Raw genomic sequence first — 227,523 nt, 5'->3', positions numbered from 1 at the left:
TCACAAAGGATAAGATTAGACAAAAACCAAGTAACTCAACCATTCCACTAGAGACCAAATAATCCTAAGCAGTCCATTAACCATGAAGCCATTACAGCATGAGTTTATAGAAAAGACCTCAAGTTATCAAGAAGTGGTCTAAAATGTGCTGGTGCTTATAGGTTTAAGCTTTAGTAAAATGGAAATTTCCTTAAGTGAAACATTCCTGATAATTTTAATAATGTTATCTTAATCCTATCCTATATAATAAAGAGATAATATGCAAATTGACCATCATTCCAACACAAGATGGCTGTCCCCATGTGGACACAAGATGGCCAGCAGGGGAGGGCAGATGGGGGTGATCAGGCCTGCAGGGAGGACAGTTGGGGGGACCCAGGCCAGCAGGAGAGAGCAATTAGGGGCAACCAGGCTGGCAGGGGAGGGCAGTTAGGGGCAACCAAGCCTGCAGGGGAGGGCAGTTGGGGGTGACCAGGCCCGCAGGAGGGCAGTTAGGGGCAACCAGGCCTCCAGAGGAGGGCAGTTGGGAGCAAACAGGCCTGCAGGGGAGGGCAGTTAGGGGCAATCGGGCTGGCAAGGGAGGGAAGTTAGGGGTGACTGGGCCAGCAGGGGATGGCAGTTGGGGGCAACCAGGCCTGTAGGGAAGGATAGGGGAAACCAGGCCTGCAGGGGAAGGCAGTTGGGGGCGACCAGGCCAGCAGGGGAGGGCAGTTAGTGGTGACTGGGCCAGCAGGGGGGCAGTTATGGCAACCAGGCCGGCAGGGGAGGGCAGTTAGGGGTAACCGGGCTGGCAGGGGAGCAGTTAGGTGTTGATCAGGCTGGCAGGGGAGTGGTTAGGGGGTGATCAGGCTGACAGGCAGAAGTGGTTAGGGGCAATCAGGCAGGCAGGCAGGCGAGCAGTTGGGAACCAGCAGTCCTGGATTGTGAGAGGGATGTCCCAGCTTGGAGAGGGTGCAGGTTGAGCTGAGGGACAACCCCCTCCTGTGCACAAATTTCATGCAATGGGCCTCTGGTGTAATTCATAAAATTCATAATGAATTGCATGTAGTTCAAGTTGTACCTGGATCTATGTAAGTTAATACTACCTGTGCTGATTGAGTCCAGTGATTCCTTGTCTGGTTTTCTACAGATGTCACATCTTTTTCCTTATCACTTTGGAAAATGAAATGGTTGATGACATCAAATGTGACATGGATTAGAAGCTTATATTTGCAAATACCCTTTTGGACAATGGGGACAAAAAGTGTTATATTGTCCATAATGCAAAATTTCTTGAGGGTAGGAATTTGCCTTTTTTGCCAGTAGAATAACAAATTTCTAGCTGCTATTAAAATATCTTCTGCACAAAAGAAAAAGAAAATCCTTCCACAGGATGTCAGTTGGGAGAAGGCTGCCATGGAGACTTTCATTATTTTATGAAACTTTTTCTCAGGACTCAACTTCTCTAAAAACACTCAATTGTGGCAGAATGCATGTGCTAAATTTTAAATGTATATTTTTGCTGCCTGCTGCCTCTTCTGGCTTTGTAGAGCCAGAATAAAAAATCTAAAATAGTAACATTCTGTGTTTCTAGCAGATGGCTGCATTCTGTAAACTCCTCCCTTGTGCCCATGAGATCAGGGGCAATTTTGGTAGCTTCATAATCATGGAGACATAGATTTTGGGAGATGGTTAGAGAAAGAGGCATATATTAGCAAAGTTTTCAGAAGGGGAAAAAGGCAGAGTTCAGAAATGACCCACTCAACTGTTTGACGTTATTCCCCAGCAGAATATTAGAATGGGTCATTACATGGTTTGTGAAGCCATGGAAAAGAATGTGGCAGTTGGGGGTGACCAGGCCTGCAGGGTACTAATGTGTTTGGCAAATAATTATGCCGAGTTTCTCTCGCTTCACTTATTTCAGAGCTTGATTAAATTTATATGTCAAATTAGTGAGATAGGCACAGTGTTGTTCTGCAAAGCACATGCCTGTGTCTCATATATTTATATAGTTAAGATGGAAAAAAATTGGATTGATTAAAGCTGACATTTGAATATGGCAGTTGAATAACCATATGACAAGAATCTAAAAGATCAATGTCAATAGTCTTGCAAAAGAGGAACAAAATTGGAGGATTCACACGTCCCAATAAAGATACTGCAATACTAGCATAAAGATAGACTATAAAGCAATGGACTAGAATTGTGAGTCCAGAAATAAATCCTCACATTTATAATCAACTGATCTTTGACAAGGCTGCCAAAGCAATCCAATAGGGGAAACAGTAGTCTTTTGGTATAACTGGGCCCATGTATATCCTCATGCAAAAGATTGAAGTTGGACCCCTGCCTCACACCAGCCCTAGCTGGTCTGGTTCAGTGGATAGAGCTTCAGCCTGAGGCCTGAAGGGTCCCGGGTTCAATTCCGGTCAAGAGCACATGCCTGGGTTGCAGGCTCGATCCCCCTTAGGGGGCGTGCAGGAGGCAGCCGATCATTGATTCTCATCATTGATGTTTCTATCTCTTTCTCCCTCTCCCTTCCTCTCTGAAATCAATAAAAAATATATATTATTTAAAAACTGAAAATAGCCCTGAGTGGTTTGGCTCCATGGATGGAGTGTTGCCTGCGGACTGAAGAGTCCCGGGTTCGGTTCCGGTCAGGGGCGTGTGCCTTGGTTGCGGGCACGTCCCTGGTGGGGGGTGTGCAGGAGGCAGCTGATGGATGTTTCTCTCTCATTGATGTTTCTAACTCTCTATCCCTCTCCCTTCCTCTCTGTAAAAAAATCAATAAAATATTAAAAAAAAAAAAAAACTGAAAATATATGAAAGGCCTAAATATAAGAGCTAAAACCATAAAGCTTATAAAAGAAAACATAAATATTCATGACCTTGGATTAGGTGATGGTTTCTTAGATATAAGAACAAACAACAAGATAAAAATAAACTGGACAAAAAGAAAAAAATGAATTGTACATCATCAAAATTTAAAAATTTTGTGGTTCCAAGGAAAGAAAGTGAAAAGAATCCTGGCTGGTTTTTCTCAGTGGTTACAGCATCAGTCTGACTGAAGGGTCATGGGTTCCATTTTCTTTCGGTCAAGGGCACATACCTTGGTTGCAGGCTTGATTCCCAGCCCTGGTTAGGGTGCGTGCGGGAGACAACCAATTGATGTGTGTGTCTCACATTGATATTTCTCTCTCTGTGTCTCTTCCACTCTCTAAAAATCAATGGAAAAAATATTCTCAGGTGAGGATTAACAAAAAGAAGAAGAAGAAGAAGGTGAAAAGACAGCCTACAGAAAGGAAGAAAATATTTGCAAATATATATATCTAATAAGAGACTTATCTACAACATACAAATTATAATCTATACTAATAGAGGAATATGCAAATTGTCCAGGATGCCATCATAGTAATGACCGAACAGCAGGCTGTGTGGGGTGACCAGGTTGGCAGGGGCGTTAGTGAGGGATAACCAAACAACTGAACAGCAGGCTGCGTGGTGTGACCAGGTCGGCAGGGGGGGGGGGCAGTTGGGGGCGACCAGGCTGGTGGGGGGGGTACTTGGGGGTGACCAGGCCAGTAGGCAGAGGCAGTTAGGAGTGATCAGGCTGGCAGGGGGGTGGGCATTAGGGGTGATCAGGCAGGTGAGCAGTTAGGAGCCAGCAGTCCCGGATTGTGAGAGGGATGTCTGACTGCCGGTTTAGGCCTGATCCCTGGGATCGGGCCTAAACCAGCAGTCGGACATCCCCCAAGGGGTCCTGGATTGGAGAGGGTGCAGGCTGGGCCGAGGGGCTTCCCCTCCCATGCATGAATTTCATGCACTGGGCCTCTAGTTCAATAATAAAAAGACAGCCCTGCTGGTGTGGCTCAGTTGGTTGGGCTTCATCCCATGCACCAAGATATTGCCAGATTGTTTCCAGGTTGTGGCTTTATCCCCACGAGGTGTGCTCTCTCATCAATGTTTCTCTCTTACCCTCTCCCTTCCTCTCTCTCTAAAAAATAAAAACAAAACAAATAAAATAAATAAATAAATAAATAAATAAAAAATAAAAACATTTTTTGAAAATAAAATAAGAATTCAACTCATTTATGGAATACTTCTGCACGGTTGGTGGGAAGTAAGATGGGGCAGATGCTGTGGAAAACCGTATGGCAGTTCTTCAAAAACTTAAAAATAGAATTCTTCAAAAATTAAAAATAGAATTGCCATATAATCCAGTAATTCCACTTCTGGGTATATATCCAGAAGAATTTATTTAATATATCTTTTATTGATTTCAGAGAGAAAGGGAGAGGGAGAGAGAGAGAAACATCAATGATGAGAGATAATCACTGATTGGCTGCCTCCCCTACTGGGGATCAAGCCCACAACCCAGGCATGAGTCCTTAACTGGAATTGATTCAGGGAATCCTTCAGTCCATAGGCCAACACTCTATCCACTGAGCCAAACCAGATAAGGCTACCCAGAAGAACTTAAAGCAGGGTCTTTTAGAGATATTTACACCCATGTTCATAGAAATACTATTCACAGTAACCAAAGGTGGAAACAACTTAAATGTCCATGGACACATGAATGAAAAACATGCAACAATATGAATGAACCTTGAAGACATTATGCTAAGTGAAATAAGCCAGGCGCAAAAGGACAAATACTATACTATTTGATCATCAAATACTATATGATTCCAGAGCCTGAAGGGCTGGGAGAATGTTGACAGCTAAGGGGTATGGGGTTTGGTTTTGTAGTAATGAAAATGTTCTAAAATTACTTGTGTTGATGGATGCACTATTTTTTTAATATACTAAAAGTCATTGAATTATACATTTCAGATGTGTGAATTGTATGGCATGTAAATTTTATCTCAGTATAACTTTAAAATAATAGATAAGTGGTGAACACACAATATAATGACATATTATTATAAAAGTAGGGGGTGGCGTCCCTCAGCCCGGGCTGTGCCCTTTCACAGTCCAGGAGTCCTCAGGGGATATCCGACTGCTGCAGAGGTGGGAGAGGCTCCCACCACCTGCCGCTGCACTAGCCAGCTGTGAGCCTGGCTTCTGGCTGAACAGTGCTCCCCCTGTAGGAGCGTCCTGACCACCAGGGGGCAGCTCCTGCGTTGAGCACCTGTCTCCTGGTGGTCAGTGTGCATCATAGCGACCAGTCGTTCCGCAGTTCGTTTGATTTGCATATTAGCCTTTTATTATATATGATTGTATACCTAAAACCTATGTAATGTTATTAACCAATGTCACCCAATATATCCAATAAACAAATTTCTTTTTATAAAGGCCCTGGCTGGGTAGTTCAGTTGGTTATAGTGTCATCCTAATATGCCAATGTTTTGAGTTCAGTCTCTGGTAAGGGCACATACAAGAAGCAAACAATGAATGCACAACTAAGTGGAAAAACAAATTGACATTTCCTTTTTTCCCTCTCTCCCTCCCTCCCTCTAAAATCAAGTTTTTTAATAGTAAATTTAAAAATATATTTTTACTAGTGGCCTGGTGCACAAAATTCGTGCATGGGGGAGTTCCCTCAGCCCAGCCTGCACCCTCTCCAATCAGAGACCCCTTGGTTCTGCCTTCACAGTTCACCCAGATTTGGTTCTGATTGATTGGTTTCTATGCCAGTCAGTGTCAAAAGCTCTACCTCTTAGGCAGCCATTGGCTCCTCACACTTCACCCTGATTTGGTTCTGATTGGTCGGTTTCTACACCAGTCAGCATCACTGAGCCTATCAACAGGCCTGATCAGGGAGGCAGGGCTGTTCAGCAGCCCCAGCAGAGGCCAGAGAGAAAGAGAGGCACGGCTGCTGGCCAGGCCCAGAGCAAAAGAGAGGCAAGTGCTCATCAACAGCTGCCATGTCGGCTATGGATCACACCCTGCTTCTCTCTCCCTGGGCCTCTCTTCGGGCCTGATTCTCAGCTCCCTCGGCAGTCAGTGCTGGGTCAGGGCACCTGCAGCAGCAGCAGTCAGTGCTGGTCACCACGGCAACCCAGCACTGACTTGCAGTTGGTCAAGCCTTCGGTCGTTTTGGATGTTATGGACCCTGGGCTTTTATATATTAGGATTGTCAGAAAGGAAGGGAGAGGGAGAGATAGAAACATCAATGATGAGAATCATTGATTGGTTGCCTCCTGCATGCCCTTTATTGGGGATCGAGCCAACAACCCAGGCATGTACCCTGACTGGGCATGGAACCGTGACCTCCTAGTTCACAGGTTGACACTCAACCACTAAGCCACACTGGCTGGGCTAAAATCAATTTTAAAAATTTTAAATAAAAGATCAGTGTCAGACTTGAGGAAAACCTTCCATGCCATGCCATGCATGGGCTTTTGTCAGCGGTCCAGTCCTTTTCAACATGCAAAGACAAAGGCACAAAAGTGATATTTATTAATTTTTTTACGTAACATTAAGTCCTAAAAGTTGTTAATATAGTCCCTTCATGAAGTACAGAGACTAACTTTAATAGTTCGAGTTCAGCCAAAACCGGTTTGGCTCAGTGGATAGAGCGTCGGCCTGCGGACTGAGGGGTCCCGGGTTCGATTCCGGTCAAGGGCATGTACCTGGGTTGCGGGCACATCCCCAGTGGGGGGTGTGCAGGAGGCAGCTGATCGATGTTTCTCTCTCATCGATGTTTCTAGCTCTCTATCCCTCTCCCTTCCTCTCTGTAAAATATCAATAAAAAAAAATATGTTTAAAAAAAAAATAGTTCGAGTTCAATCAGTAATGCCTAAATTTATGGGGCATTTACTAATTGCTAAGCACTGTTTTGTATACTTGACCATTGTTCATTCTAATACAACAACCTTAGGAGGCAGTTTTATTATTATCAACATTTTACAGGTAAGAGGATTAAGGCTAAATGATTTTTTCCCAAGATTAGTCATGTAGCTAGTTAGTGGTAGAGCATGGATTCAAACCTAATATTCTGATAGCCCATACTCTCCAACAATCTAGATTTTTAGCAAAAATAAACTCCTTTATTTAGGGTAAAAAGAGAGATGGCAAGCAAGAGATACCTGTGTATTTTAAGGTATCACAAGTTTGACCCAGCAGATGTGGCTCAGCGGTTGAGCATAGTCTCATGAACCAAGAGGTCAGGGTTTGATTCCTGGTCAGGGCACATGCCTGGGTTGCAGGCTCGATTCCCGGTAGGGGGCGTGCAAGAGACAGCCAACAAATGGTGTTTCTCATTAGTGTTTTCCATCTCCCTTCCTCTCTCTTTAAATATCAATAAAAACATTTTTAAAAAAAGATATAACAAGTTTAAAGACCATCACCTTTTTAAAAAATATATATTTTGTTGATTTTTTACAGAGAGGAAGGGAGAGGGAGAGATAGTTTGAAACATCAATGAGAGAGAAACATCAATCAGCTGCCTCCTGCACATCCCCTGCCGGGATGTGCCCGCAACCAAGGTACTTGCCCTTGCCTGGGACCCTTGAGTCTGCAGGCCGATGCTCTATCCAACTGAGTCAAACCAGTTAGGACAAGACCATCACCTTTTAAGAAAGACATTGATAAAAGTATTTGCTCCTAAGATGCAAAATGGTTAGAGGTTCAGGGCAACTTATTTTCATGAGCAATTGTAGGAATTGAGGCTTTAACCTAGAGAAAAGGAAAGAAAAAGTAGCTCTCTTCAAATATTTTGTATATATCGTCAGATTGCTAAGGATCTGTTCTTGAAAGTCTCACTGTTACCAGTATTTTTCTAGAGGAAATAATTAGATAGTTTAATGTAGAACTTAAGAGCATGTACTTTGGAAACGGATCGGGTGGGTTCAGATCCTGGTTCTGCTACTTAACCAAGCACACGAACCTGGGCAATTCACATAACTCTTCTGTGTCCTTTTCCTTAATTGCAGAATAAGGGTTATGATGATAATGATAACAGTATCAAAGTCATAGGTTGGTGTGAGGATTAAGTAAGTGCCTGACACATGCTAAACATATAAGATTTTTTTTTTATTCTGCCTATCTCCATTTCTCAAACTTAACACCATAGAATTATATTTTTATATTTTTAATTTTTTTTTAATTATTGATGTTAGAAAGAGAGAGAGCAACATCGATTTGTTGTTCCACTTGTTTATGCATTCTTTGGTTGTTTCTTGTATGTGCCCTGACCTGGGATTGAACCCCCAACCAGAGCACATTATATAAGATTAACAATGAGTGGAAGTGATAGGTTGACTGATTCCAGATTATTTTAATTAGGAAGACTATTCTAATAATTATAATTATCCAAATGAAAAACAGGAGATCCCCAAAGCTAATGCATTCCCTAGCTGTTGGTTGCTAGGCAAAATCTCAAATGACCATTTTTCACTTCGTTAGTCACATGCCACACCTTACAGGTGAGGAAACCTGGGAAATATGATCGCTTTTCATAAGGAAGAAGGTAGAAGCACACTGGGGGTACCCAGCAGTCGCTGCACAGGCTTAAGCAAAGTCTTTGACCATTTTTTGTTAGAAATCTTTCAGAATTTCTAAATTACAACAGAGGTTTACCTAGGTGATCTAGAATTCCTGCTTGTTAATTCATGATATAATTGCTAGTTTCTCCAAGTAAATATAATAGCATTTTACAAAAATTTTTGTATTTGTCTTTGGTTTGGGGAATACCACAGGATCTGCAGAATTTTTATTATTCTTTTTTTAAAATATATTTTATTGATTTTTTACAGAGAGGAAGGGAGAGGGATAGAGAGTTAGAAACATCGATGAGATCAGCTGCCTCCTGCACACCTCCTACTGGGGATGTGACCGAAACCAAGGTACATGCCCTTGACCGGAATCGAACCTGGGACTTTTCAGTCTGCAGACCGACGCTCTATCCACTGAGCCAAACCGGTTAGGGCTATTATTCTTATTTTTAAGCCTCATCTGAGGATATTTTTTCCATTGACTTTTAGAGAGAGTGGAAGAAAGAGGGAAAGACAGAAATATTCATGTGAGAGAAACACATGATTGGTGATTGGTTGCCTCCTGCAGGCGCCCCAACCAGAGCCTGGGCTGGGGAGGAGCCTGCTACAGAAGTACATGCCCTTGACTGGAATGGAACCCAGGATCCTTGGGTCCTCAGGCTGACACTCCATCCACTGAACTAAACTGGCTAGGGCTCTGCGGAATTTTTAAACATGACGGGAGATGGTTGTTAAGAAAGATGAAATAAATGAGAACAATCTCTATTATCTCCGTTGACACTATTTATGTTTTGTTTTTGGTTCTTCTCTAGTTGCCTGGGTTCCAAGAATAATACCTGTGTTGGGGGACAGGGGGTGATAAGTCTTCAAAATATTCCATTAATGTTGCATTGACCTATATGTTATCATAGATGCAAAAAGACAATAGACAGGCTCAAAATAAAGATTGACTTTTGTCAGAGAAGAGACCAGCCTAGGACATTACTACCCACCATAAACTGCTTTTTAGTTTAAAAAGTTTTTTTTAAAAAAAATGTATTTTATGGTTTTTTTACAGAGAGGAAGGGAGAGGGATAGAGTTAGAAACATCAATCAGCTGCCTCCTGCACACCCCCTGCTGGGGATGTGCCCCCAACCAAAGTACATCTTCTTGACTGGAATGGAATCTGGGACCCCTCAGTCTGCAGGCCTCCACTGAACCAAACCAGTCAGGGCTAGTTTAAAAAGTTTTAATTTCAGACTATCCTTTGAGGTTATTTTAGGTCTCTGAGTTTGCAAGGCTGCCACGCAGGCCTTCCCTGAGCTCCTCAGGTTAGCATGTGTCTCCTTTTCCTCCACAGAATGAAGTTATTAGTGCTATTGTTTAGCCTAATGGTGGTTTAAAATAGTCATGTGGCCTATTAAAACTACTTTATCAGACCTAACCGGTTTGGCTCAGTGGATAGAGCGTGGGCCTGCGGACTGAAGGGTCCCAGGTTCGATTCCGGTCAAGGGCATGTACCTTGGTTGCGGGCACATCCCAGGTGGGGAGTGTGCAGGAGGCAGCTGATAGATGTTTCTCTCTCATTGATGTTTCTCTCACTCTCCCTCTCCCTTCGTCTCTGTAAAAAATAAAATATATATTTTTAAAAAAACTACTTTATCAGAAAGTGACACTGCTTCGATGCGGAAATAATTTTACACTCCTAACAAATGAATAACAAAAGCATTTTTCCTTATTACCTCAACCCTGGGAACCAATCCAACAAAAAGGGTTGGAAAGAATGCACTAGTAATATTGATTGACGTACTTGACAACCAACCTACAACGGAAGGTTAGCGCGCCTGCGCAAGTAGTTATCCAATCAGTACCGAGTGGCCGAGGCTTGTGGAAACGGACTCCGCAGGGTTGGCGGTCTTCGGAAGGAGCAAAGATGGCGGCCTGAGGCGTTCCGCGGCGAGCCGGCCTTTGGGCCGGGTGGGCCGGCTTCTGGCTGGTCGAGTGCTTCTGCGAGGTAAGCCGAGAAGGCCAGCGATGGGGGACAAGCAGGAAGTGGCGCGGGTACAGGAGCGCACGGAGCCTGACCGCAGCCGGCACGGGCGTCGGCCAGGCGTGGGTTTTCTCCCGAGCTGCTCAGGGCGACTGCACCCGCCTTCCAGGTGTGTCGCATCACCACTCGGTCCTCGACCCGCCGCCGTTCACCTCAGTACCATGCCTTTGGCTGCCCGGCATGGTTGCGCTTACGCAGATATATGTCTGGCAGCCGCTGCGTTGGCCATCGACTTATCTTTCGAAGAACATGTCTTTTCTTTTATTTATTTACTTATAGTTCCCCCCGTCACGGTATCGTATATTGATTGACGTACGTTACAACCAACCTACAACGGAAGGTTAGCGCGCCTGCGCAAGTCGTAATCCAATCAGTACCGAGTGCGGAGGCTTGTGGAAACGGACTCGGCAGGGTTGGCGGACTTCTGAAGGAGCAAAGATGGCGGCCTGAGGCGTTCGGCGGCGAGCCGGCCTTTGGGCCGGGTGGACCGGCTTCTGGCGGGTCCAGTGCTTCTGCTGGCTCATGCGAGGTAAGCCGAGAAGGCCAGCGATGGGGGACAAGCAGGAAGTGGCGCGGGTACAGGAGCGCATGGAGTCTGCCCGCAGCCGGCACGGGCGTCGGCCAGGCGTGGGTTTCCTCCCGAGCTGCCCAGGGCGACTGCACCCGCCTTCCAGGTGTGTCACATCACCACTCGGTCCTCGACCTGCCGCCGTTCACCTCAGTACCATGCCTTTGGCTGCCCGGCATGGTTGCGCTTAACGCAGATGTGTGTCTGGCAGCCGCTGCGTTGGCCATCGACTTATCTTTCGAAGAATATGCCCTTTTTAATTTATTTATAGTCCCCCCCCTCACGGCTTCGTAGTCACTGTTTTGCCTGAGGCCCCGGCGTGCATCCAGGCCTGTTGCGGCTCTGAGTATTTTGTGTGTCTGGTCCGTTGACCTTGAGATTTGGTCTAACAAGTTGCCCCTAGGATTTTAACCGGAGTCTGTGGTGCACGTCCCCTGGCCACCCTCACTACGTCCATTCGTTCCCACTGCCACCTCAAACTTTAAAGAACCGAGGAAGCAGCTTTATCCTTGTGTGACCTGATGATTCCCTAAGGGCGCATTCATCTCGGCCGACTCTACATCTCAGTGGAATTCTCGTTGTTTTCAGTGTACAATTTTTACCTTTTTTTTTTTTTTTGTAGAAAGAATGAGTTTGGGAATTATTAGTGTAATTTGTGTCATGTGGTGGGGTTGCAAAGTATAATACGATCAGGCCTTTGTATTCGATTCTTGTTTAACATTATGGGGTATCCATTTGGATTGTTATAACCCTTCAGTCAGTCTTTGAGTTAAATTCTTGGAAGAGTTCCTGTTATTAGGTTTATGAATTGGTGAAGCTCGTTTAAAAGTGGCATGTTAGTTGGGTCCAGTTCAAATGGCATGTCATAATACAAAAGTGAATGTTTCTGGTATGATCTTTGCTGGCCCTGGCTTTAGCAGAGCTGAAGCTATCAGGTAAAGGACTTTTAAATAAGATCCTTCTTTTGCTTTTGTCCGGAGTAGGTTTTGTTTTGTTTTTTTTCATTTCATCTAGAAGAAGAAAAGATGCGGAGCAGAGGAAAGGAAGAACATTCTTCCTCTCTACCTTTCTGAGGGGAGTGGTCATCTGTACTAAAGCAAAGGTCTTTTGTAGGGAGAAGAGAGTCTATAGCATCATCTTTAAAGGGGACATTGTTCCGTAATAACTGCTCCAAGAGTTTTGCATATTTATCAAATTAATGCCAGTGCAGGTAGACAGTAGTAACTTCTTTCTGATGATTCCTTCTGAATAATTTTTGATAGTGACGATGTTTTTTAGAAAAGCTTGATTCATTTGAGTAATTTTGCACAAGAATGCATATAGCACAAGTGAGGGCTGTATCCTTACTGTAATTTTCTTTTTATTTTTTCTTACCACAGGAAGAACATTTTCCTTGACTTTTAGGTGCTTTTATATTCATCTTGAAAGAAAAGAAAAAATTCTGAACTCAGGATTTGGCAAGTGAGTAATAGTGGCTTATGCTTCCAATACTGTTTAAGCACATTGAAAATAGCTAAATAGAAGTGGAACAAGAAACCATTGGCTCCAACAGAAGATGAACATAAAAAGTGACCATAAATAATTGATATTCAAGCTCAGCCTTTTATCAGAAATGGTGATGTATTAAGGAAAAAAGAAAAGAGACTTAATCATTTGCCCCAACCAATCATTTTACTGGGTAAAAAATAATGATTTAATTATATTGAAAGAGTTCAGCTGATAAAATATAAATGTTATTAGGCAAATTTTAGAATATATTCACTTAAGTTTTAATTATAGATAAGTATTGATACTGTAATTAATTTCTAAAGCTTCTTTATTTCCCTAGTGTGAGTCTATTCTGTGCCAAGTGTTGATATCTTCTGAATTTACTGCAGAAGTACGTTTGTTGCTCAAAGAGCAAAAGGCAATATGTACTCTCAGTCGATAATACCTTATCTGTAAAATAGGGTTCTTACCTACTGTATTAGTTTCCTAGTGTTGCCATAACAAAGTACCACAAACAGTGACTTAGAACAACAGAAATTTATTACCTCACAGTTTTGGAAATCAGACACTAGGAAAGGATCTGTTCCAGGTCTTCTAGCTTTTGGTAGTTCCTTGGTTTGTGGCATTATAACTCCACGTGTGTGGTTTGTTTGTTTGTTTTTTAATCCTCACCCAAGAATATTTTTTCCAATTTTTTTTTTTTGTGTGTGTGTGTTTTATTTTTTTTAGAGATACTTGAAGGGAGGGAGGGGAGGAAAACATTGATGTGAGAGACTGACATACATGCCCTGACTAGGGCCAGGGATTGGGCCAGGGATCGAGCCTGCAACTGAGATACGTGCCCTTGACCAGGAATCGAACTTGTGTACCCTTCGGTCCTAGCCTCAATGCTCCAACCATTGAGCACCCGGCCAGGGCTATAATTCTAGTCTTCACATAGTATTCTTGCTGTGTGTGTCTCTGTATCTTAAATTCTCCGTTTTATAAGGACCTCATCTTAACTAATTACATGTGCAATGGTTATTTCCAAATAAGGTCACATTTGAGGTTCTGGGGCCTAAGATTTCAACATGAATTTGGGGAGAACACAGTTTAGCTCATAGCATCTACTTGGTCATATGCCTTGATTGTGTTGTGTGAAATCATTCAATGTACAACTGCTTTAAGGATTAAAATTTTGTAAACCACTTTCATAAGGTACTTAGAGTAGTCAAAATCATAGAGACAGAAAGTAGAATGGTGGTTGCCAGGGGATGCAGGGAGGGAAATAGGGAGTTATTAAATGGGTAACGGAGTTTCAGTTTTGTGAGATGAAAAGAGTTCTGGAGATGGATGGTGGTGATGGCTTCACAACAACATGAATTTACTTAATAACACTGAACTCTTAAAACAGGTTAAGATGATAAATTTTATGTTACATGTATTTACCATAATTTTAAAATATTGAAAAAAAAGGTAAGTAAAAAAATTCTCAACTGTATGTTTCAGTATTAAGAAAAGGAATAGCCGTAACCGGTTTGGCTCAGTGGATAGAGCGTCTGCCTGTGGACTGAAGGGTCCCAGGTTAGATTCCGGTCAAGGACATGTACCTTGGTTGCAGGCACATCCCCAGTGGGAGGTGTGCAGGAGACAGCTGATCGATGTTTCTCTGTCATCGATGTTTCTAACTCTATCCCTCTCCCTTCCTCCCTGTAAAAAATCAATAAAATATATTTTTTTAAAAAAGAAAAGGAATAAAAGTTTATGGGGCAAAATGCCCTTTAGGTGATATCTTTATCATATGTCTTTAGAGGGGAGGCTTTATTGCTTGGATTTAGAACCTTAAGTACATGTCGACAGAAATAGCAACTTGATATTGGTATAGCACAATATTGATTTACATACCCACCTAAGGAAACTGATGTAAATGTAGGTGCTTCTGTACTCACAAGGGAGCTTTAATTCTGGATACGGAATGATCTCGTATACGTTAAAGGGGAAAAACAAAGGTGCAGAACCAAGTGTATAGTGTGCTTTCATTTGTGGGGAAGAAATAAATTTACTTATACAGATGTTATGTAACTGTAGACAGGCGTCCTCAAACTACGGCCCGCGGGCCACATGCGGCCCGCCGAGGACATTTATCCGGCCTGCCGGGTGTCGCTGCCTGTCCTGCTTAGCAGCCGACTTGTCCTGGGCCCGCAGTGCGCACAGGAATTTGTTCATAGTTTTTTTTTTAAACTAGAGTCCGGCCCTCCAACGGTCTGAGGGACAGTGAACTGGCCCCCTGTTTAAAAAGTTTGAGGACCCCTGCCGTAGAATATCTCTAAAAGGATATGCAAGAAATACTATATACCACCCCCTGGCAATGGGTAAAGAGACACCTGGTTGGTAGTGTTGCTCTTACATATGTCAAGGGCAAAGTAGATATATAGTCCTTAGTTCATCCTAACTTGATGCCTGTGTTGGTGGCCAATAGAAACAACAGAAATTTATTCTCACCATTTTAGAAATCAGACATCCAGCTTTTTCATGCTTGGGGCACATAAACTAACAGCTGTATACCCTATTTCACCTTTTCCTATCATGTGCGTTTGTCATCTTTCAAGGAAATAATTTAAAATATCCAAAGAAAGAAGCACTCTATAAATATTTGATAAATGAAAGAAGTTTTTGCCTTACGCAGTAATTTTACATTAGTAGAATCTATCCATATCTGAGAACAGAAACTGTCCAACAAGCCCAATACTTTTTTTTTAATAAGACACTTAAAAATGGAATTTGAATGACAATGATATGCATTGTGTTTTGTGAGATGTTCTAAATTTACTATTTACATAGAAAAGTAAGAAAGGTTTACTTGAGTCCCATGTCCTTAGAGGAAGCAAAGTGTATTAGTTATTTATTGATGCATAACAAATTCCCCAAAATTTAGTGGATTAAAACAACATTATACATTTATTATCTCAAAAATTTATGTTGGTCAAAAATTAGGGAGCAGCTTAGTTGGGGGTTTCTGTCTTAGGGTGTCTTACAAGGTTGCAGTCTAGATACTGGCTGGGGTGGCAGTCATCAGATCTAATTCTATGGTGGCTCCTTCACATGGCTGGCAAATTCATGTTGGAGATGGAAAACCTCAGTTCTTTCCAGTGTCAGGTCAGCCTCTTCCAGGGTTGCTTGAGTGCCATCGTAATACAACATATGGCTTCTCCATCTGTGACCTTGCCTCAGAAGTACTCACTATCACTTCCTCCTCCTCATTCTGTTGGTTACTATTTTATCACCAACTAGTATTCTTTGATACAATTCTGATACCATTTGGAGTTAATGCAGACCCCACAAGTCTAAAGGGCATGGTCCCCAACAAGACTGCCCTTGCTTTATTTGTTTTATTTATTTATTCCTCACCGGAGAGTATGTTTTTCATTGATTCTAGAGGGGTGGGGGAGAGGGAGAGAGAAACATTGATAGGTTGCCTCCTGAACTCACCTGGACCGGGACTGCAGCCTAGGTATGTGCCTGACCAGGTATCATACCTGAGACTGAGCCATACTAGACAGGGCTGCCCTCAATTTTATTTATTTATTTATTTATTTACTTACTTACTTACTTACTTACTTACTTACTTACTAGAGGCCTGGTGCACGAAATTCATGCACTGGGACGGGGGGAAGGGTGGTCCCTCAGCCCCACCTGCACCCTCTCGCAGTCTGGGAACCCTCGCTCCTTACTGCCCTCCTGTTCGCTTCTCCTTATTGCTCAGCTGCTGCTCCTTAGCGCTGCCACAGAGGCGGGAGAGGCTCCCGCCACTGCGGCTGCGCTCCCAGCCGTGAGTTTGGCTTCTGGCTAACCAGCGCAGCTCCTGTGTTGAGTGTCTGCCCCCTGGTGGTCAGTGCGATCATAGTGACCAGTCATTCTGGTCATTCCACCTTAACAGTCGCTTGGGCTTTTATTATATAGATTTATTTACTAGAGGCCCAATGCACGAAATTCGCGCAAGAGTAGGCCTTCCTTCCCCCAGGTGACAGCACTGCCTGTCCTCTGGCACCCGGGACCAGGCTTCCCTCGCAGCCCCAGCTTCATCCGTAAAGGAGGTCCGGTCTAGTTAGCATATTATGCTTTTATTATTGTAAGAGACACATTATTATAGATTATTTATTTTAAAACTAGAGGCCTGGTGCACAAAATCGTGCATGGGGGGGGGTCATCCCTCAGCCTGGCCTGAACCCTCTCGCAATCCAGGACCCCTTGGGGGGTGTCCAACATCCCTTTCACAATCCAGGACCTCTGACTCCTAACTGCTTGCCTGCCTGATAGCTCCTAACCACTCTGTCTGCCTGATGCCCCTAACTGCTCACCTGCCTGCCTGATCGCCCCTAACCACTTGCCTTACTGCCTCATTGCCCGTAACCCCTCTGCCTCATTACCCCTAACCACTCACCTGCCTGCCTCATTACCCCAAACCACTCACCTGCCTGCCTGATCGCCCCTAACTGCCTGTGCCTCAGCCCCCGCCGCGGTGGCTTCATCCGGAAAGTCGTTCAGCTGTCTGGTCTAATTAGCATATTACCCTTTTATTATTATAGATAGGTTTTTATTGATTTTTTTTTTTTTTAGAGAGAGAGAGGAAGGGAGAAGGATAGAAAGATAGACACATCAATGAAAGACAAACGTCATCGATTGGCTGCCTTGCTTCCTGTATGTCCCCTATTGGAGATCGAACCTGCAACCCTAGGCACGTGCTCTGACCGGGAGTTGAACTGGTGACCTCTTGGTTCCTGGGTTGACACTCAACTGCTGAGCCACACTGGCTGGGCTGCCCTCCCTTTATTTTTATTTTTAAATACATTTTTATTGATTTCAGAGAGGGAGGAGAGATAGAAACATCAATGATAGAGATTCACTGATTGGCTGTCTCCTGAACACCCCACATTAGGGATTGAGCCCACAGCCCGGGCATGTGCCTTGACCAGGAATTGAACCATTACCTCCTGGTTCATATGTCAACGCTCAAGCACTGAGTCTCTCAACCACTGAGTCACGTCAGCAGGGCACTGTCCTCCTTTTAATTGCCAGTTATACCTTGGAGGATTTCCAGGCCACCTGAATTTCTGTTCAACTCTGCAGATTTTGGGGTTACCATGACCCTGTCAAAACCAACTTTTGGTTTTGTTGAATTTCTCTTTTTTTTTCTATTTTATTTAACTCTGCTCTAATTTTCCCCCTGCTTGCTAGCTTTCCATTTAGTTTATTCTTTTTCTAGTTACTTAAGGTATAAAGTTAGGCTGTTATTTTGAGATCTCTTTTTTTTTCCTCCATTGATTTTTAGAGTGGAAGGGGGGGTGAGAGAGAGAGAGAAACATCAATGTAAGAGACACATTGATTGGTTGCCTTCTGCGCACGCCCCAACCAGGGTCAGGGATCGAGGTACATGCTCTTGACCAGAATCGAACCTGGGACTTTTCATTCCTCGGGCTGAAGCTCTGTCCACTGAGGCAAACCAGCTAGGGTTGTTCCACTTATTTATGCATTCATTGGTTGAATCTGGTATGTGCCCTGACCATGGATTGAACCTGCAACCTTGGCATATGGGAACAACATTCTAACCAACTGAGTTATTCAGCCAGGGCAACCTATGTCTATTTAAATTTCAACCCATGTTGGGTCAGTGTATTTAAGAGCCCTGATATTCTCATTCATTCAACAACTTTTTATTTAGTGCTTACCATGGGTCACACCCTATACTTAGGATTCTTCAGTGACAAAACAAGTTTCTTTCTGTTGGAGCTTACATTTTAGACAACACAGTAAATGAGAAACATAGTAAGTACCTTATATAACAGATTTGCTAGTGTTCCATGCTATAGATAAAAGGAAAAGTAGAGCTAGAGTAAAGGGAAGTGGTGGGAGTATATCTGTGGGTAGGATGGGGGGAACAATGTAATCTTAAATAGGAACTCAAAATAGACCTCATTGGGAAAATAGTATTGGAGCACAGGTGAGGACATTATAGCAGATAACTGGGGAAAGAGTCTTCTTACCAAGACAATAGCTGATACAAAAGATATAAAGTAGAAATGTTCTTTAAAGAATCTAGAGAGGTTTCTTATTAAGAAAAGGTACTCCTTTTGAAGGCTTGTTTGGTTTATATATTCTGGAAAGAACTAGCTTATATCATCTTTTCCCCTCAACATTAGTGCCAGTTATCTTGCCATTAGAATTAAACTGCCTAACTCTAGTGACTGGTACAAGCTTTGAATCAGTCTGAATAAGCTTATGTAAGGAAACTGGGGTCCCCAGTGTACGAAGTCGTCACCTTGAAAGGAAGTGTGGGCCGCTAGGCTGCGGTGGGTACAGGGGCTGGTTTCGGCCCATCCTCCATGCGCCCGCCCCGGCCCCTGGTCCCCTGTCTGCCAGCAGCCCTGCTCGCGCCGCCGCTCCCACGTGCTGATGGTGCAGAGCAATTGGGGCTGGTGCCATCAGGGGGTGTGAGCAGTGGCTGTTGCCCCAATCACCCCTCAGGAGCAGAGGGAGGTGGAGAAGACCTTGGGGGTGATTGGGGCCGGTGGGCTCATTGCATGGGAGCAAAGAATTTTTAGTAACCACCAGAGGCTCACCCCCATGACAGCAACAGGCACCCTGCCTTGGTCTGGCGCCCCTGCTCACCTCCACCATCCTGCCACGGCCAATGCCTGCCATGTTCCATGCTCTGCCACCTGCTGCCGATGCCCACCATGTTCCATGCACCCCCTGGTGGTCAGCGCACGTCATAGTGATCGGTTGTTCCACCGTTTGGTCTATTTACATACTAGGGTTTTATATATATAGACTAGAGTCCTGGTGCACAAAATTTGTGCACGGGGCGGGGGCGGTCCCTCAGCCTGGCCTGCACCCTCTCACAGTCCAGGAGCCCTCGGTGGATGTCCGACTGCTGGCTTAGGCCCGATACCCATGAGGAGCGGGCCTAAGCTGTCAGTCAGACATCCTTAGCACAGCTGTGGTGGTGGGAAAGGCTCCCCCCACCACTGCTGCGCTTGCCAGCCGTGAGCCCAGCTTCTGGTTGAGCAGCACTCCCCTTGTGGGAGTGCACTGACCACCAGGAGGCAGCTCCTGCATTGAGCATCTGCCCCCTGGTGGTCAGTGCACGTCATACTGACTGGTGGTTCCACCGTTCAGTTGATTTGCATATTAGCCTTTTATTATATAGGCTAGCCCTGTTGCCAGTAGGGTTCTAAAGGCCTGCCTGTGCCAAAACCGGTTTGGCTCAGTGGATAGAGCGTCAGCCTGCGGACTGAAAGGTCCCAGGTTCGATTCCGGTCAAGGGCACGTAACTTGGTTGCGGGCACGTAACTTGGTTGCGGGCACATCCCCAATAGGAGGTGTGCAGGAGGCAGCTGATCGATGTTTCTCTCTCATCGATGTTTCTAACTCTCTGTCCCTCTTCCTTCCTCTCTGTAAAAAATCAATAAAATATATATTTAAAAAAAAAAATAAAGGCCTGCCTGTGGCCCTAACCGGTTTGGCTCAGTGGATAGAGCATCTGCCTGTGGACTGAAAGGTCCCAGGTTCGATTCTGGTCAAGGGTATGTACCTTGGTTGTGGGCACATCCCCAGTAGGAGGTGTGCAGGAGGCAGCTGATGGATGTTTCTCTCTCATCGATGTTTCCAACTCTCTATCCCTCTCCCTTTCTCTGTGTAAAAAATCAATAAAATATATATTTTAAAAAAATAATAAAAAATAAAGGCCTGCCTGTGTATCGGCTATATTTTTTCCTTCTGCTACTTTGGCAACAAATGCAAATTCCGCAGTTCTCTTCCTTCAGATGTGATTCTGAATTAATTTACATTTGCCTGTCATAGGTTTTGAATCAGAACTGTCTTCAACCAAAAGAGGTTATTCAAATTCAGTTTAGAGTTGAGGTGTTATATATACAGGGTATCCCCCCAAAAATATATACACAAAATGTCTGTAGATTCTATTACATTTTGAAAATGAAATGTATTTTAATGAACACTGCCTTTATAATTATTCAAAGTGTGCATACATTTTTTTGGGGACACCCTGTATATGACATACTACAAATAGAGGGCCAGTCCTATCAGGGTAGCTAATAAATTTTTTTAAATGGAGGGCTAAGAAGACTCATTGCTATTGGCCATTTTTGTAAGCCAAAGTACTTTAAGCTCTTGATATGTATCTGACTTATTTATGTATTTATTTTAATCCTATCTTGATGATATACTTATTGGTTAAAAAAAGGGAAAGTATGGGGAGTAGAGAAACAAACATTGATGTGAAAGAGAACTTTGATTGGTTGCATTCTGTCTGCCCTGACTGGGAATTGAGCCTGCAACTTTTTGATATACGAACCACACTCTAGTAGTCCAAGCCACACTGGCCTGGGCTGACATTTTTATTATAAAGTATACATAAAATACAATTTATCATTTTAATCATTTTTAAATGTACAATTCAGTGGCATATAAGTGCATTCACACTGTTGTGCAGCCATTACCACCATCTATTTCTAGAACTTACTCATTATCCCAAACATCAGTACCTATTAATCAATAATTCCTCATTCCACGTCTCCCAGCCCCTAGTAACCTCTATTCCACTCTCTGTCTATATGTATTTGCATATTCTAGGTACCTCATGTAAGTGGAATTATACAAATATTTGTTCTTTTTTGTCTGACATTTGCAGAGATTTGCAATTTAATGAGTTATGTTTAGCAGCAATGAACTGCTAATGGTTTTACATGCTTGCATGTGGTGATCATGATACATACAGTACATATTATTTTATGTAGTTATATATTATAACATTTTTATTGTTCAAGTTGGTCTTATATAGTACAAGATATTAAAAAATAAGATGATTCATATGATTTTGAGAATTGAGTATTTAGACATCAAATTTGGAGTACAATACTGCTTTTAAACACAAATGTTTTATTTAAAATCATTTTATGGCTGTAAAAACTTGGAGTATATTACTCTACTTGCATAAGAGGAATTAATGTGTTTATCTCATTTTATATAAGTTTTTGTATAAATCTTGCTTTTTTGTATCATATTTTTTTCTGGCTACTGCTTCTGCTTTTCTGGTGATGATACTGAATTTGGTGTTATGGTTGGACATTTTCTTTTAGACTGTATAATTCAAAATATTGTTTTCTCTGTGTTAAATACTATTTTTAAAAGTTACCTTATACAGAAGTGCCTGTCTTAATCTTTCTCTTTTTATTTTGTATTTCTAGGTATTTCTGTGTTGTCTTCTGGAGTGGGGAGTCCTGCTTCTTCTATCCAACCACTTCCGTAATCTTGAAATGTGGATATCCCTCCTCTACACTTGACCTCCATGATTTGGATTGCAAAAGACTGCTTTTCTTTTTCTTCCCACCTCAAATTTAACACAGAAGTTCCTAGGATGCAGTCATCCTGCACACTTCTCCAGGAAGAAAGAAGCAACTGACATGTTTCTTCTGCCAATTGCTTCTTGTGAAGAAATTATTTTGCAAGCTGAAGGGTGATGTTTAATTTGAAACTGGTGCTTAGATGGTGGTATTTGTGAATTCTTTACCTTTTATTCCCAGGAAGAAGACTATGTAAATAGCAAGTGCAGGTGTGACATCAGGGTTTGTTTGGTTTTTTTAATGTCTTCCCATTGTAGCCACTATCAAAAACAGTTGAGACTGCAGCAGTAAATTTCAGATGAGTTGTACTTTGAAATGAAAGAGATGCTAATATATATATATATATATATATATATATATATATATATATATATCCTGGCTCATCCTATGACATAGATGAACTGGATAAGAACAAAGGTCCAGCTTTACAGTGAAACCTTCGATGTGATAAAGAAGCATAAAAATAATATCCACAAAGTTAATTTCATATATGAATAAGCCATCACAGTCTTTGTATAAATAATATATTTTAACATGTAAATCCACTTTTTTTTTTATGAGAAGAGGGATTTTTCTCTAAGAGAAGGAGCCTGTTCTTTCTCAGAAGTCTTTGGACATTTGGTATTTTTTAAAAATTTCTTTTCTTCTAAGGAAGGACCATATTGTGCTAACCCAATGAATGCATGCTTGGGTTTAGTGAAGGTTGGTAAAGGAAACAAAAGCTTTGAGTCCAGTGTTGGAACCCTTTTCACCTCCCTGGGATGAGAGGCTGCTATATTACAAATTATTTCATTCTTTTTTGTGGAGTTTTATATAGCACTTGGGACTTTTTCCCTATTGCTAAGGCTGGAAGAAAAGTGACTTAAATAGATTTTCTGTTCAGAAGATGTGATGGACCCTACAGTATGACCTGCCTTCAACTTTGGACATGGAGGAATGGGGGGGAAGGAGATAAGAAAATTTTCATATAACTCCCTTGTCCTAAGAAAATGAAGCAAAAACCTTATACATCCACCTGGCTTTATGGCGTTTTACATTCTATAGCTCTATTTTTTGTAGAAGTATAAATAACTTCCCTTTATTGCTTTTTCTAGATGATAGCTGTAATGTTAGGCTGAAAATACTGGGACTCAGGTAACTTTCCCCATTTTCATCAGAGAATGGGCCTCAGAAGCAATGTTCCCAAACATGTGTTTGGATCAGTATAAATTTAAAAGAAATTCAGGTCTGAAAAAAACCTCAAACAAGAAAAATAGTTCCAATAAGAAATATGGATCTTCCTTTTCCTTAAAACTTACACTATATGATGAATAGACTAGTATAAAGCTGTTCTTGCTTCAAAATCAGCAGAGGACCAGTGTATGAATTGTCAGGTCTTGACATGAGAAGAATGAAACCATTATGGGTCTTTGTTATTTGAGGAAGAATTTAAAGCCTCTTAGGAACAAATCATCCTAGATCATGTCTGTGATTTAGGGACTGCTTGGCAGGGCCATACATGCTGTTATGCTGAAAACGGGCAGATTTACCAAAATTTGAGAGTGTTAGGACTGGCCCAGAATGGAAATGTTGAGCACTCTTGATAATTAGTTTAATTGGTCAACCAATCTGAATTGGCATGAGAAAACTTTTTAAGTAAAAATAATTATATAGATAAAATGTAATTTTCCTTAATTGAGGGCAATTACTGAGTGGTAAAGCATAGAAGTAACTTTGGATCAAGGTAGTTTAAAATTTTCTCTATGTAACTTCCCAGCCACTTCCTGATTCCTAATATTTTGGAATTATTAATGGCAAAATGGAATTTACATATTTGGGTCCTGTTGGTATATTGAAAATATCAAGTGGAGAATTTGTATCTTCAGTTGTCTATTACCCATCTCTCTGGTGTCCTTTTGGCAACTTTTTAGGTGGAATTATTTGGCTAGAAATAAGGAACCCTGTACTATCAACCAGTGAAAATATCTCTGGCCCACTTGTTTAAAATATGTATCAGACTCAACTTAGTTGCTTTATGTTTTTTTCATTTCATAGCTAAGGAAACTACTGTTTAATGTTCTTTCAAGTTGTTTCTGCATCTTGTCAGCAGATAGCATTTAACAAAACGCGTATATTCCAGTTGTATTTGCCCAGTGTTTATTTAATCCATCTACATTGTTTTTTTCCTGGTTTGGTCCCCTTCTTGATGACAAAAGTTTTCATTTTCGGCAGGACTATGCCTCAGTCGATAGCTGTGCCTGCCTGCTTCCTTTCCTTTGTACATCCATTTTAGCTGGCAGTTGTTGTTTTTTGTATTTTTGGGTGTGTGTGTGTGTTTTTTTTTTTTAGTTTAAAACGGGATATGTGCAATAGAAATATATATATATGTATATTTTAATACTTGTGGACAAATGTTACAAGTTGTTTCAGAACAACAAAATCACCAATGTCTTCCATTTTGAGATGTGTATAGTTTTGTAAGCATTAGTGCTTGGTAGCATATTGTAGTGCCATGTTAGGGGTTAGTGCATGAGCCTAGTAACAATTTAAACTTCAGGATTAATTATTATAATAACCAATAGTGTAAAAAGTGAAAAATTTAGAACTTTTCTTTCATAAGTTTCTGTATCCATGATATTCTCCCTGGGGAGAGGAGATTAGGCCAAAAAGACTCATTTATGAATAGTAATGTGGGGTCACAATGTGAAATACTGTGTTTGAGGATATTTAAGCTTTTCATGAGGTAGCTAGAAACCAGTTGCCTTTGTGTCTTATGAAACCTCAAATCAAAATGTGGCCCCATTTCATGATTCTGCTTTGCTCGGTTTTAGGTGAGATTGTTCTTACACTTTTTTCACAATTTATGTTTTTTAGGTTTATGATTTTTCCATTCCTTTTGCATCAGGAAATTATTTTGCACGTCTTACTGAGATGCTTTGTTCGTTGCTTGAGTACTTTTCTAATCTGCAGCCTACTTAAACTTCCTGTCTGCAGCATGCCATGTGTCAGTAGTTTAGAGTGTCCTAGATTAATTTGCCATGGGCTTTTCCTATTTCCAACTTTCCTGAATTGTGTATTGTTGAGATTCTAGACCTTTTCATGGAATTGGAAATGTAGCCAATAGAGCCTACCTAAGTTGCCATGTAATAACTAACTTTTGCTTGGTTATAGTAAGCCTCCTCAGACAGCTTTCACTTTTCTACTTTCCTTGTAGACATAAAAGTTATTTTTGTTCTGAAAGCATAAGATAGCGTCTTGTAGAAAAGAAATTCCTACCTCTAAAAGCTGCCTTGAGAACTTGGAAATGGCAGTTTTCTGAGGTAATTTTTAAATCTCTCAGGAGAGTCCAGGATTTATTCACAGGTTCTACAGTTAGCATGATAGGAAATGCAAAACTAGTTTAACGTGCTGTCTGATGTGGAAGCAAGCTTAGACAAATAGACTCTTCTGCAGCAGATCTCCAGGGACCCAGGTTTAGATGCTCATAGTGTACTTTAAGTAGTTGTACTCTCGGCTCAAGTAGTTTAGTGCCTGCGAGAATCCATTTCTGAAAAGTATTTAAATACTTTTTTAATACCTCTGAAAAGGTAATGAATGCAAAATAGCACAGTATATAGGAAAGGATATTTCCTATTGCAAAAAAAAAAACCAACAAAAAGCCATAAAACAAACTAATAATTTCAAGAGGTAGAATTTTAGCAATAACAATTTTAGCATGTATAGTAAGTTAGATTAGCAAGGTTGTACAGTAGAATAAGTATTACTAGAGTTTGTGAGGCTCTGTGGTCAAGAGTTGTATAAAAGGAAAAATATGCTAGGTAAAGAGCATACAGAAGGTACTTTTAAAAACTATGAGTGTATATGAATATATCAGCGAGAAATAGCAACTTTTATGTAAATTAAAGGTTAAAGATCCTATTTGTTTTCTATAACAGAGGGTTGAGCCATTGAATGAACTATGTCTACTGCTCAACCTGGAAACACATGTACTCTTACTGATGAAGAAATCCCACTGAAGCTCTCATGTGGGGATCTTGCTTATGATGTTTTTTGTTGTTATGCTTTTTTATTTTTGCTTAAATAAGAACAATGCAACAACATTCCATACTCCCTCTTTCTACCTTTGGGGATTGATACAGATTTGCTGGGGCCAAAACCTAACATGTCGACTTATTGCTGATGGTTAATTGACAGTGTTAGGGACAAAAAAACCTCCATTGCTACCAAAGGGTTGCAAGCTTCAGACATCTAACTGTGTAACTGCTGCTACCCACATAACTGTTTAGGATTCATTCAGTGCTTAACAGACAAGGATTCTTGCACTTAACAAACAAATTGATGGTAAACAAGATGTACTGATTTCAACTAGAAAATTTTAAACCATGGTAACAAAGCTAATGTTATACTTGTATCATGTAATTTAAGTTCCAGTTCTTTCTTCGGAGTCCTCAACTAGCTGGTTAACAGAGTTTAATAATGGCCAGATCTTGCAGTTGAGCATCATTCACGAGCTTTTTGTGCAATTGGGCCAATTCATCTTTAAATTCTTTCGCTTCATTGGCAACATGCTGTTCTTTATTTATCTTTAAGCATGCCATATCCTGTATGAACTGGACACGTGCACCTTTAATATTTTGCAGGCTCTGGTTTAGGATATTTCTAGCTTTTGGGGAACACTTTTGTGGCTTGAGAAACGACTTCTTCAGTTTTTGCTCTTCTAACTTGATGTTCTGCAGAGCTCTCTCCAGCTTTGAAACAAAGTCTCTAATTGCTCTTCGTATTTATCATAAAGCTTCTCCATTGGCTCCTGCCACTTCCTGTAACCGTCTCCATGCTTCTGGGTAATGGTTTCCAGGCGAGCATTGGCTTCCATGATGAGTTTTCTTCTCTTTGTAAGTAGAGGCCTTTCCATGCCACCTTTATATTTGTCCAGCATTTTCGCTATTGCCTCCCCCACTGCTCTGTCATGTGGGTTTAAAGGAGGATTGTCTCCACCCTCGTTATCAACTACTGGACTGTCTCCTGGGGGAAGTTCCTTGGCCTCATGTGTTTCTTTGCCTCCAAAGTAATGGTTTTTCTTGGCCTGATCCTCCAACGGGGCATGGAACTCTTTGTTCGTGGCCTCCTTCCAAGGCTGTGCCATCACGCTTTGTCCTGGGGTAGTCACGGACCTCCTGAGCCTTCACACCTGCTCCCCATTCCCCATGCTGGGGCCCTGCCTGTTGGCCTAGTCAGGATAGCCTTCCTTGCCTGTGGGCCAGGAAGGCTTATGATGGTTTTTTTTAGCATCACACTAATAGCATACTTTTTGCTTTGTCACCTTATCTTTCTCCATTAGTTTCCTGGGTGCATTTTTAACAAGGAAAAGTTTGTTGTGTATATGTATTTAGGGTTAATAAGAACATGGATAGCTGGTAACCTCATGCCTATGGTTAGTTAAGGGAGTTAAGATTTAAAGGTATAAAGCAAAAGGATTAAAGGAAATAGCCAGAGACAGTATGTTGGGTTTTTTTTTTTTAAACCTTATCTAAAGTAGATATGCTAGGCCAATAGTCTGTGACTGCTTACTTTAACAAGAACCCAGCAAACTAGTTTCTTGATGAGGAATCATGCAGCTCACATCAGGATAGAAGAGTAGAATGAAGGTGACTTCTTGCTCCCTTTTACCTCATGTCATCTTGGCCATTTAGCACTTTGAAGATCCCTGAAAAGATGTGGTCTATGTTCCCTTGTTTTCCAAAGGGAAAAATAACTAAAAGATAAGTTGAGAAGATCAACAAATACAGTGCCTCTTGAATATTTAATTCTTACATGGCAACTCCAAAGGATAGGGAGGCTATACTAAATTTATTATAGCTACTTTTTAAATGTCCCATCAGTTGGTGTTAAAGACATTGGAATAACCAAGCAATATTCAGACATCTGCATGATCATGAGACACTAGGTGTATTACTGTGATGTCAGCAGGTTAGTTACTTAGAACAGTGGTCGGCAAACTGCGGCTTGTGAGCCGCCATGGTTTGCCGCTCTGTTGACTAATGAGTTTGCCAACCACTGACTTAGAACAATTAAAGATTACCCTTAACAGCCACATTAATAGTTCCAAATGCTAAAATGTGCTACAAGTTTATGTAGTTTCAAAGTATGCATTTAATTAGTTTTCAGTGTTGTGATCTCATGTTTACTTTTAGTGTACCTGTGATATGCAAAATATGAAGAAACCCTTGGCCTCCAGGAGTTTACATTATCATGGTGCTGCTGATGCAAGCAAATTACTTCTAGTTTATTCAGAACATTGCTTGGCTATTTAGTCATACCATATTTGGAAGGATCCCTTGATCAACAGTTTTCAAAAGCAGAGGGCTATGCTAAATTTCAGGGCATTGATTTTGAGTTTACATTATATTAGCTCTGCTATTATTAAACTCCTTTTCCCCTGGGAGCTGTGCAGGTAATGCTCTTAATGTGAATCAGAAAGAAAAAAATAAAATTCTAAGAGCATTTTCACCATCCCTAAACCACTATGCTCCTTTATTCTATAGCAGTCAACAAATGGCCAAGAAAACTGCTCCAGAAGACTGTACATTTCTAAACTCTTTTCCCAGAGGCTTTGCATCATATTCTACCCAGAAGGACCAGGTTTGCAATTAAGCCTTTATAACTGAATAGTAGTCCTAATTTTAACTTGAGTGTGTGACTTTTGTACCTGGATTCTGAAGTAGCATTGTGATAGATGTGGAGCATCTGCCTGCATTTCTAAGCAATCACTTTACCCCCATTTTTGGTTGAAACTTTGCATGTATCTTTGCTATTTCTTCTAAATCAAGGGGTTTAACTCTGCATGTTTATTAAAACTGAGTCTGGATGAAAGTGCAAGCAATAGTGGCAGACCCATAACTGATTTTAGAGTACTAATATTTTAATGCATGATTGAAAATGTCTAGTATTAAGTGGTTAGTAGTAATTATATATATATATGCATTTATTAATGAAGCAATAGAGACTTAAACCAATAGCTTGAATTTATTGTTTGGATTATTAGTTTACATTTTCTAACTAAAGATGATCTTACTTCCATTGAAAATGGAAGCTAAACAATAAACAGGGGCAACCATAAGACATACTGTCAGGAATAGAGCATAACAGTGCTCATCACCCTTTAACCTCTTGCCTGATTCCATTAGTCCCCAAGCATGTTTAAAAACAATACAAAAGGCACAAACTAAGCATGTGGAATAAATAAATAAGCTGCTATGGTTATAATCAGAAAAGGTGCAGAGTTTCAAAAAGGATAGGGAATAGTGTGGAGTTAAAAACAAGTAGATACAGGGTTTGTCTGGTAAAGTTTATGTGGCTTAAATCTGCATCTCATTACTAGTATCTGGCAGTGAATAGAGGCAATTGCACATATTTTAAATGTTTCAGGATTTTCAGATAACTAGGCAACTCTTCTGGGTTGTACTGGTATTGATTTGTCATAAAGGATCCCAGCAGCAAAAGAAAACTTTATTTTGTGGAAATAGTCCTGAAAATATTAACATATCTGTGGTTTGGTTTCTCTTTCTTTACTGAATTACATTATTTTGTTATTTTTTTAATAGGCAGAGTTTTTTTTTTTCTTGATGTTTTGGTCAGGCTGCATAATTTGCCTAAAGCTTTTGATGCCAAGTAAACAGGAGCAAGTTTTTACTTTTATGTTTATTGTAGTAGCTTAAAATTTTTAGACAGTTCCTAACTTTGGAATAATCCTTATAAGTCCAAGTGGTTATAATGAATAATGTAAATGGGAGAAATTATATCTTAAGAGGCCTAAATAGGATTAGACCAGATAGACACTTTGCTATGGGATTTCCCTCCAGATACCTTTGGAAATGTTTAAATGTAATGGTAACTTTTCAGTAATTTACAACGGAATTAGAGTATGGTCATCACAGTGTTTGGTTTCCACTCAAATATAGGAAGTAAGATGTCATCCCATATGTAAATTTTCTCTTTGCCACTTACTAATAACATGCCTATCAACCAGTGAAGATTTATGGACAGTTTCTCTAATCTCTGTTCCCATTATTCCACTAAGGCATATTAAAAGTTATTAGAAAAATATCATAGATTTCTCCAGGAACCCATACTCCTAAGCCTCCCTTTTAAGTCAGAATAGATATTTTAGGGTTACTAACAGTTTCCAAAAAGATTTTGTCTTGTGGTGATGGTCTGCCATGCCATCAATTCAAATATATTTTTCTCCCAGGGACAAAAAAGATATTCTGGCAATACATTATCATCAGTCTTTAAACAATAGTAATCATCTTGGCGCTTACCTTAAAATCACCCATCACTAAGAATCACATTAGAGTACCCTTTACATAGGGTTTTATGTGCTACCTGTCCTTTTAAGTACAGTTGTTGCTCATTGTTTTTACTTGCTATTCTGTATCTTCATTGCACCAGTGATACAGGCGATAATGTTAAAAGAATTTCATTGAATGTTTAAAGTATTACAAAAGCAGCTTGCTTTTTTAATCTATGCATCTTTGGAATTTTAGAAAAGATTTATTGTTTTCTAAAGATTTTATGTAAAACGGAACTGCTTTAAGAATTGGAAACTCTGCACCTGTGTGTGTGTATATATATATATATTTTTGGCAATAAAGCAGCATGGGCTGAGAATATACTGAAATTTCACTGTGTTGTTCCTTGGAATGGGTAATTTCTAATAAACAATGCAGTAAATTAGGAGGATGGGAAAAGGAACCTATACATAGACCTGTGCTAAGGTAGACTCCAGATACCCGAGTTGCGGTTTTTGTTGTCCAAGTGAACAGGCAGCCATTTGAAGAAAGAGACATCGTATTTACCTATTTTCAAATTGAAAGAGAACGTTTATTTAGAAAGTTACAGAGGGTAGTACAAGTGAGCCAGCTGAGCAGCGTAGGCTCAGGAAACATTCCAAAGGCAGTAGAAGAAGGGCCCTTGGAGTTCAGAAGAAAGATAAAGGTAACATGCCTGGGGGAAAGAAGAGGGGTAAGGGAAAGACATGGGCATGCTCCTGAGAATGAGAGCACGCCAAGAGGCATCCCCTTTAAATTTATACCAATTCCCTTTTACTTTTGGGGACAACCTTACTCTATGTCTGTGAGCCAGTTTCTGGTAAGGAAATAGTGACCTACGTATAATAACTATAATAACGACACAACTATTGCAGGGAATCCTTCCTATCTGAAATAGATAAAGCATTTAAGATCCTTTTATATTTAATTAAATGTTGGCTAAGTTAAATACAGAGATTTTAATACTATAATAAAGAACAGATGCTTCCCCTTAAAGATGAAAGGAGTTTTTTCAAGTAAAAAATTAGGCCTTAACAGACTTCCTTGGGATTGAATATTGTAAATGCAGAGGAACAACAGCTGTGTGGTTTTTATGGTGTGACTAATGCAATAAATCAAGAGATTTTATTTAACATACACTTACTGAAACACTCCACTCCCAAGTACTATGCTAGATCTTGGGCTTAAAATAATTAATATGGCCCAGCTGGCATGGCTCAGTGGTTGAGGATCAACCTATGAACCAGGACAGTGGTCGGCAAACTCATTAGTCAACAGAGCCAAATATCAACAATACAATTGAAATTTCTTTTGAGAGCCAAATTTTTTAAACTACTTCTAACGCCACTTCTTCAAAATAGACTTGCCCAGGCCCTGGTATTTTGTGGAAGAGCCACACTCAAGGGGCCAAAGAGCCGCATGTGGCTCGTGAGCCACAGGTTGCCGACCATGGATTTAGGTCAAAGCACATGTCCAGGTTGTAGGCTGGATCCCCAATGTGGTTTGAGCAGGAGGCAGTTGATCAGTGATTCTCATCACTGATGGGTCTATCTCCTTATCTGAAATCAATTAAAAAAAAAAGATGGTTTTTAATTAAGGAACTCTTAAGTTTACAACTCAGCCCAGCCAGTGTTGTTCAGTGGTTGAGCATAGACCCATTAACCAATAGGCCGCTGGTTTGATTCCTACTCAGGGTACATGACCAGGTTCTGAGCTCAATCCCCAGTAGGGGGTGTGGGGTGTGCAGGAGGCAGCTGATGGATGTTTCTATCCTCTATTCCCTCTAAAATCAATAAAAAACGGTTTTTCAAAAGTTGACAACTCAGGGGACCTTCAATATGCAATTTTACTCTTATAATTACATGGAATTTTGAAACTACTTTTATTCAACATATAGACAGTGCTAATTGGTATCAAATTTTAGTATAGTAGACTTAGACTATCTTAATAGCCACACTATCAACACTTATACCACCTAAAGCATGTTTAAAAAGTCAACTACTGCCCTAGCTGGTTTGGCTCAGTGGATAGAGCGTCAGCCTATGAACTAAAAGGTCCTAGGTTCGATTCCAGTCAAGGGCACATGCCTGGGGTTGTGAGCTCAATCCCCAGTAGGGGGTGTGCAGGAGGCAGCCAATCCATGATTCTCATTATTGACCTTTCTATCTCTCTCTCTACCTCCCTTCCTCTCTGAAATCAATAATTATATATATATATAAAGTCAACTACTTGTATCAACTAGTATATTTATGGAAGGTGTAATATCAAAATTATAAGTACACAAGCTCTTTGTCACACTTTAGGAGTCACTGTTACATAAATATCAATATCGATATGCAAAGATATATACAAGGATCCAAGATAAGAATGGTTAAATTCTGATATATTCACATAATAAAATCATATGCAAATGTTAAAACCCAATGAAATCATTTGTTTATGGGCTGGTATGGAAGTTGTCCATGACATTTATGGTGTGAAAGGTAAGTTGCAGAATGTTAAAAATATAGTTGTCTTTATGTCTGTACATCAAGCATGTCAAACTTGCAGCCCATGGGCCACATGCGCCCCACAACGAATATTTTTGTGGCCCAACCAATATGGCATGTAAGAAATGTTTTAATAAAAATTTTGTAACTTAATTTTTACAATATCCTGTTATGAATAATTATCAACAAACTACAATGTTCACTAATAACTGGTTATAATCATACTGCATTCATTTTCCTTACGTGCCTTAGACACAGGCACACCATTTCTCTCCATTAATACTAGCAGCGAGTATTTTAGCAGTTGATTGCCATGTCATTAGTCTTCTTTGATATACGCAACAGGAAATACTTCGCTTTAGGAGAACAAGAAAAATAGGTTGATTTGCGTTACGCTTATTAATTTGTGCAGTTATTCACCATCTGGTAAGTTAATGTTCAAGAAAAAAATATCAATTTTTATTAAAATGTTCTATTTTATGTTAACAATTACTCTTTTAGCCCTTTATATTCAGCATTTCTCTATCAAACCTACGTTTCTATGAAAATTGAACTTGTGTTTTTTTGTGGCCCACTGCTTTAAGCTATAATGAAAGCTCAGTAAGAAGTGAAAACACGGAATTTATTTACACTTTTTTTAAAAATATATTTTTAGATTGAGAAACAAAGATGGGGGCATAGGTAAACACCTAAACTGCCTCGCACAACAATTTCAAAACTACAACTAAAAGACAAAACGGACACCATCCAGAACCACAGGAAAGCTGGCTGAGTGCAAATTCTACAACTAGAAGAAAAGAGAAAAGCACAATGAGACTCGAGAGGAGCTGCAAAAGGCTGAGGTATGGAGACACGTGTGAGCAGAGAGGACTGGTGGCTGAGTGCGTGGCTGGCTTTCTCAAGCGGGAGGAAAACGGAAGCTCCTGACTGCACTGAACTCCAGTTCCGGGTGAGACTGGGAACCCAGACTCATTCGGGGGGAATCTGGACTGTCAGGAAAAGAGAAAAGCACACTGAGACTCAGGAGCTGTGGAAGGCAGAGGTCCAGAGGCGCGCACGCGCAGAGAGGACTGACTGCTGAGTGCGCAGCTGGCTTTTTCAAGCGGGAGGGAGATGGAAGCTCCCAACTGCGCTGAACTCCAGTTCCGGGCGAGACTCAGGGAACCCAGACTCATTCAGGGAGAAACTGGATTGTCTGGCAGCAGGCGAAACTCAAGGGCGGCTTTCTCTCAGAGGTGCTTGCAGCGATTACCGAGGGACACTGAGACCCAGGTGCCTCATAGGCAGGGTTGACGGGAAGCCAAGGCTATCTGCTCAGCCCTGAGACTCCGCCCCATCCAAGCTGAGCACAGAGGCTTTTGCAATTTTGCAAGTCTTGTCTCATAAGGGTGTCTCCAGCACAGAAATTCTTCCAGCATAGACACAGCTGATCCTCACAGCCAATTGGCCTGGAGGTCAATTCCTCCCAGTGATACCAACAACAATCAAGACTTAACTACAACAAGGCTGTGCACACAGTCCACAAAGGGGTGCACCAAGAGTGTCCACCTCAGGTAACTGGGGAGGCTGAGCCACTGGGCCCTTAGGACACCTAGCACACAAGCTACTCTACCAACTCAGGGAAGCAGCAAAAATGTGGAGACAAAGAAACATCCCAAATGAAAGAACTGGAGGAAAGCAAACTACTGGATATAGAGTTCAAAACAATGGTTATAAGGTTTTTCAAGAATTTCCTAGAAAAGGCCGATAAATTTAACGAGACCCTCGAGGATATGAAAAAGGACCAACTAGAAATTAAACATACACTGACTGAAATAAAAAATATTATACAGAGACCTAACAGCAGACTAGAGGACCGCAAGAATCAAGTCAAAGATTTGAAATACAAAGAAGCAAAAAACACTCAACTGGAAAAGCAAAAAAAAAAAAGAATCCAAAAATTTGAAGATAGTGTAAGGATCCTCTGGGACAACCTCAAGCATACCAACATCCGAATTATGGGGGTGCCAGAAGAAGAGAGAGAGCAAGATACTGAAAACCTATTTGAAGAAATAATGACTGAAAACTTCCCCCACCTGGTGAAAGAAATAAGACTTACAACTCCAGGAAGCACACAGAACCCCAAACAAAAGGAATCCAAAGAGGACCACACCAAGACACATCATAATTAAAATGCCAAGAGCAAGAGAAAAACAGTTACCTACAAGGGAGCACCCATGATTGTCAGCTAATTTCTCAACAGAAACTATGCAGGCCAGACGGGAGTGGCAAGAAATATTCAAAGTGATGAATAGCAAGAACCTACAACCAAGATTATCCAGCAAAGCTATCATTCAGAATTGAAGGTCAGATAAAGAGCTTCACAGATAAGGAGCTAAAGGAGTTCATCACCGCCAAACCAGTATTATATGAAATGTTGAAAGGTATTCTTTAAGAGGAAGAAGAAAAAGGTAAAGATAAAAATTGTGAACAACAAATACATATCAACAAGTGAATCTAAAAATCAAGTGAATAAAAAATCTGATGAACAGAATAAACTAGTGAATATAATAGAATCAGGGGCATAGAAAGGGAGTGTACTGACAATTCTCGGGGGGAAAGGGGTGTGGGGGGTGCGGGAAGAGACCACAAAAATCTTACACCTTATGGATGAGGACACCTTATGGTGGGGAGGGTAGGGTGGGAACCGGGTGACAGGGAGTTATGGGGGGGAAAAAGAGGAACAATTGTAATAATCTGAACAATAAAGATTTATTAAATTTTAAAAAATCAAAATACATTAAAAAAATAATATATTTTTATTGATTTCAGAGAGGAAGAGGGAAAGAGATAGAAACATCAATGATGAGAGAGAATCATTGATTGGCTGCCTCCTGCACTCCCCACACTGGGGATTGAGCCCGAAACCTGGGCATGTGCCCTTGACTAGAATCGAACCCAGGACCCCTCAGGCCACAGGGCAACACTCTATCCACTGAGCCAAACCAGCTAGGGCTACTTACACATTTTAATAAAACACAGGGCTGACTATAACCTTGAGAAAATGCAGAATATAAAACCTTTATTGCTTAACTGAAATGTTAATTCTTGGTTACAACTATTCATATAACTGCTCCATGTAGGAATCACAGTAGTCAACATTAAGTACAACTTTATTACCATATATTTCTTAAGATCATTCATGGCACATTGCCCCTTAATCCCTAAATATGCAGTTAAAGGTGTTTTCAGAAATGACTATGAAACTGATAAGAGAGCTAAAATAATTTCAGAAGTCAAAGAGATATGAATCTTGGCCAGCGAGCTCCTTAATTTCTCATCTATAAACAGCTTCACAAATCATTTGGAAAGTCAGCCTAGATGTAAACATAATAAACCACATTTCCTGTCCATTCCTGAAGTTGATCTTTCTCAAGAAATGATTCAACAGCTGTCTTTGAAGATGGCAGTAAGGCCTGACCCTGATACTCAAGCTCCGGTTCTAGATCAGTTTTCTGTGTTGGACTGGTCAGGAGTCACTTCCTTCAGCATCGTCATCAGTGAACTTAAGTGATTATGCGTTAGTATTATCTTCTCTTTTAGCTGGGAAGAGAAAAAAATATATATATCAGGGCATCTACCTCTCAATTTGTTGATTCTAGACGTCACTTCAAATTCATGCTAGTGATTGGGAGCTGGCAATGTCTCAACACAATACATTTGTTCTCTTTCTAAAAGAAGTTTATGTAACAGAGTACACAATAAGATCCTCAGATATAAGATTTCACATGAAAAGAGACTAGTCATTGTTACTTCTATCTTCCTCCTTCCTACCTCTATCACCAGGTTTAAACTCCAAAAATTGGGAAGGAAGACAAAATGCTTTTCTTTAATATTCTAATGGTCTTCAGAAGTAGCTCTATTTGTCAGGTTTAGACGAGATATTTTTTGCAATTCGATAATTTTCAATAGTTCTTTCACCGTAGAATAGTTGTATTTAGAACCAAATTTAGTGTTCTTCAGCATACAACATGTACTTAGACTCATAAATAAAAATATCATGGAATACAGAAAAATGGATTAACAGTTTTCTGTTGAAGTCATGGGTAACAACAAAAAAATCTTATTTCCATAATTTGCACAGTACACTAAATCTATTTTTTATGATTCAAGATATAAGCATATACAAAATTTATCAGAAAATTTTGCTTAAACAGATAACTCTTACTGGGGTGCTCCTGGACATAATCATTTTTCTTTTGCTTTAAAGAGATTTCCCTCACCCCTGCCAGTCCCCCAACCCCCCTGTCCACCATGCATATCACTCTGGGTGTCATGGTCTTTTATTTTTTTGTAAGTTTCATTTGTATAACTAAATGCCCATGATAGTAGCTTCAGATTGGAAAGAGCAAAATAAAATAACACAAAATCAAAAAAAAAAAAAAGATTTCTGTCCTTGTCTATCTATATTCCAGTATTTTTACTATGATGTGCTAAGGTATGTAGATCTCTCTGCATTTATCCTTGCTGACCTTGTTGAAGTTTCAAATATGTAGATTAATGCTTTCCATCAAACTTGAAAAATTTTAACCATATCTCCTTGAACATTTTTTCTACTTCTTTCTCTCCTTTTTTGTACTCCCATCACTAAATCATATTTAGGTGTGCTTGATGTGTCCTGTAAGTCTCTTAGGCTCAGTTCATTTTTCTTTCTTTTTTCTCTCTTCTTTAGATTGCATAAGGTTATCAATCCATATCTCTAAGTTTGCTGCTTCTTTCTTTGGCCAGTTCAAATCCATTGCGCTCCTCTAGTGAATCTCATTTCAGTGTTTATACTTTTCAACTCACAGGATTTTTATTTAATTATAATTTCTCTCTCTTTGGGGGATAACCTCTATTTGAAGAGACACTGTCATCATGCCTTTCCTTTCCTTCTTTAAGCATGTTTTTCTTTAGTTTTGGACATATTTATATTAGCGGCTTTGTAGGCTTTGTCTTCTAATATTTGGGTCCTTTAAAAGGCAATGTCTGATATCTACATTTTTGTTGTTGTTAATTATCACCCAAGGATATTTTTCCGTTGATTTTTAGAGAGTGGAAGGGAGAGACAGAGAAAGAAACATCAATGTGAGACATATTAATTGGTTGCCTCCCACACAGCCCCGACCAGAGCTGGGAATCGAGCCTGTAACCAAGGCACATGCCTTTGAGCAGAATCTAACCTAGAACTCTTCAGTCCACAGGGTAATGCTCTATTCACTGAGCCAAACCGGCTAGGGCTCTGATGTCTGCTTTTTATCCAGTGTATGGATAATACTTTTATGTCTAATTTTTTATTGAAAATGGACAATTTATTTATTGATTTATTTTATTTTATTTTATTTTATTTTATTTTTTTTTATATTTTATTGATATTTTACAGAGAGGAAGGGAGAGGGATAGAGAGCTAGAAACATCGATGAGAGAGAAACATCGATCAGCTGCCTCCTGCACACCTCCCACTGGGGATGTGCCCGCAACCAAGTTACGTGCCCTTGACCGGAATCGAACCCGGGACCCTTCAGTCCGCAGGCCGACGCTCTATCCACTGAGCCAAACCGGTTTTGGCGATTTATTGATTTATTTTAATGGACAGGTTAGATAATATATTGTAGCAACTCTGGATACTACACAGGACACACATTCCTTTCTATAGTGGTGGTTTGCTCATCTGTTTAGAAAGTTGGCTAGACTATTTTATTGATGCCTGTTTCCCCCACAGTGTGCAGCCTGTAACTCCTCAGAGAACATAGCCTTGGGATGACTGGTTTTAGCAAGGCTGTCCCTTTCCATGATCTCTGTGTAGGCTGTCTGCCTCCATTAGCATCACACCCAGCTATTAACCTCCACTAACTGCTGGCTGATTGCTCTATTGTTTTCAACAATGCCCTGGGACATAAATTGCTCCATAGTCTAATTCAATTAAATTCAGACACTTAGTAGGGATAACCTTTATTAAAGCCAGTTCCAACTCCAGGAGGCCTGCTCTTAGCTATTTCCCTGATTCTCTCATAAACTAGTCTAAGGTTTAGCTTCTTGCTCTCATAGAACTACCAGCTTCCTTTTAAGCAAAAATCTCCATTGTTTTGGGCAGTACCCTTAGAGTTAAACATCCCCACACATTTTCAAATAGCCAGCTCTTCCCAGACAAAAAAAAATATGAAGGAATTCATCACCACCAAACCAGTATTACAAAAAATATTAAAGGGACTTCTTCGAGGGGTAAGGGGGGATCAATAATAAAATGGCAATAACTACATACACATACCAATAATTACTTTAAATGTAAATGGTTGCCCTAACCGGTTTGGCTCAGTGGATAGAGCGTCAGCCTGTGGACTGAAGGGTCCCAGGTTCGATTCCAATCAAGGGCATATACCTGGGTTGCGGGCACATCCCCAGTAGGGGGCGTGCAGGAGGCAGCTGATAGATGTCTCTCTCTCATGGATGTTTCTAACTCTCTATCCCTCTCTCTTCCTCTCTGTAAAAAAATCAATAAAATATATTTTAAAAAAAATAAATGTAAATGGTTAACTGCTTCAATCAAAAAACAGATGGCTAGCCCTAGCCGGTTTGGCTCAGCCTGCGGACTGAAGGGTCCTGGGTTCGATTCCGGTCAAGGGCATGTACCTTGGTTGCGGGCACATCCCCAGTGGGAGATGTGCAGGAGGCAGCTGATCGATGTTTCTCTCTCATCGATGTTTCTAGCTCTCTATCCCTCTCCCTTACTCTGTAAAATATCAATAAAATGTATTTAAAAAAAAACAAACACAAAAAAACAGATGGCTGAATGGATAAGAAAACAAGGCCTGCCCTGGCCGAATGGCTCAGTTGATTGGAGTGTTGCCCCATGCACCAAAAGGTGGCAGGTTTGATTCCCCGTTAGGGCACATACCCAGGTCGCAGGTTCGATCCCAGGTTGGGGTGTGTACAGGGGGACTGATTGATGTGTTCCTTGCATATCAATGTTTCTCTCTCTCTCTCTCTCTCTTTTCTTCTCTCTCTAAAATCAATAAAAACATATCCTTGGGTATTAAAAAAAAGGAAGAAGAACTTTTAATTGCCCTGGTCCGTGTGGCTCGGTTTGTTGGATTGTCATCCTGTGCACCAGAAGGTCCCAGGTTCGATTCCCGGTCAGGGCGTGTGGGAGGCAGCCAATTGATGTATCTCTTGCACATCCATGTCTTTCTTCCCCTTCCTTCCTCTTCAGAAAAAAAAAATCCATTAAAGAAATTGTTGGAGTATCATATCATTTCATCATTCCCAAGGTCATTGGTACAAATTATCAGGAGTTGTCTAGATAAAGGATACACAACAATCATGAAATGTTACCTCTGCAATCTTTTCTGGTAGAGGCATGTTGTGAATATCCATCTCAGATGCATTTACTATGGCTTTTGTTTTTAAGAGATAGCTAGATAGAAAATCGAAAATATTAGTATTAGACCACAGTTAAGATAATCAGTGAAGCAAACTTGCTCTCTAAAGCAGTATGTGTCAAGCAAAGACAGCCTTCTTACTGACTTCCATTTCAAGATTCACAATGTATTTTGTAGAAAAAACAAATTTTCAATTAACAAATCATCAGAGAGACACTGTCCTTATCCCACCCCTTGCCAGTCAGGAATATATGAGATAAAATTAACCCAGGAGAAACTAGAAAAATAATCAGGGTCATAGGAATAATCCTGATGAGTATAAGCTTCACACTCCACCATTAGATCATGTAGCACAGCTAGAAGAAAAAGAATCACATTATGAAAAATAACTACTTGTTTGCTACCCAGAAGCTATTCCTCAGTTCTCTGGTGTTAACAAAATTTTGTTTAGGGCAGCAGTGTGCCCGGTCCTAGGAGATGAACCATACTATTCTAAGCCAGTTGTGGCAATCTTATTCCCTACTGTCACATATCTTGCTGTCCTAGCTTAAGTGATCATGTGACATAATGCTAATGAAAGACCATTCCTTGTATTCCCATACTTCCCATATCCTTTTCCGTCCAGGTGGAGATGATACTGTCTATGAATGCAATGCTTATAATCGCAGCAGCCATTTTGCATCCAAGAAGAAAGGGCCAAGAGAACCAGAGATGATGACCCAGAGTCCTGTCATGGCCAAGCCACTGGAAAACTCCTGGAGTGGCCAACTGTCCCCACCCCTTACTTGTTAAAGCCACTATAGTCAGGTTTTCTGTGACTGGCAACCAAATTCATCCTGATACAAACAGATACAGATTTATTATCTTTCCAGACTCATGCTACCGATACTTTCCTAATTTCTAGTTAATAAAAAAGAATATACTGACCTTTGAGTCCAACTCATTTTACAGATTAAGAAATGAAATAGAATCCCATAGTGCTTTTAAAAATTTATATTAAAATTTGTTGTTACTTAAAGTTTATTTCCCCTAAACAAAACTCAATTACAGCTCTGCTGAAACAATTACTTATAACCATTTCTTAAAACTCTTTGAGTTTACTAATAGCACACATTTAGTTATCCCCCTCTTTAAACTTAATTCTAAATAGAAATTATGTAAGAAACTAGAAATTGAAGTACATCTCAAGTGTATATTTCCTTTTGAAAATCTGCATTGAAGAACAAATGGTATATCTAGTGCACACTGAACAACCTCATGGTAAAGATGGGCTTTATTTAAGTTTTATTGCTTAGTCATCCATAACTCAGCTAGAGATACCTATCTAAGCATATTAAAAGAGAAAAGGGAAACTTCATGTTTCCTTTATGAAAGGAAAATGAGCTTTAGATTTAAGACACGGATTCAAATCTCAGCTCCTCTATCGCTCTGAGACTCAGTTTTCTTATTTTATGAACTTAGTGAGGTAAGCATAACGCCTGGCAAAATTAGGTCATCAATGGCAATTTTTGTTCTTTTTTTTAAAATACATTTTATTGATTTTTTAGAGAGAGGAAGGGAGAGGGATAGAGAGGTAGAAACATCGATGAGAGAGAAACATCGATCAGCTGCCTCCCACACACTTCCTACTGGGGATGTGCCTGCAACCAAGGTACATGCCTTTGACCGGAATCGAACATGGGACCTTTCAGTCCACACGCCGACGCTCTATCCACTGAGCCAAACCAGTCAGGGCTGTTCTTTTGTTTTTTTTCTTTTTTTTTTTTTTTCTTTTTTTTAAATATATTTTATTGATTTTTTACAGAGAGGAAGGAAGAGTGATAGATAGTCAGAAACATCGATGAGAGAGAAACATCGACCAGCTGCCTCCTGCACACCTCCCACTGGGGATGTGCCCGCAACCAAGTTACATGCCCTTGACCGGAATCGAACCTGGGACCTTTCAGTCCACAGGCTGATGCTCTATCCACTGAGCCAAACCGGTTCTGGCTGTTCTTTTGTTTTTAATGATCAAGAAAAGACATTTTTTTAACCTATTAATTTTGAGAGAAACATCAATTTGTTGTTCCACCTATTTATATATTCACTGATGGATTCTTTGTTGTTGTTTTTTTTAAAATAGATTTTTATTGATTTCAGAGAGGAAGGGAGAAAGAGAGAGAGAGAGAGACACACACAAACCCGAAACCTGGGTATGTGCCCTGACCAGGAATAGAAACCTTTTGGTGTACTGGACGACGCTCCAACTGACTGAGCCACATAGGCCAGGGCTTTTTTTTTTTTTTTTTTTTTTAATTGATCACAGAGAGAAGAAGGGAGGGAAAGAGAGAGAGCTAAAATCTTTTTTATATGAGACAGTGTCTGACTTGAACATCTTCTTTGGTATGAACATTTTGCCTTTTCTGGAAAATCTTATAAAATTTATTTGATAATATCTTTGTTGCTCTGGCTGGTGTGGCTCAGTTAGGAGTCCTCCTGTGCACGGAAGGGTTGCGGGTTCGATTCCCGATCAAGACACATGCCTGGGTTGCAGGCTCCATCCCTGGTAGGGGGCATGCGGGAAGCAGCCAACTGATGTTTTCCTCTCACATCAATGTTTCTCTCTAAAAAGCAATTTCAAAAAAAGACTAAATCTACTCACCATTCCATTTTGTCACTGGAAAGGCAGAAGTGACCTTTCAATGCAGCCAGCGCAGCATGGGTAGAATACAGATGGAAACCAATGGGAATCCCACAGGAACTACAGAATAAAAGGTTGTAAGTGCTGGAGGGGGGAAAAAACAGAATATGGGTAAGAAAGAAAATCTGCAAACAAATACAAAATAACCAGCATCTGGATGCATTCCTAAGAACTATGCTATAATAGGAATGTCACATTCAAAAAAGGTTAACTCAGATTTTAATATAATTACACCCTAGATTACAGATAACCTTGTGTATTCTGGCCACAAAAGAAATCATGGATGCAGAAATGTCAATTCAACAGAGAAAAGTTATTTACATGGATGCAGAAATGTCAATTCAACAGAGAAAAGCAGAAAGAGAGCTAACTAATCAGATTAACATTTAAACATATAAAACTACATAAGACTATTTAATTTAGCTACCATTACATAATCAAGTTGACCTGGGCTTACTAAATAATTTATTAATAGAATTCAAATCAGGACTTTTATTGTGAAGATAAAAAACTTTAAGAAAAGGAATCCACCTGGTTGATATGGCTCAGTGGCTGAGTGCACCATGCACCAAGAGGTCCCCAGTTCTATCCCCAGACAGGGCATATGCCTGGGTTTTGGGCTTGATCCCCAGAAGGGCTTACAGGAGGCAGCCAATTGATGTTTCTCTCTCATCAATGTTTCTCTCTATCCCTCACCCTCTAATAAAATAAATAAAAGAAAAGAAATCCTATTACCCTTAGCAAGCCATCAATTTTCTTTTCATCCTCTGAAATATTACTGGATGAAGAATCGGGAAATATTGATTTTAGTTCTAGTTACTAATATACCACTTGGATAAGTCACTTACCTTATTTGCTGGTATATAAGAACATCCAGCCCTAGCTAGTTTTGCTCAGTGGATAGAGCGTCAGCCTGCGAATGAAGGGTCCCAGGTTCGATTTCAGCCAAGGGCACATGCCTGGATTGCAGGCTCGATCCCCAGGAGGGGGCATGCAGGAGGCAGCCAATCAATGATTCTCATCATTGATGTTTCTATCTCTCTCTTCTCCCTTCCTCTCTAAAATCAATAAAGAAATATATTTTTTAAAAGACATATATAGGTCATTAAAAAAAAAAAAAAGAACATCCAAATATTACAAAAAAATGTTTTAGGAAAAAATAAACTTTAATAATGCATGTACTGAGAGCAATTTTATTTTTTTGTTTTTTATATATGTTTTTTATTGATTTCAGAGAACAAGGGAGAGGGAGAGAGAAATAGAAGTATCAATGATGAGAGAGAATCATTGATTGGCTGCCTCCTGAATACCCCTACTGGGGGCAAGCCCACAACCCAGGCATGTGCCCTGATTGGGAATTGAACCCTGACCTCCTGGTTCATATAGGTCCATGCTCAACCCAAGCCACGCCAGACAGGCACTGAAAGCAATTTTAAAGTGGCTTGGTAAGGGAAAGAGAAATTGTATAAACATAATACATTATGCAGTAAAATTCTATAGAGTATAAAAAGTCACATGGCTATAAAAAAAAACATTCTAAAAAACAGACACTAAAGAAGACCAAGCAACAAAATATACTAAATTTATTGGTAAATGAAGTCCCATATCACACATGTAGTACTGCATTTTTTGTGACTACAGTAACCAAAGAGCAAGTCATAAATAAAGTTTCAATAATTTGTAATTCCTATGTAGGAATTAATTACATCAGACAAAGCACAGTACCTAAAAATGTCTCATGGAAACTAATATATGGCCAGAGCAAAATGTAAAGAAATCCCAAAAATCTTATGCATGCTATATAAAACAAATTATTTCATTGACTATTAATCTCACAAATGAAGGTTTGATGACCATGCCAAGTAAAGAACTTGAAGGCAGAGGGAATACACAATGAATAGGTTGTGGAAGAAGGTAGTTATAAATACCAGCTATGACCATGTGACCAGTTACAGAACTAAGAACTACAAATGTCATGAGTATTTCCTCTTCATTTTGTTATGTTTGTGTGTACTAGTATATGTATGTATTATTCCCTTTTTCTTTTTAAGATTTTATTTTATTTTATTTTTTTGTGAATCCTTACCCTTTCCACTGATTTTTAGAGAGAGTGGAAGGTTAGGGAGAGACAGAGAGAGAGAGAAGCATTGATGTGAGACACATTGATTGGTTGCCTCCCACACCCGCCTTGACCAGGGCTGGGGATCAAGCCTGCAACGGAGGTACATGCCCTTGACCAGAATCGAACCTGGGACCCTTCAGTTTGCAGGCCAACGCTCTATCCACTGAGTCAAATTGGGCAGGGCAAGATTTTTAAAACTGATTTTTAGAGAGAGAGGAAGGGAGAGAGAGAGAGAAAAACATCGATTTGAGAGTAGAACATTGATCAGCTGCCTCCTGCAGGCCCCCCATAGGGGAGGGGACCAGCTGCAAACCAGATATCTGCCCTGACTGGGAATCAAAAAGGCAACTTTAGCCCTGGTTGGTTTGACTCAGTGGATGGAGCATTGGCCTGCGGACTGAAGGGTCCTGGGTTCGATTCCAGCCAAGGGCACATGCCTGGGTTTTGGGCTCGATCCCCAGTGGAGGGCATGCGGGAGGCAGCTTATCAGTGATTCTCTCTCATCATTGATGTTTCTATCTATCTCATCCTCTCCCTTCTTCTCTGAAATCAATAAAATATATATTTTTTTAAAAAGGCAACTTTACGCTGAAACCGGTTTGGCTCAATGGATAGAGCGTCGGCCTGCGGACTCAAGGGTCCCGGGTTCGATTCCGGTCAAGGGCATGTACCTTGGTTGCGGGCACATCCCCAGTAGGAGGTGTGCAGGAGGCAGCTGATCGATGTTTCTCTCTCATCGATGTTTCTGGTTCCCTATCCCTCTCCCTTCCTCTCTGTAAAGTATCAATAAAATATATTAAAAAAAAAGAAAAAAAAAAAAGGCAACTTTACCATGCATGGATGACAGCCAACCAACTGAGCCACACCAACCAGGCTCTTTCTTCTCTTAGCAAATATGTTTTCTTTCCTTTATCATGCAACATAAGATATATTGTCTTTATATCACAGTATTGATAATTTACACCAAAGTATTCAAGTTATGAGAAAACAAAGAGGAAAGTAAACATCAATTACGGACTTCACCTCCTTTTCTGGAGAGGGGTTAGTGCATTTTCAGGTATATTGTAAAATAGTCGAACCATGTTACACAGAATTATGACCTCAGTATTGTCTTTATTTGGAGATTAACTATATCAAGTTAACAGGTGATGGTTAAATTTTTCGTGTCCGCCCAGCTGGTGTGGCACAGTGGTTTAGCTTCGACTTATAAACCAGGAAGTCACAGTTCGATTCTAGTCAGGGCATATGCCTGGGTTGCATATCCCCAGTAGGGGTGTGCAGGAGGCAGCCAATCAATGATTCTCTCTCATCATTGATGTTTCTATCTCTCTGAAATCAATAAAAATACATTTCTAAAAACAAAATAAAAATATATTTTAAGAAATATTTTTTGCGTGTCAACTGAGTCACAGGTGCCATTATTTTGTCAAACATTTTTTTTTTTGTCATACAACGATTAATATTTATTTAGGTCATATTTCCATTTGGTCTAGATTTAATCAGACCTGCTTCAGGAAGGATTTTATTCTGAACTTGCTGATCACCTATACATTAGTAGGTACTTGGCTAACTGAATCTGGCCTCTAATTCAGCTGAACTCATGGCTGTGCTTTACTTGTCACCACTTCTTTTCTTTTTTTTTTTTTTTTAATAAATCTTTATTCAGATTATTACAATTATTGCTCCTTTTTCCCCCCATAGCTCCCCTCCACCCATTTCCCACCCCACCTTCTGCCCTTACCTCCCCCCCACTGTCCTCATCCATAGGTGTATGGTTTTTGTCCAGTCTCTTCATGAACCCCCCCATACCCCTTTCCCCCTGAGAATTATCAGTCCACTCCCTTTCTATGCCCCTGATTCTATTATATTCACCAGATTATTCTGTTCCTCAGGTTTTTAATTCACTTGATTTTTAGGTTCACTTGTTGATGGATATGTATTTGTTGTTCATAATTTTTATCTTTACTTTTTTCTTCTTCCTATTCTTTAAGAATACCTTTCAGCATTTCATATAATACTGATTTGGTGGTGATGAACTCCTTCAGCTTTTTCTTATCTGTGAAGCTCTTTATCAGCCCTTCAATTCTGAATGATAGCTTTGCTGGGTAGAGTAATCTTGGTTGTAGGTTCTTGCTATTCATCACATTGAAAATTTCTTGCCACTCCCGTCTGGCCTGCATAGTTTCTGTTGAGAATTCAGCTGACAGTCGTATGGGTGCTCCCTTGTAGGTAATTAACTGTTTTTCTCTTGCTGCTTTTAATATTCTCTCTTTGGCTTTTGCTCTTGGCATTTTAATTATGATGTGTCTTGGTGTGGTCCTCTTTAGATTCCTTTTGTTTGGGGTTCTGTGTGCTTCCTGGACTTGTAAGTCTATTTCTTTCACCAGGTGGGGGAAGTTTTCTGTCATTATTTCTTCAAATAGGTTTTCAGTATCTTGCTCTCTCTCTTCTTCTGGCACCCCCATAATTCTGATGTTGGTACGCTTGAAGTTGTCCCAGAGTCTTCTTACATTATCTTCAACTTTTTGGATTTTTTTTTTTTTGCTTTTTGCTTTTTCGGTTGAGTGTTTTTTGCTTCTTTGTATTTCAATTCTTTGACTTGATTTTTGTGTTCCTCTTGTCTGTTTTTGGGTCTCTGTATAATATTTTTTATTTCAGTCAGTGTATGTTTAATTTCTAGTTGGTCCTTCTTCATATCTTCGAGGGTCTCGTTATATTTATCGGCCTTTTCTAGGATATTCTTAAAAAGCCTTATGCCGAAACCGGTTTGGCTCAGTGGATAGAGCGTCGGCCTGCAGACTGCAGGGTCCCAGGTTCAATTCCGGTCAAGGGCATGTACCTGGGTTGCGGGCACATCCCCAGTAGGGGTCGTGCAGGAGGCAGCTGATTGATGTCTCTCTCTCATCGATGTTTCTAACTTTCTATCCTTCTCTCTTCCTCTCTGTAAAAAATCAATAAAATATATTTTTTAAAAAAGCCTTATAACCGTGGTTTTGAATTCTATATCCAGTCGTTTGTTTTCCTCCATTTCTTTCATTTGTGATCTGATTCTTTGACGCCGCATTTTCACTGCTTCCCTGAGTTGGTAAGGTAGATTTGTGTGCTAGGTTTCCAATATGGCCCAGTGGGTCTGCCTCCCCAGTTAACCTGAGGTGGACACTCTTGGTGCACCCCTTTGTGGACTGTGTGTACAGCCTTGTTGTAATTAAGTCTTTATTGTTGTTGGTATCACTGGGAAGAATTGACCTCCAGGCCAGTTGGCTGTAAGGATCAGCTGTGTCTATGCTGGGAGAAGTTCGGTGCTGGAGACAGCCTTATAGGATTAGACTTGCCAAATTGCAATAGCCTCTGTGCTCAGCTTGGATGGGGTGGAGTCTCAGTCTTGGCTTCCAGTCAGCCTTGCCCTTGTGCGCACATGCGCGCCTTAAGACCTCTGCCTTCCCAGCTCGAGTCTCCGCCCGAGAGTCCAGACTCCCCCCACAAGAGCGTGGGTCCCCAGGGGCTTGCCTGGAACTGGGGTTCACTGCAGTCAGAGCTGGGGCTCAGTGCAGTCAGGAGCCTCTGATTCCCTTCCACTAGGGAAAGCCTGTGGCAACCTCCGCAGCCTTTGTGCGCACTGGCACGTGCACGCTTTCAGTCCTCCGCCTTCCCCGGCTCCCGAGTCTCCGCCCGAGAGTCCAGATTCCCCCCACAAGAGCGTGGGTCCCCAGGGGCTCGCCTAGAACTGGGGTTCACTGCAGTCAGAACTGGGGCTCAGTGCAGTCAGGAACCTCTGACTCCCACTAGGGAAAGCCTGTGGCAACCTTCGCAGCCTTTGTGCACACTGGCACGCGCGCGCTTTCAGTCCTCCGCCTTCCCCGGCTCCCGAGTCTCCGCCCGAGTGTCCAGACTCACCCCGTAAGAGCGTGGGTCCCCAGGGGCTCGCCCGGAACTGGGGTTCAGTGCAGTTAGAACTGGGGTTCAGTGCGGTCGGGGGCTTCCTTCCCCCTTCCGCCAGAGAAAGTCAGCCAGGCTCTCAGCCGCCCTTCCCTCTACGCGCACAAAGACCCTTTGCCGTACCTCCAATTCTCTGTGAGCTTTTCTCTTTCCTTCTAATTGTAGAATTTTCACTCAGCCAGCTTTCCTGTGTTTCTGGATGGTGTCTGTTCTGTCTTTTAGTTGTAGTTTTGAAATTGTTGTGCGAGGCAGCAGTTTAGGTGTTTACCTATGCCGCCATCTTGGTTTCTCACCTTTGTCAAACATTTTTATGAATGTGTTTGTGAGGGTGCTTCTGAATGAGATTAACACTTCAATCAGTAGACTGAGTAAAACAGATTCCTCTGACTAATGTGGGTGGCCCTCATCTAATTAGTGCCTGACTAGAAGAAAATAACTGACCCTTTCATGAGTAGGAGGGAACACCTGCCTTGGCTGCCTTGAACTGTAGCATTGGTCTTTCATCCTGCCTTTGGACTTGAACTGAAATGTAGGCTCTTTCTTGGGTCTAAAAGCCTGCTGGGTTTTGGACTGGAACTTATACCTTTGGCTTTCCTGGTTCTCATGAGACAGGCTAGTAAGCTAGGACAAGTGGAATAACTGAGACCAATAGTTAAACAAGCAGTTTGAGTTATTTAGTAAATCACAAAATCCAAGGACACTTAAGAATACTGTATAGTTTACACTTCTCCCCAACTAGAGGGTAAATAACTTAAATCACTCTACTCAGGGAGATAGATAGCAGAAATCCAATTAGTGCCATTTGCCAACCACAAGGACAGATGAAGTTAAGGGAATAAATCTCATTTGGGCACATCAGCATTAAACTGATGAATATTCTGTTGAGATTCTCCCCTAAACTCCTAGCCTTTAAAAAACGTTTCTGTGCTCACTTCGGCAGCACATATACTAAAATTGGAACGATACAGAGAAAATTAGCATGGCCCCTGCACAAGGATCACACGCAAATTCGTGAAACATTTCATATTAAAAAAAAAAAAAAAAGTTCCTGCTCGCTCTAGCTGGTTTGGCTCAGTGGATAGAGCGTCAGCCTGCAAACTGCAGGGTTCCAGGTTCAATTCTGGTCAAGGGCACATGCCTGGGTTCAGGCTCAATCCCCAGTAAGGAGTAGGCAGCCAATCAATGCTTCTCTCTCATCATTGATGTTTTTATCTCTCTTTCCCTCACCCTTCCTCTCTGAAATCAATCCTCCTACCTAAAAAAGGCTAATATGCAAATCAACTGAACGGCCAAACGACCAGTCGCTATGACATGCACTGACCACCAGGGGGCAGACGCTCAATGCAGGAGCTGCCCCCTGTGGTCAGTGTGCCAGAAGCCAGGCTCACGGCTGGCAAGTACAGCGGTGGTGGTGGGAGCCTCTCCCACCTCTGTGGCAGTGCTAAGGATGTCTGACTACATGCGGGAAGCGGGCCTGAGCCGTCAATTGGACATCCCCTGAGGGCTCCCAGACTGCGAGAGGGCACAGGCCAGGCTGAGGGCTCCCCCCACCCCCAGTACACGAATTTCATGCACTGGGCCTCTAGTAAAGATATACTTACAAAACAAAACGTTCCTGCTCTCTCCCTCCAGGAAGGAGCATGCCAGCACCTCTCCCTTCCCCTTTTTTACCCACAGGCATGTGTCTCCTAAACTCTAAGGGATTCCCCTCCCACTCCCCTGCCAAGGTCTGCAACCAGACACAATGCACAGGGGTAGCTGGTCCCAGGCTAACCCCCTGATCCTGTCTCCAAGGCCCCCTTTTCTCTGACTTCTTAGTGAGCCAAGGTAACCCAGTCTAGGCTCATTTTCCCACCTAATTCCTCTCCTGTAGCTTCTATTCTAGGCCCGTCCATGTTTCCCTGTCCCCAGCTTTTAATAAACATCCTCTAAAAATCACCTGGACAAGTATTGTGAAATCTTTCCTGCACCAAGTCAAGAATCCACACACTACCAGCTGGCTCTAGGTACAACCACTCAGGGCCAGGTCCCCTTTTCTGGTAACACTCAGGCCTGTGAACTTGGACTAAACCAATGGCTCTTGCTTGCCAACTACAGCTCTTGGGACTTCTCATCCTAACTGCATGAACCAATAACTAGTAATGAATTTCTTCCTGCCATGTCCCATGGCTCCCCTTATTCCAAAAACACCCAACACATGGTTCTTTCCTTCCAGTGTTTTATAAACCATCTAGATCAGTACTGTTCAATAGAAATATGTGAGCCACATAAGTAATTTTATAAATGTTTTTTAATATGTTTTTATTGATTTTTAGAGAGAGAACGGAGAGGGATAGAGAGATAGAAACATCGATGAGAGAGAAACATCATTGATCGGCTGCCTCCTGCATGCCTCCTATTGCGGATGGAGCCTGCAACACAGGCATGTGCCTCTTGGTTCCTGGGTCAATGCTCAACCACTGAGCCATACCAGCCGGGTGCCAAATAAGTAATTTTAAATTCTCTTAGTCTTGTTTAAAAAATTTTTAAAGAAAAACATGAAATTAATTTTAACATATTTTATGCTATCCAATATATCAAAAATATAACTTTAACATTTAATCAATATTTCTAAGTTATTAAATTTTTTTGTACCAAATGTTTAAAATCTAGTATGTATTTTGCCCTCACAGCATATCTCAAGTCGAAATGGCCACAGTGCTCAATAGCTATGTGGCTAGTGGTTACAGCATTGGAGAGCATGGGTCTAGATGCATTATTCTTCTTTCTAAGATGATATTCAGAGAGCTTCTGCCTCTGATCCCACATGATCCAATTCCAAACAGGCTACCACTCCTTCCCTCCATTCCCTTTGGGTAGGAAGAGGACACTCCAGTAAGGATAAGGAGTGTCTTTCAATTGGGAAAGAGGAGCAACAGACCTCTTCCTGGTTACTAACTAAAGCAACTAAAGAATTCCTATACCTTAGCCCAGCTGGTTTGGCTCAGTGGTTGAGTGCTGACCCATGAACCAAGAGGTCACTAATTCAGTTCCTGGTCAGGGCACGACTGGGTTGTGGGCTCAATCACCAGTAGGGGGCGTGCAGGAGGTAGCCAATTGATGTTTCTCTCACCGATGTTTCTTTCTATCCCTCTCCCTTCTTTTCTCTCTAAAAATCAATAAACATATATTTTTTAAAAAGACTATGAATACATTTTACCAAAAAAAAAGAATTCCTATAATTTAACCCTGAAACTGAATCAAACTGGTCAGAATGAATTGTCTTGCTGTTAACGCCAACACTCCCAAGTTGAGGAGCCTTGTTACACTAAATCCACTGAGTACTGTTGTTACTTATAAATTATAACTGGCAAGATGCAAAGTTTACTAGGTGGTATAGTACTAACGCATTATCCTCAATGAGTACATTCCAAGACCCCCAGTGGATGCCTGAAACCATGGATAGTCAATCCTAATCCCTATACATATATTATGTTTTTTCCTATATAAACATAGACTTTCGGCAGATCTGAATAGCCAGCATGACTACCTTTGCACTTTGGGCCCATTATTAAGTAAAATCAGAGTTACTTGAACACAAGCACAGACATTGTGACAGTTGATCTGATAATCAAGCCAGCTAGTAAATAACTACACATGAGCGAGATTTCATCGCACTATTTATAATGAAGCACAGTTTAAAACCTATAAATTGAATTTTTCATTTAATATTTTCAGACTGTAGTTGACCTCGGGTAACTGAAACCATGAAAAACAAAACCATGGATAAAGGGTACAGACTACTGTATTCAAGTAGGTAACATTCAAACGTGTCTTCCTCCTAGTTTCCTGGGTTACAGCAGAATTAGTCCTGCTATTGCTTATTACAAATGCCAGGTTACATGCAAACTTAAAAGTCCTAGTTATCTCAAAGGATTGTGGTTTGTAGTAAGTTATTATCACTATACACCAAAATATAATTTTCTTGCCCTGGCTGGTTTGGTTCAGTGGATAAAGCATCGGCCCAAGGGCTGAAGGGTCGCGGGTTGGATTCCGGTCAAGGGCGGGTACTTTGGTTGCAGGTTCCCGGGTGCGAGCCGGGAGGCAACCAATTGATGTGTCTCTCTCACATGGATGTTTCTGTCTTTCCCTCTCCCTTACACTCTCTCTAAAAATCAATGGAGCCCTAACCAGTTTGGCTCAGTGGATAGAGTGTCGGCCTGCGGACTGAAGGGTCCCAGGTTCGATTCCGGTCAAGGGCATGTACCTTGGTTGCGAGCACATCCCCAGTAGGGGGCGTGCAGGAGGCAGCTGATCGATGGCTCTCTCTCATCGATGTTTCTAGCTCTCTATCCCTCTCTCTTCCTCTCTGTAAAAAATCAATAAAATATATTTTTAAAAAAAATCAATGGAAAAATATCCTCGGGTGAGGATTAACAAAAACAAACAAACAACATAATTTTCTCCTTTTTCCTCTACTAGACACACCTTCTTAGCCTCACTTCACTTGCACAAGCCACTAGGGATACGTAGCCCTCAAAGAGATCTTAAAATCTATCCACAAATACAACTTTTCCACCAATTATTGCATCAAGTTCGTAGAAGACTGAAACAGGTAAAAGGAACATACTTCCAATACATTGTATGGATGGAATAAACTTTTCTTCCAGCAAGATCGCTCCTCAGTATCATTAAGTCAGGGACCGGAGACCGACCAGGAATCTTAGTACGTACCTGCCTTTGAGTAAACCTTCAATGCCAACAAGGAAGGGAGCTTCCAAAACAACGTTATTTGTAACTCCTATGAAGAATAAAAAAAAAAAAAAAAGCGATCAGAACCAGTACCTGTGCGGCCTTGAAGGGAAAACCTACTCCTCCAGACAAGCTCATCATGTCCACAATAATCAGGAAAAGTTTCCCACAATTTCCAGATATTAATTCCGTTTTCTTCCCCAACCGGCTCTCTGCCACCCCGGGAGAGAGCGGGAACACCTTCCTGCGCCTCCCCATCTTGGGCCCCCTCTGCCTTCCCCAGACGCCGCCCGCACTCACTGGAGAATACTACGGCCCCGAGGGACCGCGAGAGGTTCCAGGCGAGGTGCACTGAGTCGGCAAGCACGACGTGGCATCGCGCACACTGGAACACCGCGCACCTCTCGGGCCGCAGCCAGGCCGGCAGCCGCGGGCCGGATGGCGGCTCCTCCGTCCACAGCTCTGCGGAGCCGAGCGGCGAGGACCCCTTCACCACCTGTGTGTCCCACTCCATGGACGTCGTAAAAGAGGATCTGTCAATTGTCTTAGTGCCATCACAAGAGTCAGCCTCCCGCAGCTTTGCATAACGAGAGCGATGCCGCCGCGGCCGAGCAGCCATCTTTCCGCGGCCGCCGCCGGAATTTCGAACGCGCACCAGGCCCCGCCCAAAGCACGGGTCCTGCGTCTTCATTGGACACCGCGAGCCGGTCCTGAAGCGCAGGCACTGCCTGGACACGCCCTTCGGCTCCTAAGCATTTTGGTGAGGGGTGTGATAGAATGTGCGTTTGATGAGAGGATCAGCCTTTCTATTGGTCAATTCCAGAAAACCCCGCCTTCACTACATTTTTAACCAATGGAAGCGCAGCATTCTTAATTTAAACTGTGTATAAAGCTTGAGTGGGTCAACGATTATAGTGCGCCTGAGTTTTGAACCGCGCACGGGAGGTTGTAGCGTACTTCTCCTGGTTGCCTGGATTGCTGGTCGGGATGACCGTCCCCTCCCTCGAGGAGCTGGACTCCTTCAAGTACAGTGACCTGCAGAACTTGGCCAAGAGTCTGGGCCTCCGGGCTAACCTGAGGGTAAGGAGCCGGCAGTACCGAACGGTAGCGGGTCGGGTAGGCTGAGCGGCCTTGCGGAGAAGCGGTGGGAAGGGACCGAGCGGGCCCCTGGAGGTGAGGGAGTAGGTATGGTTCTCGAGTATCCCTTCAACTGCAAAAGTTGGGCGGAAAGGGAACCATATTCTTCACCTGATTTTGAGGCTGACTTTTCTAGGGGCTCCCATAGGCCTCGACTTCAAAAGGATTTGTTTGGTTTGGTTTTATTGGAAGTACCCTGTGATACTTCCCAGGGCATCAATTACGAAATGCAGACCCAGAAAGCTCAAGGAGCTCTCTAATGCGCATTAATTATTAGGCAGTCGCGGAAATACTGCCTTGGCTTTTGGAAAATTCAACATAGTAGCACTTGTATAATTTGTAATAGCACCCAGAATCTCTTAATACTTTATTGGGGGACGTGGAAGTAAGGGTGGTTTTTAAGGGACCATCCCAATGGACACATTTTTATAACTCAGCCTTGACCTGGAATGATCGTTCATTTATTGATCACTATTGTGGTAGTGTTTCCAAACCAGTAAGGTCTTTGACTCCGAGGCTGCAAAATGTTGGAGGGAAATGTGGAGATTCAGTTTGGGATTGGGTTTCTATATTAGATTCTAGTGGCATTTTCTTATATAATGCTAATGTGTACTCTGGAGATTTGTTCTTATGGCTTTTAAATGGTTTAAACAAAATAATCAGTGCTCAGGTATCTGTTGTGGCCGAATAATAAAGGAGGGTCTTTGGAGATATTTCTGAGCTATGATGTTTAATGGTTCCCTAATACTTCATAAACAAAGCCGAATACCTTAGCTTAAATTCCTTAGGCTTTTTGCAATCTGGCTAGAATCTTTTATCCAAGACTGTATCCAAACTTGGTACCTTTGTCCATCATATTGCCTTTGCTAATTTTGACCCTTCGGCCTCAGATCACCTCCTTCCTTTTGTCTTCTTTATCTGCATGAATCATTTCCATTTATTCTTCTTTTCCCCTTTTTATTTAATTTGTTGGGGTGACATTGCTTAATAAAATTAAATAGTCTTCAGGTGTACCATTCTGTAATACATCATCTGTATATTGTGTGTTCACCACCCCAAATTAAGTCTCCTTTCATCACCACTTACCTCCTCATACCCTCTTCTATCTCCCCCATCCCTCCTTTTCCCTCTGGTAATCACCATAATATTGTCTGTCTGAGTTTTGTTTTCTTTTGGTTTTTGCTTAATCCCTTCACCTTTTCCACCCAGCCCTGCAACCCCCCTTCTCTCTATCACAGTCCCACTGAACTGTCATCACTGACTTGATGCCCCATCCCCTCTTCTTCATTTCCTTAGCCGCAGGTCCACCACCCCAGTAACCCCAGGAGCCCTCTGTGCTTTTAAACAGTTTAAGTGCTGACTTCGAGAGCTTGCAGGCTTCCACCTTGTACTCTGTGTGTTTTCTTCTCTACTAAAAGTTAAGTTCCTTGAACTGGGATCTTTTCATCCTTCTACCTGGGAAGCCTTCACAGTACTACTAAGTCAGCACATTTTATATAGGAGATGCTGAGTATTTATTCAGACTATTATTTACGCCTACTTTTTGGCAGTGCACCACAGGATAGCAAGAGACTTACAGAAGAGGTTTCTACCTGAGTTCAGTGCTCTGACTAACAGTAAGGCCCCACAACCACTTGGGTCTCTAAAGAGCTATTGCAAGTTTAGATCTTTTTCTGAAAGTCCCACCGATCATTGTCTCTTGAGGCACCTGATCTGAGGTAGTTAAATAATCATCTGTTTTCATAGAGGTGGAGTAATACAGTATTTGTTACTGTAGACCCCATTGCCTGCCTAGCGCACAATATCTGGCACATAGTAGGTGTCAAATATTTGTTGAGAGGTACAATTCTCAGGCAAATTTGATCGTACAAGGCTTTATTATAGCCAATTATAAAAAGACACCTTTGACATGGATAAAATTAAATATGGACTAGGTATTAAATTCTAGATATTGTTAATTTTATTTGGTATGATAATGGTATTGTGGCTATGTTTCTCTGTTATTTTTTTTACTAGTAAGTTCTTATCTCTTGGTAATACCAAGTATTTACAGGTTAAATGTTATGATGCCTTGGATTTGCTATAAAATACTTGGGGGTTGAAACATGGGGGTCCATTACACTAGTCTCTACTTTTGTATGTATTTGAAATTTTCCATAATTAAAGTATTTTAAATTATTTATAGTTGGTACAGCCCAGGAGCTCCTTAAATCAATTGCCTTTTTTTTTTTCTCAAATATTTCTTTATTGATTTCAGAGAGGAAGGTAGAGGGATAGAGAGATAGAAACATCAATGATGAGAGAGAATCATTGATCGGCTGCCTCCTGCACGTCCCCTATTGGGGATCGAGCCCACAACCCGGACATATGCCCCTGGCTGGAATCAAACTCGGGACCCCCCAGTCCGCAGGTCGACGCTCTATCCACTGAGCCAAACCAGCTAGGGCTCAATTGCCTTTTTAAATTCCAAGTACATAGCAAAAATGAATAAATTGCTTCAAGAAATTATCAAGATTTAGTTATTTTTAAAAATGTAACAGAGTTACACCAGTCTGATAACATTCAGTTACCTGCTGAAGTCTCTACCCTAATGGGCAAGCCCAGCTGTGTTCTCTCACAACATCCTAAGCTTCCTCATGCTGGCACTGACCCCACTGCGTTTTCATTGCCTTTCCTTGTCTGACTTCACTCTGCTGTGAAATCTGTGAGGGCAGGGACCAGTTCTGTTTCAGTCTTCATTTTATTCCCAGAGCCCGCCCCTCAAAGAACATTTGATGAATGCAAGAACAGAAAGAAATGTTCAATGTATCTGTCTTGCTTATTTGGTTTTTGGCTCTACTGTTAAGATCTTTAACTTTCCTACAGGCAGACAAGCTGCTAAAAGCCTTGAAAGCCCACCTGAAACGGGAAGCAAGAAAAGAAAATGGAAATCAGGTAAGTAAGGTTTTTCATCACCTGTTTAGCAAAACAATCGTTTAGATAATGAATAATAAACACAATTAGTGATGTCTTTTAAGACGTACTGTTTATTACCAAAAAGATCATGATTGGTTATGGTGAGTCCTCTCATAAAATCTATTGGTTATAAATGGTGAAAGTGTCTTGCAGCAAGTAATATGTTGAATAAGATGTTCTTGTACAATTGCAAAAGTTTAACTACTCAGTTGCCAAAAGTTGTAAGAGATAACTTGATATGAGTAGGGAAGGAACTAGATTCAAAGTCAGAAAAACCCAGGTTAAGTAGCAGCTTTGTCATTTTCTTGTGTATTACCTGAGAAAACTCAAATTCCTTGATTCTTAGTTTCCTATTCTGATTGAAAGAGACTTGTAGCAAATTGTAAAGCACTGCTGATGGCAGAGGTTGTCATGGCTGCTTAAATCTACACCACAGGTTTCTGAGAGGGCATGCCGCCTAAAAGGATCAATGAAGGCTTCATTAGGGCCAGGTTTCTTAACTTGAAATAGGGAAAGTGTTGAAAGGCCTTACCGAACTGGGCCTTGGAGAGCATCTGTTATATATCTGGAAATGAAGATAAATATAAACATGAACTGAAAATCTAACTTCCTTCTCTGTCTGTTTAGTCTCTCTGTGTTCCAAGTTATAAACATTTAAAATTCATTAGATTCCAGGTTTTAATTAACTAAAAATATACAACAAAAAAGAATTAATAGTTTTTACATCAACTAAATAATTTTATTTGTGTGTGTGTTTTTTTAAATGATTAAGAATACATGATTATAGTGCTATCTGAACCTGATTTACTTTGGATAGTAATTGATAAACTAAATTTAAAATGATCTATCATATTTTAAATTCAACATCTCAGGAGCCATTCTTTTTTTTAAAATATATTTTATTGATTTTTTTACAGAGAGGAAAGGAGAGGGAGAGAGAGTTAGAAACATCGATGAGAGAGAAACATCAATCAGCCGCCTCTTGCACACCCCCCACTGGGGATGTGCCTGCAACCAAGGTACATGCCCTTGACTGGAATCGAACCTGGGACCCTTGAGTCCGCAGGCCCACACTCTATCCACTGAGCCAAACAGGTCAGGGCAGGAGCCATTCTTTTTGAAAAAGTTTCACAAGAGCAGGATGCTAGTCAACATTCAGTCAGATAGAGAATTGCTAAGTGGTGAATTTATCAATCGTGAGCTTGGATTGGTGGAAAAAACCTGATGGACAAAAAGTTTATCTAAGACTACAGGAGTTAGCACAATCCAAATGCATGGCAAAGAGATCATTAATGTGCCCTAGGATAGACAAATGAGTAAGCATCCAGACACCCAAATCATTACCTGGGGAATGCCCAGGTGTGGATCATATCTGAGTGAGAGTGACATCAGACCTTCAGGAAGCCTTATTCTCCCACTAGAAGTCAGCCTTAACTATGAATTGGAGCAGGTGCCTCTTTGGTCTTTTTTTTATTTTATTTCAGAGAGGAACGGAGAGGAAGAGAGAGAGAGAAACATCAATGATGAGAGAGAATCATTGATCGGCTGCCTCCTGCATGCCCCCTACTGGAGATTGTGCCCGCAACCCAGGCATGTGCCCTGACCGGGAATTGGACCATAACCTCCTGGTTCATAGGTCTATGCTCAACCACTGAGCCATGCCTGCCAGGCCTTGGATTTAGACAAGTCTGTTATAGTTAAGCATGGAGCATTCAGGAATGAACACATCTTCGCTATCACTGTTGGCCTCCCGTCTAACATACCATGGTTAAGGTGTGTAGAGTTAAAGCAAGACATCTCTGAGAGTTGTGCTAACCGGCTTCTATACTGCGAGCACCTATACTGCGAGGTGCTACTATGGGGGCTGGACTAGGGGGTGGGGTGAATAACCACTTTAAAAGTATCTGTATATTCCAGTAATATACGGTGTAACCCGAAGGTACCACTTTTAGAGTGGAATGTTTTTTCTTTTTCTTTTCACTGTCTTCCCCACGACTGTTCAGGTAGTTGGGAAGTCATATCCAGATAGTATCTTTCTACTCTCATGTAAATATCCCTGCTCCTTTGACATTATACTCACCTATTCTCATTTCTTGTCTGTTGGCCTTCCTGTTGCTTTCTGATGTTCACTGTCTTCTTGTTTTCCCCATGTTCTGACCTTATTTTGGGTGAATTCAAAGGTTCATCTGGATGTCTCTTATACCCTTGTCTCCTGGTTCCTTAACTCCTCTGACTTTCGTTTCTGCTATTCATCAGCCGCCCATTTCATTGAGCATATTCTGGACTTTATATAAACCCTTGGAACTATACTAGTTGGTAATATTTCGCCTCTTGACTAAAACCTTCCACTCTCTAAGCCTCCTTTTTCTTTCACTCCCAACACATTTACTTTATTTATTTATATATTTTTTATTGATTTCAAAGAGGAAAGGAGAGGGAAAGAGAGAGAACATCAATGATGAGCGGGAATCATTGATCAGATGCCTCCCGCACACCCCGCACTGGGGATTGAGCCCGCAACCCAGACATGTGCCCTTGACCTGGGACGCTCTATCCACTGAGCCAAACCAGCTAGAGCCCAACACATTTACTTTATACTGTGGTTCTCAATTCAGGTTGTGTGGGAAAATCATTTAGCGAGAATTATTTTTAAAAATACTGGTATATGGGCTCACCAAAACCCAGGCCAACTAAATCGTTCTCAGAGGGTGGGGTCCAGGTATTATAGTGAAATGGACTGAAAAGTCAGGCTACAAAACAGTCTATCCCCTACTTGCATGTGCAGAGTACCAGGTGTCTGCTACCGGCTAAAATATTAGGTTTCTCTGTAAGGAAAGTAGATGGTTATCAAGCAAAGGGCTTCTGGCAATCAAGGATCCCCAGCACGATAGCCTCCTCCTAGGAACCTACTAGATCAGATTCCACCAGATAACAGGCACACACATTCAAACTCTTAATGAGGTTTTTGCTCTGAAATATGAATAAAAGACCAACAATCATAGACATTTAAGGAAAGCCTGTAGTCAGAGTTTAAGGAAAAGAAAAAAATGACCCTAGGCTCTGGCTGGGTAGCTCCATTGGTTAGAGCATCATCCCCAAACACCAAAGTTGTAGGTTTCATCCCCCAGTCAGGGCACATACAAGAATCAACCAATAGCCCTGACTGGTTTGGCTCGGTGGATAGAGCGTCGGCCTGTGGACTGAAGGGTCCCAGGTTCGATTCCGGTTGAGGGCATGTACCTTGGTTGCAGGCACATCCCTGGTGGGAGGTGTGCAGGAGGCAGCTGATCGATGTTTCTCTCTCATCGATGTTTCTAACTCTCTATCCCTCTCCCTTCCTCTCTGTAAAAAAATCAATAAAATATATTTAAAAAAAAAAAAAAAAAAAGAATCAACCAATAGCCCAGCTGGGGTTGCTCAGTGGATGCACATCAATCTATGAACCAGAAGGTCACAGGTTGATTTCCGGTCAGGGCACATGCCTGTGTTTCCAGCTCAATCCCTACTTAGTAGGGGGCATGTAGGAGGCAGCCAATCAGTGATTCTCTCTCATCATTGGTGTTTCTATCTCTCTCCCCTTCTCCCTTCCTCTCTGAAATCAATAAAAAAAAATATTTTAAAAAGTGAACCAATGAATCAATAAGTGGAATAACAAACCGATGTTTCTCTCTCTCTCAAATCAATTAAAAAAAAAATTACCCTAAACGAAACAAAGATGATACAGAAAACAAATTTTTTTTGTTTTAAAAAGCCTTACAATAACTTATTTATCAATAACTTTTAGAATCAAGCTACACAGAAAAGGCACCGATGATTCAGTTAAGATTACATAATAGGCTGTAAATGTTATCAACTTGGATGCTTAAAGAGAATAGATGACAGAAATTGAGAAGTGAAGGGAAGTGTAAGGATGCTAATATCTGCAGTTTACAAGCTAGATGTATATAGTTGTGGAACAAGATTTAAGGTCTTTAGTATATTTAAAGATGCAAAGCTATCTAATTGAGTGATTAAAGTGGTATGATTCTGTTAGGAAGAACATGGGGAAGTGAGTGATACAAATGAGATAAATTGTAGCACATGATAGGCACTAAATATAGCTATGTAAGTGAAAAAAAAAAAGAAAATATAAGTGAATATCTCATCAGCAAATCACTGGTGATATATAAGTAGCCACCTGAAATTAAGCTTGAGAAATAGGAAAGGTAGGCAGAGAACCAACTGCTTTTCATTATAATCTCTTTAGTATTTTTTTTTAGCTATATGTACATGTTTTTAATTAGTTTATTTTAAAAAATTAGAACTTATGAATAAAAAAATTAGAAAAGCACCAAAAACAAATCAGACCTTTCCTTTATAGTCTACAGGTAAAAAAGCCTCCCCTCAGGTGAGTATTTTCTAGTGCTTTTATCTTTTGATCTTTTACATTTAAATCTTTAATACATTCAGATTTCATTTTGGTGTGAGAGAATGATCAAGGTTCATTATCCCTCCCCCCCCCAAAAAAAAATATTAAAAACAATTTTCTCAGCATCATGTGTTGAATAATGAATCCAACCTTCCCTGACAAATATGAAGTGTAACCATTATCACACAATGATTTAGTATATAAACAGGTCTGTTTGAGATGTTCTGGTAACCTGTACTGTACTGTTTTGACAATGTAGCTCTTTACTTTTAGTTTATGGTAGTGAAGTGCTGTTCTTATGTTACTCCTTATTTTCACCTTTGACAAGCTGCTTTGGGCTCTCTAAGCCCTTGTTTCCCCATCTGTGAACTGTGGATAATATTATTACCTATCTCCTAGGCTTTGAGAAATAAATGAGATAATCTAGGTAAACAGTCCAATAAAGTTGTGATATTAGCTGTAATTATTATTAGTTATAGGGTACTTCCTGGCACATGGCATATATTCAATAAATTCATGCTTTTTTTTTTAACGGAATGCCAGGCATCCATTATACATATTTTTTATAATGTGTTTTTATTGATTTCAGAGAAGAAGGGAGAGGGAGAGAGAGATAGAAACATCAATGACAAGAGAGAATCATTGATTGGCTGCCTCCTGCATGCCCCCTACTGGGGATCAAGCTCGCAACCCAGGGATGTGCCCTGTGACCTCCTGGTTCCCAGGTCGACGCTCAACCACTGAGCCATGCTGGTTGGACGTAATATATGTTTTTTATTCAGTTTAAATGCTCATTCTTTCTGAGTAATATGCCTCTATAGGACATGGTAGATTAATATCTCTCTCTTTCAGGATGAAAGTCAAACTTCTGCATCCTCTTGTGATGAGACCGAGATGCAGATCAGCAGTCAGAAACATGCTGAGTTGGAACCAGCTGGCCATGTCACCAAGAAAAGGAGAAAGCGCAGGACTGTCCACAGCAGTCCTGACTTCCAGGTAAATGGAGGTGTGCAAACTAAAAATAAGCCACCACCTGTGCCAAAATTGGCATATTCTTGGGGAATTTTTTGTTAATTCTCTTATGCTATCGGTAGTGGTAAACACTGTTGTAAGCTCCATGAATACACAGCCCCACGCCTAGGCTGCTCAACACCTTGCGCGGGCGCTTGCACTCAGGAAGCACTTGTTAAGTCTAAGCAGGGAGTAAATATTTGTTGAAGAAATACAAACCTTCAGTAAGCGTTTCTTAAGTGAGGTGTAGTAAATAAGAAGGAAAGAAACAAACATTAAATATGATTTTTTCCCCCTCTCCTAGTCTGTCTTAGACCAGGTGGTCACACTATTCTTAGTCTTATAGCAGCAAGGTCAGGTGTTTGCAGGGGCTTCCCTCACTTGCTTTGAGAGGACTCTGATTATATTATCCTTTCATTCAAACATAATTTTTACAAGGCTTAGTCCTAGTATTTATTTGCCAGCTTTGTACAGTCCCTTATTTGTTAGCCTGTCGGGGTCTCTTAGTGTTAGTTTCTCATCCCTGAAAGAGTTAATCTTGCCATTTATGACTTCCAATGGTCCCTAGTATCTCCTAGTCCCAGATTCACACTCTAGTGATACTTGATGGGGCAGAGAACCAAACCTGTGACTCGAAATCTTATTCTACTTTTTTTTAACACCTTTCCCCCCTCAGCTTGGTACTCATCTTTTTTTTTTTTTAAGTATTCACTTATTTTTTTATTCATTTTTAGAGATAGTAGAAGAGAGAGGGGGAAAGACAGAGAGAAACACATGGATTGGTTGCCTCCTGCACATGCCCTGACCAGGGCCCAGGCCGGGGAGGAGCCTGCAACCGTGGTACATGCCCTTAACAGTAATTGAACCTGGGACTCTTCAGTCCACAGGCTGACACTCTTATCTACTGAGCCAAACTGGCTAAGGCTTGGTACTCATCTTTTGAAGGTAGTGATTACTTCTTTTTTTAAATATCTGACTATAAGCAATATTTTTAATTTTTTTAATGGCATATCTTTAAATTGAGACATCATTGGCATATACGATTACTTTATTTTCAGGTGTACAATTGAATGATTCGATGGATTTTTGTATATATTGGGAGATGAGCATCCTAATTCTAGTTCATGTCCATCACCATATATATTTACAAAAACATTTTTCTTTTAAGATGTATGTACCCTCTTAGCAATGTTCAAATGTGATGACTTCTTATTTATTATTTAAATCATTTATTTCCTTTTTCAATTTGTAGCAGGATCATTCAGAGATAAAAACAAGTGATCCCACTGAGTTCCAGAATCAAGTAAAACAGGAAAACCAGGCTCTCAGACCTGTTGCAGAAGTTCCATCTCCACCAGATGAGAGACAAGGAAACGAGAATGCAGTGTCCTCGGGAAATAGAGGAATAAATGGTATGCCAAGTAACTGAAAAAATCCAGAACTGCTAGGGCAGCATGTGCCTTAGATTCCTATGATTGCTGTAATGAAGTGCTACAAATTGGGTGGCTTAAAAATAACACATTCATTCTCTTACAGTTCTGGAGGCTGGAAGTCTGAATGGTCAGTAGGGCCATTCTCCTTCTAGAGTCTAGACCAGGGGTGGGCAAACTTTTTGACTCGAGGGCCACAATGGGTTCTTAAACTGGACCAGAGGGCCGGAACAAAAGCATGGATGGAGTGTTTGTGTGAACTAATATAAATTCAAAGTAAAGGAGCTGAGGGTAGAGCAAGAGAACCCTCTGCTCTTTCGGCTCCGCAGGCCGGATAGAACAGCCGAATGGGCCGGATCCGGCCCGCGGGCCGTAGTTTGCCCACGGCTGGTCTAGACCCTGGATAGAATCCGGCCTGGCCTAGTCTAACTTTTAGTGGTGGCAATTGATCCTGTGTTTCTTGGCTTGCAGCTGCATTAGTCTGTTTTATGGCATTCTCTCTGTCTTAAAAGGACACTAGTCTTGCCCTAGCCAATTTGGATCAGTGGACAGAGCATCAGCCCACAGACTGGGAGGGTCCCGTGTTCGATTCTGGTCAAGGGCACATACCTCTGTTGCAGGCTCAATTCCCGGCCCTGGTTGGGGCGTGTGCAGGAGGCAACCAATCAATGTGTCTCCCTGATATCGATGTTTCTCTCTCTCTCTCTCCCTCCCTTCCACTCTCTCTAAAAATCAATGGGGAAAATATCCTCAGGTGAGGATTTAAAAAAGGACACCAGTGCTGTTAGATTAGGGTTTTCACCCTAATGACGTCATCTTGATTTGATGACATCTACCAAGAATCTATCTATAATAATAAAAGCATAATATGCTAATTAGACCCAACGTCCTTCCTGACGACCTTCCAGAAGAAGCCGGGGCTGCGAGGGAAGCCCAGGTCCCGGGTGCCGGAGGGAAGCCGGTGCCAGCAGCCAGAGGAAGGAAGGCCTGCTCTTGCACAAATTTTGTGCGTCGGGCCTCTAGTTTACAAATAAGGTTATATCACAGTTACTGGAGGTTAAGACCCTAGCACAGGGATCCTCAAACTTATTAAACAGGGGGCCAGTTCACTGTCCCTCAGACGGTTGGAGGGCCGGACTATAGTTTAAAAAAAAACTATGAACAAATTCCTATGTGCACTGCGGGCCCGGGACAAGTCGGTTGCTAAGCAGGACAGGCAGCAGCACCCGGCAGGCCAGATAAATGTCCTCGGCGGGCCGCATGTGGCCCACGGGCCATAGTTTGAGGACCCCTGCCCTAGCATATCTTTTGGGGGGGATACAGTTCAACCCATAACACCATTTTATAGCACTTACAAGGGTTTGACAATTAAAGTAAAAGTTTGAACCAAGTATAGTAGGCCATCAGATCATCTTTATTAATTTGAGAAAGCAGAATAAGAGTGGTAGCTGCGAAGTTTAGGGAATTGATCTCTACTTAGTGATGAGGAGAGCCTGCATTTTGTCCATTAGTTCCTGCTGGCTTACTCCCAAGACTGGTGCAAAGACCTGTTTGCTTATTCAATCAGGATAATTAAAAGGGAGCTACAAAGTCTACCTTCCCAGTGGTGTGGCCTTTTTTTAATGATGATTTATATATATAAAACCCTAATATGCAAATAGACCGAACAGCGGTACAACCGAACAGTTGGTTGCTATGACGTGCGCTGACCACCAGGGGGCGCACATGGAACATGGCAGGTGTCGGCAGCAGGCGGCAGAGCATGGAACATGGCGGGCACCGGCCATGGCAGGATGGTAGAACAGGTGATTGGGGGCGCCAAACCAAGGCGCAGCACCAGTCGCTATCATCAGGGTGAGCCTCTGGTGGTTACGGAAAATTCTTTGCTCCCATGTGCTGTGGTCCTGCCTGGTGCTCCCACCTGCTGCCAACGCCGGCCACAATCACAACTGCTGCTGGCACCGGAGCTGCCACTTGTTCCTGCTGTCGGTGTCTGGAGCTGGCCCTGATCACTCGGGGCCATCAGCAGGTGTGAGCAGCAGCTGCTGGCCCCAATCACCCCTGAAGGCTTCTCCACCTCGCCCTGCTCCTCGGGCGATTGGGACAGCAGCCGCCGCTTGCACCTGCTGCTCATGCCAGCCCCAATCACTCCGTGCCTTCAGTGGGTGCAAGCGGGACTGGGGCCATCAGTGTGTGGGAGTGGCAGCCGGCGGGAGTGGGGCTGCCTGCAGATGGGACTGGGGACCGTGGCAGGAGGGGTTGGGTGGGGGCATGGAGGATGGGCTGAGAACCGCCCCTGCGCCTACCGCAGCCTCGCAGCCCACAGTTCCTTTCAAGGTACATGAATTCGTGCACTGGGCCCCTAGTGTTTGTATATTCTTCTTAGATTCCAACTTCCTAAAAACCTTTTCCCTAAACTTCTCAACTAAAAGTTTGTTTCAATAAGATCAGAAAACTTCAATTCCTGTATACCTAACAGGACTTCTGCTTTCTGATTTTCTTCCTCAAGCCTGCCAATTGCAACAGTCAGTGTTTTCACCCCAGCCAATCTGCCTGGTCCAGTGTCCAACAAGCAGTTAAATGCAGAATTTCTAATGCTGAGCCTCCCCATTTCCCCCATAATTTTGCATATCTTACTAAATATAGTTCCAGGAGGTCGAGGTTCTGATTCAGTAGGTCTAAGCTGAGTCTGGGTGTCTGTAGTTTTCAATAAGCACCCCAGGTTTGACACTTCCCCTGTGTGATTTTTTTAATCCTGATCTGAGGATATTTTTTCCTTTTTTTTTAGAAAAAGAAAATGAAAGGGAGGGTGAGAGAGAGAGAAACATGAATGTGAGGGAGGCACATCAATTGGTTGCCTCCCACATGCACCCCAGCCAGGGGCCAGGAATCAAGTCTGTAATAGAGGTATGTGCCCTTGACTGGAATCAAACCCTCGACCCTTTAAACAGTGGGCCGAGGCTCTAACCACTGAGCAAAATCCACTAGAGCTCCTTTGTCTTTTTTTTTTTTTTTTTTTTAATATATTTTATTGATTTTTTACAGAGAGGAAGGGAGAGGGATAGAGAGTTAGAAACATCGATGAGAGAGAAACATCGATCAGCTGCCTCCTGCACACCTCCTACTGGGAATGTGCCCACAACCAAGGTACATGCCCTTGACTGGAATCGAAGCTGGAACCCTTCAGTCCACAGTCCGACGCTAGCCACTGAGCCAAACCGGTCAGGGCACATACCCATTTTAAAACCATGATTTAGAGACAGTTGTTGGAAAGTATGACAAAGAGCCAGAAGTGGGGGTAGAATTACAAATGTCTGCTATTCCACCAGTTACTTTATCCAGAAGATGTAGCTTTAGGACTAAGTTTCAATGCCATAGAAAAACAGTGTGGACCCATTAAGTCAGGTTTGACTAATGAAACACAAGCTGTTTGAAGGAGAAAAATTTGATCATGTAGTTAGTTTCTGGTGAGAGAATTTTTTTTTAAACTTTTTATTTTGACATAATTTCAGACTTAAAGTTGTAAGAATAATATCACAAATTCCTATGTCTTTTTCACCTAGATTTCCCAAATGTTAACACTTTATTACATTATTTCCTCTCTGTTTATATTTATGTATATATATATGTGTGATATACATTTTTTTCCCTGAACTGTTTGAGAGTAAGTTGCAGATATGTGCTCCTTTACCCTAAATCAGTGGTTCCCAACATGGGGCACACGCCCCACAGGGGGGCAATTTGATTTTTAAGATTTTTAAGGGGGGGCAATTCAAGAATGAGTTATTAATGAATTTTTTGCATTTCTTATGGTTCTAGGGGCCTCATATACAGTATTCTATCTAATAAAAGTAATATGCAAATTGACCGTCACTCCAACACATAAGATGACCGCCAAAAGATGGCCTGCAGGGGAGGACAGTTGGGGGGACCCAGGCCAGCAGGGGAGGGCAGTTATGGATGACCAGGCGGGTAGGGGAGGGCAGTTGGGGGGGACCAAGCCTGCAGGGGAGGGCAGTTGGGGGTGACCAGGACAGCAGGGGAGGGCAGTTGGGGGGGACCAGGTCTGCAGGGGAGGGTAGTTAGAGGCGACCAGGACAGCAGAGGAGGGTAGTTAGGGGCAATCAGGCTGGCAAGGGAGCAGTTAGGCATAGATCAGGCTGGCAGGGGAGTGGTTAGGGGGTGATCAGGCTGGCAGGCAGAAGCGGTAAGGGGCGATCAGGCTGGCAGGCAGAAGCGGTAAGGGGCAATCAGGCAGGCAGGCAGGCAGGCGAGCGGTTGGGAGCCAATAGTTCTGGATTGGGCCTAAGTGGGCAGTTGGGCATCCCTCAAGGGTCCCAGATTGGAGAGGGTGCAGGCTGGGTTGAGGGACAGACCCCACTCCCTGTGCACGAATTTCGTGCACCAGGCCTCTAGTCCTATATAATAAAGAGCTGATATGCAAATAGTCATCATGCCATGACGCTGTAATGACTGATCAACACGGACCTGAGGCTGCGTGGTGCCAGGGCCAGGGACCTGAGGCCATGTCCCATGCTCCGGTGCCGGGGCCGAGGACCTGAGCCTGCACCCCCCGCCCAGGCACTGGGGCCAGGGTACTTGAGGCCACGCCCCCTGAGACCACGCCCTCTGCCCCAGCGCCGGGGCCCAGGGACCTGAGGCCCCATCCCCTGCCTCGGCGCCAGGACAGGAGGCTGCTTCCCCCACCCGGCGGGGCTTGATGGGGCTGGGGCCAGCTGGACACTTCTATTATAGAGAAAGGTCAAATAGCAATATTAAAATATTTCCTCTAATTAATCCCTTTTAATGTGCATGAATTTTGTGCACCAGGCCACTAGTATAAATATTTATTGTGACATATTTATGTATTTCAGTTCTCTATTATATGTTTTGAAATTTTATTTGCTGTTTTTTTCATATCACTTCATATTATTTTTTTTTTAAACAATTTCTTAGTGATTTCTTCCTCAGTACTTCAACTGTCCTTTCATTCTTTTATTTCTTTCTTTCTTGGATGCCATGTTCTTTGGAAGCTGTTCAGACCAAGTTAATGGCCTTTTAGGCTTCCTTCATGTGAATAGGAGTTCACTTTTTGAATAATAAGAATTATATGTCATGGGGAGGTGGGCATCAGTATTTTAGAGATGCTTAGGTGGGATATGGCCAAAAAAAGCTTGGGAACCACTGCCCTAAATACTTCAGTGTGTGTTTCTTAAAACACAGGACTTTCTCTCACAAATGTACAGAGTACAAAAGGTTCATTAACTTGGCTTTATATTCCATGTTGCAACTAATATTTAGAACTCCACTACTTGTCAAGTTATGGTATAGTATCAAAAAAGAATATCACAATTATCTGAAAATATTATTAAAATACTCTTCCCTTTCAATCACACATCTGTGTGTGGCAAGATTTGTTTTTATATATACACTGAGTGGCCAGATTATTATGATCTCTGAACGCATAATAATCTGGCCACTCAGTGTGTGTGTGTGTGTGTGTGTGTGTGTGTGTGTGTGTATGTATTAGAGGCCCAGTGCATGAATTCGTGCATGGGTGGGGTCCCACCAGCCTGGCCAGGGGGAGGGGACATGGGTGGTTGGCTGGCCTGCCTGCTGGTCGAGCTCCTGGTCGAGGGGACAATTTGCATATTAGCCTTTTATTATATAGCGTTCAGAGATCATAATAATCTGGCCATTCAGTGTGTGTATCAACCAAAACAACATGTTGTAACACATTATCTACAGAAGTAGATAAGAGAATCCAGCTGCCTTTTATAAGTCAAACATTAAATAAATTTTTTTAAAAAGCCACTCATTATTTTTGTGTTAGAAATGTATTTTTCCAGTAATTCCATCCACTTATTCCAATAATTCCATCAGTTATGTCTCTAAAAACAGAGGAAAATCTCAGCTCATCCTTTGCATTTCATTGTCATGTTTCTTTAGCCTACTTTAATATGGAATACTTTCTTGGTCTTCCTTTGTCTTTCAGGATGTTGACATGTTTTAGTATAGGCAAGTTTTTTTGGGGGGTCCTCTGACTTGGTTTGTCTAATGTGCTGATGATTAGATTCAGATCATGCACTTTTGGCCAAGGGATGTGTCCTCAGCACCCCAGAAGGCACAGGTGTTGGTTTTTCCTGTAATTAGTCATGCTACATTCCATCACCTGGTTATGGTGGTATCTGCTACGTTGTTTCTCTGTAAAGTTACTATTTTTCCATTTGTAATTAATAAATACCTTGTGAGGAGTGACACTGACTCTAAATCTCCTGTTTTTCACAGAATTTTTCTCTCTGTTTTTTGTTTTGTTTTGTTTTTAATCCTCACCCAAGGACATGCTTAAAGAAAGGAAGGGAGATAGAGAAAAACATCATTTGGTTGCCTTCCATACGTTCCCCAACCAGGGATTGAAACCTGCAACCCAGATGTGTTTCCTGACCACAACTTTTTGGTGTATGGGACGACACTCTAACTAACTGAGCCACTCCGGCCGGCTCTCTCTGGTTTTAGAGTCAGGGTCCAAGCAGAAGCACCTGGAGCCCCAACTGCTCTATGGAATATTCTTTGCCTTGTTTAATGGATATATTAGGGAACCTTAAAGATGATGACTTTATAAGTAGCGTTACTTGAAAAACCACTTACATATTTTTAGTACATTACCTCGAGTTGAAAAAGAAATCAGAAAGTAGAAACTTATTTTAAGTGGGGGAAAATAGTAGATCTTGTATACACCATGATTTCAACTGGATTTAAAGAACAAAAATGAAACAAGTATAGGCATACCTTTCTTTATTGTGCCTTGCTTTATTGTCTCTACAGATGTTGCATTTTTTTTTACAAATTTAAGGCAAAAAATTACTGCTTGTTTTATTGCAGTGGTCTGGAACAGAACCCTCAATATCTCTGAGATGTTCCTGTACAGAAGCAAAGGACCTGAGGAAACATGCCAGAATGCTAATGATGTGTCTTAGGCTGGTGGGGTTGTGTGCTTTTTATCATTCTAGTTATAACAACATGTTTATAGCAAAAGTTATGAAAAGGTGTTTTTAAATTTTTGATATAACTCCTATATAGGAAGCAAAATTTCCGCCTAGTTCAGGCATATGAGCTAAATTTTAGAGATGCTGTAAGTCATTGTGCTCCTGGTGTGCCATTTCTCCAACCACCTTGGCAGAGCCTATCACATGAATACGCTCATGACATTTCTAAAAGGCAAGAATTTATTGAAATCTTTTCGTTGGTTCTGTATCTTTGTATTCAGGTAATGAAGATTCAAAGGTACCTTCAGAAAGAAAGAAGTCTGTCTACACAGATGGGTTTTCCAAATCTGGAAAAAATAAAAGAATTGCAATCACTACTCCAAGTAAGTTTTGCCAGCTAATGTTGGAGAGTCAGTGTACTGACTGTCACAGCTAAAAGCTGGGATGCCGGAACTGGACTGGCATCTGCATCCTCCCATTTTCTAGCTGGGAGACTTTGGGCAGCTTACTTATCCTCAGTAAACCACTTTTTCAGTTGAACGTTGGAATGGTTGTACTGCCTATTTCATCAGGTTGATATATAGATTAATTGAGCCTATTTTTTACTTCTGATTACCTAGCACAGCAACTAACATGTAGTAGGTATTCACTAAATATCAGAGAATGCATGTCTGTAAAGTACTTGGCATAGTGTCCACTTTGTAATAAATTACTTAAAAAAAAAAAGTCTAAGGCAGTGGTTGCCAACCTTTTGGACCTCACGGACCACCAGTGGTCCGCAGACCACTGGTTGGCGACTGCTGTTCCAAAGGTTTCCTTAAACCAGTGGTCACCAACCTTTCGGACCTCACGGACCACCGGTTGGTGACCGCTGGTCTAAGGGGCTCCATTTTGGGACATGTAATTCATCTTCCCTATTTCTTATTCAGAATATATATTGAGAATATATACTTAGTTAGAATAGTACAGAGGAGAGGTCAGCAGACTACTGCTCACCTGGCCTGTCTTCTAGCCCTTGAGCTAAGAATGGTTTTGACACTTATAAAGGGTTCTATGAAAAAAAGAAGTAAATGAGATAGACCATACCATTTGTGGTCACAAAGCCTACTTACTGTCTACCCTTTACAGAAAAAGTGTGCCAATGCTTAGCATAGAGCTTTCTAAGCATTTTAAAACATCAAATTTATGATTAAAATAAGGCCATTTGATTAATTGGTGAGGGGAGAGGACAAACATGTTATTCTTTTCTTATCCCCTAGACAAAATCAAGATGTCAGTTAGCAGTGGCACAATGGAGAGATGGTGAATATTGAATTGTTTTTAAGATAGATATGCTTTGCCCCTGAGTTTCCAAAAACTAAATGTTCTAAATGTTTCGAAATTAAAGTTTTGGCAAAGATGATATTGAAAGTGAATGTTAGGAATACAGATGAGAGAATAAATGTTTATAGGAAAACAAAGGGAAGGTAAATAAATGGATTTTGTTTGTTATTAATTTTCATATTTTGTGGAATGTTCTAGACTTTAAGAAGCTTCATGAGGCCCATTTTAAGGAAATGGAGTCCATTGATCAATATATTAAGAGAAAAAAGAAAAATTTTGAACAACACAATTCACTTAATGAACTGAAGGTAATTACGTTCTTAATGGGACTAAAATATTTTATTTTAATCTTGGTACCATATATACACCATGCTTAATACAACCAGCTTTCAATGGATTTGTGGAATGGATTTGTTTGAGTTTAATGCATCTTTATTATCTTAAATTGCTTTCCCCTACCATGAGAATTTTCAAAACCCTTCAAATAAACACTGAGTCCTCACTATACAGAATGAATTCCAAAGTGGAAATAAGTTATCCTGTTTTCCACATTCCGACATTGTGCCTATCACCTTTGTTGAGGATGGACTGCTATAATTATAGCCGAAGCCATCTTCTTTCCCTATCTCTCACCTAAAGGAGAAACGGTGGCTAGCAGTGGCTACTTAAAGGCTCTCAGTGATTACTGAGCTCCCCAGTGGGCCTTCAGTCCAGGTCCTACTGGACTCAGGGCCCCTTCAAGTACGAAAAGGTGATGAAGTCAAGCCCCGAGGTTGAGTTACTGGAGTAGGGAGCTGATAACATCCTTGAAAGTTGAGGCTATTATCTTATGTGGTATCTGGTGTTCAAAGGAGGCTAGGGAAACATTTATTTTAGAATTTTTTAAAAATTTCTTTATTGATTAAGGTATCACATATTTGTGCTGATCCCCCCATTCCCCTCCTGAAGCCTTCCCCACGCATGCCCCCACACCCCTGTTGTCCGTGACCACTAGTTAGGCTTATATGCATGCATACAAGTCCTTTGGTTTATTTCTCCCCCTTACCCCCACCCTCCCCTACCTTCCCTGAGGTTTGACAGTCTGATCGATGCTTCCCTATCTCCAGGTCTGTTTTTGTTCATCAGTTTATGCTGTTCATTATTTCCCCTAGATGAGTGAGATCATGTGAACCCCTGTGTTCCTTCTTAGCTTGGTATTTCTTTTTTTTACAGCAGACCTTTTAGCATTTCTTGCATCACTGGTTTGGTGGTAATAAATTCCCTTAGTCCTTTTTTGTCTGTGAAGCTCCTGATTTCACCTTCAATTTTGATTGATAGTCTTGCTGGGTACAGTATTCTTGGATTCAGACCCTTCCTTTGCATGACTTTGTATATTTCATTCCATTCCCTTCTGGCCTGATGAGTTTCTGTTGAGAAATTAGTTGCTAGTCTGATGGAGGCTCCTTTGTAGGTAACTTTCTGTCTCTCTCTTGCTGCTTTTAAGATTCCTACTTTGTCGTTGGTGTTTGCCAATTTAATTATAATGTGCCTTGGCGTCGGTCTTTTGGGGTTCATTTTGCTTGGGACTCTGTGAGCTTCTTGGATTTGTGTGGGTTTTTCCTTCCCTATATCAGGGAAGTTTTCTGTCATTATTTCTTCAAACAAGTTTTCTATTCCTTGCTCCATTTCCTCACCTTCTGAAACCCCTATTATGAGGATGTTGTTTTGTTTCGTGTTGTCCCAAAGTTCCCTTAGGCTCTCCTCCTGCTTTTTAATTTTTTTGTTCTAGAAGCTGCTCTACTTGAGTATTTTTTCCTACCTTGTCTTCTAGCTCACTGATGCAGTCCTCTGCTTCTTCTACTCTACTCTTGATGCTTTCTATTGAGTTCTTTACAGCAGCGATGTCATTTTTCATTTCTTCTTGGTTCTTCTTCATTTCCTCTTGGTTCTTGCTCATATTGTCGAATTTGTCTTCCATTCTTTTCAGCCACCTTATGACCATTTCTCTGAATTCTTTCTCTGGCAGGTTGCTTGCCTCCGTTTCATTTACTTCCTTTTCTGGCAATGCCTGCTTTTCTTTCATATGCGCCCTGTTTCTTTGTCTCCCATGGTCTTTCTTCTCTGGGTATCTGGTTATGTAGTTCTCTCTCTCCTGTGTTGATTTAAAGGCACAAAATACAACACAACCAAGTACCACACACAAGGCACTGAACAGAAATGTATTCACAATATTAATAACCCCAAATAAAGGTGATCACCAGAGAAAGGCAAATTAGGGGATATGAGAGAAAGAAGAAAAGAGGGAAAAAAAAAAAAAGGAGTGTCAAAATGAAATTGGGGAAAGGAAAAAAAGTAAGAGAGATAAGAAAGAGAATAAGAAGAAAAGGGGAACCACTGTATATATGGGGGGGGGGGGAGCTCCAATAGAAGAGCCACTAATCCCAGCAAATGCCAACAACAAGTACCTGGAGATGAATACAAACTACAAAAACAATATCAAGCGAGGCAAGGAAAAACAGATGTAAAAAACAAACAAAAACAAAGCAAACAAGAAAACAAAACAAAAGCCTTGACTGGTTTGGCTCAGTGGATAGAGCGTCGGCCTGCGGACTGAAGGGTCCCGGGTTCGGTTCCAGTTGGGGGCATGTGCCTTGGTTACGGGCACATCTCCAGTGGGGGGTGTGCAGGAGGCGGCTGATTGATATTTCTCTCTCATCGATCTTTCTGACTATCTCTCCCTCTCCTTTCCTCTCTTGTAAAAAATCAATAAAATATTTTTTTAAAAAGAAAACAAAAAAGAATAAGCAAAAGAATCTCAAAAACAAGCATGAAAAAGCGATATAATCAACATTCGAGCAAACAACAACAAAAGGACACGAGAGAAAAACAATTTTTGGATAGTGAAGACAGAGAAGAGAGAGGTGTGTATGAACTCGGAGCAGGGGATTGGAAATTAGATATATAAGTAGGGTGAAATTTTAACAGGGTAAAAGGAAAGAATAGGGAAATTCTAAGGCAGGAAAATGGTAAGAGAAACAGTACAACAATAGGGCAAAAGTTAGGAAGAGAGTGATGGCATAAAGATAGAGTTGAGATAGAGTGGAATGATGCTAAAGGAAAGATGAAAATAGAATGTAGAACACTAATCTCAAAGTCAAATAAAGAGAAAATGAAATGACACTTTTTTTGAAAAAAGGTAAAATAGTAGTAGTAATAATACTGATTGAAAATAAAAAATATAATAATTAAAAAGGTAAAATCAAGTGAGGAAAAAAATTAGTTTCTAAAGTAAAAGATGAAAAAGAAAAAAAATAATAAAAAAAATAAAACGAGAGGATCCAAGATGGCGGTGTAGGTAAACACCTAAACTGCTGCCTCGCACAACAATTTCAAAACTACAACTAAAAGACAAAACGTCTATCACCCAGAACCACGGGAAAGCTGGCTGAGTGGAAGTTCTACAACTAGAAGGAAAGCGAAAACAGCATTGAGAGGTGCACAAGCGTTGAAAAGCTGAGTTATGGAGGCGTGCGAATCGGGCTGGCGGCGGGCGATTGGGAGCGCTGCTCTTTTCAACCCGAAGGGAGGCAAGCTCCCGATTACTCCCAACTCCAGTTTCTGGGGAGACGCGGGGACCCAAACTCCTACTGGGAGAAGCTGGACTGTCTGCCATCGGGTCGGAAAGTGAGGGAGGCTTGCTTGCAGGGCTGTGCGCAGGAAAAATTGTTTATTGCACTAGAGCGCGGGACACAGGGACGCGGTCGGAGACGCTGAGCCGGCTAACTGGCAGCCATCGCTGTTTGCCATGCCCTAGCTTAGTGATGCCCTGAGACCCCACCCCGCACAATCTACAAACCCACCCAAGCTCCAAGCAGCGGCTTTAGCATATGAATGACCTGCCCTATCGCAGCTTAACCTAGCAAACTTGCAGCCCGGATCAGACAGCTCCAAAACTTCCAAACCCCAAGCAAAGAGGAGAAAACTGTAGTTCTCGCTGTAGTTCCTGCTGGGTGGCCTCAGACCTGCATCCCATTGGAGATCCAGAAGCCAGTGTACTTAGTGGTCAGTGTGAGACACCAGATTTCAACTCCTCACATCCATAAGTGACACATTCAAGAGGCAGACTCAGTGAGCACCAAAGCCCCACTGAAACAAGTCCTGCACCATAAGTGTGTCTCCAGTGCAGCAGTTCTTCCATTATAGACACAGAAGGTCTTCACAGCCAATTGGCCTGGAGGTCAATTCCTCCCAGTGTACCAACAGCAATCAAGGCTTAACTACACCAAGACTTTGCACTCAGCCCACAAAGGGGTGTACCAAAGGCGTCCACCTCAGGTGATTGGGGAGGCTGAGCTACTGGCCCCTATAGGTCACCTACCACACAAAGCCACTCCATCAACACAGGGAAGGAGCAAAATGCGGAGACAAACATGTCACGAATGAAAGAAATAGAGGAAAGGAAACTACTGGAAGACGTAGAGTTCAGAACCACATTTATAAGGTTACTCAAGAATCTTCTAAAAACCACCAAGAAACTTGATGAGACCTCCGAGGAGCTTAGTGAGACCTTCAAGGACCTTAATGAGAATGCCAAAAAAAGGGAAAAGGACCAGTCAGAAAATAAGCATACGCTGTCGAAAATAAAGAATATACAGAAACTCAACTGTAGATCAACGTACCCCAAGAATCAAACCAAAGATCTGAAATGTGAGAAAACAAAAAACACCCAACCAGAAAAACAAAAAGAATCCAAAAATATGAAGATAGTGTAAGGAGCCTCTGGGACAACTTTAAGCGTACCAACATCCGAATTTTTGGGGTGCCAGAAGAAGACAGAGAGCAAAATATTAAAAACCTATTAGAAGAAATAATGACAGAAAACTTTCCCTACCTGGTGAAAGAAATAGACTTACAAGTTCAAGAAGCGCACAGAACCCCGTACAAGAGGAATCCAAAGAGGACCACACCAAGACACATCATAATTGAAATGCCAAGGGCAAAAGACAAAGAGAGAATCTTGAAAGCAGCAAGAGAAAAACAGTTAGCCGAAACCGGTTTGGCTCAGTGGATAGAGCGTCGGCCTGCGGACTGAAAGGTCCTGGGTTCGATTCCGGTCAAGGGCATGTACCTTGGTTGCGGGCACATCCCCAGTGGGAGGTGTGCAGGAGGCAGCTGATCGATGTTTCTCTCTCATCGATGTTTCTAGCTCTCTATCCCTCTCCCTTCCTCTTTGTGAAATATCAATAAAATATATTTAAAAAAAAAAAAAAGAGAAAAACAGTTAGTTACCTACAAGGGAGCACCCATACGACTGTCAGCTGATTTCTCGGCAGAAACTATGCAGGTCAGAAGGGAGTGGCAAGAAATATTTAAAGTGATGAACAGCAAGAACCTACAACCAAGATTACTCTACCCAGCAAAGCTATCATTCATAATTGAAGGGCAGATAAAGAGCTTCACAGACAAGAAAAAGCTAAAGGAGTTCATCACCACCAAACCAGGATTACATGAAATGCTGAAGGGTATTCTTTAAGAAGAGGAAGAAGAAGAAAAAGGTAAAGATAAAAATTATGAACAACAAAATGACAACAAATACATACCTACCAACAAGTGAATCTAAAAATCAAGTGAATAAAAAATCTGAAGAACAGAATGGACTGGTGAATATAATAGAATCAGGGACATAGAAAGGGAGTGGACTGACAATTCTCGGGGAAGGGGGTGTGAGGGGTGCGGGAAGAGATTGGACAAAAATCTTACACCTATGGATGAAGACAGTGGCAGGGGATAAGGGCATGGGGTGGGGTGGGGAATCAGGTGGAGGGGAGCTATGGGGCAAAAAAAGAGGAACACCTGTAATAATCTGAACAATAAAGATTTATTTAAAAAAATAAAAAAATTTTAAAAAAAGAAAATGTGCAGTAGTGAAGGTCATTCACTTCCTCTATTGTTCTGTTTGGCACACCTGTTTCCCAGTCAGGACAGTATTGTAGTTCCACTGCTCCTCAGTGTTGTAAGCCAGTCCTGATTTTTTTTTTTTTTAATATATTTCTTTATTGACTTCAGAGAGGAAGAGAGAGTGATAGATAGAAACAGCAATGATGAGAGAGAATCATTGATTGGCTGCCTCCTGCACACCCCCTACTGGGGATTGTGCCCACAACCAGGGTACATGCCCTTGGCCGGAATCGAACCTAGGACCCTTCAGTCTGCAGGCTGACGCTCTATCCATTGAGCCAAACCGGCTAGGGCCAGTCCTGATTTTTAAGCAGGTGGTGTGTCTTACTTTCTTGTATTCCTTAATTTGTGATTTCACAGGAGTCAATTTGTGATTCAGCCCCTGGGTGGCAGTGTTTTGGGTTGACTTCCAGTTCTATGGGTCCTTTCTAGCCTCTACTTTAGATCCTGTTTTCCCTATGGCACTCAATACCGGTTTGTGGGAGTGGGCTGCCTGAGAGCTGTTTCTCTGACGGTCACTCCCCGCTCTGATCCCCAGGTTCCAGAAACACAACTTTCCCCTGCAGTCTCCTAGAGTGTCCCCATCTGGGTGATCCTATATATTGGGCTCTGTAATCAGAATCAAGGATTCAAAGAGGAGAAAGTGCGAGTGTGCGAACTCCAGGTTTGCTCCTAAGCCTGCGCAATCCGCTTCCCCCTTGTGTCCAAACAGCTGGCACACTCCCAGAGTTTTTAGGCTGTCCTTCTGTGTCAGATCAAAATGGGTTGCTTTTTAGAGTTCCCTTCTGTTAGCAGCTCTGAGGACCCCCTTCCACATTCACGGATCACGCCAGCCCCAACGGCCACGGATTTTTCTAGGCTCAGACTTCCCCCAGTCCTCCAGCTTCTGCAGTGCGCGCGTTTCTCTGTCCTGCCGGGACCAGAGACGTCACCTTATCCCAGGCGAAATCTGACCTTTCTGTGGTGAAGTGTAGAGCTCCTCTGAATCCACGTGTTTGCGCCAATTGGGGACCGGTGTTCTGGGGTTTGCAGCTGTTCGGTGGGTGCCGCAGTTGTAGATTTTCAGGTTTCCAATAACATCCACTTTCCCCTTCAAGATGGCGTGGTCTCCGCGTCCGAGCTGGTGGCTCCAAGAGGGAAACCAGCAGCAGTGGGCGCTGCCCAGTCAGGGGAACCCCGGCCAGCAGTCCCACACCTTCTCCTGTAGTATAGCTGTCCCTTAACTCTCCAACAGACACTCCCCATGCGACCCTCAGCTGTTCTTTCTATCTGCTCCAGGACAAGGCTTGGGGCATGTCTTTCTATTCCGCCGCCATTTTTTTTCTCCAGAAATCTGCCTATTTTAGAATTTTTAATAAAACTTAACCACCTGCCTTATTTCTCCAAAAGTATTTGAGGCAGTTTGTGGTATTACAACACAAAACAGTGTAAAGTCGATTTAAAAAGGGCAGAAGCCCTAGTCAGTTTAGCTCAGTGGATAGAGCATCGGCCTATGGACTGAAGAGTCCTGGGTTCCATTCTGGTCAAGGGCACATGCCCGGGTTTCAGGCTCGATCCCCAGTAAGGGGTGTGTAGGAGGCAGCCAATCAATGATTCTCTCTCATCATTGATGTTTCTATCTCTCTCTCCCACTCCCTTCCTTTCTGAAATTACATATATATATATATATATATATATATATATATATATATATATATATATATATATATATATATATATAATAAGGCAGAAAATGAGCACTGTTAGCAGGTACATTGTCTATTATATCAGTCACTTGGCCGAGTTTTTAGTTTTCTGCCAACAGGGAAATGTACTGGATGATAAATTTTAAATAGTAAAACACACACACACACATATATACACACACACCCCATAAGCTTCTTCATGAAATACTTAATCTTGGGTAATAAACATTCATTTGAACAAGATTCATAAAACCACTGTTATACAGTCAAAGACACTGTTTATCAGTCTTCAAGCAAACATTCACAAAGCCAAGTCATGGCATTAAACATCTCCATTCCTTTGTACTGATTAATAATGTGGGTGGAGAATCCAAAGAGGGGATATTTAGTATGTCCGCAATACTTTCATTAATATTAGAAAGGGCTATCACTACATTCACAGTTGAATATAAATGAGTATCTTATTTTTTAGTGAGAGCCTCATCTGAGTGAGTTTAGTTCTAAAATCCTTCCCCACCCCCATGATTTAAGGAATTGACCTATCAGATGAGTTATTTAGTATGACCTATTTGGAGACCGGAGAATAGAAATAATTACATGACTTTGACATAGCTGATATGAAGTTTGGAGATTGGTCATCTAGGTAGTGACAGTAATAAATGAGCAAAGATCCTAGAGAGAATCATCCTAGCTGTGATCAATCTTTCCCTGACTTTCATGATTAGACAAGGGACACCTATTGGATTTGGTTGCCAAATGGCCCTCTGCAAAGATCAGAAAACTTGTGCCATGAGATACCTGTTTACTTTGTTAACAGTGGTAATGATAAAATTTTAAAATCTTTGATACTATGAAAAAAATCTCAATTGACTCTCTGATCATTCTGTTACATGTTTATGTTGTATACTTTCTATACTAATAAAAGGGTAATAAGACGAGTCATCTTCCGGACATACATCTGGATGTCCTTCTGGACAAAGGCCATGGTGGCGGGGGCTGAGACAGAGGCAGTTAGGGGCGACCCTGCCAGCAGGGGGGGAGGGGGCAGTTGGGGGCGACCAGGTTGGCACGGGGGGGGCATTAGGGGTGACAGGGCTGGCAGGGTAGGGCAGTTGGGGGCGACCAGGCCAGCAAGGGAGGGCAGTTGGGGGCAACCAGGCCAGCAAGGGAGGGCAGTTAGAGGCGACCAGGCCTGCAGGGGAAGGCAGTTGGGGGTGACTGGGCCTGCAAGGGAGGGAGGGCAATTGGGGGGGCCTCCCAGCTGGTGGCACTGCAGCAGGTGGGCAGGGCCTCCCTCTGCGGGGCGATCTATCTGGGGACCCCGTGATCGATTGCTCCATAGAGGGAGGCCCAGGCCACTGCCCCGCGACGCTGTGGCGGGTGTGCAGGGCCGACCAGCTATCACCCCACAGAGGGAGGCCCAGTCCAGCCAAGCGATCACACCCACACCTGTCGCCTGCAGAGGGAGGTGACCAGTGGTGGGGGGTAGGGGGACAGCACCACACAGATGGCAAGCATGGGCAGTGGCAGCAGCGGGAGTGGGTCCAGCTGCTGGCAGCTGGGAAAAGGAAATCCCCAATAGGCCAGGCCTAGTGACCCTACCCTTGAGGTCCCAGATTGCGAGAGGGCACAGGCCGGGCTGAGCATCACCCCTCCCCCACTCCCTGTGCAGGAATTTGTGTACTGGGCCTCTAGTATGTTATAATTGGCTGTTTTCTTTTAATTTGCTTATTTAAATTTTTTTGCATATTTATAAGCAATGATATATATTATCTACAATAATAAAATGGTAATATGCTAATTAGACCAGACAGCTGGACGACCTTCCAGATGTCATTCTGGATGTCCTTCCAGACGCAGCCACAATGGGGCCGAGGCAGAGGCAGTTAGGGGTGATCAGGCAGGCAGGCAGGCAGGCAGGCAAGCAGTTAGGAGCCAGTGGTCCCGGATTGCGAGAGGGTGCAGGCTGGGCTGAGGGACCCTCCCCATCCCCATGCACGATTTCATGCACAGGGTCTCTAGTATGTTATAAATATTTGCCCACAGTTTATCTTTTAACTATATTAATAGTGTCTTTTACCTTGTGGGAGGTGTTTTGTTTTATTTTTAGTTAAATCTATCCAACTTTTCATTTTAAGGCTCTGAGTTGTTTTCATGCACTACCTGTCCCAGGATCATAAAAATATGCTCTTATATTTTATATTTACTGTTTTGTTATTTTTCCCTATGTTTAATCTTTAACCCATGTTTTTATTTTTGTGTATTATGTGATTGAGTTATTTGCTTTGTTAAAACGATTTTTATTGCTGCTTGGCTGGTGTGACTCAGTGGTTGAGCATCAACACATGAACCATGAGGTCATGGTTTGATTCCTGGTCAGGGCACATGCCCAGGTTGTAGGCTTAATCTCCAGTAGAAGGCATGCAGGAGGCACCCAATCAGTGATTCTCATCATTGATGTTTTTATCTCTCTCTCCCTTCTCTCTGAAATCAATAAAAACATATAAAAGAACATTATAGAGGGTGGGATAAATAGGGATGGAATTATTTGTAGATTCCATATACTAATTATGTAATGAATTCTCTGAGTTTGTATTTAATAAACTCCATATCATGCTGTCAAAGTTACCATATGCCCGAGAAAACCTATTTATTCTTTCTTTCTGGCCACAGGGTCTGTTTAAGCCACATTCTTTCTCTAGTTAGAAAATACCTGGGTAGTTGGGACTTGGGAAGGGCTTTCTGTAACACATTACTCAGCACAACCAGAAGTTACTATTAAATCTGTCACCATAGCAACATAGATATAGGGAACTGCCCAGCCTGCCAGGCAGGTAGGATAGGATGAAGTAATGCAGAGGAAGGGATGGTAGGTGGGGTTAAAAATGGAGATGATGGGGGCGGGAGATGAAAGGGGTGTGGGGGGAAATAAATGGGAGTGCTCTTCTGCACTTTGCCAAGGACACAATACTATCTAAGAGGTCAGGCTTTAATGATGTGTTTTCCTTCCTCAGAAGCGGTCCATAACTAAGGAAGTGGTGGCAACTCCAGTGGGTCTCCAAGGAAGATTCTCTATGGCTTGTACTCCCTCAAGCCAGCAGCACTCACAAGGCCGGGCCCAGGGTGCTGCAGATCTGAGCACCTTGTATATGAAGGGGTCGGTCAAGCGTTCCACTCTCTCAGCAACTAAAATGAATGTCAGGTAAAGAACTCCAAAATGTGATGGAGGACAAGGTCTCAAAACTTTACAGCTTCTAATACATTTCAGTTGGACTACATGAAATGTTTTCACGTTGATAAAAAAAGAACTAACACTGGCCAGTTGGTTCAGTTCATTGGAGTGTTGTCCCCTACACTAAAAAAGGTTGCATGTTCAATTCCTGGTCAGGGCACATACCAGAGGCAACAGATCGATGTTTCTCTCTCACTCTCTCTCTCCGTGACCCTCTCTAAAATCAATGGACCCATATATCTTCAAGTGAAGAATAATGAAAAAAAAAAAAAATGAAAAAGAGGATCAGAACAGAGAGAAAGATCAGCAAATGGCTTTTTTATAAGTCCTAATATTTTTCTTTAAATTTATATTTCATTTTCTTGTTTTAGCCAACTTACCTAAGCTCACATTTGATTTACTAGTATAAGTAAAGATAGAAAATAAGATATATATGAACATTTTTTATTTTAATTTATACCTGCAAAAATGTGTAAAGAGAAATTTTTTTATTGACTTAAACACACAGTTGCAGCTAAATTCCTATAGAAAATCTCTCAATGCAGTGAATTAAAAAATGGACTTGTCCTAAAGTAGAAATACTCTAACCCATTGGGCATTGCAGTATCATAGCTATCTCATGCCCACTGATCCCTGTTTTGTTTGCTTGTACATTTCCTGACATCAGGGTGCCCCTCAACTACTACTGTCCCCACAGATGAAGATCTTCATGCTTTTTTTTTCAGAGAGGAAGGGAGAGGGGGTAAGAGAGAGGAGAGGGAGAGAAACATCAATGATGAGAGAGAATCACTGTTCGGCTGCCTCCTGGGGATCAATCCCAGAACCTGAGCATGTGCCCTTGACCGGAATCAAACCCGGGACCCTTTATTCTGCAGGCTGACACTCTATCCACTGAACCAAACTGGCTAGGGCATTTTCCTTTCTTTTAATACCAAAATTTTATTCTCTCCTTTTTTAAGAGTATCTGCAGCATCTAATAGAGTTGATGCATGGTAACATGTCCCCAACATGTGCAATTATCTGACATTGTTTTTATCCTCACCTATAGATAGGTTTATTGATTTTTTTTTTTTTTTTTTTTTTTTTTTTTTTTTGAGAGAGAAAGGAAGGGGGAAAGAGAACATCCATGTGAGAGAGAAACATTAATTGGTTGCCTCCTGTACTCGCCCCGACCAGGGATGGAACCTACAATCTGGTCATGTGCCCTGACTGTGAGGTGAACCTGCAACCTGTTGGTGTACAGGACAATGCTCCAACCAGCTGAGCCACCAGCCAGAGCTGATATAGTTTTTAAACCTTAAAAATGCCCTTCAGTTTAGATGAGTTAGCTTGGAATATGAGGTACCTATACTTGGCAGTTCTGATTGTATTTAACGCTATTTAAGAACACCATGGTCAGTGGCTAGCCTTTGTTTCATTGCAATCTGCACAATAGCCTGGATCTACAGCATCTATCCTAGCACAGCCAATTTTCCTGTTAGAGAGTCTTTGGGTGTTGATGCAGGATCACCATCAAATTATAAGTCCAAAAGTCCCCTGTTAATACCCCATCACCAACCCTATATGTATTTATATCTGTCATTAGAAGATATTCATTGAATGTAAGACACTGAGAACTCACCATTATTTTATGAACCTGTAAGAAAAGTCATTGCCAACTATGACATATTATCATTGTAAAACACATCCCAATTTCAGTTATGTTAAAATGTGGGAAAACTATGCATCAGAGAATCAATGAAATACATTGTGGCAGTTTGATATGATTAAAAGATGGGTTTATGTACCACCCAAATGAATAATATTATTTTAGGAAGATGTAAGGTCTGTTCCCATTTGGCAGAGCAGTCTCCTATTCCCTCTAACTTGCCATCATCAGGAAGAGGAAAAATAAGGGAAGCTTCTTTGAGTACCTCCTAATCTGTAACTTGAGGTCTGCAAGCATCTCCTTGGAGCTCTGGCTTATACTGTCATTGGCCAATGCTGAGTGAAAAGAGAATACAAGCCATCTACACTAATAAAAGAGAAAGATGCAAATTGACCGTACCTCCACGATGCCCACCAGCCAGTCAGGAGTGAGTATGCAAATTAACCCAACAGAGATGGGTTAATTTGCATACACAGGGGCTGAGCGGTCTGGGTTCCGGGAACATCCTCGGGACCCAGGCCGCTCCTAGCCTGTAGGCCCATGTGTAGGCCCTGAGCGGCCGAGGTCCCAGAACGCCCCCAGCCACTCCGGGCCTATGGGCACAGGCATCAAGCGGCTGGGGGAGGGGCGGCTGCTTGAGCGTGTGCCGGCGCCAAGCGGCGGCCTGGTCCACACTCCCAGATCCCCAGCTCGGCGCCCACAACAAAGGGCTGCCGGCCTTGGGGGCATGCCACCAGCGGCAGCCACCGTGCAGCTCAGGTCTGCACACCCCCAAGCCCGGCGCTCACAACGCGGGTCTGCCAGCCTTGGGGATGTGCCCCCCTGGGCCACGGGGACATGCCCCTAGCCCAGTGGACACAATGCAGGGGGCCCTCTGCGCATGAGCTGCAGAGAAAACACCTTTTCTTTTTTTAAAAAATATATTTTATTGATTTTCTTACAGAGAAGAGGGGAGAGGGATAGACAGTCGGAAACACTGATGAAAGAGAAACATCAATCAGCTGCCTCCTGCACACTACCCACTGGGGATATGCCCCCAACCAAGGTACATGCCCTTAACAGGAATCAAACCTAGGACCCTTAGTCTGCAGGCCGACACTCTATCCACTGAGCCAAACCAGTTCGAGCGTAAACACCTTTTCTGACCGCTCATTGGCTAGGCTCCTGGTACACCACTCACAGTGTTCTTTGTAACTTGGGTAATAAGAATCCAAGAAGGTGATCTAGGGTTTTCCACTACACTCCTGGAGGAAAAACGAAGGTCTGCTGCTGGAGGGCTAAAAAATGTCATATCCTGCCCTAGCCGGTTTGGCTCAGTGGATAGAGCCTCAGCCTGCCGACCGTAGGGTCTGGGTTCTGATCAAGGGCATGTACCTAGGTTACAGGCTCCTCCCTGGCCGGGGCCCAGATCAGGGCTCATGCAGGAGGCAACCAATCAAAGGGTCTCTCTCACATTGATGTTTCTCTCTGTCTTTCCCTCTCTCTTCCACATTCTCTAAAAATCAATGGAAACATCCTCAGGTGAGGATAAAAAAAAAAAAAAAGAAAGAAATGTCATATCCTATGAAAGAGACATCTTGAAAATGCCTAAAGAAAGTTGTCATTTTTTCATGGTGAAGGGACTGGAGTCCGTGTTGATGAAAACACTTTGGCAGCTGCGGTAGCTGGCAGTGGCTGCAGCAGCAGGGTGATGGGGCTGGTGCCTTTCCCTGATCAGCCCTGTCGCTTCCCGCTGTGGAGCGGGCCTAAGCTGTCAGTAGGACATCCCCTTAAGGCTCCCAGTCTGTGAGAGGGGGCAGGCTGGGCTGAGGGACGCCCCCCACCCCCGTGCACGAATTTTGTGCACCGGGCCCCTAGTCCTATATAATAAAAGCATAGTATGCAAATTGTCCCCTCCATTGGGATTTCGACCAGGGGGCAGAGCCGGCCAGGGGAAGGGAGGGAGGCCCCAGCCAGTGGAGGTGGCAGGTGACTGGGGGAAGGGAGGGAGGCCTTGGCCAGCCGTTGCCAGCTGCTAGGGATCCTACCAGTGCACAAATTTCATGCACTGGGCCTCTAGTGTTTTATAAATAACAAAAGTTGATAAATGATTTGCTTTAGCATAAGTGTTTTAAGAGCATCTCTATTCTGCAAAGGAGGTTCATTTGTGTAACAGTATTTACACAAATGAACGGCTGCCTCCTGGGGATCAAGTTGGTGCATGGGGGCCCTTTCACTGCTTGGTGATGGACAAGTGGCTTTGTTTATAAGCTTGACACAGTTACTCTTAACACTACTCATGTCTTGTACTCCACTGTCCTATTTAGGTTTTCAGCTGCTACTAAAGATAATGAATACAAGCGTTCACTGACTAAGACTCCAGCCAGAAAGTCTCCACATGTGTCCATATCTGGAAATACCCCAAAAGGCCAGGCTGTGCTTCAGACAAACAAGTTAAAGACCACAAAGGGGGATTCTGCTATAGGTAAAAAAATATATTGGTTCATCTTTAAGCCTTGTAACTTCCTGAAATTAAGTTTTTCTGTTTCCTTAGGCCTCTCCATATGTGTAAAATCAAAAGCAAACATTTCAGCATAGCATATTTTTTCATTGTATATTGGTGAGGGAAATGCTAGAATCACAAAACAAAAAACTAGTATCTGCCTGAGGACTCCATCCCATCCAAGAGGAGTCCTAAGATGTCACCCTCCCTGAAGAGCATTCAGCCCCTTCTCAGACCCAGGGATGAGGAGGACCATGACTGCCTCCAGTGGCCTGCAGGACTCTGAAACAAACAGGATCCCAGAGTTCATAGAATCAGTGCCACACTATTGACTAGTGCAGTGGTCGGCAAACTGCAGCTCACGAGCCGCGGTTTGCCGCTCTGTTGACTAATGAGTTTGCCGACCACTGGGATAGGGGCTTAATCACAAGGAACAACAACAGCCTGTAATTATTGGAATCAAGAGTGTAGGTCAGTGGTTGGCAAACTCATTAGTCAACAGAGCGGCAAACCACGGCTCGCGAGCCGCAGTTTGCCGACCACTGGACTAGTGGGTTGGGTGAGCCAGAATAAGCCATGTAGCTACCCTTGTTATTAATAACAAACAAAGCCATGAATCTTTTCCATTTATGTGATTTAGGTTCCTTGCAGGCTTTATGTCCGTATTAATGAAAATGTTACTATTAGTAATATATCATTTTTAAGAAGGGTGAATCATATCAGGGAAATTCTTTAAACAGGATTCTAAACTCCCAGCTGATCATAGGAAATCTCATAATGTTTAGACTATTTGGGGAGAAGCTAACAGGGGAAACAAATCTCAGTGATTAACTTTCTTTAGTTATTCTTTTCTCCTCTCTTTTAACCTTACATTTGTCTTGGACTTTTCATATAGATTATATTTTTAAGATTGAGAAGTGATACTTTAGTAAAAAAACTGTAACATATCTTTTCTTTTTCTCTCTCTAATCAAGCCTTTGGGTTTTGTGTTGGCTTTTTTAGTTATTACCCCATTCAAGTTTTCAGCTGAAGCAGCACAGACTCCAGTCTTCAACAAGAAACCAGTGTTTGATCTCAAAGCAAGTTTGTCTCGTCCCCTCAACTATGAGCCACACAAAGGTATGTGGGATGTTTTGTGGTACAAGACACGCCAAGACCTAAGATCAACCCATTTGCCACTGAGGATGTGACTCAGATGGAAACCTTACTTGACCGCCTAGAATTCCTGCCCCCACTCCTCATGATTAAAAAGAATGTCCATTAAGCAAATATTAAATATCTGATTCACTTACATTTTTGTTAATCAAAGACATAATTTCTAATCAATGTTACTACAAAGAATTAAAATATCAGCCAAAATCAAGAAACTTAGAAGTGAGCCTGTGGGTTAATGAATGTTTTCTTTACAGCTTTAAAAGGATCCCAGGCTGCTGGGAACCACAGGTCCAACAACTGGGATGTTCATTGCCCAGATGTCATTGAGCATATATTAAAGTTATTCTTACACCTATAAAAAATATCAATACTTAATGTGATCTCTCTTTTGTGCTTTTGGAATTACTTTTTTTAAAAGCTTCCTACAATAATCATGTTTATGTAATAGCTAGAGGCCCGGTGCATGAGATTCGTGCACTGCGGCGGGTGGGGGGGGGGCCCTCCCTCAGCCCAGCCTGCGCTCTCTCACAGTCTGGGAGCCCTCGAGGGATATCCGACCGACGGCTTAGGCCCACTCCCTAAGCCAGCAGTCAGACATCCTTCACTGCTCCGGATGCAGGAGAGGCTCCCGCCACCGCCACTGCGCTTGCCAGGCATGAGCCCGGTTTCTGGCTGTGCGGCACTTCCCCTGTGGGAGTGCACTGACCACCAGGGGCAGCTCCTGTGTTGAGTGTCTGCCCCCTGGTGGTCAGTATGTGTCATAGCGACCAGTCGTTCTGCCCTTTGGTCAATTTGCATAGTAGTCTTTTATTATATAGGATTATATAGGATGTTTATCTTTATTTTTATTTTTAAATATATTTTTATTGATTTCAGAGAGGAAGGGAGAGGGATAGAGAAATAGAAACATCAATAATGAGAGACTCATTGATCAGCTGCCTCCTGCACGCCCCCTATTGGGGATCAAGCCTGCAGCCTGGGCATATGCCCTGACCGGGAATCGAACCAGGGACCCTTCAGTCTGTAGTCCAGTGCTCTATCCACTGAGCAAAACCGGCTAGGATGTTTATCTTTAAATTACGAATGTCAATGAAACATATAATATAACATAAATCTTATGTAGTTGTGGTAAAAATACATCTACTTCTCTCACACACCCATTTTTCCTTTCCAAGTTTTCCCATCTGTGGCAATGGCACCTTTTTCTGTTGAGTTATCTACTTAGTCGTCAGGGCAGAAACCTAGGAGTCCTCTTTGGCTCCTCACTTTCTATTAGACATCATCTCCAGCCCATCAGCTAGTCCTTTTACCACCTCTACCTTTGAAAAAGATCTTTAATCAGACCACTTTCACCCTTCCATTGTGACTCCCTTTGGTCCAGGTCATCATCATCTTTACCTGGGCTTCTAGAATGACCTCTTTGCCCCACTACAACCTTAAAAACAAACAGCACATCACTGCCTTGCTCAGAATCTCCTGAGGTTTCCCATCTCTTTCCCAACTTCAGTCACTACCTCCTTGCTTCCCTGACTTTGGGACAAACACATTGGTGTTTCAGTTCCTCAGACACACCTAGCTCATCCCCCCCCACCTCCAGGTCTTTGCATTGTATCCCTCTGATCCACCTGGAATGTTGTTGCCACAAACCTTTGCACAGCTTTCTCCCTCATTTTATTGGGACCTCCACTCAGCTATCACCAATTCCGGCCTTTCCTCCACTCCCTGCCTCCCAATCTTTACTCCTTAGCCTGGTGCACATTTCTTCACAGCATGAGTCACCACCTGATGTTATGTTACTTTAGTGTCATCTACTTCTACCACTGGCATGTAAGCCCAAGAAAGCAAGGATTTTGACTGCTTGGTTTCACTGCTTATGTCCCCAGCTCCTACAACAGTCCCTGGCACATGCAAGGTGCGCTCTAAAGTGTTTGCTGTGGGAATGAATATAACCACCAACTTTGGCTGACAGTAGAAAACCTGGATTAAAGCTTCATCTGTGCTTATTATTTTTATATCCTAGGCAAGTCAATTAGTTCCTTTATGGAAGGGAAAATAAGTACTACTTCAGTAGTTATTGATTAAATGGTAATTATGGGTGTGAACATTTTTATGAAATGGTAAACATGCAAATGATAATCACTGGTACTCAGACATAGGTCACAAACTATAAAAATAAAGCTATACCTAAACATCTGGAATTTGTTCTAAAACCAACATAATATTCCCACTTGTTCTATTCCAAATACAGTTTACGAGGTAACAGTAATAAACTGCACAGGTGAAGTACCACTTTTTTTTAAATACCAATTTAATATCTATATGTATATATAAGACTAATATGCTAAGTGTCCGACCGTCCCAGTAATGATGTCACATAGCAACTCCCAGCTTCCTCTCCTTAGCGACAACTAGCCTCCTTGGATTTTCTCCAGTCCAGGAACCCAACTTGCTTTATAGCCAAGTGCAAACATTTCACACTTTAACCAAATGTCTGAAGCGTTTTCCCGTGCCTCATCTCATTTGATCCTCACAGAAGTCCTGGAGTAGGTAGATAGGAGACTCGGTTGAATCATATTTTCTTTTCATTAGCCGGAAAATTTCTAGATTTAGAAAGCTTAGAAGCTTGACCCCACTGAAAATAAGTAAGAAATGGTGGACCTTAAAAATCACTTCAGGTTTTCTCACTGTGCAGAATATAGTCAAACACTGCTGCAGTTAAATATTTTACCCTTTATTCTCCCTGCGTGGTCTATAATAATAATCTGCTTTGTGTTGATATTTGCTGCTATGTTGCTCACAATTACCTGAAAGAGAAGTTGGGGTGCTTTACTAGGCTGGAAAAAGTTTAGCTAAATCAGAAAGCAGGTCTAATTAAGCAAGTTTATTCTATATATATAAAAGGCTAAGTTGATTTGCTCATGCAAAATATGTATAAAGCTCTCGCTGGCACCAATCACACGCATGTATTTCGATCTGTCATTGTCAATCGTGAATTTGGTTGACACTTCTATTAAAGAGAAAGGGCAAATAGTGATATTAAAATATTTCTTTTAATTAATTTCCTTTCAATGTGCACGAGATCGTGCACCAGGCCACTAATACTTAACATAATACTTATGCAACCTTGAAATAAACTGCTTGGTTGTAATGGTTCCTTTTATTTATTTATTTTTATTATTATTATTATTTTTTAATATATTTTATTGATTTTTTACAGAGGGGAAGGGAGAGGGATAGAGAGTTAGAAACATCGATCAGCTGCCTCCTGCACACTCCCTGCTGGGGATGTGCCCGCAACCAAGGTACATGCCCTTGACTGGAATCGAACCTGGGACCCTTGAGTCCACAGGCCAACGCTCTATCCACTGAGCCAAACCGGTTAGGGCGTAATGGTTCCTTTTAATGTGCTATGTAATGGGAGTTGTTTTTTGTTTTTAGTGATAAGTTTTTCTTTTTTATTATTATTAATGTATTTTTATTGATTTCAGAGAGGAAGGGGGAGAGAGAGAGAAAAATATCACTGATAAGAGAGAAACATTAAGGTTTTCTCTTTGGCTTTCCAAGGATTAAAAAATAGAACACATGCCCAGCCAGTGTGGCACAGTAATTGAGCGTCTACCTATGAACCAGGAGATCACAGTTTGAGTCCAGGTCAGGGCAGATGCCCAGGTTGTGAGCTCGATCCCCAGTAGGGGGCATGCAGGAAGCAGCTGATCAATGATTCTCATCATTTATGTTTCTCTCCCTTCCTCTCTGAAATAAGTAAAAATATTATTTAAAAATAGAACATGTTATTTAGAGAAAAAATGCAATTTATATCTATGGAATATGAAATTGAAATAAAAGACTTACACTGGCAAATGTCTATTAAAACAAAATATAAATGTTGATAGCAAGCAAATAGCCACAGATAAATAAACTTAAGACTATAAATACAAAAGTCTTCATTGATCTATCTTTGTCTCTGTCCTAAACTAGGAAAACTGAAACCATGGGGACAATCTAAAGAAAATAAATCTCTGAATGAGCATGTAAGCAGAGTTAGCTTCCACAAGAAAACTTACAAACAACCTCGTCTTCAGACCAGGTGAGCACATAATTATCCAGTTCTATAAGTCTTTTAATTTTGAAAGACTGTATATAAAAGCAGGACCTCTGAGGGATAGAGAGTCGCAGCAAGTAGTGTCTAAGAGGCTAGAAGTGGAATCACATATAGAACTTTCTGAAAGTTCTAATTGTGGATTCTAATTCAGTAGGTTCAAGGTGGGGCCCAAGCATCTGCATTATTTCCAAAGCGCTACAGGTCATTCACAAGAGGACCGATTCAGAGCACTGCTTTTATATGATATGTCTGCCCAAACTGTGCACCTGATATCCCTCCAGATACCAGTGCCCAGGGCACCTAGTTATGCAGATTGATGTAAATTTTTTACTTTCAGGGAAACCAGGCTTACTAGGGTTCAAGGCCCTACACAGGGGGGAAACCCAGGATGGTCCTTAGAGGCTTTCATCTGTATGAAAACCAATTTAAAGCCAGAGCTTGCCCTGGGCTGCAGCTGGTCCTGGTTGAGTCGACCTCCTGCATGAAACCCTCCTGAAACAGTTACCTGTCATTTGACTTGCCTACATCCACCTGCCACCAAAATCTCGAATAACTATATTTGCTATTAAGATCATTAACATGATCCTGGGATTTCCTTCCCCACCCCCATCCCTTTCATAAAAACATAGTTGTTTAAGTCAGTGGTTCCTAGTTCCAACGTTTTCACTAGACTATGTAATTTTGAGCTTGACCTTTGGACTTCCAAAAGTAGACATTTATCAACTAAAACTACAGGGGTTGGGTTCAGGTACCAGGGTACCTTCAGGTTGCAGTTCTGTGCTTGACTTTAGAATTTATAGCCCTTGAACACTGCAATGATTTTCATCACAGACCACCAGATAAGACTGCAACGTGCCTATAACTATGTTTTGCACAAGTATGCTAGATATCTTTTTAAGTTTGGATATTAGTCTAACAAGTGCTTCCAAGTGGTCTGTTGTGGAGCTTCACTAGAGCCTAATATGTACCTGTCCCTCTTAGGGAGGAGCAACGGAAGAAACACGAGCAAGAACGAAAGGAGAAGAAAGCAAAGGTTTTGGGAACTCGAAGGGGCCTTATTATGGCTGCAGAGTAATAGTTTAACATTCTGTAAATATTACTTTATTCTGAACCTTTTTTTGTAAATATTTTTATACTGTCCTTCCTACTTTAGTCAAAAGATCTTTTTCTGCTCTTAACTTTGTTTCTAAGTCCCTGTACAACTCAATATTTTAATGAGATCTATCCTATACTTTTTCCCCCCATCCTATAGATTCTTTTTTTTTTTCCCATCCTATTCTTGACCTAGATTTTTAATGTCAATTTCCCCCTCCTGGCTCTAATATTAACAGAATTGCAATCCTCTTCTAGGCAAGAGCATTTACCTAGAGGTAGCTTATTATAACACAAGCTTTAGTAGAAATTGACCAGTAATAACGTATGGGTAGGGTAAGCTGGGAGAAGTCCCCTTTTCATCCTCCAGAGTCTCTAGTCATCTTAATAAAACAAGGGGCCATATGGGTTGGTTATGACATCAAAATTTTATCCATGTGAAGTGTTTTTTTTTCAAACTTACGCATCTTTTGTTCAACTCACTTCATGTAATTGTCATCTCACTCAATATCTTAAAAACAAAAACTCTATAGCTCATTCTAGCCTTGCTTATTTAACAATATACAAGGCCATGTTGAAATTTCAGGATTGCTGCTTTAAGGATTACTGTGCTGTTAAACTTAAATTTTATTCAACTTATGGAAAGACTAGAGTTTCTTAGCATCATATCCATGTTTGTTGCACCTAAGTGGAACTTCTGAGTTTTGTACTGCTTCAGATTTTCATAAATAAAGTTTTTTCTCTCAGGGGTAGATTCATTCTTTGTAAACATAATTGGCTTCCAAGATTTAGTTGACCAAATAAGATGTACTCCTCAAGCATCCTCTCCTGACCACCCACTCCCACCCCAAGAAGAAATGCCCATGTCCTTCTTTTGTATTTTCACATATACCAGTGGTCAGCAAACTCATTAGTCAACAGAGCCAAATATCAACAGTACAACGATTGAAATTTCTTTTGAGAGCCGAAAACCGACTTCTGCTCATGGGCCATGAAGTTTCAATTGCACTGTACATACGCGCCCACACGTGGTATTTTGTGGAAGAGCCACACTCAAGGGGCCAAAGAGCTGCATGTGGCTTGCGAGTCGCAGTTTGCCGACCACTGACATATATGAACCCACCGAACAGGACATATTCCTGGGAACTTAATAAACTTAGATTTTGCTATCAAGAGGCAGATATCAGATCAATCAAGAAACCTTGTGGTAACTGTCAAATACATTGCTGCTGAGAAAGTAAAATTATACAACCACCTTGAAAAACAGTTTAGTAATTTCTTTAAAAATTTAAACATATGTCTACCATATAACCCAGCAATTCTACACCCAGGTATTTCACCAAGAGAAATGAAAACACATGTCCACACAAATTTATAGCAATATTATTCAAAGTAACCACAAAGTGAAGCTGTCCATCAATGGATGAATGGGTTTTAAAATATTCTCATGCACTATAAAGGAATGAAGTAATATACACACACACACACACACACACACACACACACATACATATACATATATATATATATATATATATATATATATATATATATATATATATATATATTTTTTTTTTTTTTTTATTGATTTCGGAGAGGAAAGGAGAAGGAGAGAAACATCAATGAGAAAGAATCATTTATCGGCTGCCTCCTGCACGCCCCCTACTGGGGATCAAGCTCGCAACCTGGGCATGTGCCCTTGACTGGAATCGAACCCGGGACCCTTCAGTCTGCAGGCCGATGCTCTATTCACTGAGCAAAACCAGCTAGGGTGGAATCAAGTACTTTTAACATGCTACAACATGGATGAACCTCAAAGACATTATGCTAAGTGAAAAGAAGCCAGACACAAAAGATCACACATTATGTGATTCTATTTAAGTGAAATATCCAAAGATAAACCTATTGAGAAAATAGATTAGATTAGTAGTGACCAGGGCAGGGGTGGGCAAACTTTTTGACTCGAGGGCCACAATGGGTTCTTAAACTGGACCAGAGGGCCGGAACAAAAGCATGGATGGAGTGTTTGTGTGAACTAATATAAATTCAAAGTAAAGGAGTGGAGGGGAGAGCAAGAGAACCCTCCGCTCTTTTGGCTCCGCGGGCCGGATAGAACAGCCGAACGGGCCGGATCCGGCCCGCGGGCCGTAGTTTGCCCATGGCTGGACCAGGGGCTGGAGAGTGACTGCAAAGGTGCACTGAGGTTTCTTTTTCAGCTGATGGAAATTTTCTAAAGTTAGTTTGTTGTAAAAACTGCACAATTCTGTAAACAAACAATCATTGATTTGTACATTTAAAACAGGCAAACTCTGTGGCCCTGGCCAGGTAGCTCAGTTGGTTACAGCATCTTCCTCATACGCCAAGGTTGTAGGGTCTATCTCTGGTCAGGTCACATACAAGAGTTAACCTATGAATGCATAAATAAGTAGAACAACAGATTGATTTTTTCCTCTCAAAATCAATAAGAAAAAATTTTTTAGTATTTAAGTATAAATAAAAGAATTAAATATATATATATAAAACAAAAAATATTTTAGATAGATAGATAAAATAGACAGCCCTAGCCGGTTTGGCTCAGTGGCTAGAACCTCAGCCTGCGGACTGAAGAGTCCCAGGTTCAATTCGGTGAAGGGCACATGTCTGGGCTGTGGGTCGATGCCCAGTAGGGGGCATGCAGGAGGCAGCCAATCAGTGATTCTCATTATTGATGTTTCTATTTCCCTCTCCTCCTCCTCTCTGAAATCAATAAAAATATATTTTAAAAAATAAACATCAACTTTGTTATGTAAACTATACCTCAATAAAAGCTATTAAAAACAAAAGATAATTACATGAAAATACACAAAATAGATTGTAGGCCAAGATGATGGAAAAGCTATTAGCCTTTATATATTATATTCTCTTATTTATTTTAAACTTGGCTTTCTTAGGGTACTCTGGCTATAGTATTATAGCTTCCTTTCTCTAAGATGACAAGAATTTATCAATTTAAACACTGTTAATGAGGTTCTTTTTTTTTTTGTATATGCAATTTCTGTAATACTTTAAATGGGGAAGTTTCTCTAGTGGTTACATTAAAAGTCACTATAAAATAAGAACTGGTAAAGATCATGCAGCTTTAGAGGACCAGCTGCTCTCTGCATACATGTTATGGACTACATTTGTGTCATCCCAAAATTCTTATGTTGAAACCCCAATTTCCAACATGATGGTACTTGGAGGTGGGACCTTTTGGAGGCAATTAGGTCTTGAGGATTAAGGCCTTGTGTTGGGATTAGTGTCTTTGTAAAGAACGGAAGGAGACCACGTGAGGATACAGCTAAGAAGGCAACTGTCTATAAGCCAAGAAATGGACACTCACCTATACCAAATATGCAAGTATTTTGATCTTGGACTTCTCAGCCCTCAGAACTGTGAGAAGTAAATGTATGTTGTTTAAGCCACCTGGTCTATAGTAATTTGTTATAGCAGCCCAAACAGACTAAGCATGTTTAGGTATGTCTTTTCTCAGGGACTTCAATAGCACCTTTATCTTAATACTAGAGGACTGGTGCATGAAATTCATGCATTGGGGGGTGGGGGATGTGTCCCTCAGCCCAGCTTGAACCCTCTCCAATCTGGGACCCCTTGGGGGATGTCTGACTGCTGGTTTAGGACAGTGGTTGGCAAACTTATTAGTCAACAGAGCCAAATATCAACAGTACAACAATTGAAATTTCTTTTGAGAGCCAAATTATTTTAACTTAAACTTCTAACGCCACTTCTTCAAAATAGACTCGCCCAGGCCGTGGTATTTTGTGGAAGAGCCACACTCAAGGGGCCAAAGAGCCGCATGTGGCTCGCAAGCCGCAGTTTGCCAACCACGGGTTTAGGACATCCCTCTCACAATCCGGGACTGCTGGCTCCTAACTGCTTGCCTGCCTGATGGCCCCTAACTGCTTTTGCCTGCCAACCTGATTGCTCCCTAACCGCTCCCCTGCTGGCCCAATTGACACATAACTGCTCCCCTGCTGGCCCGATCGTCCCCAACTGCCCTGCCCTGCAGGCCTGATCGTCCCCAACTACCCTCCCCTGCTGGCCTGGTCGCCCCCAACTGCCCTCCCCTGCAGGCCTGAGCTTGCCCCCAACTGCCCTCACCTGCAGGCCTGATCTTGCCCCCAACTGCCCTCCCCTGCCAGCCATCTTGTGGTGACCATCTTGTGGTGGCCATCTTTGTGGCGGCCATCTTGTGACATTGCGTGAGGGCGTCGAGCGACACCACCTAGGTTTTTTATTATATAGGATTCTTCAGTGGTCTTCCTCAAAGATGGATTAGAAAACAGAAGAAACCTATAAGGAACAGAGTGGTAGAAGGCCATCAACAGTCATCTGAGACTCCTTGTTTTGGAAACCATGCAGGAATAGTCTCTATCAGAAATTGTTCTAACCAAAAACAGTTATTTATATAGTATCTCTGCATCAGTATAGTAACTGCATTCTCTGAGTTAAGGTACAGTTTAGAACTTGGTTTCCCTCTATATGGTCCCTCTTGGGAGCAGCATTTAGCTTTCTCTTAGGGAATATATACCAGCCACTGATTGGATGCCATTAAAGAAATACTTTATTTTGTCTCTGTATCAGCATGGATACTACACTTCTACTACATGATCTCTATCTAAAAAGTCTTGGGTTAAGCACTGGAGAATTTTCATAGGCAAATTCTTCTGTGTGGGCTGGATCAGCAAACACTCCAATAAAATCTATTTCCAGGAAGAATGGACCATCCACTTTATCAGCCAGGGTGAATCCAATAGAGGAGATCTAAATTTAAAATAGAGAAATTGATCAAAATCGCATACTGATGTTCCTGGAGTTTTAAAATTCCATGAGGTGATTACTATAGCTGAGTCTTTATACTACACTATCAGCCCTTAGCAAGTATGCCATAGTTTTCCTATGCTATAGTAAATTATAAGAGGAAATACAGGGCTACTTTTCTTTCCACACTCTACTTCCTTTCCTCTTCCTTCAGTGTAGTGCCACTAAGACTAGTGAGGACAAAATGGGTATCTAATGGAGGTTCTTGAAGCTCTCCTGAACTCAATACTGTTCTCTTATTTTAAAGCTAAAATAAAATGTAGGCATGCTCAAGAGAAGACCATGATGAAATTCACCAGGATAGGGATTTGGCTCAAAGGATAGGTCTGTGTAAACATCTGTCTGGGTATTACAGGGGGGGCCTTGAGTAGGAATTTCCATCTTTCATTTGCCAGCCTTCCAAAATGGACTGAATTCATCCTCACCAGAATTCTGATTCACTAAAGAGAATACAGTTCTGAATGAAAGGCAAATGTTACCTTGTCAAGTAGAAGCTGAAACTGGGCATCCCGGATTCTTCCTTGATTAGAGAAGAAAAATTTGGAGAAAGGAATCTGAAAAAAGAAAACCATTTACTTCATAACTGAAATACAAGTAACTGAAGCATTTGTATGTAATTATAATGATCTACACTAATAAAAGAGAAACATGCAAATTAACCATCACTCCGCTACACCCACCAGCCAATCAGAGCGAGTATGCAAATTAACCCAACAAAGATGGAGGTTAATTTGCATATGCAGAAGGGGTGAAGACTGAAGACAGCATAGAAGGAAGAGGGAGGGAAAGTGGAAAGTGAGGCGGAGGTGTTGGCGGGAGGGAAAGCGCAGGGGGTCGGTGGCTGCGGGAGGGAAAGTGCAGGGCTGGGGGGGCGGCGGGAGGAAAAGTGCAGGGCAGCGGGAGGGAAGTCATGGGGCAGCAGCAACGATGGGAGGGAAACCAGGGAAACCACGGAGTGGGGGGCAGAGGCGGCGGGAGGGTAAGGGAAAGCACGGGGTGACGGTGGGAGGGAAAGCGCGGGGAGCAGGAAGGGTGGCGGTGGTGGGAGGGAAGCCCGCTGGAAGCCCTGTTCTTGCAGGAATCTTCCTGCAATGGGCCTCTAGTAAAAGAATAATAGTTTAAATTTAAGTATAAAATTATTTCATAGATGCAGTTATGACAAGTGGCTAGTCATCTAGATCACAGATATATAACTAAGAAAATGATTAAATAACCTAATAGAAATATGGGGGTGAAGAGGCACACTTGTAAACTGTTAGTAGGAGTGGAAATTATTAAAACTCTTATTAGAGGGCAGTTGGCAATTGTGGTAGGCAGGATTCTAAGATGGCCCCCAAGACTTCCAACTTCTAGTGTACACACACCTTCTTTGAGGTATTTGAACACTAATCTCAATGTTGCTATGAAGGAACTCTGCAGAAATAAGGTCCTAAATCAGTTGACTTTTTTAAAGCTTATTATCTGTAGGCCTGACTAAATCACTTGAACCCGTAAAAGGGACTGACTGGTAAAAGATTAGAAGCATGAAGGGATTCAATGGAGTGGGGGGATTCTACACTGATGGCTTTGAAGATGGAGGCAGCCACCTGGCAAGGAGTGCGGCAGCTTCTAGGAGCTGAGAGTGGCCCCTCACTGACAGCCAATAAAGGAAGGACAGCAGCCCTGCAATGACAGGAACTGAATTAGCTAACAACCAGAAGGAGCTTGGAAGATTCTTGCCCAGAGCCTTTAGAAAGGAATATAGCCCAGCTAACTCCTTGAGTACAACCTTATAGGGCCCTGAGCATTGACTGAACCCAGATCTACTGTCTCAACTTATGACCCACAGAACTATGAGCTAATAAATGTGTTTTTGAAGCTGCTAAGTTTATGGAATGTTTTTTTATGTAGCAATAGAAAACCAATAGCACTAAAAAATTTTAAATGTCATAACTGACCTACCAATTTCACATTTAGGAATTCATATTTCAGACAAATTCTGATAAATACAGAAAGATATAGTTTTTTCTAATAGCAAAAAAAAAAAAAGAGAAGACCTTCACAATATATTACTAGTCAAAAAGTAAGATATAGACAAATCTACAGGCTTTTTAAGTTAATTTTTAAAACACCTCAAGAACTGTGATAAAATATTCATTGTAGCAATTGGTAACAACCCAAGTGACTATCAATACAGGACTCATTCAGTCAACTATAGGATATCCACATAACAAAATACAAAAAAACACACACAAAAAGAATTAAAAATATTCCATGTAGTGATATGGAAGGTCTTCAGGATCTAAATATTAAAAATATAAACAGAACATGCACAAATTATGCAATTTTTATTTTTTCAGTTTAAAAAAAGGAGAAAAATTATATTCCTATTTTCTTATATTTGCATAAACTACAAAACGCCTGGCTGGTGTGGCTCTGTGATTAAGCATGGACTTATGAACCAGGAGGTCACGGTTTAATTCTGGTCAGGGCACATGCCGGAGTTGTGGGCTCGATCTCCAGTGTGGAGCGTGCAGGAGGCAGCCAATCAATGATTCTCATCATTAATGTTTCTATCTCTCCCTCTCCCTTCCTCTCTAAAATCAATAAATATATATATTTTAAAAATTACTGAATTAGCCCTGACTGGTTGCTCAGTGGTTAGAGCATTGGCCCTCAGATGGAAGGTTCTCGGATTCAATTCCCAATCAAGGGCACCTACCTCAGTTGCAGGTTCAATCCCCAGCCCGTGAGGGCAGGTGTGGGAGGCAACCAATCAATGATCAATGTATCTCACGTCGATGTTTCTCTCTCTCTCTCCCTCTCCCCCATAGCCTCCCACCATTCCACTCTCTCTAAAAATCAATGGAAAAAATATCATCAGGTGAGGATTAAAAAAAAAAAAGAAAGTGACTGGGTTAGAGGGTGCAACTCTAGCTAGAGGGACAGGAAGGCCTCTGTGAGGCAATTTTCGAGCTGAGAGGTGAATGATAGGAAAGAAGCTGGGGAAGATATGAGGGGAAGAGCATACCAGGAGATACACCACAAAGTACAAAGGATCCCAGATAGAAATGAGCTTGTTGCCCTAACCGGTTTGGCTCAGTGGATAGAGCGTCGGCCTGCAGACTCAAGGGTCCCAGGTTCGATTCCGGTCAAGAGCATGTACCTTGGTTGCAGGCACATCCCCAGTAGGGAGTGTGCAGGAGGCAGCTGATTGATGTTTTTCTCTCATCAATGTTTCTGACTCTCTCTCCCTCTCCCTTCCTCTCTGTAAAAAATCAATAAAATATATTTTTTTTTTAAAAAAAAAGAAAGAAACATCTACTTAGGCTTAAACCAGAGATGCACCCATAACTTAGCATGTACCAGGCCATATCCTTATCAAAAATATTTCCTGGTTAGTAGGCTAACATATATGTTAATCAAAGAAAAAGTCAATTGTGTAAATCTTGCTCCTTGGTCCTTTCCCTTCTTACCCTTCCCACACCTTCCAAAGGGGACTAATAAGAAAAAGAAAAACTACAATGTAACCATGATCTCAAAAGATGTACAGTAAAGACCTGGGCTGTTACCTTGACCTCCTGCCAGTAGGGCCCACCACGGGTGAACATGAAGTAACTGTACATCTGATTGTTCTTCTGAATTATATCTGTGTCCTCCCTGATATTCACCATCCAAGGCCGACCATCTCCACGGACACGGAGATACAGGGTATTGAACTGAGACCAATCATAAGACTTCTTTCTATCAAAAGCACCCTAAGGTACAGAAAGGAAAGTTAATTTCACCTCATTTTTCATTATTAGCAAAATGTGAGTTAGCACTTTTTATAACAACAAAGGGATCCACTAATCATTTTTCTTTTTCAGATTCAATTCCCTCACAAGGGAGTAGATAAATCTAGTGATTCCTACTTTAGTATAAAATACTGACACAGTATGTTTCTAAGGTAATGTTCAAGACATGAATGGCCCAGGACAGTGTTTCCATGGGGCAGGCACTCACTTGTATCACTGAATGGAAAATAATTACTATTATGTACTTTCTTTCCCTGGTCCTATGGAGCAACGACTCCTGAGTGGGCCATTTAATGACAATTGCCTTCCAATAAATTAGAAAACTATGAAAGAGCTCAAGTTTTAAAATTTATATTTTATAACAATAGCTACCATCTATTGAAAAACTTAAACACTTTGCCCTGGCTGGTTTGACCTGCAGACTGAAGGGTCCCAGGTTCAATTCCAGTCAAGGGTACATGCCCAGGTTCGGGCTCGATCCCCAGTGGGGGCGTGTAGGAGGCAGCCGATCAATGATTCTCATCATTGATGTTTCTATCTCACCCTCTCCCTTCCTCTCTGAAATCAATTTTTTAAAAATTTTTAAAAAAAGAAAAACTTAAACACTTTGCTTGCATTAATTTAATCCTAACACCCCTATGAGGTAGGTACTATCTTTATACTCCACTTTACATATAAATAAACTGAACACTCTAATAAATGATAAATACAGTACTGTTAATAACTCAAAAATCTTTTTTTTTAAATATGTTTTTACTGATTTCAGAGAGAAGTGAGAAATAGAAACATCAATGATGAGAGGGAATCATTGATCAGCTACCTCCTGCATGCCCCCTACTGGGGATCAAGCCCACAACCTGGGCATGTGCCCTGACAGGGAATTGAACCAGTGACCTCTTGGTTCATGGGTTGACGCTCAACCACTGAGCCACACTGGCTGGGCCAAAATCTGTGTTCTTAACAATCTATATCAGCAGTCACCAACCTTCCACGGACCACGGGTTGGCGACCGCTGATCTATATTGTCTCTCTCTTTCAAAGTGGAACTTAGTGCTAATTTCCAAAGGTGCTTATTTACAACAATCTCAGAGGCAATCTGATGTTAAGAATACCAGTGTGCAGGTATGAGCTATTATTTAGTAGCTATATAACTCTAGACAAGTTACTAGATCTCCGCAAGCCTCAGTTTCCTCATCTGTAAAACTGGAATGATCAGCCCTAGCCAGTTTGGCTTAGTAGAACGAACATCGGCCTATGGACCAAAGGCTCCAGAGTTCGATTCTGGTCAAGGGCACATACTGGGTTGTAGGCTCCTCCCTGGCCTGGGCCTTGGTCAGGGCTCGTACAGAAGGCAACCAATCAATGTTTCACTCACATTGATGTTTCTGTCTTTCCTCTCTTTCTTCCACTTTCCTTAAAATTCAATGCAAAAATATCCATTAAAAAAACACACAAATAAAACTGGAATGATCATACGTTACAATATTACTGTGAGAAATAAAAGGAACAATGTATATGAACTAATCTGCACAAGGAATGTCAGGTACACTTAATAAATGTTATCATGCCCAGCAGTTGAGTGTCTACCCAGGAAGCAAGAGGTTGCCAGTTCGATTCCCGATCAGGGCACATGCCCAGGTTGTGGGCTTGATCCCCGATGGGGGCCATGCAGAAGGCAGCCAATCAATGATGTTCTTCTCTCTAGGATGTTTCTTTCTCTCTATCCCTCTTCCTTTCTCTCTCACTAAAAAAAATCAATAAAAACATATTTTTTAAATGTTATGAACATTTTCTATTACCCCACAATACATATTTAACCATAGAATTATTTGCTGCTGTGGACTATCAATTCCATTTTGAGGATTTTCAGGGCCTGAAAAAAAAATCTTGGTGTGCACAAGTTGGTGTGCATAATTTGTTGCCTCTGGAAGAATACCTACCTTTCTTTTTCATCATTATCTGGAGAGATGGAGCTTAATACTACTCCTAACATTTGTCTTTCTCCTTAAAGCACAATATCCAAGCAAACATGCAGAGGCTGTGGCCAAGGTCAGACATGGGAATCTGTCCAGAGCAGCCCTGAAACAATACCTGGTCAGCAAATTTGCAAAAAGCCATAGGCCAGTGGAGAGATAAAAGAACTAACCTAAGTAACTTTAGAAAATAGTGTTCTGACTAGATACTATAAGGCTAAAGACAAAAGAAACTATACATAAACACTGTATTCTACTTGGTCGAGTTGTCTCACAGAGTTCTGGGTTAAAAATCCTAAGACTGCCGAAACCGGTTTGGCTCAGTGGATAGAGCGTCAGCCTGCAGACTGAAGGGTCCCGGGTTCGAGTCTGGTCAAGGGCATGTACCTTGGTTGCGGGCACATCCCCAGTGGGAGGTGTGCAGGAGGCAGCTGATCGATGTTTCTCTCTCGTTGATGTTTCTAGCTCTCTATCCCTCTCCCTTCCTCTCTGTAAAATATCAATAAAATATATTTTAAAAAAATCCTAAGACTGCCCAGCTGGTGTGGCTCAATGGTAGAGCATTGAACAATGAACCAAGAGACTGTAGGTTTCATTCCCAGTCAGGGCACATGCCTGGTTTCGGGCTCCATCCCCAGTAGGGGGTGTGTAGGAGGCAGCCAATCAGTGACTCTATCTCATCATTGATGTTTCGCTCTCTCTCTCCCTCCCCCTTCCTCTCTGAAATCAACAAAAAATAAAATTTTTAAAAATCCTGAAACTGCTTTACATGTATATTGGGGTTAAACTAGTAAGTAAATGGATGGTAAATGGTGGGGGATGGGTTTCTCACTGTTACTGAATGAAGTTACAGAAGCAAGAGGGGGAAGGCCAGACTGAACCACATGGTACTGAATTAAAGTGAGAGCATTAGTATGAGCTCATATTTAGATTAATATGGCCCTAGCTGGTTTGACTCAGTGGATAGAGCATCAGCCTGCAGACTTAAGGGTCCAGGGTTCGATTCCAGTCAAGGGCTCCTAGCCCTGGTCCAGGGCATAACGGTGGTAACCAATCAATGTGTCTCTCTCATATCGGTGTTTCTCTCCATCTCTCCCTCTCCCTTCAACTCTCTAAAAATAAATGGAAAAAATATTCTTGGGTGAGGATTTAAAATAATTAATATGAATACAGAAATTATAGACATGTATTTACACAAGTTGGTATGTATACATATACTTCCTAGCTATGTCCACTTAGATGTCCTAGATATAGTGTCATCCCAGTAACAACAAGCATACTCATTGCCCAGATCCTGGTTTCTAATAACATCCTCCATAAAAAAAGAAACCAGAGCTCTTTTGAGAAATGGCTTATTCTAGGGTTGGGACAAGGGAAACACAAGATAAGCCAGAACATCTTGTAGAGCCAAAATGTGCTAAAAATACACACACACACACACAAAAGGATGGGGCCCTGGCCGGTGTGGCTCAGTTGGCTGGGCGTCATCCTGTGCACCAGAATTGATGGTTCGATTCCCAGTCAGGGCACATGCCCAGGTTTCAGGTTCTATTGCCAATAGAGGGCACACAGGAGGCAGCCAATCGATGTTTTGTTCTCACATGGATCTTTCCCTCTCCCTTCCTCTCTGAAAATCAATAAAAGTATTTTTTCAAAAGGATGGAGGGAGATCAAAGGACAGGAGCCAACCTGAAAGAACTCCCAGTGGCCAAAGGTAGAACAATTTCAGCAACAAAATAAGTAACATATTGTTGGATTATAACCCAAAGTGTGAGTCCATACTAACAAATAAATAAATGTGGTAGAAGAAACAAATCTTTCTTTCTTAAGAATCCCAAGTAATTTATGTGTATAGTACACCTTTCAAGAGATATAATTTAACCCTACAATCTTCCCAACTTGAAAGTAGGCTACACTTACTGACTTGCTTCCAAAGAACATGGTATAGAAAGAAAAAAGCTCGACAGGCATAACTCAGTGGTAGAGCATCGACCTATGAACCAGGTCACAGTTCGATTCCTGGTCAGGGCATATGCCTGGGTTGGGTGGAGGAGGCAGCAGATCGATGTTGCGCTCTCACATCGATGTTTTTCTCCTTCCTCTCTCTATAAAAAATCAATAAACTATTCTTAAAAAAAAAAAGAAGAAGAAGAAGAAGAAGAAAACTGAACAATGGAGTAACCTGGCAAACACTACCTTGACCAAGTGATCAAAGTTAACACATCAGTGATGTCATGTTGCTAGCACATACCTTTCTTTTCTTTTTAAAGAAATTATATCTTTTTTTATTTATTGACTTGAGAGAAAGCAAAACATTGATTTTTGTTGCTCCACTTATCTATGCATTCATTGGTTGACTCCTGTTATGTGACCAGGGACCAAACCCAAAACTCTGGAATATTGGAACAATGCTCTAATCAACTGAGCTCTCTGACCAGGGCGCTGCATGTATCTTTCATACGATGTAATGAGAAGGGTACTTTAACTTGGTGGCATTCTTCCTAAAAACCCAGAACCCCAGTCTAACCAGGAGAAAAAAATCTAGATCCCCAGTCTAATCAGAAAATCCCAAATTGAGGGTCATTATATAAAACTAGAGGCCTGATGCATGAAATTCATGCAAGGGGCTCAGCCCTCGCAGCCCCGGCTGCCCCGGCTGGCTCTCACAGCCCCGGCTTCATTCGGAAGGTCGTCCAGAAGGTTGTCTGGTCAGTCATTCTGCTGTTAGACTTAATTAGCATATTAGTTCTTTATTATATAGGAGGATACCTAACCAGTATTTCTCAAATCCTCATGAAAAATAAGAAAAGACTAAGAAACTGTCACAGACCAAAGGAGACTAAGGAGACATGACTACTAGATGTAATGTAAAATCCTGGATGGGATCCTGGAACAGAAATAGAATATTAGTGGAAAAGCTAGTGTAATTCAAATAGAGTCTGGAATTAGTTAATAGTAATGCACCAATTCTTAGTTGTGACAATGTACTAAAGTAATGTAAGATGGTAACAATTGGAGAAGCTTGGTGAGGGCCATACAGGAACTCTCTGTACTACTTTGCAATTTTTCTGTAAAACTAAAACTACTCTAAAATTAAGTTTACTTTAATTAAAATAAATAAAAAGCTAGACTGATCCTACATCCACACTAAGGAACCCCTGGCCATTTAAGGGTCTGTGGTCTATGTTAGAGGAGATGCAAACCTCAGATCATTGTTCAATTGTCTAATCTCTCAGGGCTCCTTAACACGTTAAGCGCCATGTCAGTCACCGGTGACTGAAACGGAAGGAAGACAAAACAGGCTTGGCCCTTAACGTGTTAAACATAACAATGCACCACTCTGGACCAAAGTGATGCCCAGAAACAAGTAGTCCCTCCTCAGGAGCCACTTCCCCCTTGTGCTTCAGCTTTGTACTGGTGCCCAGTAGTTATACAACCCCATACAAGATGAGATGCCAGGTGTTTTCATTTACAGAAACTCTCAGCTACAGTTCATGCTACAATGTTCACCCCAGTTCACCAGAAAACTCAAACTGCTAGGCCTAACCTACCCTTGGAATCCTGGATATCATTGCACAGTATCCACTCTGACTTTTCTCCCCATCCTGAGGTGCCGCAGAGCTCAGAGTTCCATACAGGAGTGCACTCTGGTTATTCTTGCCCATTTTCAGGAACACTTCACTCCTGCCTCCAATTGTCTTATCCGAAGTCACTATCCACTTATCCAAATCTTCTTTTCCACGGAACTGCCAGACAACTCTGGCTTGTTCCATAATGACCTCCTGCAGAGGGCGGCCTTCAGGCCCTATCCAATGATTCACAATCTCATCCTTCAAACGCCAAAAATGTTCCTTGATTTCATCTTTAATTGCTTTATCAAAACTAACTTCAGGCTTCTCCTCAGGAGAAGTTATATCCAAAGCAACTTCTCTCTGGTGATCTCCTTGCAAACCCTCTGCAGAGTTCCTTTGAGTGGAAGCTTTGCCAGGAGTAGCCACTGGTTTCTGAAGACTCCTGGAACAATAGTCTGCAAAGCTGGTACTCAAAAATGGACAAGAGGCAACACTTGGCTTTAGGCATTTACTGAGAATATAAGTGCCATTCAGCAATTTGTGAACCAGAGCCATGGTAAGAAAAAGTCAAAATGTAAATTTCTCCCTGGACTACCAGAGAAAGAAGCTTCAGCTAATAGCCCAATTCCACCTATAATAGAAGAGACATTGAAGAGTTACAAGTGTAGCAAAAAATATATCACAATTTCAAATTCAACATAGATCATGTATTGTGAAATTCATGAATTTATTTTCTAACTCTATAAACATTTATCCAGGACATATGACGAGAATACTGTTTGCACTATACATAATGCATCCAGCTGCCTTGTGAAAAAAATACCAAAATAAATATAAACACAGAGCCCTTCATGGAGTTTGATTACTCAACCCCAAAACAATTCAAGTATGTGTTTCAAAAGATTGTGTTCATTTTAAAATAAATTTTTATGCTGATTTTGTGCTGGTTTTGTTTTGTTTTTTTGGCAACTCCACCAGGACTGGATTTTTTAAAAATATATTTTTTATTGATTTCAGAGAGGAAGGAAGAGAGAGAGAGACAGAGAGAGAGAGAGAGAGAGAGAAAGAGAGAGAGAGAGAGAGAGAGAGAAACATCCATGATGAGAGAGAATCATGGATAGGCTGCCTCCTGCAAGTCCCCCACTGGGGATCGAGCCCACAACCTGGGCATGTGCCCTTGACCAGAATTGAACGTGGGACCTTTCAGTTTGCTGGCCGACACTCTATCCACTGAGCCAAACTGGCTAGGGCAGGACTGGATTTTTAAAGAAATAATTGGTTTCTAGAATAAAGTATTCAACTCATTCACTCCAGGACCTAAGCTAATTGACATGTTAGTCTCTTTAACCCTTTCAGTTAGCACTTCATAAAAAGAGGGACTTACAGCCCTGGGCACGAGGCTCAGTTGGTTGGAGCATCATCCTGTATACTAAAAGGTTGCAGGTTCAATTCCTGGGTGGGGCACCTAGGGGAGGTAACCAATCAACGTTTCCTCTCTCTCTCTCTCTCTCTCTCTCTCTCTCTCTCTCAAAATCAGTGATGCCCTAGTCAGTTTGGCTCAGTGGATAGAGCATTGGCCTGGGGACTGAAGCGTCCCGGGTTCAATTCCGGACAACGGCACATGCCCGGGTTGCGGGCTCAATCCCTGGTGGGGGGCGTGCAGGAGGCAGCTGATACATGATTCTCTCTCATCATTGATGTTTCTCTCCCTCTCCATTTCTCTCTGAAGTCAATAAAAAATATTTTTAAAAAACCAGTAACAAAAAATATATCCTCGTTTGAAGATTTCAAAAGAAAAAAAAAATTGAGGGATTTAGATGTGTGAACTGAATATGAAATCAGAAAACTTGGACTTGCCCAGTAGTGTGGTTCAGTTGTTGAGCGTCAACCCATGAACCAAGAGGTCAGAGGTTCGATTCCAGGTCAGGGCACATGCCTGGGTTATGGGCTTGATCCCCAGTAAGAGGTGTGCAGGAGGCAGCCAATCGATGATTCTCTCTCATCATTGATGTTTCTATTTCCTCTCCCTCTCCCTTCCTCTCTTTGAAATCAATAAAAACATCTTTCAAAAAGGAAAATTCCTGCCCTGACCAGTTTGGCTCAGTGGATAGAGCGTCGGCCTGCAGACTCAAGGGTCCCAGGTTCGATTCTGGTCAAGGGCATGTACCTTGGTTGCAGGCACATACCCAGTGGGGAGTGTGCAGGAGGCAGTTGATTGATGTTTCTCTTTCATCGATGTTTCTAACTCTCTATCCCTCTCCCTTCCTCCCTGTAAAAAAACAATAAAAAAAAATTTTTTTTTAAAAAAGGAAAATTCCAGGTAAGATATTTAAAAAAAAAGAAAACTTCGACTTGACTCCTGGCCCTACCCTCTTATTAGGTTGTAAGTATTGTAAATATCGGCAATTTCTTTTTTTAAAAATATATTTTATTGATATTCCACAGAGAGGAAGGGAGGAGGATAGAGAGCTAGAAACACCGATGAGAGAAAAACATCAACCAGCTGCCTCCTGCACACCCGCCACTGGGGATGTGCCCGCAACCAAGGCACGTGCCCTTGACCGGAATCGAACCTGGGACCTTTCAGTCCGCAGGCTGATGCTCTATCCACTGAGCCAAACCGGTCTCGGCTTGGCAATTTCATATGGCTACACCTACTAACGCTGTTTACCCTCAGGTAAATCAGTTGATCTTCTGAGGTCTCCATTTCCTTGGGGGTAACAGTTCCCTTACCTACCTTAAGGGATTTTTCTGAAGATCAGATAGAATGATGGCTATAAGAAGGGTCTCTGATCCAGTAAGTCTAACAGGATCTCCAAGATTCTTCATATCTAACAAGCTCCTAGTCCAAGGCTTACACTTTGAGTAACAAGGCTTTGACTATCACTATCACTATCTGAGGTCCTCAAAAATAGAAATAAACAGTAACACTAATACTATCACATTTAAATACCATTCTTAATATTTTCAAGCCACCTTGATGTATCACATTTAATGTACATATGACTTCTGTAAGACAAGGCAGGTAGATATTTCCTTTCTCTAGGAAACAAGACACCAACAGATGAAGTGGCCTGCCTAAGTCCACAATGTTAATCAGTATGGAATCTAGAACTAGTACGCTGGTCTGAGGTCCTTCCACTTGATGCTGCTGCCTCTCTATATGTATAGCATTACCAATATAACTTCTATCGCTCTAGTAAAATAACAACTTTGCTCTTAGCAACAACATTTCTTAAGTGCTGGCAGGAAGTGCTGCCAGAACCAGGAAGACCAAATGGACCCCTCTTCTACCTGTTCCTGCTACCCTTAAAAGGAAATAAAATATGCAAGACCATATATGCGAACATGACAAGTATAAAGATGTACAGAGGCACCCTCCCTCCAAGGAGGACACCAGTGTCTTTCCCCTTCCCCTCAGGCATGCATCACCTAACTCTAAGGGATACCCTCCCTCGCCCCCACGAGACTTGCAACCAGGGGTGCAATGGGCAGCAGCCTCTCATGGCGGGCTAACCCCCTGAACCTGTCCCCAAGGCCCCCTTTTTGCTGACTCTGCAGTGAGCTGACAGCAGCCCTGCCTAGGCTCTTCTTGCCCATAGGTTTCTAGAGAGCAAAAGTAGGCCCCTCTAGTCTCTCTCTTGTTGTTCCTTCTATCCTAAGCCCTTCCTTGTCAGACTGTCCCCAGCTTTAATAAACGTACTCTCAAAATAAAAAGTACTGGGCTTTGGAGACAACCCCACTGTAGGTTGTCTCCAAAATATTTTTAAAAATTATATTTGGGCCCTAGCCGGTTTGACTCAGTGCATAGAGCGTCGGCCTGCAGACTGAAGGGTCCCAGGTTCAATTCCAGCCAAGGGCACATGCCCAGGCTGTGGGCTTGATCCCCAGTAGGGGGCGTGCAAGAGACAGCCAATAGATGATTCTCATCATTGATGTTTCTATTTCTCTATCCCTCTCTCTTCCTCTCTGAAATCAATAAAGAAATATATTTTTAAAAAATTATATTTGGGCCCTGACCGGTTTGGCTCAGTGGACAGAGTGTCGGCCTCCGGACTGAGGGGTCCCAGGTTCGATTCCGGTCGAGGGCATGTGCCTTGGTTGCGGGCACGTCCCCGGTGGGGGGCATGCAGGATGCAGCTGATGGATGTTTCTAACTCTATCCCTTTCCCTTCCTCTCTGTAAAAAGTCAATAAAAATATTTAAAAATATATATATTTGGATGGGGGAGAGGAGGGAATAAAAGTCTTAAAGTCTAGTATAGGATTATTGGATTATGAGTAATATTCACCCTATTTTCCAAACCCTCAGTAGTGTTGTTACGTCTCTTAATACAACTTTAATTATAAATGTTTGTTTCATATTTTTACCAATAAAGTCAAAGCCGTTAACGGATGATCCCAGACTGAAAGTTCGTGGCTTTTGACGGAGCTAAATGGAGCAGTCTTTATAAAGATTGTATATCTAGGGTTTACCATGTGCCAGAAACTGTTCTAAATGTATTTCCATTGAATCCTCACAACTCTGGGAGAGGTACTATTACTATTACAGAGATGAGAACACGGAGCTTCCAAGATTAAACTACCCGAGGTCATTACAGCTACTAAGTAGCAAAACTAACTCTAGAGCCCTGGCATTAAGCTCCCAATCCGAGTCGGGGTGTGGTCCCCTCACCCCTCACCTGCTAGGCTGTGTCGCCCTCGCACGCTCCGGACACCCGAACGACCAGCAGGGACCCACTTGCCCTCCCCACCGGGGTTCCAGAGTGGCCTCTGCTGGGGTCCCCAGCTTTTCTCGACCGGGCACTCCACTTTCCGGTGTCGGTCCAGCTGCTTTTACAACCCGGTGCCAAACCAGGCGTTTTGACACTAGAGTTCCGGTCCGAAGCGGAGGCCTAGGACTAGTAACAAAGATCCCTAAGCCAGTCGACCTGAGGCTTTTGGCCTCTACTCGCTTTCCAAAAAGCCCGGTTTCCACCACTCCTGATCTTTTCTGTCCTATGTGAGAAAAAGGAGAGAATTTAGACAAACTATTCGTCTTTTCCTGCATCCCATCTTCAGGCTGCAAACTTCATCCCGCGTCTTTCAAATAGGACCCTTGCGTCGCTAACGTTCCTTCGCCCGGAGGCGCCAGGGTCCCCTCGCGCCCCATGGTCTCCCCCCGCCCCAGGCACCAGAGAGCTGTGACCTCAGAGAACTGGTTCTACTGGAATTGCCCCCGCGGAATCTTTGGAGAACCAGCAAGCTCCTGGACAGCAAACCGTTGTACCCGCCATTTCCCTATCCCGCCCCGTGGGGTCGCCCACTCCACAAGGCTTCTAGATCTTGTGCATACTTCTATTTAAGCACTTTGAACATTGTTTCTTGTTCTTTTACTTCTCAGTTCCTCCAACACACTGTGACTTCTTGGGTCCAGAACTGTCTCCAGCACCTCGTATAGTGCTAGCAGAAATTAAGGGCTCAGCTTGAATTGGAGAGAACTGTAACCCCCTAGAAGTCAACACCATTCCCCTCAAGGCTTCAGGAAAGAACTCACCAAATATAATTGCCTTTTCCAAGTTTCCTCTATTACTCGTTTCCACGCCACCAACTCCTCCTCCTTGAAATTCTGCTTTGACTTCTCTAGTCTCTACACTTGCCTAGTTCTCCTACCTCCTCCATAGTTCCCTAGCTGCTCCTTAACTGACTCTTCTCTTCCCACAACTTTAAATGGGGTTGTCTCCAAAGCCCAGACTGCACCCTCCTCTTTTCTAGTTTCAGATATGAATTATCTAAAGACAATGTGAGCATCTCTTTCCCTACACCCCAGTAAACATTTTCAACCTCTCCATAGCAGTTCCAGCAATGGGATACACCACTAGCATCTCAAATTTGGTATGTCTAAAATTGAATTAGCCCAGCTGGCATGGCTCAGTGGTTATGCATCGACCTATGAACCAGGAGGTCACAGTTCAATTCCCAGTCAGGGCACATGCCTGGGTTGTGGGCTCCATCCCCAGTAGGGAGTATGCAGGAAGCAGCCAATCAATGATTCTCTCTCTCATTATTGATGTTTCTATCTCCCCCTCTCCCTTCCTCTCTAAAATCAATAAAAATATTTTTAAAAATAAAATTGAATTATCCATAGTAACTCCTCCTATCTTCACTATTTCTGTAAATGCCCACATCCTTCTAAACTGGCCATCCTTGGCTTCTCCCCTTAAGACCTCCTCTTGGGGCGCCAAGACCTGGGCCCAGTGCCCTCCTGGAGGGTCGGGTCCCTTCCCTGGACATGGGGTGGGGGCCCTGCCAGCACCAACACCACCTTGCCCCAAGTCTTTTAACCTGGGTGTTAGCATTTTAGAGACCCCTCAGGAGTTCTGGCCACCAACTAACTGCTCCCTCCCTAGCCAGGACCTCTTGCAAGACTGTAACTAGTGATGTTTGTACAACCAAAGACTCTACTTTGTGGTTTAAGAAAAATAAAATTGACTACATTAAAAAAAAAAAAGACCTCCTCTCACCAACCCTAAATGCTGTTGAACTCTCTTTGCTATCTTTGATCTTTGGCTCCTTCTTTCCAAACCCAGTGAGAAACCTGGATTAGTTACTGCTCTTATACAACTTACATTCGGTCTACTGACTGCCCTACTCTGTACACAACAGTTTGTCTATTTCCATTTTTAAATGTGGCACCCAGAGCTAGACATCATATTCCTTTGGCCTCCAGATGTGCCACTGCATACATTCTAAACTCTCCATAATATCCTACTCCATCTATAAGACTCATACTTATCCTCAATTTCTCATCCAAGCTAGAATCTGCCTAAACCATACTCATTCCTCCTCATAATGGAATTAATATTTTCTCTGCTTAGCATTCTTTTTTAAAAATATATTTTACTGATTTTTTACAGAGAGGAAGGGAGGGAGATAGAGAGTTAGAAACATCAATCAGCTGCCTCCTGCACACCCCCTACTGGGGATGTGCCCACAACCAAGGTATATGCCCTTGACCAGAATAGAACCTGGGACCCTTCAGTCAGCAGGCCAACGCTCTATCCACTGAGCCAAACCAGTTATGGCTCTGCTCAGTATTCTTCCCTCTTCTGCATCCCTTAAGTTTGGTCTCAGGTGTTTACATGACTCCCCTGACTTCAGCTGATTGGTCCAGTGGTGAGCACCTCTTCTGCACTGGGTCAATCAGTTTATTCCCAGGAATTTTCTGAAGGAAAACTGGTGGCTCTTGTGGAGTTCCTGGGCTACCTGCTAATATTGTGAAGAAAATGTGTTTGCAACAAGATAAAATGAAGGTGCTGGGAGAGATGGGAATAGGAGGATAAAAGAAGGCTCAGTAAGCATTTATTTTCCCAGTTCTAACTGTTCCCAAGGTCCAGTTGCAGCATCTTGCCATGGCTTGGTTATTTAGTCTTTCCTTGACTTTCAAGCACCAATGAATTCCTTTTGCCTAAATTAATCTGAATTTGGTTTCTATCACTTGCAACCTATTGGTTGCAAGTCCTCATTGATACATTGACTGCACCTATTCAGAACACAACTTAAATCCCATGTTCTCCTTAAAAACTTTCCCTACTGTATCCATGTCATAATGATTGCTCTCCTGGCATCCTATAATTTTTTTATGTTATATACACTGACACTTAATTACATTCAAATGAAAACTAGATTATAAGCTTGACTACACTGCTCATTCATTTTTTTATGTACAAGCCTTTTCTCTTCAACAGGAGGGTAAAAACCTTGAAGATAGTGATTTTTGTCATATACATTAAATACATCTTCTACAGTAACCTGCACAAATTTACACACAGAGTGGTTACTGCCTCAAGAGGCCAAAGGACAAATTTCATGAAAACCTTTAAGAAGGGCTGCAGTAACACAGGCCAGTGAAAAAATATTGCAATAGTTAAAGCAGGAGGCAAATTATTCAGTAATTTCATATCTTGATGGAGTCTCTTCAAAGTTTAAAGATAATCAGGGCATGATCCAGGCAAAGGAAATACATTATTTTAGAAAAGGAAATGACCTCATGGGAATTTTGGGTCATGGTGGTATCACTATAGATTCAGGGTTAGTTCTCTGCTGATTCAGGAACTTGATTTTATCTGTTTGCTCAGAGGATTACTTCTTGCCAAGCAACTTCACAGGAGGACAAATGACAAACCAGAATGAACATTTATTCATCTACCACAAAAAAATGGGCCTGATGTGAGAATTCAGGCCATCTATCCGGGACAGTCCCTCCTGATGGGGAAGCTCACCTTGCAGTCCAGACAGACTAGCAGGTGAGGAGGGTCACCTAATTAGAAAGAGTCGGCAGTGTTCAAAGGGACTTTCCATTAAACAAAATGAATTGTCTATCCTTCTTTTGGGGATATTTCTATCTGCAGCTCTGAGGCCAAGCTTTTTGTGATGTCACTTTAATAAATATCTAGACACACACACACACACACACACACACACACACACACACACACACACAGCAAGCCTTGGCCTATGTGGCTCAGATAATTGGGTGTCCTCCATCCCATGCACCGAAAGGCTGCCGGTTTGATTCCCAGTCATTTGATAGGTATGCATTTCAGTTCAATTTATCCCACTTTCATTCCCTTCCACAGTTGTGAATCTCAGGGACACTCCCCAATAGGCATCCTGCACACTAAACTCTATCTCAGAGTCTACTTCTTGGAGAACCCAACTTGTAACAGTTGGTGCTAGAAGTGGTCCAAGAAAGCAGGCAATAAAATAAGGTTTAGAAGTTGGGTTACCTACCACACAGCTAGCAACAAAGATTTGGTGGTCCGATTGTTGAATATTTCATTATCAGCAAAGAGGGATAGTATGCTGGTGAAAGGGAATGTACCAGCTGGTGGGGTGTATCAGGCATTTAAAAAATATGGGAGGGCATCCTATATAATAAAAGCCTAATATGCAAATTGTCCCCTCGGGCGGTCATTCGACCGCATGCTATGATGTGCGCTGACCACCAGGGGGGGGCGGTGGGGAACATGGCAGGTGTCGGCAACGAGGTGCTGGCAACGGTTAGCAGAGTAGACGCTGCTGGCCCTGATGGGCCCCAACAAGAGTGGTACCGCTGCAGGATGGTGGAGCAGGTGAGCAGGTGGCACCAGGCCAAGGCAGGTGCAAGAGGGTGCCCAATTGCCCTGCCGATAGCCCTGCAGACGGCGACCAGTGGCGGCACTGAGGGAACTGGGTGGCGGGCCCCAATCGTTCACCCCGTAGACCGGATGGTGAAGCACGTGAGGGGGCAGTGCCAGACCAAGGCAGGGTACCAGGTGGGGCTGTGGGGCTGTGGGGCTGCAAGGCTGGGGTCGTGAGCTGGGGCCCAATCTCCACAGGCCACCCCAAGGGACCCTACCAGTGCACAAATTTGTGCATGGGGCCTTTAGTAGTAACTACTAGTATAATATGGAATTCAGCCATGGTTACTGAAAGTCAAGTATGAAAGCCAGAGGGCACCCCTAATAGCATATGAAGAGGGGTTCTACACCCACAGTGGGAGGGCAGGAAAAGCTGAGGCCCAGGATAATCATCAGAGTAGTCTCAACTCTAATAAGATTATACTCCCAAGCCAGGCAGATCAGCTAAGCCAAGACCTAGGCCCTAGTAATGCAACCATGACATTTGGGATGGGGCTATCTGATTGATGCCACTGAAGATCTTGAATTCTCACACTTCCCTGAATCCTCGAAACCTGAAAAATGGCTCAACATCTTGTTATCAGACAGTGAAGAGGCCTGTACCCTGTAAGAATGCATGTGCCCTCCTCAACATCTGCCCTTACCGTCCTCCTGGACACAGGCCAATTACTAGGATTAAAACACTACTTAGCCCAGTGGGGAACATACTGGACCAGATAAGGGAGAAAAGGGACTATAGCACTAAGGAGCTGCAAGAACTAGCTAAGCATGTAATGGCAACAGTTGGGAGAATAGCAAGACACTGGATTCTGAGGGTGCTTGATCAAGGGGACCTAGTCAGAGCATATGCCCAGGTTGCAGACTCCATCCCCAGAAGGGGGCATGCAGGAGGCAGCCGATCACTGATTCTCTCTCATCATTGATGTTTCTGTCTCTTTCTACCTCTCCCTTCCTCTCTGAAATCAATAAAAATATATCTTTAAAAAAAACCTGAGCCCTAACCAGTTTGGCTCAGTGGATAGAGCGTTGGCCTGTGGACTGAAAGGTCCCAGGTTCAATTCCGGTCAAGGGCATGTACCTTGGTTGCGGGCACATCCCCAATAGGAGGTATGCAGAAGGCAGCTGATCGATGTTTCTTTCTCATCGATGTTTCTAACTCTCTATCCCTCTCTCTTCCTCTCTGTAAAAAATCAATAAAATATATATTAAAAAATTTTTTTTTAAAAAATGCTGAAAAGTGAGCACAACAAACTGGATGTACTAAGGTCAGAAATCCCACCAAATTATTATGTTCCATGGGAAGACCAAAAGGATACCCCACCAAGGCCATAAGGAATCTATACTAATAAAAGGGTAATATGCTAATTAGACCACACGTCTTCCGGACATCTTCCAGACATCCTACCGGACAAAGCCACAGCGGCTCTGCGACTGCGAGGCCCGGGGCTCTGGCCTTGTAGCCATGGCCACTGGCAGTGGCAGCAGCAGCAATGGGGTGATGGGGGCGGCGCCTTCCCCTGATCTGCCCTCTCGCCTCCCGCAGTGGGAGCGGGCCTAGGCCATCAGTAGGCTATCTCCTGAGGGTTCCAGGACTGTGAAAGGGGGCAGGTCAGGCTCAGGGACCCCCCAAGTGCACCAATTTTGGGGCATCAGGCCTCTAGTGTGATAATAACAGGTGCACCAGTATCACTGTAAGTTTAATGGTGCTTCACCTATATTGCAGTAGGTGAGGCTGTTATAAAACTCAGCTAATAGGAATGCGGTGATAGGATTTTGAAACAAGAGGCCAGGTGGCAGCACTTAACTGCCAGAAACCAGGTAGATGCAATTATGAGTAGAAAGGTCAGAGTTACAGCCAAGAAGACCCCAGAGAATTATGGAAATGGTTAACAGAACACAATAAACATTCCCATTGGCAAAATAGATGGGAAGCCAACAAGGGTACTCCTCAACCTTCAACCAGAAGGGTGATAAGAGGGCTGAGGGCAGTTGCCCCAATAAAAAGTGACCATCCTTTGCCAAATTTTGGATCTGAGCAAGTTTTTAGACCCTGAACTCATTAGGAGATTGTTGGGCCCTCGCCGGTTTGGCTCAGTGAATAGAGCGTCGGCCTGCAGACTGAAGGGTCCTGGGTTCGATTGCCTCAAGGGCACATACCTGGGTTGCAGGCTCCTCCCTGGCCCGAGCTGGGCCCTGGTCAGGGCACATGCAGGAGGCAACCAATTGATGTGTTTCTCTCACATCAATATTTCTGCCTTTCCCTCTTTCCTCCACTCTCTCTAAAAATCAATGGAAAAATATCCTCGGGTGAGGATTAAAAAAAAAAAAAGATATGGTTGGGCCACCAAAAGAACTCTACCTCACAGAAGGGCACCGGGCTTCAGGCTGGCTAGAAATGGAGGAGCTGGCCTGGTCATTTTGGGTCATTTTGTCCGTGGTCTCAGTTCCAAGGATATGTTGGGGGAGAGAAGTCTAGGGCAGTGGTCAGCAAACTCATTAGTCAACAGAGCCAAATATCAACAGTACAACGATTGAAATTTCTTTTGAGAGCCAAATTTTTTAAACTTAAACTTCTTCTAACGCTACTTCTTCAAAATAGACTTGCCCAGGCCGTGGTATTTTGTGGAAGAGCCACACTCAAGGGGCCAAAGAGCCGCATGTGGCTCACGAGCCGCAGTTTGCCGACCACTGGTCTAGGGGTTATATCTTAGAACAACTCTTTTGGAATAAAGCGGTAGCTGGGCCTTATTGCTTTTTTCTACCTGAATCCTGAACACCTTTTTAAGCTAACTGGTAGCAAATTGGACATCTAGGTATGTATTTAGTTCAGGGATGTCTCTATGTATATTTTCTTTTATTACTATTTTAAGGTATGTACATTTGTGATATGTACTGTAAACCTGCTGGAGAAAATACAATTTAGACAGAAAAAGTGAGCCAGAGACCAAGAACTCATCAGCCTGCCTCTGCCCAGTAATGGCTAGGGAAGTCTGTGGTCTCATTCCTAAGTTCACTACCAGAATAATGAATGAATGGACTCCAAAAAGTTTTTAGAAGATGTCAAGTTGTTATTGCTTATGCTCCCTACTCTATATGCCAAATCCCACAAAGAAAGCACTTCTGGAGCTGCCCTTTTAATCAGCTGATCTCAAACTCAACAGGCATGAAACTGAACTTATTTCCCATTAACACCAGTTTCTGAAACCTCCTCCCACATGTGTTGCTTATCTTGATGGAAGGGCCCACCTACCACCAGCTTCCTATGCCAGAACCTGCGTGTTGTTTATGTCTGCGACCTCACTTTACTCCTTTCCCAACTAATCTCCAAGACCTGGTAATTCTAATTTCCAAATTATCTGTCCATTTCTACTGCTTCTTCCTTCGTTTAGGACACCATCATCTCTTGCTAAAATGACACCAACAGCCTATATGGTCTCCCTGCCTTCTAACGCATTCACCACACTGGGGAAGCAGAGTAATCTTTTTAAAACACAAATCTAATAATGTTGTTCTTCTGTTTAAATCTTCCAATACTTCCTATATAGCTTATTAGACTCTGCATGTGGCCGCTGGGTCTTTCCTCCGCCTTATTCCCACACTCCATGCCATCTGTTCGGCCATAATAAACTTTCAGTTCCCTGAACCCAACTTTTTCTATTATCACGGCTTTTGCCCACGCGGTTCTCTGCTAAGCACACCCTTCCCTCTACTGTTGTTTTGGGTAACTCAGATGCATCCTCCAGGTCCCAGCTCAGTTGTCACTTGCACAACCTAAGTAGGCAAGCTTCATTTCCCAACGGGTGCCCTCGGCAGAGGTCCAGGAGACTTGTGTCTCTCAGGAGGACAGCCCCTCACGTCGCCTTCGCCACTTCATCAGTGTCGGACAGTTGAAAGGCTCCTCAGAGAGGACCAAGATACTGTGCGGCTCCAGTCCACGACAGGTTGGCATCCCATCAAGCTTGGGCCCCGCAGCGGAAAAACAACCATGACTTCCAAGAGCCAGCGCAGGGTGAAGGAAAGTGGTCCACTGCCGGGAACCAAGCCGGGTGCTGGGCCCCGCCTCTCACGCTACGTCGGGGGCGGGGTAGGGAGGGGCGCTGAGAGCCGGCGAACGGCGTGCGCCGAGCGGGGGGCGGGGCCAGGGGCGGAGCGGAGCGCGCATGCGCGGTCGCCTTTGTGTGGGTCGAGCAGCGGCAGCGGCGGCGGTGGCAGTGGCAGTGGCTGTCCCACTGGCAGACGGGCTAGAGGGGAGTCCGGGCGGCGTCCGGCGTGGGAGCCGGGGGACCACCATGGTAAAGAAGCGGAAAGGCCGCGTGGTGATCGACTCGGACACGGAGGACAGCGGCAGCGACGAAAACCTGGATCAGGTGAGGGCAGGCCGCGAAGGCGCGGGCCGGCGGAGCGGGCGGGTTGAGTCCGTGCCACGGGAGCTGGGAGCCGGCCGGGCCCGGGGTCACCCGTCCCTAGCGCCCGGCCCGCCCCGTGCCCTGACCGCTGCTGCCGCCTCCTTCCTATTCTCCCCGCAGCTCCTGGGGCCCTCGGAGTCCGGCCGGGGCCTGGAGAAGGAGCCCCGAGTACTTGGCGCCTTGGGCGGGGAGGCGGGGCAGGGATCGGGCTGGTGGGCCTCGGGCTCGGGGGACCGGAGGGGTCCGTGATCTGCTGGTCCAGATCGGGGCGGCGGGCTGCAGGCCAGGCGATCTGGGCCAGGAGAGATAGGAAGTATCGCCCGCCAACCCAGGAGGCTGAAGGTTTTGGAGGAGGTGCAAGGGGTGAGCGTGGGGCTTTTTGGGGGTGGGGTGGGGAAGAAGGTTCGGGCTCTGGGAGATGAAGTTTTTCAGACAGGTGTGTGGACGGAGTAAAGGGACGACATCCTAAATGTTCCAGAGAACCGCCGCGGTGCTTGGCGAGGAAGACTTAGCTGCGCGCACTAATTTCGTATTTGGTAACTAGGGTCGTTCGAGGTTGAGAGGTCCCCTGATGAGATGTCAGATTGAAGAAAACTCTTAGGAGGAGGAAAGAGGGCAGAGGTGGAGAAATATAGGGAGATATGGAGGGACTGTGGCCGGGGCCTCTTGGCCGTTTTCATGCAGCATCCAGAGTTCTTTCTTACTTGAAGATTGTGCAGGAACTATTGAAAGCAACTTTTGGTTTTAATGGTTGGGATTGTTTGAAAATACTGTCGGGAGGAAGCTGTCCTTTGTAGCAGTACTGTAGTGATACCAGGAGATACAAAGAGGGTTTCCCCCATGTTTTGTGAATAAATGATATAAAGAAAACATGCTAGAAGTAGTAGCTTTATAAGTTGAGTCGGGAAAAGTGCTGAACTTGGAATCTGAAAATTTGAATTCTAGGCTGGACTATGCTGTTTTCTAGCAATGTATCTTTGGTCTTAACTGTAAAATCTAGGTGCAACTTCGACCTTGTATATCTACTTGGGCTATTATAAGGATCAAGTATTTGTAAGAATGTTGGTACAAGCACTTGCAAATAAAGCTTTTGTATAAATGATTTGGTGTGGGTCTTTTGTAGTAGGCCAGAGATCTCAGGACTAAAATATTGGAGCATGAAATAGGAAGACTTTAAGAGGAGGGGCAGGATATATGTTGAAGAAAAGAGAACTGTTTTGAAAACGGTGGAATGGGAGTGGAGAAGTAATAAGGCCTCTAGAGAACTATCAGAATTGTTTTGGGATAGGAATTGAAAAGTAAGTTGAAAATATTCTCACTGAAAGGCTCCTGAAATTTATAAAAATATAAAAAATATGTATTCTTTTTTAAAAATATGTTTTATTGACTATCTCCTGCACACCCCACACTGGGGATTGAGCCAGCAACCCAGGCATGTGCCCTGACTGGGAATAGAACCGTTACCTCCTGGTTCATAGATGGATGTTCAACCACTGAGCCATGCCAGCCAGGAGGAAAAAAAAAATTCATGACTAAAATTTGGTTATACTTTTGTTTTTTTTAAAAAATATGTAGTTTATTGATTTCAGAAAGGAAGGGAGAGGGAGAGAGAGATAGAAACTTCCATGATGAGAGAGGATCATGGATTGGTTGTTCCTGCACGCCCCACACTGGGGATGGAGCCTGCAACCCAGGCATGTACCCTGACCAGGAATCTAACCGTGACCTCCTGGTTCATAAATCGAAGCTCAACCAGTGAGTCATGCTGGCTGGGCTGGTTGATAATTTTAGACCAATGCTTAGAAGAATTAGAACCCTTTTTTCTTTTTTTACTATTTAGAAATACAGATATTTTAAATAATAGCATCAGCTACATTTGCATAGTGCTTAGGGTGAACTGACCATCTTAATTAGGTGTTTTATTTACATTGTCATGTTTTTAAATTATGAAGTTGGTATCATTTTTCCCATTTTACATATGAAGAAAGGGAAGATTGAAGAAGTAACTTACCGAGATTTACACAACTTGTAAGTGGTAGAGTTGGAACTTGGACCCAGACCTGCATGACAACAAGGCTTATACTCTTTCCACTATCCAGTGGTCGGCAAACTGAGGCTCGCGAGCCACATGCGGCTCTTTGGCCCCTTGAGTGTGGCTCTTCCACAAAATACCATGGCCTAGGCAAGTCTATTTTGAAGAAGTGGCGTTAGAAGAAGTTTAAGTTTAAAAAATTTGGCTCTCAAAAGAAATTTCAATCGTTGTACTGTTGATATTTGGCTCTGTTGACTAATGAGTTTGCCGACCACTGCACTATACCAACTTAATCTGTTTGTCTTTAAAGTTTTCATATTGCAAAATGAGAATGTTTTATGGCCATTTTTCATGTTGCTACAATTTATTTTTGTAAATGACATTGACTAGAGAAAATTGGTACACCAATTATAAAGATTATTCAGGGCTTCCTTGGGAAAGCACTCTTAAGATACCTGTTCTGATGATGAATAAACTAAGCAAATTATTCTAATTACTCTGTTCTTAGTGATTTCCCACAGAATCTGACAAATGAAATGAGTGGAGATCTTCCTTTTGTGGTAGGCAGATCCACACAGAACTTTTCTGAAATAGGAATTGGAGTTGGAGGGGATTGCAATTTTAAACCCAACTATCTATTTGTAAAAAGAAATTAGCATGAAATGTGCAAGTAATACCTAATACATTTTAAAAATATATTTTATTGATTTCAGAGAGCAAATGAGAGGGAGAGAGAGCTAGAAACATCAATGATGAGAGAATCATGGATAGGCTACCTCCTGCACTCCCCACACTGGAGATCAAGCTGACAACCTGGGCCTGTGCCTGACAGGAATTGAACTGTGACCTCCCGGTTCATAGGTCAATGCTTAAACAGGGAGCCAAGCCAGCCGGGCCATTATTTTTATTTTTTATCATCACCTGAGGACATGCAGAAGGGGGAGAGAGAGAGAGAGATGAGAGAGAAGCATCAATCAGTTGCCTGTGGTCAGTGCCCCTCCTGGGGATTGAATCTGAAACCCAGGCACATGTCCTGACCGGGAATCTAACAATCACCCCCTGGTTCATAGGTCTACGCTCAACCACTGAGCCATGCCAGCCAGGTAATACCTAAAGCTTCCTCCTCTTCCGCCACTCATTGACATTCTTTTATCAGATGGGAACCAGATCAGAATTCCCTTTCCCTGCACATCCTAAGAGAGGCACCAGTGCCTTCAGTCTGTCTGTTCAGCACTGTCCCAGGCTGTCAAAGAATCAGAGAAAGATCTCTGCCCTCCAGAAGTTTTCATCAGAGGCTATTAGCAGAAGTTCAAAGTCAGCCTGGTTTGGGGTTCTTTAAGAATCCTCAGAGCTCCGTGTCTGGATTGTTCAATTGGTTAGCGCCTTGTTCCCATATGCTAAGGTTTCGGGTTCAATCCCCAGACACATTCAGGCATCAACCAATGAACATAGGCTATAAATGGAGCAACAGATAGATGTTTTTCTCTCTCTCAATCTCTCCACCTCCCTCTCTCCCTTCCTCTCTAAAATCAATTAAAAAAAAAATCCTCAGAACAAAACTAATATACTCTGGGTTCCCCTAACAGATGCCTTGGGCTGCTCCGTCTAGTTTTGGGTCTTCATTGGGGATATAGCATCATTTTTGCTGTCTTGTGTATTGTCCTTACGAAAAAGAATAAACTGTGACAAATCTCTGAGTGTCTAGTGAGATAGTGGAGCACAGTTAGTAAAGAGGTCCTTTGTCTCTGGGTTTTCCAGATGGGAATCTAAGCTATTATGTCAAAAATATTCTCTCCAGCTTGGTCCTTCTGGAAGGTAAGGCAGGTGAGCCTTCTGCACTGTTTTTTTTTTTCTGGTGGTGAGAAGAGGATCACCTATGTCAGAAGCTGCCTAGTATGCTTATTCAAAATATACTTTGCAGGGATTGGCATCCCAGAGCTACTGAATCAGACCTTCAAGGGGATAGAACCCTGGACATTGCATTTTTACCACATACAGCTCAGGTGCTTATTTATGTTAATGACTGAGACCACTATCTGGATGCAAGTTAATCTTTTTAGTAAGACACCCTAAGTATTTGGGAGAGAAATAACTTCCTGTCTCAGTCAGAATGTGTTCAGGTATAATTGAAGAAACTTAACAGAGATGTTTAAGGTGGCAGAGATGCTGGTTCTTGTAGATCTGTGAAGTTATTTGAATTGTTGGGATGCTTTTTTTAAAAATGTATTTTATTGATTTTTTACAGAGAGGAAGGGAGAGGGATAGAGAGCTAGAAACATCGATGAGAGAGAAACATCGATCAGCTGCCTCCTGCACATCCCCCACTGGGGATGTGCCCGCAACCAAGGCACATGCCCCTGACCGGAATCGAACCCGGGACCTTTCAGTTCGCAGGCTGATGCTCTATCCACTGAGCCAAACCAGTTAGGGCAACGACCTTTTTATGTTGGTCACATCCTTCCTTCAACATTAAAAATTGCAAATCATGAAGATATTTGCTCTTGGTGCCTCTTGGAAAAAAACAACAAAACAGAATTCAAGGCAAACCTAGGCTTTTTACTCCATCATGTGCCTCCATGAAGATAATGTGTGTCACTTTTTATGGCATTATTTTATGCAGTGGGTCCTAGAAAATGAAAAGTGTCCAAGGTAATAAAGGAATCAGTTCTCTATTCAGATCAGTACAGCATTTATAAAAACTTTACTCTGCCTTTCTCAAGAAAAAAAAATTGAGCTACATGCATATTGACACCCTTTATTTAATAATTTCCTTTTTATTTAAAATAGTGATCAAATTGTCATGTCCTGTTTCTCTTGCTCATCCTACTTAAAGTAGCAATAATTAAATTTGTCTTTGAGAAAAATAGACCCCCTAAGTATTTTCTAGGAATTATTTTTAGACATTATATGTAAAAAATATCAGTGTTATAAAGTACCTTCCATAAACCTTCTCCATTAAAGTTGGGAAATTTAAAAGCTGTGCTTCTCATAGTCTTTTTTTTTTTTAGAGCAGAGTTTAAAGTCTAGGGCAGCCGTGGGCAAACTACGGCCCGCGGGCCGGATCCGGCCCGTTCGGCTGTTCTATCAGGCCCGTTCGGCTGTTCTATCCGGCCCGCGGAGCCCAAAGAGCGGAGGGTTCTCTTGCTCTCCCCTCCGCTCCTTCACCAGCAGCAGTGTTAACATGGCAACGTGGGGAAACACGGCCGCAGCTCCTTCTGAGTGGGCGGATTTATATCCGCCCATTCAGTAGAAGGAACAACCTCTCAATCTTCCAGAGGCTCCTTGTAATGCCCGAGGACGCGTCTCCCGACATCACCCTGGGAATGCGTAGACACATTATCGTGGTGATGTAGGGAGACACGCCCCTGGAGAGCACAGTATCAGAGCCTTTCTGAGGTAAGATTAAGAGCTCTACTCAAACACAATTTTTTCCTGTTCCCACATTCTGTACATCACAATGACTTGTTAATAAAACAACAAAGGCCCTAACCAGTTTGGCTCAGTGGATAGAGCGTCAGCCTGCAGACTCAAGGGTCCCGGGTTAGATTCCAGTCAAGGGCATGTACCTTGGTTGCGGGCACATACCCAGTGGGGAGTGTGCAGGAGGCAGCTGATTGATGTTTCTCTCTCATCGATGTTTCTCTTTTTATTTTTTTTTAAAAATATATTTTATTGATTTTTTACAGAGAGGAAGGGAGAGGGATAGAGAGCCAGAAACATCGATGAGAGAGAAACATCGACCAGCTGCCTCCTGCACACTCCCCACTGGGGATGTGCCCGCAACCAAGGTACATGCCCTTGACCGGAATCGAACCCGGGACCCTTCAGTCTGCAGGCCGACGCTCTATCCACTGAGCCAAACCGGTCAGGGCTCATCGATGTTTCTAACTCTCTATCCCTCTCCTTTCCTCTCTGTAAAAAATCAATAAAATATATTTTTAAAAATAAATAGATAAAACAACAAAGACTTTCAGCTTTTAGGGCTTGTATCCACTGCAGTTTTTTTTCCCCACTGCGGACGCGCGCAGCAGGCAAAAAGACACACAGAGGACATGTCACACTAGCCATGCTGCGGCTGCATTTTTTTGCTGATACGGATGCGGTATCAGTAACGCTACCATGGCCACTAACCGCATGTGTTAGCGGCAAAACAAATGCATTTTGCGCTGCGTTTGCTTCTCCCCCTTGCGCCTGTAAAAATGCGTGCTACAGGGCATTTGTGTTAACATGCACCACTGCACATTAGCATCAACGCTGGTGTTAAAATGTTTGAAATGAATAAAACTATTGAAATAATAAAAAAAAAGACCGTACCCTTTTATGTAATGATGTTTACTTTGAATTTATATTAGTTCACACAAACACTCCATCCATGCTTTTGTTCCAGCCCTCCGGTCCAGTTTAAGAACCCATTGTGGCCCTCGAGCCAAAAAGTTTGCCCACCCCTGGTCTAGGCTGAACTTGTGAGAAGTGTCAGTGTTGACTTGTGAAGTTTTTCATTTGTGTCATAATGTTGCATCTAATGTTGCATGTAACTCATTTCATAATTTCACAGAGAGTTTTTAGGAAAAATTCAAAACCCATCTTTTGGCACCAGTCTGTTAGTGTTCTTATTGCTCCCTTCCTAGACTCTAAGTTCCCCAAGGGCAGAGATTATTTATTTTATTTTTTTAAATACTTTTTTTTATTGATTTCAGAGAAGAAGGGGGTGGGAGAGAGAAACATCAATGATGAGAGAGAATCATCGATGGGCTGCCTCCTGCATGCCCCCTACTGGGGATGGAGCCCCCAACCCAGGCATGTGCCCTGACTGGGAATCAAACCATGGGACCTCCTGGTTCATAGGTTGATGTTCAGCCACTGAGCCACAGTGGCTGGGCGAGATTATTTTTCAACAAATGTGTTGGACAGTGCAAGGCACTAGGATTACTGCGTGAACAAAATAGAAGTTTCTGTCTTTAAGGAGCTTAGACAGAAAGTTAAAAGGAGGGGAGTGAGAGAGAGTGGGAGGGAGGGGCAGGGGCAAGCATTGCTCAGAGTCATTTCACTATAGACTATGTATGAAGGAAGAGCAAGGATACTGTGAGAGTATGACCAGGGATCCTATACTAGCCTGGTGGGAGTGACATTTAAACTGAGACCTGGAATATATGGTAGGGAAAAGGAGATTAGGAGACTGACAAGTATAAGGAAGTGTTGAGGGTTCATGGTTGAGGGACCAACATGCACAAAAGCATTGAGGCAGGAAGGACCTAGCACCCTCATGAAACTGAAAGCACAGTTACTGAAATTGTAGAGAGAGTGGTACAAATGAAGCTGTAGAAGTAGTTTGCTGTATGGCTCTCTGAGGATGGAAAACCCAGTTTAGTGGATCACAGCCAGCATTAAAAATAGAAATGAAGTCCTTAACCAGGTTTGCTCAGTGGGTAAAGCCTTGGCCTGGGGACTGAAGGGTCCCGAGTTCGATTCTGGTCAATGGCATGTATCTTGGTTGCACGTTTGGTCCCTAGTAGGGGGCATGTAGGAGGCAGCTGATCAATGTTTCTCTTTCATCCATGTTTCTAACTCTTTACCCCTCTCCCTCTCTGTAAAATCAATAAAATATTTATATATTTAAAAAAATAGAAATGAAGTTGAATCTAATAGAAAACATCAAGTGTGTCAGACCTAGTAGTAATAAGTATTGTTTTGTGAAACATGTTTCATTTATATGCATGTACGTGTATACTGGATAATGAGGTATAATTTATGTACAGTGTGCTGGGGTTAAAAAGTTTAAAGGGGGAAAAAAGCAAAATAAAAAATGTTTAAAGCTTCTGGCAGTGTAGGCAATGTTGAGGACTTTGGACTTTATTCTGAGGGTAATGAGAAACCATTGAAAGATTTTAAGGTGGAAGGGGTGTTAAGATTTGCTTTTTATGAAGTTTGCCCAGGCTGTTATGCAGATAATAACCTGGAGAGGGGGCACCAGTTAGGTGGCAGATAGAAGAGTCCAGGTGAGAGAAGCTTGACTAGAATGGAAGCTTCAGGAGGGCAAGACTATTTATTTGTGTGTGTGTGTGTGTGTGTGTGTGTGTGTGTGTGTGTGTGTGTGTGTGTGTTTTGAAAAAATTTTATTAATTAATTTTAGAGAGGAAGGCAGAGAGAGAAAAAAACCCACATCCATTTGTTGTACTACTTATTTATGCAGTCATTGGTTGATTCTTGTATATGCCCTAAACAGGGATGAAACCTGTAACCTTGGTGGATGGGAACAAGGCTCTAACCAACTGAGTTACCCGGCCAGGGCAACTATTTGTTCATTGTAGTATCCCTGTACTTAGAACAATGTCTGGCATGAAGCAGACAACCTGTCAATATTTGTTGAGTGAATGCCTGATTTGGATTGATATGGTAGTTATAGAGACAACAGAAAAATAGATTTGATTGGACATAATATTCAGGTTATAAAACTGAGAGGACTTGACTGATTGGATGGATGTTGGGGTGAGAACGAGGAGGCTCTGATATGAAATAGGGAATCCTGGAGGAAGATCAAGTTTAATGTGAAGAAAAATAAATAAATAAAAATAAAGGTGAGTATCATGCCCTGACCAGGGTGGTTCAGTGATTAGAGGGTCGATCCACACACCAAAGGGTAATGGGTTCGATTCCTGGTCAAGGGTTGTGGTACCTGGGTTGTGGGTTTGCTCCCCATCCCCGGTTGGGGTGTGTGGGAGAGGCAACCAGTCGACATGTCTCTCTCACATCGATGTTTCTCTCTCTCTCTCTCTCTCCCCTTCCCTTCCTTCCTTTCACTCTCGATAAAGCAATGGAAAAAAATATCTTTAGGTGAGGATTAAATAAAAAGATTAAAGGTGAAGATCATGACTTCACTCTTACTTTTGTAGAGTTTAAAGTTGTCTGTGAGATGTCCATAATGCCTGCCTGGCACAAAGTAGGTACATAATAAATCTTTGCTACTTACCAAGTTTTCTAACCTGGTTACAACAGGATCACTTAAAGAGATAAGGGATATTGTCAATTTGGGGGTTCTTGCTCTAGCTCCTCTGCTGTAATAAAATCCCTTCTTTAAGGAGTAAAAATGTGTATTAGTTAGAAAGTGTACTAGAAGAGGGAGCTAAACAAAAACCAGTAACAGTAGTAGAATTTTAAAAACTTTTATATACCTTTTATTTTGAATGGGTTGAAAATTGATTTTATTTTATCAATTCTGTACATTTTTATTTTTTAAAAATATTTTTTTAATGGTTTTAGAGAGGAAGGGAGAGAGAGAGAGAGAAATATCAGTGATGAGAGGGAATCATTGATCGAGCTCGCAACTGGGGCATATGCCCTGACGGGGAATTGAACTGTGACTTCCTGGATCATAGGTCAATGCTCAACCACTGAGCCATGGTGGCCAGGCAATTCCGTATTATATAAATATATAACTCAGTATTTTATTTACAATTATAAATAATTTGCTGGAAATTTGAAGGGCAAGTTCCCACTTTTAGTGCCAATCGTGTGAAATATAAAGGATTATTATATTGCCACTTTGGAATAATTACTTTAGAAGGGGTTTTTTAATTACATATTCATTGTTTTAATTTTTTTATTATAAAAATAGTACGTTCTTGTGGAAAAAGTTCCAACAAAACAGAAACCCCTATGTCCCAAAAACATATTTATAGAATGGTTCCATTCCTTACTCCTGAAAAGTAACCAGTGTCTTCCTATGTTGGAAGCATGTTCCTCTACCAAAAATTTTTAAATTTTATTTTTGTTAATCCTCACCTGAAGATATTTTTCCTATTGATTTTTAAAGAGAGTGGAAGGGAGAGGGAGAGACAGACAGAAAAATATCGATGTGAAAGAGACACATCGATTGGTTGACTCCCACCCTGACTGGAGCCTGCAGCTGAGGTACCTGCCCTTGACTGGAATCAAACCCTGTGGCCTTTCAGTCCGAGAATTGATACTCTAACCACTGGGAAAAATGGGCTAAGGCTCAATAATTGTGATATGAAAGAATAGGTATTAAATCTCAAATTTAAACCTCTGTGAATTACTACTCTTTCCTCAGTATCTCTAAGTCTTCCCACTTCTCTCTGTTCCTGTGGTTACTTACCTTTGCCAGGTCACCGTCCACTCTGATGATACTGCTGTGGATTCTTTCTGACTCCTCTGCATTTGCACCTTGGCCCCTCTAGTCTGAACCTCTGTCAGTCAGACTGCTCTTTTAAAAACCTTCCGGGGATGGTTAAGTGAGAAATGCTCATCTGTCTGAATTCAGATAACAGACTCAGAAACAGAAGTATGGCGAAAACAAGACTTTTAATGCGTTCTCGAGAGCAGGTGTCCTTCTGGTTGTATAGGCACTTCTGATGTAGCTAACACAGCCTATTTATCCAGTCCCTCCTCTGGTTCCTCATTGGCTGAGTACTATGGGGTCACCTGTTTCCTCATACGTCACCTAGGTCTTATTGTCTGCCATTGGGCCATTTAAAAAAAACTGGGCTGAGGACTTTTTTAGTTGCCTCCACCTCTCCTAGTCACCTCCCTGCAGCTCAGCGAGGGCCCTGTTAGGGACACTCTTGGCCCTAGTCTCAGACCTTCCCAGGGGACATGGGGTAGAGTGACAAGGTGCACTCAGCTCGTAGCCCCACCAGTGAGCTTCTCTCTGCCCTACATTCTGTTTGCCCTGGGGAAATTCAATAACTATTTCCATTAAAAGTTGGCTATGTTGGAGATGGATAACAGAGACCTATTTTCTATAGTTACTCCCCTGCTTAAATCTATTTGATGGCTCCCATTGCCTTCAAATAATAGCCAGGTTCCTGGTCCTCTTTTTTTGTTGTTGTTTTTTTTTTTTTTAAATATATTTTATTGATTTTTTACAGAGAGGAAGGGAGAGGGAGAGAGAGCCAGAAACATCGATGAGAGAGAAACATCAATCAGCCGCCTCCTGCACACCTCCCACTGGGGATGTGCCCGCAACCAAGGTACATGCCCTTGACCGGAATTGAACCTGGGACCCTTGAGTCCGCAGGCCGACGCTCTATCCACAGAGCCAAACCAATTAGGGCTCCTGGTCCTGTTTTATAAACTGCAGAATGATCTGGTTTCTTCTTACCTCTAACCTACCTCATTCCTTCTCCTTGCCTGCTAAGCTCCATTCACATTGGTTCTCTTCCAGGTATTTGACTAAACCAAGCTGTTATCAGCTTCAGGGCCTTAGCTATTCCATTTGGAGACTTCTGTCCAAAACACTGCATCCCTTCTTCCTCTCCCAAAGTCTCAGCCTAAATGCCATTGTCTCAGAGAAACCTCCCCAATCATCCTATCACAGATATATTTCCCATTCACTCAATTCACTTCCTTCTTAATACTATCACTAGATATAATTAATTGTTTCTATACTTGTTTATTGTGTGTCCCCACTACTTTAAATTCCATGAGATAAAGGAGAAGAAGAAACATCAATGATGGAGAGAATCATTGATTGGCTGGCTTCTGCACTCCCCACCCCCCAGAGGATCGAGCCCATAACCCAGGCATGTGTCCTGACTGGGAATCAAACCGGGACCTCCTGATTCATAGGTCGACGCTCAATCACTGAGCCACTCTGTTCGGGCCTTTGTATCTTTTCTTCATGACTGTCTCTCCTGTGCTTGGTAGATAGTAGGTACTGGTAGTTACTGGTTTGCCTAGAACTGAGGATTTTCCCAGAATGCACGACTTTTAGTGTTAAAACCAGGACAGTTCTGTGCACACAAGGATGTTTGGTCACTCTAGCTGGTAGTAATTACTTACATTAGTTATACTTGTAGAATGAATAAGTAAAAAAAGAGCTCGTATGTTAATTGGCTATGAAAACTTCAGCTTTGTCCGTATGAATTTCTAGCAGGGGTCCTCAAACTTTTTAAACAGGGGGCCAGTTCACTGTCCCTCAGACCGTTGGAGGGCCGGACTATAGTTTAAAAAAAAAACTATGAACAAATTCTTATGCGCACTGCGGGCCCAGGACTTGTCGGCTGCTAAGCAGGACAGGCAGCGGCACCGGCGGGCCGGATAAATGTCCTCGGCGGGCCGCATGGGGGCCGCGGGCCGTAGTTTGAGGACCCCTGTATGTGTCCCACTTACATGTGGTCATGGGAGGTTTAGTTAAAGAGATGAGATTTAGTTTTCTTTAAGTAAGAGGGAGCTAAGTTGCTCTATTATAGTTTGATCCTGATATGACATCACAAAAAGCACACTAGTTGTGAATGATAGGTGGGGGAATTAAATCTTAAGGTTTAAATCTTCACATATTGATGGATTAGAATTCTGATCTTAACCAGAATAGCATTGTTTTAATAAACATTACCTTAGTAATCAGGGGTGGGCAAACTTTTTTTTTTTTTTTTTTTTTTTTTTTTTTTTTTTTTTTTTTAAATATATTTTATTGATTTTTTACAGAGAGGAAGGGAGAGGGATAGAGAGTTAGAAACATCGATGAGAGAGAAACATCGATCAGCTGCCTCCTGCACACCTCCCACCGGGGATGTGCCCACAACCAAGGTACATGCCCTTGACTGGAACCGAACCTGGAACCCTCCAGTCCGCAGGCCGACGCTCTATCCACTGAGCCAAACCAGTTAGGGCGGTGGGCAAACTTTTTGACTCGAGGGCCACAATGGGTTCTTAAACTGGACTGGAGGGCCGGAACAAAAGCATGGATGGAGTGTTTGTGTGAACTAATATAAATTCAAAGTAAAGGAGCGGAGGGGAGAGCAAGAGAACCCTCCGCTCTTTCGGCTCCGCGGGCCGGATAGAACAGCCGAACGGGCCAGATCCGGCCCACGGGCCGTAGTTTGCCCACGGCTGCCTTAGTTCAATTAGACTCGCTTAATTAAAGGGTCTCAGTTTTGGCAGTCTAGTTTAATGTAAAATATGGCTTTTAAGCAGTGAAACTGCCCTAGAAGCCAGGTATGGCATCCTACACAGCCATACCCATAGTATGTTGAGCATTGGCATTACTTTAAGCAGAACTTTAAGTTCACCTTAAATTTGATATACCATGCTGGCATTCCATACTGCCATTCCCCTAGGAATGCCAAGATAAATGACACTTTTTACTGGGTGAGATGTAATACAGGGATGATGGTGAGAGAGAACCACTGGACACACAGAAACATTGTCTCAATCAGTGGCACAGTGAAGCAGGCAGGCAAGAGAGCTTCAGAAGGACCTACCCCCTGTGCAAGAATCAGTTTTACATTGGTTTGGGTTTTTTTTTTAGCATAGACATTGGATAAATCAACCCTATGATAGCAAATCTGATGGTCTCTTCATGTATGCATTGTTGGAAAGACCTTTCCATTGCACACTTGTCTGTTCAGCTGTACTATGAGCCTTCAGTAGAACATGAAGGACTTATCTAAAAAAGAGTAACCTCGCCCAACTGGTGTGGCTCAGTGGTTGAGTATCGACTTATGAACCAAAATGTCATGGTTCCATTCCTGGTCAGGGTACAACCCTGGGTTGCGGGCCCAATCCCCAGTGTCGGGTGTGCGGGAAGCAGCCGATCAATGATTATCTCTCATCACTGATGTTTATATCTCTCTCTCCCTCTCCCTTCCTCTCTGAAATCAATAAAAGTATACTGAATGAATGAATGAATGAATGAATGAATGAATGAATAAATAAATAAATAAATAAATAAATAAAAGAGTAGCCTTGCCATGAGTTCCCCCAGTAGCTTTCTATACAATTCTCAACTTGTGGAAAGGGTATCTTTCACACTGTTAAGAAGGACTTTGCCGTCTCCATATTATTGTTAATATAGTATTTAGTGTTGTATAAGAGGAGGGACTGTACCTATCAGATGCAGTTGTTTGTTGATGAAGGAGAGCCATTTGTTAGGTTTTTAGTATAGAGTGGAACGTCTTTAACAGAAAGACAGCACTAACATCTTAACGCTTTAAGTTATAGTAACTTTTAATGGCTGTCTACTGCATGTGATAGTTAATGTTTCAGAGAAGAATTTGATTGATAGTGTATCCAAATCCCTTTTATAATGAGTTGGTATCAACCTATTATAAAGAATTCTGGTACAGCCGAAACCGGTTTGGCTCAGTGGATAGAGCGTCGGCCTGCGGACTGAAGGGTCCCGGGTTCGATTCTGGTAAAGGGCATGTACCTTGGTTGCGGGCACATCCCCAGTGGGAGGTGTGCAGGAGGCAGCTGATCGATGTTTCTCTCTCATCGATGTTTCTAGCTCTCTGTCCCTCTCCCTCTCTGTAAAATATCAATAAAATATATTAAAAAAAAAATTCTGGTACATTCATGAACCTCAAAGGTCAGGAAAGAGATTACTTACCAGAAATCTCTGTAAAAGTTTATAAATTTGCATTAAGGTAATATGGGAAAAAAATACCAGACACAAAATACTGTACAAGTCAACAATTCCATTCATAGGTATTTACCCAAGTGAAATAAAAATTTAATGTTTACACAAAAACCTGTACATGAACGTATAATTGCTCTACAATGGAAACAACCCAAATGTTTTTCAACTGGTAAATGGATAAACAAAGTGTGCTACATCCATTTAATAGAATACTACTTAACAATAAAAAGGAGTAAACTTCTGATATATGCTGCAACATGAATGAATCTCAAATGCATTATGCTAAGAAGCCTAATGGCTTCTTTTCAATGGTTAATCCAGGGTCTGACAACGAGCCACCAATGTGCGGGCCACTACATCAGCACCCTAATTTGATAACCCCAATTCAAAGGCTACATATTGTATGATTTCATTTATATGATATTCTGTGATAGGCAGACTTAGGGACAGACAATAGTTTTGTGGGGAAGTATATGAAGAATACCAGTATTTGGGATGATGATGGTACTATCATATGCTTTAATTGTGGGAGTTTAAACTATTTGTCAAACTCAGAACTGTACTTAAGAAAGGATAAAATGTACTGTAAGTCAGTTGCACCTCAATTTTTAAAAATACGATAGACAGCCCTAACCAGTTTGGCTCAGTGGATAGAGCATCGGCCTGCAGACTGAAGGGTCCCAGGTTCGATTCTGGTCAAGGGCATGTACCTTGGTTGCAGGCATGTCCCCAGTAGGGGGTGTGCAGAAGGCAGCTGATCAGTGTTTCTAACTCTCTATCCTTCTCCCTTCCTCTCTGTAAAAAATTAATAAAATATATTTTAAAAAATACGATAAACACAAATATTGCTGTGATTTGCATTTGGTCAATAGGAGTTAATCGTTTTGGTATGAAAAAGTAGAGTGTTCTTATGAGCTTCAGCGTTTTCAGGAAGTTAGTGTGCTAGCTCCCTCTAATGAAATGAGAAGAGTAACATTTCATGACTGCTTTTGAAAGAGACCATGTCAGCTGTTAATCTGAGAAGGTCATTTTCTCATTCTGGCCAAGGAGGGTATACTCCTAAAATAGAAAGAAACTGGAAGAAGAAAACATACTTTGTAGCAGTCTATTATTTGGCACTTGACTTGTAATTGTATCGCACCATTATCGTCAAGGAATGATACTACTCGTATTTATTAGTTGCATTTTTCTCCTTTTAGCAAAAGGGAGAAAAAGGTTTTAGACTAGTAAACCATGCCTGAATTAGGAGCTAGGATTCTATCTACCCTGGTTTGAATTCTGACTTTATCATGTACTAGCTGTGCTACCTTGGGTAAATTACTTAACCTCTCCTGCTCTTTAGTCTTATCTTTAAATGGGGATGATTATATAAAAAAACAAATAGATAAATAAATAGTTGGCAAGAAAAAATGGGAATGATAATGAGAGTTACCTTAAGGTTGTTGTGAAGATTAAATGTTAGATGGTTAGAAAAGTACCAGGCATCTAGTAAGTACAATGTAATTGTGGGCTGGTATTGATATTAGCAGAGAGCAAGTATCCTTTTGTTGCATTTTTAAGTGACTGGGCTGAGTTGGGGAGAAGTAGCAGCAGAGGGGAACCCTGTGAGAGAGCAAAACCTGGTTGTAGCCACAACTTACTAAATGGCACATCCTTCCCTCCCCCCCACTAGTCTCTCTTAAATCACCAGGAGAAGGCAGAGATAATGAATAGGAATATTGGGATTATCAAATTAGAGTTCTAATGTAGTGGCCAGCACATTGGTGGCTTGTTGTCAGATCCTGGATTAATCATTGGAAAAAAACTTTTTTTTTTTTTTGCTTATGCATTCAAAATTTTTAAAAATGACCTCAGAAACTGGTAGTTTGTCAGCTTATTCAAATTAACCCACAAATGCCAATTTTACTATGAATTACAGTAAGAAGATGCTCAGAGTATCGGTTAGCTATACCATTAAGAACAGTGAGCAAATTACCTTTGTAATCATGGTTCTTATATAAATACTTGAGAATCTGTACTTCTGTAGCTTATAAAGAAAATGGTGACAATTTGGAAGTAGCCTTCAGGTCAGTTTTATATTCACTTTTGCATTTCAGACATATATTTTGCCATTAAGAGGTAGGAGACCATTTTGAAAACATTTATTTTACTAGTAGCACTTAGGAATACTAGCAGTTGTGTTCATGTGATAAAAGTTCCCATGATGGAGAAACCAAGATAGCGGCATAGGTAAGCACCTAAACTGCTGCCTTGCACAACAATTTCAAAACTACAACTAAAAGAACGGACACCATCCAGAACCACAGGAAAGCTGGCTGAGTGGAAATTCTACAACTAGAAGGAAAGAGAAAAGTTCACAGAGAATTGGAGGTACGGCAAAGGGTCTTTGTGCGCGCAGAGAGGAAGGGTGGCTGAGAGCCTGGCTCACTTTCTCTGGCGGGAGGGGGAAAGAAGCCCCCGACTGCACGGAACCCCAGTTCCGACTGCACTGAACCCCAGTTCCGGGCGAAACCCTGTGGACTCAGGCTCATACAGGGGGAGTCTGGACTGTCAGGTAGAGAGAGAGGCACCCAGAGACTTGGAGACCCGGGGGAGCCCCGGCAGGCAGGGGTCTGGAGGTGCGCGCGCCACTGTGGAGGTTGCCACAGGCTTTCCCTAGCAGAAGGGAGTCGGAAGCTCCTGACTGCACTGAACCCCAGTTCCAGGCAAGCCCCTGGTGACCCACGCTCTTGCGGGGGGAATCTGGACTCTCGGGCAGATACTCGGGAGCCGGGAAGGCAGAGGTCTGGAGGCGCGCGCGCAAGGGCAAGACTGACGGGAAGCCAAGACTGTCTGCTCCGCCCTGAGACTGCACCCCCATCCAAGCTGAGCACAGAGGCTTTTGCAATTTGGCAAGTCTAATCCTATAAGGCTGTCTCCAGCACTGAACTTCTCCCAGCGTAGACACAGCTGATCCTCACAGCCAACTGGCCTGGAGGTCAATTCCTCCCAGTGATACCAACAACAATCAAGACTTAACTACAACAAGGCTGTACACACAGTCCACAAAGGGGTATACCAAGAGTATCCACCTCAGGTTAACTGGGGAGGCCGACCCACTGGGCCATATAGGAAACCTAGCACACAAATCTACCCTACCAACTCAGGGAAGCAGTGAAAATGCGGCGACAAAGAAACAGATCACAAACAAAAGAAATGGAGGAAAACAAACGACTGGATATAGAATTCAAAACCACGGTTATAAGGCTTTTCAAGAATATCCTAGAAAAGGCTGATAAATATAACGAGACCCTCGAAGATATGAAAAAGGACCAACTAGAAATTAAACATACACTGACTGAAATAAAAAATATTATACAGAGACCCAACAACAGACTAGAGGAACACAAGAATCAAATCAAAGAATTGAAATACAAAGAAGCAAGAAACACTCAACCGAAAAAGCAAAAAGAAAAAAAAATCCAAAACGTTGAAGATAGTGTAAGAAGCCTCTGGGAAAACTTCAAGCGTACCAACATCAGAATTATGGGGGTGCCAGAAGAAGAGAGAGAACAAGATACTGAAAACCTATTTGAAGAAATAATGACTGAAAACTTCCCCCACCTGGTGAAAGAAATAGACTTACAAGTCCAGGAAGTGCACAGAACCCCGAACAAAAGGAATCCAAAGAGGACCACACCAAGACACATCATAATTAAAATGCCAAGAGCAAAAGACAAAGAGAGAATCTTAAAGGCAGCAAGAGAAAAACAGTTAATTAGCTACAAGGGAGCACCCATACGATTGTCAGCTGATTTCTCAACAGAAACCATGCAGGCCAGACGGGAGTGGCAAGAAATTTTCAAAGTGATGAATAGCAAGAACCTACAACCAAGATTACTCTACCCAGCAAAGCTATCATTCAGAATTGAAGGGCAGATAAAGAGCTTCACAGATAATAAAAAGCTAAAGGAGTTCATCACCACCAAACCAGTATTATATGAAATGCTGAAAGGTTTTCTTAAAGAAGAGGAAGAAGAAAAAAGTAAAGATAAAAATTATGAACAACAAATACATATCCATCAACAAGTGAACCTAAAAATCAAGTGAATTAAAAACCTGAGGAACAGAATAATCTGGTGAATATAATAGAATCAGGGGCATAGAAAGGGAGTGGACTGATAATTCTCAGGGGGAAAGGGGTATGAGGGGGTTCAGGAAGAGACTGGACAAAAATCATACACCTATGGATGAGGACAGTGGCGGGGAGGTAAGGGCAGAAGGTGGGGTGGGAACCGGGTGGAGGGAAGCTATGGGGGGAAAAAGGAGAAACAATTGTAATAATCTGAATAAAGATTTATTTAAAAAAAAAAAAGTTCCCATGATGATGTCCTTCAATTGAAAGCACAAAAAGGTAGAAGAGGTATAGGGAGGGTGGGCATTTTATTATTCTTGGATATTTCTTTTCTGTTGAATAAGACTCATGTGATTACTTCTGTCCTATTAGGAGCTCTTGTCCCTGGCAAAGCGGAAGCGCAGTGACTCTGAGGAGAAGGAGCCACCTGTGAGTCAGCCTGCAGCCTCCTCAGACTCTGAGACGTCGGACAGTGATGATGAGGTGGGTGTGAAGGGACTAGGCCACTGTGACTGACAGGTATATAAGGGTGACTCTGATGGCCTCTTTTTCTTTTAAACTATAGATTTGATTTCATGTGTATTTATTTTATTTTATTTTGTTAATCTTCACCCAAGGATATTTTTTCCATTGATTTTTAGAGAGAGTGGAAGGGAGGGGGAGAGACTAGAGAGAGAGAAACATGGATATGAGAGACAAATCAATTGGTTGCCTCCCACACATGCCCATCCGGGGCTGGGATCAAGACTGCAACCGAGATACATGCCCTTGACCGGAATTGAACCCGGGGCCCTTCAGTCCACAGGCCAATACTCTATCCACTGAGCCAAACCGGCCAGGGCATGGCCTCTTTTTCTTAAACCGTGACCTCCAACTTAAGATCTACAAGAACTTCTTAGGAAAGAAAACTGTGTAAGGAAAACTCTCTAATTGTCATGTTCTCTATACTGCTAGTCTCTGCAGGGCATTTGTGGATACTTTTCAGTCTTTTGTTTTCAGGCTACCGCAGAAGACAGGGCACAACGTTAGTCATCATCTCTTTTATTTTGTGTGGTATTTTCCTCATCTTTTAATTCCACTTTTGTGTTAGAAATTTCTGTAGAGAATGCCATATTTTAGTGGAAAATACTTTCGCAAGACAAGAAGCTTTCTTTTTTTTATTTCTTTTTAAAAATATATATTTTATTGGTTTCAGAGAGGAAGGGAGAGAGAGAGATAGAAACATCAATGACCAGGAATCGAACCATGATCTCCTGGTTCATAGGTTGATGCTCAACCACTGAGCCACTCTGGCTGGGCTTTTGTTTTTTTTGTGTGTTAATTCTCACCTGAGGATATTTTCCCCATTGCTTTTCAGAGAGTGATGGGAGGGAGGGAGGGAGAGAGAAAGAGAGGGAGAAACATCAATGTGGGAGAGACAAATCAATTGGTTGCCTCTTGCACGCACCCCTGCCTACTCTGAGTGTGCCACCCTCCTAGCTCCTCCATGTGTTCACCTTGAAGCTACAATTTGTAGTTTAAAATATATATATATATATATATATATATATATATATATATATATATTGATTTTAGAGAGAGAAAGGGATAGATAGAAACATAGATCGTCTGCCTCCTGCGTGCCACTCCGGAGATATAGCCTACAACCCGGGCATGTGCCCAGACTGGAATGCTCCTGTGTCATGGGGCTACGCTCAACCACTGAGCAACACCGGCTGGCCCATTTTATTTTTTTGAATGCATAGACAATACAGGAAAATCTTGAATAATTTCCTTTTCCTATTGTTCCTATATCAACTACTTTTATTTTCCATGTTTCAGAAGTCAGCTGTTGTGGGTTTCCTCCCCTCACCTATCAATATTCTATGAAGTTTGAATCTGTGGTATATCTAGAATACCCTATTACATGTTTATGGTCTTTGCAGTTCTTTAAGGTACAAGCATAAATATTCTGTGAAGTATTTCATTCTTCATATTCAAGTCCTAAGTATGCAGTTACTTGTAGGGATTCCCTTCCTACTTTTTAGCTGCTTGTGTCAGGACGGCAGAGTGTGTGCTACCTCCACAGCTTAGAGAAACACAAAACTTGTGCTAGAGTATATCCAGAGTCCATAAAGACCTTCAAGCTTAAGGTTCCTTGCAGCTACTTAACCATATCTAAAAGTCCTCACCTTAGAATCCTACCCATCTGCTTATGCTGTTATTGGAGAAAAAGCTGACAGGCAAGTTGCACTCTGCCCAGAGGGCAATGACAATTTGAGTAACTTTCCCCCTACAAGATTCTTAGCTCCTGCTGCTGCCTTCAGGTCCCAGTTCCCCAGGCCCACGAGCTTCTTGCAGCTCTACTCCAATCGCCTTTCCCCCAGCCCCACTGGGAATAGCAGTCTCAGTATCATGGCCATTCTGAAAGGCACCTTCAGTATGTATTATCACTCTTTTGCCCAGACTACTATCTGAGCACCTCAAAGTTAGGGTGAATATTTTATTACTTTAAACAATTCAGCAAACTGTCCAAAAAGATTGAGAAAAAAACTTTTTTTGAGTCCTGCCAACTGCCAGAGAACTCAGTGGTAATACTGTGAACTCTTATTTATGGCTACCCAATTTTGGGTTGGATAGGGAACTTCTGAGAGGTCCTTAGAATATAAAGTTTGAGACAGCAGCTCTTGCCATCTTTTCACTCTCATAATGATATTCATGTCTTTTTGTAGGTAAAAACTGTATAATGAGGTAATTTGCTATGTTGTCTCATTTCTGCTATGGCTTTTATATCCTTATTACTTACAGAAATTTGGTTGTTAAAGCAAGTCCCAGTCAGATGGAGCCTACTTATATCATATGTTACTCTGTAATTTTTTCAGATACACCTCCCAACCCTTATTGTTTATTATCGTTGATGAACAGTGAATACAGGTAGAAAAAGTATGTTGGTTCCTTCAGATTTGATAGTGCAGAAAACTGGTCAAGAACAACTGAGGAGGTTAGTGAGTGGTTTGTTATAGGGAGAGACATGCACTGATTTTAGAGAAAGAAGATATCTAGCTGAAAGTTATGAAAGTTTCTTATCCAGAAAAAGTGGGTGCATTGGACATTAAGTTTAAGATTCAGTTAGGGAGGGTATAGTGGGTGTTATATTATCTTCGCCCGGAGGCACGGGGACCTAAGTTTAATGAAAGTGAATATACTTATGTATTATTTTTGGTGGATGCATTATTCTTAGTGAGAATTTGGGGCACATAGGACTCTTTCTGTAAGGTTTAATTTGACTAAGCTTGGAAAATTGGAAAGCACATCTCAGTAGTAAGCCATAATGCTGTACTGTGGCACTTTGGCACTGCCACTTTTTTTTTTTTTTTTAACATTGCATAGAATTTTTTTTAAGATACCTTTATTGATTTCAGAGAGGAAGGGAGAGAGAGAGAGAGAGAGAGGGAGAGAAAGAGAGAGAGAAACATCAATGATGAGAGAGAATCATTGATTGGCTGCCTCCTGCATGCCCTCCACTGGGTACCGATCCCGCAACCCAGGCATGTGCCCTTGACTGGAATTGAACCTGGGACCCTTTAGTCCACAGGCCGACGCTCTATCCACTGAGCCAAACCGGCCAGGGTAGTGCTGTCACTTCTTGTCCCTGAAAGCATTAGATGGGAGAAGCACCACCAAGGATGCAAACAAAAGTGGCAGGGAAGAAAAATCACGAGGTTAGGAGGAAGAGAATAGCAGCTCACTCATGAGGTGGGATTTAAAAACAAAACAAAAAAGTACATTTGTTTGGAGGAATGGAGTCCTAAATTAAGTTGTTCAGAGTCCTTTTTAGAAATGGTGGATCATATATAAACAGACAGCTGCAGCTAGATAAGAAGAAAGCCTAGATTTTCACTAGTTACCGGTAAAAATCACGTTGAATACCAAGAAAACCTTTTTTGTTGTTCAAAATTGAGTGTAACTACATTAGACACAGTGAGGAAACAGCTGCATTATGTTCTAATATCCTCTACCTAACAATTTTTTTTAAAGCTTCATGTATAGTCTTGTTTTCAACATTTTTGAGCAATAAAAGCATTTGGCCCAGCCCTGTAGTTCGGCACATGTCATACCTTTTTTCTTTCCCAAGACTTCTGTCAGCCTTCCTGGTTGCAAAACTCGCCCACTTGCCTCTCCAAAGACTGTGGTCTCTTCTTACTTTCCCCCCATTCCATTTTTTTCTATTTCTTTCTGAAGCTTCTTCTCTTTTTCTCCTATTTCATCTGATCTTTTGGGTTCTCCCACTTCAATCTAGTTATAGTCCTAATTCCCACTCTGTTACCTCTTGCTGGCTCTAATATTTATTAGAATATTAATAGAATATTTTGAAAAAGATAACTTTTACTTACATATTCATTTAGTAACAATTTTTCCTGGAAGTTGGCCTAGATATCCAAGAGTATTTTGTTATGCTTTACTGAAGAGATACATAATTAGCACATGGCTTCTGATAAAGGCCTTTACTGCTAAGCTAGTATTTATTTTCCCGTCTATGTATTGATTTAGTAAAGTTTTCATACACACAGTTCTCCAGAACAAGATGTTCCACACAGATGAATTATCCTAATACTGAAACTAAACTCTTGAAAGTTTAGAATATAAAGCCCATTACATTTGAAAAGTTTTTTTGATAGATATTATTATATATAGTTGTTTTTCTTGTTGATTTAGTCATGATTATGAATGGCAGTTCTTGTACCATGAAATAATGACTTCCAAAATGTTGAGCTGTGTGGTACTGCTTTTTATACCTTTTCTTTCTTTCCATTACTGTAGGTAAGAAGTGGCCACTTGTTCTCATCTTTTGGTAATCTGCTCTACTTCCAACTTCCTGCATCTGATCTGCTCTGTGGTCAGGAAACCAGGGGACCCCATAGAGTTTAGGTTGGAATACTCTTCTTTAGTACTTGAATTTAGCGACAATTATTTGGATTGCTTACAAGCCTTATTTTTACATACTTCTTAGTTCTTGGCTATTTAGATGGTCATACAGTAGCACCTTATTTATCTAGATACCATTAAAAGCTCATCACAGCCCTGGCCGGTGTGCTCAGTGGTTAAAGCATCAGCCCGTGCACCAAAAGGTAGTGGGTTCGATTCCTGATCAAAGACATGTACCTCGGTTGCATGTTCTATACCTGGCGCTGGTCGGAGTGTGTGTGGGAAACAACCAATCAGTGTGTTTCTCTCACACTGACACACCTCTCTCTCTCTCTCTCTCTCTCTCTCTCTCTCTCTCTCTCTCTCTCTCTTTTCTTCTCTCCTCTCTCTCTCCCCTCCCTCCATCCTCCCTTCCACTCTATAAAATATCCTCAGCTGAGGATTAAAAAATCTCAACACAAGAATTTGGAAAAATAAAGTGATTTTCATAGACCACGTGCTCAGACTTATGTACAACAAATTCTGACACTTCCTACCAAACAGTAGAATGGAGTACTGATTATATTTTACTTTTTTGTTATTGTTAATCCTCACTAGAAGATATTTTTCCCATTGATTTTTAGAAAGAATGGAAGGGAGGGGGGGTAGAGAGAGAGAAATGGATGTGAGAGAGACACATTGATTGGTTGCCTCCCACATGTACCCCAATTGGGGCTGGGGATCTAACCTGCAACCCAGGTATGTGCCCTTGACTGGGAATTGAGCCCACGCCTCTGGTGCGGGGGCCAACAATCTAACAACCACTGTTTTGTTTTTTGTGTGTTTTAAAAAATATATATTTTTATTGATTTCAGAGAGGAAAGGAGAGAGAGAGAGAGATAGAAACATCAGTGATGAGAGAGAATCAGTGATGGGCTGACTCCTGCCTACCCCACACTGGGGATCAGGTCCACAATCTGGGCATGTGCCCTGACCAGGGAATCGAACCGTGATCTCTTGGTTCATAGCTTGACGCTCAAGCACTGAACCACACCAATTGGACTAACCACTGTTACACACCAGCCAGTGCTACATATATATTTTTTGGTGTGGGGGGGCGCTACATATTTTTGTATTACATCTGTTTCACTTTTGTTTTTGTCTCCATACCAGACTTTTAAGTTTTTGTGATTGAGTGTAGTGATTCTCTATGTTTTCCAGTTAAATATATGTGATTGACTGGTTATAAAATACAGTAGTGTCTTTTGTACTTTGTCTGATTAATTACATAGAAAAGAAAGCTAAGCTATTCTTTATGTTCTGTGGGCTGACATTAAATTGTATTTATTCTTCAGCTCCACTGGCCCTTTCCTACTTTCTGGGGGCAAAAAACACCCAAGTCAGAAACTATGCCCTTCTCACACACTTCTTTGCTGGCCACTGTCAATATCTAGATAATGACTATGGAACCCTTTTAAAGATGGCTTTGATTTAGTATAACACTCAGTTAATATAGAATCTTACAACTCTAAAACTCCAGTAGTTCATAGAGGTCATCTGGACTCTTGTATTCCAGATCATAAAATAGTACCCTGAATATTTATAAACTTAATAATGTGCTCTAAACTTCTTTTATTCTATCTTCTTTGAGTCTCACACTACCCTGATAGATGGTCAAGGTGGTATTGTCATTCCTACTTTACCCATAAGGAAACAATTTCAGTTAAGGGCTTGGTCTGTATTCCAATTCCTTTTTTTTTTTTTTAATTCATATGTCTCCTTGAAAGTATTACATATGTCTCCTTTATTGCAATTCTTTTAAACCCTAATCCCGGTATAGTTTATCACTAACCCAGCTTTTCTTCCTGAATCCTACTTACCTCAAAGTATTTTTGTTTCACTTGTAAATTCATTTCAGAGTAACTGGGTTGCAATGGTTTATGGTCTGACTCCTGAGACCTTCCTTGCCCACTAGAGATATCCTCTCTGAAGACTTCAAGTTTCTTTGTGTGTGTGTATGTGTGTGTGTTTTGCTTCCAGGATGCTCAAACTACTCAGTGTCTCATTGTTACCTAAATCCAAAGCAACTATTTCCAACCCCATGTTCCTTCCTGTCTTTTGGCTGAGTGCCGGGAAGGTCAGTTTGTCACAGGTTGTGTGGTACTAACCCTCCTTGTATCATTATATTATTGCTGCCCAGTGAAAGTCAAACTACAAATCTCTTTTTTTTTAATCTCTTTTTATTTATTAAGAAAACATCTTGCCCTGGCTGGTGTAGCTCAGCAGTTAGAGTCAATTTGTGCACCAAAGGGTTCTGGGTTCAATTCCTGGTCAAGGGCATGTACCTGTGTTGCAGGTTCTTTGGCCCTGGTTGGGGCAAGTGCTGGAGGTAACCAATGTGTCTTACACCCATGTCTCTCTCTCTCAGTTTATTCTTATAATATTGTTTATTAATTATTATATTTTCATATGAACAACGGTAAACCTCCTTTGCCCCACCCTGTATATGCATCCTTCCTTTGTTATGTGTAGTTCTGAATACATGTAGACTGCTTGGGAAAGCAGGACATCCATGTATATGAGAGTTCTGAGTGACAGTAGATCCTTTTGCTTTCCCAGATTATTATTGAGCAGCTCTCACTGGGGGTGACTCTGGCCTCTGCACTCAGATGCAGATCAGCAGGCACTCATTTTCTCATTCTTGCCTTCTGTATGGTGCACTTTTAAGGTCACAACAGTTTGCCTTTTAGTAGAGCCATAGCTCCCAAAACAAATTAAGAAATGCCAGGTCACTTCCTCTCCTCTGTACTAGATGGCAAAGGCCTAAAAGCATCCCTTGAATCCTGTCCTTTACCTTTGAGCCTCCATTTACTACCACACCCTGGCAATGAAAGAAGAATTAATTTCCCCTCAGGCTCAGAGTCAACAGAATAAGGCTTTTGCAGGAATAGGTGGGCATTGTTAGGCTAATGGCTGGATTAAGATATTTCTATGTCGATTTTGCCTGCCACAAGCCTTTCTCATCTCCTTTATGGTTTATTAATTTCTGTGATCAGGAGAAGAGGTACTGGGAAAATCTTTAAAATATGTACTTAGAACATTGGGAACTTCTGGTTTACAAGAGTAAATGTAAACTATAATAAATGTGATGTATTCTCCAGGAAAAAAAATCTTTGGGAGATTATTGGTACCTTTTTGAGTATCTTTCTCTGTATTTAAATACGAATAAATAGGAATGAGGTGGACCCCGAAAAAAGTTTTTTTTAAAGATATTTTTATTGACTTCTGAGTGGAAGAGAGAGGGAGAGAGAGATAGAAACATCAATGATGAGAGAGAATCATTGATCGGCTGCCTCCTGTATGCTCCATACTGGGGATCAAGCCTACAACCCGGGTATGTACCCTTGACTGAAATCGAACCCAGGACCCTTCAGTCCACAGGCCGACTCTCTATCCACTGAGCCAAGCCGGCTAGGGCTGGCCCCAAAATTTTAAGTGATTATTTATCTTTGAGTGATGGAAATTTGGGTGATTTTCTTTTAGCTCTATTTTATTTTATTTTAAATATATTTTTATTGATTTCAGAGAGGAAGGGAGAGGGAGAGAGAGATAGAAACATCAATGATGAGAAATAATCATTAATCAGCTACCTCCTGCATGCCCCACACTGGGGATTGAGCCCACAACCCGGGCATGTGTCCTGACCAGGAATCGAACTGTTACCTCCTGGTTCATAGGTCAAAGCTTAACCACTGAGCCATGCCAGGAGGGCTCTTTTAGCTTTAAAAATACTCTTTGCCCTGGCCGGGTAGCTCAGTTGATTAGAGCATCATCCCAGTACATCAAGGTTGCGGGTTTGATCCCCAATCAGGGTACATATAAGAATCAACCAATGAATGCATAAATAAGTGGAACAGCAAATTGATGTTTCTTTCTCTTTCTCTCTCTTCCTTCTTTTCTTTCTCTAAAATCAATCAATCAATAAAAAATACTATCTATTTTTTTAAAGTATATAATAAACATTTTTCTTAAAATTAGATTTTTAAGGTTTATCAAAAATAAGATATGTTTTAGAAAGTATATGCAAATAGCTTAATCCAGCTTCTCAATATTGTAAGATGTATTTATAAGAAATTTTCTGTCCAATATAGTGAGCTTGGTTGTTTGCCGTTGGCATGACATACCCTATTGAGCTAGCCTCATGGGAGGTAAGGCATTTTTGTCTTCTCATCTCTTGAAAATTGTTGGAAGGAAAAATGAGCTTTTCTTCCCCCACTCAGGTTTAGCCAGGAAAGCCCTTTTTAATGGGCAACAATTTATTTTCTATTTTTACTCTTATCTTTTCTCCCTCTTCCCTAAGGGATAAATATCACAGACTACGAATGAGTGACAGTTGCTAAGCTCAGCCAGTGTCAAATTGCAGCAGATTGAGAGTGGAAGGATAAGGAAGCTAACTAGCTTCCTAGTACCTCCTGAGTTGGATTCACCTGTGTAACTTCACATTTAGATCTTTATTGCTCTCATAAACACGTTTTTCCCCTAGGAAGTCCAGAATTTGGCTCTGTTGTACATGAGGAACCCAGATCTGTAGGCAAATATAGACCTAGTGACTCTAACACATATGTGACCCTGGCAGCTCAGCCTTTACCCTCTTGGCCTCATCTTTCCATTGGTAGAAATACAGAGGGCCAAGACACCTTGTTTGGAAGAAGAGGGTGATGCCCATTTTCATAACCAACCAGTAAATATGGACCAATGTGTTCATAGTTGTACTATTTGTTGTAACCAAAGCCAATGCAAAAGATGTTTTATGTACTTGGTTATCTCTAGTACTGTATCTGTGATGTCATCATAGGAAGTTAATATATTTTAGCTCCGTTAACTGAGAAATTAAACACTTTAGCTTCTTTTGGATTCTTTCAAACAAACCTAAAATTATCTTCCTTGAATGATTAAATTTGAAATGATTAAGCACTATAATTGAATCTCCATCAACCTGGCTAAAATGGTTGCTCTGCTCTGGTGATTCCTTGAGACCCTGTCCTACCCAGTTTGTGGGTCCACCCAAACTGCTCCTAGTGACTTCTTCATGCAGATTGCCTGTCTTCTCTCATGCTGGAGAATTTCTTAAAACATATCCAAAGTCCACAAACCCCAAACAAGCAGCATCTGGCCTCAGTGTGCCCTGTACCACTTTCTCAGTGGCCTCAGGCCCAGCACTAGCAGCAGCCAGCCTCATTTCGCAGCTTGGCCTCTCACAGGCACCCCTAAGCCCAGCACAAGTAGCAGCCATCTGCGGATTGCTCTGTAGCTCATGCTGGGCACAGGCGGCAGCTGATCTTGACCAGCACTTACTGGGTGGCCCCAGAACCAGCACAACCAGTGAACAGATTCAGACCACGCCAGAGCGTAACCAACCACCTCCATGAATGACATTCAAGGGGCAAGTTTGTTGGGCACTAGAGCCCTGCTGAAGTGAGTCCTACTCTGTCTTGCTCTGTGAGGTTGGCTCGTGCACAGCAGCTCCAGGGCTATGGTCACAGCCAGTTCTCATAGCTGATTAGCTTAGGGGCATAGCACTTGTATTGATGTGGCAACAGCATTTAAGGCTTAACTACAACAGGAGGGTGCACCTGGAGTGCCCAGCTTGGGTGACCAGGTAGACTGTGCCACTGGGCCCTACAGAACATGTACTATATAAGGCCACTCTACAAGAATGGGAGATGTAGCAGCTCTTCCTAATACATAGAAACAAACACTGGGAGGCTGCCAAAATGAGAAGACAAAGAAACATGTTCCAAATGAAAGAACCGAACAACTAACCCAGAAAAAGAACTAATATAAAATGGAGACAAGCAATCTATCAGACGTAGAGTAACAACACTGGTTACAAGTTTGCTTAATGAACTTAGAGGAAGAGTGGATGAAGTTAGTGAGTACTTCAACAAAGAGATGTAAAAGAACATAAAAGTGGAGATAGAAAACATAAAATTGGACCAGTCAGAAATGAAGAATACAATAACAAATGAAGAATACATTACAAAGAATCAACGGTAGATAAAGCAAAGGATCGAATCAGCTATTTGAAAGATAAAGAAGCAGAAAACATCCAATTAGAACAGCAAAAAGAAAAAAAGAATCTTAAAAAAAGAGGATAGTTTAAGGAGTCTCTGGGACAACTTTAAGCATACCAACATTTGCATCATGGGGTTGCTAAAATTAGAAAAGAGAACAAGGAATTTAAAATCTATTTGAAAAAAACAATAATGGAAAATTTCTTTAACTTGATTGAGGAAATAGACATACAGCCCAGGAAGTGCTGAGAATCCCAAACAAGATGAACCCAAAGAGGCCCACACCAAGACACATCATAATTAAAATGTTAAGGGTAAAAGGCAAAGAGAATCTTAAAAGCAGCAAGAGAAAAGCAATTAGTTATCTACAAGGGAGCTCCTAGAAGGCTGTTAGCTGATAGAAACTTTGTAGGCCAGAAGAGATTGGCACAAAATATTCAAAGTGATGAAAAGCAAGGACTTACAACCAATATTACTCTACCCAGCAAAATTGTCATTTAGAATCGAAGAAGAAATAAAGAGCTTCCCAGACAATAAAAAGCTAAAGAAGATCATCACCACCAAACCAGTATTACAAGAAATGTTAAAGGCTCTTCCTGCCTTAGCTGGGTGGTTCAGTTGGTTCAATCATCAGCCCATACACTAAAGGGTCACAGGTTTGATTCTCAGTCAAGGGCATGTACCTGGGTTTCAGGTTCAGTGCCCAACCCAGTCAGGGCGCATGCAGAAAGCAACCAATCAATGTGTCTCTCTTACATCGATGTTTCTCTTTCTCTCTGTATCTCTCTATTTTTCTCACTCTTTCCCTCCCCCTCCCCCCCTTTTCCACTCTCTCAACAAATCAATGGAAAAAATGTCCTTTGGTGAAGATTAACAACAACAAAAATTGTCCAGGACACCAAAATGTTGCATGGGTTCGATCCCCGGTTAGGACACATGTGAGAGGACACATTGATATTTCTCTCTCTCTCTTAAAAAAAACCAATAAGAAACATTCCCGGGCTCTGACCAGGGTAGCTGAATTATTTAGAGCAAGCATGTCAAACTCAAAGGCTAACACAGGCCAAATAAACAAGGTTTAAGTTTATGTGGGCTGCAAAAAAACAAAAGCTTCAATTTTCATAGAAACAGGTTTATTTCGATAGAGACATGCTGAATACAAAGGGCTGAAGTAAATGAGTAATCGTTAACATAAAATAATAAAACATTTTAATAAAAATATTTTTTCTTAAACATTAACTTACCAGACATTGAATAACTGCACAAATTAATAAGTGTAATGCAAATAAACCTATTTTTCTTGTTCTCCAAAAGAGAAATATTTCCTGTTGCACACACCAAACAAGTCAGTACAAGACTAATGACGTGGCAATCGGCTGCTAAAATATTCACTGCTAGTATTAGTGGAGAGAAATGGTGCGCCTGCACTTAAGGTGCATAAGGAAAATGAATGCAACACGATTATAGTAATCAGTCATTAGCGAATGGTGTAGTTCATTATTAATAATTATGTATAACAGGATATTGTAAAAATTAAGTCACGAAATTTTTTTAAATATATTTTATTGATTTCTTACAGAGAGGAAGGGAGAGGGATAGAGAGTTAGGAACATCAATGAAAGAGAAACATCCATCAGCTGCCTCCTGCACACCCCCTGCTGGGGATGTGCCCGCTACCGAGGTCCATGCCCCTAACTGGAATCGAACCTGGGACCTTTCAGTCCGCAGGCCAACGCTCTATCCACTGAGCCAAACCAGTCAGGGCAAGTCACGAAATTTTTATTAAAACGTTTCTTACATACCGTTATATTGGCTGGGCTGCAAAAATATTTGTTGTGGGCTGTGAGTTTGACATGCTTGGTTTAGCGCGTCATCCTGATATGCCAAGATTGAGGATTAGATCCCCAGTCAGGGCACAAGAATCAGCCAATGACTGCATAAATAAGTGGAATAACAAATTGATCTTTCCCTCTCTCGATCTACCCCCTTCCTCTCTAAAATGAATAAATAAAAATTAATATAAAAAGACATATTTGCAGGTGAGGATTTATTAAAGAGGTTGTGTTTTTTTTTTAAATATATTTTTATTGATTTCAGAGAGGAAGGGAGAGGGAGAGAAAGGGAGAAACATCAATGATGAGAGAGAAGCATTGATCAGCTGCCTCCTGCATGCCCTTCACTGGGGATCGAGCCCACAACCCAGGCATGTGCCCTTGACCGGAATCAAACCTGGGATTCTTCAGTCCGCAGGCTGATGCTCTATCCACTGAGCCAAACCAGCTAGGGCAAGAGGTCATGTTCTTCTTGAAGAATAAAAAAATAAATAAAAATAAGGAATATTAATATGGCAATTAAGTACATATATATCAGTAATTACTTTAAATGCAAAAGGATTAAATGCACCAATCAAAAGACATAGGGTTGCTAAAAGAATAACAAGTCTCTTACATATGTCTAAAATAGACTCACTTCAGATGGAAAGACACACAGACTGAAAAAAAAGGGATGGAAAATATTTCATGGAAACAAACAAACAAAGCTGGAGTAGCAATATTTATACCTGTCAAAATAGAGTTTACAACAAAACCTATAACAAGATAACAAAGGACCCAGCAATTCCACTTCTTGGTATTTATCTGAAGAAACCCAAAACACCAAATCGAAAAGACATGCACCTATATGTTCATTGCAGCATTATTTAGAATAGCCAAAATATGGAAGCAACCTAATTGTCCATCAGTAGATGAATGGATAAAAAGTGGTGCATATATACAATGAAATATAACTCAACTGTTAAAAAAAAAAAAAAAAAAGAATGAAATCTTGCCTTCTGCAACAACATGAATAGACCTAGAATATATTGGTGCTGAGTGAGATGTCAGGCAGAGAAAGACAAATGCCATATGATTTCACTTATATGTGGAACCTAAAAAAACACAAAATAAATGAATAAGCGGACTGGAAACAGACTCAATGATACAGAAAACATTTGAGGGAGGGTTGCCAGATTGCTGGGGGGATGGGTGAAAAAGGTGAAGGGATTAAGAACAAATAGGTAGTTGCAGAATAGTCACTGGAATGAAAAGTACAGCATAAGGAAATATGATCAATAATATTGTAATTATGTATGATTTCAGATGGGTACTAGATTTATCAGGGTGATCACTTGGAAGGTTGTATAAATGTCTTATCACTGGGTTATATACCTAAAACTAATATAATGTTGTATGTCAACTGTAATTGAAAAATAAAAATTATTTTAAAAAAGAAAAGCTATGAAAAAAAGGTAAAAAAAATTGAAATGGTCGAGAACTATGCTTTAGAAGAGAGAAGCATTAGGATTTTTATCTAGAAAATGATCTAAGAGTTGAAACGTTTAAGTTTGAGAAGTAGATAAACTTATAAAGGGAAATCATTCATTTTGTATCACTCTATAACATGTGCTTGTTTTTACTTGCTCCTTTTGTCTAGCTCTTGAGTACAAAAACAATGTGGCAATTAAAATAACTAAGATTAAATTAAAATCAGAAGATTAAAATAGCACTCTTTCACAGTATTTAATCAAAGTATACTAGAAGAGTTCATATGAAATATTTCTAAAATGGAAATTTCATCAGAACTGCCCCTTTCACCCCCCACAAAAACAAAACAAAACTCACACAAATAAATTTACTTCTGATAATAGCCATTTTGAGTTGGGCGGTTAATTTATCATCACATTATAGAAGGAGTAAAGACTGTTCTTTTAAATATATATATATTTACTAGAGGCCCGGTGCACGAATTTGTGCACCAGTGGGGTCCCACGGCTTGGCCTGTGGGATTGGGCTGAAACCGGCTCTCTGACATCCTCCAAGGGGTCCCAGATTGTGAGAGGGTGCAGGCCAAGCCGAGGGACCCCACCAGTGCACAATTGGAGCCGGGGAGGGAAGCGGGAGGTTGGCAAGCTGGAGGGACTGCGGAAGGGCTCCAGGGCGTGTCCGGCCCATCTCGCTCAGTCCTGATCTGCCAGACCTCAGCAGCAAGCAAACCTACTGGTTGGAGCATCTGCCCCTGGTGGCCAGTGCACGTCATAACCAATGGTCGACCGGTCAACTGTCTGCCCCCTTGTGGTCAGTGCACGTCATAGCAAATGGTTGATTGTCTGCCCCCTGGTGGTCAGTGCACGTCATAACGAGCAGTTCAGTGGCCTTAGCATATCATTAGCATACTAGAGGCCCGGTGCACGAAATTCGTGCACAGGGGTGTGTGTCCCTCAGCCCAGCCTGCACCCTCTCCAATCTGGGATCCCTCTCACAGTCCAGGACTGCTGGCTCCCAACTGCTCGCCTGCCTGCCTGCCTGCCTGATTGCCCCTAACCACTCTCCTGCCAGCCTGATTGATGCCTAAGTGTTCCCCTGCCAGCCTCTTTTCCCCTAACTGCCCACCCCTGCAGGCCTTGTCCCCCCCAACTGCTCTCCCCTGCAGGCCTGGGTCCCCCCCAACTGCCCTCCCCTGCAAGCCTGGTCACCCCCAACTGCCCTCCCCTGCAGGCCTGGTCCCCCCCCCCCCCAACTGCTCTCCCTTGCAGGCCGGGTCGCTCCCAACTGCCCTCCCCTGCAGGCTTGATCGCCCCCAACTGTCCTCCCTTGCAGGCCTGGTCCCTCCCAACTGCCCTCCCTTCCTGACCATCTTGTGGCAGCCATCTTGTGTCCACATGGGGGCAGGATCTTTGATCACATGGGGGCAGCCATCTTGTGTGTTGGAGTGATGGTCAGTTGGCATATTACTCTTTTATTAGATAGGATTATGCTTTGGTTGAATGGATGACCGGTCACTTAGCATATTAGGCTTTTATTATATAGGATTTTTATTGATTTCAGAGAGGGAAGGAGAAATAGAAACATCAATGATGAGAGAGAATCATCAATTGGCTGCTTCCTGAATGCCCCCTCTCCCCCCCGCCACTGGGAATCAAGCCTGCAACCCCAGCATGTGCCTTGACCAGGAATCAAACCATGACCTTCTGGTTCATAGATGGATGCTCAAACACTGAGCCACATCAGTAATTGAAGTTTCCATATGTTTATATGTATGGGATCTCCTATTTATGATTCAATTTAAACATACAGTATGTCCCAAAAAATGTATACACACACTTTGAATAATTATAAAGAAGTTGTTTATTAAAATACATTTCATTTTAAAAATTGAGCTATCAGCTGTTAAAGTGTGCATACTTTTTTTTTTGGATACCCTGTATATGCAGATATTTTTTACCCCCACCCAAGGATATATTTATTGTTTTGAGAGAGAGAGAGAGAGAAAGATCCATGTGAGAGAGGAACATCAATCAGTTTCCTCCCATACATGCCCTGACTGGGGATTAAACTCTCAACCTAGGTGCCCTGACTAGAATTCAATTCTGCAACCTTTTGGTGCATGGGACAATGCTCCAACCAACTGATCCACTTGGCCATGGCTGTGTAGATTTTTTTTTTTAATAGATGCACACAAATACACACACACACACACACACACAAAATGATCTACTTTGCTTTCTGCCTCCTTGGAGTTGGTACCAGTGCTACCATCCATGTTAAAGCATGGGCCTCATCCCCTCTTGCTGTGCTTTCTATAATTCTCTTCTGACAAGCTTTATTTCCTGCCTTCTTGGAACCCACTCCAGAACTAAATCATTCTGTGTGTACTGAACAGAGAATGCAGACATACAAACCCCCAGCAATTACTGCCTTCTCTGCTACAGGAAACGGAGAGGGCAATAATTCTAGGGGTTGATTTCTGTAACAACTGAGTTTTCGTTAACTCAGTTGACTTGCCATAAAGTTGTTATCTTTGTTTTTCTGTTGTGATAAAAAGTGCATTAATTAAATTTTATTATATCAATTGTCTACTATCACTAAGAAATTGCAAACCATAAGTTATTAAGTTTTAACCAAGATTTCAAAAATTCATATCTTCATATAAAGTAGATTTATTTTGTGTCCAAAGCAATTTTGGTGAATGTCAGAGACTTTTAACTTTTGAAACTTCCAGGTTTTCCCAAGAAAGTCTCTTTTTCAGTTTTTCTTTTTCTTTTCTCTTTGTAGTGGACGTTCGGGAGCAATAAAAATAAGAAGAAAGGAAAGACCAGAAAAATAGAGAAGAAAGGAACCATGAAGAAACAGGCCAATAAAACTGCTTCATCAGGCAGTTCGGACAAAGACAGTTCAGCTGAGAGCTCAGCCCCTGAGGAAGGTGAGCCAAGTAGCCCAGACCGTGGGAGTGAACTCCCACTCTTATCAGGTTGAAGATGCAGAGTCAGAAATGTAGGGAAACGTGCATGCATTACGGCAGCTCATAACATTTCAGTGGTCATGGATCCTTTGAGAAGCTAAATGAAGAAAGAAAAATACATACAGTTCCGAAGATTAATGAGTTCTGTGAAACCCATCCAGGAAACCCATGAGGAGTATCTGCATTAGAGTTTCACCTTACTTTACCCTGACCTTCCTTTCCCTCTTTCTTATGCATGGTCTGACTGAGGAGGAAAATCCTTGAACCGATACAAAACTGAGTAAAAAAATTTATTAGGAATTCACTAATCAATTTAATAACTCACTAAAACATTGATTTTTTTTTTAATGTCAACTAATAAATGTAGAAGTGATAGAAGAATCACCATTTTTCAGCCATCAGTAATAATTGATTTACTCAAGAGTTATCAATGACTGTTAAATCACTGGGTGAGAGTTTGTTGGAAGTAAGATATTTACAGTCTCAAAGCATCTCCCCATTATACTTAATAACTACAAAGAAGAAAAAAGTGCCTTTACAATGGAGAAATCTACAGGATACTACCTTACCCCAAAATCTAAATATCACTAGTAATTGGACAAACAGATATCAGGTGCTTCCTGATGTGATACTTTGAAAAGGACACAATTACTTAGGGAGTATTGTTGCCAAAAAGTCATAACCTGGATAGTGCTTGATGAAACCAACCAACCGAAATTGGGGACATTTGATAACTGTGGCTATTTAAGTTTGAATTAATTAAAACTTAAAAATTGAGTCTCTCAGTTGCATTAGCCACATGTGGTGGCTACGGCTCAGATAAAGAATATTTATTACCTCATAAAATTCTGTTAGATAATATTTGGACTTATACTCCTCAAAATTTCAATGGCATGAAAGACAAAAATAAAAAAAGGTTGTTGCAGATTAAAGGCTACTAGAGAGACATGGCAACCAAATGCAATGTGTGATCCTAGATTGGGTCCCTCTTTGGCTGAAAAGTGGCTATAAAAGACTATGTTAGAATAACTGGTGAAATTTGAATAGGGCGTGTGTTAGATGAAGGTATTCCATCAATGTTAAATTTCCTGAATTTGATAATTGTATAATTGGTTATGTAAAAGACTGTCTTTCAGAAGTATTTAGGTATAAAGGGTTATAATCTCTGCAACTTACTTTCAGTTCAGCAAAATGAATAATAAAAATGTATACATTATTTTATATAAGTAGACAGAAAGTAAATTGGCAATGTTGACAATGTGTAAACCTAAGTTAAAAGATATATGGCCCAGCTGGCGTGGCTCAGTGGTTGAACACAATCTATGAACTAGGAGATCATGGTTTGATTCCCAGTCAGGGCAGTGCCCGGGTTGCAGCTTGATCCCTAGTGTGGGGCGTACAGGAAACAGTTAAACAGTGATAATCTCTCATCATTGATGTTTCTATCTCTCTCCCTCTCCCTTCTTCTCTGAAGTCAATAAAATATATTTTATAAAAAAATGTATGGGCCCGGCCAGTGTGGCTCAGTGATTGAGCATCGACCTATGAACCAGGAGGTCATGGTTCAATTCCTGGTCAGGGCACATGCCCAGATTGCAGCTTGATCCCCAGTGTGGGGCCTGCAGGAGGCAGCCAATCAATGATTCTAATCATTGACGTTTCTCTCTCTCTCCCTCCCTTCCTCTCTCTGAAATCAATAAAAATATTGAAGGGGAGAAAAAAGGATGTGCGGGAACTCTGGCCAGTGTTACCAACTGGTTAGAGTGTCAGCCAGCTCACCGAAGGTCTTGGGTTTGATTCCCGGTCAAGGGCACATACCTGGATTGGGGTTCACTGCCTGACCTGGTCCAGGCACGTGTGGGAAGCAGCCAGTAACTATGGATGAGATACATCCACTAATATGGATGTATCTCACATCAGTGTTTCTTTTCTCTCCCTCCCTCCCTTCCACTCTCTCTGAAAAGCAGTGGAAAAAAATATCCTCAGTTCAGGATTAAAAAAAAAAAAAAAGATGTATGGGAATCACCTATTCTTGCACCTTTTTTCTTTAGGTCTGCAATTTTTTCAAAAGTAAAAAGTTTAAATTAGAAAGAACAAGCTGGTTTATATTCCAGCCTAAATTTCCCTAACCTGTGCTTGCATTTGCCAAAGGCAGACCAAAGACTGTTCCCAAGGGAGCAGAGATGGCCATATGCCATTTTACCTAGGAGGGCCAAGGAGTAATGATGATTAACACTGAGTCACCTTGGCCTGTCTTCTCTAGTAGAGCCTAATCTTCTGTTCGCCCTTTGTGGCAGGTGAAGTGTCGGATTCTGACAGCAACAGCTCCTCCTCTAGTTCAGACTCTGATTCCTCTTCTGAAGATGAAGAGTTCCATGATGGCTACGGGGAAGACCTCATGGGGGATGAGGAGGACAGGGCGCGTCTGGAGCAGATGACAGAGAAGGAAAGAGAGCAAGAACTCTTTAACCGCATCGAGAAGAGGGAGGTGTTGAAAAGAAGGTAAGGTTATAGTTCCTTAATGAGTAAATAAAATAATGAACTAATTTTCCAAAATTCACATTTGAAGCCCTATCTCTATAGGATTTAATTAAGACTTGAGATTTATTATTATTATTATTATTGTTGTTGTTGTTGTTGATGTTAATCCTCTCCGAGGATATTTTTACATTGATTTTTAGAGAATGGAAAGGAGAGGAAGAGATGAAGAGAAACATCGATGTGAGAAATAACACATCGATTGGTTGCCTCCCACATTGGGCCCAACCAGGGTCACCAGGGCTGGGGATTAAGCCTGCAACCAAGGTACGTGCCCTTGACCAGAAATCGAACCTGGGACTCTTCAGTCCATAAGCTGATGCTCTGTCCACTGAACCAAACTGGCTAGGGCGGGATTTATCATTATTATTTACAAATTAGGTATCTCACTATCTTTCCAGCATGGCTTTTGTATGTTTTTCAAAACTCAAATGTTAAATTGCTGTTTGATATTCAGAAGCCATGTTTAAATGGCAAAAGTTCTTCCTTATCTCCTAAGAGAATTTTAAGGTAAAAATAAACATAGCTTTGTCTCAGGGAATAAAATAGTCCTCGGAACTAGGATCCTTCCCTACCTACTCTATATCAAAAACAGAAACTTTTTTTTTTGGCAGCAGGTAGTTCTATTTCATCTGGAATCCTGCTTATCCCTTCTAGAGACCATATTAAGTATGGTGAGTTATCCTAGACAAGAATGTTTTGGCTTTTAGTCAGCAGCAGCTAATAGACATTTGGTTTGAGTGTGAATGCTTCCAACATTACCTTTATTGGAACAAATAGGATTTAAGAAACTGTGCTGGAGTTGCCAACTGGTTTGGGATGACTCTTAGAAATAGTATTTCTGGCCCTAACCGGTTTAGCTCAGTGGATAGAGCGTCGGCCTACAGATTCAAGGGTCCCGGGTTCAATTCCGGCCAAGGGCATGTACCTTGGTTGCGGGCACATACCCAGTGGGGAGTGTGCAGGAGGCAGCTGATCAATGTTTCTCTCTCATCAATGTTTCTCTCTCATTGATGTTTCTAACTCTCTATCCCTCTCCCTTCCTCTTTGTAAAAAATCAATAAAATATATTTTTTTAAAAAAATAGTATTACTGCCGAAACCGGTTTGGCTCAGTGGATAGAGCGTCGGCCTGCGGACTGAAGGGTCCCGGGTTCGATTCCGGTCAAGGGCATGTACCTTGGTTGCGGGCACATCCCCAGTAGGGGGTGTGCAGGAGGCAGCTGATTGATGTTTCTAGCTCTCTGTCCCTCTCCCTTCCTCTCTGTAAAATATCAATAAAATATATTTAAAAAAAAAATAGTATTACTGAAATGTGGGAAGTATAACAAGAGTTTCTTGTATAAGGTCAATGGGGCCCCATGAGAAAATCACAAAGTATCTCAAGATAAGCCACCCATTTATCTCACGGTTTACCTCAAGGTTTTTATTATATATTGGTTTTTACTTTTTCACCTAATGCAAATGAAGCAGTTGACTGATTCAGTGACTTTTTTTTTTTTTAATATATTTTATTGATATTTTAGAGAGGAAGGGAGAGGGATAGAGAGCTAGAAACATCGATGAGAGAGAAACATCGATCAACTGCCTCCTGCACACCTCTCACTGGGGATGTGCCCGCAACCAAGGTACATGCCCTTGACCAGAATCGAACCCGGGACCCTTCAGTCCGCAGGCCGATGCTCCATCCACTGAGCCAAACCGGTTTCGGCTCAGTGACTTTTTTTAGTGACTGGAAGAATGTTTACAGTGATGATGATTAAAACAGAAGTTCTGAGCCATTCGAGGATATATTTTTCTATTGATTTTTCTTTTTTTTTTTTTTTTTTTAGAAAGAGTAGAAGGGAGAGGGAAGGAGGGAGTGGGAAAGAGAGAGAGAGAGAGGGAGAGAGAGAGAGACATTAACTGGTTGCCTCCTGCTGGCAACCCAACCAGTGTGGGGATTGAACCTATAACCAAGGTATGTGACTTTGACTGGGAATTGCACCTGCAACCCTTCAGTCCCTGGGCCAACATTTTTAACCACTGAGCCAAACCAGCCAAGGCTGAGATTTTTTTTTTCTTTTAATAGATCTTTTGTTTAGTAGCAAGGCAGTGCAATGGAGTAACTCAGAAATATTCTCCCTATCTATACTAATAAAAGGGTAATATGCTAATTAGACTGGACATCTTCCGGACGTCCTTCCGAACAAAGCCATGGTGGCAGGGGCTGAGGCAGAGGTGGTTAGGGGTGATCAGGCCAGTAGGGGAGGGCAGTTAGGGGGCAATCAGGCCGGCAGGGGAGGGCAGTTAGGGGGCAATCAGGTCAGCAGGGGAGAGCAGTTAGGGGCATTCTGGCTGGCAGGGGAGGGCAGTTAGGAGGCGATCAGGCCAGCAGGGGAGTAGTTAGGGGTGATCAGGCCGGCAGGCAGAGGGGTTAGGGGTGATCAGGCCGGCAGGCAGAGGCGGTTAGGGGCGATCAAGCTGGCAGGGGAGCAGTTAGGGGCATCAGACCAGCAGGCAGAGGTAGTTAGGGGCGATCAGGCAGGCAGGCGGACGAGTGGTTATTAGCTAGTGGGACCGGATTGTGAGAGGGATGTCCAACTGCCCGTTTAGGCCCGATCCCTGTGTGATTGGGCCTAAACCAGCAATCGGACATCCCCTGAGGGGTCCCAGATTGGAGAGGGTGCAGGCCAGGCTGAGGGACCCCCCCCCACCTCCATGCATGAATTTCGTGCACTGGGCCTCTAGTTTTAAGATAAAGATCATTGTGTAGATCTCAGTAATAATAACTGATCCTTTTATGTAAACACCATTAGCATCCCACTTTATAGCCAGCAGCACCATTAGTGAGATGTTATTTTTATTTATTTATTTTTTAATATATATTTTTTATTGATTTCAGAGAGGGAGAGAGAGATAGAAACATCAATGATGAGATAGAATCATTGATCGGCTGGCACGGATCGAGCCTACAACCTGGGCATGTGCCCTTGGTGGGGAACTGAACCTGGGACCCTTCAGTCTGTAGCCGGACGCTCTATCCACTGAGCCAAACCAGCTAGGGCAGTGAGATGTTATTTTTAGTTGTTAGAGTCTTCACCTATTCTAAGGCTGCTTTTTTAATTTAAAAATTTTAAAGGTGACTGCAGGCAGCCATCAAAGGTAGCTTGGTCATAGGAAGAGCACTGATATTTTCAGTCAGAAGTCTAGGCTTAATTCCGACTAACTGTTCAGATGATCTGAATTAGTCACTTTCCCTCTTCCTGCCTCACCTTCCTCTTTGGGGATTGTTGTAAGGTTTGAGTGAGATGATACATATAAGAACATTATTGATATATATTTTACACACCATAGAATCCAACCATTTAAATGGTTTTTTATATTCACAAAATTGTGTAAAATCACAATTAATATAAGAACATTTTCATCACCCCAGAAAGAAACCCTCTACTCATTGGTAGTCATTTCTTATTTCCTCTCAAGCCTTCCAACCCTAGGCAACCACTAATGTACTTACTGTCTCTATAGATTTGCTTATTTCTGTACATTTTACATAAATGGAATCATATATATAGTTTTTCGTGACTGGCTTCTTTTTTTAAAATATATTTTTATTGATTTCAGAGAGGAAGGGAGAGGGAGAGAAAGATAGAAACATCAATGATGAGAGAGAATCATTGATAGGCTACCCTCCTTGCCTGCACACCCACCACTGGGGATCAGGCCTGCAACCTGGGCATGTGCCTTGACCAGGAATCCAACTGTGACCTCTTGGATCATAGGTTGATGCTCAACTGCTGAGCCACGCCGGCCAGGCATGTGACTGGCTTCTTTTAATTAGAATGTTTTTTAAAGTTTATCCACAGCGCACATCTGAGTACTTCATTCCTTTTTATGGCTGAATAATCTTCCATTTTCCATTGTTATGTATGTACTGTTTTTTGTTTATCCATTCATCTGTTGGTTGATATTTGGGTTGTTTTCACTTTTTTGCTATTGTGAATAGTGCTAATATGAACATTCATGTACAAATATTTGAGTACCTATTTTCAGTTCTTTTAGGTGTATACCTAGGAGTGAAATTGCTGGGTCATATAGTAATTTTATGTTTCCTTTTGAGAAACCACCAAACTGTTTTTCCACAGCCTCTGCACCATTTTACATTCACACCAGCAATGTGGGTTCCAATTGTGCCCATACTTGCCAATACTTGTTATTTTCCCTTTTTTTCATAATAGTTATGCTGGTGGATGTGATATATTTCACTGTGATTTTGATTTGTACTTTTCTGTTGACTAAAGATGTTAAATATCTTTTCATGTCCTTGTTGGCTATTTATATATCTTTGGAGAAATGTCTGTTCAAGTCCTTTGCCTATTTTTTAACTGGATTATTGTCTTTTTGTTGTTGAGTTGTAAGAGTTCTTTGTATAGTCTAGTTACTAGACCCTTATCAGATACATGATTTGCAAATATTTTCTCCCATTCTGTAGGTTGTATTTTCCACTCTTGATGCACAAAAATTTTTTATTTTAATGAAGTACAATTTATTTTTTCTTTTCTTGCCCAAGCTGTTGGTATCATATCTAAGAATCTGTTACCAAATCCCAGGCTATGAAGATATGTTTTGTTCTAAGAGTTTTATAGTTCTAGTTCTTATATTTATGTCATCGATAGATATTGAGATCATTTTTGTAAGTGGTGTGAAGTAAGGATTTATCTTCATTCTTCTGCATGTTGATATTCAGTTGTCCCAGTTCCACTTGTTGAAGAGACTGTTATTTTCCTAATCTTGGCACTGTTGTTAAAAATCATTTGTGCATAGTCTTGGCTGGTGTGGATCAGGTGGTTGAGCATTGTCCCATGCACTGAGAGGTCACCTGTTTGATTCCTAGTCAGGGCACGGGCTGGGTTGTGGGCTTGAACCCCAATAGGGGGCGTGCAGAAGGCAGCCTATTGATGTTTCTCTCTCATCAATGTTTCTCTCTCTCCCTCTCTCTAAAAAAAAAAAAAAAATTAAAAACTTTTTTTAAATCAATTATTCATAGATATATGGGTTTATTTGTTGACTCTCAATTCTCTACCATTGATCTATATCTGTCCTTTTGCCAGTACTATACTGTTTTGATTACTGTAGCTATGTAGTCAGTGTTTTTTTTTTAGAAATACAAACCTTTTTTTAATCATTATTTCAGAGAGGAAATGAGAGGGAGAGAGAGATAGAAACATCAATAATGAGGGAGAATCATTGATGGGCTGCCTCCTGCCGGCCCTCCCTAGGGATCGAGACTGCAACCCGAGCATGTGCCCTAACTGGGAATCAAGCCAGGACCTCCTGGTTCATAGGTCGAGGCTCAGCCACTGAACCAAAAGGGACAAGTTGTAGTCAGTTTTTAATTTGGGAAGTGTGAGTTTTCTAACTTTTTTTTTTTTTTCCAAAATTGTTTTGTTTATATGAGGCTCTTTGTGTTCCAGTCAGAATTTTAATATCAGATTGTCAATTTCTGCAACAACATAAAAAATATCTGGGCTTTTTATAGGAATTGTATTAAATCTGTAGATCAAATTTGGGAGTATTGTCATCTTAACACTACTAAGTCTTTCTACTTCCTTAGATATTCTTTAGTTTCTTTCAACATTGTTTGACAATTTGGTGTAAAAGTCTAGCACTTGTTTTGTAAAATTCTTAAATATTTTATTCTTTTAGATGCTATTGTAAATGGAATTGTTTTCTTTGTTCATTGCAAGTATATAGAAATAAAACTAATTTTTTATATATTGGTCCTGTACCAGTTGCCTTTCTGGGCTCACTTATTAGTTTTAGTGGATTCCTTAAGATTTTCTCTATATATAAGATCATCTGATCTGCAAAAAGAGATAAATTTTACTTATTTTCCCATATGTATCCCTTCATTTCTTTTTCTTGTCTTCCAGTTCCATGTTGATTAGAAATGGTGAGAGCATACATCCTTGTCTTGTTCTAATCTTAGGGGAAAGCATTCAGTCTTTCACCATTGTGTATTAAGTTAGCTGTGGATTTTTCATAGATGCTTTCTATGAAAAGTTCCCTTTGAGAAAGGGAACTTTTCATAAAAAAAGTTTGAGAAAGTCCCCTTCTATTCCTAGTTTGTTGAGAGTTTTTACCAAGACAGGGTATTGGATTTTGTTAAATGCTTCTTCTGTGTTTGTTGGGACAATTATGTGGTTTTTGTACTTTATTCTACTAATATGGTATATTATTACAATGATTGATTTTCTTATGTTGAACCAGCCTTGCATTTCTGGAATAAATCCTGCTTGGTCATGGTATATCAACCTTTTTATAAGTTTACTAAGAGGCCCAGCGCGTGAATTTGCACAAGACCCCAGACCCGCCGCGGGCGTGGGACCCCAGACCTGCAGTGCAGCTATGGGGTTGGGACCCCAGACCTGCCGCGCCTGCCCACCGCAAGACCCATCAATGCACCTCCTGGTGACTGTTGTTATGGTGTTAAGGCCACAGGCCTTTTATAATGTAGATGGATTCAATTTGCTGCTGTTGATTTTTGCATCAGCATTCTTAAGAGATACTGGTCTATACTTTTTTTCTTGTGATGTCATTGTCTGGCTTTGGTATCAGAATAATACTAGCCTAGGCTCTCCCATGCCTTTCCCTTTCCCTTCCCCTCCCAGCCCCCCAGGCACATTAGCTTCCTCACTTCCAAACTCCAAGGGTCCTTCCTTTACCTCCATAACTTGTTTCCTAAGCCCATCTTTCTATGAATTACTTCTTCTACCTCTGTAATTTACCAAATAAAATGTTCTCTTATAAGAAAAAAAAGAATAATACTAGCCTCACAGAATGAATTGAGAAGTGTTTCCTTCTCTTTTATTTTTTGGAAGAGTTTGTGAAGAATTGGTATTACCGCCCTAACTGGTTTGGCTCAGTGGATAGAGCGTCGGCCTGCAGACTGAAGGGTCCCAGGTTCGATTCTGGTCAAGGGCATGTACCTTGGTTGAGGACACATCCCCAGAAGGGGGCGTGCAGGAGGCAGCTGATCAATGTTTCCCTCTCATCATTGTTTCTAACTCTCTATCCTTCTCCCTTCCTCTCTGTAAAAAATCAATAAAATATATTTTTTTTAAAAAAAACATTGACTATAGCCCGGCTGGTATGGCTCAGAGGTTGAGCGTTGACCTATGATACAGGAGGTCATGGTTCGATTCCTGGTCAGGTACATGCCCGGGTTGTGGGTTCAATCCCCAGTAGGGTGCATACAGGAGGCAGGAAATCAATTATTCCCTCTCATCATTGATGTTTCCATTTCTCTCTCCCTCTTTCTTCTTCTCTGAATAAAATATATATTTTAAAATATTGAATATAAGTACAGAAAAATACTTAAAAACATTAAGTTGGAATAGACTTAAAAGGACAAAAATATTCAGGATATTACTATATCCTGTTGGTAACACACAAATCCTCCTCGAACTTCACATAACAGAAGAAAATAACGGATTTTTTAAATAAAATTCCAATGGCGTTTCATTAGAAATATAATGAAGCCATTATATAGAATTGAACCTGGGACCCTTCAGTCCGCAGGCTGACGCTCTATCCACTGAGCCAAACCAGTCAGGGCTATAATCAATGTTTTTTATGGTACTTGTACATTGGAGTTTCTTAAAGGAAGCAGAAAATGTTTATTAACTCCTCCCCCCTACTTACTTCCTTTCTCTTATCTAATAGAAATTAGTCATTACAAATATTTAATTGCCACTTAAAAAAACAAATATCTTTTAATCAGGTTTGAAATTAAGAAAAAACTAAAAACAGCCAAAAAGAAAGAAAAGAAAGAAAAAAAGAAAAAGCAAGAAGAGGAGCAAGAAAAGAAAAAGCTGACACAGATTCAGGAATCTCAGGTAGGAGATTCAATGGACCTCATTATCTGAAGAATAAAATCTGTTTTAAGTGCATGTGTTTATATAAAAGATGAGTTTATATTAATCAGCTTAAGTCAGTCAGTGCATGACTATTACATACTGTCTTCATTCTCTAGATATATCATTTCACCATTAGCTGCACTGTTTAATTCCTTAGGAATCCTTCACTCAAGTTTGCATTTAAAAAGCAGCTTAAATGATGTGTGAACAGCCTCTAAGGAAAAGTTGGTAAATTTCCTGTCCAGTGTAGCCCAATTGGTTAGTTATGTTTACTCAGTCAGGTGTACGTCATCCTGTACTTGGTTGTAAAAGTAGCTGGGAAAATTAGTCATCTCTGCATTCGTCACAAAATGTTGATAATATCAGCAAATATTGGCTATAATCTAGGATGTCCTTCTTGAAAGTGCTTATTCCTGATCTAATGAACAAAATAACCTGAGGAACAAAATAGGTCCAGAGGCATGGATGCATGGAACAGACTGACAGATCTCAGAGGGGAGGGAGGTGGGGAGGTCAGGAAGAGATTAACCAAAGAATTTATATACATACATGGCATAGCCCATGGACACAGACAAATAGTGTGGTGAAGGCCTGAGGTAGGGCAGGGGCTGGGAAGAGATGGGAAAAGGGAGGGCAGGATGGGGGACATCTGTAATACTGTCAACAATAAAAATATATATGTATATAGATTTTACATATATTTTTAAAAGTGCTTATTCCTATAATTCTTACGCTTTCTGTTTATTAGGCAGGGAAGATGGGGGCTGACTTTACTGCTCTATCCTCTTTGTCCACAAGAGGATGCTCTCCCCCTTTAAACAAGTTTCAGTTTCTACAGCTAGTACAGATTCACAGTGAAGAACTAAATAATTAATTGTTGGGTATAGATAGTCATAACCAGTTGATAAAAAGAGCCATCCTACATATCTTTCCCTTCCCAGGTAACATCCCACAACAAGGAACGGCGTTCCAAACGGGATGAGAAACTAGATAAAAAATCTCAAGCCATGGAGGAGCTAAAAGCAGAGAGAGAAAAACGGAAGAACAGAACAGGTAAGTAGGGAAAATATAATGCTACTTGGTGTCTTTGATCATATGATTTGACTTCCTAGTGCTCATTTTTATTTTTCCCCTTTTTTAGCTCTTTATTATGGGAAATTCCAAAAACATACAGAGTATAGTGTAATGAACCTCCATGAACCCATCATCATCCAGCCTCAACAGTCAACTCATGGCCAATCATTTTTTTGTTTTGTTTTGTTTTGTTTTGTTTTGTTTTGTTTTGTTTTGTTTTGGAGGAGTTACAATAAAAATGTTTATTTAGGTTTGATCAGTACAGGTAAGATATACTGGAGTCATAGAGCAATATTCATTGACAGGGCACAACAGTTCATAAAAAGAGTAACTTTGCATACAAATGTCGTAAACATTCATTCAGTCACCCAAAGAGAAAATGCACAGATGTATAGTGGAAAAAACTGTCTAACACTGAAACCACTATGGGACTTTATCAACAAGTCCAACTTTTAGTGATAAAACTACTGTGCTGAGCAAACTTGGCAATCATAACCCACATCTACTCTAACAAGTCTGAATGGTGCATAAGAATAGTAACAGTGCCAAAACCGGTTTGGCTCAGTGGATAGAGCGTCGGCCTGCGGACTCAAGGGTCCCAGGTTCGATTCCGGTCAAGGGCATGTACCTTGGTTGCGGGCACATCCCCAGTAGGGGGCGTGCAAGAGGCAGCTGATCGATGTTTCTCTCTCATCGATGTTTCTAACTCTCTATCCCTCCTCTCCCTTCCGCTCTGTAAAAAATCAATAAAATATATTAAAAAAAAAAAAAAAAAAGAATAGTAACAGCAACTCATGGCCAATTTTGTTAAAGCTATACTTCCTCTTCCATCAGGTTATTTTATTTTTTTATTATGTTTTTTTATCATCAGGTTATTTTAACGTAAATCCCAGCATCATTATATTTCAACCATAATTATTTCAGTATATTGAAAAGATAAGGGCTCTTGTTTTAAATATAACTATAATGCCGATACATTACCTAAAAAATGATAACAACGAATCCCTTACCATTTTATTCCTTTATACAAATATCTAGTCAGTCTTTAAATTTCTCTAGTTGTTCTATAAAATATACTAATTTATAATTTTAATTAGTATATAAATAAAATCCACACATTGTTATTTGCTAATATATCCCTGAAGTCACTTAATCTATAGGTTTTCCTGCCCATCTCTCTTTTTTATCTAGCCCCTTTCAGTTTATTTGTTGAAGAAACTGCATCATTTATCTTATAGTTTTTCACAGATGCTGACCATATCACATTAGTGGTGTTGAATGTGTTTTTCTAGTCCCTTGAATTTCCTGTAATTTGTAGTTAGAGTTAGAGAATTGGACAGATTTGGATTTGTTCTGTTTCTATTTTGTTTTTGTTTTTTTTTTTTTTGGAAGACTAAGTTTTAGGTAGTGATATATTATACCAGGAGACCCAGAGTCTGCTTGTCTCTCATTTTGTGATACTACCAGCTGTCACTTAACTATTATCACAATAATGGGAAATAACAAACTGCTCCAAACTCAGATAAACAATCATTTGTTCTTACTCATGCATCTGCAATTCAGGTAGGGGTTGCTTGATATACAGGTTTAGATGGGATTGTCCCCAAGTTTCAGGATAGAACCAGGTCTGTTTCACCTATCTCTCTCCCGCCTCAGACCAGTATAACTAGGGCACATTCTTCTCATGGTGATGGCAGAAGTATAATAGGGGCAAGCAGAAACATGAGATGCCTCTTATGGCCTAGACTTGGAATGAGCAGTGTCAGATGTGTGCACATTCCATTGGCTAAAGCAAGTCACATTACCAAGCCCAACATGAATGGCTGAGAAGAACTTCCCACTGAGTCACATGGCAAAGAGCATGGGTATAAGAAGGGTGAAGATTGGTAATAGTAATATGTTCTAACCCAGCAGCCATTGTAATCATTACCTAGATCATTTAATTTATTATGAGTTGCAAAAGGGTGATGTTATAATCTATTATTCTTTCTTCATTTATTATCTTGGGTTTACTTCTATAAAGAGAAACTTCTCATCAGCTATTTAGTTACCACTAGGTACTATTTTTTATAGGAAAGGCAGAATAAATGCTTGATATTTTTTTGCTTTATTAGGTTTTAAAAGAAAGATAGTTCCTTGACAACTTCCAAAGGTGCCCAGTGAGGTTTGTTTCTTTATTTTGAATATCATTATGAACTCATGGATTTTAAGATATTTCATACATTTCAATCCATTGCAGTAATTATTATTAAGAATCATATTGTTTCATATTCAACCAGTTGTAGCCTAAGTCCTTTTGATATGACACTCCAATAGTCTTTAATAGTTTTCTTGCTTTCTGAATTTGGAATTAGCCATTTCTCTAAGGAACTCTGGTTCCTTTTTCATGAGAAATTGTATGTGGACACCACAGTCTAGATCCAACAAGTGTTCATACTACTGGGTTGACTATTATGTCTAAGACTTTTCAGTGTACAGAGCTTGGTTTGCTTTTTAATAATTTATTTTTCAATTATAGTTGGTGTACAGTATTATATTAGTTTTAGGTGTACAACCCAGTGATAAGACATTTATATAATATAACTTATAAAGTGATTACCTCAATAAATCTAGTGCGGGAGAAACCAAGATGGCAGCATAGGTAAGCACCTAAATTGCTGCGTCGCACAACAGTTTCAAAACTACAACTAGAAGACAGAACGGACACCATCCAGAACCACAGGAAAGCTGGCTGAGTGAAAATTCTACAACTAGAAGGAAAGAGAAAAGCTCACAGAGAATTGGAGGTACGGCAAAGGGTCTTTGTGCGCGCAGAGAGGAAGGGCGGCTGAGAGCCTGGCTGACTTTCTCTGGCGGAAGGGGGAAGGAAGCCCCCGACCGCACTGAACCCCAGTTCTGACTGCACTGAACCCCAGTCCCGGGTGAAACCCCGTGGACCCAGGCTCATACAGGGGGAGTCTGGACTGTCAGGTAGAGAGAAAGGCACCTGGAGATTCGGAGACCCGGGGGAGCCCCGGTGGGCAGGGGTCTGGAGACGGGCGCGCCAGTGTGCACAAAGGCTGCGGAGGTTGCCACAGGCTTTCCCTAGTGGAAAGGAAGTCAGAAGCTCCTGACTGCACTGAGCCCCAGTTCTGACTGCACTGAGCCCCAGTTCTGACTGCACTGAACCCCAGTTCCAGGCGAGCCCCTGGGGACCCACGCTCTTGTGGGGGGAATCTGGACTCTCGGGCGGAGACTCGGGAACTGGGGAAGGCAGAGGTCTGAAGGTGTGCGCGTGTGCGCGCAAGGGCAAGGCTGACTGGAAGCCAAGACTGTCTGCTCTGCCCTGAGACTCCACCCCATCCAAACTGAGCACAGAGGCTATTGCAATTTGGCAAGTCTAATCCTATAAGGCTGTCTCCAACACCGAACTTCTCCCAGCGTAGACACAGCTGATCCTTACAGCCAACTGGCCTGGAGGTCAATTCCTCCCAGTGATACCAACAACAATCAAGACTTACTACAACAAGGCTGTACACACAGTCCACAAAGGGGTGCACCAAGAGTGTCCACCTCAGGTTAACTGGGAAGGCCGACCCACTGGGCCATATAGGAAACCTAGCACACAAATCTACCCTACCAACTCAGGGAAGCAGCGAAAATGTGGCGTCAAAGAAACAGATCACAAACGAAAGAAATGGAGGAAAACAAACGACTGGATATAGAATTCAAAACCACGGTTATAAGGCTTTTCAAGAATATCCTAGAAAAGGCCGATAAATATAATGAGACCCTTGAAGATATGAAAAAGGACCAATTAGAAATTAAACATACACTGACTGAAATAAAAAATATTATACAGAGACCCAACAACAGACTAGAGGAACACAAGAATCAAGTCAAAGAATTGAAATACAAAGAAGCAAAAAACATTCAACCGAAAAAGCAAAAAGAAAAAAAAATCCAAAAAGTTGAAGATAGTGTAAGAAGCCTCTGGGACAACTTCAAGCGTACCAACATCAGAATTATGGGGGTGCCAGAAGAAGAGAGAGAGCAAGATACTGAAAACCTATTGGAAGAAATAATGACTGAAAACTTCCCCCACCTGGTGAAAGAAATAGACTTACAAGTCCAGGAAGTGCACAGAACCCCAAACAAAAGGAATCCAAAGAGGACCACACCAAGACACATCATAATTAAAATGCCAAGAGCAAAAGACAAAGAATCTTAAAAGCAGCAAGAGAAAAACAGTTAATTAGCTACAAGGGAGCACCCATACGATTGTCAGCTGATTTCTCAACAGAAACCATGCAGGCCAGACGGGAGTGGCAAGAAATATTCAAAGTGATGAATAGCAAGAACCTACAACCAAGATTACTCTACCCAGCAAAGCTATCATTCAGAATTGAAGGGCAGATAAAGAGTTTCACAGACAAGAAAAAGCTAAAGGAGTTCATCACCACCAAACCAGTATTATATGAAATGCTGAAAGGTTTTCTTAAAGAAGAGGAAGAAGAAAAAAGTAAAGATAAAAATTATGAACAACAAATACATATCCATCAACAAGTGAACCTAAAAATCAAGTGAATTAAAAACCTGAAGAACAGAATAATCTGGTGAATATAATAGAATCAGGGGCATAGAAAGGGAGTGGACTGATAATTCTCAGGGGGAAAGGGGTATGAGGGGGTTCAGGAAGAGACTGGACAAAAATCATACACCCATGGATGAGGACAGTGGGGGGGAGGTAAGGGCAGAAGGTGGGGTGGGAACCGGGTGGAGGGGAGCTATGGGGGGAAAAAGGAGAAACAATTGTAATAATCTGAATAAAGATTTATTTAAAAAAATAAAAATTAAAAAAAAATAAATCTAGTGCACATCTGATATGATACATAGTTTTTGCTATATCATTAACTATATTTCCTGTGCTATACTTTTTGTCCCCATGACTATTCTGTAATTACCAATTTGAACTCCCAATTTGTGCTCCTTATCCCTTCACCTTTTTGTCATTCCCACAACCATCTGGCAATCATCAAAATGTTCTCTGTATTATTGAGTCTGTTTCTGGTCTGCTTATTCATTTATTTTATTTTTTAGATTCCACATATAAGTGAAATCATATGGCATTTGTCTTTCTCTGTCTAGCTTATTACATTCAGTGCTATACCCTCTAAGTCCATCCATGTTGTTGCAGATGGCAAGATTTCATTCTTTTTTTTTATGGTTGAGTCATATTTCATTTTATATATACATCACTTTTTTATCCATTCATCTTTTTTTTTTTTTAAATTTAAGAGAGAGGAAGGGAGAGGTATAGAAAAATAGAAACATCGATGAGAGTGAATCATCGATTGGCCATGTCCCAGCCACCCCTCTGCCCCAGCAGGGACTAAGCCCATAACCTGGGCATATGCCCCGACTGGGAATCAAACTCTTAACTTCTTGGTTCATGGATTGACGCTCAGCCACTGAGCCATACCAGCCTGGCTATCCATTCATCTGTTGATAGATGCTTAGGTTGCTTCCATATCTTGTCTATTGTAAATAATGCTGCAATGATTATATATGGATGCATATGTCTTTTCATTTTAGTGTTTTGAGTTTCTTCGCATAAATACCCAGAAGTGACATTGCTGGGTCCTTCGTTATGGCCTCTTATAGCCTATGTCTGTTTTTTTGTTTGTTTGTTTGTTTGTTTTTAATTTCCCCACCATTGTCATATATACATATGTATATGTATATACACATATATATGTATATGTATATACACACACATACATACATATATATACATATTTTTTTTTTAAGAAATAATTTTTATTTTTATTGATTTCAGAGAGGAAATTGAACCTTTCAGATGACACCCAACCAACTGAACCACACTGGCTAGGGCAGCCTTTGTTTCTTTTGTTGTTTTTCTTTTTCTTTTTTTTTTTTTTTTTTTTACCTTTCAACTATTTAATACTTATCTACACACACGTTACCAACAGGTGTCATTCTCACTTTATAAATGAAAAGTTCAAGTCAGGTATCAGTCCAAAGGCCTCTTTCTTCCTCAGGGAAGTTTGCAGAGGACCCCAGGCCTTGATACCCTAACTCCTAGAACCTGTTAGGGAGGTTTTGGAATTACAGGTAGGGAAATACAGATGCCAAGGGACCTACACTCAGACCAGAAGACAAAAGTACTTGGACATTTTAATGAACTTCCCTCCATGTAGCTTCAAGCTACCAGGACACAGGCCCCACCAACACCCTTAATCTCCTCGGCTCTTCTGCTGAAGCATTTGGCCTTCACAATGACAGGCTGCTTTGGGAGCTTTCCCTTCCCCAGAACTTTGTAGTAGCCTGATCGCACCACACCAATTATAAGAGCAACTCCAGTCTTGCTTTTGGCAGCATTTACCCGAGTCTGCTCACTGACCAGGGTCCTCAGTTTATCAAGGTTGACAGTTGGGCAGAAGCTCTGGTTCCTCTTTAAGTGGTAATGCCTCATACCAACTTTCCCAAAGTAACCTGGGTGATATTTGTCGAAGTTGTTCCTGTGATGATGCAAGCCACCAGCATTACCGCAGCCCCCGGGGTGCTTCCTGTGCTTGCCGATGCGGCCGTGGCTGTGGCTCACGTGGCCCCGAAGTTTTCGGGTCTTCCTGAGTCTGGATGGCATGTTGGTGGCCGAGGTGCAAGAGCTCTTTTGTTGTTTTTCTTGATTTTAGAGAGGAAAGGAGAAGGTGAGAGAGAAGCATTGATGGGTTGCTTCCCATGCAAAACCTGACCAGGGATTGAACCCACAACCCGGGTATGTTCCCTGACTGGGATTTGAACTGGTGACCTTTCAGTGCAAGGGATGATGCTCAACCAGCTGGGCCATACTATCCAGGGCATTATAGGCTTTATTTTGAAGTCTATTTTCTGTGGTATAAGTATTGCTACACCAGCTTGTTTGTTTGTTTCCATTTTTCAAGAAATAACTTTTCCATCCCTTTTCTTTCAGTCTGTGGCTTCTTCTTTATATACTTAGTTATAGGACTTCCCTTCAGCTAAATTTCAGGTGGTTGTGGTAGGATGCAAATACCACATTTACTTAGTCACCATCTTGTCTCTGAATTTCTTTTTTGTTTTTTAAGGATAAAACTTATCAGGAGCCTCATACTGAATAAGTTCATTTAAAAATTTGGATGCCAAGATTTTTTGTTTTGTTTTTTATAACAACTTTATGAACTATAATTAATATACTATCCTAAGAATTTATTTAAAGTATACAAGGAGTGGCTTTTAGTATATTCACAAATCTGTGCAGTAAAACTCAATGGATTTTAGAATATTTTTTTACCCTAAAAAGAAACCCCCTTACTAGTAGCCATCACCTTCCAGATCTATCATCCCCCAGCATTAATCAACTTTCTAGCTCTATAGATTTTCCTGTTCTAGACATGTCATAGAAATTGAATCACACAATATATGGTCTTTTGTGTCTGATTTTTTTCACTTAGCATAATGTTTCCTAGGTTCATCCATGTGGTAGCATATGTCAATACTTCTTCCTCTTTATGTCTGAACAATATTTCATTGTATGGATAAAAACATTTTATTTATCCATTGACCTCTTGATGGATAGTTGGGTTGTTCCTACTTTTTTTACTATTATAAATAATTCTTATTATGAACATTTGTGTATAAGTTGTTGAATAGACCCATGTTTTTAATTACTCTTAGGTATGTACTTAGGAATGGAATTGGGTGTTTTTTGTTTTTTTTTTCTCCTTTTATTGATTTGAGAGAGAGAAACATCAATTTGTTGTTTCGCTTATTTATTTTTTAAATGTATTTTTATTGACTTCAGAAAGGAAGGGAGAGGGAGAGATAGAAACATCAATAATGAGAAAGAATCATTGTTCAGCTGCCTCCTACACACCCCACACTGGAGCCTGCAACCTGGGCATGTGCCCTGACCAGGAATCGAACCGTGAACTCCTGGTTCATAGGCTGATGCTCAACCACTGGGCTGCGCTGGCCAGGCTCCACTTTTTTTTTTTTTTTTTTTTTTTATTGATTTTTTACAGAGAGGAAGGGAGAGGGATAGAGAGTTAGAAACATCGATGAGAGAGAAACATCTATCAGCTGCCTCCTACACACCTCCCACTGGGGATGTGACCACAACCAAGGTACAAGCCCTTGACCGGAATCGAACCTGGGACCTATCAATCTGCAGGCTGACGCTCTATCCACTGAGCCAAACCGGTTAGGGCCAGGTTCCACTTATTTATACATTCATTGGTTGATTGTTGTATGTGCCCTGATCGGGGATCAAACCCACAACCTTGGCATATTGAGACAACGCTCTAACCAACTGAGCTACCCAGCTAGAACAAGAGTGGAATTGTTGGAACATATGGTAAATTTGTGTTTGACCTTTTGAGAAACTGCCAGAATGTTTTCCAGAGTGGCTTTACCATTTTGTATTCCCACTAGCAATGTATGAGGGTATCACTTTTTCCATATCCTCACCAACACTTGTCTTTTTGATAGTAGCCATTCTAGTGGATATGAAATGTGATTGTTATTTGCATTTCTCTAATGATTAGTGATGTTGAGCATCTTTTCATGTGCTTATTGACCACTTGGATAACTTCTTTGATGAAGTTATATCTATTATATCTTTTGCTCATTTTTAATCAACTTCTTTGTTGTTGAGTTGTAGGTGTTTTTTATATTTTTTGACTATTAATCCCTTATCAAATACAGCCAAACCTCATTTTTTGAACAATTCGGTTGTCAACCAATTTATTTTCAAACTGATAACGCTTTCAAGCTGATACCTGAGAATGACAAAAAGTGTCTCTCAGGCAACAGAGATAATGCTTTTATTGCTGGTGAAATCAATGTCAAGGATTAACACAATTTTAAAACATAAAAAGGCCATCAAGAGTGCTAATGTTGCCCAGCTGGTGTGGCTCAGTCTTAGAGCATTGACCTATGAACCAGGAGGTCAAGGTTATATTCCCAGTCAGGGCATATGCCCAAGTTGTGATTCAATCCCCAGGCAGGAGGCAGCCGATCAATGATTTCATCGTTGATGTTTCTTTTTCTTTCTTTAAAAAAATATATATAGATTGATTTTTTACAGAGAGAAAGGGAGAGGGATAGAGAGTTAGAAACATCAATGGGAGAGAAACATTGGTCAGCTGCCTCCTGCACACCTCCTACTGGGGATGCGCCCGCAACCAAGGTACATGCCCCTGACCGGAATCGAACCCGGGACCCTTCAGTACGCAGGCTGACGCTCTATCCACTGAGCCAAACCAGCTAGGGCTCATTGATGTTTCTGTCTCTCCCTCTTCCTTCCTCACTGAAATCAATAAAAAAATATTTTTAAAAAAATCAACAAAATCATTCTGTTAAAAAAATTTTTTTAAAGAAAAAAGAGTGCTAATGTTGCTAAGTGTGTGAAAGAAACAATGATCACAGACAATGAAAGAGGTAGAAAAACTTGCTGATTTGGATAAAGGAAAAGCAATTAGCCAGTGACAGCTATTTCAGAGGCAGTGATATATGAACAAGCAAACATGCTGCATGCTGACCTGAAAGACATCCCTGGATCGAACACTAAAAGTGTTTAAGGCTAGTAGGGGGTGGTTCAATAAATTTAATAAAAAAATGTGTTTATTTATAGATTAAACAATACATTAGACATGTATATAAGAAAGGTTAAAACAGGGAATCATTTGGGGATCGGGAATGGATTAATTCAATTTACATTATTTATAATTGGAAAAAATGAGTGTCTTCCACAAATCGCTTCTTGAACAGCCTTCCAGAATGAATTAAGTTTGAGAACCGAGATTCCACTGTGTATGATTTTCACATATGTCTTTCCCATTTGGTCTTTTTTTGTTGTTGTTGCTGTTAATCCTTACCAAAAAAAATTATATATTTCCCATTAATTTTTAGAGAGGAGAGGGAGAGAAAGAGAGAGAAACATTAGAGGGACACATCAATTGGCTGCCTCCTGCTCTTGCGCCTGCAGGGGCCAGAGAATCTGCAACTGAGGAATGTGCCCTTCACCGGGAATCGAACCCACAACCCGTCCCGACACAGGCCAACGCACTAAACACTGAGCAACCGGCCAGGATGGTCTTTTCACTTTTGATAGTGTTGTTTGATTCATGGAAGCTTTTAATTTTGATGGAAGTACAATTTTTAACTTAATATTTTTCTTTTGTTGCCTCTGCTTTTGTTGTCATATCCAAGAAATTGTTATCCAGTGTCATGAAACTTTTCCCCTAAGGTTTCTTTTAAGAATTTTATAGTTTTAGTTCTTATATTTAGGTCTATGATCCATTTTGAGTTAGTTTTTATATACAATTGTAAGGTAAGGGTCCAACTTCTTTGTTTGTGGGGTGTTTTTACATGTGGGATATCTAATTTTTCTAGCACCAATTTTTTTAAGACTGTTGTTTCCCTATTGAATGGTCTTGACACCCTTCTCGAAAATTATTTGACCATATATGTAAGGGTTTACTTCTGGGCTTTCTATTCTATTGGTCTATGTGTCTGTCTTTTTAATAGCTATATTTTAAAGTCGCTTGTTATAGTTCCTTTTTGTGTGGTTGTGTCATCAAATGAATACTTTGCTCATTTTGCTTGTGATGTATAGAGATGACTTTTTATTATTTTGTTTTATAAAATACAAGGTTCCAAAGTCAAATCTACTAAATAAGGTATATTCAGGAAAGTATAGCACTATGCCTTTCTATTTCCCCTCTTTCCTCCTTCCCATAATAGGTCACCACTTAGAAAATTTTTTTATCTCCTTTTTCCCCCTAAACAAAAGGACACAGATTCACCTACTGTCTTAGATTAATGGTAGCACTCCATACATACTTTTCTCTACCTTGCTTTTTCACTTTACTGTATATCCTAGAAATCACTCCTTATATTTTATGTCGAGCAGCAGTTGATAAATTACCTTTTTGTAAGTAATATTTTATTGGAATACAGTGATGCCCATTTGTGTCATAATTATCTGTAGCTGTTTTCTATCTAATGTTTTATTCAAAGATTCTCTGAAGTCATCATAAAATTTTTCCCCCTCTTTCCTGACCATCATCAGGTATTTTAAGTGCAATAAGAAACAATTGTCAGTACAATTGGTGACCCTTTTTGCCCACTTAGAAACAGTATCCCAGCCCTTTTTGTGTCTACTGAGGCTTGACATTTAGTGCCTAAATGATTTTAACTCTCGTGTTTAACTCATTTCATTTTTTGTTGTTTTTGTTTGTTTTCCTGTTTGTTTGTTTTATTAATCTTCACCCAAGGATATTTTCCCATTGATTTTTTGAAAGAAAATGGAAGGGAGGAGGAGAGACAGACAGAGAAAAACACTGATGTGAGAGAGACACATCAACTGGTTGCCTCCTGCACCCGCTCCGACCAGGGCTGGGGATCGAGCCTGCAACCGAGGTACATGCCCTTGACTGTATTCGAACCTGTGACCCTCAGTCTGCAGGCCGATGCTCCACCCACTGAGCCAAACTATCCAGGGCCTCACTTCTTCATGTATCCAAATCATCACAATCCAGTCCCACGCATTTTCAATGTGTTAGTTCTTTTTCAAAGATGAAGAATGTTCCAGTTTCTTACTGAGAGAATCTAAGTAAACATTTTCCCTTTCTTTTTAGCTGAGCTCCTTGCCAAAAAACAGCCATTAAAAACCAGTGAGGTGTACTCTGACGATGAGGAAGAGGAAGAGGATGACAAATCCAGTGAAAAGTCAGATCGCTCATCCCGAACATCATCCTCTGATGAAGAAGAAGAGTAAGCTTGTGTACATTTTGGTCTGGTAGTTAGGACAGGTGGGTTCTTTGAGGAGAAGCTTAGTGTAGTTTCCAAAATCTCCCTGTTTGGTCCAATACCCTGAATTGTGGAGCTGAGTTCCCCAGGACATTAGCCCAGACATATGTTCCTGCCTTTAGCTCTTGGCCTGAAGCCCTCAACATTTCATTTGGGCTCAGTAGGTGGGAACTGACTTCATGTCACCCCCATTTTGGCCAGATGCTTCCATTTGTTTTCTTACTCTAATAGGTTATCTGGGAAGGTGGCAGCCTTATCAACACAGTTCACACTACTGGTTAAAAACAGGATTCTATTAACACTCTTTCCTATCGGTTCATTTATTTCTTCTACTGCCTTAATCACATGTACTTTGATTTTGTTAAGTTTTATCTGGATCAGTTTTTATGATGAACACTTTTCCCAGTGCCCTTTGTTCCTCACAGGAAAGAAGAAATCCCTCCAAAATCACAACCAGTGTCCTTACCCGAAGAACTGAATCGGGTTCGATTATCACGGCATAAGCTGGAACGTTGGTGTCACATGCCCTTCTTTGCTAAAACTGTCACAGGATGTTTTGTACGGATTGGCATTGGAAACCACAACAGCAAACCAGTTTACCGGGTTGGTGTTTCTTTCCTTGGACAATTATCCATGTTTTAAATATAATTACTCTCTAAAGATACTGAATAAATCTGTCACTCTTCTAGTCCCATTTGTCCTGGGTTGTATGGTTTTAACATATCTTACCCTGGAAAGGTTGGCAGTGGGAACTGACCTCCATGATCTTCATATGTGATTGATAAAACTAACCTCTGAAATTCCAAGTACCTCCCCCAGAAAGGTAGGATTAAGTTGGAGGGGAAGCTTCTCATGAGCCCCACAGGCTAACTGCCTCCTCCCCTGGTGCTCGCTTACTCTGCACACAGGGCTTCTGGTGTTTGGTCATCAGTTCTAAACCTGAGAAAGGTGCCCAGGACACCTTTCAGCTGTGGACTCCTCTCAGTGCAGCGTCACTTATCTGCAGTCGGTAAATAGAGCCAAAGCGGGAGTGTGTGAGAGCTCTGACTCTGGTTTTGAGTATTGTCTCTGTCCTTTCTCTTAGGTTGCTGAGATCACGGGTGTTGTGGAAACCGCCAAGGTTTACCAGCTTGGTGGCACCAGAACAAACAAGGGGCTACAGCTACGGTAGGAGGGGTGTTTCTGTGTGGCCACTTCTGCTCCTATTGCAAACAGGCACTGCCTGTGTGGGCTGTTATTCTTTCCCACTGTGATGGTTTTCTGGGACTTTTATTATGCTGTTGCCTGGAGAGAAAGTAGGATATATGTCTCTCTCCTAGCGGAAATCAGAGGTACGAAGTGGTAGGACATATAGAAGTAAAAAGTCAGGTTGTAAGACCCCCTCCTCCCAGAGCCCTACAAGCATTTCCTGAGCATGGTCAGGAGGCTTGCTTTCTGGACCTGGCTCTGGCACTAACTACCCTGATCTTTGACAAGTCAGGTCACCTTTCTGGACTTAGTTTCCTCTTTGGTAACATGGTATTTACTGAATGTCTGCTATGTGCCATTGTTCTGAGTATCAGGATAGCAGTGGCAACAAAATACACACACAAATCCCGGCCCTCTTGGCTCCTGAAGATTCTAAAGCCCCACATTGGTCTAGAAGTAGTTTGCCAGGACCACTGCAAATAGCAGGTAATAGACATTGCTCTACCGTGGCCTAACTTGCTCTCTATGGGCCCTCCCCATTCCTTCTCCTATCCCCATTATCTCCCTTGGTCTGTTTGAAAAGGGCCAATTGGGGAGGGCAGCAGCCATGATGTGCAGCAAGTGACTGTCTCTAGGAGAATGGTACTGACTCACTTAACTTTGTCAGCACAGGGGTCAGTAGAAAGATAGTGTTCTTCCTCTCTAGGGAATAGTTTCCTTGTCATTCAGATATGTACATGGTATTTCATATTCTGGAGGCCAGTTGACTGACAAACTTTATTATAAATGGACTTTTGAAGTACCAGACCAAGTCCATAGCTTTCTTTTTTTTAATTTATTTTTTATTTTTATTGATTTCAGAGACGAAGGGAGAGGGAGAGAGAGAGAGAAACATCAGTGATGAGAGAGAATCCTTGATCAACTGCCTCCTGCATGCCCCCTACTGGGGATCAAGCCTGCAATCCAGGCATGTGCCCTGACTTGGAATCAAACCAAAAACCTCCTGGTTCATAGGTCAGCACTCAACCACTGAGGCTCGCCAGCTGGGCTGATTCTTAATCTTGGCTGCACATTAGAACAACCTGGGAGGCTTTGTTTGTTAATTTCAGTGCCTGGTTCCTACTCCCAGAGATTCTTATTCAGTTTATCTACAAAGGTGCTTTGACACTGGAATTTTTATAAATCTTGATGATGCTGAAGCGTAGCCAGGATTGAGAACCACAGAAATAGATGGTACACAGTCCGGTAGGATTGCTTTGCTGGTACTTGTCAACATATTCTTGGAGATGCTGTCTCTTTTTTATGTAGGCATGGCAATGACCAACGGGTATTCCGTCTAGAGTTTGTCTCAAACCAAGAATTCACTGAAAGCGAATTCATGAAGTGGAAAGAAGCGGTAAGTGGGCAGACAACACCTAGCTGTTCCTGAAAACGGTTACAGCGTTTCTTTCCAAAATCACTTATTATATAACTTTTTATCGTGTTTTGGTCCAGATGTTCTCTGCTGGCATGCAGTTGCCCACTCTAGATGAAATCAATAAGAAGGAATTATCTATTAAAGAAGCTCTTAATTATAAATTCAATGATCAAGACATTGAAGAGGTAAGAAAACTGGTACTTCAGAGCCTAGAGGTTCATCAAGAACCAGTGTTAGAGAAGAGCATGACTTTCCCCTCCTTACATCTTTTTTTTTTTTTTTTAATCCTCACCCAAGGATATTTTTCCATTGATTTTTAGAGAGAGTGGAAGAGAGAGGGAAAGACAGAAATATTGATGTAAGAGAAACACATCAATTGGTTGCCTCCTGCATGCGCCCCAATGAGGGCCGGGGCTGGGGAGGAGTCTGCAACTGAGGTACATGCCTTTGACTGGAATCCAACCTGGGACCCTTCAATCTGCAGGCCAACGCTCTATCCACTGAGCCAAACTGGCTAGGGCTCCCTTCCTCACATCTTGGTGTTTTTAGCTGTGCTGTTATTGCATGAGGATAAGGGAATGCTGATAATGCTTTCTTACTATTGATAGTTTATCAGAGTTTTTTCTATACATTCTCATTTGAAGTCATAGATTATAGAAGTGTATTCAGGGTTCAGGGATCTATATTCTGCTAGGGTTGGTCCTTCAAGAGTTTTTTTTTTCTCCGAAATATTTTGGTAAAATTCTTTGATCTCTGTTCTCTTGGACAGTGGCTAGCCTTACAATACCAGGCCTCTGGGCTGCTGCTGTTTATTGGTGCATGTTCCTTCAGACTGTCCCAGAAGAATCTCCGTGACCCCGGAAGCAGCATAGTATCCCTTGGAATGAACTCGCTCTCTCTGGGGCACTGCTGTAGGAAGAGCAGCCCCCTTTTAACTAGCTGCTTGCCTCCAAAATGGGCTCACTTAGCCTCTCCAAAAATAGTTTAGGAATACCTCACTGCTGGTATCTCCTCTCTGGTACAGATTGTAAAAGAGAAAGAAAGGTTCAGGAAAGCTCCACCTAACTATGCCATGAAGAAGACTCAGCTGCTAAAAGAAAAGGTAAGGACTTGCTTTCAGACCTCTTTCCCTGTCCTCTAAGTATATGTGAGAATCAAACTTGTTCACCCTGGTGAGTAAGCAGGGGCAGGATTTTCCTTTCTATAAATTGAAATTGATCTTGCTGCTTCTTTTCTTCTTACTTTCTAATCCAGCCGTGGGCAAACTATGGCCCGCGGGCCGGATCCGGCTGTTCTATCCGGTTCTCTTGCTCTCCCCTCCGCTCCTTTACTTTGAATTTATATTAGTTCACACAAACACTCCATCCATGCTTTTGTTCCGGCCCTCCGGTCCAGTTTAAGAACCCATTGTGGCCCTCGAGTCAAAAAGTGTGCCCACCCCAGTTCTAATCACTTCAGTTTCGTGTATGATCAGATAGACCCTAGGGCAGCATCAGTCTGGGTCTGAACAGATGAATTGTATTGCCACGCCCAGCTGCAGTAGGTGGTTTTCCATTCTTCACATCAGGATAGGGTGAGCCTTGTTGGAGTGAGTTAGACATATAGGGCCTGAGTTCTTGCATTAATGCTACCAGAGGCCCAGAGCTAGGTAGCTATATGGGAACGTGTTACTACTATAAGTTTTAAGTATTATTTCACATCTCCTGTCATTTGTTCATATTCTAAGATAGCTTGCTTGTGCTGGAAGTCAGGGGACACGTGATACAAATTATAGCCAAAATCACACACTTTCCTCATTGTGCAGGCCATGGCTGAGGACCTGGGGGATCAGGACAAGGCCAAACAAATCCAAGACCAGCTGAATGAGCTGGAGGAGCGGGCAGAGGCCCTGGACCGCCAGCGGACCAAGAACATATCTGCTATTAGGTGTGTTACAGAGCCTGTTTTCATTGGGGTCCTGTCCTTGGTCCACATCCTTGCCACAGTGATCAGGCGAGCCTGTGGCCTTGTACATGCTGTGCTGCCCTGGCTCCTCATCTCTCTGAGGTCAGAACTCAGTGGCTCCCTTCCTTGCTTCACAGCCCACTGACTCAGTCCTCTTCTTCACCCCTAGTTACATCAACCAGCGGAACCGGGAGTGGAATATTGTGGAGTCTGAGAAGGCCCTTGTGGTGAGTAAGAACTTTATCTGGATCACTGAACATAATTTCAGTTAGTAAAATGATATGAAATACTCTTACATCTGGCTTGAGTTTATTTTTTTAAGTATTGAAATAATGTGTTCAGTTAACACATATGTGCTCTGTACATATGTATACATACACCCATTCAGTTTATCCTATATAATAAAAGGCTACTATGCAAAACGACTGGTTGATATGATGCACACTGACCACTAGGGGGCAGACGCTCAATGCAGGTCCTGCCCCCGTTGGTCATTGTGCTCTCACAGGGGGAGCGCAGCTCAGCCAGAAGCCAGGCTCATGGCTAGCAAGTACAGCAGTGGTGGCGGGAGCCTCTCCCACCTCCTCAGCAGCACTAAGGATGTCCGACTGCTGGCTCAGGCCTGCTCCCCAGCAGGCCTGCTCCCCAGCCTAAGCCAGCAGTTGGACATCCCCCAAGAGCTACCAGACTGCAAGAGGGCTGAGGGGACCCCCCACACACACACCCAAGTGCACAAATTTCGTGCATCGGGCCTCCAGTTAATTTATAATGAAAAGCAGCAATCTTCTGCTCTGTCTTACCCCTCCCCATCCTTAGATTCTTCCACAGGTATTTGTTTTTATCTGTTTCCAGTTTTGTTCTTTAGGTGGTTGTCCCCATATCTACTTTGGTATTCTTTTTTTTCAGAGAGGAAGGGAGAGGGATAGAGAGTTAGAAACATCGATGAGAGAGAGACACCGATCAGCTGCCTCCTGCACACCTCCCACTGGGGACGTGCCCGCAACCAAGGCACATGCCCCTGACTGGAACCGAACCCGGGACCCTTCAGTCCGCAGGCCGACGCTCTATCCACTGAGCCAAACCGGTTAGGGCTACTTTGGTATTCTTGAGGGGAAAAGAGGGATAGACAGCTTTGACTGTTTTTAGGCCCTTGCAAAGACTGTTATTTATATGTGAGCTCATGATGAAAGGAGGGGAAAGGAGATATAGTTCTGTAATACATGCTTTCTGTCTCAGGCTGAAAGTCACAACATGAAAAACCAACAGATGGATCCCTTTACCAGACGACAATGCAAACCTACCATCGTTTCTAATGTGAGTGCCTAAAGAGGACGTTTTTACTCAGGACCTACATTCTGGGACATAAAATGAGTTTCATTAGGAGATTAATAAAGAAGTTAAAAATAATGTTGTCTTAGTGGGATTTGCTTGCTTCAAACTCTTGGGTCTGGATACTTCCTTTTTTATCTTGCTATAGGACATCCAGGTGGTAAAAGCCTGGCATAGGTTTATAGAAACCTATGGACTAAAGCACCCTGTGCCACAGACATTAGAAATGTGTAGGCTGGGTCACCCATCTAGACCTGGCTAGACTGGGGGTGGCTTCAAAGCCTTTTGCTGCCTTGAGGAAAACCCCACTAAGCCGTTGGTGGAACACTGTGGTGCCTGTGATATTAATGGTGGTAGATAGGAAAGAATCTCAGTAGGACAGTCTGAGTGTTGAATAATCTTATTTCCTCTCTCAGTCCAGAGACCCAGCTGTTCAAGCTGCCATCTTGGCCCAGCTGAATGCAAAATATGGTTCGGGAGTGTTACCAGATGCTCCAAAGGAAATGAGCAAGGTAAGTGCAGCGCTACCTCCCCTGTGCCAGTGGAGCAAGGCTGCCTAGTTTGGACTTGATTTCCCATCTGGAGGAACCTGAAGTCCCACTGACCATCCTTTCTCCATCCCAGTTATGTACAAATGTGGTAAACAGCTACTGAATTTTGGTCAGATAATTTAAATTCTAATCCAACACCACTTCTTAAGGCCTTCACTGCAGCTTTAGGCAACTGACATCTAGTCCTCTGATCCACATTTTCTCTTAGGTACAATGGGTATAATACTCTATACCCTGCCTACCTCACAGAAAATTAGGAGGAGCAAATGACATATAAGGATCAAACAATGATGAAAGTGAAAGCTCTTTGAAAACTAAAAATCTAAACTGAGGAACTTCCCGAAAGAGAACTACTTTTCTGCCTAAATTAGATCTTTTCCTGTAGAGCCCAAACTGCCAGGAATTCCTGAAATCTTGGGTCAGAAGGTTGGCTTGTCTTAAGCCTATCTTTCTACCCTCACACCATAGGCCTGAGTCTGCCCTTTCCTCTTTGCTTTTAAGCTTCAGAAAAGAAACGTCTTTGTCTGTGGCCTCCTTCCTGTCCTCTGAGAAAAGGAATCAGAAAGGAGCCTTAGTAGGAAGATCTAATAAACTTGAGCAAGAGCTTTTTCCATTAGTTCTGCTTGAAGTCCACTTACATTTATGCTTTTCTAATTAGTTTTCCTCTTCACATTGCAGGGTCAGGGAAAGGATAAAGATTTGAATTCTAAGTCAGCCAGTGACCTCTCAGAAGACTTGTTCAAAGTACATGATTTCGATGTGAAGATTGATTTACAAGTTCCCAGCTCAGGTAGGTGAGGATGGGAGTGGTAATGGCCAAGGAACAGATAGCTCCATGGCCCTCTCGGCCTGCAAGGCAGCCTGATTTAGGGAAGAAATGGGGGTTCTGCTCCTCAGTATTTATAGAGGCTGCAGGTATGTTTTGAGAGGGAATAGGGACGGACATTCAGCAGGGCTACCTGAAGGAATAAAGCACTACTTTGTAGGTACCTCAGCTGCCAATTTGCTCTTCTTTCCCATAGAATCAAAGGCTTTGGCCATCACCTCAAAAGCTCCACCAGCCAAGGATGGGGCTCCAAGGAGATCTCTGAACTTGGAAGACTACAAAAAACGACGGGGGCTTATTTGAGTGCACCCAGCCTGCTGCTTCTGACCCTGCATGCCCCATCAGTGTCCCACCTTTCCTCTTCCTTTGATGTGCCCTCTTTGGGCTGGAGCAGCAGTAGAAACTGGGAAGAGACTCTAAACTGCCAGTCATCTGTAATATAAAACATTTGCTGTATAGACTTCCCTTGTCTGCACCATCTTCCATCAACCCTCCCTACCTCCAGGCCTCACCCAGTGTGGACCTGGGCTCTCTTGGGCTTTATCCATGTCTTTAGATTTGTGTTTGCCTTTTTTTTTTTTTTTTTTTTTTTTTTTTTTTTTTTTTTTTAAACCAGCACAGTTCATTGGCCACTCTGCACGCATTCAGTATTACCGTGAAGCTGGAATTCTTGCTGGAGCCCCTGGTGGTGATAGCAGCAGCACTGGGCAGTCTCCTCTCTGGACTGCATTAAACCCAAACATTGAACATTTGGAACCTGGCCCTTGTGGAGGGAGTGGGTTCGGGCACCTACAGTCCTCCATCCTCTCTCCTCATCTTACTCTTCTTCCCATCTCTGTGGAAGAGGGGTTTTCAAAATCAATTTAGTTTCCAAAAAGTGTACATTTGTGGGGAGGGAGGGGGGGTCTATTTGAGAGAGAGTGAGTGTGTGTGTGTGTGTGTGTGTGTGTGTGTGTGTGTGTGTGTCTGCAAGTGTGTGGATTTTTTTATCATTTTTTAAAAATGCAGTACTCTTTGTATCAGTCTGTCATGGGTCTATAGCTGTTTCAGATTTTTTTTCAGCTGTACTTGAGCATCTGAAACTGCAAGAAAGAAACTCATTAAATGTGATTCTTCTTAATAAACAGGCCTGACTGCTGTAGCTGTGTAACTTCCCCTTCCCCACCTCCTCTTCCTCATCACCTCCCCACCTTGAAGAAAACTCCCCAGTTAGGCCCCTTCCCTATAGGCTGTGTCCTGGCAGGTGGGAGGGAAGCCCACGGCCAAGTCCCAGGGAGGGCAGTGCAGGTGTCTTGCTCACCCCATGGGAACAGAACACAGCTTCTTGGCTGAGCGTAGAGTGAATCTTTTCCCACCCCATGTACTTGTCTCTTTCTAGTGATTCTGTTTTGCTGTTTCAGTAAGAATAATATTTTGTTTTTAAGAGAAAGTATTTAACATGATGTGGAGAGAAAGAACACAAAAAGATTTAGGTTGCAAATGTTACAAGCATGTGCTGTTTTGTGTGTGTGTATACATATATATGTGTGTGTGTATACATATATACTGTATATTGTGCAGCTAGGGTGAAGCCAGCAAAGAAGTGTGTATGTCTTTATGAAATGTTTGAAAAGAGATAAGCTGACTGCTTGATAATCATTCTCAGGTGTAAAGCTCCAAGTGTAAATAAAAGTGGCATTTAACAAATCTTTTCAGAACAAAGTACAGCTGACTATATATACCAAGAACTAAGCTAAAGAAACAGCTGAGAGCTGCTGATTCCCATGAGAGGGAGAGGAAATCTAGCTAGAAGCTCTACTTTGTATTTCTTCTCTACTTTTCTGTAAGGAAGTGGGGTGATGGGAAATCATGGAGTTAAGTTGTATTTAAACATAAAAATGAACTTGCTAATAACTCTTCTGGGTTTAGTAGAGCCTCAGCATTGCTTTAACTTAGTTTACACTTTTTTATTTTAAAAAAAAAAATGCAGTAATGAATCGTTTTTAAAAAGTATTGTGACTGTAAAATTGATAAATATAACTGTAACACAGCTATGTGGTAGCTGTGACACAGTTCAGTTGGGCAAAGGAGTGGTGATGGACTCATTAAAATCATATATACTTGAATAGTCCATTGACCAGAACCCTTTATAGACTATTGTATAAATGTGGAATCACAGACTGTTAAATGTTGCCTGGACTCCAGCAGAGTCCCGGAGGCTGCTGGGACCTCTCCTATCATGACTAACTTGGACTTTTTTCTCTTTCCTGGTTTTAAAAGACACGAAATTATAGAATCCGTAGAATTTGCTGGAGTCATTCTGATTCACCATGTAGATCTGTATTTAATATCATTTGGATTTGGAGAAGTGTCAATTACATTATGGCTGTGTAATAAAATTTTTATTAAAACTGCATCACACTGTAGCCACTTCACCACTACCTCCCCACATGCAGCTGCTGAGACTTTCGTTCTGAGACGCCAAAATAGCAGGGAGAAAAGCCAACCAAAGAAGACGGAAAGTTAACTCATCACTGAGTAGCCTACTCGGTGATTGCAATCAAGACTGAGGACTTGGCTCCAGTCTCACCTGAGGCAGGGCCTCTGAACTGAAATCCTACCCAGGCATAAGACATGAAATCATAGAATCAGCTGAGCTTCTTGGTGGTTCACAGTATTTCTTGTTTTCTTGTGCTGGGAAATTGCTGCAGGGCCCCCCTGCTCCACACCCCACTTCTACTCCCCACAATGTGGTTTCAGTGTTGATGGGTGCAGTACCTAAGGCTGTTTTATACATTTTTCACTTCCTTCCAAGAAGCAAAAAGGCCAGTGTCCATATGCCTAACTCATGATGTATAGGTCTGTTTGTCTGTCTTGCTTCTGACAGGTGCAGGGAAAGTCTACGCCTGCAACTTCCCTTGAAAAAGAATGCTTTTGTTTTCTTTGTTTCTGTTGTGAAATCCTGACCTGTCACACAAACTGTACAGATATTTGTAAATAAATTTTATGCCGTTTTAACAAGAGGATCAGATTTAGTCCACAGATTGCATCCTGAATGGCAACTCTCAAAGTCATGTTTTGAAAATCCATGAGAGCCTCTCTTGCTTTCCTTTCTCTTAGTCCTACTTGCCCCCCAAATGAAAGTGGCTGTTTTCAGCTCTTCAGCAGCCTGGTTTCCCAGAAGCCTCTTTGGTATGGCAGTTGTCTAGAGCCAGGGTGACCTTCAATTGGCCTGATTTACTTCCTACCTTGGAAGATACACCGCACTTGAACAGAACTGGGTAGGCTCCTGATACCCTACCTAACCTTAGTGAGCATCTGGTCTGTCCAGCTTTCAGTTGGCTTAGGAGCAGTTCCTTTGCTATCCTGTTTTCTTGTGAAGGGAAACCCGAGGCACCTGTGTGGCCCTGGAGGAAATGCTGATAACCTTCCCTCTGAGCCCCCAAGCCAGGAAGATGTGCAAGGGCACCTGACACCCACTGCCTGAGGCTAGGCCAGTGGTCGGCAAACTCATTAGTCAGCAGAGCCAAATATCAACAGTAAAATTGAAATTTCTTTTGAGAGCCGAAAACTGACTTCTGTGCATGGGCCACGAAGTTTCAATCGCACTGTACATGCGCACCCGCACATGGTATTTTGTGGAAGAGCCACACTCAAGGGGCCAAAGAGCCGCATGTGGCTCATGTGGCTCGCGCTAGGCTGTGTCTCAGATCTTTCTGCCCTTGTTCTCCCTAGGAAGCAAATTCCTCCCCTTTTGAGATGGAAAAGTGGGAGGTGACCAGTCCTAGCCTGCCTCTAGTGTTGGAAGAGGTGGGTCACTGCGGTTCACCCAGCAACTTAGTCCAAAGAGGGTTTACTCCAACTCCCTTTCACTCCCACTACCTGACTATTGGGAGCAGTGGGCTCCCTGGGCCCTAGAGAGCAGGGATTTGAGCAGAGGACAGCCATCTGGTGCTGTGGAACAGCCACATGCTGACCACCGTGGAGGGTGGGATGCAGAGGGGAAAGGGGTGCAAGGTTGGCCGGGGATTGGCTTTCCTTGGGTAATCCTGAGTGCCAGTGTCCAGCAGTTCTCCAGGGCTGGGAAGCCACTGACTGACCCCCAGCTCAGAGTCTTTGCATAAATGACTTTCTGAGCCGCAACCTGCCTTCTCTGTCAAGTTCCCCAGGCCAGGCCAGCCCCAGTGTGGGCTGAGCAGAACCAGGAGATGGAGTTTCTTGACCATGCAGAGGGGCTTAGCCACTGCAAAGGCACATTTAGGCTTTCAGCCAGTGCTCTGGACCCAAGGGAGAGCCAAGAGCTGCAAGGCACGTGGGTGCAGGGTTCACATCCCAGGTCTGACACTTAACTACCTAGGGCTGAGCTAGTTAACTCCTCTAGGACACAGAGTTCCTATATTTAATAATAAATATGCCAGAATCGTGTTAAAGATGAAATGTTCCTTTCCCCACTAGGGGTTCAATAAATACTGTTGTTAGTGATAGCAAAGGCTGTTGGGCTTGGGAAGACAGACTGTTGGGCTCAGGATGGAGGGAGGGAGCTGCGGGGTGAGGGAGGGGACTGAAGCCGCAGAACAGCCCCGGCTTGGGGGCGGGAGTGCAGAGGAATGATCAGAAGCTGGAGCGCTCGCTCGGCCCAGAGACCCAGAGACTCCTGGCAGGCTCCACCTGGGGCGGGGGTCAGGAGGGCAAGATCAGGTACCGACACGTGGGAGCTCAGACTGGCCTGGAAAACAGTCCGGGGAAGCAGAACTGTTCTCCAGCCCTCGACACGCACCCCCTTTATACAGATGGCAGGTCTTAAAGCGTCCCTCTCTCAGGCTTCAGTGGCTCCCAAGGCTGCCACCCAGCCACAACCGCAGCAGGCTCAGAAAACAGGCCCCACTTCCCCCCACCCTCCACACACATGTAATTAAAACATAAAAACAGGCCCTAGCTAGTTTGGCTCAGTGGGTAGAGCGTTGGCCTGCGGACTGAAGGGTCCCGGGTTCGACTCCAGTCAAAGGCCCATTGGTGATTCTCTCTCATCATTGATGTTTCTGTCTCTCTCCCTCTCCCATCATTGATGTTTCTGTTTCTCTCTCCTCTCCCGTCCTCTCTGAAATCAAAAATATATATTTTTTAAAAAAACACAAAAACAGTACAAAACCGGAAAATAAGTGTAAATAAGTCCAACAAAGTTCTGATTCTTTCCATAATGACTATGTCAATACCTACTTCCAAAATACCAGAATTACTTTTTTAATATATTTTATTGATTCCTCACAGAGAGGAAGGGAGAGGGATAGTTAGAAACATCGATGAGAGAGAAACATGGAGCAGCTGCCTCCTGCACACCTCCTACTGGGGATGTGCCGCAACCAAGGTACATGCCCTTGACCGGAATCGAACCTGGGACCTTTCAGTCCGTAGGCCGACGCTCTATCCACTGAGCCAAACCGGCTAGGGCCAGAATTATTGTTTTAAATTTTTTATAAGAGCTTATTTGAGCCAAAACTGATGACAATTTCTGGGAAGCAAGATCTCAAATACTCCAATACCAGATTCTAAAAAATAAAACAATGATTCTCTTTTAGCTGTCGATGGCCCTGCTTAGCTAATCGCATACGGAGGGAGACCGCATCTTGCGGCCACACACACATTCACCTCTCCTGGAATGCCCTGGTCTGTCTCCATCGATTGTCCCTGGAGGACTCCTCCTCACCCTTCTGTGCACAACGCAAAGGTCACCTCCTCCGGGAAGCCGTCCTTCCCACTCCCCCGCGGCTTTCCCCAGCGCGGCATACCCTTACTGAGTCTCCGCCCCCTCATCCCCACCCCCAGCCTGGAAGCTACTCGTTTCGCCGAATTAGTAGCTCCAGCACCCAGCGCTGCCTGGCACCTGGTTAACGCCCAATAAACGTGGTGGAAGGAAAGGGAGTGGGGGAAGCACTAGTGGACATCCAGCCGCAGCCGCGCCATTTGAGGCATAGGACCCTACCTCTCCCCTCCTATCTTGCCCCCAGACCACAGCGCATGGGGGAATGAGACCCAGCGGCACCGACACCGTCCGCAGTAGAAGCCCAGGGTGTCCGTCCTTTGGGTTCAACCCAAGGCCGCTGTAGATGGAACCTCCTGGTACCGGGCTGCTGTGCCGCGGCCCCGACTGACCCCGACAAGCCAACAACCTCCGCCTCGTTCGCCTCCTTGAGGGCCCAACTCCCAGCTGCTGCCTGCACGTGCGCGCTCTGGCGTCTCTGGGCGTGGAGCCGGCTGGGCGCGCGCGCCCGCGGCATCCCAGTGTGGGGACAAGGCCTCCGCGTTCAGGAGCGCTCCTGGGGTCACAGTGCCTGTTTTTGCTTCCTAAGACCAATAGGCAGGGCCTCTCAACTGGGGGAGAAAGGATGGAGCACAGCCTTTGACCTGGCCAGCGTTCCTGAATGGGCGGTCTTTTGCTTTGAGGAGATTTGAAGGCCTCTCTAGCAAGAGCGAAGCCTTTAGTGTGTGTGTGTGTGTGTGTGTGTGTGTGTGTGTGTCCCACCCGGTGGTCCATGGACTGTTCGCTGCGCACTGGGGGGTAGAGGTCACGCTGGCAGGCAGAGACATCACAAATTTAATTAGGGGATGCGCCCAGCCCACCCCGCAGTTACAAGATGGGGAGCATGGGGGACAGAAGCCTAATACACCCCGGGCCTTAGAGCAGTTGCCTCCATCCATACCAGCAGCCACATCCCTGACCTCAGATACTCCCTTCACTTGGCCACTGGGAGAGTTTCTGAGAGTTCTGAAGAGAGAGGAGAGAGAAACACAGGAACACAGGCTCCTGGGAGAGATGGGAAACCTTGTTTCTGAAATATGTCAGGAGAGAAAATGTTCTTGTTGCGCATACACAGGCGTGGTGACACATTTTGTTCCTTTTAGAGGAGAGTGATTCAGATGGTGGAGGGTCAGCGAAGGCTGCTAGATCTCTAGCCCTACTAAACTCTAACCTATCCTAGCACCTAATTCCAGAATATTCCCACAAAGTCTCTCAATTATGAGACCAGAGATGGATGGCATGGGGAGGAGGAGAAACCCAGAGGTAAAGAAAAGGGTCTACGGCTGTCAGTTGAAGATAGCCATTCACTCCCTCTGCCCAGGAGGAAGACCTCCAATCCTTCCCCACCCCCAAGTTTCCACTGGGCCCCAGCCAGGCCAGCCCTCCAGCACCCTCTGTAGTATTCTTCAGCAGAGAAGGGCATCTGATTGACCAAAGGTGGGAATTATGTGCATGAAGCCTCTGAAAGACCAGGGTCTCATTGACAGTCCCTTGGAAAGAGTAAATGCAGCCATTTGGCATCTTGGGGTTTGTTTTCCGGTTGGGTCCTTTCTGGTTTCCTTCCTCCACAAGACAATGTAAAATTATACACCACCACTCCCAGGAAGGAGGGAGTCCTCATAGGAGTTACTCATTCCTGTATTCCTTTCACCTAGCACAGTGCCTGGTTCATAGCAGCTGTTCAATGGAAGTTTGTTTGCTCTGTGAGTGACTGAATGAATCACAGGTCTCATCACAGAATATTGGAATCTTGGACTTAGTCCCTTGGAGGATAGATACCAAGCCCCACAGAGCATGTCTGGGAGTTGCTGACTAGAATGAGACCCTGTATCACCTGGTCTAGAGAAACATTTCCTGCCACCCCTTCTGCCCACTCCCAATACACACACACACACACACACACACACACACACACACACACACCATAAAGGCTTCGCTCTCACTAGAGAGGCCTTCAAATCTCCTCAAAGCAACAGATCGCCCATTCAGGAACACTGGCCAGGTCAAAGGCTCTGCTCCATCGTTTCTCCCCCAGTTGAGAGGCCCTGCCTATTGGTCTTAGGAAGCAAAAACTGGCACTGTGCCTGGCAAGGGATGGTGAGCAGTGACCTTGCTTCTGTCACTGGGGCCACTGTGCTGCCCTGGGGTGGGGTAGAGGAGGGGCAGTGCTAAATCAGGTAGGCTGGGGAATAACACCAAGATCCCAGGAACCCCTCACCTCCCAGACCCCATTTCCCAGGCTTCCCCACCTTTTGTGCCCTGGCTGTTACCCCCTAGGAGAGTGTAGCCCTCAGACCAGATAAATTCTGAAGGCCATGGAGAGGCATGAAAACTCAAACACACCAAGTGCAGGCTTCTAGGGTCCAGAAGGATCCTGAATGAGATGCCACAGAAGGAAGACCAGTTCTTCCCTCAGACATGCTTACCGTATTGGTAAGGCAGAGGGACTCTCGTGACCTATCTCAGATCAGCCACCTAATGACCATTAAAACCTTGAAACGTTCTTCTATGCCTCCATTTCCCCCCTTATTTATTTATTTATTTATTTATTTGCAGAACAGAGGCCATTCCTCTATCTACATAGTAATCTGGTTTTCTCTACATCCTTCTACTCACATTCATTTACTCATGACCTCAAGGACTGGGAAAACTGAGGCACGAAGGACAAGATTCCAGGATTTGAAAGGTCATTCTTGGCTCAACTAAGAAGACATGAGAGCCCCTTGACCTTGTCTACAACTATATTGGGACCCACAGGCCCTGCCCCAATATATGCCCTTATGCTTTCTGCCTGTGGTTAGGTAGAAGCAGACTCTTCTTTCATTTGGTAAGGTAGGAACAAAACTACCAGATGTTAATGAAAGATACTGAACACAGCACAGGAATAGCAGTCAGGGGACCTAGTCAAAATACACTCTGGATTTTCCACCAACTGGCTGTGGGACCTTCTATAAGTGCCTTCACCCTTTTGTTACTTCTCCTGTGTTGTGAAGCTAGGCTACATCTAAAGGTCCTTTCCACTCTAAAAGTCTATGAAATTAGTTCTCATTTCAAACCCATTCCCAGGTTTGCCCTTACCTTTCCAGTGAGGGACTCCTGGGCAGGTATGGGCAAAGAGCTCTTCTTTGGCTACGGACCCTTGGGCAAGCGCCTGATACCAGAAGAAAAGAAATTGCCCCTGAGTTTTCTCTTGGCAGCCAGGACAGAGACCCAGTTCCCACCCTGCTTGTTCCTCTAACTGTTCCTCTGGCTGTTACCCCCTAGGAGGGTGTAGCCTTCAGATCTGATTGCCCAGGCATGGACAGGCACAGTGCCTATCTTTCCAATTCTGACAGGTCCTTGCCAGCTCTCCCCATGCTGGGTTTGTCCCCAGTCCCCCTCTGAGGGCAGTCGCTTTCCAGCTCCCACCACAGACCAGGGCAGCTCCAAAGGAGGGAGAGACGTGAGTCCAGGAGACGTGGGTGTTTCAGGGACTTCAAGCTCTAAAGTACACCCCTCAGCCAGACACCCGGGCTCCTCCAGACTTCTGTGCCTCAGAGGGGGTACCCTGTGATTTTCCAGGTTCTCCACGGAGGACTCAGTGTTCAAACTCCTGTATTTTCTTCTTTCTCTCACTTATTTCCTCAGTTTCTCCTCCTTCCTTCCCCTCCCACTCCTGCTTCATCAATTTCTCCAAGATCTTTATTCTTTGCTGAAGGTTCCCATTCTTCCTCTGAGCCCTCCTTTTCTCCCCTCCTCCGGGCCATCCTTGAACCCTGGCTGACTGACGGGAGATACGGAAAGGAAAGCTCCTCCTTTGGGCCATCAGCATCAGGGGCAGTCCTGAAACACTCTCCCCGCACAGCCCCCAACAATCCCTAGGCACCAGGCACCTGATAAGGGATCCTCACTTGTGGCATTTGGGGGAAGACAGCAAATGCTGTGAAATACTGAATTCTACTCAAGCAGCCTTGCAGTTCAACTGACCACTCACATGTGAAGTGGCCAAAGACCCACCACAAAGATGCCACCGATGAGCACATGGCAGTGTATGAAACACTTCACCACCATCAGCAGTCTTCCCAGTTTCACAGCCCAACTCTGTGAGTGGGTGAGGTTTTCCTAATCACATTCAGAGCGAGGTGAACCTGAGATTGGCTATTTCTACCACCCACACTAAAACTATTCTAATGCCTAATCAATGGACACAGACAACAGGGGGGTGGGGCATGAATGGGAGGTGGGGGGTAATGGGGGAATAAGGACACATATGTAATACCTTAATCAATAAAGAAATTAAAAAATAGATAAAATAAAACTATTCTAACGTCTTAGAGATCTCACACCTTCCATTTTATTTTATTCTTACAGCAATCCTGTGATGTGGACAACAACCGTGAGGAGGAGAATCAGCAGTCCAAGGAGAGGAAATGACTTGCTTACAGCCACACAGCGGACTCCAAGCCGCAGACTACAGAAGGAACGGGGAAGAGGGGCTCAGCGCTGACCCCATCAGCCAGCACCAGGTGTGCAGCCCGGGACTCGCCGGACTCGGCCAGGCACGTGGAGAGAGCCAGGCCCCGCCCCCTGGCCCTGTTCTCCGCCTGCCAGGAGTTTGAGGGAAGAAGTCTCGGCTGTTCCTCCTCGGACCATGTTTCCACTTGGGCGCACGCCCTGGGGTGAGGCTTCTTTGCAAAGCCAATGGCCTTGAACTCTGTGCTGAAGGGGCACTGGGCGGAGGGAAACCCGGAGACCAGGGTGGATGGAACGCGGAAAGGAGGCCGCGGGACAGGGTGGGAGAGTGAGAGAAAGACGAGCTCCTCCTTGCGGGGTCAGGGATCTGGAAGCCGCTGGGAGGAATCCTCTCCAGAGCGAAGCCAGGGAAGGCAGGAGCACTTGGAGGTGCAGCGGCCCCTCCCGCCTCCTCCAGGACGGGCAGAGAGAGGCCGCGAGAGCCAGGCCCTGATTTTTTGGCCAGGACGTCTGTGCTTCCCAGACAACCGGAGCCGCGACAGGGAGACTTCTCTGCCGGCCAAGGGCCCTTGGAGGCCCGCGCTTTCTCTGAAAGTGAAAGAAGTGGGCGGGGGGCGCGGCCGAGGCGGGGCCCAGGCGGGCGGCGGCGCAGGCTCCGCCTCGGGGCAGACTCCCGCCCGGGGCGCCAAGCGTCTCCAGTCCCCGCCGCGTCGCGGGCTGGTGGGCTCCGCTGCGGATCTTGTGCAGGGAAATGACCCTGCCCGGGGGCCCGACGGGCATGGCAAGGCCGGGAGGCGGGGGGCCCTGCAGCCCCGGGCTGGAGCGGGCCCCGCGCCGGAGTGTCGGGGAGCTGCGCCTGCTTTTCGAGGCGCGCTGCGCCGCGGTCGCTGCCGCCGCCGCCGCAGGGGAGCCCCGGGCCCGCGGGGCCAAACGGCGTGGGGGACAAGTCCCCAACGGGCTTCCGAGAGCTCCCCCGGCCCCAGTGATCCCGCAGCTGACTGTGACCGCCGAGGAGCCAGATGTCCCCCCGGCCAGCCCCGGGCCGCCCGAGCCAGAGGGCGGCTGGCTCCCGGCCGTGGGCTCCTCGCACCTGCAGCAGCCGCGCCGCCTCTCCACCTCGTCGCTTTCCTCCACTGGCTCCTCGTCGCTGCCGGAGGACTCGGAGGACGATCTGCTGAGCGACAGCGAGAGCCGGAGCCGCGGCAACGTGCAGCTGGAAGCGGGCGAGGACGTGGGTCAGGTACGGGCCGCGGGGGCGGGGCCGGGGGCCGGGCGCGGGGGACCCAGCTCCGAGCTCTCTGAGGTCCGACTCCGGCCCCAAGGTCCCTCCGCCCAGGGCCGGGTTCTCACTGCCCAGGGGGCTTAGGGGCCGGAGGGAGGCCTCTGGCGGACCCCCCGCCTTGGCAATTTTTACCCCTTTTCCACGGGAGGTTCGCGGGCCGGGCCCTGGGGCGTCTAAGAAGGCGAGTGAGGAGGAGTCTGCGCCCGGCCTCGGGGACTGGGTGGGGTGGGGAGCGGGGAGCGTGACCTGCCGGCTGCGAGGTGGGACTTGAGAGATCGGAGGGGTTGGCTTGCCCCGCGAACTCTCGGGGAGAGAGGGCCGCACGAGTCACTCAATCTCGCCGCCCCCTCTCCCGCGCCGCGGCCCCACCCCCGCCGTTGCCACGGTTTCCCTCTCCTGAGTGGGAGTGGAGCGGCGCTCCAGGCTCAGCTCGGGAACCGCCGCCGTCTGCTCCCGGCGCCCGCACAAGGCGTGGACGCGGGGAAGGAGGAGCGCAGGGCTGGGAGCTCTGGCAGACTGCGGAACGCCGCCCTCCCCGGCTCACTGCTACTAATTACGGCCGAGGGGGGGTAAACTGAGGCCGAAAGGGCGTGATGGGCCTGTTAGTCGCCGCCTCTCATGTCAGAGGCCTGGTTTGACCCTCGAATAATCCAGGCCAGGGTGCGGTGAAGTCATTCCGGGTGCCTGCCCCTTAGGGGTGTGCCGCGCCCAGAAGAGCCCCTTGTTTAAACGAAGGCCAAATACTTTAAATAACTCACGGCCAGTGCTAAGGAGTTGCTCTAGAATCTAGATCCACGCTATACAAGTGTCCCTGGAGCTGAGGGAGAGGCGAAGGGCGCCCCGCGGGCTCTGGTGGCTCCTGGCCTTCCCAGAAGGGCGGTGTGAGCCGCGGACGCGCCCGGGCTGCTGAACCCAAGCTCCGCCGCGCGCTCGGATTGGAAGAGGCGGGGAGACACTTTAACGACCTGCATTGGATCCGTGACTCGGTTACCCCCTGAGACTTACATTTCCCAGAGGGCGGCATGGTTTGTGACACAAAATAAAAAATAAGTCTCATAGAATAGGAACAACCCGCTGCCGGGTAGGTGCGGGGAGTCCCTCTCCTCTCCCGGGAGTAAGGGGGCCCCTGACCCAGGATAGTTCCTAGCGCAACCCTGGCCCAAGTAGGGAGGCGGGGCCGCCGAGGGGTTCCCAAGGAGGTGGACTGTGGGGCAGTGAGCGGTCTCCTCCCTCCCTGCCTCCTCGGAAACACGGAGCAGCAGTTCTGGGCCCACGGCTCCCCCGCTCAATCTATGACAGCTGAGAGGCGGGCCCAGGAGGGAGGGCCCACGAGGGCAGCCCCCGGGTTCTCTCTAACGTCCGTGGGCGGAGGAGGTCCGGCGGCCCAAGCCCGGGAGCACCGTCGGCAGCTCGGCCGCGGTCAGCACTCCGGGAGCGGTCGCAGCTGCGCCCTGGGTGTCTCTGGCCGGGCTCTCCCCCACCCTGGGCCTCGCCGTCCCCGAACGGAGCTGCAGCAGATGGCCTCTCGAAGGCCCTTCCAGCTCCAAGGCTGCGTCTCTCGGGCCTTCCCAACCCCCAGCCCGCCGGGGCCTCCCCGAAGGCAAACAGCCACGGCGGCGGCAGATAAGCCAGGAACTGTTGACAGAGGCCTCCTGCGTCCGCGTGGAAGGGCCCGGCTCGGACTTTGCCTCGCGGCCGGTCGGGAGCGGCACAGCGCGCCCGCCAGGCTGCCTTTAGGGCTTCCCCAGGCAGGAAGCGGAGCCCACGAGCTGGCTGGTCTTAAGGATGCACCGGGGAGAAGGGCTCTGTGGCAGAGCTTAGGAGCTCCCGGGCGCCAGCCCCTTGCAGTCAGGCCTGGGCAGATAACCGGAGTAGCCAGAGCAGAAGGAGGCCTGGGGAGACTCTGCCTTGCCTCTGCCTGGCACATGCGTCCTTCCCCTTCTCCTCCTAGGATCCCCCAACAGCCTTCCAAGAGCCCGGAGCCTTGCTCCCCGCAGGGTAGTTGGGGCTGGACAGCTTCCCTCCCTCCCTGGGCCTTTCCTCCGGTATAGGGAAAAGTCATGGGCAGGGAAACCTATACAGGCGAGGGAAGGGGGAGTTAGGGGCCTACCCCCAAGGGCAGCTGCCTGAGTGTCTGTATTCTTAGGCCTTCCCTGTCTCTTAACACAATGTTGGGGTGTTGCTCTAGCAGAAGAGAGGATGTTTGGCTCCTGTTCATTTGTTTCTCTTCTCTCGGTGCTCCAGGATTGGTAAGGAGACCTGGATGCCATCCTGTCCTGGACCCAGAACTCCCACACTTCACTTTTCTACTAATTATAGAGCAGAATTTAGGTTAACTGACTTCCTTTTTATAAAGTAAATGCCCTGGGGAAGGTGAAGTCGTGGGTCACTTATACCTTAGTGCAAATGATTTTATAAATTTAAACTGATTGCTTTCACCACCACCACCATTACCACCACCACAGGGAGTGCTATTTGATAGGGCAGTGGCAATATGGGGAGGGGGTTGGGCTGGTAGAGAGCTTCAGCCCATGACTGAATGGCTGGAGGCAGGGAGTGGGAGGCAGGGAGTATGGGGATGAGTACCAAAGGCAGAGCAAAGGGTCCATTCTGGCAGAAGATACACTGAGTACCTGATATGACATAAGAAGCAGGAATCCTCCAGGCTTCCAAACAGAGCTTAGATAAAGGCCAGTTAGAGGCTTGAGTCTAGCAAAGCCCTGCCCAGAGAGAGATGCTCCTAGTCCAGCTCCAGGAGTGAGGAATTGTCAGAGGGTCCTCCTGTGACTTCGTTAAAGACACATGGGTCAGCTCTCATGGGCTTTTTGCCCCAAGATGAGTTTGTTTCCCAGTCTTCTGTGGGGAGTAGACTGGGCCAGAGGATGGTGCTTTGGCCCTCTTTGCAGGTAGATTTCACTTTGTAACATAATAAATCTGCTTTCTGAGATACATACAATAAAAGCCTAACCTGCTAAAAAATATCTTCCCTGCTGTTGTTCATTTGCCAAATCATCACCCAACCACCAAAGAATGTTTCACATGCATCTTTTTAAAAATATATATTTTATTGATTTTTTACAGAGAGGAAGGGAGAGGGATGGAGAGTTAGAAACATCGATGAGAGAGAAACACTGATCAGCTGCCTCCTGCACACCCTCTACTGGGGATGTGCCCGCAACCAAGGTACATGCCCTTGACTGGAACGGAACCTGAGACCCTTGAGTCCACAGGCCAACGCTCTATTCACTGAGCCAAACCGGTTAGGGCTCACATGCATCTTTTAAAAAATATATTTATATTGATTTCAGAGAGGAAGGGAAAGGGAGAGATAGAAACATCAATGATGAGAGAGAATGGGGCTCAAGCCCACAAACTGGCATGTGCCCTGACTGGGAGTCAACCCTGTGACCTCTTGGTTCATATGTTGGTGCTCAACCACTGAGCCATGCCAGCAGGGCAGGATATGTTTTTAGTGATTTTTTGAGAGAGAGAGAGAGAGAGAGAGAGAGAGAGAGAGAGAGAGAGAGAGAGAGAGAGAGAGAGAGAGAGATGGATGTGAGAAAGAAACACTGACAGGTTGCCTCCTGTATGCACCCTGACTGGAGATCAAACCCACAACCTTTTAGTGTATGTGATGATGCTACAACCAACTGAGCCACCTGGCCAGGACGGACATATGCATCTTTATATGCATTATACCCTAGGGGGGGTACCAGGTAGTTCCTTAAGATGGAAGATGGCAATGAGTTCCATGACACTTGTATCAACTCCTTCCATGTTTGAACAAATCCATTACTGGCAGGGGAGCTAGATTCTGTCATACCACCTCAGGAGGTAGCTGGGAGGGCTCAGATGACATAATAGGTATGAAAGCCCTTTGTAACCTGCATGACTAGAACCAGCCTTTGTCTTTGCTGCTCTCAGCTGACATGATCCTCTCAAAATGGTGGTGGTAAGGGTAGATGATGCCCCAATTTTACATCATCTTGGGAGCAGGTTGATTTTGTGTTATCGCATATCAATCAACTGGCAGTAGTCCTGAACTGCAGGTGCTAAATACTCTTCTACCAGGTCTACCTCTATCTAACTTCAGCCCCACTCACTGCTCCCACATGATTGCAGAAGAAAGAATAATGCAGTTCTCCCATCTCATTTGACCCAAGGCTGATTCCCTCTTCTATTGGAGCGGCTACAGAAATAGTTGTATCCTCTGATTAACTCCATTCTGGTCCCACTGTCCCCCACAGTCTGCCAGTAGGCCCCTAAAGCTGCCTCAAGCCCCACAAGTAACCTCATTCCTTTGGATGAAGGTATCCAGCCAACAGAGAGGGGTCTCCTGGCAGATCTCAGTGTTTCCCCAGTGATCAAAACACACCACTTTGTGGTTTGCAAATTGCTTCACCTAGTACACAGCTCTTTCTAGTGTGTAGGTCCCATTTCCCCCAAAGGAAATCGGGGTGGTAGCATGGACTTTGGAACCTGCTGGGGCAATTGGAACATAGGGAAGGGGTTGGGCTGGTAGATAGCTTAAACCAGGGACTGGGAGGCTGAAGGCAGAAAGTGAGGGCATGGCTTGAGGTTTCCCCAAATCATCTGCTATCCCTGTATGCCATATCACTCCTCACCAGTTAGCAAGACCCAGGGCACCCTTGGTCCTCATCTGGATCTAGAAACCTGAGCTTTGAAAATGCAATACAGAGCTGAGGGTCTGTTATCTTCGATGAAACTGAGAGGGGAATGTGGGTTTTGATGAACCTCCTGCCTCATGACCACTGCTTCTGGCCTCCACCCAATCCTGAGAGCATCTCATACTCTGGACCTTTCCTCAATTTGAGCCTCAATTTCTTCCTATAAAATAGCAATACTGCCACCACCTCATGCACTTGCTGTCCTTGTGCATCATTATCATGATTCTCAAACTGAGAGTGGGAGAAGAGGGTATAGGGTGGTGCCGCTGAATACACATGGCACATACATCTTCCTGGAATTTTATTTGAAGATTTGGAGGTGGGAGAGTTTATAATAAAACTTGGATTGTTATGCAGCATAATGTAAGCCTTGTAGGTATTTAAAGAGTGAACAAGGAGTTTTGAAAGAGCTGTCATGCTTCTAGTGGGTTGCTTCTGGCTACACCCCTGGATCCCTGGGGATTGGACACGTGATCACACCCCAATATGCCATGTAGGGACTGCAGTAAGAAAGCAGTAGCAATGCTGTCCTGTGGAGGTTGAGAAGGGCCTGGCATACAGTAGGCGGTCAGTAAATGGTGGCTTGTGTTATGGCAGCAGCTATATCTTCCCAGAGGAAACAGGCTCACACAGATGAAGTTCTCGCTTGGACTCAGCTAGACCATGACAGAGCCAGGACTGGAACCAACTCCTGACTCCCCATCCAGTGCTCTGCCACTAACCCCCATCTCCTCCACATAGGAAAGGGCTTAATAGTCAGCAGCCTCCCCCTACTTAGACCACTACCCCAGTTCTCCCTCTCCCTCTGAGAACTCTCTCTAGTCAGGGAGGCTGGATTCCTGGGTTCCAGTCCTGTGGGAGCACACATGTGTAACTCATCTAAAAGCAGGCACCCCTGGGAGGAGGCAGCAGACACACCGTTTGGATGAGCAAACCTGTGCGCCACAAACCTATAGACATAGGAATGATGGGTTTTGGGTGGGAAGAGGAAAGGTCCAGAGTATGAGATGCTCTCAGGATTGGGTGGAGGCCAGAAGCAGTGGTCATGAGGCAGGAGGTTCATCAAAACCCACATTCCCCTCTCAGTTTCATCGAAGATAACAGACCCTCAGCTCTGTATTGCATTTTCAAAGCTCAGGTTTCTAGGTCCAGATGAGGACCAAGGGTGCCCTGGGTCTTGCTAACTGGTGAGGAGTGATATGGCATCCAGGGATAGCAGATGATTTGGGGAAACCTCAAGCCATTATTTCTTTAGACCCAGCCAGGCTGGCCTTCCTGCCCTGGGCCTTTGTCAAGATTTGTTTCTGTGATTGTCTCCCTAAATGAGAGGAACCTATGGTCCCAAAGTGAATGAACCAACAATCCATATTTTGAGTGTGCTCTCTCCTTCCTCCTCCTCTTCCCCCACAGGCAGCGTGCATCTCCTAAACTCTAAGGGACCCATGACACTTGCAACCAGGGAAGTAATGGGCAGCAGCATCTCATCAGGGACTAATGCCCTGAACCTGTCCCCAAGGTGCCCTTTTCTCTGACTCTCAAGTGAGCTGACAGCAGCTCCATCTTGGCTCACTTTTTCGTCATAACATTGCTAGTGAACCAAAGCAGCCGCTTTCCTGTTGCTCCTTCTATCTGTCCTAGGCCCTTCCTTGTTTCACTGTCCCCAGCTTTAATAAACATATTCTCAAAATAAGTTTAAAAAGCAATCCAGTCCAGCTCAGTGGTTGTGCATCAACCTATGAACCAGGAGGTCACGGTGTGATTCCAGGGAACATGCCTGGATTGCGGGCTTCATCCCCAGTAGGGGGCGTGCAGGAGGCAGCAGATCAATGATTTTCATCATTAATGTTTCCATCTCTCCCTCTCCCTTCTTCTCTGAAATCAATAAAAATATATTTTAAAAAACAATCCATATTTGTCCAGCTTCTACTTCATGCCAAGAAATGAGGCTAAGGGAGAAAGAGCCAGTCACTTTCAAGCCTCATTTACCACTCACAACACAGTGACATCAGTTATTTCCCCATTTTACAGATGAAGAAACTGATGCTCAAAGGCTTGTTTCTCAGGCCCCCAAATATCCTGACACACTGGTAGAAATGCAAGTTTTTTGTCCTACCCCAAACTTACTCAGAATTTTCCTGTAGTAAACCCAAGAACCTGCATTTTTTAACAAGGGTGGTCATCAGTTGATTCTCATGCTCACAAAAACCTCCGACAGCCCTGGCCGGCTTGGCTCAGTGGATGGAGCATCGGCCTGCGGACTGAAGGGCCCGGGGTTCGATGCCAGCCAAGGGCACATGCCTGGGTTGCGGGCTCGATCCCCAGTGGGGGGCGTGCAGGAGGCAGCCGATCAATGATTCTCTCTCATCATTGATGTCTCTCTCTCTCTCTCTCCTTCTCCCTTCCTCTCTGAAGTCAATAAAGAAATATATTTTTAAAAAAAAACACAAACCGACAGAGCAGTTTAATAACCTGCCCACACAGCTTTTGAGGGGCAGAACTGTAGTACAGACCTGAGCCTTCTGACGCTAAGTCCAGGGCTCTTTTCAGCACATTTGAGAAGCTGGATATCTATCACCACCCTGTGTGTCTCAATGTCCACCACATAGGCGCACAATAATGTTTCCTGAACAAATGAATGAATCGCGGGACCCTAGCTGCTTGCGATGGGGCGGGCCTGGCTGAGTCCCTGTCCTGAGGAGGGAGGGCTTATGCATTGATGAGATGCTGGACCTGCGGGCTCCGACCGTGTTGCTTTCAGAAAAGCCACTGGCAGAAGATCCGGACCATGGTGAATATGCCCGTCATAAGCCCTTTCAAGAGGCGCTACGCCTGGGTGCAGCTGGCTGGGCACACCGGTGAGCACGGCAGGCGCGGGTAGGGAGGGTGAGTACTGCGGAGGGAGGGACTAGGCAGCGTTAACCGGTGCCCATCTGCAGGGAGTTTCAAGGCGGCGGGCACCAGCGGGCTGATCCTGAAGCGCAGCTCCGAGCCGGAGCGTTACTGCCTGGCGCGGCTGATGGCCGACGCGCTGCGCGGTTGCGTGCCTGCCTTCCATGGCGTGGTGGAGCGCGATGGCGAGAGCTACCTGCAGTTGCAGGACCTGCTCGACGGCTTCGATGGACCCTGCGTACTTGACTGCAAGATGGGCATCAGGTACGTGAGCTCTGCCGGGCCGCGCGGGAACCATGGGGCGGGGGGCGCGGGGCGGTGCTCGGCCGGTCCGGGGGCGAGTCCGCTCAAGCCCCGCCGCTGCCTCCGCCTCCGCCTCGGCAGGACTTACCTGGAAGAGGAGCTGACCAAAGCCCGCGAACGACCCAAGTTGCGGAAGGACATGTACAAGAAGATGCTGGCTGTGGACCCGGAGGCGCCCACGGAGGAGGAGCACGCGCAGCGCGCTGTCACCAAGCCGCGCTACATGCAGTGGCGGGAAGGCATCAGCTCCAGCACCACGCTCGGCTTCCGCATCGAGGGTATCAAGGTGGGCCAGGCTCGCTTTGCTTTGCACAGCCCCGCCGCTCCTCCCCCCCAGCCCCACACCGCGGTGTCAGACCTCCAAGTCGGCCCCCACCCCTCTGAATAAGCACCCTCCGGCGGCGGTCTCGCTGATTCCCGGAGAAGTGTCTTCCGACGTCCAGGGAGATCCCGCTGCTCTAACTGATCCTCTCCCCTCTGGCGGGTACGGGCCCCTGACACTTCCTGTCCCACCTCCTTAAGAAAGCCGACGGATCCTGCAGCACAGACTTCAAGACCACGCGAAGCCGGGAGCAGGTGATTCGAGTCTTCCGGGAATTTGTGCAAGGGGATGCGGAAGTGCTGGTGAGTGCCGCATCCTAGCATCCTGAGCTGTTGGGGCGCCTGAAACCGAGGGTTGCCCCCAGACCATCCTGTCTAGTGCCCTCGCCTATGTGACCCCTATCGTAGCATTTTATCACATTGTGTTGTAATTTTTACGTTTCTTCCCTTCTGTTCTGCGCGCCACGTGAGGGCCTGTTATTCCTCCACGGTATTTACCAAGCAGAGCATGAGTCGTGACCCCTAATGTTAGCAGAAGCTCAGTCAGTGTTTCGTTAATTTGCCCTCCTCTCCTATCCTACCCTGTCCAGAGGAGGTATTTGAACCGCCTGCAGCAGATCCGGGACACCTTGGAGGTCTCTGAGTTCTTTAGGAGGCATGAGGTAAGAGGGGGAGGGTCAGGTTCCTGGTCTGTGGTCTGTGAGGGCTGCGCGGGCAGAGGGCGGGGGCTTCCCCAGGAAGGGCCGTGGTCTGATCTGGTGGGTTTTGGCAGGTGATCGGCAGCTCCCTGCTTTTCGTACATGATCACTGCCACCGCGCGGGTGTGTGGCTCATCGACTTCGGCAAGACCACGCCCCTCCCTGACGGCCAGACCCTGGACCATCGGAGGCCCTGGGAGGAGGGCAACCGCGAGGACGGCTATTTGCTGGGGCTGGACAATCTCATTAGCATCCTGGCCAGCCTGGCCGAGAGATGAGGCTAGGCCCCGGTCCCCGAGCAGACCCGCTGGTCTCCTAAATGGACCTGCAGCTTTGTTCCCGCTGTGCATGCTGGGAAAAGACAAACCCAGAGGTTGGGGTGGTTCATAGGGTCCTGTAGGACCAGGTGCCAACCACTGTGGGACGCACTGCACGCACCAAGGCTGTTCCCTATACAAACCCAAGCGGTCCCAGAGCCGATGACACTAATTTAGGGGGTGGGGGTAGACTGTGACAATGGGCATCTTCCTGAGTCCAGTTATTCTGAGGGGGCGCTGTACTTCTCCAGAGAGGTGAGATAATGAATTTTACTTCACAGGCACTAGATCTATTGATCTATCCTCCCCACACTACAATGGACTACCCACCCCAATAAAACTCAAAGACACCAGCTTTGGTGACTCAGACTTTATCTCCTCCCCGTTCTGGTCCCCTCTTTCTCAGTTCCCAGGCATCTCTAATGTCCACTCAGATCACTGGAGGATATGAAAAGAGTTCTTTTTTAAAAAGAAAATGTATTGATTGATTTGAGAGAGAGTGAGGAGGAGGAGGTTGAGGAGGAGGAGAGGGAGAGAGAGAGATTGTTTGTTGTTCCACCCATCCATTCATTGGTTGCTTCCGTGTATGTGCCCTGACCAGAATCCAACCGGTAATCTTGGTGCATCAGGATGACTCCAACCAGCTGAGCCACACTGGCCAGAGTGAGAAGAGCTCTTTATTAGAGTTATCTGTAGGGTTGTGGACTGCCCAGATGAAGGATACTCATAGGGGGAGGGCAGTCCAGCAAAGGCTTCCTGAAGGAGGCAATTTCTTTTTTTTAAAAAAAATATATTTTATTGATTTTTTACAGAGAGGAAGGGAGAGGGATAGAAAGTCAGAAACATCGATGAGAGAGAAACATCTATCAGCCGCCTCCTGCACAGCCCCTACTGGGGATGTGCCCGCAACCAGGTACATGCCCTTGACCAGAATCAAACCTGGGACCTTTCAGTCCGCAGGCCTACGCTCTATCCACTGAGCCAAACCGGTTTCGGCTGCAGGAGGCAATTTCAACTGGCCACCCACATCTGGGGAAAGGGGGTTGGCCTCTGCTCTGGTCCCAAAGTTCAAAGTTTGGGAGTGGCTAGGCTCTTCCCCAGGAGGCCTGGGTCTGGTTTCCAGGATGGAAAGTCCAGTGGTGCAGGCCAACCTTGAGACAGGCCCAAACATGCAGTACAAACTGGGGTGGAGGTGGGGGAGCGGCTACTGGAATAACAAGCCACCTAGAAGCCTGGGGAGGAGTGCAGGGAGGAGCCACTGCTAGCATCAATGCCTTTGTCCTCACCCTCAGGGCCCCTGGGGCCCAGCAGCTATAGATGGGATTCCAAGGGTTCCAAGGTTGGAGTCCTCTGGAATTGGGGGGCTTGAGGCCAGAGGGCAGCCAGCTCCCTTCCCAGCTCTTGAAGTTCTTCAGACTCAGTTCCTGGGCCTGTGGGGACCTTAGATCCTCCAGAGACCTGCTCCTCAGCCCAGCAGCCCTTTCTCTTCCTGGGCCCTAGCTCCAGTGGCAGAGGTGAATTCAGCACATCAGGGTAAGGGAGCAGTGGGCCAGTGTTGTTTTACGGCCTCCCTCCTGACCCCCAAGACAGGATGGTCAGGGCAGGTCACGGACACACCTGAGTCCAGTATTGAAGATGCTCCAAGATGCTGGCAAAACTAGGGCGGAGTTCAAGCTGGTGCTGCCAACACTGGGTCATGATAGGATACCTGGGGAGAAGTAGGAGTTTGTGCTCAACCACGGCTGTGAAGGACCCCCTTCCGGGGCAACACTCTATACCAGCCTTGGGCAAACTACGGCCCGTGGGCCGGATCCGGCTGTTCTATCCAGTTCTCTTGCTCTCCCCTCCGCTCCTTTACTTTGAATTTATATTGGTTCACACAAACACTCCATCCATGCTTTTGTTCCGGCCCTCCGGTCCAGTTTAAGAACCCATTGTGGCCCTCGAGTCAAAAGGTTTGCCCACCCCTGCTCTATACTCTCAGAGGCCCTAGACAGCCCCTGGGAAGGGCTGGCCATCAGTCCAACTCTGGCCATGAAATCCTACACCTCCTGGTTGGTGCCCAGGGTAGGGCCTATAGCTCAGTGAGAAAATCTCCCAGAGCAGTACCCCAAAAGATCTGCATTATGAGTGGGGGGAACCTAATGAAGCCCATCAGGCACAGCCTCCCTTTCCCTCACATGAGGTGGCCCAAGGCAGGGGAGGGGAGGGGAGGGTGTGGTATCACCAAGAGACTATCTTGGATGTGAAGATGCCCTCCAGGAAGGCGTCTGGGGCATCTACTTGACTGGCAGTAGAGCCTGGCAACCCTTTAGGTAATAACTGCCTCCATTGGAGGGAGGAGGGGAGTGATGAGTTATTCAAATCACAGGGGGCTGCTGGGAAACTCCCTTGAAGCAGCAGCCTTCCCCACCTCCCCAGGCCCCACACTTGTAGATATCTCTAGCCATCCAGAAGTCCCCCATCTTGGCCACTCAGCTGGGCCCACTGCAGCTCAGTAGACAGTTCCTGGCAGCAATGTCCATGCAGAGTTGGGAGGACTGCCAGAACTCAGAGTCTCTTGCTCTGATCTACTTTCATAAAAGTTATGTGGAAAGTCTCTTTCTTGGGCTAAGGGATCCCATGAACCAGTATGACTCCTGACCTGCCAGTCAAGTGGATGCCCCAAGAGGAAGATTTTCCTTCAGGTAGTGGTAGCCCTGGGCTATGTCCTGGGCCAGCTGGAGCAGGTCCTGCATGGCCAGAGGTGATGGCTGGCCCTGGATTGGGCAGAGGGTGCATTTGCCCATGAAGGTTTTGGCATACATGGACAGGGTCTTTCGAGGGACCTGGAGGGCTGGGAGAAGGATCTTAGCAGGTGTGGCGGGGCTGCGCCTCAGGAAACTTCATGTCCCCTCCAGACATCAACTCCAGCAGAATTAGGTGAGGGCCAGCCTGGAGGCTGAGCTCCACACAGTGCACAATGTTCTGATGGCTGAACTTGCTGGGCTGGTGGTACACATATCCCATCACCAGCAGGGAGAGAAACCACGCTTTAGGCTTCACAAAACTGGAGGGGACCTCAGTGTCCCTAGACTTGCTACCTCTTAGCCCCATGGTGAAGAGAGGCTACTCCTGCAGATTCTGGGTGCCTTCCCCACAACTTCCACATGGCCTCTGGCCCCAGGTGCACCGCCATGAGGAAATCCAGCTAGTCCTGAGGAGAGCAGAGTTCGGGCAGTCTAGGGAGGAAAAGGGCACCGAGCTCCTGTGTTCCCCAGACACCAGGAGAGTGGGTTGACCCTAGCATCAGCAATTGTTTTTCTCTCCTTGGAACCCTGCTCTCCTAACTCCAGCCAGAAGCCCCACCCCCTCTCACCTTGATAGCCACCTGCACGGCCTGGGGTCTCTGGGAAGGCCATAACCAGTCCCTCATAGACCTCTCCAAAGGCATAATGGCCCAGGGCTCTGCATGGAGACAGGTTAGAAGGGAGTGGGTAGCTGAGCCTGAGGAAGGGTTCTAGAGAGTCTAATGTCTCTTTACCTCCCTTCTCCACCCTCCTTTGCCCAGCTGGCCTGGGGGGTCTGGGCTTTCTCTACAACATGGCATGTTCCCAGGTGTAAGCCCTGCAGAGGCAATGTTGACTGGCACAGGGCCAGGGCAGAAGAGAAGACAGGTATGGGGTCAGGGTGGGGGTGGGAATCTATATGAGGTCTACCCTTAGGTCCTTGCTGACACCCTGAGTTGGAGGCAACCCTTGCTCCAAAGGAATCACATCCTAGGGTTCCTATCATCCCAGAAATTAGGGATGACATCTGACCCTGGACGAGTTATTTTCTATTTTGGAGCTTCTCTGGCTTCTATCTCCTCTACACAAGGTTTTTGGGCCAAGAGCTGCTCTCTAGGATCTATAATCCACCAGGGAGTGGCATGGGGGTGGGGATTCAGAGTGCATAGGGTCTCAGAAGGAGGGGGAGGACTCACCTGAGCAGAGGGACATTATTTGGAGAAATCTCTCCCTAAGCCCTGTGAGCAGAGGCCAGGACTGGGCTGGGCCAAGCCCCATCTGGCAGCAGTAGGGGTAAGGGGCTGTTCTGATGGTGGAGGACTGAAGCTTACTCAGCTGGAGCTCAGGGCCTGGCAATCCTGTCCCCCACTGGCCTGCCACTTCTTATGGTTCACTGAGGGTGGGAGGAACAATGACACACTCTCTCTGCCCAGCAGCCCCACCCTGCTTTGCCTCCTTCTGCCCAGGGCACCTCCACAGATGCCCACTAAGGCAAATGTTTTCCCCTGGGCCTCCCAGCTGCTTCTATCCTTAGAACCCCAGAGGAGTTCACCATTGCTCTGCTGGGAGTAGGGGGTCTTGAAATCAGCCATGTCTGCCCTTGAGACCCCACACAGCTCAGTGGAGAGGGGGGAAACCTTGAATCAGCCATGCTTGCTGAATGATCCGGACCCAGAATCAGGACCCACACACATAAGGAGGCTCATTGTAGAAGCTGCCACCACAGCCACTAATGGAACCAGAGGGCCTGATATGGGGGCAGGTCTAGGAAGAAAGAGAGACACCTCCAGTGGGAAGCTCCTCTCTGTCCCTTTACCCCAGGTTTTAGCCTTGCCTCAAGACTCAGCTCAAGTGTTAACTTTTCCAGGATGCTTTCCCACTTAACCTAGACAAACACAACCTCTCCCTCCTGAGAACCCTAAAACACTTTACATCCCCCATGGCAATTGTTACTTAGATATAGATATAGATATAGATATAGATATAGATATAGATATAGATATAGATATAGAGATATAGAGATATAGATAGAGATAGATATAGAGATAGAGATAGATTCATATATCTGGATAGATAGTGCCCCTCCCACACTAGACTACATGCTCCCTGAAGGCAGAGCATGCACTGATGCATCTCTAATCTTCTGCCCACACCCAGTATCCTCCTCCTCCTCCTCCCAGCCTGTGGCCCCAGGAATCCAGACCTTGGACAATGGCAGAACATACCCATGCAGGTGATGTTATTCACAGCTAGCTTCATGCCCTCTGAGCACATGCATTTGACCAACCAGAACTCTGCCTGACATTGACAGTCTTTCAAAAGGCAATGACTGCAATTGAGGGGCAGTTGGCTCTCCACTTCTCCATGATTCTCTGTGACTATGAGTAAAATAACTGATATTGCAGGTGAGGGAAGATGAGGTGGAGTGGGATGGGGGGGGGACACATATATGCTTTTGCCAGCCACATGTTTAATTCTAACCCTGGGCCTTGGAACAAGGAGTGGCGCCAGGAATTTAAGGGTGGGTGGGAGGTCTTGGGGGACTTCTGTCAGGCCTGCATACTCTCTCTTCTGGAATCCTTGAGCTTGCAGGTATTTGAGGAGAATTCATAGCAAGGAGATACTTGACAAGCACCCCAGAATGCCCCATACTAGCATCAAAACTAACAGCCCAGTTCCCAAATATTTCTGTGCTGTGCAAGAAGTAGGTAGTTCACAGTTCAGAGTTGCTGGCTCAGATAGGAGTGGGCTCAGGGATTGAGGAAAAGGGCTAGGCCAGGCTAAGGGGTGGGTGGCAGAGGCTAACACCTGCCAGAGGCTGCAGGCAGGGCTCAGCCCCTGGAAACTGAAAGTGATAGGGGGAGGACGGGGCATACAGTTGCCTCACTGCTGGGAAGGTGGCTTATGAACCCTGGGGAAGCTGGAGTCTCCCAGGGCTGTGGTCGGCAAACCCGCGGCTCCCGAGCCACATGCGGCTCTTTGGCCCCTTGAGTGTGGCTCTTCCACAAAATACCACGGCCTGGGTGAGTCTATTTTGAAGAAGTGGCGTTGGAAGAAGTTTAAATTTAAAAAATCTGGCTCTCAAAAGAAATTTCAATCGTACTGTTGATATTTGGCTCTGTTGACTAATGAGTTTGCCGACCACTGTCCCAGGGGAAATCCCAGTATGGCCTCCTCTACACTAGCATTACAATACAGGTGCTGCCAGTTCACAAGTGGGAGCCAGGAGCCAGAGAGGTGGGGAGGGAGTAATCACCGGTAGGTCGGTCTCTGGCTGGTTGGGGCATCTCCTTGTCCGTCTGACCCCGCTGGTCCCATGTCCTCAGCTATAAAATGGGAGAGGCTGTAGATAATGGGAGAAGATGTATGTAGAGTATTTACAAACAGTACAGCCCAGACAGACACGAGGGCTCTGTTCTTTACACCAGTGGTTTCCAAACTCGAGTGTATTAGAATCACCTACAGGATGGATTAAGACACAGGCCTGGGACCCTCCTCTAGAGTTTCTGATTCAGTAGGTTGCAGAGGGGCTGAGTTTGCATTTCTAACAACTTTTTGGTGCTGACGCTACGGTTCGGGGACGCACTTTGAGATACACCGATTTAAACCGCCCCGCCTTTCTGCCTCTGCTCAGTTTGCTAGTTCAGCCCGCTCCAAGTTCCTGCGACAGCTGCAGAACAAGAAGGGGATCTGACGATGGAAAGGTCCTGGATTTAAACGAAAATCTGGGGAGTGCTGTCTGGAAGTGTGATTTGCAACTTATGAAACCTCTTTTTTGCTTTTTCTGACCTCTTTTTCTAAGAGCTAGTGCCCTACCTGCTCCGGCCTGGAGCGGTCTCAACCCCTTTCCCACCCATTCTTCTGAGGGACTCGGCCTGTTCATAGGCGTTAACCTCCTTCATCCTGGGGGGCTACCCAGCTGCCCTCCCCCAGGGTGTACCTACCGCGGTAGCCGCCGCCCCCCACTCCCAGCGGCCGGCTGCGGCCCAGGCAAGCGAAGCCCAGGCCTCTGCGCAGCCCTGGCCGCCCGCTGCCCCCTCCCGCAGTGAGCGACGGGCCTGGGAGAGGAGGCCCGCCACGTCCAGCCGCCCCCTTCGCCTGCGGAGAGACACGAGGTCGGCTGGTGGCGGGATCGCGAGCACGCCCTCACCCGCCGCCCTCCTCTCCCACTGCCCCGGGCTCGGTGGAGCGGCTCTCCAGTTTCTCGGGGGCGGCCTGAATCCGGCCTCCGTCCTGCCGCCGCAGGGGGGCCGACCGCCTCCGCGGACCGCCGGCAGCGGCGGCTCCAACTCGCCTGCGCGCAGCTACCGGCCGGCGGCGCGTTCGGGGGCGGACCGGGGGCTGGGCGAGGCTCTCCCCACCACCCCCCGCCCGGGCTGGGGTGAGGAAAGGGGCTCCCAGCCAAACCCAGGGACTTTGGAACCCCAAGGCGCTACGTAGAGCTCAAGTGTGCGCCTCGGGAAAAGGCTTGGGGTCCCCACGCTGAGCGCTGGGGCGGGAGCCAGCCCCGACCAGAAAGACGTAGGTGGTGTCCCCGCCTCCGCCGCCACCACCCGCCCAGCGCCCAGACCCCGGGACCCCTTCGGTCCCCTCTGTCGCCGCGAGCTCCTCAGCGGCCGAGACTCTCCGAGGCAGACGGGCGGCTCTTCGGGCTCCCGTGCGGACATCGGGCGCCGAAGCCTGAACCCGGAGGAGCGCTCCCTCCCTTCGAAGATCCAGCCGTCGCCTGGGCTCCGGAGCCGCCCGTTCCTACCGGCCCCGCCAGCTCCGGGACAGGCGTCCTCTCCCTGCTGCCCCTCGAGGACGTGAAGCTGCTCCCCGCCACCAAGGGAGACACGGCCGGGAGGAGGACGCCACGCACCCGTGACGGGTAGTTCTTGGAGCCTCGGCCGCTCGCGGCTCCGGAAGCGGAGTCCCCGCGGACAGAGGGCGCGGAGTCCCCAGCCCTCGCGTGGGTCCTGGGGCCGCCGCCTGGAGCAGAGGTTGGTGACAAAGACGGCTCCAGAGTTTCTTATCCGAGGACTTAGAGGCCCTGGTCGGTTTTGAAGAGATGGGACACTGCGTTTACACACCATAAAGTTACATTGTACACGTGGCTCCGCCGCTGCTTACGGGCCCTCTGCTGGGCGGGAACAGGCTCCTGGGGATGGGTCACTGGGTGGCGACGACGGCCACCCTCCCCTGAGTTCCGCCGGAAGAGGGGCAGTCCAGGTCGCCGGGCCCCGGTCGCTGCAGAACACCCTAAGAGGCCATGTGGCGCGCACGTGGCCTCCCCCCCGCCCCCCAGGGTAACCCTCAGACGCACAGGTTACCACCCACCTCTATTCCTTCTCTGCAGTTCCAGGTCCTGCCCGGCCTGGCGCCCGCCACACCTGCATGCCCCGGAGGCCCGGCAGCCCCTGTCACCACCACGTGCTGCCTGCTAGGGCCCGCGCTGTTTGCGGGGCCGCGCTGTCCGCTCGCCCCGCAGGAGGAGAACTGCCAAGGCCCCTTGGTGTCTGGGAGCAGGGAGGGAGGAAAGGGTCATAGAGCACCTGCCCGATCCAGGCGTGATGGATAGAGGAGGAAGGAGCCTGCAGCTCACCTGAGGGAATGGTGGAGAGGCTGGCTGCAAGCCGTAGGCCAGTTGGTGTTGGTGTCCTGGGGGCTTGGAGTTGGGGGGTGGGAGGTGAGGATGGTAAAAATGGAGCCTGGGACTAGGAGCTGGAGGAGAGAATGGCTCCTGAAAGGTGATAGGGAGACAGCGAGGTTGGGAGAAAGGGCAGAATGTTAATGGAGGACAGGAGATGGAGAGAGAAACTTCTCACCCTGGCGGGTGGTTTAGTGGTTAGAGCATCCGCCCACTGACCAAAGGGTCGCGGGTTCCATTCCCTGTCAAGGCATTGCAGGTTCGATCCCCGCCCCTGTGGGGTCGCGAGTGGTAGGCGTCTATGTTTATATCGTGCTCTCTCTCTTTCTTTCCCTCTCTCTTCCCCCCTTCCACTCTGTCTAAAAATCAATGGAAGAAATATCCTTGGGTGAGGATTAAAACAATAAAAACACTTCTCAATAGCCAGCCTTGCCCCTCGAGGCCACGCTCCTAACCCCACCAGCCAGTGTACAGCGCCTGGAAGCCAGCCAGCCCAACTTTGGTGGCCACCGCCCTGCGGGTGCCCACTGATACCTCTGCAGGTTTCTCTCCCAGAGAGCCCCTCCTAGTGAGTGACTTGGGAGTCGCACTCAGCTCGGTCCTGAGACCCCAGGACCTGTACCTCCTTCCCAAGCTGAGTGATCAGGACCCTAGGATTCATGCATGTACAGCGCTCTCGGACCACAAGGGTTTTTGTGTGTGTTTTTTTAAAGTAATGAATGTCCCCTTTTACCTTTTTAAATATATTTTTATTGATTTCAGAGAGGAAGGGAGAAGGAGAGAGAGAGATAGAAACATCAATGATAAGAGAGAATCATTGATCGGCGGCCGCTTGCACACTCCCTACTGGGGATTGAACCTGCAACCCAGTCATGTGCCCCTGACAGGAATCAAACCCAGGACCCTTCAGTCCACAGGCCAATGCTCAACCCACTGAGCCAAACTGGCTAGAGCCCATAAGGGTTTGAGGCCTCTGAAGGAACCATTGGGAACAAGTCTGTGGAGACCAACCGCCCCAACCTAGGAAAATGCCTCTGGCCAGACAGTTCCCTGACTGCCAGAAAGCACTTACCCGCAGCTGCAAGCCATAGCAGCAGGGGGCAGGAGCAGCCATCACCTATTCCCCCATGCATTTAGGGTTGCTGGCTCAGACCCAACCACAGTATATAGGGCTAGATCAGCGGTGGGCAAACTCATTAGTCAACAGAGCGGCAAACCGCGGCTAGCTAGCCACATGTGCCTCCCGAGCCGCAGTTTGCCGACCACTGGGCTAGATATAGATACAACAGTGATTTAGTAACAGCTCCAGCTGTGCTTATAGGAGTGTCCATCCATTGGCTAGTCACTACCTGATCCTAAAGCTGACCTGGCCACCCCCAACTCACACCATGGGTAGTCAGAGAGGTCCCCAAGGTGGAAGAACCTTGAAAAGCCCCCCACGCAAAGGCTCTAACTCTCCAGCCACTGGTTGTCCCAGGGAATGGGGTGGCTATTATGTAAGGTCGAAAGTGTCCCCAACCTTTTGAAGCAGGATCTTGAAAAAGTGGAGAACCACACCCCAGGCACCCCATATGGGGCTTCTAGGTCTCTCAAGTCAGGAGCAGTGCGGGTGTATGTGCACACTTCATTGGTAGTGGCTACTGTGATAACATATGGGAAGTACTTATTTAAAAAAAATATATCTCTATTGATTTCAGAGAGGGAGAGGGAAAGAGAAACATTAATGAGAGATAATCATTGATCGGCTGCCTCCTGCACATCCCCCACTGGGGATTAAGCCCGCATCGCAGGCATGTGCCCTTGACCGCAATCGGACCTGGGACCTTTCAGTTCGAAGGCTGACGCTCTATCCACTGAGCCAAACCAGTTAGGGCAGAAGTGCTCCTTTAACTGCCCCAAGTAAGGCGTCAACACTTGCCATTACTTGTGACTGTAAGACTGTACCTCACAACACCCTCAGAAACAAGGATCTCCAGTTCACCTCATACAATTCCATTACCTGTGTTAACTCTGTGCAAAACTTTAGTGTGATGGTGTGAAAGCCTGAATCCTGACATCAGATATGAGTGCTAGTACTGTACTAGCTTCTCTGGCCAATGGGTGATGTGTAGTCACACCTGTTTTGAGGCAGTTTCCCCACCATCTACAAAAATCAGAGGAAGGAAAACTGCTCAGCAAATCACAAGGCATCCCACAACTGTGAGGGCCATTCAGCCTTCAGATAGTTTTGTATCTTCCTCACTCTTTTGCACAAAGTACTAATTTTTTAGGCTGAAACATATATTTAATATAAAATACAGGGAAACGAAGCTATAGTAGTTAGGTACTTGGTACAATTCTGAGTTATACTGCCAGATATAGATACAACAGTGATTTTGTAGAAGCTCTGGTGCCTATGCCCTATTTAACTGTGGATATTCCACTATGAGGTCACAGAATTTCCTTTGTAAGGGCTCTAAGCCAATGGTTCTCAAGGGGGATGGAGCCTGGACAGCAGCATTAGCATCACTTGGGAACTTGTTATAAATGCAAATGTCACCCTAAACCTATTGAATCAGAAACACTGGTGTAGGGCCCAACAATCTGTTTTAACACATTCTCCAGGTGATTTTTGTCATATGGTAAGCTTAGGAATTACTGCAGATAAAATGGTTGCTTAGTAAAACATTGTATAATACTGTGTTCAGCAACTCCATTTATGGGGAGTGGGTTCTACCTACTGACAGGGCACACCATACTCATTCTGATGACCTGTAAATACAATGATAAGTTATTCCACATAACAAATGACAGCTTGTGTTAAAAACTCTCTCAAAAGAAAGAGATGAACCAATGAACCAGTTTTTTTTTTTTTGACCCACTCCTTCTCAGCTTTGCCTACCACCAATAAAGTCCATAATGGAAGGGGTGTTTGTACAACAGTGTAAAGACTGAATGGTGATGCCGAAACCGGTTTGGCTCAGTGGATAGAGCGTCGGCCTGCGGACTAAAGGGTCCCGGGTTCGATTCCGGTCAAGGGCATGTACCTTGGTTGCGGGCACATCCCCAGTGGGGGGTGTGCAGGAGGCAGCTGATCGATGTTTCTCTCTCATCGATGTTTCTAGCTTTCTATCCCTCTCCTTTCCTCTCTGTAAAATACCAATAAAATATATTAAAAAAAAAAAAAAAAAAAAAAAAAAAAAAAAAAAGACTGAATGGTGTGACCCCACCAAATTCCTATGTTGAAATCTAAACTTCAATATGAGCGTATGTGGAGGTGGGGCCATTGGAAAGTGATTAGGATTCCACCCTTGTTGGGTAGGATGGGGTTAGTGCCCTTACAAGAGACCTCCTTTGTCCCTTCTGCCATTGAGAGCTGTCCAGGGGCAGGAGGCAGGTCCTCACCAGACACCAAATCTGCCAGCACCTGGATGTTGGACTTCCCAGCCTCCAGAACTGGGAGAAATAAATTCCTGTTTATAAGCCACCCAGTCTATGGTATCGTTATAACAGCCCAAACAGAAAACTACTGCAATAGTCTGACTTTTGGCCTCTTCATATCTCAGGATATGGAAATAGGGGACCATAGATAAGATACTGACCTGCTTCATTAAGGATACCTGTACTTCAAGGACACTGCTGGGAGTCCTTCCAGAAGTGCCCACAATTCCAAGAACACTGCCCTGGCCTGGCTGCACTCCAGAACTGCATTTTTGTTGTCTCCACATGTGGACTCAGTTGTCACCTCCCATTCATGATTCCTCCGGTCTCTCACACTTCTCCCTTAAGATAACCCAACCCTTGATACCAATTCTGAACTAACATATCTGAAATCAGTCCAAATCAGAATCCCAGGAGAAAAAATGTTGTTTATTTCAGTGCATAGTTATAACGTTCATATACTCTAGGCTGGGTCAGCGGGAGGAGAGGAAGAGTTTTATTTAGTTTGTCTTGTCCCCAAGAAGGGGTGAATAGCTAATCACCCTTCACTCCCAGCACTGATCCTTAGAAGCCCCAGATCCTGAGCTCCAGATATTAGGATATAATGGTAGGGCTCACCCTGCTCCAAAAACCTCAAACAGCCTATTCCCAGGAAGGCAAGCCTTCTGCTCCTTTGTCTCCCGCCCTTCCTTAGCATACAAAGCCCTCTTGTCTGGCCAGGCATCTGTTGGTGAACTCCAGGAGAATGTATCCATCTCTTCATCTGTGGCAGCTATGCTAGGTCTCTGATACGCCATTTTGGGTCATCCCTAAGGTCAGTCTCTGGAGGTACTGCTGACGTAGAGTGGGCAACTGGGGATATAGCTCAAAGCCCTCTGGGAGGGTAGAATTAGGAAGCTTATAGTGGAGGAGGTGCTGCCGGAGACCCTGCAAAGAGGGAAGAAACTTTATGAAGTGGGTAGTGAGATCCTGTTGAGATCTCTGTCCCCAAAGACCCTTTATTCTCCCTCCTTCCAGGATATGCCCCACCCTACCTCATCTGCCAGCAGCCAAGTTTTCTGCAGCATGCTCCTGCGGGCAGCCTTAACCTCATCCTAGAGGTAGAACAGGGAGAAGTAGCACTGGGCCAAGGGCTGGTCCCCATCGCTGGCCCTGCCTGGCCCTCACCTCCTCTCTAGCTGGCCCAAAGGCAATGCAATTGCAGGCTCCCTTCATCCCTCTGGAGATGGGGGTGTAACTTACTGAGCTCTTTGGATCCTGGGAGAAGATGAAGCTGTTGACATGAGCCACAGTCACGGCATAGAGCACTGGGCACCAGTGTGGACGGAGTGCACCAGTAACCAGGGCCCGGAAATAGAGCTGAAGGAGGGCCAGGTTGTCTTCAGGAGGCCCTGTGTAGCATTCCAGGGACACAGGCAACTGTGACAGGGGAGATAAAATATGCTGAGGGTGAGGGTGGAAATATGTTACCACTGGACAACAGGGTGGATGGTTAATGGTCACATGAGTCAAATCATGAGGGCAGAGGTCAGGTTCTAGATAGACGTACTTCCCTCTCTATCACAAGGATAACGTTATAGACTAAAAGGCTGCAAAGCCAGGAAAATTGGGAAACAGAAGCAGTTGTGTATTGCTACTACCTGTTTAATCTACTTAAAATTAAAACTTTCAGCCTGGCTGGCGTGGCTCAGTGGTTGAGCATCGACTTATGAACCAGGAGGTCAGGGTTCAATTCCCGGTCAGGACACATGCCAGATTGTGGGCTTGGTCCCCAATGTGGGGCATGCAGGAGGCAGCTGATCGGTGATTCTCTCTCATCATTGATGTTTCTGTCTCCTTCTCTCTCCCTTCCTCTCTGAAATCAATAAAAGTATATTTAAAAACCCCCAAAACTTTCAGCCTGCTGGTGTGGCTCAGTGGTTGAGTGTTAACCTAAGAACCAGGTCCCATTTCAATTCCCAGTCATGGCACATGCCCAGGTTGTGGGCTCAATCCCCAGTAGGGGGTGTGCAAGAGACAGCCAATCAATGATTCTCTCATCATGGATGTTTCTATCTCTCTCTTCCTTTCTCTCTGAAATAAATAAAAATATATTTTAAAACAAAAACAAACCAAAACAACTTTCAAAATGTCATGTTCAACCGCTCAATTATATTACCAAACCTTTCAGCCCTGGCTGGTGTGACTCGGTTGGAGCGACATCTTGTACACTGAAGAGTTGCTGGTTCGATTTGGGAGGCAACCAATCGCTGTTTCTCTCTCTCCCTTTCTCACTCTCAAATCAATAAAAACATATCTATTGGTGAGGATTGAAAAAAAAACTCTCATTAAAACTTTTTAAAATGCATTATTTTTATTGATTTTTAGAGAGGAAGGGAGAGGGAGAGGAACATCAATGAGAGCGTAACACTGATCAGCTGCCTCTTGCACACCCTCTACTGGGGATCCAGTCTGCCACCCGGGCATGTGCCCTGACCGGGAATCGAAAGGGCAACCATTCTGTGCACAGGACCGTGCCCAACCAACTGAGCCACACTGACCAGGGCTCTCATTAAACCTTTCAAAAACTCATGCTCTTTGGACCAGCAATTCTCTTTCTAAAAAATTATTCTTGCCCTGGCCGGTGTGGATGGGTTGGAGTGACGTCCCATGCACTAAAAGGTGGTGGGTTTGGTTTCCAGTCAGGGCACATATCCAGGTTGCAGATTTGATTCCCAGTTGAGGTGCGTGTGGGAGGCAACCAATAGATGTTTCTCTCTCTCTCTCTCTCTCTCCCTTCCTCTCTTAAAAAAATAAAATGATTCTTAATTCTGTGCAGAAATGATTATGAGAGAGAGATAAAACTGTCATAGTGTTTATCATAAAGTTACTTAAAGTAGCAAAAATCAGAAATGGGTTCCGATAAAATAAAGTGGGGTACAAATGAATTATTATAAAACAACAAATGTTGATTTCTTAGAATACTTAATGATGTGGAAAATACTTATTATGTAATCATAAGAAAACATGCAGTGATCCCAATTTTATAAAAATATATATGCATTTAATAAGACTAGAAAAAGATAAATCAAAATCAAAATAGTTACCACTGAACAGTGGGATTATGAACATTAAGAACATTTAGGTGCCCAGCTGGCGTGGCTCAGTGGTTGAGCATCGACCTATGAACCAGGAGATCACAGTTCGATTCCCGGTCTGGGCACATGTTCAGGTTGTGGGCTCAATCGCCAGTTTGAGGTGTGCAGGAGGCAGCGATCAATGATTCTCTCATCACTGTTTCTATTGCTTTCTCCCTCTCCTCCTTTCCTCTCTGAAATCAATAAAAATATATATTAAAGAATTATTTTTAAAAAAGAACATTAAGCCCTGACTGGTTTGGCTCAGTGGATAGAGCCTAGGCCTACGGACTGAAGGGTCCCAGGTTGATTCCGGTCAAGGGCATGTACCTTGGTTGCAGGCACATCCCCAATAGGGGGCGTGCAGGAGGCAGCTGATCGATGTTTCTAACTCTCTATCCCTCTCCCTTCCTCTCTGTAAAAAATCAATAAAATATATTTTTTTAAAAAAACACATTAAGGTAATAATGTTCTTTTTAATTAAAAAATGTAGTTTTTATGTAAAATATACATTCATATTTTATATACATGTGAAACATATTTATATACTAAAATATTTCTATTTTAAGTTTATCAGAATGTTATAATGAAAATTTAAAAACAAAATCTTGAGATCCTGAATTTTTTGTTTAATTGCATCTATTTCTGTATTTATGTGAATTTATAAACTACAGTAAGTTTTGAATGAGGTTAATTTTGTCTAATATAAGTTAATCTTGTCTAATATAAGTAAATGAGTCTGATTGCCCCAAACTAAAAAGTAAAAGTACCTGGAATTGTGTTCTTAATGGTTGTAGTGTTGGTAAAGCACTAATATGCAGAAAATAAAAGAATTACACAGTGCAAAAAAAAAAAAAATCTTAAAAAAAAGTAGCTCTTGCCAAAACCGGTTTGGCTCAGTGGATAGAGCGTCGGCCTGCGGACTGAAAGGTCCCGGGTTCGATTCCAGTCAAGGGCATGTACCTTGGTTGCGGGCACATCCCCAGTGGGAGGTGTGCAGGAGGCAGCTGATTGATGTTTCTCTCTCATCGGTGTTTCTAGCTCTCTATCCCTCTCCCTTCCTCTCTGTGAAATATCAATAAAATATATTAAAAAATAAATAAATAAAATAAAATAAAACCCATGAAAATCATTAAAAAAAAAAAAAAGTAGCTCTTTACAGTTTATAAATTTAACTCCTTAGGCCAGTGGTCAGCAAACTGTGGCTCGCGAGCCACATGCGGCTCATGAGCCGCGGTTTGCCGCTATGTTGACTAATGAGTTTGCCGACCACTGACCTAGACTCCCGATTCCAATAATTACAGGCTGTTGTTCCTTGTGATTAAGCTCCTATCCCAGTGGTCGGCAAACTCATTAGTCAACAGAGTGGCAAACCGCGGCTCACGAGCCGCAGTTTGCCGACCACTGCCTTAGGCTCTTATTTGAGGCCCTCTTAAGACTTTATTAGCTTTGTTTCCAACAAGTTTCCAAACTTAAATCTGTTCTAGACTCTTCCCTCCTCCCAGGCACTGTCATATTATTCTCTGCCTCTGAGCTTTTGCTCATGCTGTTCCACTAGGTATATTCCTGGGCAATGCGAGGTCAATTGCCATTCCTTCCACAAAGCCTTCTCCTTATGGGAAGCCAACTTTCCATTCTCTGCATATTGACTTAGCACCTAAAATCTGAATAATTTAGAACTACCTTGGGATTTAGGACAGCTCTTATCTAGATCATAGCACCTCATGAGCAAGAAGCTGTGTCTTGAACAAACATCTACTATACGCCAGATACCACGTTCAACCCTTTTCATGGATTCTCTCAATCTCCTCAAAGCCCCCAAGAGGCAGGTGAGGAACCAGAGGCTCCCCAAAGCTCCCCACTGACAGGACTGCTCCCAAAGCCCAGTGTAGATGCCCATGATGGGCTGTGCTGGGCTGAGAAAGTACCTGGGTCAGAGGCAGGCCCAGAGCTCGTAAGGCTCCCACGTGCTCCCCAAAGAGGGCAAGGCGAAAGGTGACGCTGAACCGACGCTGCAGAGGAAGGAGTACCAGAGCCCCAAAGAGGTGGTCCCCAAAAGAGACAGCTTCAAAATGCTCCAGGAAGTTGGCATAGAGGTCAGGGAACGATGTCAGGCCAGGCAGTGGGCAATCCAGGTTGAGGTTTGGCAGGACTTCAGGCTGGCAGAGCCGGGCCAGAAGGGCTGCTATCAGACGTTGTATTGGGGTCTCCCGGAACAGTTCACTGTCTACCAGGAACACACACATGAGCCGTGCCAGGCGGGCACCAGGAGGCACAGCCCAGAGGGCCTGGGGGCGCCAGCTCTCCAGAACTAGCACCCACTGCAGGGCCCGCATGGCTGTGCCCACAGTGTCAGCAGGAGGGAGTCCTGAGGGGGTGTCTGAGGCCCGGTGGTAGAGGTGGATCAAGGGCAGGAAAGGCCAGTCAGTGGGCAGCAGAGGCTCCTTAGGCAAGGGGAGCAGCAGAGCTGGGACTCGCTGTAGCTCCCCTCGGTACAAGGCCTGAGAAGCTAGCAGGCTGGCTCGGGCCAGGGAGCTGTGGGTCAGGTAGCAGCTGCGAATGCTGGGGAGGTCCTGGCAGGCCTGAGCCAGCAGAGCCCCTCGCCCACACCCAGGGTCCCTGCTGCTCCCTAAGGATAGCCGGTCCGAGAAGTCGGCTGCCTCTGGACCCCCTGATGCTCTTTCCCTGTAACAGAACCCAAAAGTTAAAATAAGGGCTGGAACTACAGCACCCAGAAGGCCATGCCAGCTTTCCAGGGCTTCCCAGAGAGGTTCCTAGGTCTTCCCAGTTCCCCTGACACCCTTTCGTGTGTGTGTGGCAGTTTGGAGGATGGACACTAGGGCCAGCTGCCTAGGTGCAAGTTTACAGAACTTCTCTGTACCTCCGTTTCCTCATGGTAAAACGGTGATAATAGAAATGCTAATCTACTTATTGGGGGATCACTTTGTAAGGTGTGTAAATGTCTGATCACTATGTTGTACACATGAAACGAATATAATATTGTATATCAACTGTAATTGAAAAATAATTTAAAAAATAGTAATACCTAGCTCATGGTAAGGGTAAAATGCTTAAAATATAGTCAAATATTTAAGGGAATACCAGACACAAAGTAAGCACTTGTAACTGTTGGCTATTACATGTGTATACTAGTTTTTATACCATACAGTCACACTGAAGTCTCATAATTCTCTAATGTGGTTATCCCCAACTCATTTTACTAATGAGAAAATGGAAGCTCAGACAGGTTAAGGGTAATCCATGGAAGAAAGAGAATTAAGTCCAGGTCTCCTGTCTCAGTTGAAGGCTGCTCTGTCAATAACCACAGCACTCATCTCAAAGGGCCGAGTTGATGCCACCAACTCTGGACTTACGGGAGAAACTCCAGCCGGAATACAAAGCTCATCAGTAGCTCATGGGCAAGGTGCTCGCTTCCGGGCAGCAGCCGGCTCAGCAGAGCCAAGGCCACGCCATGATGGAGGGCAGCATTGGTGGCCGGCACCGGCTGGAATGTTGCCTGTGGACAGATGGTGGGGGGCTCAAGGGTTGAAAGGGGACAAAGCAAATAGAAGTGAGGATGAGGACATAAGCAAAGATATATGCTGAAGGGCTGGAGGAAA

The 227,523-nt window shown here is 43.6% G+C and overlaps 6 protein-coding genes and 1 long non-coding RNA gene across 14 annotated transcripts in view; 4 read left to right on the top strand and 3 right to left on the bottom strand.

Moving 5' to 3' along the window:
• The first annotated feature begins 10,263 nt into the window (after window positions 1-10,263).
• On the top strand, window positions 10,264-23,142 carry LOC308235088. The gene is made up of 4 exons (XR_013959166.1): window positions 10,264-10,411; window positions 10,727-10,976; window positions 12,395-12,476; window positions 21,746-23,142. It is a non-coding gene; the product is annotated as an uncharacterized lncRNA (long non-coding RNA).
• Window positions 23,143-35,832: 12,690 nt separating this feature from the next.
• Window positions 35,833-54,196, bottom strand: OIP5 (Opa interacting protein 5; the record flags this gene model as incomplete). 2 transcript variants are annotated; one of them, XM_080673046.1, is made up of 5 exons in its annotated part: window positions 35,833-36,278; window positions 40,047-40,128; window positions 42,735-42,857; window positions 53,545-53,611; window positions 53,863-54,196. In XM_080673046.1, 5 exons carry the CDS (start codon window positions 54,179-54,181, stop codon window positions 36,183-36,185), a joined length of 687 nt encoding a protein of 228 aa, XP_080529172.1. The 2 variants fall into 2 exon arrangements, with proteins under 2 accessions (XP_080529172.1, XP_080529171.1); XM_080673045.1 differs by lacking the exon at window positions 42,735-42,857 and having other exon boundaries at window positions 36,183-36,278; window positions 53,863-54,181.
• Window positions 54,197-54,475: 279 nt separating this feature from the next.
• On the top strand, window positions 54,476-94,896 carry NUSAP1 (nucleolar and spindle associated protein 1). Its single transcript, XM_080643729.1, has 11 exons — window positions 54,476-54,642; window positions 57,565-57,633; window positions 62,915-63,058; window positions 64,326-64,485; window positions 71,771-71,872; window positions 73,011-73,120; window positions 83,449-83,636; window positions 87,621-87,778; window positions 88,799-88,915; window positions 92,930-93,038; window positions 94,035-94,896. Exons 1-11 carry the CDS (start codon window positions 54,550-54,552, stop codon window positions 94,126-94,128), a joined length of 1,344 nt encoding a protein of 447 aa, XP_080499855.1. The 5' UTR covers window positions 54,476-54,549; the 3' UTR covers window positions 94,129-94,896.
• Window positions 94,897-98,727: 3,831 nt separating this feature from the next.
• On the bottom strand, window positions 98,728-113,132 carry NDUFAF1 (NADH:ubiquinone oxidoreductase complex assembly factor 1). Of its 3 annotated transcripts, none has more exons than XM_080662942.1 (6): window positions 113,005-113,119; window positions 110,491-110,592; window positions 108,303-108,954; window positions 102,554-102,739; window positions 99,482-99,556; window positions 98,728-98,945 (listed from the first exon to the last, which is right to left on the bottom strand). In XM_080662942.1, exons 3-6 carry the CDS (start codon window positions 108,876-108,878, stop codon window positions 98,796-98,798), a joined length of 987 nt encoding a protein of 328 aa, XP_080519068.1. In that variant the 5' UTR covers window positions 108,879-108,954; window positions 110,491-110,592; window positions 113,005-113,119; the 3' UTR covers window positions 98,728-98,795. The 3 variants fall into 3 exon arrangements, with proteins under 3 accessions (XP_080519068.1, XP_080519069.1, XP_080519067.1); XM_080662943.1 differs by having other exon boundaries at window positions 110,510-110,592; XM_080662941.1 differs by lacking the exon at window positions 110,491-110,592 and having other exon boundaries at window positions 113,005-113,132.
• An 8,105-nt stretch (window positions 113,133-121,237) lies between these two features.
• On the top strand, window positions 121,238-189,924 carry RTF1 (RTF1 homolog, Paf1/RNA polymerase II complex component). 2 transcript variants are annotated; one of them, XM_080687824.1, is made up of 19 exons: window positions 121,660-121,850; window positions 140,784-140,894; window positions 145,212-145,319; window positions 157,459-157,606; window positions 159,943-160,147; window positions 167,948-168,062; window positions 169,025-169,136; window positions 180,818-180,953; window positions 181,415-181,592; window positions 182,074-182,156; window positions 183,486-183,573; window positions 183,672-183,779; window positions 184,619-184,696; window positions 185,399-185,520; window positions 185,708-185,765; window positions 186,775-186,852; window positions 187,284-187,379; window positions 188,097-188,208; window positions 188,441-189,924. In XM_080687824.1, exons 4-19 carry the CDS (start codon window positions 157,525-157,527, stop codon window positions 188,545-188,547), a joined length of 1,758 nt encoding a protein of 585 aa, XP_080543950.1. In that variant the 5' UTR covers window positions 121,660-121,850; window positions 140,784-140,894; window positions 145,212-145,319; window positions 157,459-157,524; the 3' UTR covers window positions 188,548-189,924. The 2 variants fall into 2 exon arrangements, with proteins under 2 accessions (XP_080543949.1, XP_080543950.1); XM_080687823.1 differs by lacking the exon at window positions 145,212-145,319 and having other exon boundaries at window positions 121,238-121,850.
• Window positions 189,925-199,089: 9,165 nt separating this feature from the next.
• On the top strand, window positions 199,090-209,341 carry ITPKA (inositol-trisphosphate 3-kinase A). Its single transcript, XM_080659380.1, has 7 exons — window positions 199,090-199,712; window positions 207,201-207,297; window positions 207,379-207,595; window positions 207,716-207,920; window positions 208,157-208,258; window positions 208,546-208,617; window positions 208,728-209,341. The coding sequence occupies exons 1-7, from the start codon at window positions 199,224-199,226 to the stop codon at window positions 208,929-208,931; spliced, it is 1,386 nt and encodes a 461-aa protein (XP_080515506.1). The 5' UTR covers window positions 199,090-199,223; the 3' UTR covers window positions 208,932-209,341.
• Window positions 209,342-221,195: 11,854 nt separating this feature from the next.
• Window positions 221,196-227,523, bottom strand: part of RPAP1 (RNA polymerase II associated protein 1) — a 21,776-nt gene continuing 15,448 nt past the window's right edge. For 2 of the 4 annotated variants that reach the window (XM_080666545.1, XM_080666546.1), the window contains exons 21-25: window positions 227,278-227,420; window positions 225,832-226,588; window positions 222,030-222,206; window positions 221,822-221,881; window positions 221,196-221,714 (exon numbers count right to left, since the gene is read on the bottom strand). In XM_080666545.1, the coding sequence (XP_080522671.1) occupies window positions 221,565-221,714; window positions 221,822-221,881; window positions 222,030-222,206; window positions 225,832-226,588; window positions 227,278-227,420 (1,287 nt within the window). In that variant the 3' untranslated portion in view covers window positions 221,196-221,564. Of the gene's footprint in view, window positions 221,733-221,821; window positions 221,882-222,029; window positions 222,207-225,831; window positions 226,589-227,277; window positions 227,421-227,523 lie in introns of all 4 variants that reach the window. The other 2 variants (XM_080666543.1, XM_080666544.1) reach the window with 1 other exon arrangement.

This window comes from Plecotus auritus, assembly GCF_963455305.1.
Source record: "Plecotus auritus genome assembly, chromosome: 1".
Taxonomy (NCBI): domain Eukaryota; kingdom Metazoa; phylum Chordata; class Mammalia; order Chiroptera; family Vespertilionidae; genus Plecotus; species Plecotus auritus.
The sequence above is the reverse complement of the archived record's forward strand: the minus strand, read 5'-3'. Positions and strand labels throughout refer to the sequence as shown.

Excerpts from the sequence above, each read along its gene's own strand:
- NUSAP1 (XM_080643729.1), top strand. The coding sequence starts at position 54,550 with ATGACCGTCCCCTCCCTCGAGGAGCTGGACTCCTTCAAGTACAGTGAC. Across the intron at positions 64,486-71,770 it reads GGGAAATAGAGGAATAAATG|GTAATGAAGATTCAAAGGTA; the intron begins GTATGCCAAGTA and ends CTTTGTATTCAG. Across the intron at positions 73,121-83,448 it reads ATTCACTTAATGAACTGAAG|AAGCGGTCCATAACTAAGGA; the intron begins GTAATTACGTTC and ends TTCCTTCCTCAG.
- NDUFAF1 (XM_080662941.1), bottom strand. The coding sequence starts at position 108,878 with ATGGCTCTGGTTCACAAATTGCTGAATGGCACTTATATTCTCAGTAAA. Across the intron at positions 102,740-108,302 it reads TGATATCCAGGATTCCAAGG|GGTGCTTTTGATAGAAAGAA; the intron begins GTAGGTTAGGCC and ends TCTGTACCTTAG. Across the intron at positions 98,946-99,481 it reads TTCAGCTTCTACTTGACAAG|ATCTCCTCTATTGGATTCAC; the intron begins GTAACATTTGCC and ends TTTTAAATTTAG.
- RTF1 (XM_080687823.1), top strand. The coding sequence starts at position 121,644 with ATGCGCGGTCGCCTTTGTGTGGGTCGAGCAGCGGCAGCGGCGGCGGTG. Across the intron at positions 180,954-181,414 it reads TCCTCTGATGAAGAAGAAGA|GAAAGAAGAAATCCCTCCAA; the intron begins GTAAGCTTGTGT and ends TGTTCCTCACAG. Across the intron at positions 181,593-182,073 it reads ACAGCAAACCAGTTTACCGG|GTTGCTGAGATCACGGGTGT; the intron begins GTTGGTGTTTCT and ends CCTTTCTCTTAG.
- ITPKA (XM_080659380.1), top strand. The coding sequence starts at position 199,224 with ATGACCCTGCCCGGGGGCCCGACGGGCATGGCAAGGCCGGGAGGCGGG. Across the intron at positions 199,713-207,200 it reads CGGGCGAGGACGTGGGTCAG|AAAAGCCACTGGCAGAAGAT; the intron begins GTACGGGCCGCG and ends TGTTGCTTTCAG. Across the intron at positions 208,259-208,545 it reads AAGGGGATGCGGAAGTGCTG|AGGAGGTATTTGAACCGCCT; the intron begins GTGAGTGCCGCA and ends TACCCTGTCCAG.